Source organism: Phasianus colchicus, chromosome 2 (genome assembly GCF_987193195.1).
Source record: "Phasianus colchicus chromosome 2, bPhaCol1.hap1.1, whole genome shotgun sequence".
In the NCBI taxonomy this organism is placed as follows: Eukaryota; Metazoa; Chordata; class Aves; order Galliformes; family Phasianidae; genus Phasianus; species Phasianus colchicus.
Genome location: NC_143437.1, coordinates 52,379,696 through 52,613,505, shown reverse-complemented (window position 1 = coordinate 52,613,505; position 233,810 = coordinate 52,379,696). Strand labels below are relative to the sequence as shown.

Genomic DNA, 233,810 nt, shown 5'->3' with positions numbered 1-233,810 from the left:
TGTGAGCAGTGCAGGTACACTGCTGACCCCTCAACTGCTCTGTCATGGGGCAGGATTGACCAGAAAGCTGCACCATGGGCAAATGACACCTTGTTGAAATTAAAATGTCTCATCAGTAATTCTGGCAAGAACTGCAAAGGAAAAAAATTCTGAAACAGTTTGAATCACCTCATCCATCCATCACCACACTTGTCCTGGGAGTCCAGCTGCAATGTCACGTCTCTTTCCACGTGTACCAGTTCTTCTCTGGCACCAAGCTAAGGGAAGGTGGTGATTTGGGGCAGCTGGGGCAGGTCCAGTAGGGCAAGGATACACCCTGCTTCAGCCTCTCCTTCTTTATCAGGAAAAAAAAAAAAATTAGGGATGATTGCCTTGATAGCAGGAAGGAGTGGTAGGAGGAAGGCCCAGGATCAAACCTGCGCTTGTACAGAGAGAGGCAGAAAACTGGAATGATGGATGTTGTGACACCACCACTGCTCTAAAACATTTGTGGTGTTACTGTTGTACACATACAGAGACAGGGCACAGCAGCACTGCCAGCACAAACCCTCTTGGTGACATTACACAGGTATGGCTGTGCACATGGAAGGAGCCAGGATGAGTCCCCTGCCACTTCTCTGATCCATACAATGAATGCCACTTCCCAGGAGAGACGACAAGCCGGTATGCTTCTCCTTGCTTGGAATGACTCACTGCTTTTATCTAGTCATTTCTAGAAATATTCAAGAGTGAGTTGGGCATTATGCAGGTGCTGACAACACTACTCAGAACACAGAGCTACCACCAGGTTAAAATAGTCTAATGTTCTTCAAAAGTTGTTCAAGGAAGGACTGTGACCATGGGAAACCCAGCACTTGAAAAGCTTTGCAGGAGCACCAGAGGACAAGGACAGAAATACTGTGATTTTCCAAGCAGAAAGTACTCAAGGAGTACTGAAGGGAGTTTTGTGCATGTTTGCAACAATGCAGTGTGGGTCATATCCAGGTTGAGCTCTCCAAGTAAGGCAGCTTGGGGGCAATGCAGCTCCAACTGCTGAGCTGGACCTGTACCCATGGATGTGTTCTTCTGTAACAAAGAGATGGTGGTGACTGTGGAGCAAGAGCCAAAGCAAACACTCTTGCAAGCTGGCGGGATGTATTTTGAGCCAGAGCTAAAATAGGATTTAGGCATGCTAAGCCTTAAAATAGTGATCCAAACCAGCCCTCACTCCCCACTCTGGTTAGGTGTCAGCTCTTGCTTGAGATAAGGAACTTACATGAACTTTATCTGCATTGCACTGAAGAGGAGCTGAGGTCAAGTCTGCCAGATCCTAGTAGGTGTCCCTAAAGATTACCTTGTAGACGTACTCACTCCAGAATCAGATAAATGCACGGTGAAGTGGGTCTCTGTCATGGTGCTTCTGATGTGGCTGAGCAGGAGGAGAAAAGCTGAATGCACATTTCATTGCAGAAAAGATCAACCCAAAAAAGATTAGCACAGGCAGAAGTCTGTCCCTGTGAGTGTGACAGTCATATACTGTTGCTGGGTAACAGATGGATAACTTTAACTCATCCTGTTCTCTTACTCTTGCTTATTTTTAACTCTTCCCAAAGATGGGTCTTTCTCACTTAGCCTATTCTTTACCCAGAAAACTCTGGGTAAACTCTGGGAAAAATCTGTACTCCGGTTCAACAAGTAAGCAATCCTCTCACTATGTTTTATCCTACCATATGCTTTCTACATTCAAGGAAAGTGATCTTCTGATTGTGATCAGACTGGACACTCTCTGGAGAATAGCATAAGAATCAAATATAAATTGCCCCAGGATAAGCTTTTGTCCTAGTGAAGCACCAGAAGGCTTTCAGGACAGAGGGGACTCTCCATCACTGTAAGTGCCTAAGAACAGGTTGAACCCAGGCTTTCTGAACCCACTCATGTGATGTCATTGCAACAGTGACAGCAATATCAAGTAACACAGAGAGACAGTATCCTGCCTTCTGATCCTCTTTAATTCCAAGTAACTATATTTACTAATGCACTACAGCCCTGTCCTCAGCAGGGCGTTGCAAATGGGTGGGCTTTAAGGTACCTTCCAACCCAAGCCGTTCTGTGATTCCATGATACTATGATTTGAATCACAGATGGGATTTAAAGCATCCCCTGGATCTAGAGGAGTCAGTCACAGGTGCTGTTGCCACCACCAGCTCTCAGCCCTGGTCCCTCTTAAAAGTAGAGCGCAAACCTCTAGGTTAGACATACATACTGCTGGGTTGATTTTGACACAGATCAAAACTGTGCTGGAGATTCACAAACTTGTTTACCTCCTCGGCCTTTGTGCTAAACTCACACAGTTGTGTGAGATGCTGCTGTGAGCACAATGGCCTGCATCTCCCCTGAATCTGCCAGCGGAAGGTGACAGGCCTAAATCTCCCACTGAGAAGAAACCTGTACATTACTGAAGATGCTGCAAAAGACATTTCAGTGCTTTCTTTAGTAAGGCTGAAAAAAACAAGGTAATAAAGAAACTTTGGGAATAACGTTAAAGTGAAGAAGTTTGACTTGAAGTGTTGACATTTGTCAGGGACAGTTAGGATTTGCTCTACTAATGGATGGGAGTACATGAGATGACCATGTCAGCAGGTAGGAGTCAATAGGACAGGAAGGCTGTTTGTAACAATGCATATCAGTACAGCACTGGACAAAGAGTATTCCAGTGCACACACATCATCACCAGATCTGAAAATCAAGCTGTGTGTTTCCCTTCTTTTTTCAGACTGCATTAATGATTTGGTGCAAAAGCCAAATACTAGCTACCATTGTCCTAGCTGGAACTAACATAGTCTTCAAGGATGTTTGCAAGGATGTTTGCAAGCATGCAAATCAACCCAGTTCTACATTTAGTCATTTCATTAAATGTCTCATTTTTTATTTCATATTACAGGAAAAAAATAATCTATTTTTGGCAGAGAGCCCTTCCTCCTTCAATCTCAATCTCTGCCTAACAGAGTTTTTGTATGCAGAAACCTTGAACTGTCATGATGCATACAGATCTCAAGGCTGTGGATGCCTGATGATAGGAACTGTTGTGGCTTATTCCTGTAGAACAGAAATTTTGTTGTTTGTAGAACAGCCCAAAGGTTGTGATTGGCTTATACCTATTCTCATCCAGACTGTTTCTCCCCTGGCTGGCACAATGCCAACAGAAGCACTTTAATATTAAAGTGGTTGTGGAAAAGCAGTAGATACAATAGCAGAGGAACAAAAAAAAAAAAAAAAAAAAACCATTGTTTTATGAAGTGTTTTGGCTCATTTACCCAGTCTAAATAATTGCTGATGACTAAGTGCCTGAGTTCAGAAACTAAAGGTTCACTTTGTCTTGTACAACTTCATTTTTCTAGTCTGTGATGAATAAGGTCCTCTGAGCCAACACCCAAATGCAAGGTAGGCAACTCTTTCAAAAAAGTCTTTTATATCAGCTTAGACAGGACCAGTTTGCTTCAACACTTGTTATTAATTTATTAAGCCACACTGTTCGGAAGGAGGATGAGGAGCATCAGCCTTAGTCTGTCTGGATGCCTTGTGTGTATATATATATATTGCTGAATATACATACATATTTTTTTCTTTTCCTAGAAGGAATCTGAGCATAATGTTATACATAACATCCCTGTATCATTTCTGACATGGATATCCCTTCATTGGAGCAGTGGTTCCCCAGGCCTTGCACAAATAACTCCTATGAGTTATGTACTTTTCTGTCTTATCAGAATTGATTTAGTTGCACAGAAATAACTTTTAAATTCAGATAGCTGTGTGGCATATTCTCACTGATGAGGCAGTAGAATCTTAAAGCTGACGCTTTTGTAGACTTCTTGGCTGGTCTCTCACAACCACAAATCTTGGCACCTTTTCTCAAGCACTCAGCTTTCCCATTTTATAAATCATGGGGCTCCAACACCCCATCAAGCTATTGCCATTCAAAAAGTTATCCCAGTCCTCCTGGGTCACTGAGACTGATGAAGGTGAATTTTCTTCTTCCACTTCTTTCTATCTCTAACAGGTTTTCTTTATTCTTGCCACAAGTTCAGAGTTGAACTAGTTGAATCCCTGCACAACTGGCACTGAATTGTCAGAACAGAATCATGCTCCTGAGACCTGAATGCACTGATTTATTGAGTGTGATGTCTTACCGATGGCTTCTTGTTTTGCCTATGAAACAGGGTGTAACCAGCCACATAAAAATGACAAACTGTTGTTTGTCCTTACAATAATTTTGATCATGAGAATAAATTATGTCAGTGTGTTTGAATGAGGCAATTCTATTTATAGCCTTTATAACGGCATAATTCTATATGTAAGTGAAATAAATTTCTTTACAAGAAAAGTAACATCAACTTACAAGACCATTGGTTAATGCGTAAGTAGTGTCTAAAAGTATCTGCATTTTTAGTATAATTAATTGTGACCTTAAGAAAAAATTCAAATTAAATCCTCTATCACAGAGGATTTCCAATATTTTATCAATAAAAGGAATGCTGCTTACAAGCTTATAGAACTGGAGTTCCAGATGAAAACAGATTCAAAAGTCTGAGCAAGTAGGAGGGATTCCCAACTGGTCAGTCACCACCCGAGAGTGAATCAACAGAACATCTTGATCTTCCCTGTCAGAGAGGACAAGAAAATATTTGCAAGAACACTTACTGAAACATAAATTTACTGTCTCCACTTGTCCCAGTAAATCTATCAATTTTAAGAAACTGTCAGATAGTTTAAACCAAAATCAGATTTATTGTTAAGACTCAGGAATGAGTCAAAGCTAAAAATCAAGCCAAAGGATAGTCCTAAATCACGTCATCTGTCTCCTGCAGCCATGAAGCTGTGGGGTTAAAACCACTCCAAAGTTTGGACTGTGAAACTGTCCTTTGGATGGGTAAAGGGTCATTCTTGTGGCACCATGAACCAGTTGAATGAGCCCCTGGGCCACTCCAGGAAGTGTATAAGATTACAAGGGATACAGTGTGGTTTTAGAGAAATATGCATTTCCAGTTCAACACAGAGCTTTGAACCCAGTCTGATGCCCAAGGAAGCAACCTACTGGGATACATGTGTAAGCTGCTCTTCTCCAGATAGCAGGGAACAAAGGACAAGAATGGGTTGAGCACCCAGCCCAACTCATGGGCACCATCTGTGTTCGTACTGCAGACCAGGGAGAGCTCCTGCATTATGCATTCCCCTTGCTCTAGGTGATCCCACCATGAGAGATGGGAACTCTCAGCCTTGAGAAAAGAAGACTCCGAGGGAATCTGATCAAAGCCTATAAATACCTAAGGTGTGGGAGGCAAAGGGACAAGGACAGGCTCTTTTCAGCAGTGTGTGGCAGTAGCACAAGGGAAAACGTCTTTTCATCTTGCGGTCACTAAGCTGCTGAAATGAGACCTCCTTCTTGGCAGCAGCCTTGGGCAAAGCTCAGTTTCTGTGAGAACATTAAAGTCATCTTGTTTTCAAACTCCCAGTGATTAATCTGGTGGGTACTCCGGGTCGTAGAGAACATGAATGCTTAGAGGTAGGCACATGAAAAGAAAGATGATAGTGTTTTAAAAGCACCCAGCCGGCAGCATAAAGAGCCTCGTGCTCTTTATCCAAGACTTCTCCTGTAACCCTCAGCTGTACTTGGATTTTCACTCTCTGTGTTCCTTCACTTGAAATTTAGAGATGAATCCCGCTAACAGGACACTGTCCTTAGTAGGCGGCAATGCAGCAGGTGCAGCTGTGGGCATAGAGCTGTGTGGGAAGTCACAAATCAGTGCAATCCGCAGTGACACCAGCCTGTGATGTTGCCCTGGGGTCTCAGACAATCTGGAGGCACTCAGAGATTAAAACCAAGCTGAACTGGGACCAGAGTTCTGAGAAATTTGAGAAAATTCCATCTAGAAATCAAGAGGAATAAGTAGCAATAAGCACTTATAGAGTGAGTCATAATAACCCACATGGAAACCTTTGCCACCAAAGGCCATACTGCTGACTGTAACTCTAGATGGTGCATCACCTGTAGCCATAGTAGCACCAGAAATACTAAACCAAGGGTTTTACATCTCCTGGAGATGTTTCCTTGCTGCAAAAATTGCTGCTGTACGTGCTTGGTTTCACAGAATCACAGAATGCTGGAAGGGGCCATTTGGAATCTTGAACACTTAGAATGTTGAGTATCTCCAGAGAAGGAGTCTCTGCAACCTCCCTGGTCAGCCTTTTCCAATGCTCTGTCACCCTCACTGTGAAGAAGTATTTTCTCATGCACAGACAGAACTTCCTGTGTTTCAATTTGTCCCCACTGACCTTTGACCTGTTGCTGGATGCCATGAAAAATAGCCTGGCCCCAAGCTGCTGATATTCTCCCTTAAGATATTTGTACACATCAATAAGATCCCCTCCCAGTCTTTTCCGGGCTGAACAGTCTTGACTTTCTCAGCCTCTTCTCATAGGAGAGATGCTCTAGCCTACTAATTACATTTGTAGCCCCTCACTGGCATATTCTAGGAGCTCCATGCCTTTCTCATACTGAAGAGCCCAGAGATGCACAAAGAACTCAAGATGTGTCCTCAACAGTTCTGAGTAGAGGGGAGGATCACCTCCCTCAACATGCTGGCAACGTTCTTTCTAATCCTAAAAGTTTCTAATACCTAAGAGTTTTCCTGGTTAAAACAGAGCAAATCCCCTGATAGAAGAACACCTAATAGAGGATGTAATAACTCAAGGCATCAGTGTAATTTCTTTCTAAGTTCACTCACTGCAGAGGTCCAACAACTGAAGATAATTTAGGACACTGAGGACATACAGTGTTTGCCTGAATTAAAAATAGTTTCCCTGTTCTTTGAGTGGGCAAGTTGCATTAGTCAAACTAAGAGCTACCTCTATCTCCTATCACCCCTCCAATCAGCCTCCTGAATGAGCTTAACTCAATGAGCAGGGCTTCAGACAGCTCTGTGCATGCATTAACTTTGTGTCACCTAGTATCAACTGAGTGACTCAGTTACATTTTCCATAGCAGTCCTGCAACACTTCTGTGTGCATCCAGCTGCCCTGTAGGACTGGGTTCCAGGTGGGATCATCAGGCTGATGTGGCAGCACAGCCCACAAGGCACTCTTCTAATTTTTTGCTCCATAGATATCTTTGGCTCACAGAACATTCTTTAAGGCACTTCTTTTTGGTGTTGATAGGGAAAGTCAGTCCCCTGTCTGCTACCTGCTGTTAGGCTTATCGATATTGCAACCTTCTCAAGAAAAAGAAATAAAAGAAGAAGAAGAAAAAAAAAAAAAAAAAAAACATGAACAAAAACATGTGGAGGGAGTGAATAAGGAACAGCTGCAACAGAAATCCTTGATCAGTTCCATGTGCAAAGTCTCCCAGCACAGAAAAATTCACTGTGAAAAAATGGTCCTACACCTCCCTCAACACCAGTTTCAATGCTTTTTTTGGTATTCTTTAAGAATACTGGGCAGAGAAGAAGATTTAGATCTTTGTGATGCTTAATGTTCATGTGCTGCAATCTCTTCATCAAGAATTTCTTTACATTTACATGGTTCTTTTAGCATTCCAAGTAGACTGGGCAGCAAAGAAAGACAGGAATAATACATTAGCATCAAAATAAGCTTAATCTACTCCAAGAATATCAGATCCATTGTTGTGGTCACATAGATGTGCAGCACAAAACTGCCATGCTCTCTACTTCCTTTCTGAGCCCTTCATTCCCCTTAGCCACTGAGTTCACCCTCTCCCATGTTTGCGCTCTTTGAAAATATAAGAAAATAATTGCCTTTTCTAGAGTCCAGGAAAATGCCCCTAGAAAAAGGCATTCCCTATAGGCTGATTCAGCACCAAAACCAATAACTCACAGACATCAGTAGATCACTTCTAAAGGTGAGCCATAAAAGTAATTAAAGACTTGGTAGACTGTAAACGTTGCTCTTTGTTCTGTATCTGGCTGGTGGACAGAGATCCATCTCTACCATGATCAAGTAAGCATGCTGTAAAAATATTAAATTAATCAGAAAAAATCTTCCTGCAATGGATAAGAAGTTTGTAATTAACATGAATGCAGTCCTGGCTTCCACTCTTTTCTTTCTGATCAAAAGAGGTTTCAACTATTCAGTTGGAAGATTCTCACGAGGTGCATTTGCAAAAAACTTCTAGGCATCTTTGTACAGAATGCAATCCATCAATTTCTCCAGACAAGCAGGAATTATTTTAGTTACTGTACTCTGTACACCTGCTACCATGAAAGTTGACTAATTTTTCTGTTAAAGCTTTCTTACTTCAAATGTGTACTATCTCTTGGCACTTGCTTGAAAGATATAGAGAATGTATAGAAAACTACCATTATATCAATCCTCTATCAAATTCTCAGACTAGACAGAAAAAAAATAGGAATTATTTTCTTTAAATAGCACAAGATTGAATAATAATACCATTCATTTCTCTTATAATTGTGTTCTGCTTTTCTGAACAATTAGATGTACTTAGGATTTCAAGCACTTTTCTAGAAGCATGAGGGTTAAAAATGAATACTTTACTTTTGAAATGCAATTAAGACGGCAAGCAAACAACCCCAGCTTCAGCTGGCATAAATCAGCTCAGTCATACCACTGGAATTACAATCTATGCTGAATTTTTTCAGTTAATAATCACAGGTTCTTGCCATTTGTCTTCTTCTCATTCACTTTAATTTCTTCCTCTCTGCTAGGCTTGTCCTGATTTTAGATGTTTAATTCCTATTCCCTTTTTGCTTCTCTGGTCACTCAGGAGGAGAGGCTACTGGGAAAATTGTGCTGAGCACCATCCTTGGGCAGATGCAGTCCCTTCAGTGTCCACTTATATGGACCTGATGGTCTGTAAATTCATTTTCTCATCTTATTTATTCTGTGACTTGAATTTGCTAATAGCATTTTATAGCCTCAAATAATGCAACTGTTCAACATTATTTTGGTGCACATTTTCCAAAGCAGCAGAGCACTGTTAAGTGAAAGACCAATTTTATGTTAGCACTCATCTGTTTTAAACTGAGTGCTTCAATTTGTAATTTCCTATGCTATTCTACTGGTGTTTAATTTTGTTCAATATTTGTGTTGAAAATATCCAATTTCACGTATTCCAGCACAGACATGATTTCTACATAGATTTAAAAATTCCAATTACAATATAATTTTAAAGAGTCCAATAGCGTTTAAAGGGTTGGCTCACTGCAGCCCCTTTTTTTTTAATTCTCTTTTTCTTTTAGAAAAAACAAATTCCAGTTGTGAATTGTGACCTGTAAGGGAAAGGAAATAGATATCAAATCTTTGTTCTGGGCTCAATAAACTACAAGTGCAATCTACAGCTTATGAAGGGGAATTCTTTCCATAGATTTTTTTTCTGCTTTACCAGACAGAAACAATTTTCTGATTTATTAGTCTTTCCTTTCCAGAGGTTCTGTTTCAGCAATAGACTAGGCTCTGCTCATTGCCACACAAGGATCACAAAACACTTGCAATCCTTGAGCTCATGATTTATGCAAGATAATGCCTTTCAAACATGTGTAGCACTTTCCAGCATAGGACTGATGACAGCATCTAGAGGAAGAGCAAGCAGGAGCAGTGAAAGTTAAGTAACAGGAGAAAAAACAGCCCTCACTTGATGGCATCATCTGGCCAAGAGGGCAGAGCAGAGTGAACAGCATCTCTGCCACTATCATTCTTCAAAAGCAAAGAGTGTTCTAGGAAAAAGCAGAATATTCTCTGTCTCAGATCCCACTTTTGCATCCTACACTGTGCATAGGCTACATCAGAGGGAAAAGGACAGAAGAATAGAATAATAGAATAATAGAATAATAGAATAATAGAATCATAGAATCATAGAATCATAGAATCATAGAATCATAGAATCATAGAATCATAGAATCATAGAATCATAGAATCATAGAATCATAGAATGGCCTGGGCTGAAAAAGACCACAGTGATCATCTAGTTTCAAACCCCCTGCTATGAGCAGGGTCACCAATCACTAGACCTGCCCAGAGCCACATTCAGCCTGGCCTTGAATGCCTCCAGGGATGGGGCATCCACAACATCCTTGGGCAACCTGTTCCAGTGTGTCACCATCCTCTGTGTGAAAAACTTCCTCCTAATATCTAAACTAAACCTCCCCTGTCTCAGTTTAAGACCATTACTCCTTGTCCTATCACTATCCACACTCATAAACAGCCGTTCCCCCTCCTGCTTATACACTCCCTTCAAATATTGAAAAGCCACAATGAAGAGTCTTCCCTTATCCAAGCTAAACAAGCCCAGTTCCCTCAACATTGCCTCACAGGAGAGGTGCTCCAATCTACTGATCATCTTAGTGCCCTCCCCTGGACCCACTCCAAGAGCTCCACTTCCTTCCTGTACTGGGGGCCCCAGGCCTGGAGGCAGTACTCCAGATGGGGCCTCACAAGAGCCAAGTAGAGAGGGTCAATCACCTCCCTCTCCCTGCTGGCCACTCCTCTTTTAACGCAGCCCAGAACATGGCCTTCCAGGCCAAGCCAGGTGTCCCCAGGTGACCAGTCATTCCCATGGCCTCATTCCTTCAATCATCTGGGCCAGTGAACAAAGGCAGCTGTGCAAGAATGGTGTATGATAATCCAACAGTGTGAGACAGTAAGTCTCTGAACAAGGCACTGATAACACAGCTTTTCACTTTTCTCCTCCAGAGAGCCTTGATCCCTCTTAAAAGGGACCCCCTGAACCACCAGGGGAATATAAGAAATGCCAGTGCAATACAGTGTCTGTACAGGAACTCTTAGGAGTACTGGGAGAAATGACAAAATAAACTGTATATCTTCTTGCAATATTTACCTAAGTAGACTATTATCACCCATGCTACATTTAGCCAGGCTATTATTAAAATTCATTTCTTATCCAAAACAGTATATTTTTAGTTTGTCATTTTACGTCTCTCCTAAAACATTTGCTTATTTAGATATACTTAAATTCCTGAATCATATCACCTTTGCAACATCATCCTACTGTCCTTTGCTTTTTTGATTGCATGGTGAGGATAACACAATTTGTATATTCCCTCCTGCAAGTCTGTCTTCTGTCAGTATTAAAGCACTAATATTTCAAACATATTTAGATAAAATTGGTCATCACAGCAAGTGTAAGACTGCAGAAAACATTTAAAGCATGCTCATGAAATCCACCTCCCTTACCAAATTTTCAGTCAAAGTTTTTAACCACAACAAAATGCCATATAGGTTCAGTCTGAAAAGTTATTCAACTTAGTTTTTGGCTGCCCAATGGATGTTATCTGTAGATGCTTGGGGTGAAAGTAAGAAAAGAAGCTATCTCTTATCTGATTACTGGAAGATCATTTTGAGCCAATTCACCAGGTTTGTTATTCCCACTTACCCCTCCAGTTAAGTACTTTACACTACAGTTCATCTATCATCTTGTTCCCCTGTTACCCGCTACTGTGATATCACATTTCACCTTCTTACTGTCATCTTCACCACTGAGTATCCCAAATCACTTTCAGACTTCATCACCTATTCTCCTCACAAATCATGCGTGCAATCTGCAGTCATGCATCTCTCAGGGACCTATATGAATAACCTTGTTAGAAGTTTTTGTTCTTTATCTTCAACAGGTATTTAACACAAAGGGTCTTCTTTCTTAGCTGGTGAGTTTTTTGAGACTTTTAAAGTTTTTTTTAAGACTTCTAGTGAATGACTTGCCTGAAAGATTGTAGAAAGTTTGTATATACTATGTGGATCTGCAACATTGCTTGCAAAGAGCTCTAACAGAATTGTGAGACATGACTCTTGTTAGTTATGTATACATTTCTTATTCCTTCTTGTAATGCATTATCCATAATCTGTATATTCTACTCTTTATTAGTTTTATTTTACTGATTTTTAAGCATGAAAATTAGATCCACAGGTCTACATTTTCCAAGACCATTTTTTTCAGTAACGAATATTATCTATTTAATTTTTTTTCTTTGGTATTAATGATGGTTTAAACTATGTGTCATTATCACAGGTAATAGCTTAGCAATTTGATGTGTGGATCTCTAGAGTTTGCCTTCCTCCACCTGAAAACCTGAAATGTAAATACCTGTGAGAAGTTCTGTTATGGTTTACAACAGCTTGAGGAATGTTTTGATCTTTAATTTTCTGTTCTTAAAAACTCTTTCTCAAGATTTATGTGCAAGATAGTGTGTTCTCTTGCCAGCAAAAGGAAAGTGCATCGTGCCCTTTTCTTGATGGCATCACCTGGCCAGCTGCTAACCACTAGTGGTGCACAGGGGCAAATCAGTGCTGGACCCCTCACCACATCCAGCCAACCTTCTCCCAGTGGCTAGCACCTTGGGACAGGAATAATTTAATGGCCTACTCTATTCATCTGAATGCTTTCCTTCTGGAAACATTGCCAGTCATTTAACACTACACCAAAGAAATATGTATACAATCTATACATGATGCTGCTCCATCCACATTGCCTGAAACATCAATAAAGCCTATGTCTGTCAAGGACTGAAACTGTATCTGTCCTGTAGATATTCTACTGTACTTTCGTTTACTGAAGGAATCTTGTTCCATAACAGCATATCAGAAAAACAAATGTAATTTGTAGATAATTCGTGTACTTTCTATGGAGTAAGTAATTTGGGAAACAAGAGTTCCATAGTAATGACATTTGAAGAGCAGGTAAAAAAAAAAAAAAGTGCTCATTTTTAATGAGAAAGGGTAGTGGAGATTTCTGCTGGGCACAGTCCCACATTCTGATGCAAGATATTTCAACTTTTTGAAAGATAATCTGGATTCTCGCATTACATGATCAGGACTCCTAAAAACCAAGAGAAAGTCTAATAAGCTCATGTATGCAGATTTAAGCAAGGCTAGATGTGTCACTAGACAATACCATGAGAGAATCCTCCTGGAGTGATAGCTCTGAGAATTAGATGCACTAACCAAATCTTTCAGTCTCTGACTTCCATCTCTTAGCTAATCTTTTCCACAGTTTACTAAGAGTGCTAACGCACAACTTTCCCCTACCTACACACTCCTCTTTAGTAAATACATTATTGGCTATGTCAGGAAAAGAACAGACGTAAATTTAGGTTCATATCTCCCACAAAGGGATCTAGACAGTCTATAGCTTTACTATAGATACTAACTACACATATTTTCAGACAGCATAAGAGAGATCGTTCTGGACATTTCCCAGCTTTTTTTTAGTGTTTTCCTCAGGTTTCTTATTGTTTCCAAACCAAAATTATCTGGTTTTAATTCTAATTGTCCTGCAAAACCTGTCACTCAGGGAGAAGAAATAATTCATAGCTGCTATGTTCTTTAGTATCTTTGCCAATCAAAACACGCAGACTGCCATTTACTGGCAATGTGGTTATCATGATTCAAGCCATTTGGCTCCTTTGTTAGGTCCCTCTGGCTTATAAAGGAAAATTCACACCAGGAAAGAAGAAAACCATCGAGCCATTAAATATTTATTTGAATATTTAAATTTTTGGCTGCAGAGAAGGGTCTAGGGAGAGTCCCACATTTAACAAGAGGGCTTACTGAAACCATACTTACAGACATAGCTCTCACAATTTGCTGATAGATTTGCTGAACACCTCTCTTTAAAAGAGAGATATAACTCAGGGTTATGAGAGACACTTAAATATAAACAAATATCTTCTATTTTTGGTTTGTAAGGTGATGCTGGTGGAATAGGAAAATGGACTGCCAATCATATGACTTATAGTGATGTGATGAGGAAATTATTCACCTCTTATTCATTCAGACTCTGGGTAACAAGCTTGAAGTCAAATGCAATCATCCAGAACATGAATGGAAGTGAAGTGTGACCTGTCATGTCTCACACACTGAGAAATCTTACATTCATATGACTCATTCTTTTTGGATTGTTTTGCATTGGACTGAACCTGTTCATTTCCAAAGAAGCTGTGTTTGGAGCATAAGCTCAATGATCTGGCCAGAGTGCTGGCAGAATTACAGCAGGTGCTATGGACTCTACCTGTCCCAGGTAATATGCTCTCTCCCTGTCCCTCCTCCTTGGTGTAATTTCTATTAGCTAAGGCAGCAAACTTTATGTGCCCTCTTATGCCACTGTCTCCTGCCATGAAGCAAAGAGAACTTTAGAGGAGAAGAATTTTTTTTTCCATCTTTCAACTGAAAAATATTTTTACCATAAGTATTATTACAACATGTAGAAGAGAACTTAAGGAAAACTATAGAATCAAAACTCAGACAGGAAATACAGTAGAAGAGTAGTTTTTGATCCTTCTACAAGTTTTCATTTTGAATGAGGCCTTAAATACACAAGAGCAGGCAAAATGTATTACTTTTATGATTGTGTTTATTTACTAAACTAAATGGTTAAATCTCTCAGAAATAATATGTTCGTAAGATGAAATCGTGTAAACAAGTGTAGTGCTTGGAACAGGAAGCGGTTTGTTCAGAATTGGGAAGGTCTTCTCAGAAAGACTTTACTGGTTTGTCTAGATGAGAAATAAAAATATTGTGATGACATGAAACATTCTTTCTTTTACCCCTGTTTCCATGTAAATTCTAATGAAAGTTTGTTTCATACGTGACTGAATACTACAAAATATTCCGTACAAATTTGAACTGACATGAGTGATAAATAGAGGATAATTCCTGTGAGTTTTTCAAGTTTTAAATCTCTTTTCCTTACAAGTGTTTTCTTATTAATAATGAGGAAACGACTGATAAGAGAGTCATTCCCTGAAATAATCAACACCCATTGGTTACAATCCTCAGTTATTCTTAGAAAATCAAGATTGATTTTCCAAGAAAATAGACCAGATGTTGGTTGCTGGCACCAGTGAGTTCTTGGTCTCACAGCTGACAATGCCCACAGAAATTGTCAGTTTTTTTGCTAGACTGACTGATCAAATAATAAAAATGTACTGTATTCAAGGACTCATTACCACACACTTAGTCATATTCATAATGCCATGCTGGCACAGCTGTGTACCAACGCAAATACTGTCTTTCAAAAATTAAGTTAAAATAAAAATCCCTCACTCAACAGAATGAAAAGTTTTTTCAATTTTATTTTATTCTTGGCAAAAGTCTTGCCTTTAGTACGCCAACAAATAACTAAGTTTAAGTACGTTAAATAAGATTTCAAGCTTCTTAGTTTCTTCATCGTTAAGGGCATAGCAAATTGAAATTGGAAATACTCCCTACTGCCTTAAAACATCTCATCAATCACAGACTTGTATGTATGTGTGGACAATTTTTTCTTTTCCTTCCAAAGAGAAATGTTGGCTAAACAGATCATCTGCCTTGAGCCAATTATCTCCCCAAAGGAATCTGTTGCTTATTGGAGTGAAATGAAACTACCAGTTTCCAGCAAATATTTGTGAAAAGGGAATAGGAATAAAAACTTTTTGTAACTGCTTGATCAATTTAAACACTTGCATAAGTCCTTCTCTTTCTCCAAAACGGCAATACTTAAACCTTCAAGTCTCTCAATGGTAGTTCTTTCTTCTTACTGCCTAACTTTTCAGACTAGGGCTATAAATACTTTACATGTTCAACATATGTCATAAAATAGTCTCCATCCTTGAAGAGAACTTGCAAACACTTAGGGACCTAATTTGTAGAAAATGAGCAAGATACACAGGAAGCAGACATATTTGTTTCATTCTGGTTACCAATTGCACTTGAAAGAGCAATAAACTCAGTGGGGAACAGGAAAGAAGGCTTAGTGCAGGATGTAGCATCTGGCTCACTTGAAGGATCAAATCCTTCTCTGGGACTTAGGACTCTAAATGATATTCTGGACAAAGCTTGCTTTCTTCTATACTGTGTTTTCAGAGTTAATAAAAAATATGATCTAAAAAAAATAAGGACAAATCAGAAATGTAATTCTTCCATCTTTGTGCAGAAAAAATAATGCAGAGACAATTAAAAATATTTTCTGTTGTCTCTTGAGAAAAAAATAAGACATGGATACAGGCAATACTGAACACAGGTGAGAAGCATAGACTCCTTTGTGTCACATCACATTTGCGTAGTTTTTGTCAGTCACCAGGGCATATAGGTATTTGTCTCTTGGTGCTCCAAGGCTCCCCAAGCCTTGATCATACCAAGTTTCCCAGCACACACCTCATTCACAGGCCCACTAGGATCCACAAACCAGGTGACCCTGGTTATGAAGCACAGCATGGCTTCCACCAGGTATTTCTACAGTAAAAAGTGAAGGATCCTTCTCAGACTTTTACCCATTCTGCCAATTAAAGCACGTGGGAAATGGGATACCATATTTCAAAGTCTTATTTGCTAGAAGAATACGAGGACCATTTTACTTCAGCTGAATTCAAGTTCTATGAGACCCAACCTCCTCAGGACTATTCTGCCTCAGACTAGGAAATCTGGAGATTCTATATTTGATCCTGGACCTTTCCCATGCAACCCATCAAGATATTTCACCTCCCATTACATCTCTTCTTTTTCCTTTCTCAAATTGATATTAAAATTGTGGTTTTGTTTTCTTGGTCTCCTAGCTATTTCCTCTGGTTGCATACTCCATTCATAACCATGGCTTCTGCACTCCAAGGTGAACATAGAGGGAAGTGATTAGATGGAGGTGTTTGCTGCTGCTGTTGTTGTCAGCAGCTCTGCTGGGCTTTGTTCCATCACTTCCACTCTGGCTCTTGCTTTAGAAAGCCATCCCGATTAATCAACTGCAAGGTACTCAAACTGAGTGCCCCACAAACATTTTCTACTTAAATATTTCAGTGAGAACAACCAGCAGTGGCCAGTACTTCTGTTGTTTTTGGACAAATTTTTGAAAATACCTAAATCTCCAGCCACTGATAATCTCATTGAAAAGTTCCCCTCCACACTTTAGCATGTCTTGAAAAAACTCTCACCACTGCTACAGCCAAGTCTTTAGAAAATTTGTTGCCTTCCCATTTTCTATCAAGAAAGGGCCACCTCAGTCCTCCACAACATAAGGATTCACACTAATTTTTTTTTTTTTTTTTTGACCAAAGACTGATAATCTTGCTAAAGATAGAATTACAATAATAGACAATAATCATCTCAACCACAACTGTCCTACCTGCAGTTAGCTGTGTTCTAAAATTCTTGTATTTACAAAGATATATGCATTGTTACACAGACGGTACTGATTACTTCTCAGATGGTCTTACCATGAAGAGATTGACACAATGATCACAGATAGCTAAAGGAAATCTGCAGGCATTTGGTTGTAAACTCCATTCCAAAACTGCTCTGACTTTTGAAAACTCCATTGCTTAGTGCACTCACCACAGCCATTCTCCCTGTCAAGAAGCACATCCAGTCAGCTCCCTGTCCAACCAAGCCAACAAGGCAAAAGTGCAATTGAGTCAGTGTTCAAATAACCATTCCAACACATCATTTCATGATCTGATCATTAATTCTGCATGAATAAAGGTTTGATGAACTCTCTATTCAGCATATTACCCTGTCTGTGACAGCTGAGTTGAGATTTCCAACTTTCTGATGAGGAACAGGTGAGAAGTGGCCATCTATCTCACTCTACTTTAACTCAAGTTTGCTCTTTCAGCTGGAAATCCTGCTCATTGCATAGTTTGTCAGTAAGCACATTTGTCTGTACATTCCTTTCTTTAGTTAGTATATTTCCTAAGCTTCTAGGAAGTGCAGTGGTTTTGTTTGATACAGTTAAGAAATTTGAAAGTCCTTTTACAACTGCACATAGCATCATCAAGTAACCCTTTTGGGGCCAGAGTTGGAATACATTAATTCCTCCTAAATATATTTTTAAAAGTCTTTTACTCTAAGTTTGATAAAACACTGAAAGATTTTGCACAGAAAGGCTGTGGAGATTCAGTCACTGCAGACAGTCAAAATACAGCTGAGCACAGCCCTGAGCTCCCCGTTCCAGATGAGTCTGCTCTGAGCTGGGTGAAAAAATAGATTATTTGCAAAGCTTCCTTCCACCTCAGCCATTCTGGGACTCTGTTTTACATTAATCATTTCCTGTACACAGGATACAAGAAAATATGGTGATAGTCTTTCACAACCTATGTTGTTTCACTAAGAGCCCCAGTCAGGGCTTTGCCTTTTGGATGGCATTGGAGCAGGGGCCTTGGTTGCAATTTGGTAACAAAAACAGCTTCTCAAGGAGCTGGGAGGAAGGGCTGTGTGGCAACACTGTAACAAAAACTTTAAAAAATCAGATGTAATGATTTTGAAGTCTCCACTATTTCAGAATGCAAAGCATATGTTGAAGAAGTTTTAAATTAAAAAAACTTCTGCATATTCACCACTTCAAAGAAAAAAAAAAAAAAGTTGATTTTAATTTTCCAGACTAAAAATGTTTTTCCTGCTGCCATCAATGAAAAGTGCATTAGCAAAAACAAATTTCCCATGGATCTTTGATGGCATCTGAAAGTAAGAGAAATTGCTGTTTCTATTCGGATTCTGGTTTCCATGACGCAAGTTGTCTCTGTCAATGATGTTATACCACCATTTCCACAGCATGTATTTATCCAGCAATCACATATCCTGACTGAGTTGTAAAATCCAATGAGTTCCTTCTGTATCCTACACAAAAATGTCAGGATCACTTGCATTATGAGATTATAATTGCAATTCCTTGCACATAGTTTGCTTCTATATTTATAAAGGAAATGTAACTCCCCAACTCATCCCTCAAAATGTCCACTAAGATATTAGATAGTAATTTTATACACTTAATACGATACTTCTATTTTACCAGAACATCTTTGGTAACACTTGTGTTTCAGTGACCTGAAATCATTCACAGGACACTTTTAATACTAAGTAAGGATGATCACCATTACAATGAATATCATGAAATGAGTCTCACTTTCTGCCTTAGAATAGGACAATAATTTGGTAAACAATGTACCCCTGAAGTGAAACAGTTTTCAAAGATATATTCAACAAGACTAAATGCCTGGTGCTGCATTTGTGTCATAATAAGCCCATACAGTATCATAGGCTTGGAAAAGGGTGGCTGGCAAGTTGCTGAGTAAAAAAGGACCTGGGGATGCTGGCTAACATCCAGCTGAACATGAGCTAGCAGTGTGCCTGCTGGATGGCCAAGAAAGCCAATGGCATGCTGATCTGTGTCAGAAATAGTGTAGTCAGCAGGACTAGGGAAGGGACTGTTCCCTTGTATGAAGCACTGGTGAGACTGCTCCTCAAGTACTATGTTTGGTTTTGGGCCCCTCCCTACAAGGACATTGAGTTTTTGGAATGCATTAAGACAAGAAAGAACCAGGAAATTGAGGAAGGGACTGGAGAACAAGAGTTATAAGTGGCTGAGGGAACTGAGATTGTTCAGTCTGGACTGAAAGGAAGTTGTAGGAAGGTGGGGTAAATCTGATAAGTAATCACCTTTTTTCCCCATATCTGTAGTGTTGTGGGTTTTTTTTTCACTTGCCTACTATATTTAGTAGGTCTGGAAAATAATTTCTTTCTATTTATTTGCATTCCCATCTGTGAACTAGAATTGCTGATGTTGATGAATAGAATTTAGAACAAAGTTCATTCAATACTGCTAGCCTAATCCTGCAATCCCTAAATGACTAGAGTTTCTTTAAAAATCAATGAACATACAACTCTGTGACTTTCTTGTTAAGAAAATGTTTGATTTTAAGAATATTGGCTCTAAATTATTAGTAGTTGCATGTTCCACCACCATACATAAATCATCCAGTGACCTATGCATGGCAAACAATATTTTTTTTACTGTAATGTCCATACCCATTACATTCTACTGATCTGTTAATATTTATTCGATAATAAAAATAAAGTGGCATCGTTTTATAAATTATCCTTGCAACAGAATGTGGCTGATTCTATAAGTCTCATACTCACATAAAAATTTCAGCAATCTACACTGACTTAATCCTTAAACTAAAATCAAGGAAGATAAAGCAACTTTCTGGTTAATCATCTGAGCTTCCATTCAGTTCAGTACTCTCAGAGATACCACTTTGCAGCAGGTGCCATGATAAGTTTTGTATCCTTCAACAGTAATAAAAATTCATTTTGAAAATTTCTTGCTGACAGAAAAGGACTGATGTACAAAGTAAATATTTTCTATGTTATTATGCTGGCCCATTACATCAGAGGCAGATGTGGGTTTTGTAGCTGAGAACTTGTTATATCAAATAATGTTTCTGTGCTTTTTGCATCCGTTGTAGTTTCCGTGGAAATAAATAGAAGGCATTATTTTTGGAGTGACCTTCATACAAGAGAAGGAATTCAGCATTCAATATTTTTCCAAGTAAAACCTTTCAAGGACTGCTCTAGTGTTGGTTAAACCATATGATGTCCTTCCATTGACTGCAGATGAGTTTCCTTCAGTTTTTATGAGTGAAGGATCACCAAAATTAAGATATCTTTCAACAGACAAATAACAGACTGAGAAATTAGAAGTCAGCACTAATATGATTCAGCAGGGTTTTTCTAATAATTGAATGGGAAAATTTGAAAGAAGTATTTGTGTTTGTATCATACTTTCAGTTCTCATTACTTCCTTATCATTCTTTTCTCTTGAAGCTTTCCAGTTGCTTGAGAAACATTAAGCAAAGTTAATAGAATAAACAATATAGAAAGTTACTATCTGAATCTAAGCCAAATATCTAATTTACAAACTGATTGCAAAAAATGGGGAGACTGATAGAGATTTATCTAATTTTGTTCTAAGTTCCTGAACTAATGCCTTACACATTTTGGATGTCAATAGCTTTTTACCTTTTTTTTTTAATGTTTGGGTTATGCGGTGATGTAAGTAAAAAAAAGGATAATGCACACTCTGCTAAAAAAGACTACATATAGTTTTATAGTTTGAAGAGTGGGATCCAAAGTTGGCAAATAATAGTCTTTAAATTTCCTGCTTGGCAAGCTCACGTATAATGCAAATTGATTTTTATCTGTTTGGAACAATTTTAGTTATCATTAATTTTAACAGCTTTGGTACTATAGAGATTGCTTTAACAATACCAAAAGCCTCTTGTGTATTGTTTGTGCACAGAAAACTTATTTGGCCTTGCTTTTAAAGATCTGTCTTTAGTAAGACTAATAAAGACTATCTCTATTATGCAGGTGCACTACAACAGGAACTGATAGGAAGCAAAACTAAATTTCTAGGATTTGTTGTTCCAGGATGACCAATAATGTCACGTGCACCCAGACTTTACCAGGGATGTAGGTACCTGTGACCCCATAGACTTTTCTTCTAGCTAAAAAATGCATTTATTTTGGAAGCACAACGCTCTATTTTTAGCCAATTATTTTTTAAAAATATTGAACCACAAGAATAATTTCTGTGTTCTGCTAAAGATCTGGAGGTATGGCAGAACAGGTCTAAAGTCACAGAAAAACACTTTTAATCAATCCATTCACATTTACTTACAAAATAAAATAGTAGATCTTTACCTGTCCATGCACTTGATCTGGTACATCATCATCTGGGATATGATTCCCAACGATTTGTTAAAAATGATCTAAATAAGTAATGACGTGATTTTTGTTGCAGTGATTGCTATTGAAAAGATGTCAATATCTGATATCCTCTGTTGGAGGAGGAATTGATTTGAATTTTTATAACGAATGTTCTACTGCTTCCAAGATAATGAATCCTCATTTCTTACTTTTCTTTGCAGAAATCAATATACAAGAAAGGAGCTACACTGAAGTTTTTATATATTATAAACCAAGTTGGACAGATAGGAATGAGATGGGTGGGCTGTTCAGTGGACAAAGAACTGGCTGCAGGATAGAGTCCAGAGAGTGGTGGTCAATGACTCAATGTCTGGATGGAGATTGGTGATGAGTGGTGTCTCTCAGGGATCAGTGCTAGGGTCTTTAATATCTTCATTATGACACTGACAGTGGGATCAAGTGCAATATCAGCAAGCTTGCTGCTGACACCAAGATAGTGGGGTGCAGTCAATACACCAGATGAATGGGATGCCATCCAGAGAGACCTAGTCAAAATTGAGCAGTGGGCCCAGGTGAACATCAGGAGGTTCAAAAAATCCAAATGCAAGATTTTACACCTGGGTTGAAGCAACCCATGGTGGATGGGAAGCTGGACACGAGCCAGCAATGTGTTCTTGCAGCCCAGAAAGCCAGTTGTATCCCAAGCTGCATCAAGAAAAGTGTGGTCAGCAGGTCAAGGGATGTAATCCTACCCCTCTACTCTACAGTGGTAAGGCCTCACCTGGAGTACTGCATCCAAAAGTGGAGTCCTCAGTAGAGGAGAGACATTGACCTGTTGGAGCACACCCAGAGAAGGGCCACAAAACTGATTCATGGAATGGAATGCCCCTCTTATGAGGAACAGGCTGAGAGAGCTGGGCTGTTCAGCCTGGAGAAGAGAAGGCTCTGCGGTGACCTGATAGCTATCTCTCAGTATCTAAAAGGGAGCTACAGGAAAGAAGGGGACAGGCGCTTTAGCAGAGTTTGTAGTGATAAAACAAGGGGAAATGGCTTCAAGCTCAAAGAGGGTAGATTCAGGTTAGATATAAGGAAAAAATCTTTTACAGTGAAAGTGGTGAGGCACTGTAACAGGTTGCTGAGAGATACAACGAATGCACCATCCCTGAAGATTTTCAAGGTGAGGCTGGATCAGGCTCTGGGCAACCTGATGTCCCCGTTCATTGCATGGGAGTTGGACTAGATAGCCTTCAGAAGTCCCTTCCAACTCTAAGGATTCTATGATTCTATGATTAGTTAGTCAGCAATAGCAAAATCAAAGGATGCAGTTGCAGAAGCTGTATGGGACGTATAAAGATGAAGTAGTAATATGTAATAGTCAAGTGCCACTGCAATTTTTCCCAAAAACCTTTCTATTTGTGCTAGTTGATTCACTGTAAGAGAATATCAAAAAAAAGAGGCCCGAGGTTTCCCCCCAGAAAACACACCATTGTCTATAGAAATCTGGCTGCCAGGATGTTCCCCTTGACAGACCTGCTTAGATGTACTTTATCAAAGCATACCTTTGGTTATCAGAAATCACTTTGTAACTTTGGAGTGTAAATTCCTAGCTAAGAAATTCCCAGCTTGCTTTTTTCAGGCAAGGTTTGCTACTAATTGTGCGTGTTGAGGATAGCAGAAAGCGTTTCTTAGTGTCTAATGCAAAGCATATGATTCTGGAAAGATCCTTCTCAATTAACAACTGTCCATTTAAACTCTTCTCCCTTAGCAGTGGATTTGCAAATAACCTTGCTGGAAAGAGAGAAAGAGAGAAAGAGAGAGAGAAAGAGAGAAAGAGAGAGAGAGAGAGAGAGAGAGAGAGAGAGAGAGAGAGAGAGAAAGAGAGAAAGAGAGAAAGAGAGAAAGAAAGAAAGAGAGAAAGAAAGAAAGAAAGAGAGAGAGAAGAAGGAAGGAAGGAAGGAAGGAAGGAAGGAAGGAAGGAAGGAAGGAAGGAAGGAAGGAAGGAAGGAAGGAAGGAAGGAAGGAAGGAAGGAAGGAAGGAAGGAAGGAAGGAAGGAAGGAAGGAAGGAAGGAAGGAAGGAAGGAAGGAAGAAAAAGATGGGGAGAGTACAACAAAATTTTGTAACTCACAGTTGGATTGCTATGATGTTGTAAGTCTTCAGTGTCCTAAACTTGCATTTATTGGACCTGATTATTTCTACACTCACTGGAGTTACTGTAGATTTTTAAAAATATAAGTGCTGGGAGAAGCCATCTACTGATGCAGTGCTTCAGAAAGATAATTTTGTGTTTTAAGCTGTTTATTCCAGAAGGATAATATGTATGAAAAACAGTTTAGCAACCTACTCTCCTAGATCATTTTCATGAGGTTCTTGATGAATATCTCTCACTCAGCAAACAAAAACAAAAACAAAAAATAAAAGGAAATGTAAATTGCCCTGAGAAAACATAATGCAGTCCCAAAGATGCTGCTTAGAAAATAAATCTGCATCATAACATCTGTTAAGTCACAGGTGATTCTTCAGCCTTGGAAATGTGAAAGTGCTGTGCTGCATCAGAGAAAGGAAAATGGAAATGTATTGTCTATTGCCCTGTCTGTAATAAGCTAGACTGGCAGGCTACATTATAAAATAACATGACCAGAATTTATGCAATGGGTAGTTAAAGAAGATCTTGAACAATCACTTCTGTGAGTAATGAGTTTTGAGCTGGAACAAAACAAACTGTTCTCAAGCAATTTCTCTTGTTCACCTGCCACAATTTCCCATTCCCTTTCCATTACACCAGGCAAGACTGCCAGCAGACTCCTTGCACAAAAATAAATGTTATTGGTAGAATCCTGTTTATTAAATGCAATGAAAGTTATGACCTTAACTTCAAAGTAATCAAGATTTTCCACTGAAACTGATGTTTAGATTACTTTCAAAACTTGCAGTCCTAGGCTGATCTGAGGTGGTTAATACTTATTTTTGATGTCAAAGAACAATACACATATAACAAAACTCTTCAACTTTTACTGGTAGTGTGTTCTGCAGCATTGCTTGCGTAAGTATTTAACTTCTTTGCACGCTCATTTGACAAAATCCACTGGCAAACAGAACTGCAGAAAACTACAAATGATTGCAGAGTAGCATTTTAACCTTAATACACAACAGGTCACTGCTTGGAGGCTCTGATTTACACCATAGAACTGAATGGAACAAGAAGATGCCATGTATTCAGATGGCAGTTACTTGTACATGGTTGATTCCAGTTGACTGCATAGTCAAGTTCCCCATCAAGGCTGAGTACCTGTGAGGAAGAATATAATGCAGTATGTGGATACTGAGGAGCACCATATTTGAGAAGAATGATATGGGAGATAAAAATTGCTAATTTCCTTTTGGCCTCTTTTTTCTAATGAAGCTTACTCTCAGTTGCACTGTGTAGTCTGGAATATTCAAGCATATTCTTGACATAGTGCTGAATATGTAAAAAGACATCAAACAGTCTCTTGGAAATATGTCCAGATTTGGTCATAATTACAGTCCTCCAACTGCACTTAGTGGGAGGCACCTTGGAAGGGACTAAGCACGCTGTATTCCAAAGCTGCATGGAAGGGCCAGGATATCTCAGATTTTGTAGTAGGAGTGTGCTCCTTGGAAACTGCAAGAGGAGATTATTGTCATGCAAAGGCCTTATAAAGCTGTAACATTAACAGGAATCTGATAAATACATTTATGCATGTACATTTATGACTGGGTTCACACATGGAGAGAGGCAGGATGGATCAGTCTTTCTAAAACACTTATTCTCTTAAGCAAGCCTAGCAAAAGATCTATTGGAAAATATATAGTGCTGCACTCAGATTGTGTCTTCATGAGCTACACATACACTACAACAGGGGCTGAACCTGTCCACGGAAAACTAATATTTGAGTACATCTTTCATTCTAATGTAACTGTAACATGGCAGATATAAAAGGAGTTGAACTAAAGCTAAATGATCCATCTCAGGTCAACCATTCACTGTATTTTAAGATTTGTCATCTTGCTGTTTCTTTAATGAAATCTTCTCAAATGAAATAAATTTTTTGCTTAGATAACATTATGTAAATAATTCATAACAACATATCAGTCATCTGTATTTGTACTCAACATGTTGCCACAGGTGCCAGCTACAGGCAGCACTCATTGCCTTGTGTGCTACACTTTTATTTAAAGGTCAAGACAGAAGGAAGAGCGTTATAATGGTCTGGCTGACTGAAGTCAGATTTCATACTTTCCAGCTTCATTAGATAGCATTACATCACAGGATACAGTCAAGCAAAGCCTGAATCGATCTTACTTGACTGCATTTTAAATGAATGGAAAATGACTGCATGTTTTGCTAAGGAACAGAAATAATGGCATGTCAAAACTGTGATTTCTATGAAGATTTATGTTTTAATAGTACTTCTTTTCAGTTTAAGTGCTTCAGTTGTGGTCATGGAATCTGAAAAATGAAGACCCTTTTGCAAGATGACTTTTTATGCAAGTTTAAAAAAATACTGGTTTCTTGTAAGGATATTCTTGCAAAACATATCTTCAGAAATTTGACTTATTCAGGGGATGTGAAGCAGATACAGCACCTCGGCTGACTACTGTGACCGCCATAATAATATATGGGTTTTTGAGTGTGCTCTGTGCAATATGGAATACACTGTATACATTTATATTTTTATATTAATAGACACTCCTCCAAATCTTAGAATTATAAAAGCACAGACTGCTTTGAGTTGGAATAGACCTTTGAGACCATCAAGTTCCAACCTCCTGCCATAGGCAGGTACTACTTTCACTAGATGAAGTTGTTCAAAGCCCCACTCAGTGTGGCCTTGAAAGTCTCCAGCTTGTGTGGCAGCCACAATTTCTCTGGGCAACTTGTTCCAGTGCCTTACCAATACACGTACAAATACACATCTGGCTAGGAAAGGGGAGAATAATTTTTTCTTAAATAAAATCCAACATTTTTCTTTCAAGGAAGATATATCTTATTTTGAAATTGAGGATGCAGCAATCCTCAATCACAGTGTATGGCAGAGGTTCATTTGGGAAAAATCAGGTAATGAGAACCATTTCACTGCCAAAAAACATACACTCACTCATTTGGGGATTTTAGGCTTTATATTTGTTTTGCTGTTCTCTCTCTCTCTGAAAAGACGAAACGATGCCCTCTTGTCATGTTCTATGAGTAAGTTTTAAATTGCATAGGATCTGTTTATAAAAGGTTAATATTATCCCTTATACTTCTTCCCTGTCTCCTTTTGAGATTATTCCTTCTCCAAAACAGATTACTCAAGTAGCCAGACTAGTGCACACTTAGGAAAATGTTATATGATTAAAGCAGAATCTGAATCCACAAATCCAGCTATCAGTCACAAAGTTTGTGTCTAAAAATAAATGAAGGGATACCATTACAGAGCAATGCTTGCTCTGGAACTGGAAAAATTAGAGCATGCAGGGGGAGGTACTGCATCTCTCAGCCCTACCATTCTGAGCTTTTTCAGAAGAGAGCCAGAAGAAGAGAAAGAATGTAAATAGGTCAGTGGAAAAAGAAGTGAGAGTCCTGTAGAACTATTGGATTAAGCAAGGAGAGTTTTGAAGTTATTAATAAACAAAACAAAATGAAACAAAAAACAAAAAACAAAAAAAAAAAAAAAAAAAGAGGAGAAAGAGCTCTTAAACTTTGAACTGCAAAGGAAAGGATCATTTTTCTGAAATATGGAACACTACAAATGTTATGCTAGTGGGGATTGACATCAGAATGAAGGAGTAGGCTTTGCTTGTAATGGATAGTGATTTTGATTACTAAATAGACTATAAAGTTCAGTCTGAGTATAATAATTATATTTGCCCTCCTTTTCAGCACTCTTCTGGTAGCATCACCCGATAACATCAGTTACCAGAGCCTATTTCTGCGGCATTTAGCTGTGTGTTTGTCAATATGCATTTGCAGAAAAGAAGCCTTGAAAGGTTTAGGGGTTGGATCTAGTTCAAACAATTACCCAGAAGTCTGAAAGTTATTTTTCTGCATCTTTCTTTTCTTGTAGAAGGGAAAAAGCCCTTGGAAAATTCACAAACATAACCTTTCCCTGAGATTTTTTTGCCACCTATGTTTCTGCTCTTACATGGAAAACAGACAGGAAAAAAAGTCCATGTCAAATACTTAAGAAACATGCAAAAACTTGTTTCTTGAATGGAATAAAGTTCTTTACTTTTCTTTATAATTAATTCAAGTGAATGAGCCCAATTTTAGTGTTGAAGACACAAGAACATGTAGACAATCATCTGAAAAAAGTCTGGGCATTGGATATTTGAAAAACAAAACTAAAAGAAAAAAAAATTATAAAGAATATATAGAAATCAGGAAAAAAACAGTATTTTCTACAGGAGTTATCATTCAGTCATAAAACAGATCCCATAAAAGGGGCTCTAATACCAGGTCAAAAGCACTGTGGCAACTTTCAAAAAGAAATAAAGATGACCCTTTTTTGAACAAGCGTTAGCTTTCAAATAGAGCTATCCTTTCTGTGCAGTAGAAGCACAGGCATACAGACTCCTGTACTGGGACTGTAGGGGCATTGGGATGTTATATATATGTGGGATCATCCTAGTGCTCTGAACAAATGAGCTGAAAACCTTATAAGAGAAAGCAGGAAGAAAGGTTCCAAGACCTTTCATTTTTCCCACGGAGAATATTTTCTACCTTTCCTCATATTAAAGAAGACAAAATGCATACAGGAACTTTTTTGTCTCTTATTATATTTCCACAAATGCAACATTTTTTTACTTCAGCTTTCCAAACTGGAGTTTTCATCAAAAATGATTTGACTTGTAAGGTATCAATGCACATTACAAAAAAATTAGCTTTTTCACTGGCAAAGTTCCAGTCACAAAAACTGTTTTTATTTGGACCAAGATGTAGTAGCTAATCCATTTCAGTCCAGTTTCATAACAGGCAATGTGATGAGAAATTCCTATTGCTTTTTCAGAGATGTGTACTACTCTAGTTTAAAAATTATGTCCAAAAGGACAGATGAGATTATGAATTTGAGAAAATGATGTTAAAATATACTTTTAAAAGTTTTGGAAATAAATTTGCAGTAGTTGGCTTCAAGAATCTGTCAGAGGTAATGATGCACTGCACCAGCCCACAGAGCAAAGATCTACCTGTACTGAATTTTTTAATGCCCTGCTGACAAGAAGATGCCACCAGTAAAGTGAGATAAATAAGAATTACAAGGTCAACCCCATATTTATGGCAACAGACATTCCTCGATCTTGCTTTGTTGATCAGAATGCACAATATATGGAGCATCAGAATGTTTTTCAGTAAGTCCCTCTGCACACTGGAGACTTACCTCTGTGTCAAATCCTCTTTATCAGTGACTTAAAGTAGAGTCTAATGACTAGCAGAGTCACCTGTGGTTTATCCAGCTCTGGATGAGTACACAGAAGAGTTGAGGGCCAGATTAGATACTTACTGCCTCCTTAAGGGAACATCTAGTGCTGTAATATCTGAATCACCTACCTAAGGTTTACCACGGGAAGAGCTGTCTGAGCTTTGGAGAGGTCAGAGCACAGCGTAGTAGTTGACCTTGTAATTCATTGTTGACAGGGGAACAAAAGTGTGGAGATCCTAGTTATGGGGATGGGCTTTTTGTTTTTATGTTCCTCTACAGTAATGAACGTGGGTCTTGAAGACAGTTCTGCTAAACCTTTTCCTGATAGGCAAGTCCCTGGCCACCACATTTCCTCACCCATAAATAATTCTGTGTTTCCTGTCCCTACTCAGAATCTCCTGCCTACTCTCTGAGTATATCTCAAAACCCTGACTACCAGGCATCCCCTTTCTGTCCTCTATCTGGGTACCAGATGGGCCTTTAGACGTCATCATGCTGACATCCAGGTACCCTGCCGATCTCCCTTCTTCCTGTCCAGACACTCTATTACATATCTCCAGCCTTTCTTTTGTTATTCATTGTGTAATATCCTTTTTTTAACATTGAGAACTTGGAAGAAAAAATGCTCGGCTGCCTATCTATAAGAAATATTTCTCCTGAGCTGCTCTGAAACACCCCATGGGGTATTAAATGTGTAGACTTCTAGGGGGTTCCTGCAAAGCCATGAGAAATAAGGGATGTGGTGAAGAAAGAATCTGCATCTCCATCACCATTGCCCTGTATTCTACATATTCTTCCAAGATCACACATTCTTTCCCTGGTGAGGATACGCAACTTTCATCCCTGAACAAAAAGCTGCACTGTAGCTTAGCACAAGGAAGGAATTCTTATGGATTACTAAAATAGCTAGCATTACTTTTGTATTGTGATTTAGTTTTTTAATGATTTCAATTCTGGATCCATAGTGATCTCAAAACCAAGGAACAATCTTTTGCGAATTTTCATCTAAACATCACTATTTTGGAAGGCAATGTTTCCCTTGACAGTGACCAGAATTATTGCCAGCATAAACACAGATTTTTTTGATTGGATTGTCCATATGTGTGTTTCAGTGAAATGGATGCTGTAGTCTGGAGAGAAGTTTAAAATATCAGCTATTGTGCTTCTAGAAGTTACCTCATCTATCAAAAGCAACAATCTTAGGATTTTTTAACTTGTTTTATGTTTTTTTAACTTGAGCTTACAATGCCCTGATTGCAAGTTCTGGGCAATGAATAGCACAGAAATGTCTTGCTGATTTTAGAAAGAATTTTTAAAGTTATAATTTCTTCAGTTCTACATAGGAAACATTAAGGTCAAACAAATGTCCACTTCCAAAGTGGAGGGCTCAAGGTACTGATTGTCTCGCGTACCTCAAACTATTCTAACGACTCTTATACAGGAACAAGATTCACTGTAGTCAATGCAGCGAAGGCTATTCACACTATTCACATAATACGTAAGGACAGCAAAGTTCATATTGCAATGGTTGGTACCAGTTGGTTCAGTGAGTATTGGATCTTTCATGTCTGTGGAAAAACAAAACAAAACAAAACAAAACAAAACAAAACAAAAAACACTACAAGTTCAGAATCTCTGTGATGTAATAGACCAGACCATACTTTTTGGTATGATTACAAACAGTAACTTTGTTACTGAGAAAACTATAGTAAATATAGACCAAAAAGTTAAGGAAATGTGGTTGTAAGATAAAACAGACAACAGGAATGTTAAAAAGAGCACTAGGGAGAGGGTTCATTATTAGAATCAATTGTAAAATCATCAAGCAGCCCAGTCTGGAAGGGAATTCATGGTCCACTTGGACAGCAGGGCCCTTTCAGCAGGACTGCTCCCTGATCACACAGACCCTTCCCAGTACTGGGCTTTCTGGTTGTGTTGTCCCAGGTGCAGGAACTGCTTTTGTTAAATTTTGCACAGCTCTTGCTTTCCCATTCTTCCAGCCTGTCCAGTTCTCTCTGTAAGATAGCTTTCCCTTCTGATATGTCCACTTCACCACCCATTCTAGTGCCATCTGTAAATCTGGCAAAAATAATTTCAATCCAATCATCCAGACCATATATGAAGACGCTGAAAAGCATGGGACCAAGTACTGATACTTGGGGGGACCCCATATGTGACAAGCTGCCAGTCTGAGTAAAAACCATTAAGCACCACTTTCTGAGTGTGGCCTGTTACACAATCTCCTACTGATTTCGAAGACTACTCATCCAGTCTCTCTTGTTAGTTTGCCTAGGAGGAGGTTGCAGGAAACAGTGTAAAATGCCTGTTTGAAATCCATGCAAACAACATGCACTATTCTACCTGTGCGAACAGAAAGGTTTTCTTTCTTGTCAAAGGTGATCAAGTTAGTCAGGCATGATTTATCTTTGGAAAATCCATGTTGGCTTTTCTCAAGCATGAGCTCCATTTGGTTTGTAATAGTTTCTAAGAGGAAGCTCATTGAAACATTCTTCTTAAGCCATAACTTCTTTCACACACAGGGTAGAAACTGGTTTAACCATAGTTTGTAGAGTTTACTGATTCATAGCTTTAGGTCAAAAAATACATAGTTCACTAAAATATTTATTTTTAATTTGTATTAAATTAAATTTGCATTAAACAAAAATATGCATGCTTTATTTTAATTGGCATGTTTATTTGATTAATGGATTTTTCTGGGTCACATTAATTTATGGAGGCTCCCATGATGCTTGATGCTTCAGCACTTACGTTAACTGGCTTAACCTTTGCATGGTCTTTGAGCTTGTTAAGTATTCATTTTTTTTTAGCAAAGTCTTTCTTTGGAATTGTCAGAACTGATTTATGTATTCTGCCCTTTATATGTCTGCTTTTAAAATTTACCAGACAAATAGCAGCTATGAAGATTTGTGTGTCTGGTACTTCAGTAGTTCTTTGTATAAGATAAGAATGTAAGACTGGTTTCTTTCTACAGTATGCTATAAACAAGTCTGGATATAAATATATATATATATACATGTATGTGTGTATTTATATATGCAAATTTCAATTTCTGGCAATCCATAAGTCCAGAGCAAGACTTGCCAATGTGTACTTAATGTGTTATGAACTTCAGAGGTGATCAATAAACTAACTGAACTGCACCAAATTAATTTTCTGGAGTTTTCTTCAGACTAGAAATAATAGGGGACATTGTGGTGATCAACTGACCTCAGCATATCTAGGTTATAAAATGTATTCCTACCGCTGGACTGGACTAACTTTTTTAAAAAAAAAAGGAAAAACAATTTCCTACCTTGTTAAAACATCCAAAGATCTAACTATTTCCACTAACAGGATCCATGTTTTATTTCAGGACTAAATATGTCTGTCTTCAGACCCCTGCTGTGGATTTCAGCTGCATTTATGCAATCTGTCATCAAACTGGTATGCATATTCAACAAAGCACTGAAGGCATTTTGACATTTTGAAGGCATCTATGTGCTTCATCTAAGTAACTAGAACTGGTAAGACTGGATGAGGGTACAAAACTGTGGCAGGACCCTGTAGGTGACCACTGAGCAGGGATCTCGGACAGAGCTGCCAGAGAGGGGTGCAAAGTGACAGAGCACCCACTGGGAGCAGGACAGATGGGCATCCACTAATGCTCACAATAAAAGATTGAGGTTAGATATGTGGAAAGATATGAAGTTGTACATAACACTATCATCTTTTTCCTACATACTTTTTCAAACCATAACACTGCTTGAAAGACTCTGTATGACGATGACAGTTAATAGTAATACTAATTCCTGAAAGAAATTGCACTAATCTCCCAAATTCAGATCAGCTTTTCATGTCAAAATTGTTCCAGAATCGCTCAACATTTCATCTTATTAATTCTCCTTTTCCAGTTTCAATGCAAATAAATATGTTGTCATCTGTGGCTTCATCTCACTGATGAGATGGCCTCAAGAACAGAATAAACAGGTACAAACTTCACAGATCCAGAGTCTTGAACTTAGTCCACCATTTCTGCCTATAAATCAGATATTTTTCCAACCAGTCATGGTCTGTAAAGGTAAGTCATGTTATGGAGCATTAGGTATTCAGAACCACAATAACAATTGTCATTTAAGTTAAGAAGAAACAGAAGAAAAGGAAGTAGAACAAATATTTTTACTACCAAGAGTGCAGTGCTCTGGCACAAAAATTTGTGTGATAACCATACCAGCTGATGCTCTTTTGAGTTGATTTACCCTGAAGAAGGGTAAACTCATATTATTCCACAGCTAAATCAACTGTGATAAATTTTGTATCTGGGTACTCAGGGTTAGATGCCACGAGATACATATGGCTCAGGTCTCATTTGAATATCAATAATTTAATTGTAGTTTAATAAATTTACAGGAGAAAACAATTATTTTTCATTTACTGGAGCAGCTTTATCAACTGAGAGAAATCACTTCATCCTGTGAAACCATTTCACAGAGAATATGTTCAAAAAGGAGTAGAGCCTATTTCAAGGCACTCAGCAGTCAGCCAAACTGACATCTGTCTGACAGGTGACACATTCCTCCTTGCAAGTTTCCAAAATGTAACATAGTGCGTAGATAGTTATGTAATGTTCACAGCTCCTAAGGGGAAGACAAGGATATCACACAGAAGAAGAACTTGTACACATAAAACAAGCCAATATTCAGATTCTGTTAGTATAAACGAGTTGATGTCTGTTTCCTAGTCTATTGTGGGAAAGAAAAATTATGCACAAATTATGCACTCAGCCTCTTCCCTGTCATTTCTGGCCTCCCCCTTTTCAGAGAGTCAGCAAAAGAAGAGGCGGCACCATACACAGTGCCTTGGACTGATTATTTATTTATGACAATTGTTCATGTATTAAGCAACCAGAATACTTAAAGAGTAAAGGTTACCTCCTTCCACAAAATGCTTACAGTCTGAATTAAATGGATCTGAATTGCATTGATCATAAAAGGAAAGCTAAATAAATAAATAAATAGTAAGCTTACATAATTTCCCAGTAAAGCTCTGTTTCACAGAGCCATTTAAGCATCTGCTCCCAGTGAAATAAGTGCCTTCCACTATTTACAGGTACACATCAAAGCTTTAACACACATATCGAAATCCACACATACATATGTCCATCCAAGTAGCTCTGCTTTTTATGCTTTCTGCAATTGAAATAGAGTTGAGGAATTCTGAACAGCAGTTTGAATGAATCAAAGAAGGATGTTGGTTTATATAAGCTCAGCAATCCCCGCTTGCGATTGCAAGTTAAGAATGAATAGATGGAAAAATTATGACCCTGCAAACTTATTTCACTAGATGATAAAATGTTCTTTTTCAGCTCCAATTTGTTTCCCATTTGTGACTTTCTGACTCCAACATAGACACTGAGTGAGTCACTTCATTCCTACACTAATTTCCCCTTCTGCTTTCTTGTTTATTTAGTGTGCACTCCACCTCTCTTCTCAGGTTAATTTCTTTGCTGAATTGTCAGCTGCTAATTAAAAATCAAGACAGTATTTACAAACAAATAGTGAGCAGTAATTAAGAAAAATATTCTGTATTTAAAAAGATTAAGTACTCTGAAACACACTGAAATGAAATGTACCTGAAAAACTTCTCTTCCTTTTTTTCCCCCTGAATATAGAAGAAAACAGAAGGTGTTCAGTCAATAGTTTGGGCTACTGAAGTCACATTTGTGATGCAGTGTAAAACTGATCAATAATGCATAGCTCCTCAAGAAGAAAAGCAGCACTGGGTAAATCATAGTACTCTAATATCTTAAGTACAAAGTCAGCTGTTTTTTGGTATGCTCTCAAAGGCTTTCCTCAGGCAAATCAACTATTCAAACTGAATTTGTCTGCTTGGAACTAAGTTTGATTTTGCAAAAGTAAAATGCCTTCATGATTTACAGGCAGAGGGGTTCAGATGATTGCACCTGGCGACTTCATGGTCATTATTATAAACCTTCTGGACAGCTTCTACGTGGAGAAGACATAACATAGATCTAATATTCCACAGAAAATGATGTACTTAAGGCACAGTAGCACAAGATTGAGGTTGGAAAGTCTATGCAGGAGATGCTGTGCTCTTTTTTGCTCAATAAATTAGCAGGGTTTTTTCTTTGTTTCCAGATGTAATACAAAGTTCCCAAATAGCTGATAAATATTTTTAAGACAGAAAAGGCTAGCACAAGGAAAGGACTTCAAGATACATAGGAAAATCTCCTGCTTCCAGACCCTGGAAGATAGGAGTACCTAGGAGACATCTCTCCAAAATTGAGTTGTGGTTAGCCAGTTAGAAATGGACCAAAGCTTCCAGGGAAGGTCTGTTGGTTTCCTGCGCACACCAATTCATCATGTTTTTACTGCATTCACCACCTCTCTGCTGGTGTTCTGTTCAGACTACTCTCTGTTGCTTGGGTGGACACAGTAGTTCAAACAGTTTCTTCTTGCTGACAGCACCTAACTTGGTGCTAGAGCTAGAGAAGTATGAGGCAATTTCAAATACAACATCAAACTTACAGCCAACATAAAGTGGGGCACAACTTTGATCACTGATCAGGACAGTAGGCCAGCTGGTATGGCTGAGGCATATTCATAATAGTACTGTGACAAAAGAAATGCATTGAATTCTGGATTCTGCATTGATTCTTCAGATCAAAATGATTTCTAAGGCAGGAACAAAGACTAATTTCCAGTGATCAAATTAGGTGGATTAGTAAGAAAACTATAGAGAATAGAGCTGACCTAATTCATTCATCAAGAGTTGCAATTAATTTGATGCAGAAAGAGGCAGATCAGCAGAGCCAGACTTGGAAGAGTTAAACTTCAGGAACAGCCAGGAACTCAGAAGATTTACTGTAGGTGGAATTTCATTACATGAAGAAACTCATGGCTACAATAAGCTGCCAGAAGAAACAATAGAAGATACAACTTTACTTTAAAGTCCTAGGAAAATATTTAAAAGAAATAAATATTTGATAGAACATCTGCCATCTCAAAGGATATCTATCATCCTTTCATCCCTACGGTGTTCTCTATTCCAGCTGCAGAATATTCTTTCCCATTGTACTGCTTTTTTTTTTTTTCTTTAAAAAAACACCTTTTATAAACAGAGCCTAAGAGTGGCATCTGCTTCTCTTAGTTCACTTAAGCTACTTTTAGTTCCACTCTCAGTAGAACTGATATAGAGGCAGCTTTACTCTGCCTCTTGACTTTTCTCAGCTCTGGGATCAAGAAAATGGTTGTGTCAGCTCCCAGGTTATATCCCACCATGCTCAGCTCTACTCTACAATGTTGAGCTATGGAGTACAGTGTACCTCAACATGTGCTCCAGGCTGAAGAATATGCTCACACTTAGGCTCCCCTCTCCGCTTGGAGAACTGCAAGTTTACCTGCAATACAGAATGTGGCTAGTTGTATCACTGACAAGTAGAACATAAGGAATATCATAGGGCTGTGGAAGACGAGCCTCTAAATCTCTAATCTCAACTGCCTCAGCAAAAGAAAAAAGTGTTTAAAAAAATCTAGGTTTTGGAAATTTGGAAGTTGCGATTAATTTATGTGCAGAGAAGATTACACATGTATTAGTTTCACCATTTGAGGAACATACTTTTGCCATTACCTAAGTAATGAAGCTCCAAGGATAAGAAAAAGGAATTTGGAAGCCCTATTTTTTTTTTAGTTATCTTAATCCAATAGCAGCGGGGGTCGATACCTTCTAAGTCAACTTGTTATAATGAAGAGTTATTAAGAGTTTTCTTCTTCTTGTCAGCTTTCTGACAATTCTTGAATGTGGTAAAGGTGGGCTAAGAGATGATTAGTCACCACCTGCCTCTAACAAACAAGTTCTCTTGATTGACTGATGTGAAATGATTAACTGTGAAATCATTTGAAATGCTAGCAATCCTGAAGACTATCTGATGGCAATCAGATCCCATTTCTCTTCAGAGAAGTTGTCTTTAGCACTGTTTCACAATGCAGCTCCACAGCTACATGACCTAGTCCTTATTATCTCCAGATGCAACATGAAGAAATCCAGGGCAAGATGCACACTGAATGGTCCATGTGCAATACATAAAAACCACTGTGTATTTTGCTTTTGTGTCTGATAAAGCCTATTTGGACCATTCAAGAACACTGGACTCAGCCACTATTCACTGACCCCAAGCAGCTTCCCCACACAATGTTAAGGGCACGCATCCCACCTGCAGTGCCACAGTCACAGGTGGAACACTGCAGCTGTCATTCAGAGCTACACCTTCCTTCTTGAGTAGTGTAAGGAGCTTCACGTACTTCTGCAGCTGTGTGTATGCCAGGTGTGTTTCATGTATGAATAGTATGAATAGTAACAACAATAATAACATGCATCATTCTCCTCCTTATTGATTTCCTTTAATTCCTCTTCTTTTCTAATATCTTAATTTATCGAGTTCCCAGCCTTATTCTTTGAGTCCACTGTACTTCCTATCTTCTTTCTCCCTTCGTCTCTATTTAAGCTCTCCATCCCCCCTACTCCTCCCATGTGTCAACACTAACATATATTTTGCCCCCAAAACTTTATATTAAATTCATAGAATGTCTGAGCATGTACACATACATACATACAAAGGAAAGTATTAGAAAAGCATAGCAATAAGAAAACTTACTTGCAAAAAACTCAGTAAACATCCGTATGCTTCATACTCTTCTGGCAGAAAATGTTTCCCTAATTTGTTACAATATTTGTTAATAGTAATATGCAGTCCAAAAACCAACCCACACAAAACACTGCAGGCTGGACTGCTGGTACTTAAACTAATTATTAAGCCCATTGTGCCTTGGGCTGTATTCAAAAGTGAGTTTGGCAGCATCCCGTTATCTATTCATTTGAAATGTCTCATTCCTTTCCTTTGCTGGATTTGTCTTCTATCACATTTCATAAATACACTGGGCACCAAGGGAGCATTGGCAACATTCATTCAAAAGACCTTCTAGAAGAGAGAGCTGAGGATGTTAACTGATGCCCATGTAAGATGATGAAGATAAGGCTTAAAGAGCAAACATGGTGATTAACAAAGAAATAAACAGAATTATCAGTAAAGCTGAGAGTTTAGTTGCAGTAGTTGAGACATCAAATGCTCCATGCATGCTCCTGTGCAGTCATGGCATGACAGTTTCCATTCACATTTATATAAAGATTGAGCTAAACCTTGATTTTCACCATTTGCTGGTAGGTGGGATGTGCTCTCTTCTGAGTGGGGACCATGTTCTCTTCCACATCAACCTGATGCTTGTGGGCAGCTTGTTACATTTCCACTTACTTGCAGACTTTGTGGAGCTAAAAAAAAAAAAAAAAAAAAAAAAAAAAAAAAAAAAAAAAAAAGTTAGATTTAGTTTAGATATCAAGAAATTTATCTCTATGAGAGTGGTGAGGCACAGGAACAGGCTGCCCAGAGAAGCGCCTTCACTGGAAGTGTTCAAGGCCAAGTTGGATGGGGCTTTGAGCAACCTCATTTAGTGGAATGTGTCCCTAACCACGGGGGAGGGAGGACAACAACTAGGTGGTCTTAAAGGTCCCTTCCAACTTAAGCCATTTTAAGAATGAGCTAGCAGACTGCTGGATAAACACTCAGAGTGATGCTGTAGAGACCTGAACAGCAGGAGAGATATATTATTACTAGGTTGTGAAACAAAACACTGTAGCTGTAGAATTAGTTGATACATTTTCCTTCCAAGAGGAACAACCGTGGAAGTACAGGTATAAAGAATTCACAAGGTAAAAGCCACACAGGTTTCTGGAGAACGGGCAGATCAGAGCCAACATTGTTACTGTAACAGAGACTCGTAACCAGGTGAGTCACAGAGAATCGTAGGCCTCTCAAGAACAACATATATTTTAGCAAGGCAGATCTGCTCATTGAATGCACATCTCATCTGACTCTGAGGTATGTCCTTTGTTACTTTGACTTTTCTCCTCCACCATTTGGTTCTCCCATATAAGCAAGCATCTAACACGCATGCTGCTCCAATGCCAATTCCTTTTAAAGTACAAAATCCTGCATCTGCTGTTCTAAGTTTCCACATCTGCTCCAGGCTGGAAGAGTGTTTTCGGATCATGAAGGAGATTGAATCAGAAAGAACAACTTACGTCTTTTGGCAAAAACTACAGGTACGGTGTGGGTGGAAGAGGGTGGAAGGGGCAGAAAGCTTCATATAAATTTTTCCATTAAGTTGGGGAGAAGCCCATTCTTATGCCTACTCCAGTCCCTGGAACACTTCCCCATGAAATATAATAAAACACGACTGCTAAAACTTGGAAATAATTACCTCTTCATGTATTCAGCTCTACTGTGGAGTGAGGTTCTTGGCTGCTCTGCTATCCATGTTTAAATTCTAAAGGATGATTACTTATGAACAATCTATGTTGCATCCATTTAATGACATGTTGGGGCACTTACTGGTTTAAACACTTGGTTTCTAGTTTTGCCCCTACATAAGCAGACACAGCTGCCATTGAACTGCAGGAACATGGGAAAATCACATGGTCTTGAAACCCACTTCCCTATAATTCATCCTCTGTCAAACAGTACAGAACAGACAAACAATTGTTAAATCCACTCTGAAACTAATCTGCTCTTGTTTTCACAGGCAGAACAGTTTGAGTAGTTCTCTGAGGTTGAATTTTGTATTTTACAAAACAGAAAAAAAAAATAAAATTGTTCTTTTCAAAGAAAACTGATCAAAGAAAGGATCTCCTAGGACATCTTCCTTCCCTTGATTAAAACTTTTGATTTGCTGAAAGTTTCACACACACACTTGATAACACCCAAGGTCACAGTAACAGTCTGCAGAGGCATCTCTGAAAAGATGTGTTAAATCAAGCAGATGAGGTGCCTTCAGTGCTGGTGAAAGAGAACATTTTGTGCTTCTGCAAGCAAGAATAGCTTACAGAGTGAATGGGGACTCCAAAGAGGGGAAGGAAAGAGTAAATCAAGCAAATGTCAATTACAGTGAATCCACAAAAGCTGTGAATTTTATGAATACATGATGATTGCTGCAGAACTGACAACTATATTCATGTTACCAATGATGCTTTCAACTATCAAGCCTTCACCTCAGTGTCAACAGTCTTGATGTTAGTGAACTAACTACAATAGAAAGTAATCCGTTAACATGTATAAGTTGTCACACTGTCCTTCTCCACCAGTATTTCAAAGAAAAAATACAAAAAAAAAAAAAAAAAAAAAAAAAGGAAGATATGCCAAGTTTGTAGGAAATCTTGATAATGAACAAAATTTAGCAGTTTTTTTTATTCTACATCTTAATTAAATTAGATGAAGAGGAAGAATAAATGAAAAGAGTTTTGTTGAAGTGGAAGAAAGGAAAAATCCTCACTTAAAATCAATTATATTTTGCATGTCTGAAGTTATCTTCATTTTGATGTTTTTGACCTGAATTTTCACATCGCAACTCTTGATCTGAAACCAGTGCTACCTCAAGAAGAGTTAAATCTATTATTCTAATTGTTAATTAATTACTGTTGGTTTCAAATGCACTGAGAGCATTTCTATTGCTTTGCAATCAGAGTATTCAGAAGGATTTCATGTTTCCATCAGAAATTTCATTTTCTCCAAATGCTTTTAATGTCTTAAAAAGTATTGAAGGAACTGAAATAGTGGCCAGCAAATGAGTCTACGTGTCAGAGCTATTATCTGTGAGCATGAGCTAAAGCCACATATAGCAGCAGTTGGTTTTTTTTGCATCTGGCTTTCTAAAAGGACAGATTAGGATTAACACTAACCTAGTCCAAAAGTTTATTAAAATGTATACAACTGGCTCTGCACAGACTTATACACACACTCATCACAGTAAAAATCGCATGCTAACAATAGATGTGCTAGAATTCAAAGGTCTCATTATTCTTTAGCACCCCAATATGTAGTAGAAACTCTGGTCCTTGATGCCAAGTGTTTCCAGTCTCAACAGTTAGAAATGGCATGTCTATTTTACTACTAAGTGTGCTTTTCCCTTAAATACTTTTGAAAATTGCCAAAAAACTTCCCAAAGGTGAGAAATATGTAAATGAGTTTATTTTGATTCTTATCATAGAGAGTCTCTGTGAAGATAATGCAAAGTAGTGTTTTCCTTTACAGGGATGGTTTGCACAATTAAGTGGTCCAAATTATAAATACTTTAGGAATGGTACAACATATGTTTCCAAAAAAAAGTTACCTGTTATCTTTTTCTGTTTTGTTAACAGGTATGATCAGGATGGTGAAGATAAGATTTCTTGTACCTGTGTTAGGAGTAACCAGACCTAAGAGACAAGCTGGTGTGTCTGTGCTATGAAAAGCTATTTCTTTCATTAAAGAAAGATAAGGATAATAAAAATAACAATAACGTTTAAAAAAAAAAAAAAAAAAAAGCAACACCTTTGACAACAGGATAAAAAACAACGTATTCAGTTGAGGCCTTTTGGGTAGCATGGGCCCAGGTGCTGAGAAGACTTTAATTAAAAGTATCAGACTGGCCTGGAGCCACCAAGATGTAAGATGGTTTTTTCCCCTCTCTTATGCTGGCACAGTAAAAGGGGAATGTTCTGTTCAGTGTAATGCTGCTCTAAGCAAGTGACTCCAGAAAGGGCAAGTAATCTCCCCTTGAGGATTTGCTGGTTATTGCACAGTGAGATTGGGCTAGGAAGGGGTTAACCGCTCCTGTTCCATAGAGCCACTTGATTGTTACTGGGCCTGAAAGAACTAAATCATAAACCTAATTAAAAGAGAGCAAGAACGTACAGGCAGCTTAGAAGCAGAACACGGTAATAGGGTTGTTTCTTCCCAAGCAGCCCTGGATGCTCAAATAGTTTTAGGCAATGTGGTTCTTAAATTTGTATTTGATGAATTTTAATCTAATTTCTGCAATGTTCAGAGAAGAATTGCAGACCAGCCTTTCATGTCATTTGCACATTTGACCAAGGCATGGAGATGAAGGCCATACAAGCATAGAACGATGAGATAAAATTTTAGTCTTACTGTCCCAGGAACACCTACACCAAGGGAGTAAATGATGAGACCTTCAGTGAGCACCTTGGCCAAGAGATCAAGATTCAAGACCAAGAACAGGATTCTTCAGCTCACATCGGCCCCTTCTACAGCATGAATCAAAACCAGGAGAGGCCCACAGAGTTAGCTTCTGCAAGCAGAAACTCCAGCAGCTGAAGGATGAGTTCTATACCTTTGCCAAGTCTTCAGAAGTGGCTAAGGAACTGCAGGTGCCTGAGGAGCTGGGGTGATTCCTTTACCAGTACTAGAAGCTGAAAAGAAAAGTCAACTTCAATAAGCCTTTGATAACTCCAAAGAAGAATGAGGAAGACAATCTGGCCATATGAGAGCAGGATGTTCTGATCAGAAGACTGCAGATCTTCATGCCCCTTTTGCAGGATCTGGAGTGGATAAGTCACTGCACTGCTTGTTCAAGGTGTACTGAGCTTCATTAGCTGAGTTTCCTACATGCTCAGTTATTGCCATTGCATGCAGGCACTCTGTGCTGCATCCTAACTTCAAGTTGTACTGATAAAAGACAGTTAACACTAGATTTCTGTTTAAATTCAGAGCAAATTGGGTTATGTCATGTACTGACTTTTTACATGATCTTATCTGAATGATAAGGCAAGGGGAAATGGTTTTAAACTAAAAAAGAGGAGATTTAGGTTGGATACAGGGAGGAAATTCTTTATTCAGACGGTGGTGAGAAATTGACACAGGTTGCCCAGAGAAGCTATGGATAACCCATCAAGGCCAGGTGTAGGGCTCTGGGCAGCCTGATCTAGTGGGTGGCAGCCCTGTCTATGATAGGAGGATGGAATTGGATGAGCTTTAAGGTACATTCCAACCCAAGACCTTCTATGATTCTATGGAGAAAAAAAAATCATTTCAAAGTCACTCCCATTCAAGTTTGGCAAGTAGCGATAGATGAAGTGGCAAATTCTTGGTGGATTTTGAGAGAGTTTTATAAGCAGGACAATTAATTATTGCAAACACAGCCTATGCAACTGTAGCAAGAGTGACATTGCCAGCTAAAAAGCCAATTTGGTGGTCCAGAGAAGACACTACTGAAGAGGCAAGTGGCTAGATGGAGGGGAATGGGGAATGGAATTAGTGAAATCTGCTGTTTCTCATTTATTTCTGTACCTGTTTTGTGAATCAATGGGAAATCTGTTTCCAGTGTTGCCAGCTTGCCATTTGTCAACCTAAGCAAACAGGCCATTTAAAGAAACGTCATTGCTTTGCAGGAAGCCAGTGCTCATTCTGTTCCGCTAGCTGTCTCACATGCCAAGATTAACACCTGTGGTAGGAAAAGTAACATAACCACTAACACCGTGCCTTGGCACTCTCACCAGCCCAGAACAGGCTCTTGCTTGGTATAGCCAAGTACTTTCTCTTTCCCCGACCCTTCACCGCCAACTCCTTCTCCCCAAGAAGGAGAGATTTTGAAACATTCAGAGGTAGATGAAGACCACCAAGTTAATGCAAACTCTCATGGCTTCTCTGACTTCTTACACAAGCTAAGAAACTGGTGCCAAAAGAGTTATTTTCTGTAGGGAAAGAGGAGAGTATAAATTTAATCCTCACACTCCGTTCCATTGAAGCTGGCACGAGCCGCCACTGCTGAGTGACTGCTGTTTATGTGTCCCACTTCCAGCAGGTTTTATGAGCATATGTTATATCTACAGGAGATCTGTGTAGGGAGCGGAAACAGACACTATGGAGCGATCTGTCTTCACCAAATGGAGAAATGCTTAAAAAAAGCACTTTTTACACATGAAATCAGAACTGCCCCAGTGCTGAGGAATGAGATATACAAGCAAATTTGGGGACCATGGGGGCATCACTAGCAGTGAAACTGAAGCAGTTCTCCTGGGGTGGTAGAGGAGAGAATGGGGATAATCTAACCATGCCTCCTGTCAGGAGCCCAAGTGCCTGCACGGAAATCTCTTCTCCATCAGTTCACTAAGGACAAAAAGGTCCAGAAGGTGTGGAGGAGAACTTGAAACTGCAGGATCTGCTAGCATGGAGACCTGCTACAGGCTTGCTTGCTGTGGGAGCGTTCTGTCCTCAAAGCCCACACAAGCATCAGAGCTTGAACGATGGCTTTAAGTGACCTCCCTGCAGAGCTGCAGATGGGCCTGAGAGAAAAGTACTTTAACAATCTCTGCAGTAGAGAGCAGCCTGCAAAGGGCAAGGTATCTTGTCAAAGACACCAAGGTCAAAGCTTGAGAGCAAAAAAACCTTAGTCAGACCCTTAGAAGTCACAACTGTTTGGTTTGCTTTGTACACATTTTATTTACTTTGTAGCAGCTCCATGGAAAATGGGTAACTCACTCAGGGTTGCTCATTTTAAGATGCAAAAGATCCTACATGCCTTGCTAATCCCAGTTCATCAGTTCTTATATTTCTTTTTGTTTTTTGTTTTTTTTTTTCTTTTTCCTTTAATTTAGCTTAACTGAGACTCAGAGATCTTAGAGTAGAACATAGTATTCATGTTGAGTTCAAACAGTTGAAGACCAACCCTGATAAACTTTACTAGCAGAAAGACTAAGTCCTGCTACCTAACATCCAGCTAATTTTAGGAAAGAGCTTAGCTGCACTTACTACCACAATGGCTGACTTCCACATATTTTGAGCAAGCCCACAAAGCACATTTTCAGCCCTTTTTCTTCCCTTGCCCCTATCAGTGTAAATATTTTCAAGCCTTTCTCACACAAAGCTAGTGCAGGATTTTGAGGAGACTTAGTGAAATGATTCCTTGGGCAAAAACTCAAATGTGAATGCTCTACTTCAGAATGGATTTAAAATGTAGCCAGGGAACAGTGCTCAAACTCCCAAACCAGCACAGAAAAAAAGAGAGCAAGTCAAGGAGAAGCAGCAGTTTCTGTTTTCTGACCTTGCTTTCCACCTGGAGGGAAAAAACACCAAAACAATTCTTCATCAAGGCACAGAACTCCCACTCTCTACTCAGATAATTAATACAATAACATTTCTGATACATGTAGAGAAAGCTAGACAGAATTATTTTCTGTATCCTTCTAGCAATTGCTTTCAGTTATTTAGTATGGCTGCAGTATCTGAAAAACAAAGTCAAAAAGCAGCAATCACTTAAAGAAAATCTCCTGTTAAAATGGTTTGTCACAGAGTTCTCTTGCATGAACATTCACGTATCATTTAAAATAAACTCAGAGAAATTAAAATCTTGATCCAGGACTAGCTCCAAAGTCTTTTGAAATGCTATAGTCAGGGCCTTACAGTCTGGAATACTTTTCCATACTCTGCGTCTTTTCTTTCATCTTCGGAATAACTCCAACATTTCTGTCTACACCTCCAATTATCTGAAATAAAGTTCAACATGGAAAACTCATCTAGAGGGGAAGTATGCGTTTAAAATACCTAATTTGGGTCACTCAAACATCAAATTCACATTCTCTAATACAATCATATAGTTCACAGGGGATCAGATTTTTAAGCAACATTTAGGTATTTGCAGATCAAATGATCTTTTAGTAAACCTCTTTTGGCTTCTAAAAATAGATTCTGGTATCTAATTTTCAGTAAGCATGGAGATGATACTTTTGCCTAGTAGATGAAGACAGTGATCAATGGCTTGATTTTCTGAATGACTCTTCCCAATGAAAAATGTTTGAGCCAAAAAGACTGCAGTGAGAGAAAGCAGCCATCAGCCTCTGATACATCAGCATTAGTCTGCAGCTCAGAAGAGCTTAACTCTGAAAGATGATACATCTGTTAAACATTGTTCCATTTGTGAAATACCCTCTGAGATTTTATTCCACAAATCAGCTTCTAGGTACCCATCTTTAGGCTCTTTTAAACCCCTCTGAATACAGTATATCTTCAGTGATTATGCTCAGTTACTCTGGGAGTTGTAAGATGTCAATCAAAGAAAAATAACACATCCTGCATTTCTCATTACATAATTACTAATACAAAAGACAAAATACTTTGGAACTAAAAAATGTTTATGTGCATCTTCCCTTTTCACCTAAACCTAGCATGAAAAAATATGAGCTGACATTCTCTCATGCTTCAGGATAGGAATCACCTGTTGACAGATTTATAAAGAAAAGTTCCACTGAAAACAGTTATATGTAAATACCCTCTGTCAGGTTTCTTGTACTAGGATCCTAGAGCATTATTGAAATTGAAGGAGGTGGACATACTACTCGTCTTTTGCTACCACCAGCTGATGGCCCTCTGACCCTGTAATGATCTTCTCTGCACTGCCCTGTATGTTTTGTAGAAAAGTCACTTATAGTTACTCTTTGCATAAATACCTATATTGAAATCATATCCCATTCCAAGTATTTTTATGATGCTTAGTTAAAGCACGCAACTGGAAAAAACTTTCTTGATGAAAAATGTGGAGAACTCATTAGGTTATAACCATTCAAACTATTTGATTTTCCACACATAAACTAATACATTGCTCATTTCCGCAGAGCAGAACTTCAGTTGGAACCATTACATTTACCACAAACAGTTTGCAGAGGACAGGTGAAATTCTGGTCCTGCAACCTAAGCAAAAACTTACTCTGTGTCAGGGGGGCCAGAATGTCACTTAGTATTACAGCATCCACAGAGCCACCAGTCGGCTAGTCTTTCTTTCTAGTGGGGATTTTTATCCCAGTTTTCACAACTGTACCTTAAAGTTCGTGGCAGAAATTGATACCTAAAAGCAAGAGAGTGAACTAAAGGAAATTTATACTACAGTAAAGACTCTGTACTCCTTCCCAACATGACTATTCTCAAATTCATTTTAGAATGACTTAAATGCCACCTAGTTACACATCTGCAGGCCATGGAATAGGCCAAGAACCACATAGGTACAGTAAGACTACACAAGCACCATAAAGGGAGTTGCCTACTATCAGTCAACAGGAATAATAGAATCATCAGGGTTGGCAAAGACCTCCAAGATCATCCAGTCCAGCTGCCTACCACCAATATTTCTCCCCTAAATCATGTCTCTCTGTGCCACATCTAAATATTTATTGAACACCTCTAGGGATAATGACTCAACCACCTCCCTGGGCAGCTCTTCCAGCACCTAGCTGCTCTTTCAGAGGAGGTTTTCCAAATATTCAACCTGAAACACCAGACAGGCCTGCTGGTGGACTTTAAGATATCTGAACATGGCCCTCAGTAGCATTAAGCTAGAAGTTGCCTATTTTACTTTCACAGGGAATAAACAAGGAAGGCTGTAGCTAATACATGTCAGCTTGCTCATCTGAATTTTGTGACACAAGCAAGTTCTCAGTCTCTGAAAGCTGAATCTAGTGAAACCTCTGTTATCCACAAAGTCATTCCCATCGTCTAGCTGTGCTAGAGGACTCGAAAGCTTGCTTTTGTTTCCCCTTCATTACAGGGATTAGAGAAAAACCAAAATGAGCAGAATGTATGTCTACAGACAATATGTCTAAAAACTCAGCTTGGCAGTAACTCAGTTGCTTGCAGATATTTGCCAGATCTTGAGTATGATGAGGACTTTTATTAAGCCAGGGAAACTCACCATATTACGCTGGCCTCCAAAACAGTTGTCTAGGATATACATTAATGCAACAAAAGACTTAATAACAGTTTCATTTACTTCACTTAAAGAGTAATTCAAAGAAAGGAAAGTCCACGTCTGCTTTCTTCCTGTGCAGAAAAGCCATGAAGCAGGTAGGTCTGTCCCCAGCAGGGGCTTCTTTCCACCAGAATGGTCCCTACCTGAAAGGAAGGACATGTGGCTGGCTCTGGCACTCCTCTGCTGCACAAGATGCATACTCCTGCAGCCTGTGACTGATGGGTAGCCTCGGCAGGGCCCTGGGTGCTGCTGTTAGCTGGACAGGTTTTAAAACCTGTCTAGCCACACTAGAAGCAATCTTGCGTTCATTGGAACAGTTCAGTGTCATGGTCTGCTGAGATGCAGACTTGTCTAGTTAAAAATATACTGTCCATACTGTAAATATCATACTTAGTCTCCTAAGCTTCACGGCAACAAATAATGCCAGCCACCTACCATTAATCTTGTTCACTGACATGCAAAATCAAAGCATTTTTATTAATATGCAAAATTATGGGCTGATGTGTGAGCCTAGACATTGTGCTAGCATGGGAAAAATAAATTCATCTCTTGCTGTGGCAAGTCATGGGATTGTTGTGCAATTGCCCATGGCTTCTTTCTCACAGTGAAGGAATACTGAGGAATCTCAGAGGAAATAAGCCAAAGTTATTTCTCATGTGTCTCATTAGGATCTTTTTTTCGCATAAAGAGCAACCTCTCTAGTGCACCTGCATTCTGGAGACCACAAAAGCACAGATAGGTTGGTAAAGTGATTTTTAAACACGATTGTACAAAACTAGAAATTTCAGAAGTGAATCAAGCAAAGTATCTCAAAACTATGGAGAAAACCACTCCCTGAGTATTTTCTGTGTCTGAAAGGACAGTTTTCATTGGTTTTTTTTTCCTACAGAAAATAATGTCTTAAGCCTACCCAAAGCTGACTATTCTGACTATTTGTCATAAGTCTGTTGCCATGACCATAACTTCACTGTAGAGTTAGACCATTTGCCTTGATGTTAATGACTTCTGGGCTCGTCTTGCTTGTGGGAGAGCACTCTGTGAAATAACACCTGTACTGTGTACTGTACCTGTACACAGAGATTGGCTTTCTGCACAGAGAGATCAGATTAGCAGCTAGTTAATTAGGAGTTAATAAAGTGTAGCTAATTTTCCCTTATGAGCCCACTAAACTGAGCTAAAAATGTCACTCTGCTCAAACTAAGGGGCTTGCCTCTAGAAAAAATTTGCAATGATAGAAACACTCAAGTTTTAACAGCAAATTATCCTGTAGTGAAGACAACAAACTCTCTGAGAGTTATGATCTCTGAAGCTTTGAGAAAGAAATATAATTAATAAACAATCCAAGCTTATTAAATGATCTAATCTAGAGATGATACATTATACTTCTGTTGCTCAGAACCTGGAAGAGGGAAATATCTTTGCACTGCTGTTAGACCTCTTTAGATGAGCAAGCACTTCAAAAAAGGAAGGGCTCAGCAGCTGCTGTCAGCAAGGCAGGGCCCCCTCTGACACAGCCTCTCCATACTGAGCACCGCAGAGCTATGGTGACAGCCACCACCTCCTTACATGCTTCAGACACAAGAAGCCTGTAGATGAGAGTGACAGGATTATTCTTCTGGCCCTTTCCTGCCCTAGAAACCCTACACTTATACACGAGCACAATAGAGGCTTTTCCAAAAGCCTGTTTCAACCTTTAAGTCTCCTCATAGGCAGCAAAGCCAGTTTTTTAAATACTATTCTCTGCAAGTGAAGCTAGAAATATCTCTGTCTTATAAGACCAGAAGTGAAATGCCAGAAGACAGTAAGCACTGCACCTCTGAGATCTACTGACAATCAAAATTTCTCTTTACATTAAAACAGTAGATAAAGTCCCATGAGATTACTCATGTCTACACAGCAACACACAACATACAGAGCCCTGAAGTAATGACAACTGAGTCCAGAGCTGAAGTGGAAGAGGGTTCTGATGCCAGCCTGCCCCAATTCCTACTGACAGTACAGTGCTGCTCTTCCACAGCAGCTGCCAGACCTATGCCAATACCAGACCCACTGCTTTTGGATCAGGAGCAGGATGCATAGGGCGCAAAGGATGTAGGATCAAGCCCACTGTTTGGGCCACTTTTGGGTCACTACACTTGGAATGCTTCTTTTGAATTCCAGAATATATTTATCTCCTCTAGATGTAGTATCTTGCTGATCTGGTATTGATACTGCATCTGCTTGCAATTAAAGGACGTAGTGCAAAACCACAGGTTTTATAGAAACCTGTTTTATAGAGAATGCATTTATGCCCATAGGTGAGGCCTAAGTTGATTCTTGCACAGAACAATTAAAGCATAAAATAGGAATAAGGCCAACTATCTTGTTATGCCTACCTTTCTTTCACATATATTTCTATTATACTTTTTGCTTTATCTCTCACCTTATTGCTTTTCCAGAAATAAACCTAGGTGACCCTTAAGCTGGTTTGTGCTTCTTGCTGCAATTTCCTTTCCTGGTAACTGTTATTCCAAACATCAACTGGAATTTTTGAATTATAATATTCTCAACTTTCTGGAGCAATTTATAAATTTTAGGTGTGGTCACAGTACTGGAATTCTCACCTGAAAAGAGAAAGCTGGAACTGAAACGAAACTATCTATCTTTAAAGTATGTTCTTCAATTTGACCTGCTCCCCTTTTATTTTCCAATCTCGGAAATCTTCGCAATCACAAATGGGCTATAACGAGCCCACAGATTTTTTTGGTTTTGGAAACACATAATTTTTCAGGTCAAAATATACCAATTCGGCAGTGAGACAAGATACGTAGACACTACCCTCATATTTGTCATTGCAGACATTACTCTTGGGATGCTCTTCATGTTTCTGAGAGTAAAAATGTATGTGCCGCTAACACTTTCTCATGAAACTGTGCATTTTCAAATCAATGTAATTTAGAGGCAGCTTCCTCTAAGGGGAATAATGATAAGGATTTGCAGATGTCTTCATTTTCCATGCCTCCAGGTCTAAACTCCTAAGGTGAATTTGGCTCTTGGGTTCTCAGTAAAACTAATGAAAATAGTTTCAGTGATATTTTTTATTTCCAGAATTGCCATTCTGCCAGACATAGAATGTTTTGTTAATCAGAAAGGTTTCCTATAGCCTGTCATAGAAGAATGCAGAATAACCAAAGGTGTTATTTATAAGGTCTTCAGCTCACCATAAGCAGCTGGCTCTTTCTCATAGGCCTAGTTAATGCCAAGTTTGTCTTTTAATTACATTATTGTTGACTGTTTTCTCTCTCGATTCTTCTCTCTTTTTCTTTTTGCTAAAAGACATAGAAATTCCCATTTTCATTCCAGCACATGTGAAAACTGAAACCAAATTTTAAAACCTCAGAAATACTCATCAAAAGAAACTGCTGTTTTCTGGCCAGCGCTAATCAACAATCCTAAATACACATAAGCTTAGAACAATAATACAATACAATGAAGGAAAAAATCTTAAAGCAAGTGCAAACATTCTGCTGCTTGCAAACCAGTCCCAAATGTATTTTCAAATACATTCCTCTGTCATTGCTCGGGATGCTTCCTAATGAGTTGACAATAAGCCAGTGACAGTCCAGCACAACAAAAGTTGAGTGCTTCCTTTTTTGGACATTCAAATATTCTCTATTGTTTCATAACTGTTAGCAACACTGCCTCTGTGCCTTTGCCGTCCAGCAAGTCTGTCTCTCTCAGTGACTCATTTCAGGTTCTGGAACTGTGTGGGATCATGGAGAAGCACTAACAGCAAACATTTAGTGACATAGGAAGAGAAGAGGAAGAAAGATGCACAGATCAGTTGTATTTTCTCAAATTTGGCAAGTTTTCCACTCATATGGGAAACTTAAGATACCTGGGGTGATCACACTGTATTCCCTGGATACACAAAATGCTGAGATCCCAAAGAGAATAAATTAGTGAACACTATGTCATTTCATGTTGTTCCTATTAAAAAGATCATTTATTTCAACGGTATACATTACTTTTCTTTTCCATGCTATGTCTTGGTTTTCTTTGCTGTTTTCCATAGAGTGAAACTTCATGGTTATGGAATGCTCCAGCTGCTGAATAACATTACTCTTCCAGGGATCCATCAGCTAGCTACTGATTTGTAATGACTTCAGCTGTCTGGGATGAGCAAGATCACTCATTTTGAGATGGTTATGATCAATGCAGGCCATAACATATATATCATGTGTAAAATCCTCTCACTTAAAAGGCAAGAAGGAAATTTATAGAATGGCTTAGAATCATAGAATGGCTTAGGTTGGAAGATCATCTAATTCTGAACCCCAAGTCATCTTTGTCTCCATTATTTTGTTCTGCTGATTTCATTTTTCAGAGCTCCATGAAATAATTATCTTTTTTGTCCTCCTCAATTTCAGAGCCTTTGGCAAGGCAAGCAGGCCTGAATAACATACAGTGCCTTCATGAGTTTAGCTTGAAAGTTAGCCCCTCATCTTCTATTCCCACACTGGTTTCACACAGGTCCAACATTTCCGTATTAAAGAGACGTCTCTACCCTAAAACTTGAAAGAAGCTTCAAAATACTAGTGAGAGAATGTTTCAGATAGCATAGACCTGGTTCTCCCTCTTGATAGAGTGCCAACATTTTAATGAAGTCTTATGGCAAATGGAGTAACACAACCCTGACACTAACAATTTAAAATTGACACAAGTATTCTGTATATTTTATTAGCTCTTAAAACTAAAACAGTTAAAGTAGTTTTGAAGAGAGACAGAGAAGTGAAGAGGTCCGAATAAAACTGAGAGGAGACTGAGTTTGGTTTATACAAAACAATAATTTCCTCACACATTTCTTGACTATATGTCACCCTGAATTCCTGTAAAAAGCATTCTCTTATTTCTGCTCTTGAGAATCCACTGAAAGTATGCCAAAGGGGACGGAAGGGTGGGGGTTTAAATATTTTAAATCTATTAAATAAAATGGCACTTTTGAAATACTAAAAAACATATGGAAATGTGTTTCCTCCCATATGGGAATTCAGCTGTTCCCAGGAACAGCCTGGGTGTCAGGAGACCAGAACAACATATGAAGAATGTATTAAACAAATGATGGAAGGAGGATTGAATAGCTTGGGGAGTTGGAAAAATATTACATAACTTTTCATCTTAAGTCCACTCCAGACTGACAGTGCAAATGAAAATCATTAGACTCCAAAGACGGTTTGGTGGTCCATGTGGAATCACTTGGTGGTTTCTCTGGAGTTACTAATAGACAGCTTTCTACATCACAGAAACTTCCATACATCTATCACTCTTTTCAGCAATCTTAGTGGAAGCCAAGAATAAGGGTTTAAGAGAGAAAAACATTTAAGCATATGCTTAAGATTAAGCACCTGCTCAAATACTTTGCTGGATGAGAGCCTTAAAAACTGCACTGCTAATACATGTGGTAAAGACATGAAGACTAGAAGGGAAAGCTGGAGTGTACATGTGGTACCTGTTCTGGAAAAGGCTTTGTTTTCATTAAATACCTTTTGGCAACACCACACTGTATTTTAAAAAAAGAAGAATCAAAGCTATATATATATATATATACATACACGCACACAGCTGATATATAGCCAGTAATGGTCTACCAGGATATAGCAAGCTTATCAGTATCTTATGCTCTCACTCCTGGTGGATGCTCTTTCACCAGACGCTGATTGTGCTGAGTCCCCTCACATGCATTTTTATGTAGTTTCAATTAGCAGATCCCATCATACTTTCCAGTGTTAAAAACACTGAAGCAACTTTCAGGCAAGTCAGTAGAAGTATGCAGCAAAGTACAATACCAAAGATATCGTTTGTGTTCTATCAGTAGATACAATTGTATTACTACAGTGCAGATACATATACATTGCTTCCAAGTTTTAGCCAGTTGAAGAGTCACAGGTTTCTCTGCTAAGTGCTGCATTGCATGGGACAGATAAATCATCTTCTTCTCCCAGAACAGGGAATGGAGCTGCTTGGGGTGTCACCATGCAAGGCATTGCCTTAAGTGACAGAAGCAGAGAGTTCATCTGCCTAGTTTTAAGATACATCCCTTTTTTCATTTATTTGCCTTGTAACTGCAATGAAGGCTGAATGCATCAGTTAGAAAGATTAACCTTTCTATCTCACCCAAAGACTACATTTAATCACACCCCTGAAATACAGGAAATATTTGGGCCACAATTATTCTTCAATTGCACTGAAAACAGCATTTGAGTATTTGAAAAAGAAATATATTTGCTTCCACCTGACTACTGAGTTCATATATTACATTATGCAGCTAAATACATTAACAATAAGACAGCCTTTGATCACCTTTCCTCACCTTGTCTGCCAAAGCAATCTAAGAATCACAGGAGCTACTATATTTTGTCAGTCTGAAATGCATGGAAATATTAAAGCATGTATTGATTGGCTCTTCTAATATGTATTAGATGTTACAAATTACATTAATGGAAAAAATCTTATACAATTTTTAGATTTAAGAATGGTAAAAATTAAAAAGATAATGTGTTTATATTTCTTCTATGACATGTTTTTTATTTTTTTTTTTAAATGCCAGTGCTGTACAATTAGTCTGGACCACTTCCATTTTTGCTGAAATTTATGACCAAAAGTGTTAAATACATGGCAAGGAACTGATGAACTCCTACTTTAAAATACAACATGACAGAGCAGGAAAAAAACACCAAAACAAACAACACAACCAAAAATAAACAAACAAACAAGGAGTTGGTTCTAGTATTTATGTATCACAGCTCACCCTCCTGCCTTCACTTCTTGCTTTACCTAACAAAGTTACACTATTCCAGTTCTGCCAAATTCTCAAGTACGAAGGAAACTGAAAACATGGTGTCACAGCTTGTTCTGAAGAACAGATCTCAAGGGTCCTGCAGACAAGTCCCAGTCCAGCACAGGAGGCTAGAGTACATCTGGGTGGATATAAGCTTTTTCACTGCTTTCCCTTGTCAGCACAACCCTTCAGCCCAGTGCCCTTCAACTTTCCCTTCTGCATTCTGTCTCCTGATTCATCTCTGCCCAACCAGTGCCACTGCCCACTTGCCAGGCTTCTAGTCTTGGTTCTATTCCCAAACCAAGAGTGAAATCAACCCCAGAACTGGATTTTCTCTCTAGTCCCTGTCTAATCTCAGCCTCTCTACATTCTCCCTTCCTGGCTTTCCCTCCAGTTTCTTTCACATTCATAGGCCAGCACTTGGCATTGAAAACTTCTCACCAGCTGTTACTGTGAAAGGTTAAGAGCTACTGACAAGAAAGTTCTGTAGGTGATGCTCTTGATAACCCACAGCCATTCAAATTGGGCTGGTTATACCCTGACTACCCAACTATTTGACTGAAAAACGTTGCCCAAGTCCAGAGGAACTCCACCAACCCACCCACTGCTGCATAATTTCATGAGGCCAGTGCCCAAGTTCTTGTCAGCTTGCAGTTTATCAAGAAGAAACCTAGAATAGAAAATGTAGGAAGACTCTTATCACCTTACATAAGCACCGTGACAAGGCTCTATGACATTAATTACAAGGCCTGAAACAAACCAAATAGTGCTCAGGCACTGCAAGACCACACTGAAGGGGCAGGTATTAGTACCTGAAGGTGTCAAGCTGCAAGTTTTAGGAGACCATAATGAAAAACGTAAGAGCTTTAAAAAAAAAAAAAAAAAAAAAAACCAACGATTCTGAGCTGCTGAGCTTTCTCCTTAGCATAGCAACTGAACGGAGCAGTATGATGGAAAAGACATTACCACAAAGGCGTGATGACAGAAGGACCAGCATGATAGAAAGGTACTATAAAGAAAGGAAGAAGATTGCTCACCCATATCTGAAGATTCTAGGTTCACAGGGGAAAACTTCACCAAGGAGGGATCTCCATAAAGAGATCTGTCCCCAGCAGCAGTCAGCCTTTAAATGAGGTCTAAGAGAGGTGCAGCCAGGCTTCACATCCTTAGGGTCACACGGGTGAATTGCCTTCACCTGTGCTCCCAGGGCTGACCCCATCCTTTCCACAGGTGCTCAATCAGTGGTTCAGGCTGTGACTCAACAGTTTCTATACACTCTGGCATTTGGATTCAGAAAGCTTTTCCAATGAATTCCTGCGAGTACTGCAGTTCTACATCCTCGTTTCCCTAAAGAAAAGCACTGTATTTCATAGGTGTTACCATGACTATCTCATATGAAGATTAATTTGTAGTTTTTGTGCTGCTAGAAAGAGGTTGGGGCATCTGAGTCAATAGCAAAGGAATGGTAGTCTCTGAGATAGTGGAGATGGATAGGATGGAAGGCAATTAGTTCAGGCCACAGATACCTGCTTTTGCTACAAATACATTCCTCATCCCTTTCAAAACACCTCCTTCACAGAAACTCCCTTTTGTCTGTACTCACTTTGAAAGGGAGATAAGGTGCTACACTTCTTAGACCCACTGTTAACTGTGGCTCCTGCACTGACAGTAGTTGTCAGGCAGCTCAGAGCCACACAGCTTTTCCCAGGCATGCTCTCTGAGCTGCAGCAGCTTTGCAAGCTTAGGGAACACTCCTGTCAGCGAGGCCTTGCTGCAATTCACTCTGCAGCTTATTTCTTCCTCTAGGCTTTTCTAGCCAAACATTTTGAATGTACTTTTCAAAATGAAAGCCTCCCCTAGCCAAGTACTGTACCATTAAAGTGTAGCAGTGATACTAATAAAGATCTATTGCTGTGGCACAGGGTCTCATGGAGCATTTAGGGTCACACTAGACAAAACACAGCCACTTTTTCCTCCTGTAAGAAACCACAGATTCCACATCATTGAATCTTTTCTAAAGGACGGCTTTGTTTTTCTAAACGACTGTTTTGTTTTCCTAAACTTTATCAGAAGAATAAAACACACTGATTCAATGAAAAACTTCCAAATTGTTTGGATTGACTTCTCAGTTTGATGCTTTATATTAAAAAATGCTTAAGCTTGAACTGAAATATTATTTGCTTTGAATCCTTCTATATTCCGTTTGCTGAAAATACTGCAAAAATTGTTCAAGGACAACTCACTTATCCTTTATATTCCAGCAGTATCCTTTCTAAATTTCCAGAGAACACAAAACCAGATAGATAACACAAAACGTTCTGTCTGAAATATGCACATGGTTCACAAGACCACCCCTCATGTACAAAATGAAGCTATAACACTATTTAATTATTAAAGACTGATTCTCCTTGGAGATAACTTTAATTCTATCTATAACTTTAATATATCTATGACTGTTATGTCGTGAGGTGGAAATAAGGCAGCATGGATCATGCAGGTGCACAATGGGCCTGGTGGCAGAGCCAGGAATCTGCAGCACTGCCACATGTACTGTGAGCACCAGGTGCATACAATCTGTCAGTCTCCCCTCTCTCAGGGTTAATAGAGACCATGTCACCCTGCTTGTAGTGTGCACATTTTCATTAGGATTGTTCAGTGCAAGGAAATATGCACTCCAGCTCCTGCCTTTTCTGTTAATCTTTTCTGACCTGGACAAGCAGAGTTTCTTCCGGTGGACTGGAAAAAGCTAAGGAAGATAGAGAAAACAGTAAGGGAAAGATTTAAATCTACAGCCAGATGCTAAGAGCACTTGAGCTGACACAGTCAGATGTCTTCCCTCTGTTTCCCTGCTCCAGGTCATGCCTGAGGGGACAAAGAGACAGAGTCTCAAGTGAGCCAATTATGAGATATCTTCCAGCAATCCAGCATTTGTGCTGGGGATAATAATGCTGTGGAAGTGAGGAAGAAGGAACAGGGGCTAGTGAGAAACCTTGGCTTTTGCAATCCCAGAGGAAACCAAAGCTCTGTCAGTCCCTGACAGATCCAGCAGGGAAAAGATGTGTTCCCAAAGAGGAAGAAATATGGGCCCTTGGGCTGTTTCACCCCAGTCCTGCCTTCCTGCCCTTATGCAAAAGGGAAGAAGGACATACATAATTGCAGAATGTGCATGAAGGAGTTAAACACCAAACACAAGAGTGCCCCCTAGTTTCACGCAGGACACTGCAGGTTTATTACACAAGTTACATGTCATCATTTTTCTTTGAAAGTTGACAGGCTGTAGGCCAAGCACTCTTTAGAAAAAAAGAAAAAAAAAAAGAAAAAAAAACTCCGTCACACACAAATTCTCCTCAAAACTTCTTACTTTAAGCTAAGTGCCAAAAAAGTGCAAGTGCCAGCCAATGACTCATCTTCTAAAAGCCTGGCTTTTGGAAGGTGGTTTTTACTGCAGAAACTCAGGATTGCTTCTTACATACTAAACATTGTGGGATCAATAATTAGGCTAGAAAAAAAAAAAAGTTTAAATATTTAAACTACTTTTTTTTTTTTTTTTTAAACATCAGTCATCTTAAGGGGTTCTGCTAACTAGAAATGTGGGGAAGTTCCAAGAACAGGAAAAACTGGAAAGGCCAAGAGCTTGTCTGATGACTCAAAATAGCCAACATTCACTTTATATCACTTTAATACTAAAACATATTTTAAATCATTTTGATTTCTTTTTAATAATGGAACCAGACACATACATCACATCGCCTTGGAAAGAGTAGAAATACTATATCTTTTTTCTTTTTTTTTAATGTGAATGCAAATGGAAAACACATGATGACATTCCATCTCTTCCTCCCCTGTGCTATGTTTCACCCATTTCTCAACATACGTTGCACACATACGGCCTTCATTACTGCTGAAGTTACATGTCATCATTTCGCCATCACACAAGCCAAACTTCTGAAGTGCTCTCTTGCTTCTAGGGATTTCCTTGTTTACACACCACATAAAACCTTATTTACACCACGATGAAAGCATGTGGGAGCATGGAAGCCTGTACACAGGAGAGGTTAGGAAGGAGAAAGGGCAAGATCTGCCTTCAAACCTGATGCAAGGATGGATTGATCTGGCTGAAGTAATATTGCCCCAGCAGGAAAGTGGCTAGACACCTCAGTCAGAAATCCACTAGTGGCAATAAAATAAATGGCAGAGCAAAATTCAGGAAGCTGAGGGGAAGGGAGAGAAAAAAAAATAAAAAAAGCATTTAATACGGAAGACTCTAAACAAGAATTACTTCTTCCTATGTTTGATGCAGGCTTTTCAGCATAGTATTCAGCCTCTTTTTCCCTTTTACTAAAGCTAACAATTATGACTTGTGTGGTGTTACACTCAGAAGCTGCTTATAAACATAGTTCATATCTTATGCATGCAACAATCTGACAGCACGCAGGTGCCCTTGTCCATGGGTGTTCTGGGAGAAATATATATAGCTATCTGGTTATTCCAGAATTGGTGACATCCCAGCCTGACACTGCAATCTGTTAAGAAGCAGTTTAGAAAGAGTCTATTGACATAATATAGATTTTTCCTAACATAAAAAATGCTATCAGAATAATTTTGGATCTCATCTGCTCTTCTTTATCAAAGAGAAATTAGAATGAAAGGTTTCAAAGTAAGACTGAGTCCTTGGTTTAGCTGGTTATGGAGAGGAATATTTCTAACTATTCATCTGAAGCATTGTTTAGCAATTAAACTGCACACCACAACTCTGGGCCATTTTTATCCATTGCTGTGTTTTAGAGCAACTGCTATCTGGACCATAACTTTTCCAGCCAAATCAACTACAAAATAAGAATTTCTCCTATCCTGTAAGGAAAAAAAAGAAAGAAAAAAAAAAACTAAACCAAGCGCTATATCCTTTTAGCCACAGTCCAGTTTTAATTCTCAAAAATGAAGAATTTCACATCAAGCTACTGAGTAGGGGTTTGCCTGCAGGGCAGAAGTGGCTCATTTCGTGGCAGGCTTCAGGTATCCATTATTTTCTGCTTAATGACCCCAGCTTGCAGAGCCCATCTACGCAGGACTGCTGCTCTGCTTCCTACACTAGGTGGCATGGAAGGACCAGGTTTCTCCACCCCCACCACAGGCGATGACAGGCGATCCTGCTGCACTCTTACACGTGCTCTGCAGAAACGATTATTTTTTAAATTAATCACCTGACAATTTTATCGGGCTAGATGCTGAAACTCTTTTTCGAGGGGTTGTTCCCTTGTGACTTTTCCATTCCCTCTGAATACTGTGCTCTTCAATGTCTTTTGCACCTTTCCCTCTAAACTTTCCAGTATAATTTGCCTTTCTGCAGCCAGATATTATATATTCTAATACTGCACCTTACTCAGTTAAGTCTCAGTTTTCCCATTAGTCGTCCCCATTACTCTACTTTTATACATGCCAAGAAACAGCACTGACATCTTTGAACTTTTACAATTCACAGGGGAGGAACCTGGAAGCCTGCATCCGAAAATACTTTCAGCTCCTCTGAATCACAGCACTTTAGATGTCTGAAATAGTCAGACTCCTTGAAGAGGTCAATTTGCTTCTTACCTTGCTCAACTTCTAAGCTGCTTACTGCAAATTATTGACCCTATAAAGCAATCGGGCTAGATCCATCAGTGCTGTCACTGGGAAGGGCAGCATTGCTCAATGCTGAGATTGCAGTAACAGAATAAAATGAGCCCTGCTACAGCCCTGCTGCAACACCCCCTCCCTTTCTCCCCTCTCCTTCCCCCTTCTTACTCCTGTCACATGCCTTGAAAAGATGCACAATGAAAACCTTCTCAGTCAAGTCAGGATGTCCATCTGGCCCTAAATTGCTTGGATGCAGAATACTTAAAGCATGGTTATTACCTTATATTATTTCTTCACCACCTCATTTCTACCTGGTGCTTTCCAATACCACGTGAACATAAAGCTGTTCTCATTACTTCACTGTTCCCAACGTGCTACTTAACAGCTCTCCAGCAAACAAACCCTGCCCAAGCAGCCCCCACCCAGCCCATATATGCAGTCTGCCTTCCCCTGCCTGAGGGAACAGCGGGGGTTAGGTTACCTCTTGAAGTGCTTTCCACCCTTGTTTCTATGATTCCCTGAGGAACGGCTTATCTCTAAGGCTTGCAGTCATCTTGCAGGACTTCAGGTTTACACTGGTGAGAGTGTTCATGCCAGAAATGAGGGAGGTGTTTAGCATTAATGGCAGAGGCCTGACTTTTCAAAGGGGAAGATCTTATGATGTGAGTAAGATTGAGTCATTCTGGTTTTGTCAGATGAAGGCTCAATAGAAGAGTTATCCCAAGGTTGTTAGCTATATTTTTTAAACCCGATTCCTCAGTTACATCTGCTTAACTCTGATTTTCCTTACCTCTTGCACTCTGCTTTACTGAGCTGACACTTACTCCCTTCCTCTCTACCTTTTCCTTTGCCAGGGCACAAAGAGAATCAGAAGACCACCTGTACCAGGAGCAGAAAAAAACTATTAAAAAAAAAAAAAAACTTAGGAGTATGTTATTTCCTTGTTTTGATTCAAGGAGACATCTAATGAATATACTCCGTGGCCATTATGAATGCCTGTGTTTCATCACTTGTAAAATAATAAGCACCACTAGCACTTTTCAGTTTCCATGGTATCCACATAAGTATATTTTCTGGAAGAAGAGTTCCTATGAGAAGCTATAGATTATGGCACTGTCCCCACTTGGCACGGGCAAGCCCACCATGTTGCATGAAAGGCAGATGAAAGGCAGAAGGCAGTGTTACCTCACAGCTCCCTTCTGTCTGTGTTCTACCTTGTGGTTCAAAAAGGGGAGGAAAAAAGCCCAGGAGAAACTTCATGAAAAATAAATAACTTCATGAAACAAAATAAAAGCGAGGCACTGGGGTGGCCACGTGGGAATAGGCACTATCCTCAGTTCTATCACTGTGAGTCTAAATAAGAGCTAGAAATTACACATTGGTCACAAACACATGACAATGTGAAATACTATAAAGTTTTAATCTATGCTAGTGTGGTGAGACCATTCATAGCTGCTCAAGACTCACGAGCAGAGAATGTGGTCATTCCATTCTTGGGATCATAAAAATTTACTGCACGCCTTCACGTGTTCTCCCTATATAGCTCCGTTTTATTTCACTGGCAAAACACAGCCAGCTGGAGCTACAGCTCTGATTAACTGAATGCTCAAGATGCAGAATACATCATATTCACAGCAACATTCTGACTGTAAAAAAAGCTTGACTTTTTAATCAGTTCCAGAGATGCAGATAAATGTAATGTGTCAGAAATAGGGACCACCTACACATCAGATCACACTTACGAGAATAATGTATGCAGGCATACAAAATTGCCAAGGAACATGAAGCCACCCAGAAAGGGGTACTTCCCCAGGCTACTGACAGGCTTATGCCACATTTCACTGACTTCATAAGCCAGCCTGATGACATTTGGTTTCAACAGAGCCACCTGAAGGGACAGAGAAAACACACTGTTCTTGGATGGCCAGTAGCAGGGACATTATGATTTTCAAATATCTTGCCAAAAGACAAAGCCAGGAGCAAACAGCACTGCAGATCAGAACCTACTTACTTCAAAATCATAAACAAAAGCCAACAAATAGAAGCTACCTAGTAGAGATGCTGAAACAGCTCCATTAATTGCCAGTTATTAAGATTGCCAAAGCACTTTCAGATGGAGAAAGCTGAAAGGTTTTTTAATGCTTCTAAAAGAAGGAAAAGAGGGGGGAAAACAGAAGGAGGAAACGTGGTTCTATGACTCAGAGGTGCAACTGAGATAGAAAATTAAATGTTGCCACAAATGGGCTCACTGAAGCCCAAGGCAAATCTCTACATCTTGGAAATTTGCAGAGGATCTTAGAAAGATTCTGTGTTTTAAGATGAAGAACACCAAAAAGAAAAGAATATTAAAAAAAAAAAAAAAAAAAACAAAACAAAACTCACAACTCGAGAATGAAACAAAATGGAGTAATCAGATTTCTACTGCAGGCTTACCTCTCTTGTTCCATTTATGAGGAGGAGAAGAAAGGAGAAGTAAGGGTCTGCCCATCATCAACAAGCTGACATCAAGCAATTTCTTTGTCTTTCTCAATAATCTGAAACACTATTCTTGCCTGATTTCCCAGAGCTTATCTGAAGATCACTCAAACGATAGCCAGCTTTGCTCAGTTCAAATAGAATCCTGTAGTAAGAAACAGTAGGAATTAGAAAGATATAGCTACACTCCTAACTACCACTATATTTTATCCAGGTTCTCCATGTTGAATTTATACACCACAGTTACTTCAGTGACTGAAACCTTAAGCTAAAACTGCATCATGCATAAGCTCTGCACCTAGAACTGTGCACTCTCACTTCCCAGATGAGCTCTCCAGTTCCTTGGGGATCCTTCCTACTCTTGCTCTTAATGTTGATTAGGAACAGCTGCAAGAGGAGAGCTTGGAAGGACTCACTTGAGACACAGAGGCACTTAGGGGCTTTACGGGGAAGTACTGGATGTCCATTCAAAGCTGTTTTTCTTCTTCTAAAGGCAGGTTTTAACCTAGCTCTTCCATCTTGCAGATCCTACAAATGGCTGCCAGCTCACTCTAAACTCTGGTGGGTTACCTTAGACACTCCATTTGAAGCTAGTCTTCTTGGAATAAACTGCTTTTAATGTTTGCTAGAGCTGAAGTACGAAAATTACCCATGCAGCAGGGAAGTGGATGTTTGGTTCCTAGGCTGTGTGAACATAAAATGCTGTGCACAAAGTGGACATCTCATTGGAAGAGACCAAGGAGCAACACTCCAAACCATGAGCAGACACAGCCACCTTACAAGGGATTACTAAGAATGTTGTCCTGTGTAGCTCATGCACACATTTCTTCAGAGAGATGGAAACTGAACTAGTTCTCCAATCCTGATGCATGTTCCAGGCTACTGTGTAATGTATTTTCCAACATCAGCTTTTGTGAATCTAGCATTTATTTCCTTCATTTGCAAGTACCCAAATGAATGTCTTTTGAACACATTCAATGTTCTTAGAATTTGCTTTCGCAAGAAACATTTTTTGTTTTAATTTTTTATTTTATGTTTTTTGTATGCGTCTTAGAATGAGGGCGTGAGTGGGCAACAGAGCCAAAACAATCACTTAAATGCACAGCTCTTCTGGTGACAGATTGTTCCCTGTAGGAGACCACCAGTTGTTCTTCACTTCTCATGGGTGTTTCAGAAGTAGTTCTTCAGGAGCTACTAAAAAAAAAAAAAAGAAAACAAAAACAACCACCAGAAAGGAAGGTTGTTTGTCATATTCAGAAAAGAGTGTTCATGTAATGAGAAAAAAAGTATTGCATTTATTTAATTTCTGTGAATGGTACACAGATACTACGGGCAGTTGGAGCCTTATATATTTATATAACACATAATTACTTAATTCAATTATTCGAAGAAAATTACTTCACACCCCCACAAAATACTCTGTGTCTTGCTAAGGAGACATATCTGCCTGGTTTTACACTCAAGTAATGTCACCTCCAGCAGAAGCTCATTTATTATAATACCAGAATACTGCTATATAATGCCTATTGTAACACCCACCTCCCACACACACAGGGCAGTGTGCTGCTTATAACAAAGAAGGCATTCATAGCTGTTATCTTGAAAGGTAGGGGCGATAAATGTATTAAAGGAACCAAAGAAATGTTCACCTCACCAAAGAAAAGATAAGATAGCTTAGGGGTGTTTTCTTACTGGAAGCTGAGGTGCCTCCATAGTTGGTATCCTTAGACCCACTTCCCTCACATTGTCAAAACCTTTATTGTAGCTTTGAACTTCACCTGACTTTACATCTACCAGGAACCCCAAATCCAAACACTTTACTCTGAGTTCCCAGAATTAAATTTGGGTCTCAGCTCTTTGGCTAAGCCACCTGGCAGCTTTACCCAAAACTGTCACCACCAAGATATTGCCACCAGTTCAGGCTGTCTCTCAAGCAGGAGCAGGGCTCCCAAGAGCCCTTTGGTTTGGGTTAGACAGATACTGGTGACCAGATCACTGCTTCCCTGCAGATCAGTGCTGGCTGCAACTTATGTTGTTATTATCAGTACAGCAGCTCTCTGTGTATTAATATGCCTTTCGTGCAAAATTCGGTCTGGCACTTTCATGAAGAAAAAGGTGGTAATGAAAAAAAAATCTCAAGCTCTTAAACTCAATTCCATATCAGAAAAATTATTGAGAGAGAACTATAAATTCTTGGGACAGAATTAAAGGAAAAACTGATAAGAAACAAATAACCTCATTTTTACCAGGTCACCCTATCCTCCACTACTTTTGCTGAATGTTTAAGAAAAGATAACACATTTCTAGTGCAGCAGACTGACAAATGGCAATTTCAGTGAGAGGTCAGTCCTTCACATGGGCCGTGTGAAGTGCACCACAACCTGCTTGCCTAGTTGGTAGCTGAAGGTGCTCAGCAGGTCTAACTGCAAAGGGAACAGCTTTGCTTTCTGAGCTCAGATATTGTGTTATTCAGAACAACCCGCAGACTCTTGTGTGTTGAAACTCACAAAGCCCACTGGGACTGAACCAGTGCAGCATCTGCTTCCAAACAGGAACAGCCAGATTTAGGGGTTTTCACAGTAGCCACAGGACGGAGATTAGGAGTCGTGAGGTCCATGCAGGTCAGACCTTCAGTGAGTTTAACCCCTGAAGAACAGCAGACTCATGCTTTGTCTTCATGCTGCGTCCTGACAGTGCACACAGGAAGCAGGAAGACCTAATGCTGTATAAAGCAGCAGAAACATGCACATTGTGTAACAAATGTCTGTTGAAAGGAGATAAAGAGACAGCTTAATTTCTTTCCCTTTTTCACCCATGTCCTCATTCCCCTCCACCCTCACACCCGGCTGTCTGGGGGAGGTTTCACATTGCATTAGTGTTACCGCCCGTGCATCGGCCTTTGCTGTGCCACCGCCGCCGCCGCCGGCTGCCTGGCAGCTGGGACAGGGAGAGCCTGTGATGGGCAGGACGGGGACCCTCTGTGCTGACAGACCCTCTGCCTGAGGCAGATCTGTGGGCATGGAGCAGCCATACGGTGTCACCACTCTGCCCATCACCAGTTGCCACTTCCAGCTGCCTTTGGATGGGCATGTAGAGCAACTTTGGCAGCTCTCAAAGTCCATTGTTTTGATACTGATGACCCTTGGTGACACCTCTACCCTCAGCAGTGAAAATAAGATAGCTTTCTCTGTTTGTTTGGTTTTTTTTCTTTTTTTTTCCTTTTTCCTTTTTCTTTTTCTTTTTCTTTTTCTTTTTCTTTTTCTTTTTCTTTTTCTTTTTCTTTTTCTTTTTCTTTTTCTTTTTCTTTTTCTTTTTCTTTCTTTTTCCTTTTTTTTTTTTTTTTTTTTTTTCCCAGGGAATACCATCATACTGCACAATGTCTCTTGTAACTAACCTCATTAAAGGAACTTATCTAACTCATCTGTACTGAGGAAACTCTCACCTCCCCCAAAGGCAATGACTCAAGATACTAATCAGTGCAGTGAGGATGTCTGAGGGTTTTTTCATCCACCACTTTAGCCTGGGCTATGCTTTTCCTTCCTCCGCTACTGCAGCCACAAAGGCTGTTCTTGATTTGCCAAGGAAGACATCCAGCCACTACTTGTGCTGACTGCCTCAGGTACATATCAATTTAAATGAAGTGACAATTAACTGTGCCCTGGAGCACCCCCAGAAGAGGCTATATTCTGCTTTACCATACCTTTCCCTTTTTAGTGTTTTTGCTTTGTGTCCCTATTTTGCCCTTGCAGAGTTTGAGCAGAAGGAGGCACCATGTCTAAAGAAGACTCTTAAAGAAAATATGGCTGCTGTATTTGGCCCAGAAACATCCTCATAGCTGCTGACCATCTCTGTCTCTTAAGGAGATGAGAAAAGATCACCCTCAGGAGTCAGAAGTATGCCTTACTAGGGCCAAGCAATAAAACACAAGCTGAAGTCATTCTTCTCACATCTCTGAAAATAAAGCTGGTAAGTTCTGAACTTTCTGGTGTTACGGGCAATGAAGAAACTGTCAGCAGCCACACACAGGAGATGGGGATTTTCTAGAAAACAGAGGGCACCCCCATTTCCACTTACTTTCCCTGATGGTGCATGCCCTTCTCCCTCAGGCCCAAGTAGCAAATCCAGTCAGAACTTACTGCCAACAACACCAAGCCACCGCTGAAAGGTTATTATTAAAAGTCATTCATTGCATTAATTCATAACCCTAATTTAACGTCAGCAGACCTTTATCTTTTAGCCTGAGGGTTATGCTAGCTCCTGCAAGCCAAAGCCCAATCATAACATGTGTCTTGGATTGTAATTACAGGATGATTTCCAGTGATACCAACTACCTGTTTTGCCTCCATGCATTTTTGAAGGCTAAAGGTTCCTCCCTATTACAATGTCCTTGTGTCTAAAAAAAAAAAAAAAATCCTTTTAGTAAACAGATGTACTAATGAAAAGAAAATATGTTACAAATAAATGAAGTGGATCACCTACAACTATGCTTGACACAGGAGAAGAGGAAAAGGGGCCTTCCAGGCCCAGAGCAGAGTGTGATGTTGGCCAGCAAGGTGAGCACTTGAGCAACTGGCTGCTTTCTTCCCTTATGAGGGAAAGGGAGCAGTGCAATTTCAAGTCTCATTCCTCATTTTTTTTCACCCTGGGAAGCTGAAACCAGTTCAAATTCCTCCCACAGCTCTCCTCCACCACCACGGTGAATTAAACCTTCTTTCTTCAAAAACAGTGCCCAATTCTCCCTCAGCTCCTTCCTGCACCTTTCAGCTGATGAAGTAGCTAGCTCAGTGAGACACTTGAACAGGAACTTAGAGTAAAATACATAGTTATGACTGGATCAGGGCCATCCTGGTTTGGAAAAAACATGCTTTTGAAAGTGACTTTTCAGGGATTTAAGATGCTCTTCTGACTGAGTTCCTTCATAATTCCCTAGTACAGAGCTAGAAACTCCAGATCCTTTAAAATACTGTCATTAGGTCCTTTTATTTTTCTTCCAAAACCAAACCATGGTGAAGTTATATTTCAAGAAACAAGCAAAATAGCAGAGACATATTTACATTCCAATTTACACAGGAATTAATCATGGGTAATATAATAAAATCAAGACAGCAATGCTAAATTAATGCAGGGTTGGGGAAAAAAAACATATAAATACAATCACTGCTGAAATAATTTGATGTATGTTTTCTGGTCAGGATGAAACCTGAGCCAAATTTCAGGAAAGCAATCGTTTCCATTGTCAATAACATCTATTGCTATGATTATGCAAATATTTGATAAATACCCTACAGAAAGATTACAAGAAAGGCAATATTTTACTTATAAAAAGCCGTGCTGAACCTAAGACACTTATCTTAGTTGTAGTCTAAATATTTTCCATGTATTCTAAGAATTATTATTTTTTCAAGAACTCACTACACGCACTCTGGTATCCATAGTTTACATGATAAGTTTTTTAAAAAATCCAAGCTATAAGAAAAAAATAAAAAAAATGAAAGTAATAGTAGAGTCTAGAATGTGGAAAATCCCAAGAAAATTTTGTTAAGGAATTTGGTCGGATGTTAGAAACATATCTGACAAGATGCTTTCAGCCCATTTAAATGTTGTGGAATCCATCTCTCTCTTCAACAACGTAACTGTTGACAGGCTGCCAAAAGTCTGAATTGCAAATCCTCCAACCATGAATAAATCAAAGGAAATTCCAAGATATAAGTAAGGCAGCTTAAATGACTTATTTTGCTATAGTAACTGCAAATTCTCTATGAAGATATATTGGATCTGCCACAACAAGTCAAATGTATTTAAGCCACCCTCAGTGGGTATTATGACTCTGCTGGTAAGGACATGTTGTATATAATCCAACTATGTCTGTGGGGCCCTGATCTGGCTCCTTCCAAAGTCAATGAATTTTTCTGGATTCAGTAAATTTATTGGAGTGTAATGGCCAGTAGGCTGCAGTGTTGATCTGGAAACACCATGTGCTTTTATTTCAGAGAGTATTTATTTGGCTGGAGAAAATCTTTTCCACCTAGGGAAGGGACCTTGTGGAGTGCACTCAAGGGAGGACATTAATTCTTATTTGATCAGGCTCTATTGAGTCAACTTACCTCCCACCAATTCAGGCCCTGTTTTGGCCTGAACTGTTAGCAGTTTGGGCTGCATAGCTTGCTTCTAGTGGCTGAGCCAAGTCAAGTGTTTGTTGGGCGTCGACTAGTTACAAAAAGGGTGAAAATCCCTGCTTTATCTATCAGGGAAGAAATAATCAGAAGATCCCTGTAACCTGTGTGAAGAAAGGGATATGTGCGGTCCCAGAGGTGTGGTACTTGACCTTGCTGATCTTTTCCCCATCCCATGGGATGCCAGGGGGCTAGAGTCAGTTGATCCCTTGGTTCTCTAAAACTCACTGAATAACTTAGGGTTCAAAACCATCTCCATATGTGATCTGGTCAAGAACTTTATTACTCTTGGCTCCTTCTTGGACATACTTCCAATTATTTTGTAAGGTAGCAGTCTGCTTACAGCAAATATTGATTGCTTACTTCTGCCTCAAGCAAAGGCTTGCATACATCAAAAACTAAGCAAAACAAAACAGAAGTATGATCCACTGATGATTCTATAAGATATGGCTGCACAAGGGCTGCTCATACACGGTTCCTTTCCTTTAGCAGAAACATCACCTGTCCTGTGCCAATGCTCTTTATGCTGTCTGCATCTTATGCAGTTGTGTATGTGAAGGCAAATCACTGAGTAACTGCAACAAATTTAGTGTCACTGTTCGGTTGTTTTTTTTTAACCAAATGATGAAGAAGGAGGCTGAAGAATAGTGTGATATTAGCCTACTTCCTACTTTGAAGGAAACGTCTTAATCTCTTTGAATTTTGTAGTTTTCCTATAGGTTATCATTTATGAAATCTTCTCGCTCATTTTTTGGGAGTGTCATAGTTTTCTTTTATAACAGAAGTTAAATGTTGGTATGGATCAAAAGTACTGAACAAGCAGGTAATAATCTGTAACTTGTGAGAACTTTGGTAGCTGAAATCTAAAATTTATCTCTAAATCTGTACTTTAAAACCAGATTCAGCTGATGATTTCTTTTTCTTTTTCCCAGCCTTTGCTGGTACGTTATTGTAGTATATGATTTATCATGTCTTCTATCTGCTTCCACTTCTGCAGAGCCACTTTACTGCAGCAAGTTATTTGCCTACAAACTATCTGCTCAGACTGTTCACATAAAAATACTCTTTCCTGACATTTATGACATAATAGCAAAGAAATCCAAACAGTTCCAAGGTCAACTACTACCCTAACTTTCCAGGGATTATTGCTCAAACTTTAGCTGTCCTTTTTCCAAGTTTCTTTAATGTCCACAGATTTGAAAAGCTACACAACTCTACATCATATTCTGCACCTGAGACTTCTTTTGGAGGCTTCTTTTGGTTCCCTTATTGTCCTGCACTGCCCTGCATGACCTGTGTCATTGCATGTCATGTTTGAGACAGCACTCTAATTCCAAGCGTTACTGCATTTCAATTCCAAAATTCCCACTTTAGCGTGCCTTATGTCCCTTGCTTGCCCATTTTATTGGCAGACAATTCCCTAAAGTGGCTTAATAGCCTTCACTAAGATCTCACACTAAATACAGTGTTTTTTGAAAGTCTGCAAATATATCACAGCCTAATTTTACATCTTCCTTTCTTTCTTATTTATTCAACAGAAATTTGTACTTTCATGACTATGATGGACTGCTGTCCAACCAGTGGTTCCTTTCACTTTTGCTGAGCTACTACATGGATTCATCAATGCACTGCTCACAGCACAGAGCCTCTCTCACTGTTTTCTTATCCCCTCTTCTCTGAAAGGCAAAATCTAGCTCACTACCTAGTAGCTGTTCAGAATCTATTTATCCTGGAAACCCTTGCTAAAATAAAGGTGTGCTCTTTCTTTTATGCACATGAATGTGTTCCCTCACTCTCTCCAAGGGTTGCTAGTGCTATATGAGACTTAGTCCCTTGAGACAGAATTTCCTGTGATGACAAGAATCTCACCCCTCAGAGGAGGCCAAAACTACATATAATTGTTTGAAGTTAAGTGTATCTAGTGTGCACATCAGTCTCACCATGTCCGGAGCTGTTGCAAAACCTTGTCAGTCACACGAGAGATCGAGTCAGCTGCAGTACTGAATCATTACGTGTCTTCAGCCTTCAGGGGATAAGCAAGAGTCCAGATACTTTATCTGTCTCAGAGCTCACTGAGCAAATTCCTGAGGAGCAGATCCTCACTCTGGTGCTGTTTCCTTAGGGTTAAGATCAGCAGAAAAACTACTTGTTCCTGAGGTCCAGTGCTTCAGTTTTTCAGAGTTGCAGAGGATAAGCAAAACCTTGGGTATTAAGCCCTCGGGAACACAGTTAGTAGATGATAACATACATGTGAAAAATGAGAGGATGCATGCACATAAATTTTCTTGTGTTTTTTTTTTCTTCCAACTTCAATTGAATTTCAAGGACAAACATATTCATGGACCAGCTTTTATCCCTTGACCCTTGGTTCATCTGCCCTCTTGGGCATTCTTGGTAATTCACATGCATTCAAGAGTTCTGGGAGTTCCCTGTCTTAAGGATTTCCTCCTGCAGTCTGTTCCTCAGCTGAATAAACAGATTGAGGTTTAAAAAGATTCAAGAGGGTACATTCTCCAACCCCTGTCAGATCAGATCTGATCCACCCTATCTGATGACGACAGTACCCTTGCCAGGTGACAGCATTGCCAAACTCAGTTATGCACTCAACAACCAGTTTGACTTGAAGGGAGACAGCTTATTGCACAGAATGGGCGCATTGCAATTGTATCGCTAATTATCATTTCAAGGTCAGTGCCAGGTCCTCATAGGAACGTTAGTCCAATTCAGAAGGCAAACAGAAAGATCAACCTTCTGATAAAATGGAGTTTTCTGTATCATACAAATGTACACAATCTATAAGCCATAAGCTTTTCTTAGACAGTTTCCTCAAAATACCATGTCTGCAATAGACACCAGCTGCCTCCAGCATGACAAAATATTACAGTGTTTATTCACTTGTATGTCTCAACTAATATATCTCACTTGCCTCACTATAGTGCACTGGATATTAATGTGCCACAAATAAAGTGCAGAGAAGGATCCAGCAAAATAAATGTTCTGTACCATGAGGCAACCTATCCTCCCACAGTATCAAGAAGCATTTAATAAGGGTGCAGTGAATTCTTTCTGCTACACGTGCCACTGGTACTTTGGGATATTGTTCTAAATTAATACATCTTCCCACTCAGAAAAAAGAAAAAAATTTCTCGTTCCAACTCATTTTATTTGTGCCCCCTTCTTTGTTAGAGTCAACTAAAATATCATAAGGAAAGGTTTGGATGTTTGCTTCATTTTCAGCAGTTAACTTCTCTATCAGGAACTTTAAATATACCCAAAGATCCCCAAAAACAACTCACCACAAATTAGAGGTTGATATGAGATGTTTGTGTCCCACAGGGGCCAGTGCTACAACTGACAGTGTTTAATATCTTCATCAATGACATTCAGAGTGGGTTCAAGTGCACCATCAGCAAGTTTGCTGTTGATACCAACCTGTGGGGTGCAGTCAACACACCAGAGTGTGGTTGGGGTTAGATGCCATTCAGAAGAACTTAACAGGCTTGAGCATTGGGCCCAGGTGAACATTAGGAAGTTCAACAAATCCAAATGCTAAATTCTACACAGGCGTAAGGGCAGCCTTCACTATCAGTGCAAGCTGAAGGATGATAGAATTGAGCATAGCCTTGTCAAAAAAGACCAGTGAGTACTGGCAGATGGTAAGCTGGACATGAGCCAGCAGTGTGCTCTTGCAACCCAGAAAGCCAAACATATCCTGGGCTGCATCAAAAGAAGTTTCGCCAGCAGGTCGAGGGAGATGATCCTGCCACTCTACTCTATACTGGTGAGGCTTATCACCGTGTTCAGATGTGGAGTCCTAAGAATGGAAGAGACATAGACCTGTTGGAATGTGTCCAGAGAAGGGCCACAAAAATTATTCATGGAATGCAAAGCCTCTCTTATGAGAACAGACTGAGAGAGCTGGGGCTATTCAGCCTGGAGAAGAGAAGGCTCTGAGGTGATGTGATAGCAGCCTTTTAGTATCTAAAGGGGAGCTACAGGAAAGAAGGAGACAGATCCTTTAGCGGAATCGGTGGTGATAGAACAAAGGGAAATGGCTTCTAGCTTAAAGAGGGTAGATTTATGCTGGATATAAGGAAAAAGTCTATTAAGGTGAAGGTGATGATGCACTGGAACAGGCTGTCCAGAGTGGTGGTGGATGCCCTGCCCCTGGAGACTTTCAAGGCAAGACTAGATCAGGCCCTGAGAAACACAACATAGCTGTGGTGTTTGCAGGAGAGCTAGACTAGATGGTTTTCCAACTCTAAGATTCTACAATTCTATATCAAAATGTGTACCTGGCTCTGTTCTCAGCAGCATCCTTCTTCCTACATGTAGCTCTTTCCTAGAGTTTCTCTTCACAAGTTTGGATGCTCAAAATGGTGTCACAAATAGATCCACTATAATTTCATACTTCCTGTGAGGAAATGGTATCTGAATGAGGATATCATAAAAAGATAGCATAATAAGAAATATAACCTGGTATAAGAGGAGATCTTCCCAGCATTTCTGGTTTTGTTTTTGTTGGGTTTTTTTGTTTGTTTTTTTTTTAATTATAATAATCTGTCCCTAGACCACTGTCCCATTCCTGAATCTCAGGAAGCTGATCTTCGCCCATTGTTCAGAGCTTTCCTCTAGGCATTTGTAGCCTGAAGCTGATCTCCCCAGACCTCTCTGACAAGCCTCCAGATTTGCATGTTGATGTGAAAAAACACTCCAAAGCCTGACATTTTTCTTGCACCTTATTGCCAGCAAACTGTAAGTAGGCTGGTGCTGAAGGGCAACCATGAAAAATTGTACCACTGAAGCAACAGGAATGTGTTTCATGATTTTTCCTCCACTGACTTTAAGTAACCCAGCTTTCAGCTCCACAGCCTGAGAAAAAATGCTTTCTCATTCAAACAATAAAATCCAATTTGCACAGTCAGACTGCCAGAACTCCATAAGCCTGTGCAATTGTACCCTCCCTTTTCACCTGCGCCCATCAGCAAGTAGCTCACTTCTCAGTGTGGGTGCTGAATTTTTCAGTGCCTACTCTGTATAACGTAGAGGATATTTTTGTGGGATTATTTTTGTACCATTTCTCATCCTAATGCCTCAGACTGCTCTGCAATCATTCGAAAATTTAAGCTTTCTGTGACACTGTGAGTTTCCAACATTGGGAGTTATGATAGCATCTATCATCACAGTATTATATTTAGTGGGATGGAAACAAATAGATTTTAAGTGACTTTCTGACAAGGAAGGTCATGAGAATAAAACTCTATATAGTTAGCTGAAGCCACAGATAGCCTAAGGACAGATATATTTGGTCCACAAAAGTACAGATATGGTTTTGGTTGCCATTAGTAAGTTTTGTACCCACCTGAGAACCTCAGAAAGTCAAAGAAAAACTCAGCTCAAGGCAGCTCTTTTCACCAGCTGTTCATCAAAATCATGCACAGTTAAGAATCAAATCCTCTGCTGAGTTAAATTGAGATAGTTGTGTTGTAGGATTTCCACTAGCAGATAGGAGTCACTCTGGAGGTCTGCTGACTGTTCCTAAGCGATCCACTGGCTCACATCACCCCACAGGGCCAGAATGCATGCTCAGAAGGAAATTTGGCCTCCAGCATATGGTGAAGGGTTATCTAATCTCAGAGTGTGGAAACAGCCATCAGGTTTCTTGTGCTATTGAAATAAGATTACCCATTTCACTGACACAAGTGTTGTCCTTGGAAAGATTCACCATCTGAAAAAAATCTTGGACAAAAAGGCAGACAAAATCTCTGACTGAAAGAACTTACAAGTTAAGGCATGGATTGTACAATGATTTTGAATATGTTTCATCAATGAGGCCTCCGGGTGTGTAAATTTAAGGACATGCCTTCAGCTTTGTAGGACCACCCCCTCTGAAATTTCTCTCTGTGGGAGTTTGCTACAGAGACACAGTTTTTCCATCCTCCCAGCCTTTTCTTCTTATGGAGCATTCGAACACAAAAACTCCCACATCTCTTCCTGAGGTAGGAAGCATTTGTAGGGCATGCTGCAGAGCTCACTTTTTCCTTTACAATGTGCAAGGCAAGTAGGATTAATGCACAGAAAGTAAACCCTTTCCCCCAGGAGTTGGGAGCTCCTTTTCTGGCACTCCCAGTTCTGAGCAAGCACCAAGAATTAGTCACAAGCATGAACTCCTCAACCCCCAGCCCAACTGGGGTGCATTTAATGCCACATAGCATAGCCCTTATTAATGTTAATAAACACCCATTCAGTTAAGTAATCCCATTGATGTCATCAGCATGAGCAAGGATTGCAAAATCTAGCTGCCTTTAAGTAGCATTGTGTGCTATAGGGGTGGTTTTTTCACACAGGCTTAAACTTTATCCATGTCTAGTCATCCAACGGAGCTCCGGGTTCCCCACCAAGGCGATAGATTCTGATTCACTCCAGAGGCTGTGCAGTCTCCTGAGCTTTCTTCTGCATTCCCAGAGGATTTATATGCATGCAATGCAACAGCCAAAACAGCAACTCTCTCCTTAGCCTCAGTCTCCGCTATCACCTTCAAAATTACTGATAGCCATGTCTCTTATATCATTAGAATCCTAGATGCCAGCAGAAACCAGGTGCAAAAGAAGGAAATAACATTTCCAACTCAGATGTACAATCTGAATTCCTAAAATGTGAAGGATTGTGTGTATGGAGTAATGCAAGGCCTGGCAGATAGTGCTTGCCTGTACTTAAACTTTTCACTCTGATAAGGAGGAAGGAAACATACCTCCAAGTTATAAACTGAGCCTGTTCCGTTTCTTCAGCTAAGCCAGGCTGTTCTTATGAGTAGCTTCCCAGTGTAGCTGAGAAACAACAGAGAGAGACTGGAGTTGGTCTGACTATGTGGCTGGACAATTTGGGTAGGCTGTGGTCACAGACAAGGACTGCAAATGCATTTCCACTGTGAGGCAGGTGACACGCTAAGCTTTGTGGATCAGACAATGTGAGATGCTGTAGGATCTGATAACTCCTTAGTTGTAACTCCTTTTTCTAAATTAAAAAAAAAAAAACTGGCAAGAGGAGGGTAGTAGTTCACGCTGTGCTTCAAGTGCTGAGCTTCCCAGCTGGAGGATATGAGCAGGGCCCTGGGCAGCTCTTCTACATCCTGCTGAAAGAAGCCACTGCATAAAGCAGATGCCTCACAATATCTGCAAGAGGTTTGCCCATAACCTGGCATGGTTCTGCTTGCAAGGTTGTGCATTAGGGCTGAGCCACATGGTGTCCCAGACCATGCCAACACTCCACAGCACCAAAGAAATGGCTGCGGGTGCAAGGATTGAGGCAGGGAGGAGGCCTGCTGCTGGGCAATGCCTTCCTGGAAGATTTACTCCTCCTTTGTGCGCTGGTGTCTGCCACTGGACATGAGTGACTTATAGCTCAACCTATTGACTGCTGTGGCCTACCCTGTGCCTACACTGCTTGTACTGGTCAGTTTATGGCACTGTTCAAGTACCTGATCATTTTATTCTACAGCATTTGATAACATAAGATCACTTCCTTTGTGATGAGGTGTAGTTAGGCTTTGCCTAGCAGAGAACTGCAGAGCATCTGTCTTACCTCTGTACGAGGAGATTTTGTATGGGAAGGAAGAGGATCTTGCTGATTTAATCTGTGACAAAGTCCTTGACATCTTACCTGGTAAACAGAGAGCAAAGGGCTGGAAGAATTAGAGAGAGATAACAGGCACAGGGCTCTGACAGAAAAAAAATGGTGTTTGGGGTTCAAGAGCCAAACTAAAAAAGTTGTAGGCCTCTGTACTAAAAGCATACTCATGCTGTGGGAGCACAAGGCAGCAAGGTCAGTAGCCTACAGGCAAAGAGCAGGCAGCCTTACTAATGGTTCAGAAATGCCCCATCTGCCCACACCCTCTGCAACTCAATGTTCCCATCTTCCTCTGTTTACCCGTTGCCTCACTACAGGTAGTTGGAGCTCTTGGCAGAAGATTGTCCCTGATTACTCCTCTACCTGTGGCGGCTGGCATTTCTTTTGGCATCCAGTCCAGCCTGTGCATCCACAGCGAGCATGCATGCATGCCATGCTCACAGATACATGTAGGTGTGGTGGTGAGGCATCCACCACAGGAGCCTCTTCCTGTGCAAGGACGGGCTTCTGTCAGCCCACGTTTCCACGGGGCATGGAGAACCAAATGAAGGTTAGTCCTGTCTGCCAGGAGTGGCCCTGTGTGCCTTAAGGCCGCTTGGGGTTGGCACCTGGAAGTCTCACATAGGCCCACATTAAGACACACATTGAAACCAGGAGAGAAACTGGCATCTCTGGAAGTCCTGTTATAAGGAGTCACAGAGATAAAACAGCTTGTGGAAGGTATTAACCATTGATAAGAGAAAAGCGGGTGGACCCATGCTATTCTGAGGCCTCTGAAACACTCCCATGGTGGAAAAAAAAATGCTCAATAATATGCACATGTACATTTTTCATAAGGTGGAAATATCTGAAATAACACTATCGGCATCTGCCTGAGGACAGTTGCTACCTTCTTACAGCTATATTTTTTTTTGCATCTGGTTCCATTTATGACTCATACTTCCCAAACAAGCCATATGTTGCTGCAGAAGGCCTTTAACTTTGCTAGATTTGTATTGAGCTGTATTCCTGGCTGTCAGCCAAGTAAATGTAATAAAACCACTTTTTCCATCAAAAATAAAAAAGAAATCCCATTTGCAGTGAGATTTAATTAGCAGCCAGTAAGTCATTTTGGTGTTGAAAGCATGCACACTCATGTTTTGTTATAGCCTTATTTGCACCTTCAAACTCTATTGTAGCTGTTCAGGCATTACAATACAGAAAGGTCTCCTCTCCCCCTCTCACCCCCCCCCCCCCCCACCTCCGTCCCCTCATTCCTTTTGCTGCAGATTCTATTGCATTTGAAATACGGGGAATTTTTGGAAAATGTCACACCCTCTGTGTTCTTCTCTTTGGATGTGACATTTTACATCGCCTATTTAGAACATTGTGACATTGATGATTTTAACACCCCGAACACTGAGCTGACAACAGTAATTTCTGCTGAAATAGGCAGTCTATCAAGAAACTTGTGTATAAAATCAGGAGCTGGCATTCCATTAAAGCACACAGAATACAGATGACTAAATCATCGTCACTGCTGATGTTTCTGAAACTAACAGGCCAAAAGGGGGGAAAAAAGAATCTCTCCTTACCTTTTTAAAATAGTTTGGGAGTCACTTCTTCACAGCCCTTTTTAATTTAGTGAAAGTTTCAGGTAATGTGCATTGTGACAACACATTTTTGGCTCCTGCCTCCTATTCCTCCAGGGCATGGGTAGCAATTTGGCACTACTGGCATTATTTTGAATCCCTTAATTTTAAGAAAAACAGCTAACCAAATCATTGGAGGGTTTAGATTGTACCCTTTCCTGGAAAATCAGACTGCAAGAGCCAGGAAACTTTGTGAGCTGAAGGGCACAGCATTTCCAAGTTCTCCTCACAGGGCACCAACTGGCCAGCAGAGCTGGAGAAGCGCATCCTCTGCAAGCAGAGCCCGTGCCAGCCCTGGTTCTGCTGAGCTCTGCCCATGAGGCTGCCCCAAGCAGCGAGACCCACCCACAGCTTACCTGGCACAGGCCAAGCCAGCACACAGCTGTGCGGTAGCAGCTAGAGAGAGTCCAGCCAACACTTAGGCTGCTTAAAGCAGCATTAAACTCTCCCTTGGATTTCAGCATGGAAATCCAGCGGGTTAACGCGGGGCAGTGCTCTAGACAGTGGCTGATCCTTCTTTCTTGCAGCCTGGCGGTGATCCAGCACTGCAAAGAGCCAGCAAAGACATTTGGTGGGATCCCACAGAGCAGGGGTAACACAGTGGGAGTGTTGTTCTCCTCAGCTTTCCCTGCTGCCCATGCTAAGCAATGGAGCAGGCAGGCTCCTCCACCCCCCACCCGAGAAATCAGCTGGATCCGAATTCCTTCTGCTTGCGGTAGGACGATAGGAAATACAGATGGAAAAAACTATTAGGCTATTTAGCTCATCTTCTGCCAGAGAAAGACTGCTCCCTGCAGCACACCGTGCCTTTGACTTTCTTCTTCTTTCTATTTCTTTTTGTTAGAAGTCCCCTCTCTCCTGACTGTCCAAACAAAATTTCAAGATATGAGTCCAAAATATGTCTCTACACCAATCCCACATTGAACTACTAAACTGTAATAAAGAAATATGAAATTGAGAGGAAAAATTTTGTCAAAAAACTGGTCAAAGTCTCCACTTTATCATTTCCATTTTTCCTGGCAATAAAAGGGAGCGGGCTCTTCGAGCCATGAAAATGTGCTCATTACTACATTCATTTTCTCTCCCTTCCCTTCCCTTCCCTTCCCTTCCCTTCCCTTCCCTTCCCTTCCCTTCCCTTCCCTTCCCTTCCCTTCCCTTCCCTTCCCTTCCCTTCCCTTCCCTTCCCTTCCCTTCCCTTCCCTTCCCTTCCCTTCCCTTCCCTTCCCTTCCCTTCCCTTCCCTTCCCTTCCCTTCCCTTCCCTTCCCTTCCCTTCCCTTCCCTTCCCTTCCCTTCCCTTCCCTTCCCTTCCCTTCCCTTCATTTTCTTTCTCCCTTCTTCCCTCCATCTCTTCCACTCTTCCTTCCTTTCTCCCTCTCCCTTCCTCTCTCTCTCCTTCTTAATAGGGATATTGTGGTGGGAAGTAAGATTGTAAGAAGTAACAAATGGAGGTGAGGTGCCAGACGTCGTTAAGAAGTTTTTAAGGTCCAGCTTTTCCAATGTGCTCAGAATCCAGCAGTTTCGGTTGAAAACAAGTGCTCAGCACATTTGAAAAATCTGACCACTTCATCTGAGTGCCTCCATGGAGCAGCCGAGCTTTTCAGAAAGCCTGGCTGGTGAAATATTTGTTCTTTTGAAATACCTCATTGAAGATCACATGCATCTATTGAGGAATTAAGCACACAGGCCATCCCCTAGGATTTGCAGACCAGGACATGCCCTTGCTCAGAGGGCCGATGCCAATATGCTCATGGAATTCGGGACACCAGTACTCAGAGTATAGAGAGCCCAGTTCCTGCCCAACCCCCAGCCTCACTAGAGTGGGGCTGAGCCGGGTGAAGACCTTCACTGCTCCAGGAGCAGATGGGAAGGATAGAAGTTCAGCCGGCAAACCGCCAAGTGCTCTGACATCCCTGAAATGTTAGCAGCAAGATTTCTCATCACCTCATGGAAACAAGCCTTCAGAGACCAAATCTCCTGCTGTTAAAATGAATGTGGAAACTCCATTAGTTTCTATGGCATGGTGTCAGCCTCTTCTTATATATTCTGTTGGAAGAGAGAGAAAGGAAACGCTGTTCTCCAGCATGGGACCAAAATCTGCCCCCACCTTGCTGGGTGTCCGTGAGGCAGTGCACACCACCATACATATTCATAGTGCCTGCTTTGCTTAGCACTCCTCCTGTCAGTGAGGAGATGTCACTCATCAGGAAAGAATGCAAAAAGGCATTTTATGTGGTAATATTTTGTTTTTGATCAAGCCTGCTGCTGATCAAGCTCTCCTCCTCCTGTCAGCTTCAGAATGAATATTCATACAATGCAGAAAAACAAGGAAACCCACTAGAGCAGAAATTTTTACTGCTTTTCAGAAAACATTGTTTTTTGCTCTCACCAGCTGGCATCTCACTCTGCAAGCAGATGAGCTTGTGCAGGTTATTGGTGTGTTTGAATGGACCTTGCAGTTTTACATGTGCTGAGTCCTTTGGCTGCTCCAGAGGTGGCCTGATGCACCTCAAATGAGGAGATTGCCTCTCACTTTTATGTGACTGGAGAGAATTATACAGCAATACACAGCACAACAGGAGGCCATTCCTGTTTCCTTAAACTGCAGGGAAAATGACACCAAGGCATGATGTGTAGTGAGGTGCCATCAGTGCCTGAGTACATCCTTTATAAAGATACAGTGGCTCATGGTCACTGCAGGGGGCTGCTCCCAGCAAGGATCAATCCAGCCCAGCCTCCTTGGAGTGAATCCCAGGATCATCTTGTATAAAGGCATATTTATCTCTTGCTTAAACTCAGTCACATCTAGTGTATATCTATAAAATCTTGCACCCATGAACTGTATATACAGAACACTTCTATGCTCACAAATGAAAGAAACACTTAAAATAAGTTTTTCTCCCCAAACACAATCATCTGGGGGAAAAAAAAAAAAAAAAACAACAAAGCCACACAACAAATCAATTTCATATGTTTCATGTAGGCATCACAAAGGGGCAAAATCCAAGTGTTCCACAAGGAAAGCTGTTTCCCACGTTCCTGGTGTTGCCGGGTGTGCCTAATCCAGTTAAAAGCAGGTATACTGAAAATCATGCAAACACAAGTGACAGATGTGCAGCAAAGCCCCAAAGAATAATCACAGAACAAGACAAACTATCCAGCACTTTCATCTTAAATTGAGCTGCAGGCCTGTGTTCAGAGCTCATGTTTAGCATATGTGATCTGTATATGAGAAAAGGGCAGAGGAACATCATCACAGTAATGTACTCAATTAGTGTATAGACAGCTGATTTTTTCATGCAGGCAGCTTAACTCAAAAAAGAAAAAAAAGACACCGAAGTAGTAGCTAAACTGCAATATATGATGTGCTATGTAGGTTTTGCATTGAATATCCTGTATTTACTTTAAGGACATTCTTCTGAGAATATTGATTGGAATTTTCAGAGGTGGCTAAATGACTTCAAAGGATAAATCCCATTGACTTGTTCTACTGTGCAAGCTACTAAATCAATAAGACTTGTTCTCCCTGAACCATTTAGGACAAAAAGCAGTAACAGTGTCAAGTTCTGCAGCATCTAACTTTTAGGGACTTGGTTCTCATTCTAAAGCCCAGAGCTGTGAGTCTGACATCTGGCCTTCTTCTATTGGAGGGTCTGCCACCTTGGAAAAAAGATGGGTGCTAAGCAAGAAGCATGCTGGAAATAGCACTCTTCAAGCTTTTAGAAGGCTGCAGGCAAGGAAGTGTATGAGCTCAGACCCTGTCCTTCAAAGCCTCTGCCACATCACTCTACTTATTAGACTTTCAGCAGACTCCCTCTTTCCCATGCAGGCTGCCTCTTCATGTACACTTCTTGACGCAGGTTTACTCCGGGGGATCACGCGCTGCAATCTTGCTGAGCCAATGACTCTTGAATTTCTTGCTTCGCAATAACAGAATTTCAACAGGAAAGTAAAGGCTCTTCTACTCCTTGTGGGGTACTTATCGCAGTCTCTCAGGGGAATGGTGTGGTACAATTAGCAAGGGAGGGGCTTATAGGCAGATTTTTTATTTTTAGATAGACAGGGAGGGGGACCAATTAGGCTAATCTGAAGAGGTGGTGACTACTTGCCGTAAGTGTAATTTATCAGGGAGATGCATTTCGACACATGAGGTATTTTCAAAGACCCACTTCAGTAGGGCAGGTCCCTTGGAGGATCTAGGCAAAGGGTGTAGTTTCTGGGGCCCAGCTCAATCTTGGACTGAAGTAGATCTAAGAAGATCAGCTTGTGTCCAAACGCAGAAGTCAAGGAAACAGCCACCTGGTAAGTTTGGGTGTCACTGGAGTTAAACAGGAGCAGTCTCTAGCATTCTTGGAGTGAAATTTTTATACCTAAGTAATTTGAATCCACTTTGGGCTTGACTTGCTAAATCTTACTCAATGTGTCCTACCGTGGGGAACTCCACACAAAGGTATTTAACCTGTGTTAGAGTTAGAATGTGAAGTTTCATAAGAGGGTTGTGCAGGCAGTTACATGAGACGAACATGCTTTCCGTTTTGCTGATGCAGACGGATGCTAAAGTGACTCTGGTGACAGTATTCTGTGAAAAAGGATTAAAAAGCACTTGCCAGAGCATCTGTATCTCCTTTGTACTTTACTGAAGAGACATAAGGATCTTCATAGAAAATTATAACCTCCTTGAACAATGTAATAGGTAATTATATTCCCAAGTTAGAAATTCCATAGCATATTGCATATAAAATTCCTCATTAGGTTCTGCAGTTTTCTGGAGTATGCAGTTCAATCCCTTATCTTCTCATCCCTTAGAAAAGCACTAACTTTTACATCAGAGATCCCAAAACTACTCTTCTTGGTCCCATCTCTCTGTCACACATGGGCTAGCCATGGAAAACTAATGGCTGCTGAGTATGAGAAGAGGCTGTTGCATAAACCAACCAACAGGTCACCTACCTGCAGTGGTACCAGCTGTGCTTGGGAACTCAGCCTTCGGAAACTGAGAGCATGTCACAGCACTCATGATGTTCCATCAGACTTATGTACTCCCACCACAGCCAGTACTTTTGAGAAGCCTCTTTCCCAGGACCCTCAGAACAGCCACCAGTGCACATGGCCGCAGCGGGGAGCTACCACAGCATTGAGCCCAAGCCTACAAGGTGTGATAACTCTGCACTGCCGCACACAAATGCAGCCCCCACACCGTCATCTCCACTGGTGGCTCAGAGCAAGCAGAGCACTCACAAAATACCCTGCAGTCAGTCCTGGGTGCTGTACCCACTGTCACAGCTCTGGAAACTGCTCGTGCCTGTGAAAACATTTTTGGATGTATTTGCCTTTCTCCTCCACATCCTTTCTAGAGAAAGGAAAGTGGTCACAATCAATGCTTAGGAGTTGCACAAGAATGTTTTTTCAAAGCCCTATATAAACATTACTTCATTAAGAAAATAGAAGATTATAAATACCTGAAACCTCTTCAGGGTTGCTCCACTGTAACCCAAAAATATCACATGTAATTTCAGTGATATTTGTTCAATGATTATATTTTAAAAAATGCCCCAAGGCTGAAAAGTTGGACAGTAAATTGCAGCTGCAAATTAATTAAAATAATCAAACAAGCCAGCAGTAACTCCCACTGTAAAGGGGCTGCTTATAAAGGCATTGTTAATGGATCATTTGCCATCAGGGAGTTTGCTTGATTCCCTTTTAATAAAATATCTATGATTACCTGATTAGCTGATCACTGTGTGAAGCATTTTGTTCTTAATACAGCCATGAAGCCAAGGAGGAGAAGTTTTTTATCAGATAGGACGTGTTTATTTAAAAAGTGTAATTGGTTGCTTTATTTTTTTCTTTTTATAAAGGAAGCATGATCCAACAAGCCGCTGCTTCCAACATAAGCTGCTTTCCCTCTCAACAGCCTGATATGAGCCAGCTTTCTGGCATGCACTCATCTTGGCAGTGTTACCAAAATGATCTGAATAAAGGTAGGAACACACTGATGGAGATGGGAAAGCAACCTTTAATGGTTACAAATGGTCGCAGCCCGTTACAGTGTTCCGCTAGTCATATGCCATACTTCTAGAATCATGACAATGTACCAGCTGTGGTTCTGCCCCCACATGGTATTACTGGGGAAATAGATTGATAATATCTGATGCGGCCAGAACGTGATCCACACTTTTAGCTGCTACTCATACAGCTAAGGGTGCTCCTCATACGGGAAAGTAGCTCTTCTGAACAAAACTTTCCAGCAATGTGCTGGAAAACCAATAAACTTGGAAAATGGAAAGAACACATGAAAACTAGACACCTTGTGCATGTAATTGTATATTTATTTCTTTTTAAAGAACACTCCTTAAATGTATTGTAAGTCAATATACAAACTTGGTTTCACAGAATTATAATTCACTAAATAGCACAAAATATAATCCGGATTGTTGGTTTCTTTTGTGTGTGTATGTGAAAGTGTGTGTGAGTGAGTGTGTGCGCACAGGCACATGCTGCTGGTGGTAGTGGGAACCCACCACAAGCCCAGGCTCCTACTGACTTCCCTCTGGAACAAATCTCACCCAGATGGAGACCCTGCTCTGGAAGACTGTGACTTTCTTGCCCTTTAATCTGCTTCTTCAAGATGCCAGTGCCCTCTGCCTAGCTGGAAGTGCTCACCTGCTCTTCCATCTGCGGGACGGGGAGACTCCCCTCATGGGGAGTAACCAGCTGCTGGTGTTCAGGTGTGAGGAAATGTCTTCTGCTCCCCTCCGAGCTCACACGCTGGGGCACTTCTGCGTGACCCCTAACCTCCACGCTCAGCTTGAGCAGAGGCACGGCAGGCCCTCACAACCCAGGGACTGCTGTGGCTCGGTACGGCCCAGCTCCCAGCCCAGAACGGTGCCATAGGGACCTCACAACCCTGCTTCTGGGGAGGGAGCAGCAGGCCATGCCAGGTGCGACCACCCGCCTACCTGGGAGCCAGCAGTGCCCCACTTGCGGGTGGGCTGTGCAGCCGGCACTGATGATGCACTTGTACGTATCTACATGGGGTGGAATGTTTTCCCATAGCTTTTAAAAGGAGCATCTAGATCAACATGTTCACATAAGACCAAATACTTTTAATATATTTATAACTGTTTTATAAAGCTTTGAAAAAACTCACAATAGCACATTGTTTTACTTTAATGCTTTACGGTACTATCAGTTTAAAATCACAATCAGCACTTAAGTTATAGTCAATCCAGCAAACAAGAGACAAAAAAAATTACAAGAGTTAAGAACTGACTGATACATCCTTTATCTTTTTTTTTTTTTAACTAATGCATAAGTGCAGAATAAGATAAGATACTCTAGTTTAAATATCTTGTTTTACAATATACATTTTGTTCTAATTACGCAACAGTAAATCCCATGCTTCACATAGAAAAGCAATCCACAACATTAAGAAAAAAATTTACAATTTATGAAACAAAGTAAATAAATATTAGTATTACAGAATCAGAGCTGTACATAAAAGCTGTTCAGTTTTAATCAATATAAAAATATGTTTTAGTGCAACCTCACATATATTGATGCTGTTTTGCTTTACATCATTTAGATCCAAGTGTCCAAAAAAGGAAAGAAATTACATTTATTACAAAGCAGATACACAAATTCTAAAATATGTACAAATTACTGCTAAAAAAATGCTTATAAGAATATAAGCAAAGTAAAGAAAAGGCACAAACATCTGTACAATTTAAAAGTACCAGACCCAATAAGAATTTCAAATTTAGTTTTGGTCAGGCTCATGATGACTTGTTATTTTATCTAATTCTTTTGATATAACAAAAGTATATATAATAGCAAACTACTGTAACTTAGAACAGGCATGCTGTAAAGTTGAATACTTCTTCTATCGCTAGAAAAAAAAGTGGGGTAAATGTATGGGTGAAAGTCTCCATGCATCTCAGATCAATGTGGCTTGCTCTTCTCAGACGACAGATCTTTTCTTTCCTGTGTGCTTGACGGGGGCTCGCTCCTGCTGTGAAAGCCCAGCTGTCGAATGTCCACAAAGCTCTTGTTGTAAAAGGTGGGATGGGCTAGCGCAGTCTGTGATGTACCAAAACTGTCCTGTTCACCACCGTGCAAGTCAGGATGGGTGGCTGAGGCACAGGCCTGGCCCGGCTCAGATCCACTAAAGTGTTTAATGCTAAAATGTGCACTTTCTGAGGGTTTCTGGTGAGGCTCAGAGGGCCTCTGCGGCTGCTCCGCCCCATGCAGAGCAGCTTCTTCTGTGGCGATTCGAAGGGAGGCTATGGCTTTCGTACAAGTCTGTATGTTCTCCTCCTGCTCCCTCTCCGTCGCTATTATACTGTCCTCGGAAGTGCTCTGCGTCAGCAACAGCAACGGGGAGGAGGATGTGCTGGGGGGAGCGGTGGGGTGCAAGCTGTGCGGAGAGGTACGCTTCTCGTGGTGCCTGGGAACACCGCGTGACTCTTGAGTGAGGGTTTCTGTCGGTCCTCTTTGCTTCTCCTCAGAGCCCTCCCTCTGCAGGGCCAGAGTGGACGGAGGATGTAAACCTGAAAGGGCTGCAGGTACTGAGTGGACCATCTGGATGCCCCCGATTGGCATCATGGGGATGGGTGCTCGGATCTGCTGCTGGGAGTGTAGTGGAAGGTGGCTGAAGACATAATCGCTCGGACCTTCAGGGAACAGGCTAGGCCTGTGGTGCTCCATAGCTCCTTTTTCTCCATACAAGCCGAAGTAAGGCCCCTGAGACAACCCCTTCCTCTGCAACAAAGAAACAATGAAAGAAACATCAGCGCCACCACTAGCAAAATTCTTGTCAAGCTGCCAAACCACCTATCTGCTTTCCTCTGCAACGTGGCCTCCTGTTCACGCAGCACCTTTCATCCAGATGGATCCCAAAGCGTTTGGAGAACTCTACTAATTACTTATCCAAACAACATAGGAGGTTTTGCTTAGCTCAGCCCTACAGGGCTCTTGCCTCTGAGGTGAAATGCAGCAGCTAGTTAAGCGTTCAGCAACACAATGCGGCAATTTAGGTCAGGAAGTGAAGAGTATTATATTCAACTGAAACTGCAGAGAGCATTTGGGGTAGATAGAGTTTCATTCTCCAGGACACATTTGGCCAGGACATCCGTCTTACCCTCTGTTTTGGCAAATTGTGCAAATTGTACTGGTGTTGGCAGCCTGCACTGGGCACTGGGGCTTTGCTGCAGAGAAATGCACATTGGAATGCTCCCTGTCTGCCACCAGTATGGGAAAATCCTGAGTGCATGTATAAGCATTCTGTCTGCTGAAAGATCCTGCTCTGAAGCCCCAGAGAAGGCACTTCATCCCCCTACTTCCTACCCACCTCACTGATTAAAGAGGATGAGTATTTCCAGGGAAGTTCAAACACCTCTGTGCAAAGAAAACTCAAGTTCTTATAGTCATTAACACAATGGAGCATCGCTTTGGCCTATCTGAAGTGTAAACAATAAATAATAACAAAAGCACAGACATTAACTGTGAGTGAAAATGATGATTCTGTAGTTGGGACACTCACTCACTCTTAATGGGACTGAGAATAAGGAGGGATTTTGTAATGGGTAGTAAAAAACAATCACACTACTGAATTTTTCAGTGTCTTCCCATTAGTTTCTCTCTTGATAGAATGAATAGCCCCATCTTCACTCAGTATTAAACACATCTTGGGCTTTTGGATTTCTCCTTTTTCATTCTTAACTTTTAAATTTTATTTTCTGCTTGATGATTAAGTAGCATTTATCATCAAACAGCGAAACAACGATGACACAAGTGCAGGATGACATTTTCATAACTGTACGTGGGATGTGGCCACACGACCCAGGGACACCCATAGGAAATTAAATGAACAAAATTACCCATCTCCGCTCTGCAAACTGATCAAACACCTACTGGTTGCCCCAGAGCTGTGCCACCACCCCCAGTCCCAGTGCGGCAGCTGGGGAATGTGCTGCTACAGGCCAATGCACTGCAGTGGCAGCAATTCACTGCTAGGAAATCCTAGTTTTCAAGGCATTAAGCAACCTCTTGATCCCATCCTGCGGAATGGGTTTAGGGGGCAATTAAAGATTCAGTTTCTGTGCTACCCAGCGGCTGAATCTGACTGTGCTCAGATGCTTTGTCCTGTTTAATATAAATCAACGCTGAGACAGGAAGGGTGACCCATAATCATCAGACTCAAACTTAAATGATGTTATTATTCTGAGAATAATCTAATTCTGGGAATTTTCCTATTCAGAAAGTGAGACACTCAAGTCTCATAAAAGAGAAACTGTCATAAGAAAGCACAGTGACAGCACGTTGTACTGCTGAATGGGGAAAAATTTACAGAATAAACGAGTTGCCAAGCCACAAGACATAGTTCACCTACTCTGTCAGTCCTTCCTATCACTAACCTCACCATTGCACAGTTGCTTGCCCCCTTTTTTTTCCCATCTTTCCTCTGTCAACCCATTTCTCAGTCATGCTGTCCTCTTGGCTGTTTCCTAAACCATGACATTTATCATTAATGCATCTAATGTGAATCTGGGCCAAGGGAAATAGAGCAAAAGCAACCAAACAAAAAGGAGTGAAACTCGTAAAAGAACAAACCTAGTCACACTCAAATCTCTAATTGAGAAGGACACTGGCTTCGCATTGTACCCCGCCATGGTTTCAAAAGGAAGTAGGATGTCTGTCTGTCCTTGTCAGATAGAGGTGGCTAACATGATAGAAACTGCTACATGCCCCAACATCAGCGCTATCATCCACTATATGCCTCTCATGCTTAATTTTTACATAGACAGTGACAGTGTGTGCATGTCCACTGGATGCCTTCCAAGCTTGGCTGAGCACACACAGGATTATCTTTCTCTAACTCTAGCAGATGAGTTTTGAAGTGGTTGTACCTTTCATCCTATTATTATATCCTTTACAGATATCTAGCATTTTCATGCTTACACACATGCACATTCATGGGGAAGAGACTGAACATTAGAGGATTTCTCTCCTTTTAGCAAACATCCTGAAAACCCAAAGACTTTATTCTGCTTACAATATTAAATTCCAACACTGACTGCAGTGCAGACAGTCACTGTTTTTTTGTTATATACTCAGAATGGATTCCTACAATTTCAGTGAGATGAGTTCTTTCTTTGTCAGGCATAGGGGACCCATTTCATTTTCTATTAGATCTCATTTGTAGCAGTTAAGCGTATTTCCCTCCAACTCCAGGTGATACATAATTTTCCAAACAATAGTTTAGGACCTTTTCACTAAACTTTCTAGCCTGGTCATAAAACTAGACTTCCACAACACACCCCTGTGCAAAATCATAGCCAACTTCACACACATCCCAGAATGCCTTAATGGACAAGCCAGGGTTTACCCTGTATCTGGTACATTATCCAAAACAGGCTATAAGGAATTAAGAGGAAGATCACATTTCAAAGCCTGGCAGCCCCAGATCCCCTTAGACCACGGCTTGCAAAAAGATGGCGGGTGAAAAAACATCACTGTGATTACCATATCTTAAAGAACTCGTGACTTTTTAAAGTTAAAAAACAGAAAATAATGAACTCAATGGGGAAATTCAATTACAGAGCACATAATTTCCCTGTGCCTTCTAAAAGACAGATACTTAATACAGTGACTATAAATCTATGTGGACTTCAGTTTTAGGATCAAGTCAATTTGCAGTCCTACTGAGAATGTACTATTGCAGACAACATGCACATACGTGGACCTATTTACACTTCACCTTTAGGATTTTTATGCTAGCTTTCTGTACAGGAATATATTTCACTCAAAATGATAAAGTATTCAGAGTTCAAGAAGGGACCTAATATCCATATGTCTGGGATGATCAAAGGATCTTAGGTCCTAATGATTTTCAAGTGATGATGCCTAATTCCCTTCAGCCCTTCCAAATATATCAAGACAAGCTTCAGACATCAAAACGAAGGAAAGAAAAGAGCAATTTAAACACGTAAACTCATATCAATAAAGCACACTACAGTAACTTCTTATTTTCAGAAACTGCTTGTGAAAACTGGCAAGGGGGAGAAGTGCACTAACTTCTAGAAGCTAGAATAGTTGCTAGGGACAAGTATGTTCTACTAACAACAAGGTAAATTCAGCTTCATGACTTAAAGAAGAGATAAAAGTTCTGGTCTATATAAGGAAGTAATGGGGTATACTAAAAGTGAGGAAAAGCAGGAGCAGAATGCAACCATTGATGTTGAACCTGATGTTCATAGCATATGAATTGTCAGGTAGGAGGGCATGGTTATTCTGGACTAATCCTGAAGTCTCCTATTCATTTGAACGTCCACTCACAGTTTAAGTACACCTGATGCACTCCTTGAGCATATTCTCCAGTTTAATGTCATCTGAAAATAATTCAGCTCACTTATTACAAGAATGCTCCAAAATGTGAGTCAAAGCACAATAAATACGACAATAGAGACATTCACCTCCAAAGCACACTCCTGATCCAAACTAAAAAGGGTAACAGAGATGCATTTGAACTGAACAGAAACAACCATCCCATCTCTCCTCCTTCTCCTTTTTATTCTATGGTCTAGAATAAAATAACTAAAGAGAAGAATCAGAGCCTTTTTCGTAAGCGTCAGACTGCTCAGAAGAAAAAAAAAAAAACCTCTGGCATTGACAGAAGAGAAGATCCTGAGAGAGATCCTTAGAGAGTAATGGTGATTTGCCTTTCAAACTACAGACAACAATTTAACTTGCCAAAGCCAAAGATGCACTAGCTTTAGTCTACTTTGGAGGGAGTATTCTATTGCAAGACAGCATTTTGTTATTAACTGCCAGAGGAAAAAAAATAAAAATTCTGTATTATTATTTATTTTCCCATGCTTTTTTCCACTTCCTAAGGAAATAATTTCAACTGCTTTCTACATGGTACTTCCAATACCAGAGCACTTCTCTAGTGCTCTGCACCAAAGAGCATAAACATTCAAAGGGAAGAAACATGAAGGGGAACCAGATCACCTCTAGCCAAAGAGTCTAGAGCAAATATGTAAATTAATTGCAGTGGAGAAGAAAGAAAACTGGTTGTTATTTTTTGTTTGTTTTTCTTTTCTGGTAACTTCGGGCACCAGAAATACAAAAATACTCTAATTTCTGCAAGGATTGGGAATCAAATGCAGCTCTGAAACAGGAAGCAGCACTGTAAGTTGGCATCTGCATCGGTGATGCAGTTGCAAATTATGTCCTTATTTGCTGGAATTCACTTCTCTGAAGGTGAAAAAAAATCTTTATTCCTTTTTCTTTTCTAACAGTTTTCAGACTCAGGTGTTATCTGTCTTCCCACACACTGAGTGCATTAACATGCATTTCACTTCAACTCAACTTCTGTTTGGCTAAATTATATCTCCCAGAAAGACATACAGAGATGAAGAATCCATCTTTCCTTCCTTACAGTGTTTGTTAGATGGATGATCATCCTCATCCCTAATTTCCTCATTTAAATTTGACCAGGTTCTGCTTCCAGTGACACATATATTCAGGGTCCGGTGACTATACTGAGCTTTGGGTTTCTCTCTAAACATCAACATGCCATTGATTTACCACTGCTTTCTTGTAGGACAAATGTCTGATCCTACCTCAAAAATAAGGTAGGTGTAAAGAGCCCATCTGGTATGGTGAAGAACAATTTCCAAACGAAGGAGCTAAGGGTGCTAAAAGAGTCCTTACGATGTGCTAAACGCCTTGCTGGAAGGTGTGTATAACACACAAGGCAAATATTACAGCAAGAACTGTCACACTGCCAAAGAATGACTGTTCCATACCCTTTTGCCAGCATCCCCACACATCCAATATCTCTACTACAGGATGCCAGTGGAAATGTCTCATGGAGGACATTAGAACTTGGACTCTCTGTACAATGTCAGCTGTAGTGTCCCACATAATTCCTTGAATTTGAACCACAGCATTATGCCTCTTAAACTGATTGTTATTTATCTTTTCTTGTGTGCTTCCTTGCTTTGTCGGTGAGGCTGGTGGCTGGCTTTGCATTGTTTCTCATCTCTGTAGAGACTGTGTCTGTGAAACTGCAGCAGGGTTACAACATACCCTTCCCTTCCCTAAGGACAGCTTAGGAAGTCCTCCCCCTCTGCTGCTTTCCCCAGCAACACTGCAAACCATGGGATCACATCTAAGATGAGGGAGTGAGAACAAGTGAGAGGTCAGGAAGATGTGGCTGGGGGAAGCAGTTGGTGACAGGGAGATGGAGCAGGCTCTGGCCAAGGGCAGGAGAGGCTCTACAATAGGTTGTTTGGACTGGTGGTACTTTCACTTATGTGCAGGTTCGTTCAATACTGCAACTTTCCTAATTCTCCTGAGAAGCCAGGAAGACTTTTGGATCTGTCTGGCTAGCGTTTCTCAGCACTGTTTGTGTCTCCAGCCACCTCTGCTGAGCTGCAATAACAAACCCACCCAAGCCCACCTCCTCTGCTTGGTTTAGCAGAGAAATTTGCACTAGAGCCCTGGAGTACCGTGACTACAAAACAGCAAAGAAGACTAATGATGGAGAGGAGGGCAGGAGAGTCCTGTCTGATGTGGAGGCAGCCTGTCACAGCTCACCCAAGCTGGATCCACACACTGCCCAGACAGGCACACAGTGAGAGGGTAGCAGCAGCAACAAACATTATGAAGGAAGTGTATGACAAAAATAAAAAAAAGCACACACAGTAAGGCCATTCCCTAACTCTAAAGACCAAATTTATTTGTGGAGGGAGCTTTGCGAATGCTAGGGCCTGTCAAAAGCACCAAGTCAGCAGTTTCTGAGAGCTTATTTACTGAAACAGAACAGCACGAACAGCAGCTGTGCAAGTTTTCTATATTTTCTTTTACACCTAGACAGTGGTGTCCCTGTCAAAAGAGACAGTTGTGATGGTGCTTTCTGCTGGTATACAATTGTCTGCTCCTGTCACACAATAATATTATTTACACTCCAGCCACAGATCCTGTTTTAGATGGGCACCTTGCTTTTCCAAGGATTTCTATTTACTTTAGAGTTTTTATTGCATTAAGCAATACATCAGAGATGGGCAACATATTGAAGTATCGAGGTCTTGAGCCCTGATCTGGGCTTGATTCCATCTGACAGTCTGGGAGGTAAAAGGTTTTACAGTGCAGTAACAAACCACACACACCATGTAAGCTTCCTGGGCCATTTAAAGATAAAGACGGGGCAGTTAATGTAAGCCAGCCTAATTTCATTGAAGTTAATGGAGTTACTTTGATGTGTACCAAGTGAAGGTCTGACCCTTTGGCTGACTATACTGTGTCTAACTGAATCAGCACCCTGATTCAGTCCCTGTTTATTGCAAAAGTCTTGCAATTACTCCAGGACTTCCCACTCAAGTTCAAAGCAAAACGGCAAAGTTCTTCAAAATAGCATGCACAAATTAAGCAGGAACACCATTTTTGACAACAGGAATAAATATTCTTTCATACTTACTGAATGCCCCACTGGAATAGATTCAGACTGCAAATATTGACCCATGGACAGCGCTGGATTATGGTATAAGCCCCTCCTGGGAGATGTCGCTCTAACCGAGGCCATGTATCTCCTTTCTCGTCTAGGAGACAAATCTCTTCTAACAGACACATCTTTCCCTGGTGACATTGGTCTCCTTGGTGATAGGTGACGTCTTGGTGAAACGTCCCGTCTTGGTGATAACTCTCTCCTCAGCACAGCCTCCTTCCGTGGAGAAAGGTGCCTCATGGGTGAAATATCTCTCCGGGGTGACAAATGCCTTCTGGGTGACAAATCTCCTTTAGGCATTAAATACCTCTTTGGTGAGTTATCTCTATATGGTGAAGAATCATAGCCAGGGGACGACTGCTGACTGGAAGGTGAGAGGTCCCTTGGAGACGAATTGGGGTCTAAGGAAAGCATGCAGTCCTCATCCATGCAGCTAGGTATGTCTAACCTGTCTTTGTCGGGCTCTGAATCGGTGCTCTTACTCTGGAAAAACCTCTGATATTCTGTCATCTGTGAGTCTTCACAGGAGTCGCTTGATGTTACAAGCTGAGTAACCTGAATGCTAGGTAAAGTGACCAAGTAACTGATGAGAGAGGAGTGTCCCACAGAAAGGGAGCCCTCGGGGGAAGCCCCCTGCGATGCCCCAGCTGAGTTCACCGACAGGGAGGAGAACTGAGGGGGCTGAGGGCTAGTGCTTCTTGATCTAGTTTTTGGTGTTGAGTCTCCCTGAGTATCATCAAAGTCATCCTCATCTTCATCATCTTCATCATTGTCATCACCATCCTCACCATCTGACTCCTCTGCATCAGAAAACTGATGCTCTGCTGACAGCCCTGCCAGGTTGCTACTCTTCTCTGCCTCCTGCTGCATGTCTTCCATGTTTTCTGAAAAAGCCATAGCAAATCAAAATGGTAAGCACATGCCACACTTCTTCTGTCACATTCAACCCCACCCAGAACACCTAGTGCCATCGCTGGATGATCTTCATCTGTGATGGCTAAATAAAGCCATTCTCAACAGTCTCAAAATGTATTTTTTCATATATATAAACCTTAAAACTCTATATCCAAATTCAGCCCTCCAAAAATGAAGGTATATAAAAAAAATTCACCCTACCCCAACTTGTAACTTCACTGAATGTTACCATCTCTCATAAATAAATTGAAAATATCTGGTACTTTGTATGAGACAGATGACACATTTCTATTTCTAGCTCCTTCTGATGCATCATAAAAAACATATCTTAGACAAACAGATCAGATATATTTTTTCATACTTCCTGTTTGCTAGATGCTTCTTAATTAAAAAATGCCCAAAATACTCTTAATACATTTTCCCATGCCAGGCACTGTGCGAAAGTGCAATGAGTCATTTGCATACTCCAGAGGCCATTCCAACTAAATTAAATCATTCTGACATACCTGCTTCTTCAGTTTCAGCATCGTCTACAGATGTCATTGATACTCCAAGCTCCAGGCATTTTTTCATGTGTGCTTTAGACTTCATATGTTTTGTCAGATTTCCTATGGATCAGAGATGAATCTAATTAACTGACAGCACCAAAGATCACTTTCAAAGTGAGGTTTTGGTGTATAACTCAGTTATCCTGCGGATATCTTGTTTTCAGTTTAAAAACAAACAACAACAACAGTGAAACAGACAAGGCTGAACTCATCTGGCCCATTGCCCAGAGCCTGTTTTAATAAGAATGGGCTTTTATATAAGGAAAGGAAAGGAAAGGAAAGGAAAGGAAAGGAAAGGAAAGGAAAGGAAAGGAAAGGAAAGGAAAGGAAAGGAAAGGAAAGGAAAGGAAAGGAAAGGAAAGGAAAGGAAAGGAAAGGAAAGGAAAGGAAAGGAAAGGAAAGGAAAGGAAAGGAAAGGAAAGGAAAGGAAAGGAAAGGAAAGGAAAGGAAAGGAAAGGAAAGGAAAGGAAAGGAAAGGAAAGGAAAGGAAAGGAAAGGAAAGGAAAGGAAAGGAAAGGAAAGGAAAGGAAAGGAAAGGAAAGGAAAGGAAAGGAAAGGAAAGGAAAGGAAAGGAAAGGAAAGGAAAGGAAAGGAAAGGAAAGGAAAGGAAAGGAAAGGAAAGGAAAGGAAAGGAAAGGAAAGGAAAGGAAAGGAAAGGAAAGGAAAGGAAAGGAAAGGAAAGGAAAGGAAAGGAAAGGAAAGGAAAGGAAAGGAAAGGAAAGGAAAGGAAAGGAAAGGAAAGGAAAGGAAAGGAAAGGAAAGGAAAGGAAAGGAAAGGAAAGGAAAGGAAAGGAAAGGAAAGGAAAGGAAAGGAAAGGAAAGGAAAGGAAAGGAAAGGAAAGGAAAGGAAAGGAAAGGAAAGGAAAGGAAAGGAAAGGAAAGGAAAGGAAAGGAAAGGAAAGGAAAGGAAAGGAAAGGAAAGGAAAGGAAAGGAAAGGAAAGGAAAGGAAAGGAAAGGAAAGGAAAGGAAAGGAAAGGAAAGGAAAGGAAAGGAAAGGAAAGGAAAGGAAAGGAAAGGAAAGGAAAGGAAAGGAAAGGAAAGGAAAGGAAAGGAAAGGAAAGGAAAGGAAACTCACTTTTGGCAGTTATTTATCCCTGGGCTTAGTGTCTGTGATAACTATATATTGCCTGGACATTGACAGAACACCAATACACTGTTGTTCAGGGTTCAGTCAGAGTTTCACCGTGGCACTCACAAGCTAAGCACTCTCCCACTTACTTCACATGTGAGCTCCAAACATTTAGTGCCCTGAAGGCATTTGCTGAACCAGCAGTATCCCTCGAAAAGACACGTATGCCTGATTTTTCAGTGCAAGTTTACTGGCTGCAATCTCTGACCAGAGAGGAGCTGTACTGAAAGCACTGACCTGGGATGTGGTAAATCCAAGTTCAGCTCCCTGCTTTGGAGTATGTATCTGAACCAGACACAGCAGGGATTTGAAATCAGATCTCCCACTCCCATGAGGGAGCAATCTAACACTACACTATTGACTTTCTGGAGTGTCTGTCTTCGTCTGTTTTTTTCACAGATAAGACAACTGAGTTGAGACTGGCCCCAGGAGACATTCCATAGCAAAGAATCCTGGGCACAAAAAGCACAAGCCAGAGAAATGAGAATATCAGTCTAATCCATTAGCCACTTTAGTCACATCTGCAACAGACAACTGGGAAAGTGCCAACCCAGACACGGCACTTCTTAGTTCAAAGAAAAGCACTCTGTGAGTGTACGTATGCTGCTTTTGGGACCCTGACCGGTGTCTCCAGATGGCAGGAACAGTGCATCACTCTCTCAGATAGCAGAGGTGTATTTAGAAGCTCACAAGTTCCTTTTCTCTGATTTTCAGTCCTAGGTAGTTCATGTAACTCCCTTCTCAGTAAGTTTCTTACAGTGTCTGTGTACTGCATGAAAAATCTAACTCAGCCTTTGATGCTTCTATGTGGCTAAATGCTTTGAAGGTCTGTCCCCAACTGTCTTCAGCAAAATAGCAACAATACTTATGAGGCTGACAACTGTCCATGAGCAGCAACACACCAGTTAAACACTTCTTGCACTTTGAAGGCTTAGTTTCTTCCTACTCATCCCCCTCTTGTGCAACAGCACACCACCTCCTCCCTGTTTCTTCTCTGCCAGAAATGCCAGCCTCAGCAAGCAATTTCACATTTATTTCCATGCCCTCTCTTCTGCCTGGAATGCTCTCTCTGAACAGAGCTGCAAAACCACAATCCTCCCTTTAAGTCTGTCCTAAAGACCCATTTCTCCTGCAATGTCAAATGTAAATAGTGATTTGAGAACAGCTCCCCAGATAGACCACAGGGACTACCACAAGCAGCTCCTTCTCTTTGTCTCTACACTCCCATCAAAGTTCTCATCTTAAACTAGATTGATGGGTCTACTGCCATCTATTAGCTGTGCCCATCTTTGGTAGAGGAAGAAGTGTTGGAGTCATGGAAACTATTATAATCCTCATTCCTCAACACAGCCATGAAGTAGCACTGGGATCTCAGTAGAAATTTATTTCAGCTTCTTTTCTTCTTCAAGTAAATACAGTACAATAGGATCAGAACCGATTTCCCTTCATGGTCAGAGCAAAGCTAAAAAACTGAGAATGTAAGGCTCGTTTGGACTGTACTACAAAGAAATGCTACCACAGAAGAGAGTTTTTCCTCTTTTATGGAGACAGTTGCATGGTAAATCCAAATTCCGAAGAATATCATTATCCATGGCCATCTGGTGACAAATGAAAGCTTTTTTCTGTGCTGATAAATACATGTGAACACAGGATATCAGATCTCTATCAATAATTAATGCTGCAGTGGATGGAGTGGCCCACCTGGGAGACGTACATTAATTATAAACTTGAAACTGACCTCCTGCAAAGCATGTGAAGGCATGTTTTCCTCACTAGCTGATGCTCTGCTTCTACACTGTCATAGTAAGTGTACTCGTCTAGTAGCATTTGAGCATTGTTGCAGTTAAAATTTGTACCACGTAACAACTTTGGCAAAAAGTATTGTTTGTGAGGGTAGTTCTTAGCTACTATATTTTATCTCCAGAAAACCGGACTGGTCAAAGCCCACAGCTCTTAATGAAGCTATCCAAGGAGCCTCTAAGTCTCACAATATCCCTGGATAAATTCAAGAGAAAACAACAATCTCTGTCACGGAGTCCTGTATCCATAAACATAGTCATTTTGTTTCAAAGAAAATTCTTTCCTTGACTGCAGAGGGTGCTTGGTTCCCAGATGGCAAAATATCTCAAGATTTGTTTGTGAAGTGGCAAAAGTTCAGAAAAAAAGGGTCAAGTACCTTTAGTTTTGAAGGCAAAATTGCACAACTTGCAAACATAAGGCCGGACGTCAGTATGAGTGCGGATATGCTTTTTGAGCATGCTTGGCTTTTTGCAGCGAATTCCACATTCTTCACAAATATACTTTCCTCGGCCACGTCCTCTGACATAGACATAATCCTCATTTGATTTATACCTGTTGAAAGAGAATGAGTATTTAAATCATATAGACTCTAGATCACATGCAGGCACAAACATTACTTCTATGCACCCCACCCTGATTTTATATCTCACCACAAAACTGCCACTGAAGTTCATGTGAACTGCTGAATTTTCAAGCTGAAACTCACAAAGTATTTCCCTTTCACAGGGAAGGCACTAGTCTCATTGTGTTTGTGTATCTTAGTTATTTTTTTAACAATGTGAGAACGAAGAGCTGTGGTATGGATATTCTACAAACACCTTGTTAGGAAACAGATTAGCCACTGTTCCTGTAGACAAAGCACAGCCTTTTATATGAATCTGCAGATTGGGTTCATTTCATCTATCTGTAGTCTTGAACCATGTGGGCATCTACCACCACTGAAAACAGAGCCCTTTCGTGGTATAATTAATTTGACTCGTTTAAATATATTTATCTGATTTATCCCTTGGGATCAGATAAATCACATCCTGCAAATGCCCATTTTCTCCTATTAAGCATAAAGGGAATGCAGATGGCTAGCAAGAATGTATGTATTTACACTACTCATGTCTGAAGTTCCCAAAAATGGATCTCACCCTAAGGAACACTGTGTTGAGCTCATGCAGGTACATGCCACTCTAGAAACAAAATGGGAAACTTTCAACCTGCTTACTTAGCAGAACACTGTAAAAGGAATTTTTCTTAGCACAAGCATAAGCATTCAGTGCTATTTTTGTTGATTACACTATGAAATAAGAATTAAGATATGCAAATCTATACAAAGCTGCACATTTCATTTACTATTATGACAAACTCATAATACTGAAATCTAAAAGAGTTGAAGGGATCTGCCCCAGCTGTTTTGAGGCTTGAAGTTAGTGGGCATTCCCTAGAGGGAAAACTTCATCCTCAATACCCTGAAGTAAAATTCAGAAATTGCAAGAACCGAGAAATAATAATTTTCTATTCCTTTTTCCTCCACTGTCCTCTCCTAAACAGCACAAAGTACTTTCAGACACATCGTGGATGCGAAACCCACAAACCATCACTGGTACTGACAGTCAGCACTTTAGATAAATAAAGGATTGTGTGAAAGTTCTGCTAATGTGATGATAACTCTATAAGAAGCAAGTGGCAATTTGGAGTGTTACACTGAAACATTTTTCAAGTCTGCTTTTCTTAGGTGAACACTTCTGTGTGTTCAACAATATTCCTGGCAATATAGATACTGAAGCTATCTTAAAAATGCATAAAACACTGTCTTGTTCTCATGTCCATTGTACCATCTACTGAAAACATCAACTCCTCTTTCAAATATGGATGCTTAAATTAATTTTTTTCATCTCCTTTCTAATGAAGTTGGCTCTCTCCCTTTTCCATCACTGTCCATAGCGCCACATGCAAAAATGCACTGTTTAATAATCTTTCCAGCAGTTTTGGATGTAAAGCATTTCTGAGATTCTTCTTTTCTGTCCACCTCAATTCCCAGGCTCTCCTTTGTTTTCACATGCTAACAACTCCTAACCATCTCTCTATCCATTACTTCATCAGCCACCTTCAGGCCTTCTCCCAGACAGAACAAATGTCCAATACTGTTTGAAAGACTGCCATCTTATCTGCTTTTCATCATTCCTTGCAGTCTAATTTTGCTGGGATGGACTCTACTAAATCATCCCTGATTGATAATGCTAAGAAAATGCTGTGTTACATCTGCTTTTCTGTAGCTCCGTCTCTGCTGGTCTTCTGCCTGACCTCACTCCACCGGCTTCTGTCACCTCTCAGATCCCACTGGGCACAAAGTCAATTAGATAACAGCCATCTCTTTGTCATTCATATGCACAACTCTTGAGCACAATTGATCTTGACTCTCTAAGTATGTCCCACCAAAACAAAACTGTAACAAAAATGGCACACATAAATTGGACATGTAAATATGGCCTGATCTAAATGCTGAATCACAAAAAGTTTGAATCTATGGTAAATACCTTTCCTAGCACTCAGAAATATTAGATCTTACTATTAACTTGTGCTTCTCTCAAATCTTTCAGCAGTTTCCCCTTTCCCACTATATAACTTCCATGTGACTGGTCACTGGTCACTGGTGCTCTGAGTTTCATTTTAATGAGGTGCTAGAGTTAAAAGTATTCATAGGCCTTGGAGTCCTAAAATGTCTAACTGAAATGCCATTTTATTGGGGATTTTCAATGATCAGTGTCTACCACTGATAGATATAAAAGAGCAAACACAAGCAAAGTGCACACTATTGCTGTAAACTGGTAACATAATAAAGCAAGATGTCAGATGAGTGGGAACATTTGCTTTATCCCTCCTTTCTTTCAGCTTCACACTACAAGTAACTAACAATACTGTAGCAAGCACTGAACTTAAAATTGCTGACTTTCTTTCATATCCCACCGGGGTTCTGCAGTCATAGTTGATGGAAAGCAGATTCTGTGAATCAAATCATTTCATTTGAATCAAGCCACCTGCCAGAAGTGATAATATTGTTGGTAGGTTCCTACTTCAAAACCCCTTCTGCTGCACTGCTTACAAACAGCTCTTGACTGGCTTTAGTGTGGTAAGTGATGTGCTGTGACATCTGCTTTTCTGCTGAACTCTATCCATTCTGTTGCTTCAGCTTCTCACTGATTCCCAGCCCTACCTAACTCACTTTTAGTTTACTTGCCATACAAGCACTTCGCGGCCCTGGCACAGAGTAGCTGCATGACCACACCTTCCTGTATAACAGACAGATTTTCCCGGAAAGTGAAAACTGTGATAACTGCAGATCTTCCTCAGCTGTGAATTCTGAATTGCTTTCTCTGCATTTACAGTACAAAAATAATCAAGAATCCTAAGCAAATCCATTCCTCAGGACAAAAGAAAAATGAATGAAAACACCCTGCTGAAACAAGATATTGCCACTCATGCTTATCTGTCTAGGGGAGAGAAGATGAAACAAACACTACATAGTTCAGTGTACTGCTTGTGTGCTCAGGTGATGCGAATATGAGCTTGATGAAAGAAGAAGAAAACAGAGTAGAAGAGAACATCTCTACAAACAGCCAAGAGCAAGCAAGCAAAAAAACCCACTCATATTAAAAAGCTAGCTTTTGGAAGTCATAAACTAAAACCTAAAGAAGAGGACAAACTGACTAGTCAGGACAGAAAGTAATAAAAGTCAGGGTTAATACATGTAAAGAATATTAGATCAATTTAAAAGAACAAATTTACAAAAACAAAATAATGAAAAGAAGAAATCCCCTCCCACAAACAGTTCCAGTAAAATGAACACTAAAATGTTCATCTATAAGGATAGCACGGACTGATTAACACTGTATCACCTCATTCACTCTAAAAAGCTACATATGAAGGCCAAATGCTCCTACTGCAGAAGCATACTGCACCAATTACGTCCCCTCCCAATTCCAGAAATTAATTTGCACATCAAGGTTTCTTTCTTTTTGTTCAATTTCAAAAAAAGAGAGTAAACATAGCCAAGTATTACTAGGAGATATACCTAACTGACACGTGAAATACATGCTTTTACACAAATAGTTTCATAGACCTTATTGGTGTGCAGGGAAACTTAAGATGGTGTGAATAACACACTAAGTTTTCATAAAGAAGGTGTTAGACTGTAGAGAAGTTTTATAGAGTGCTCTGTTGCAGCTCGCACTGATCTGAATCCCCTACAAGTTGCTTTTCTTAACACACTTTAATCCTTCCGACCTCTCATCATTTAGCTTACATCAGCGCAAACTATCTTCAGCTGAGTGATTCAAATTCAGAAATGATACAGAGTGGGAAGCAGGCAAATCTTATACTTCAAAGTGGGCGTGAATTCAAGTAATAGTCTTTTAAATTTCTTAAAAACTTAGGGTCACCCCTTAACTTGGATCGCTCTGATGTAGCCAACATACTGACTTGGGTACTAGAAAAATGTACAGCCACAGAAAGCATCCAGGCTCTGCGTGTGGGCCAGCATACCAACTATAATGTTCAAAATAACATTTTCAGTCTTTCAAGTAAGATGTAGGTTATACCCTTTCATTGTTGCAGATCGGAAAGAAATATCAATGTTCATTTCATGCACATTGTCCAAGGGGAATCAAGCTAAATGATGGTAATGAAGGACAACTTTTAGAGTACAAAAATATGAGAAAAGGAATAGCATGTGCAAATGTATCATATCTCCCTCACTAACTAGTTATCCCAATAACACATTGCTATGAGACTATTTGGGTTTGATAAGACTAAAAAATAACTATTTTGTTCAGCCATTTGACTACTTACTACTAACCTTCAGCAAATAACTGCACTATGTCAGAATTTTTAAAAGAAATAAAACAATATCTTACATTTTAGAGTATACTCTTAGAGAGAGATAAACAACTGTTCGTTTCTTTTTTTTTTTTTTTAACAGGCTTCATAACCCTCAAAATATTGCTACTGATCTTTCAGTTCTCCTTTTTCCCTCACTCTATTAGTTGTTTCTATTATCAAAGGAGCAATAGATAGCCATAGTAAAATTAATCATTTTATCAACCTTAGATGATAGATCTATGGATTAGGCTTAGAAAACAGATTTCATTGCTATCTTGCATTTTATCATCAAATCCAACTTCAGTAAATAAATGTAATATTACAAGAATAGGAGTAAACTTTCCAAGCTAGCCTATTCATATAAGCAGAGGCACACAATGTCGAAAAATGGAAAGATGTCCTTATGGAAGCTATTAAATAATTGCATAGAAAATAACAAAATCTTAAATCTTCTTTAATTATGATCGAAAGAACAAAGATGACGATACAGAAAGAGCATTCTCAAAAGGATGTAAAAACTGTAACTGTCCTATAGCATAGTAGAACTAAGAGTAACTATACAGATATCCTGTACACTGACATATACATAAAACAAGAAGCCTGGGTGCTACAACACACGGCTGAAATACAGAAGACTGTTTACATCCCAGTTCATTCACATTCATTTTCAAATCTATTCAAAACAACAGGCTGAGCTTTTAAATGTCCAGTTGCATTTTCTTACCCTCCTTCAAAGATTTTAATTCGTATCGGCTCAGTTTGTTTGGATGTAATGTCTTTATCTCCATGAATGTCTCCTTTTACTCTTTCTTTTATAATATTCCCCACTACTTTCTTTTCAAGCTTGCTGCCAAACAAGAAGAATGGCTCGTGTTTCATCTGCAGAACAAAGTCAAGGAATGGTGTTACTGCTGGAACACACAATAAATGCACACTTTATTTCAAGTACTTTTAACATTCCAGGTCAAAGCCAAACTTTCACTGGTGCAACTCTAGACAATGAATTAATTTGTCCCATTCAACTTGGTGGAGAATAAGAGAGGGGGTAACCTGGATACATTTTTATGTGAGTCTGGAAAGAAAATGCAGCACCATATCTTTCCTCAGGAGGAAAAATAAAAAAATAAAAAAATAAAAATCATGGAAAATAGAGATGGAAAAGCCTTAGAAAGTGATTTATTGCCATTACAGAATTTTCCCTGGCACCATTATCTAATGCTTAGTCCATGAGGACGAATCAGTATGTAAAAAACATTAAAATGATCAGAAGAGCCTTGCTTAATTTTAAGTCTCTACTCATGGACCTGCATGGATGCTTATGTCCTTATGTTTGAATCTGGACACTGCAAAAAGGACAAAATAAAAGGAGATAACTTTTCGGGTTCTGAAACATGTGAAGAACAGGTTTGGAAGCCTCACTTTTTACAACTAATTCTCAAAATGGAGACAGAGGCAGCAGAAGTAGCAGTTTGCAAAGGGGTAAACTGAGGCTCAAAAGTTGTCATGGGAAGATATCAAAGTTTGATTTCCCAATGGGAATTTTTTTTTAAAGTAATTAAACTACATTTCATAGTTTACTAGGATTTTCTCAAATAAAGACATATTAATTTAATTTTATTGAAAGCTCCTATTTACCTGAGCAAGTTGCTTCCATGCACTTGATGATGTCAGTTTACCAGCTCCAGGTCTATGCATAGCAGCCAGGGTGTAGATTTCTGTGGTGTTTTTTTGCTTGGACCTTAAAAGTGCTAATGTGGTCTTTGTACTTAGCCCAGATGGATTTGGGTTACATGAACTTATACACCATGAAGCGTAAACAGAAGATTTGAGGGTTGGTTGCTGAATGTAATTGGGTTTTGTATAGTTTAAGAAACACCAGCTCACAGTAGTAGTAGTGCGCAGACTTGGGAACTGAAGGATCTGCTGAAAATCTGCTACATCTGTCAGAAGAATAGTTGAGCCTGTGACTTTCCCACTAGTACTGGATGTCATCTGGACTAGCATCCCAAGAGGCAATTTTGGATGTTTCAGTTGGTCTTCTGGCGGAATTTCTCCTGGTGGCAATGAAGACCTTTGTGGACTCATGCTCATATCTGAGGCTGTTTCATCAACATCCAGTTCTTCTGGAGATTCTCTTCCTTCAGAAGGGCCACTCGATTTCTGTCCTGGTGATGTGGAATCAAAACTAGAAAGTTTCTCCCTGATTAGTGGGAAAGCATCAGCTGTTGGCACGCTGACAGGTGGGAAATCTTGAGATGAAGAGGACGACAGTGGTGAAGAGGATGACACAGATGGCAGACTTTCTTTTGGCTCAGTAGCACAGCTCTGCCTTACTAGTTGAGGTTTCTGCATTCTTGGAAAATCTTTCTTTATATCTGAGTTAGTTAACTCAACTGCACTTAGCTCTTCAACTATCTGCCCATACATCTTTTCTTCTTTGACTCGTTTCTGCTGCTTGGTCTCCATGAAGAGCTCCAAGCTGCTGGCAGGTGAAAGCATTCGTTTGCTTCCACCCAAGGTAGAAGCCATGTCGGAACTGGAAGTTAAACAGAGAGGAATTGAGGACTCCAGTCCAAGTGATAGTGTCTGTGGCACTTTCCACAAAGGGTATTTTTCTAGCCCTCCATGTTGACCTAACATCTGAGCTATGTTAAATCCAATTCCATGCATTGTTGCACTAGTTACCAATGTTCTTTGAGAAACAGTCTCATCAACTTTACAAATTACAATTGCAGGACTGTTGCTCTGTCCAAGGATCTGGGAAATGCTTGTGTACATGACACTACCATAAGACGGCACATGGGTTTGAATCCTGACGGGAACAACTGTTCCTGGCAAAGCTTGTACAGATCCATCACCTGGGGAGTCAAAATCTGTCTGAAGATGCTGCTCAGAGGAGGTATCTGTTGGTTTAATGCTATGGTCTGACTGGTACTTCGCAAGAGTAATTTTTGAATACTGCCCAGATGTTCCTGAGTAATGCTGGTATGCCTGCTCTTTAGCATGCACATAATCAGCTGGTTTCTTTCCAATAAGCTCTGGAGCGTGTTCCAGGTGATAACTTGGAGGAATGTCTGTTTGGAAAGGTTGCTTGATGTAAGATTTCTGCAGCTGCTGTACAAAATGATGCTGGAAGTGTAGAGGTTCTGTGCATGACTGCCACAAGACTGGCTGCTGAGATGGTGGTAAATGAACCATGCAGACAGTTGGATAAGGAAACTGAAACAAGGTGCTATGAATAGAGGGAAATGGGACATTTTCCTGATGTGCAAATAGCTGCTGTTGCTCTGATGGATGTTTGTTAGAAATATAAGGTGCTTGTTGGATCAAAGGAGTCCTTAACATTTCTGGACTGTCTGCAAGAAGAGCCTGTTGTTGGGCGAGGTGGGATGAGCTATTAGCAAGCTGAGCACAAGCGCCAACAGCCTGTTTTCCAGAGTCATCTACCTGAATGGGCTGAAGTACAGAGGAAGGCGAGTGATGCCAGGAAAGCTGGGAAGAGCGAAGACCAGCCTGTGCATGTTCCATCTGCTCCTGCTTTATACTTTGTTCTGTGCTCTGATCAGTCTGGGAAATCTCTGGGAAACCGCTAAAGGAAGCCTGGCGAACCAAGAAACATTTCTTCCTTTCCCGTGATGGAGATAGAGCAGTAGTTGGTGTCCCAGCTGAAGAGGCATGAGACAGGTTCCCATAATCAAAGGATTTACTTCGAATCTCGGGGATTTCAGCAGCGTGAGGACAGGGCATCTGTTCAGATGAGCAACGTCTCATTTCCCTCTGATGGTGATGCCCAGGGACGGAAAGTGAGTAAGCACCAGCTGGAACTGTTAAAAACTCAGACTGTTTTCCAAACTCATCTTGTTTGGAAGGTGTGATGAACTTCACATTTTCTTCTCTTTCAAAGGACATTGAAAAACTTGAACTGTGGGACAAATTACTTTCCTGGCTAGGGCTGCGAGAAAGGCTTGTACCAGTGGACTCAAAACTGGAATCTCCAGAAGAGTGCTCCATGTCTGCCAGTCGTAAACGCTTCTTCTTGGGTGGGAGCTTTTCAGCTGGCAGTTGAGAAAGGGTTTCACTTCTCTGAGGCCACTGGAATTCTTCAGTTGGTCTCTCCTGCTCTTTGTTTTGCACTTCTTTATCTTTCTCAGGCTTATCCGGCTCCTCTGTGACACGAATTTCAGGTACCTGTATGTTGTGCTGGCGAACCAACCTGGGCTGCATATGATATGACTGAGGCTGCTGGGACGGAGACGGCTTATTGGTCTCAGTATTTTCTGCTTGTGGAGCTCGGTCTGGGCTCATTGGGGACTCACAAATCTCATTCTCACATGTTTCAGATGGTGAATAGATCTTATCCTGCTGGCATGCAATATGTTCTGTAGATTCAGACCTTTCAAATGAGTTTGGCCTGCTCAATGAATTTGTGTGCTGAATGACAGAAATGACATTTCCAGGGGGCTTTCTAGATAGTGATTCTGCAGTCTTTTCTTGCTCTGCAGTTAAGGCTGAGTCTTCCAGAGAAGCTGCTGGACTTCCAGACTGAAGGTAAGGCCTGCACATGTCAAAACGTTCTGCATGGCAATGGGCAGAACTGTCCAGACCTTGAAGGGAAAATCCACTCCTTGGCACATCCTGAATTTGGGATTTGGGATCAAAGTCCAAAGGCTGAATTCCTGCAGTGCTGCCAGTCGTACTGCTGCAAAGCATGGGACTGTCCTCTTCATCTCCAACGCTCTCCTCTTTCCTTCGCTTTCTGTTTTCAAAAGTTCCAAGCATGGATGGCATCGCCTGAGATTGTCCAAGTGGATCAATGAAGTACTCTCCCGCCTTGTTTACTCCACCTAAGGATGGAGAGTCTCTGTAGTTCTGCTTCTGAGCTTCAAATTCTTCCCATTTTCTGTAGTGCTTTCCACTGGCATCATAGTCATAGAAGGTCTTGTCTCCCACTTTCTTCTCTTTTGAGGATGGTCCTTTGTCACCTGCTATTTGTCTACTGGAAGAAATAATTATATTTTTCCCTGGTCTTCCATGGTAATCTGAATCTGAGTGCCCCTCCTGCACAGAGGGCAGTTCAAAGGCAGCCTGTCTTCTCAACATCCTTTGGTGGGATATTCCCACTGTGCCAGGGTAAAATACATCATCAGAGCCAGTCATCTTCTCATCAAATGAATGGCTTCCTCTCAGAGATGGGGGAATACTTAAGCTGTTTGCAGAAGAGGTTGGCATGGAGTTACTTCTAATAAGAGGAGAAGAATCTACTGGGGGTTCAAGAAGGACAGGCACCTCACCTTGCTGACTGGCTTGGTACAGGTTGGATTCACTTTTGATGGGGGATGTGGTGATCTGGGATTGTCTAGATTCTGCATTTCTGCCTGGATAAACTTGAGTAGATTTAATAGTGCTCAAATTACTGGAGTCAATGAGTTCTTCTTTACTTGGAGTCAGCTGAGAAATATGTTCCTCAAGCATCTTTATATCCAATCTGTTATTTAAGAGAGGTAATGGCTCTGCTTTGCCCTTTCTACCTATTAAACTGTGTTCCTGATTTGTTGTGGCTACTGTTAGTGCTGTTCTTTGATTAATCCTGTAAAACTTCCCGAAGATGATCTCTTCATAAGACTTTGCATTGGTATTTGGCGGGCTTATTTGTTGCTCAGCACTTTCTGAGCGGGAAAAGTAACCCGAGTCAGTGCTTCCTTTACTATGTGGGCTCAGGAGGTTTAACGACTGCTCAGAATCTTGCCCTTTTTTCTCTGACAGTCTTAGTGCAAGTCGCTGCTTAACTGTGTGAGAGTCATCAGCCTTAGTACTTAGGGATGGGTTTTGCAACATATCAGAGCCAATATAGGGTGAACTCTCACTGGGTAACTGAATTCCACTCTTAGGGATAATCAAAATGGGCACTTTCATTGGCCCCACCAAGGACTCTTCCATGGAGGAGTGAAAACTGCTCCTACTAGCCATGTCCAGGGGGAGCTGTGGGACGGGGCTCAGTTTTTCAGACCCCTCCATTAGGAGTGAGGTCTCCTCATCAGTGTCTGTGCTCTGCTCACCATCTGAATGTATTTCCGCTTCCACATCAATGTAACTGGCATCTAGATCCAACTTAGAGACTGCTGACTCTGTGAAAGGTACCAACCCTGCTTTAATTGCATGGGCATGTGACTTTCTGTGCTTGTAGAGGTTGCTCTTTGTCTTGAAGGAGAAACCACAAGGAACACAAGGGTATGGTCGTTCCCCGGTATGAGACCTAATATGCTTTTTAAGTACACTAGGTTTGGCACAAGCCCTGTTACAGTAGGGACAAATGTACTTGCCAGGTTTTTTGGGTTTGTGTTCCTTCTTGTGAGCATCTTCTGATTGTTCTAAAGATTTCTGTGAATATTGGCTGTAAGCGGGGTTTAAACTTGAAATCTTCTTCCTGGAGAAACCTCCACTATGGCTATGCATATGAAAAGGAAGTAAGTCCTCTGAGGCAACTGATTGCAAGTGGCTAGGAAACTGCCATGGAGGGCCTTCCAAGCTCTGATGTGGCTTTATGTTGTGCAAGAAACCTTGTGGCAATGAATGCTGTGGGAAAGAAAGTGAATGTTGACATGAGTAAGGAGTTGGACGATGCTGTGGATATTGCTTCTCCGTGACTTGCTGTGCAGCTTCATTTGATGATACCAGTTTCCCAGAACTAAAAAGTTGTGCTGATGCTGTGTTTCCAATTTGCTCGTGATCTATTTGTGGTTGCCTCTGTATTTCTTGATTGCCAAAAGTGCTCATCTTAATAACAGCTGAATGTTCTTGCCTCCATCTACTTTGTACTTTAGCAGTTTCTCCAGACCCTGAGGTAGCGTTTTGCCCTATAGCTGTATCCCCAGAGTCCATTTTGTTACACAAGGTCTTAAGTGCTAGTTCACTTGAAAGCTGTGCAGACTCATGGAGTGTGTCCAAAGCTGTGCTTTTTAAAGTTTTGTTGCTCCCATTTTTCCAGAGCTGTTGCAAGTTCACAGACTTTTCTTTCTCTTTGGAACTTTCTACACAGTAGTCTATAGGCATTAGATTTGTGTCTGTATACTAATGTGACTATTATACAGTCCTGTTCATGGCATAGACCTTCTTAAGCAGTTTATTACACATTTGCAAAGGCTTATTATAGCAATTGGACATTTTCCATTGTTATAAAACACTGAGATGCAGAATGACACAGAGAGATTTGTGTTCTATTAGAGCAAAATTCTCTTCATCTCTTCCATGGCGACACAGCTATCTGTAAGGAAAAAGGAAAAACAAAGAAAACCCCCGTACAAATTAGTATAGTCAGGCAAAATAACATCAGTGCAATTGGTTGCATTTTAATTGAGCCTTTCATTAAAAATATTAAGATACTTAAGTAAATGTAACTACATTTCACAAAAGCCCATTTTGTGAGGAGACGCAGTAAAGACTGGCTCCAAAGATTTCACACAAGTGTAATCACTAGTCAATAAAACCCATAAGAAGAGAAAACAGAAATCTACCCTTCTCAAACTGAACAGTTTTGTAGGGCTTTCTGAGGTCTTAAAAGAGATGTGCCTTTCAGGAAGTCTGCCATCCAGTTTCAAAGCCCTTTCAGCAGACCACCGCTGAAAACAGAGTCCTAACCCCATAGGTAGGAATTACCTTATCCAGTATTACTCACCTACAGTTCAGATATGCACTTAAAGTTGCCTGGCTTTCCTCCAAAGTCAGAGGAAGGCAAACAGTACTTCCAGAGGTGAAATCTTTCCATATCATGAGGGGTGCTTCAGACATATGGGATGTGTATGTGTACACATACATATATATATATATATGGCCACCCGCTCTGGATATGCCTGTTTATAACTCTTGCCTAAGCTGAAATTCTACCTGACTACCTTGGATAATATACCAATTTTTAAGACAGCTAAAGAGAGGTACTACTTCTTAGCTTAGATCATATAACTCATTTTACAAGGAACTGTTGATCATTTTTTAAACTGCTTTTAAGTCAAAAGCTTTAGTCAAAGTTCAGTCAAAAGCTACATCAACTAAGTATTCTGAACACAACAGTATTGATACCTTTCCACATCTTCATTTTCTGATATTATATTAAATTTTACTGAGAATATCTTGCTAGAGGTAAAACACATATTGGACAAACGAGCTGTGACTGTTTTTAAGTGACTTCAGTGTTTTAAGTTTCCACATTGAAACATTTCCGTCCAGCTATATATGTAGGCTTTATGCTTACATGCAATGTGATTCCAAAGTTCTATTACAAAGAAGAAAACTCCGTGGTATAAATTTCACAGACAAATACAGCATTTGAATTTTTGCAGAACAACATAAGCTCCCATATTATCCAAAGAGGATATTTTCTGGATGAAACAGTGCAAATATTAAGACAGTCAAGATTTTGAAATAGTGAGAAAAAAGGTTAAAAAAAACAACACAGTATTAGAGATACTGGAATATTTTTAATTCCTACAGTGGAAAAACTGAATTAAGCTTGAAGAAACATTAGAGAAGTGCAGGAAAACTCAGAGGGAATGAAAATATATGTCTTTTTCTGGTATAAAACAATTACCTGCATCTTGTAGGCAGCTAATAGGCATGACTATCTTCAGATTTCCTGTAGAAAAAAAAAATACAATCATAAGAAATTATTGATACTAAGTATGAATGCTGAAGAAAGTTTTCTATTATTTACAGTAAAGGCCTGAAATCTTCATTCATCCATCTCCTGGAGAAAATGTCATATTGCATCTCAGAGGTCCGAGCCAGTACCTTTTGCAGAAAGTGAGCATGAACCTTTTCAAGAGCCTTTTAAGGACAGCTTCTAAACTGGAGCAGTCTAACCTTCTTGAATCCGTAGAAAGAGAGATGCCCAATGTCACTCTTCATTCCTACACCCTTGCTAAGCCTGGATTATCTCTGAATCCTATTGACAAATCCCCTTTCGATAGCTCTTTCCAGCTAATACTTTCAGGCCTTCCAGCCTACCCATTAAATGTTTCAGGGACCAGGATGAAATCCCAGCCAAGTTGTCACCACGAAGGTATAAGAAAAGTAGTGAAACGCAAGTAAGATCTCAATTCAGTTAATACCGGTGAGAGATTGCTCAAGGCTGCCTCCTCAAAAGAGAAACCTACAAACCAAGTGCATATTGAAAAGACTTCTGTACCTGCTGCAATTTGCCACCTGTCTGACCATCATCTGACTGCAGGGTGATGCATTACAGAAAAGACCACCACAGGAGATACACCCAAAAAAAGGAGAAGTGATTGCTGTCTGGCTTGGCTGAAGGATCTGTTCCCCCTTGCAGTACAAGGAGGATTCTCCCATGCAGTTTTCATCAAATTCAATTTCAAAAATAGAATTTTCTTTTGTTTTGTTAAAAAAGGATGTTTGTTCAATTTGGATAACAAAAGCAATATTTATTAGTTTTCTTCAGAGGTTTTATTTAGGTCAAAATCTAGAGTACTTTCATTTATTTTAAGAAGAGATCTTTAGAAATATCTGAAGTATTAGTGGCAGGGGAGGGGATATGGGCTAGTATAATAACCTCTGGTAAGAAACCATGAGAAAAACAGCTAAAACACTTATTCCTTCTCCACTGAATAAAACCAACAGATGATAAAATATTAAATAAAATAAGAAACTCATCAAAAGTAAAAAGATACTTTAGCTCTCTGTAATCACAATAAGTGATTAATACTTTTACATAATAATATTTTCAAAGAACAAATGAATATTAGTAAAGCCCCATCCATGACTTGATGTATAGAGAATCTCTACTGTGCCACCCACTAGCAATCAAAAGGGACAAGGGGGAATGTTCCTATGCAAAAGAGCATAAAATTACTAGCTATCTTCAAATAAAAGTACTTTTTTCCTTATTAGGCAATTTTGCAAATGGTGAAGAAAAAATTTCTAGAAGATGGAAACATCCTTTCACTTCCATGTTCCCACTGCCAAGAACATATTCAGAGAATAAATCTGCCAATCACAGAAACAAGACAGCAAGAGTTTTATTTGAACAAAAAATTATGCTAGTACACTTCCATCAATTCCAGTTCAGTTCCAGAGTTCAAGTTATTTGGTGATCCTTACTATTTTCAGAACATTCTATATGATTTTTTCAACCTACACTATGAAACAGGTATACACTAATTACAGGGATTATTGATGGCTTAAGTTTGGCCAACGTCTTTCTCCTGGGGAAAATAAATCCTTTACCAGAATCAACAAAGTCATTTCTGGTTTGGTATGAACTGTTATCCACCCTGTGTCAAAGATGGTTTTAATATTATTTCTCTTTTTTTCCTAGGACTAAGTTTTACTGGAGAAATCTAACACACTGCAAAGCTAGTTTGCATTCTGTCTGTTTTTTCCAGTCAAGCTTTTATCTCATCTTCCTGCATCCACAGACTAACTTAAGCCAACAAGAGACTTCCAAATTTCAACTGATTAATGTATCTCCTTTGGAAAACACCGTAAATACACTTTTCAGTATTGCTCTTCATCAAAAATATATTCTTCAATAGACAGAAGCTCTCTATATTTCAGAAATTTCATATTTGAGAGTAGTGAACTAAGGATGAAAGTAGTGAACTAAGGATGATGAAAATGCACATTTTCTTTAATGCTTTTGGCGCCGTTTGGCTTCACTGCAGTGGCCGAGAGGAGCCCACCTACGGGGATCTGACAGCGTGCACGAGCTACGCCGAGCACATCGTTTGCCACCGGCTGCAAAGGCCTCCCTGGAACGTGCCCAAGCCAGGTTCCCATTGGAATGTGGCCCAGCGGCCAGATCTCCCACCACACTGACTGCACTATCTGCCTGCCTCGAACCAGGGCATTTCACTTCTCTGCAACTTTGAACACATGGACATTACTGGGAAACTGGGAACTGTATTTATGTCAGATGCACCTACTAAATCAAGACGTTTAAAACTTTCTAGAAAGGAGAATTACTCTGTCATTTCTGTTCCTAATGTGCCTCTGAGCTAAATACAAGAGACACAGATCTGGTTGGCTACAGAGCTCCAGCTCCAGAATTCTTCCTTTTTCTTTCTTCCTTCCTTTCTTTCTTTCTTTCTTTCTTTTTTTTTCCAGATCATTAAAATGGTTACACTAAACAGCTTTAAAATAAAATTTGGCAAAATACAACTTTTACTACTTCTCAATTTGTAGCTCATATTACAGCTCTTGCAAGTGAACAAATTGGAAGCTTATGTCTTCCCAGCTAAATCCTGAGTGCGCCATACAGAATAAATATTGACTCTAGAGTAAGGAGTAAGGGTCAGATCCAACCTTGCTTTAAATCTTTCCTGTCCATCTCTTCCAGCACAAAGCTGTCCTAAAACCACTGTAACTGGCCCCTGAGGAATTCATATTCTATAGGACACCAGTTAGTAGACAAGCTGCTGCAGTGGCTCCTATAAAATCCCTATGCTCACATAAAGACCTCTGCCAAGACCCTTATTAGCCAAGCTTAGTTTATGTCTGGGATGAGACCAGTCAGCCTTACAGAGGAAGCAGACCACCTCTGAGCTACTCCACACCTGCAAGTGAGAATGAAACTGACTTGGTCTTTTGGGAAGAAGAAGAGCATACCTTTGGCTTGCCATTCTACCCCATGTTTCCTTCTGCTCCACTAATGATATACCCACAGAGCTGTCTGGTAAGGACAATGCAGTGAAGAAAAAAGAAAAGAAGAAGAAAAAAAAACATTAAAAAGTAAAGTTTTGGGAACCCTACCAGAATACGGATTTGTAGTTTCTTTTACCTAGGTGAAGTTACAATGAGATCAATCTGCAAAAGAGCTTTCCACTAGCAGTAGGTGTGCATCACCGAACCAAAGGATTTAACCAGCAAGAAAACAGACAAACACGCATTTATCTTTCTGTACAAGGTTACAAATTCATTTGTGGGCTGAGTTTTCTTGTGCAGTGTAGCAAGATAACAAAAGGACTGCAGTCTTTTGGGTACATTTTGACATTTTGCACAAATGAAGTAAAGATAATCGAATGCTAGTTTTTTTATACTGTTTGACACCACACTTGACAATCTCATCAAGATGCAAAATCATTTTCTTCAGTCTTCATCCTGCACTTACTAAAAAGATAAGGAAAAAGAAACACTTCTTCTATTACCCAGCTTTGTAAAAAGGTTACCCAGAGAGATTCTCTTCATATTTTCAGATCCTTAGCCAGAGATCCCTTCTGACTGTGGTTTTGTAGCTGGCCTTCTACCTGTCAATTTAAACACCTCTAGGAATGACTGTAAATTCCTCTGTCAACCACTGGCACTTGGCAAAATCTTGTTTACTGGGGAATGTAAAGATGCCTGTGCTTTAGCTGCAGTTCAACAGCAATATGAGACTTCCATTTTCACACACAGTTCGATGGCAGCCCTTTTTGAAACAGGTTAGGTGTATTTATTTTCATCTACTAATTTCTATATTGAAATCACTACTACCTCTTCACACTTAAAGACACTATTCTGACTTGTTCATTTAATTCCACCTCAGATATTCTGCCTGCCCTCTGGATTTCAGCATTTTATTGAATATATTGCCATTTTCCAAAATTAGACAGAAAATCAGAGTTCTTAAAATACCCTGAAACATTTAGAATAACACACATTTTTAAATTTGGGCAGCTGAATGACTATTTACAATATTTGTTAATCATTTAAAAGTACTAGTAAAAATAAAAAAAAAATACTGCTCAGCAAGTACACTGTGAATTTATTACTAAATATTCAAAAAAAATTGCTTGAAAAGAAACTATAGTGCACAACCTGGTACTCATTTCTACGTTAGGGAAATACTCGTGCTAACATGAATTCCCTGAGAATTCAGGAGCTGAAGAGACTGACTCTGAAGGTGCAGTTACAAAAGCATCAAGTGCAGGACATTCTGGCTCTATGAAACTGCAAGTTAGTTTCAGGCTTATACTCTCAAGTTTCTATGAACACACAATCTGTGTCATTACTTGCTGGCTCCAGGGGACGGGATCTGTGCATGTAAATCTAGAAGCAGTATAAAATCTCATATCCTGATTTGTGTTTGCACTTTCTCTCATTTTAAGAAATATTCTATAATATTAAAAGTTGAGACATAGTATACAATAGCACTTTTTAGTTAATTCTAGTAGCATTGATTATTTCATTCATATGAAGGCTTTACCTTGCGCATCTGCACACTGCTATATATTCCTTCTGCGGCTACCTTACTGAAAATTCAGGCATCAAGCAAGAGACTTTCATTTGACTTCAGGGTGCTTTGGCCAGATATAAGATATGACTTGGAGTAACTAACAGGAGACAAATTATTTCAACAGCATGTCAAAATAAGAGCCAAATGCTGTTCTACATTATCCTCGTATTAATATGAAGCAATGAGCACCAAATCCAAGGACATAATGCCAGACTTATTCCTCATAAAAACAAACAGAATCAGATACTGCTTAGGTTTAAACTTTATCATCCTACATACTAAGTATCTGAGGTTATTTATGACAAACTGAAAATAAACGAATCCAACACCTCTAAGATGTCCACAGAGAAGCTCATAATACATACTGCAGTACATTTTCAATTACATATTAGTAAGAAAACAGATTTTCTGTAAGAGATGCTGGCTTTTGTCCTAAATGCTCAGAGCACAGCTGAACTCACTTATTGCTATGTTAAGTATCTCAAATGTAATTTCAAATTGCCACTCTCTATTGAAAAATAGCACTCCAAAAAAACTTAAATTCAAGTTGAGTGTATATTTTAAGAAGCCACAGAAGAACCCTACAGCAGAAATGCCTTAACACTGACCTTTTCACTGTAATGACACAGATTGCTCACTTAAGAACATCGCTATTTCCTGTTTCAGCATCATACATAATGTACACATTACTACCGGATGGAAAAAATGTATAAAAAAAGCTTTCACGTTGCCAAAGTCCAACTGAACACAGACTTATTTCCACAGGATGACTATAAAAAAAAAAGGGGGGAGTAGGTGGGGGGGCAGGGAGAGAAAAAAAAAATGCTATACAGGAGCCAAATTCATCTTAAACACTTCCTTTATAGTTACAAGTTCCCAAACTAATCACAGTTCATCTCCTCGAACAAATAACTGCTATCAAAGAATTGTCAAAATAGCCCACAGGACAAACAATCTTGTCAGTCAGTTAGGAGCTAATTGATCTTTCTGAGACCACTGCTTTTAATAGAATAGGCAAATATTCTGCTTCTGGTTCCCTAACCTTGCTGAGCACATGGCATTTTGTCAGAGGTGCTTCAACTTGTCATACAAAACTCACCTTGTCTGCTTGTGTTCCAGCACAGACATACTGAATCTATCTCAACACAGAAGCAAATAATTGTGATTATTCAGATGTGAAACTAAACAAAAGAAATATGTAAACTGCTAGTCTGTTCACACTGCTACTTAATTCCTTGGAGATAAAGTTAAGAAACAAAAATGGATGGGTAAAATACCTATAGTTTCCCACGTAGAACTTCAAATGTGATGGCAGAGAAATGGCAGATCTGACAGCCCACACTTCCAGCATTATTTAAAATTCAGAAGGCAACACAAAATAGCACTATCATTTTGCTTTTTTTCCCCATTTGTTTTTGAATCAGAACATACAGTGACATACCACAACAGCTCCCATGCAGAGAACTGTCAGAAAGAGATGCACACCACCAAAGTCCTCTTTGAACAACATTTTGATGACTGAAGTTAGTTTGATACAATGCATAATCTCATTGGTCCTAATCTGCACAAGAATGAATTTCACTTGGGGGTGAGATAAGTAGTAAATAAACAATATTTACTAATTAGCTACACAAAAATGATGTATAAGTATCTGAAGAGGTGCTGAGATACAAAAGATCTCGTAATTCTTGAGCTGCTCTCTTAAGAAGCAGAAAATCAGCTCTATCCCACTTTCTTCCAACCCACAGCAATTAAACAAATTGGGTACCATGCCAAACTGAAAAAGTGTGAAAATAGTTTCTGATTACTATTTGTAGGATTACAACTTTTTCATCATGTCTGCAGTGCAGAACAGAAAAATGCTTTTGCCCTGCTGTTGCTCTCAAACTGTTTCATAAACAAGTGGGCATTACAAAGTCCCAAATAGCTGAACACCTTAATGCTATGAAAAGCAAAGACTCAGACACAAACCAGTGATGCTATGTGGAGCTACCCAGATTGCAATGAAGCACGTGCACTTGCAAGAGCTGCTGAATATTAATGAGAATGAAGACCTTATTCTTAATTCAGTGCAAGAAAATGTGTTAATCAGAAAGGAGAAATAATACAGGACAGATTAACCAAATTAAGAATTTAACAGCACTTATGAAGATAAAGAGTATACAAAAGGCAAGATTCCAGTACGCACACGCTGTGTAGTCATTTCTAGATTTCTAGATTTAAAAATACCACACACAGTAAGAAGGTAAGTGTAGTGACACTGGAGAGTTCAGATAAAGTTGTCAGATACAAAAATTTTCCTAACTGAAATTACATGCAAATTTAGACATGCGTTCACTTTCACACAAGAATTGCAGACTTGAGCAGCAGCTGAGGAGAGCAGCCTAGTGCTGGTAAAAGCCTGCTAATGTGTCTCAAAGGTTTTCCCCAAGTTTCCCCAAGAAAAAAAAAAAAATCTTAATTTGTGTAAATATTGCATCATTTTTATGGACAAAGCAATTGATATTGTGCTGCCAAATAGAAATATAAATAAAAAATACTAGGCCTAGCATTTTCATTGTAGAAGGAAAATATCGCTGAATTTTCTGGGAAGTGAGTTTTTTTTTCAGTTAGAAGTTATGCAATACTAATTATGCAACTGCTGTAGAATTTGCAGACAGCTAAGCCTTCTTTCATACTGTGTCAGGAAAAGTCACTTGCACTTAACATGAAAATACCAGGGTCTTTCAAACACTTTCTTTAAATGGGCAAAGGCACCGGCTCTGGGGGACGCATTCACCCCTAGAAGAATTACATATGAAGACATTTATAGTACCTGATCTGGTGTTTGTTTTTCACTCACACTAAGCTTATTATACAAACTTATTTTAAAACCTGTTATTATTTACTGAGCCCTGTGGTCAACCACATGTCAAAACAAAAACAGATGCATACAAAGCATTGGTAGTGTGCTCCTACTGATTTTTTTTTCAATTATATGAACCCAAAGTAGAACGGGGGCCCTTCATGGCAGTTTTATTTCAATCAATTGTGAAGCCTTTCAAAATTCAGCTAAGATCAGATATTAAGCCCCAAGCTCTATACATCCCACACGTGTCACAGCAGTTACTACCCTGCAGCCCTAATGTTCAGTTTTGACTAGTGACTCAGTACAGGCATTTTACAGTAGTGAACCTAAGCACTTAACACTGCCTAAAGACTGTGATCACTGCAACAGTCATACAACTTACATTAACTAGGCTGCACATTTAAGGATGCTGCTTTGCTTAAAACCCTCAGGGTGCTCTTTTAAGTTACTCTGGCCATTTTTTACAGTACTTTCTTCTTTTTATTGTATGAAGCATTGGAAATCAGCACGCACAATATCCAATTGCATCAGAACACCTCTTAAAAAATTCAATAAAATATACATACACTTTATGCTGTGTTTTGTTGGATCATATGATATTTCATTCTGTGCAGTAAGGTTTCTTTCTACAAAACATGTATCAACTCTGTTTATTAATATGACATCCACTCTTGAGTAAACACTGCTGAGAAAATTTTCAACCAAAACTGCCTGAATCTACTTGTAATGCGTCTGTTATGGCACAGGTTGATACTTGAGGCACAGTCCAAGCTGACAGCTCTGTTAAGGTCTCAACACAATAAAAACCACAGCTTATCTGGGAAAGACACTGTTCGGGTTCATGACTTGATATCACTCGAGGTTAGACAAGAGAGCAGTACTATGGGGCATTTGTAGTCTAATCTGCTCCTCCAAGTTTCATATGTACTAACTTTTGAAACAACTCCAAGGAAGCCTGCAAGATACATGATGCTGTACTCACAAGTGTCACAACTGGGCACCAAATCTCTCCTGTCCAGGAGAAGTCTAAAAACAGCAAAAACCTTAAAATATGCCATCAGGCAAAAGAGAGCTCAGCAGAGCTTTTAGGAGGCCACAGTCACATGCTACTGGTGTATAGAAACGGAAAGCAACTGCTGCTCAGCTTCAGGAACCTCCAAACAACCCCTGCACCATGGTTGATCCATTCCACCAAATCTAGCTCTTTTCCAGTGTCAGAAATGGAAATGAGATCATCTAAAGATTTGACCCTGAAGTCTCTTGGGTTCATCTTATGTATCAAATGGAATTTGTAACTATGAACAAAAGGAAATATCACCAACATGAAGATAGAGTACATAGGGCTCTACGTTTACTAAGTTACACTAAGGTGGATTAAATAGTGCGTGCTCCTTTACATAGCTCTTAATCTGAAAGCTTCTGCTGCAAACCAAAAGCACATAAGTTATTTTCACTAAACTAAACTGCAATATTTTGGCACTCATGTCACCTCAGGCAATTAACCAACTTGCTTACCCAACTGAACTCTTTCCCCCTACTTCTTTCTTCCTACCCCACTTGCAGGACTTGAGGACACCCTGTTCACTTGGAGATGGTGAATCATTACAAGCCAGCAGGCCCACACAGTTCCTCAAAAGACACAAAAGGTGTAAAAATAGCTGGTACTAATGAAGCAAGTACAGCGTCAGCAGCCAGATGAGCGTGGGTGATCAGATAAGGGTCTGCTGTTGCAAAGGGCAAATTATTAAAAGAATGCTTCTCTCTCTCTTTTTATTAAGCTTTGTTCTTCCTTCGCTGAAATCAGCCCTCTGTGATGTATGATAAATGACACCTGACAAGATTGACTCCTTCTGTAATTGCAAGTTTCATACAGGCTCAGGAAGCGGTGCCTCACTAGAAACTGAAGGTAGAGTGGAGGTGTCACTAAAAAAAATAAATAAAGAGAGGCAAAAATAAAGCCTAAAAATAGCCAGGACTACCCACTGGGTATGACTGTGCGGGTATATTTAGCCAGTCTAACACCAACTTTACTTGTTAAAAACACAATCTTACCTTTATGCAAAACAGCTTCCTGTTTCTAAACATAACTTGAGAAACTTGAGAAGATGAGGGGGGGAATTCAGGTTTGGAAACTGTCCCCTTTTCACTGACATTAACAAAAGATCAAATGTGAAAAGACTGGGTAGAACATCTATTGCATCCCAACATCCAATAGCAAAGGGGCAAGAGCTTGTTCTTAAGGCATCCATACTCAGCAAACAGGACTAGGAAACAGAAGAAGCAAGCATATTTTCAACTACTTGCAAATCTTCAAAACAGCACTGATGCAGTGCTATGTTAGGCCTTGCCCCAAGTTCCACTGTCCCTTCCACAATGGCTGAGACACCTGTGGCCATACCAGCACATTTGTTAGCCCCCACTGAAAGATGGAACACCAGAAGGACCTAGAAATAAAAGCTGTATTTTACAATTGAAGGTGGGAGTTATTTTTTATTTTTGCTTCTAATCTGAGGCGTTTCAATGATCAGGTTTACAGCACAGCTTCTTCACCCCAGCACACAGAAAACTTCTCCAAGGACCAGAAGTGAGGCTCTGGGAACTGAAGGAAGGTGGAAATATGTCATGCCAGACCCACTGCCTAATTGCAGTGCCCTTGAGAGATGGCTGTGCTCCACTAGAGGCAGAAATGTAGGCCTTCATGCTAATGAGAAGCAGTTGGCAGAGTTTTACAGCTCTATTCTGCAAGTTTCTCCTACTCTGAGGGCAGTTTACATCCCTTTATCAGCACAAAGGAGCTATTAGAAAGGGTGTAAATATAAGTTACTGCCATCTAAGGCACTCCTACAGTGCTTAATAAAGTGACATGCGTATAAATGACCATCTGGCCAAGTGATACAGTTTATTATCTTACAAAAATTATCAAGAAGCACTTCCAAACATACAGCTAAATTTCTCATTCCCTAAGACATGCACTTACAGGAATTAATGACTGCACCTCTGCAGTGTTCGTATGGCACCTGTTTGCCATCAGGGCAACAGCTGGCATGTGCAGAGGAGTTGAGATGGGGGCTCAAAGACACTCTGTGCACCCAGAAGCAGCCCTAGCACACCTTGGGCACTTACAGCCCTTGCTCACAGTTCCATACCTGACTGTATGAGAATCCTTATAGCCTACACAGTTTTAATGGCTGTAGGACATTCCACAGCAAGGCAGTAACAGTACTCAACAACCTCCATTCTATGGTGACTTCATGCTTCAGCACAACATGAGCTTAGCTCAAAGGAAAGATAAGACAGGCCTCAAGGGCTCTCTTAAGAGTTTCTGCAACTGTTGAAAGCATATTACAGCAACATTACTATTGGAAGCAATGTATGTGCCAACCTTCTAGTGCTCCATCTGAGCTGTGTAAGGAAATGGTCTTTTCTACAATTATGGTTTTTCTATTTAATGTTGTGACTCCTTTGGCTTGAGCTTACATGAGGGTTTTGTTTCATTATTATGCACTCTTCCTGTATGGCTCCAAAGACCTCTCATCAATCACTATGGGGCCGAGATTAAACAAAAATGCGCAAGTTTATACCAGACCCGTCTCATTTACAACAGGAAAAACTGTAACACACTGCCAACTTCACACGCAAGAGTCAATGAAAATGATTATTCTGGCATTACAGTTTTTATTTTGTCCTTATTTTAAAATTTTAAAAAATGGTAATTGAAGTTAATAAGATAATATTTTTAACATTAAGTCCAGTGGGAAATGGAGAGCATAATCTTTTCTTGATATGCTGTGGTTAATACTCATTGATACTATGCTTTGTTCTGCATCACAGTTTTCCTATTTAATCCTATGCCTCAGCAGTAAATTTAATAGTCACTGATTTTTTACTAGAATAGATAAACACTGATATGCAAGATAAATCAGTTGATGCCATTATTCTTCAGACAATTTAATTTTCATCTGAAATTAAGAGCAATATTTTTTCTATTATAGGAAATATTAATGTAAAAATAATTATTAGTGGGTTTAAATACTGAAGACAATACTCTGACAGTACATTTATATTAAGTTAATAAGAGACAAGACCACATACTCAAGACTATGATGAAACTCCTAAATTATAATGCTAAAAGCAGAGTGATTGGAACCTAATCCTATTGCCCCCACCTAGATTTGGAGGGGAAAAAAAGTTTAAATAAGAGTAATGCATCACCTTTTTAGTACTTTACCAATTTGAAGAGGAGAAAAATGTACAAAGGAGAAAATGAACTGCCTAATTCAATCTGAAACCAAGGAACAAGCTAACTCAGAAATGACCTGGGGGAAATAAGGACCATGTTGTTCTCAGTTGGATCAGTCCCAGCACCCGGGGAATCTAGCCCTAGGTCAAGGAGGAGCAGGGCATGGAGTTGCAGCTTCAGATGGCAGTGAAGGCTAATGCAGATCTGGTGGGATGGTGGGGCCATGTCCTGCCATGTGCCACCTGTTTCCCAGGCCTCCTGGACCACCAGACCGCCTTCTTCCCTACTCTGCTGACCGAGTCAAGCTGAGGCTCTGCTGGATTATTACGGAGCCCACGCACTGGATGTTCAAAGGTAGGAAAACATTCTGCTTTCAGTGTAACGTGCAACAGTCATGACACAGGCGAGGTAGAGAGGAGAAGTAAAACAAGATACGGTGATATTTTTCTTTTTGTTAAGTTCCTGCCATGGATTTGCTCCATCAGCCAATGTTTGAACTGTAGGCTGGAAAGTTGTTTTCCTGAGTGTAAATAACTCCCTCACTTTGGCCTATGCAAGCAGATGGCACGGCAGCTCCCTGCACTGTGGGCTGCAGGGCTGGTGTCTCCATAGAGCAATGAAAGCACAGCTGATCTTGCACTGATGGCGGGCATAGGTCATGACAGCAAATGGAGGTGGTTGTTACAACATGCTCCAGCAAAGAAGAGCAGAGGAGGAGGTGACTGGAGCTATGGGGAGGTGGCACGAGAAGCTGCTAGGCGAGGAGAGGCCACGCTATCTCGCATCTCCCTGCATGCTGCCGCAGGTGTTCTTCCTGCCACAGCCGCCTCCGGCTGCCTCTGTGCAGCGTCACTTTCACCAGCTCCGCTTCCTTCCACTTACCCACCCAGAATGCACACCCAGATCTGTGCCACCTCCCTGATCAGGCCCAGCATCTCCCAGCTGCAAGTGATAGAGGCAGCCTACCAACAGTTAGGATTAAGGTTTCATGGGCAATTACAGCAGGTAAGCAGCTTGGCTCGTAACGCGTTTTATTCCTCGTGAAGACCTTAGGATGTGGGAGCACACTGACATCAGCCTGGCTGATGCTGAGCACTGACACACATCTCCACTGCCTGGTGAAAGGTCAGGTCTCTCCCCTTCTGGTTAGGTGCCCCCTATCATTAACTTTCCGACACTAGATCTGCTGATGACACACCTTCTCCTGGCCCGTGTGCCCCATTTTGATCTGTGGACACTGTTCTATCAAGTCTGCAAGTTTGGGCCCTTGTTCAGACCCGAGCCAGGGGCAGGAAGGCCAAGGAGATAGATCAGGTAGGATCCACAAATGAAAAGATGAGAAATAGGAGGTATCTGCCCTGCCTACAGTAATAATTACGCTGTATCATTAACAAAACTCAGGTTTCATCATTAACTTGACTTGGGTTTCAAGAGCTGATCTCACCCCAATCATCCTTCAAATTGCACTCAGCTCTCCTCCCTTTGCTTACATCAGAGCTGCATAAGAACCAAAAGGAAAGGCTGCTGGTAACTAGTACACCTAACAGAAAGTACGGGTAAAAATGAGCCATCGACACCACAATCAAACAAGTGTAAAAAATTGCACATTTTAAATTGCCTGAACCCAGAACAACTTCACCACTTCGGCCTGATCCTGCCAGGAAAATGTAACCTGTTAATTCAAAGTGGTTGAGAGGAAAAGGGTCAACTGTTGGCAGGTGCTGCATGCAGCACAGCTGACACAACCCTGCATAGTCTGGTAGTCTGAAACAAAAGGTGTCAGGAAAGTCACTCTCTTAGATCTTAGAACACGAGAAGAGCCACCTACATGTTTGCTGTAATGAAGAAGCCAGCTGTCTCTGTCATGGCCCAACTGCTGCAACAAAAGGTCCTTCTTTGATTTTGTTCTTCCACCAAGCTCATTAGAAGAGCTACTGAAATCTTCCAAAGCCTTTTCTCAACCTCAAAGTCTGAGATAAAGATGCTATTTTAATTGTGGATTAGCAAGATGTGCTTGAGTAAAACAACCCCAAACCCTAGGATGCAATTGCATAATAAACACTACTGTTACAGCAGAATCTAATTGCTCTGCTTGCACCAGCGAAGAGCTGCTGGTTCATTACACCAAGCTGCAGGAGTTGCTGTTCATATCCTCGTAAGTTGGAGTATTTGATTGCAGAACTGCTACCGATGGTAGATCCAGTACTCAGCCACTGATTTCTGATCAGCAAAACTTAAAAGCAAAGATGCTGTCAGTGTGTTATTTTTCTTCACAGCTTTCTTCAGGGTAACAATTTATTTTTCTCATTGATTTGTTCAAAGATGCCATACCTAATTTTAAGACAGGATTTGGATTTTAATATTCTATGTAAACCTGCTCAGCCAAGGAAGTAGTAAGGACAGGACCCATATGAACCAAGTGGCTTTGTCTGATAAAACATCTGGAAGATGCCAGTAGTTATGTTGCTATCCTGCAGCCTGATTGCAGGTGCAAAGGGCAGGTGAAGGCCTGAAAAAGGCCAGAAGAGGAAGGTCACAGCAAGGCCAAAAGCAGCCACAGCTCCTGCTGGCTGCTCAGATTAGGTTTGGACAAGAGGCTCCCAGGCAGATAACATGGGAAGCACCATTATGTCTCATCCCATGGGGAAAGAGTTTGCTGAATTACACTAAAAGGTCTGTGGCAGCTAAAAGAGCTTCCTTTGCCAGTTGCAGGTCCCCAAGTGCAGCTCTGTGCCTCTCCTTCTGTGCCTCCATGCTGCTGTGCTTGGGTCAGTTTTTTCACTCCCTTCTCTGCTCATCATATATACAGATAAACTGTTGTTTTATACTTAAAAAACATGTATTTCTGTTTCTTTTGCTTCCCAACCATCTTTAGACTGAACGCATTCTGAATGGAAAACATAAATGTCATTTCAAGCAGATACCTGCCTCAGTAAGCCTGCAAAAGCAGCTTATTCACTCAAACTCACATTCCATACATGAATACACTCACATATAGGCTCAGCTGTACTTCATAGAGAGATCTCTTTGCCTGAGTGTTTGCTAAAGAATGTTTGGCAAGCAGGGACACCACCTAGTTGGTTTATACTTTTTCAGATATGAAGTTATTTACATTTCCATATAAAAGGCATTTCTGGGGCTGCTCATAAAATGCAACACACACAAAAACCTAAAGGAAAATTTAAAGGTGCAAAGAAGAGTAACTTTAAAAAAAAAAAAAAAAAACAGAGCTTGAATCAGCTTGTGGGAAAGTTAACAGAAATATTCCATTAGTGAAATGGAAAAGTGGATCAAAGCAGTATAATGCAAACCCTCAAGATAGTGGAAAACTCCACGTGGGATGCTCTCAGGAAAACTGCTCTAATTCAGCTCTACCAACTGTGCAGAGGGTTCAGGGAGTTCAGCTCTTTGCACAGCCAGGACCATGCTCTGCCTTTCACCCAAGGTGCTCATCAGGACTGGAAACCAAAACCTATTTTTCTGACAGGTCATGAATTAAATAACTGCAGCTGGATCTCTTTCCTTCTGCTAGCAATCTCACATGGAAGTAATAAAATTACTGGCACTATAAACTAGTTCTAGATGGGTTTTTTTTTCAGTGTTGCAAGATATTTTTTCTTTGGTGGAAGTAAGTTCTGTAAGCAGGCAGCGCTCACCAGCATTAAAAGGAGATCACATCTGGAGCCAGAGGGCCCAGTTGTTACAACGACGCTTTTTACAGGTTCTTTACCTATGCTAACGCTCTGCTAGAGCAGTCCAGCTAATAGAGCAATAACAAACAACAAGGACAAACTTATAGGATAATTAATATAAACGGGACGACATTGTTCACTGATATTTTTAAGCCCCATTATGGTTGACTCACCCATGAGCAGGTCTGGATCTATAGCAAAGGAAATAGTAAGTGTGTGATTGAATAATAGGAAGTTTCAACTTCAAAAAGTGTCTGCACTACACTACCTGAAAATCAAGCTCATGCTTCTGAAATTCCCACCAATACCTTGTCTAATCCTCCCTGTTATTCTTTTTTTCTCTCTTCAGTCAGCTGAGCTGCTCTAAGATTATTTTCCTGTAACTTTCAGCACAACATGTATACAGAAAGCATGGTGGGTAAGCAGTTACGACATCTAACAGGAGATTTAGCCTTTGTTCCCCATAAGAAATGGATACAACACCTGCACGTGTGGACTCTGAATCCTAGCTTTAATTAGAAGTTGAAATCAGACAAACCTACCTCTGCTTATACACTAGATTTTCCTCAGTGTCCCTCTGTTTTCCAGAATAGTATTCTCCTTCCTGTTGGTGACCATCTATGTAGGATACAGGATCCAAATGCTTTTCCACTGAGACCTCAACATCTACATGTTGTCTACCTCTCTATTGACAGCTTCCAATAAAAGCTTCCTTTAATAGAGTTGTCCTGACTCACAGGTGTGGGGGGAGAGAAGCTGACCTTGCTGCAGCATCAAGAGGCTCTGACGCATTTTGAGAGGCTGTGGTTTCAGGTCTGAAAGAATTCTGCTTTGTTTTCAACTAAGTTTTAAAAGCTCAACTTCCAAAATATCACCCCATAGCTTCGTGGTGGTTTGCAACTTGATTTTATTTAGTGGTTTGATAGAGCAATGTTCAGGGCTTTGGCCATACACTTGGCAGATCAGCAGCGCTCACCAGCAGAGCATTTTCTCAGACACACAGCCACCCAGGCTCCTGGCTGGCTCCACCTCTTGTCCGCCCACTCCCAGTTTCAGACGTTTCACATTCCAAAACTGGAAGTGTCTATGCAACATAAGGTCACAGGATTACACAACGCACCCTGCTCCTTCTAAGTGCTACTGCATCCTCAAAAGTACACCAACCACAACAGCAAGAGAGCTGTTTACAATGAATTTCTATCTGAGTGGGAGTGTTTTCTCCGAGAATCTTGTAACAAAGACATGAAGTGTATGACTCTTCCCTATGTTTGGTAAAATTTTTACTGAGATGGCACTTATTTAATACTGCTACATCTGCATTCTTTCCTCTTTAAGCTGCCCTTTTAAAAACTGGGATTTAATTTTTACACTTCCCCTAAGTATTTGTATGTTGGATAATTTTAGCACATGCTAAACAGAACAATTTCTGTCTATCTTAAATTTAGAACTGAGGACATTTGTAGCTTTTGCAATGCAACCATGAAATACAACTGCCTGTTGCCAATGTGGGTTTTGCTAAATGCTTTTTTTTAAATTATTACTTAAATAATTGAATGGTCTGAATAACTTCTATGATCATTCTTTCACATAGTCTTTAAATTCTAACAGGTGAATGAAAACTCCAGTTTCAGTTACCACTGCAGAACATTTTACCTAATACAGTGGGCGAAAAGTAAGACAAGTTTTGGGTTTTTTTTCCCCCAATGAGGGGGTAGGTAGAAATGGTGTTGTCACATATTACCTGTCCTTGAAACCGTCTTCAGCTTTTCAGCTACAGTTAAGTCTTAGCTGTTAGTATGGAAAGTGTATTTGACTTTCTCTTGAATGCTAAAGAATTATACAGTTATCTGCCAAAGGCATTTTTTTACATATTCAAATAAGCGCCCAAACTATATGGAGCAACTTCTTTCAATTTCAGGCCTGTCTCCTTTGTCTCCAGCTGCCTGGAGCAGCTGAGCAGGGGGAAGCAGAAGGGCTCAGGGTCGCAGATGCTGACGAGCAACCTCAGGTGAGAACAGGGCTGTTGGTGGCTGACACTCAGAAATCTGATTCAGGCCACTTAGTTAAAACTACGATGGCAAAACAAGAGAGAGAGGGTAAGAGAAACAAAAAGAATCCTATGAAAGGAGCAGAATAAGGAGCTAGGGAGGTCTCTTGCACTTCTCATTTCATTAGCTGCACTGGCACCTTGCTTTGCTGGGGGAAGGGGTAGCATAGGACTTTTGTTCTGAGTCATTCATTTGGAAGATATAACGTGGTTAAGAGTCAACTGCCCTTCATCTCACAGAAGAGATACTTAAAACTGAGCTAATGGTTTAAAGTTACGTAGCTCCTCTTTGGTCCCTGTGCAAGCAAAAGGTTAGACTGTAATGTTTAACCACATCTCCCATGTATTTCTGAGAAGCACAGGGGAGATTGCCTGAAGGAACGTCAGACATCTGCCATGCTATTTCCTGTGTACATTAGGTGGAGAAACCTCTGCCAGCCTCCAGTCTCATGTAGACAGAGAGCTTCCTCCCATGCAGTAGCTGTCACACAGCATGCTTTCCTTCTGTGGGACATGCTGTCTTTGGGGACAGCAGGGACTAGTGTTCTGCGCATGCCACCTGCCACGATCAGTAAATCTGTAAGATTGTCACTGTGCAGTATAGTCAAAAGGTTTGGTGCTTTCAGTGGGATTGGCAGCATGTCCATATAAAAAGTAGGATGAAGAACCAATGAGAGACAGCAAGAAAAAGTTTAATAAGTCTGGAAACATGGTACAGTAAGGAGAATACAGCATCTATTACAAACCTTGATGAACTATTCAAAGGGTTACTTTAAAAAGTACAAGTAATATTTGTGATATATGCGTTCATTATTTTAACTTTCATCCATAAGAGGTCACTGTGTGATACAATGAACACCTTGGTGTCAGCAGCATTCCTGTCCCTTCCCACATGCTCAGCACCAGGTGTCCAGTCATCTCTAGTAACGTCCTAGCTATTATCCAGCTGCCTTCTGTAGGGACAGATAGAGCAATAAAGCAAGAATTGTGTAGGTGTCCTTCAAGCACTTTGATCGTGTGACCTTAGCCAATTTTACAGTTACTTGAATGTACTTACTTTTCATTCCCCATTAATCTCAAATGGATCCAAGAGTTTTACAACCACTGTAGACAATTTAAATAACTGGTTAAAAATATAGAAAAATTTGTGAGACTGATGTTGAGCAGCAAAAATACAAGCTCACAGGCAGGCAGTACAAGTCCCAGGGACTGCACACTCAATTTTTTAGCCTGTTTCATCAAGACATTGTTTTGTTAGTACTGAGTAGATGTTTTCACCAGCATGACTCCAATGTACAGTGGGACATGTAGGCCTGTCAAGGTTACCTGCCAATAGGAACTTTTAAAGCATTAAGTTTCTGTACTGCCATTTACCATGAGATGAGAAGGGGTAATAGACAGATGCAACTTAATGACAGCTGAAACCATGTTAGCACAATTTAGCTCATCTAATATCTTCTTTATGGATTAAGGTGACTTAAGGGGAAGTAGTTCATTCAGAGATTTCCATGAGAAAACAAAAGCAAAAAATCAGCAATACAGAAATTTTGCAGTGGATAACTTGTTCTTATGGAAATTCTTCTTTCAATTGACAACCTGCTTTTATGGGAAGTTCCTCCACAGCTGTAGGCACAGCTTTCATGCTGAGAAGTTTAAAAGCAGCTCTTATCTGCTGTGCCCCCATCAGATAAACTGATGGACTGGAACCCTCATCTTTCCCTTCCTCCCATGCAAACACCAAAGAGTACAAGCAATCTCACTGCAAGTTCAACAGCATATTGACTTGCAGCCACAGTACTCATCTAGTTACAGACAAGCTTGTGGAAGGATGCTTGAAGGCCTGATCTTTTAACGTCCCAAATCAAGATTAAATGCAGGCTCTTATGCATAAGCTGTCCTTAATGCTGTGATACTGGTAAAGCTGCCACCGACTTCAGCAAAATTTTCACTAACACAAGGGATTGCAGGAGTGGGAAAGCCTTAAACAAAGCTCCTTAGAGCTTGACTGCACCAAAGACAGGGAACCTGCACCTAATTTTTACATTATTATATGAATACACCTAAATCGTGGATGCAACTTCATCACTTTTGTTTTACAGCAGCCTAAACCAGTCGGTCGGGACTACACACTCCATAGATAGCATTACAAGGAGAAAGACAAATATTTTTAGTGAACTTGCTAAGGGTCTTCTAAATTTGCATCAAGAGCACTGAGTAAGAATCTTCTTTACAGAGGGATATTAGAAAAGGACAAACCAATCACTATAGTGTATTTTCTATCAATCATGAATCATCATATTGTGCAAACAGGCTGGAGATCATATTTACACCTAGGCTGGAATTATCTCAGCAAGTCAGAGGAAGACAAAATCTGTTAGAGCAGGCAGTCCAGATAGAGGTACTGAGTCCCTAAGTCATTCACCTAAACTTCTAAAGAGATTTACAGTAATTCCACACAAGCCCTGTACTTTCACACCAATGCATTTTTAACCCCAGATAAAACATAGATCCCTTTGGGAGGAGAAAAAAAGTGAATCCAAGTGGAAATCTTGGACTCATGGTCATAACTTACAACAATGTATCTTGCTTCATTCCTGACTACCTTCTGGCCTATGCAGGCTATCCAACAGAAGAGTGATCCAGCAACCCCAATACTGAGCTATGAGGAGGAGCTGGGACATCATGAGCTTGGGGCAGAAGCAGCTGCCTGCCTGCCACTGTAGGCTGTGAGGTGAGGGAATAGACACAGGCCACTGCTCAGCTGCTACAGTGACCTTCAGCTATGCTGATCTGTGTTGTGAATGTGCCCTCAGGCCACACTCGTGTTTCTACACTGCATGCTTTCTTGGCTATATGCAACACTACTGAGTTCACACGCTTGTACAGCCCCTTGTCTGTACTGCACGAGTCCCACAGGTTCCTCACTGCTCCAAATTGCAAAGTGGCCAGCCTGTTACATCAGGTTTACTGCTGCTCTGCACAGAAGGAGCACAGCAACAACACGTGCTCGCTAAGATGTGCTGCATGGCTGCAAAAATGATACACGCTGAAGTGAAATTACCGAGATTGGTTAAAAAAATCCCGCCCCTACACCAAAATGAGTTGCACCTTCAGGACTCTGTAGTAATAAAATACAGTCACAATGAAAATGTTACTGATACATCCTTTTTTACTGAAGTGGCATGAAGGACATTTATTTTCAGCCAGCTGTCTGAAGGAATACCCCACATGCTAGATAGATAGTGTCATGCTATGCAAGTTGTCTTGTCCACTATCTAGCAGAGAGAGCTCTATTGCACTGAAGCACGTGTGGTAAGAAAAATGGCCCAGGCTCTTCTTCATATTCTCAGCATACCTGTTGCTATCACACAGCTGCTCTCAAGTCTACAATTTCCTGTGCAGTACAAACTGCATACCACTTCCCCTACAGAAAAAAAAATAAAATAAAAAAAAAAGCATTGCTTGCTTTTAATTGATGATGGAAATACTGTCATATTTTCCACTAGCCAAGCTTGAAACCATTACTGAATGAACCTTCATTAATTTTTCCACAACATTTTGCAGAAATGTCAGGAAACAGCTGCACCAGAAATGATTAACTGTCCTTATCACTCGTGTTCATTGGCCAACTTGAAATTATATAGTTTTTCTTCTTCTAGTACTCAAAACTCAATGACTTTTTTTTGTTATTCTTCAGTTGAATATCACAACACACCACTTTTTCTTCAGAAGTATACAATTACACAGGTTTAGTAGTACACAGACATTTTATGATCAGTGGAAGAATTTATACAGTTTGGAGTTGCATAATTCTAGGAGAAGATTTCTTCCTATAGATCACTCAGCTGTGTCTTTCTTGGATCAAATTCAATTAAATTCACAAGTCAGATTGCATTTGCCAGTCAGACCAAATTCATTATACAGACAAACTTTTCTTGCTGTGTCTTCCTTCCTCTCCTGTTCTACTCTTTCCCTTTTTCCTCTTCTTCCCCCACACTTTATCTCTCACCTCTTCCTCGAGTTATACCACATGTCACAGCTTATCACACAATGCTCTGTATGTTTTCTGGCACATACAACTGGAATACTGTGCTTCATAATTCCGAACCTGCAGCCACTGAGCTGCTGAAGGCTTGGTACAAAATGGAGAGCAGCCATCTGGAGATAACTGCTAGCATAGATCTGAGATTCCCAGCTGGCTAAAACTTTGCAGCCTTGGAACTTAGCAAAGTATCTATGAGCAAAAGAATCCAACAGAGATTTGCACACTGAAGTGGAAAACATGTATCTTTTCAAAAACTTAAGTTCTTCAAATTTCTGATAAGAGCACAGCAACAGGATAACTTTTAAAGACCTACATAACACAAATGTTTCTTGTTTACATTTTGAAAAGCTTAATTTAGCATTATGACACTACATCCCATGTTAAATTAATTCTGCATATTTGTCATCAGCAAATTTCAAGCTACAGTTGTTCACCCTGTGTCTGTGTTGAAGCTATAGGCCTTCACAGAATCACAGAATGGCCAGGGTTGGAAGGGACCTCAAGGATCATGAAGCTCCAACCCTCCTGCCACCTGCAGGGCAACCAACCTCCCCATTTAATGCTAGACCAGGCTGCCCAGGGCCCCATCCAATCTGGCCTTGAACACTTCCAGGGACGGGGCATCCACAACCTCTCTGGGCATCTCAGGATATATTTAGACAGAGGGAAATGTACATGTGAAAAGGTATATACATGTACTAGAAGTTACATAAAAACAATCCCACCATGTGTGGTTCAGTGTTAATAACATTGTGATGTCCTATCTGCAACAAAAAGTAGGCTATTTAAAGAAAATGGATAGGCACATAAATGGAGGTTTATTTAGGTATTACAGAGGAAGAATCCTTCAATGCCTGTTCCATATGATTTGCATCTCTTGTTTTTTAAAATGGTCTTTCCACAGTAGTGTGCATGGCACAATATAACAGAATATGATTCACAAGCAGCTTTACTCAGAAAGAGCCAGATGCTGATGTCCTTAACCGTGCTAGGTAAACTCATGAATGTCTTCATTGTCTTCAGCAGGTTCACAGCTGTCAGAATCTGGCTCAGAATCTCTAACATGGGTCAGTATTACTATTAAATTGGTGCAATGCTGGCTACAAAACTGATCTGTTTTTAAATTGCTCCAGCAAGATATTTGCTTAGATAGCAGAAATGGCAGTACACTATATTGTATTCAAAATTTCTATGAATATATATGGATTCTATTTACAATAAATGCAACACTGCCAAAAGTACCAAGTTTTTTTTAAGGATTCAGTTTTACAATATGCAATGCTGAATTTCTCCTTCACAATATCCTTATCTGTCTCTGTTCTAGTTTAAAAGCACTAGCTTGCAGTGTCAGAGGATTTCAAGGACTGTGTCTTTCTAATGCACGGCGTGTTAATACACTACCCACTATTGAGCGCAGGGAGACTGCCAGTCATAGTGTCCACTTCTGCCTCTGCCAGATGTTTTCAAGTATTTTTCTTCTATTTCAGACTGTCTGAAAACTAGTAAATAAACATGTTGCCCCACTACTTTTATCAGGGAAGAAGAAACGTGTTTTTCTCTCTGACTAATAGTGGGAAAAGAAATGAGTGTTCTTCTTTCTCGCTGCGTTTGCACATCTTGAGCTCAAACCACCATCACTGAAGCACAGCCTCCTGTTCACACACTCGGCCACAAGCAGCAGGATCTAGGGGTAATGCTGTAACAAAAAGAGAGACCTTGAACTTGCTTCACCTTTTGCATAGTCATTTATATTTGGGCAAAGTGGATAACAGCTCCTTTAGCACTAGCGTAGTGGCATTTTATGCTCGCCAGGCATTCTCTTTACCCAGGTATAAATAGCAAAAGGTTTCAGACAGTAGGGAATCAGGACCAATATCCTCAAAGGATTCTTAGCCAAAATAGAGCGGCTAGTCCTGCACATCACAGCTTGTGCAATCACTCTCTGCTGCAAGAATCATGCCCTGCAGGGCACCCGGGACTGCTGGTTTGGCAGCATTGCGTGCTCCTGTCTTCAGGGGAAACGTGCCTTCCTATCACCCTGCATCTAGCAGTGGGATCAAACTGCAAGTTCACACTCATAAAGCAGGCAATATAGGCTTCAGTTTCTTAATGTGAGCCTTTCATTAGCTCACACAGCATATTTACTACTGTTTCAGTATTAAGTGCTGGCTTTAATGTCCTTAGCACGCACGGTAGTGATACGTATTATCATAGTTACAATCACATTTTTCTGACTTATGTTAATTGAGAGCATCTATTCTAAAGTTCAAATGAAAAACTAAAGACTATTACTAGGGGAATACTATTATAAGGGGAATTTTCAGCATACAAGAGAGCCACAGCAACAAGGGCCCAATGCATAGAAGTTACCATTAAGTTACACACTAAAGAAACCTGAAGAATTTATGCTCAAAGCACACTTTAGAGGATGGGCACCAAAGTTCTCAGTTTTCCACTTAAATCTTGCCTGGTGAGCTGGGACATGGCTAGTTTTTCATACTGCGGTATTCTAAAACTCCTGCTTATAAATTTAACACACTATTAATGCTTCCCAAGCTTGGAGCAGAGCACAGAAGTGAGAGCATCAGGACAGTTTTTTTCCCTGCTGAACTTTAACTGTAAATTCTACAGGCAAGGACAGTCAATTGCTTTTGCCAGCATGTTCCCTGATAACACTCTTCTCATTCAGCTCTGATCCTAGGCTACATGGGAAGATGTCTCAACTCTCAGAGACTGCAAAGGGGAAATAGAGCGATGCAGATTGACACAACTTTGATGTGGATCCAAAAGAAGAAATATCCCATATAGCACCACTGTGGACTGCAGAATATTTGGGATCAGTTCCAGGTTTGAGAAGAGGTTTAAGCCCATGTCAATTTAACCCCCTCCATTCCCTCCTTCAGTTCATACAGAATGAAATATAGGTCCAATCTCATTTACAGTTCTGAAAAAATTGAGAGTTTTATGTCAAAATACACTATACATTTTCTTTAAAAACCTTCTCCTGAGATAATCATATAGCCTGAGAACTTCTGATGTCTTCTGTACACATCTAGCTCTCAGGATTACAGATAAATAGTAAAAAACGTAGAACAGAGAGGGCCAATGAGAAGGATGAAATATTTTCCTAACTTTTCACTATTTTAAGTCAGCCATGTTAAAGTCAAAAGGCTAACGTAACTCTCTGAACACCAGGGATGTCCCAGTACACAGAAGATTAAAGAGGAGATTCTCAGTATTGTGACAAAGTAACTCTGTCTTTTACAGTACAGTCCCTGAGACAAAACTTATGTGAAACCTGTCCAACTTGTGACTACCAACTCAAACATGGAGCCGCAATGAGCAGCAGAACACAGGCCTTTTCCTGACAACATACACTGGCTCCTGTAGTCTGTAATGTCATAGATAACTGCTACCGAGAATCCACTAACTGTAAGCAAACTTGAGTATCATGATACTACACTGCCATCATTTTCACATGCATGAACCCATGTGTTCAAGACCCAGAGGAAAAAAGAAACCTTGAGCTTGAACAGCATCATCAGTGGTGCACTTGAAATGGTAAGATGATCAAAACAAATCACCAGATTATAATTCAAGACCATTTAAAAATTAAAACAATAATTTAAAAAAAGAAACCACAACAATACCTCTTTCAGGTATCAAAACCTCATCCACCATTTTTTCTTTTATTTTAGACAAGTACATTTTTCTGCCTATTTCTTTCAGAAGCGTGCTTCTTGGACTCTTGAAGCAAAAACTGCACAAAGAAAGGAAAGTGGCAAACCAAATATACGGTCAAAGCAAAGACAGCACTTCTGAATTAATAAAAACATAACCTCTCCAGAAAGAGAGATGCCTCTGCTTTCAGCAAGAGGTAAGAAAAGGACATGTAATCAGTTACTATTTAAGTGTGAGTGACTTCTGGTTGAAGCCCTCTGAGAACAAAAAAATATTCACTGAGGCCTGCTCCCCAAGTTCATTTGAACCCATCCTTTCCTTGTTTTCCTACCTGTCCGCTGCGGTCAAAGGTGCAAGTGAATAATGGTTCCAGTCAAGGCAATTTGGTTCACCACTCCAGCAAATATGGCTGTCCACACTCTCCTCCACCTATTTAGAAAACAAATATGAAGGATTTTTAAGGACTTTTGTCAAGTCATCTCGCTGCCATTGGCTACATTAATACAAACAGGAACTTCAGAGATTCAGACACAGTCCTTCTCGCTCCCTAGGTATTTCTCCCTCAGAGCAATGTGACACCAGAAATCAGTATCAGTTGGGGGATTCCACCTTGCAGTTATCTACAATGCATGTCAACTAAAAATACTCTGAAATGAAAACGAGACTTACAAGACCTAGACCAAAAGGTATATAGAATGATTTACTTTCAGACATACAAATACACCAACCAGAATAAGCATAGAAAGTATGGTAGTGCCTTGGTAGTCTATTTACCTTTGAGAGTTACAGTAACGTATGTGTTTTTAATAAGATATATTTTTAATTAAACACAAATATTTTCCTGTCTTTAAATCAGAGCAGTGCAAGTATCTCCCATGCCACTTCTTTGCTGCCTAGCACTGTGCTCTGAAAGTGGGATCACCTCATGAATTCTGAGACAACACACCATCAGGGATCTTCTAGGAACCACATATCAAACAGCTGTGAAGCACAGATAAATACAGTCCACATTTTGCTCGGGGTCCTTTCTTCTAAGCCTCCCTATGTCCTCGAAGACCTGTACATGAAATGCTACTGCAAGCTATGTGCCAGGGATGAGCAATGAGATGGGCACTCCAGGGTGGATATGCTCCTGGAAAGAGAAGTATCCTCAGGTTGATCCCGGAGAGTGACACGATGGCACATGGTCCCAGGGAAAGATCTTGTGTGTTTTTTCTCTTGCCCTTTGCCCTGCTATGCCCCATGGTGCATGGCCATGACACTGCTGGCAGACTACCCTCAGGGGCAGCCAGGTCACCACAGCAGGAGAGCTGCTTGTTCCTCGAGGGCTTACAAACATCATGGACAGAGGCCTCTGGCAGGAAAATGCCCAACTCAGCAAGCTAGACCCGTAGATTGATGGCCATGGCCTAATCGTATCCCTACAAAAGCAAGCAGCAAACCTCTCTAGGTTTCCATGAGCACAAGGCCTGCCCACTCTGCCCGTACACTGGCACAGACTGACCAACGTGCTATGGGCAAAGCTTCATAACTCCGTGCTTCCATCATCAGCAGAGTGCAGATGTGAGCTGAGGGAAACAGTGCCAAAATGTGAATGTTGAGGAAGGTCTGGAATGAGTTAGTAAAAAAAGGCATATGCTTATATTTTCTGCTGTAATGTTTGCTATCAGCAACAAAAACAAATATCAAATGATAATGTGTTACTAACTGCCAATGTCAACAGTGGTCTATATAGGCATCTGAGTATATAAAATAACATATGCTCTGGCTCCAGACCTAACACTTTATCACATCAATATACAGCTTTCTAGGAAATTAATCTGGATGCAGAGCCAGGAAACACTTTTCAATCTCTGGGCAGACAGGGCCCAATATGCTTTTAATCTATGGGTGAACGCAGGTTAAGGCTGGACTCAAGGGCAAAACCCTGTTTATAGCAGAGCCAGTATTTCACTCTATTTTTACAACTAGACTGAGAAAAGTTCCTGTCAAAAAAACAAAGCAAAGCTATAAAGAAGCCATGAGTTGTTATTAGCCCATTCTTCAGTAAAACCTAGGGGTGCTCCAAATTGCAGCTTGCTTCTCCTGGTAGTAAACAGATATCCTCCATCCCCAAGCATGCAGTCCCACACCTTACACTTTCAGAGAGAGGCCTAACTGGCTTTAATGACAAAGGTTACACTTGCACAAAGTTGTTTTTAATGAACATACATTAAAAATCTGTTTATGCAGTCCCCAACCCAAAGACAAGGGGGTCATTTATGGTAAATCTAAGCAGGACAAAGGGGTGTTCCATTAAAAGACAACAAAATCGCAAGGGAAATATGTCATCTACAAAATTAGCTTTTAACCGATGGGAGCCAGCATATTTCCCCATGTGGTAGACTTTGCTGTCTTCAGCAGTGTTCCTCAAAAGATAAATCAGGATCTGATCCAAGTGTGAAAGACTCCCACTGACTGCAGTGAAGGCTGGATCAGTTTCTGAGTATTTAAAAAGCTTACTTTTTACTTATAATTAGGTTAAATATTATTCAAAGCAAGATCTGTTTAAGGACAGCATGATTTTGTCTAATCAGTGCTATTGCAAATCCTTACTAACTTAACAACCCTAGAGCAATGCTTGAGCTTGCAAACAATATATAGTCTGAGGGAACAGCTAATCTACAATGCCTTTAACAACCCCAGACAATGCAAGTGTCATCAAACTGAATGTTACTGCCCAATTAAAGCTTCCAGAGGCTTTGTTGTGATACTAAACCCAGAATTTTTTATTTGTTTTTATCATCAAGTTAGTAAATACTTGTGCAATACTGGGTTATTTGGAAGCGAACAACTACCCACCAAAGAAAGGCAGCAATGCAACAACCATTGCACATCATTTGCTAGCATGTGGACATATCTGGTCAAGACTGTTTTAATCTACTGCTGTTGTTTGCCAGCCATGGAGACTAAGTTAAACAAGTGCATCAGAAGGGGAATGAGAGTATGAGAAACGCGGCATGACTAGGAAGACTTTTTCCAATTTGAGCTTTGTTGCTTATACTCTCATGGATGAGTCTTTTACATAGAACCTGAAAATGCAGAAGTGGAGGTACCCTGATGATGAGTCTTACCATTTCCTTTTGAAAAGAGTACTAGACTCTCCCTTGGCAGTTTCAGAAGTTATCTTATGATTGTATAGCTACATGTTTAGCAGTGAAATTCAAATGCAGCAGTAAGCATTGTTATCATCTGACTATAAAGGTAAATTCATTTCACTCATCAACAAGAACTCTGTTTTATATTACTTTTTATGTATCTGTTACACTGTTTCTATTAGATTAGTTGAAAGGGTACCAGAGAAAGATTCCTGTGTACTTTGCAAGATTAAAAAAAAAAAAAGTACCAGAAATCTCATGTGTATTTTAATGAGAAACTAAAGTTTAAGGAAAACTGGCAAACTGGCAAATATTTATTTTGCTGCTAATTAATCTAAGGCTTTGAAATAGCACAAAAAATGGGTAAAATTTTCTCAAGAGTACAAAGGGCAAATAAAGCTTTGCCTGTGTTACTCCTTAACTTGCTTACAGCAAATATCATTCCAGCAGACTGTATCTTATCATGGGAAGGGAATTCACCTAACAACTCAGTTTGACTGAGTCTATAAGAAAGCCAGACACCATTTAAATTGCAGCCAGGTTCCTAGATGATATAAGGTCATTCATATTAATGAAGATCCACACAAGTTGGGTAGAAAAATGTGTACACTTTTGTAGCTTGCCATTCCAGAGCTCTGTCTCATGTCTTGTAACTCACACCACTAAGGCAATAGAGAAATCTCACAGTTTTTTACATGGGTTAAATCCCCCTTTAGATATGTGAAACAGTCTTTGTGGACTTTCTATTGCTCTCTTTGCCCTCTTTCTCCTTTTCAAACACAAAGTCCAGAGATTACAGTCCTTAATGAGAGGAATAAGAAGTCTAAAATGTGCATGATTCTTCACTGTGAGGCATTAAGCTCCAGACAGACATCAATCTCCATCTCAGTACTTACTCTCTGAACAGGCAATATTTTAAAGTTACCATTCCCTAAACAAAGCACAATTTATTAAACAGACAATTTGAAAGATACAGCAGCTAAGACTGGAAGTAAAAACGTCTCCCTACTTGAGGAAGGTAAAAGCCATGTGACGCTTTAAATTAGCTTCATAGGATCAATGGCAGAACACAAACACCTAAGAATCCTGATCAAATACAACCATACTATATGCAATCAAATTCAGAAAAAGTGAAAGAAAATTGTTCCCATTACTATACTGGTGTTCTCACTTCACATATTCACACAAATCATCTGTGAGTACTCTACTTTTTCCCTCTTAATTCCAGGTCATTCTGGCAGCTCTGGCAACTACAAGCAGTTTGCTGAAATTTATGGATCAAATCTTGAACTACCTCCAAATTTAAAGTGATAATTTTTTTAAAATCATTTTTTTTTCTGGGCTGTAAATGTTTTCATCTTCATTATTGAACAGAAAGTTTATTTGTTTTCACTTTTTTTCTTTTTCTTTTTTTTCAACAGGGTAATGACAGTCTATTAAAATTTTGTTTTTTCATGGCTTTTCTTCATTTTTGGTTTTTTGGTTTCTGCAAGTTAGAACCACGCTGCAGATCCAGACGCAAAGAGCACCAAGAAATCTCTGCAACATTTTTCATTTGCTGAAATTTATATACCTGGGAATTTATACATGCGTATGTGTGCATGCATATGTATACAAATTATGTAAATAAAAATAGTCATGCATGCTAACACGTGTATTTGCTGTTTCTATTGTCTCTCAGCCTCTTCTGAAAATTAGCAATCAGAACAAAATTTACCTAAAAGTTACATTATCCCAAATGACTTTTGGAACATCACCTATGAACTTTGCTTATTTACACATATGCAATTCACTCTATTAAAATCAAGCACCTGATTTCTTTGGCAGTGTTAAAAGTAGTATTTGGAACTTCTCTAAATTACTTCCTTCATTCCCAGAACCCACGATGTACAGGATCATATTTTGCTGCTAGCACTGGAACTATGATTTGGGGTTACTTTTTTTTTTCCCAATCCAGTCAGGAGCTAAATTAGCAAGAGCACATCCCCCTAAGTATAGGTCCATAACCTCACTACACATAGCAGTTTAGACGCTGCCAGCTGAGATCAGTGCCCTCAACTAACCAGGCTTGATGCATTTAGACAATGGTCAGGCTGACAACTGACACTGTGTCCACATACACATGTTGCTCAACTCATTTGTCTGCTCTGCTGTTGCCAAAAGGACAGGGCTGCTTGGCCAGGCAGCTGGTACAAAGATGTGAGTACTTCTAGGGGTCCTCTGAGAGTGGGCAGAGAAGGCAAAAACATCAGGTCTCCATTGAGCCCAAGAAAGGGTTTCTGACAAAGCCTGTGCTCTAAGCAATCCAAATAGGCTTCAGCAATATCACCACAGGTATTTTCATCCAAAAGTACCTTGATGAAAAAGTGCCAGGGAAGAAAGCTCACTTGTACCTCAGAAGCTGGCAACTAAGCAGACATGCAGGACACCAGGGAAGTGTGATGCCTGGGAACAAGAGGAGTTTGTCAGCAGAGAAACAACATGAATTCTAAAGACTTGGGGTCTGCTCTCAGAGTTTTAGTTGCTGTTATTCAGAAAATCTAAGCATTACTCTCTACAAAAACAAATTGATGACCTCAGCAAGGCTGGTGGTAAATCAGAGCACAGACTTTATACCAGGCATACTGGTACATACAGATCAGTCTCTGATACTGCATTCCTACATGCAAAGACAGCTCATACAACAAAGGACGCACTACTCTCTTTTCATATCTGCACCCATGGTGAAGCACCATCACTGGCAGCTATACATTTATCCTAGGAATCAGAACTGGCCATCTATCCACCTCTGAGCAGAATCTTTGCTAGCAGTACTTCTAGATGCCGTATGACTCCTTTACAAGGAGGTGGGTTCTCTCTATCCCTTGTTCCTTCTACATCTAGAAAAGGAGTGTTTAAAATGTCCTCATTCCCAGTGCCTCTACACTGTTCCTCCAGGTCTAAAGGAGGAAGAAGGCTCCTCGGTCCTCTGCTGTGAGGCAAGATCCCTCTGCACTGATGTCACTGCACTCTCAGTGTGTGCCCGGTAAGACAGTAATTTGTCATGAGCGTGGGCCCTATCCATACATGGCAGGCTGGAGGAGGAATGACCTCAAACTCCGTTTCTGATCCAGAGGGCGTTGTCAGAGCACAGTGTTTGAGTTTGATGCATGAAGCGCAGAGATATTTTCAGCTCCTGAATCACACTTCTGGCTCCACAGCTAACTTGAACTTTTCCTTAATTTTGTTTGCAATTTTTCACCTTCTGCTATCACCATGGGCCTCTCAGAAAAAGAAAACAAGCTGGTTACAGAAAAAAAGAAGAAAAAAAAAAAGAAAAAAAACACCTTATTATGAAGATTTTTAAAAATCACTTTTATTTTAATCACTTCTATTTTATTCTCCTGTATGTGTGGAGCAGTGGAACGAAACAAATGACTAATAGTGGTGCATCACAAACATCTCTTGTTTTTTGTTCATTTTTTTTTTTTTTAAATATGCTATTAAATGCTGCCAGTGAATGTTTTCTAATGATTTTGGTGTCCAGTACAAGAACAAAGTGGTCTGAAAAGTGAGGCAGTGCAATAGCAGTTAGCCTGGTTGCAGCTATAGGAAAGCTTTGAGGGATCAAATTTGTATATTCCTGTAGCTAAAGCAAAAATATTTTGCTGTACTTTTGCCATGAAACAATATTGACTTGACCAGAATTCAAGAGCATAATTTGAAACTGGCTGTAATGAAAAACCAGAGCCTCACTTTACAATACCAAAAGAATAAGTTTTAATTGGCATATCCTGCCAATTACAACAGCATCACCTCTCCATTGCCATGGCCTGATTCCTGAATTCAATAGGAAAGCTCCAGGAAAATGAGCAGACAAATTATGCAACCTCAGTCACAGCCGAGCAAGTCATTTAGGCATACGCTTGATTCCATCTCTAAGCGGTAAAGCCAGCTCAGCAAAGCAAGGCATGTGCTCAAATCAAAGTGAATAGGTGGCATGCATCCTTCCAAATGTTTTGCTTTGTTTTTTTCCCCACAGAGTCAGGATGTAGCATTAAACTTCCCCTGATTTCCTTGGAGCTCAACATGCTGGAACAAGGTTGAATTCGCTCACACAAGTACCAGTCTTTTTAACTCATCCATAAACTGATTAAGCAAAACAAATACATAAATATAAAGACCAACCATGTGGGACACATCCTTGAGCAGAGATAAACGTGCATGCTACCCACTGATTACAGGGAAGCACAGAGGCAGAGGAGGTGATGCAGAAAAGATGAGGTAACAAGCTACTATAAGGAAATCCCATGCATCCACAACTGCTGTTTTCACATAGAAGTGGCAGTTTACTTATCAGCCAGAACAGGGAAAAGTTGCAGGCACTTACTTCCTCTACTTCCGTTTGTCTCACATCACAACGAGGAAAAAGTAAGAAAAATGACCACACAATATGATAAGGGATGTGGTCTCTCCCAGATGCAATAAAGTAATTGGGCAGTCTCTGGAGTCTTTTCCTTTAAATTTTCTTTAATCTCAGCAAGAAACATTAATCTAACAGAGACAGTTTCCAGGCAAGCATGGATTCCCAAGAGCATTCCTTGACTGCAGATAATTGGGGGGAAAAAAAAGCCTGTTGCAGGCAGGGGGGCTGTATCAGTTCATAAGGAAGGTGTATTTCGTCACAGGCTGTACTGCTCACCTGCCGCTGCCCTCCTGCCCAGATGGAAGGGCCTCAGGTACCTTCCTGTTTCATCCACTCTCAGAGGTCAGTGCCACAGGGTTGCCTGAAATCATGCTTAGCTGCCCAAGGCTTTTTTTTCCTATATACCTGGGCGGGAGTCTGGAGGAACCCAGACCCCAGACTCTACTGGAAGGGTCTGAAGGGGGTCGGAGACCTGATCCATTCTCTGTTTGAGGTTACAATCTATCCCTGCCCCAAGGGTACTGTGAGCCGCATACAGAACAACAGTTTGCAGGAATTAAACCACCACAGCAAAAGACACATTATGCAAACATCTCTCTTTTGAGATGACACAACATAGAGCATAAAGCATAAACAAAACCCAAACAAACAAAGCAGAAAAGCATTGTGGAATAATTTTTTTAAAAAAAATCATTTCATGAAGAGCTTCTCTGCTCCTCTTACACCTATTAGGACAGCGATAATGCTGAAATGGTCAGCCAGCCCTGAAAACTGGATAAACTGAGACATAGAGAAAACAACTGAAAGCAAGAAGAGAGACTGAAAAAATAAGTGAGACAACAGATGTGAAGCAGAAATGCAATGTCTAAACTGCAGATGTAATTCTGCCATGTTTAAGATCAGTTCATCCTGCTTTCCTATTTCGGGGAGGGCAGGAGTTTTCTCGTTAACAAAACTGCCGTGGATTCTCCCTGGATAGTTGGTGAGACAGAAAAATTATTTCCTTCCACACCTAGGAGCAAAACTATGCACCTAAGAAATGGAAAGCCTCTGACACCCCCTGGTTCCTCATTACACAGTTGTTCTAGTACAGCTGGGGAGCACAGAGGGTCACCTCATTAAAATCTATGTCCACAACTGCCAGAGCTGTGTTTTAGTTGCTGCTGGCCAGGGGTCAATGAAAGGTATTGTTCGGAGCTCTCCCTTGGCAGTACAACTCTTCCAGTCACTCTCCTTTACTAGCTTGACTGTTAGAATTACACAGGAAAAAGGTCGTTATTATTCTACCAATGTTTTATAGACTAATTTGGCAGTTTTTCTAGCATGGTTTTAGTAGTTTTGATAGCATGCTAGTATGGGAAAGAAGGATTTCCATGTTGGCTCAAGAAACAGCTCTGGCAAGACTACCTATTTTTAACATGGTTTATTCCTATTTCAGACACAGCACTTTCTCTCCCATCTGTTGACACAATTGTTTTCTTTCTTAAAAGACACAGTTGTCTGTCTCTTGGAAAGAAAAAACAATGATCTCCAATAGCTGCAGAAAGAAGCAGGAGACTAAAACCCCATCAAACAGTGCGCTGGTCAGAAGGTAATGCTGGCTGCTTCACGAGTGAAAAATAGAGCCTCTTAAAGATTCAGATGCTTCTTAAAAATTACATCAGGTTTTGGCTTCTCTGGTATTGTGTGACTGTGGACTTTTAAAATTCACATCTGATATGCTCACCAGCTAACTAAGATGGTTTATTGATCTGGGGAGCCTAACTGCAAGCCTGCCATCAGTGACACGCCAGTCTACTCAGCAGGAGCACAGCCACAAGATCACAGAGCCAGAGGCAAACCTTTTCATTCCTTTCTTTACTAACAAAAGGAAAATGTAATGACAGCACTGGGGGAGAGAAGGGAACGCCAAAAATTATTAATATGATAAAAATTCAACTCATATAGCAGGACAAAGCATTAAGCAATCATTTTGACACTGAGGTTGTCAGGCTGCTTTCTCAGATTTTTGATGATAGAGGATTTTTTCCTCATTGGATTGCTGAAGCTCCTAGTTATGATCTCCCAGGCAATCTGAAAACCTCATCTTCTCTCAAAGGCATTGCAGGCAGCCTGAGAGTTTGTAGCAAATAAAGCTGAAGCATGGCTGAGGTGGGACCTCTACAGATCACTACAGCAACCTCAGCTCTTGTAGGACAGCCTATTTGCTGGCATAGCTGCAATATGAAAACCTGATATATTAAAGGTCAAGACTCCAATACAGAGCAGACTCATATGTATTGTGTTTTAATTTCTTTTTACGCAGAGAGGTGTCTAGGGACCTGGAGAGGTGACAGAAAGATAAATCATGCACGACAAACTGGAACAGAAGACAACGCTGTATCCAGAATAGGATCTCTCTGCTGTTGCAGCTGTCCTAGCAAACTGTACTGACAGTGTGTCCCCAGCACAGGCTTCATTTGTACTAGCAAAACCGTATTATTTACTAGCATAGCTTTTTCCTACGTTCCTCTTCCCTTACCCAGCAGGTAAAAAGTATATCCATAAAAGTAGAGGTTTGCCATAAATGCATCTACAGTGAGAGCTTCTGTGTCAGTCAGGGATCATGTCAAGGGTCAAGCCTCTTTACACCTTTGGTCAAGACAGTTCTGTCAGCACAAGTCTGCATAACAGGCACGTTCCTTATCTGCCTGGAGTGAAAAGTCCTACACCTGCTGCAGTGTTCTGGGGAGGAAGGGAGAGCCAGGCTGAGCATGCTTTTCCCAGCCTGACAGGAAAAATTGCACAAACCAGTGCCTGGGATCATACTTAAAGAAAGAACCACATTCACCATGATAATGAAAAATACAGCTGACCTAAGATGTATTTTCAAGGAACTATCACGTGGATCTGCTTTCAGGAGCTGTCTGAAAAGATATTTTCCAGGAGTGCTATGTGCTATGTTCTACTGTTCACAATCACCCAAGTGATTTAAGATTTTGATGCTGTCATCTATAATCTTTGTAAGAGAATGGGCAGTGACTTTAACGTGCCCTTGAGGAAACAAAGATTCATGAGGGATCTGGCAGGGCATTCGTATATCACTTGCAGCCTGGTAAAAGGGCCCACTTGCCTTTAGTCTGACGATGTCTAGAGCTGTGTTCCCTGCCCACCCCAAATTATCTAATTTCTTTACAAGGAATGCAGTACATATTACTGGAAGGCTGGACCTACTCCAGGCTACTATGGTTTCCATGGACAGGAAGCTTTAAGGTTTAGGATTAAAACGGCAGGAGGCCAAAAACGGAGGACCTAGAAATAACCATGCTTTTGCTTATGGATTTCAACCAATTCTGCAGAGCATCATGTAGGAAAACACAAAATATAGAAGCTTGTAGCTATCTGATTTACTGCAGCATGTCTCATTTAAAGGAAAACTACTGGACCTATGCTTTTGTTTTGTTGTTGTTGTTGTTTGTTTTTTGTTTTTTTTTAAGGAAAACTGGGACCTATGACAGTAGACCTCTTCTTCCTCTAGCTGTAGAAGCTGAAGGTGGTCCTGTCCCCATTTGCTCCTGGCTGACTGAAGGCTCGTGCTTACTATTTCATTCAGTGTGAGCACTCCACTGACCTCCAACAGCCACTGAAGCCAACCTAGATGGCTATGCCTGCAGTAAGAAACAGATCACTTCCAAAACTCTTCCAACAAGTAGAATGGCTAGCTAGTTAGCAATGATCATCCGTGAGCAGAGTGTCATTTTCAACCTTTACAGCACCATGTGAAGGCAATACCTGTCCATTATCTGAGATCTGCAGAATAGACGAAGAGGTAAAGAAAAGGCATGATGGAAAACTTGGAATTGTGTATCATTACTGTGCAAACTGAAGAAGTAAACTTGACAGGAACCCTCCCAAACTTCAGAGTGCTGAATAATAATTATGTGGTACTTGACAGTAGACTCATTACTTTAAGGAAGATATACAAAGTCTATCCTGAATTTTCAAGACTCAATAGAGTTGTTGTGGTCAAGCTACCACTCTTTTATATTCTTTTGTAATGGCCAAGACAACAAAACTACTTTTTGCATCCCCCAAAATGTCACTAAAAACAATATATTTTAAATTAGAAAATTATTTACATTTGAAATACAAATGGCAATGCACATGAACAGAGCCTCCTCTGAGTTTATTCGTGTCTGCGTTCAAGAGTCAAGTGGCCAAATCACATTGACACCCATTGAAAATCTGGCTTTAAGCTGTCTTTGCTCTCTCTGATGTGTTCAGCAGAAGTTTAGCTGCAGTCAAAAGACTGAAGAATGCAAGGTGGCAATTTCACCAGGACTTGTCCCCTTAAAACCTCCAAGTTTCATTCTACACTAGGGCTTCTGCCCAAAAATTAATAGAAAACAGGAAAATGGTAAGAGGCCACACTGACTGTGGAAAGTCCAACTGAAGAAAAACTGCCCTAGGAGAGGATCCAAGAAAGAGCATGGGACCAAAAATATTTTCAGACAGCACTGTCAACATGTTAAACAGCAGAAGTGTTCCTGCCAGGAAAACATAATGCCACCACTAAGAAACATAAGAAATCAAGTTAAAGGCCTCTCATAAGGAAAAAAAAAAAAAAGGCAGAACAAACAATAGCAATCATTCAGAAACTCAGACAAATTAAAGACTAAGAACGAAGATGAGTTAAAGAAAAAAAGGACAGAGAAGACCCCTAATGAATTCTACATCTCCAAAGAGTTATTCAAATTCCCACTTCATTGTTTCCGGAGATGAATACCACAGATTCTGATCCAGGAAATGTGAAAACAGATATATTAAAATTCAGTCAATCCTTCCCAAACTGTTATGTGGCATTCCAGAAACTTTGTGACCACCAAAAACTGCTTGAATTATTAAAAATAAAAATAAAGAATTAAAGAAAACAAGCTATTATTCTTTCAAGACTGCTTAACAGGAGATGAGCAGAACTGACATACCTCAGGGAAAGGCCAGTGGCCAGCCAGCACAGCACACTTCACCTGCCCAGCTGCATGCCCTCAGGATAGGGTGAAGCACTCCTCACTGCTTCTCTAAATATCACTTACTAACTCTCCAGTTCCCCATTACTTCCAAATTGGCTTTAAAAGGGATAAGTAAACAGAATCATTCTCGTTGGAGCTTCTTCTCTTTTCATTCTGACAAATCAAAGAACTGCATCAGTTGAACTACAGAGCTGTGTTTCTGCACCTACATGCCAATGTTTTTTCTGTCACTTCATTACGACTAGTCCTGGCATGGACCAGTGAAGTCCCCAGTGGGTTTGCAGATCATTACAGCAACATGATTAGAAAGCTTGATCCAAATATCATAAAAGTCAATGAAGCTTGGATTGAGCCCAACAAGAAACATTTTTTCCTGCTGTGGGTGGTTAGATACACATTACACTTTTTCTAGTGATAAAAGTGAGTGTTCCTCTAAGTGCCAATTTTAATAACAGTACAGCCTGCTTTTGAACAATAAACTGTCATGACCCCCCTCCCCCCCCCCAAAATACATAACCTGAAATAGAAAAATCATGTTTTCTGTGCCGAGGATCAATCAAAAATCCCACTGACTACAGTAACAGTTGATTAAGACTACCACACTGTCCCATAAAGGAGTGCACATACAACACACATACAACATGCACATACATTAACTTACTGATCTGTATGTCACATAAACTCTCCCCTGGAAATTATGATTATGATGAATATTTTTAGGAGAAGAGATGTAGCTTGTACGGTCATGGGCACACAGAGTGTGTCCCACTTTCTGTATAATATTACTCTAAAATGTTATACATTTCCCACCTTTGAAATATAAAGAAATTTGTGGAAAAAAAAAGTTTTATGCTAAGTAATAAAATGTTTTTAAAATAGTCTAAACATTCATAAAATATTTTAATACAGATACAAGAGATGATGGTTGGACTGGGTGATCCTGTGGGTCTTTTCCAACCTTGGTGATTCTGGGATTCTATGCAATTATTCATAAGCATTACCACACTACTGAATTTATCTAATAATTATTTGGCATGTTACATCTGTTACAATGTGTAAAGTAATATTGATAATATTTCTAGTCTATATGCTGTTCTTAGCACAGAGGGCTTTTTTGTCAGTAATAATTAATATAGTAACTGGAAGAAAAATCTAATCTGACCAAAATCCAAGAGATGTACCTGAAGAGAACAAAAATAACGTAAAACATTTGGGCTGGAAGCAAACTCTAAATGGGTTATCCTCTATCATCTTTAATAGATGTGTATTTAGTCTAGCCAAACAGATTCCACACCCTCCCAAAGCAGTTTGCTCCACTGACCTAAATGTTACTTCATAACCCCTTTCCAATATTGAACAGTCACACAAAATGCTCTCTGCTGCTGTTTAATCACAGTATTGTTCTGTTTTTACTTTCAGTAACATGTGAGGACATGTTGCTCCATTCTTCCCAATTCGTTTGGATACATATGTGCAGCTATAGCTCTGAATTACAGTTTTTCCAGTCTCAACATACCTAGGTTTCATGTCTCAAACACTCTTTTATCTTGTGTTTGCACGTTTCCATTTCACTGAAGAGCCACGTGAATTCAGGTTACTTTTGATTCTCGATTATATGAGCTGAAGAGGATTTGATTTGAAATGTTTGCACCAAGTCTTAGTTTATGAAGCTTGAAGTTACGTGTCTCCCTACTATACTGTGGCATTTGCTCTTCCAAATTTAATATTATCCTCCCAAGGAACACCTTGAGAAAATCACCCATACAAAACCAATAGTAAACAAACCAAAATACTAAAAACAAACGACAGTAATGAGATACCTGGAGCTTAACACTGCTGTTCTTCAGGATGTGCTATATAATTCCAGGGAGCTCTCACCCAAACTTGAGCAGTTTTACCTCCTTACATAAAAGTACATCTCCTGTTAGAGATCTGGCACTGCTAGGAGTGAAGGCATGCTAGCACCAAGATGATCTGAGCATTTTTCACAGAATATATGAAGGCTGCTGAGTACACACCAAACTGCTTTCAAGCTGTTTCTGATATGCCTAGTTAGGGTGCAGTCATGGCAAAGGCACAACTTTAATGGAATATGGATTAATTGCTATAAGACCTCCATGCTCCCAATGTGGATGAGGGACAGGAACACAGAAAAAGCTGGTGACCTGCTCAACACTTACAGAATCTTTGGCTGAGATGCCTGGAATCACACAGTATATGTGCAAGGCTTTTGCCAAAATCACAGACGTGATAACTCTGCCAGTGCCTAACACCGACCATGGTCAGGCTACTGGGCTTGGAGCAATTTCTGAGCAATCCAAACATAAAGGTTTAGGTGTTCAGATTCTCCATCCAAAGCAAAAGACCTGACACACTTTGAATATCTGAGGACTAACGAGTATTTCCAAGGGTACAGATTAAAAATACTCAATTCATTTAGTGCATCACAATACATATGCATTTAAGCAGAACTTGGGACTTCAAATCAATTACTTGCCTGTAACATAAAAAAAAAAACATTTTACCAATGAAAATATATGCCTAAGGAAAGTTGTAAAAAAGATTCTCATACTCAAAGACTTTTTTCTCTATTTTGACAACAAAATTGCAGAGGGCATCCCAAAGACTCACCCCACAATTGCTTCAAATAGCTACAATGCAGTACTCATCCAACCTGTTTTTAGAATCAATAAGAGAAAGGTTTGGATTTTCTTGGTTTTTGCCATTTCAACAAACAGAGGACATTGCTGCCAGAACTGTCTTTGCCTGCTGCCAGTGCACAAAGCTGAAAACATGATTAACAAGAGCAAAGCATGAGCAACTCAGGTATTGAAGAAATAGCTGTAAGGTCTGATACAAACAGACAAGCATTAAGTCTCCAATATGCAGCTCAGAAGACTGGCTTATTGACCATAAAATGAATTATATAAACCTATTTCTATTATGTCACCTGAGACGTTGGTTAGGCCACAATTACTGTTATGCACATATGCGTATATATATCTTTTTTTCCAGACAACTGACAAGTTACATTTCTTATATAATGCTGCTGCATTGCTAACCTGAAGCATAATGACTGCTCATTATAAGGTAATTAGGAGTGCTGAGATCAAGAGCTGTCAATAATTTGATTTGCTCCATATAAGGTAAAAAGTTATCTTTGCTATAAAGGCAATCCCAATTGCATCCTTTGAAAAAGCAACAAAACCTATTGCTTTTATTGGATTAAGTCATATCCTCAGATCTCCCTCCAGCCAGGCACTAGAGCCCATGTCACTGCAGGTCTATGGGATCAGGGCGCAGCATTGCAAAACTGTTCTGCTGCCTGCACTCCTGCTTGGCATACAGCCCTCTTTCACAGCCTTCAGTGAAATAGCTTGGTACAGAAAACTGCAGTGCTCAAGGCCGCATAGATTTAATGTTTTCTGTATCGAAGAAGAACTTATACATAGCAAATTTAGTTCATCTTTCAGTCTTGATTTTCTTTTTCTTGCTATTTTTGCTGTCAATTTAGTGTAGCTTATTAAAGAAAATGAAAAGAAATGGCCTTTAGCAGGGATTTACATTCCAGTCAAACAATCTCAAATTCTTCCAAAAAGAAGAGCTACTGAACTGGGTTTCTAGCTTCCAAATAACTCAAGCACGAATTCTAGACATTGACAATACACTGTACTTACGCATTGCCAATGAATTGCCATTTAATACATTCCAACTTAAAGTGATACCTGTGCAATTAGGCTCCAAGTATGTGACACTACATTGACAGTGACAGTTGAAGCAGGTAAGTCTCTAACACCTTCCTGTCCACTTATATGGAAGATAGTCCTGTTTGCCAGGTCCACTAATGGAAAGCACAACTATTCCCCGTGCCCTGACATACAGGCTTGTGCTGGCCACCAGCTTGAGGTGAGAGAAAGGCTGCAATGAAAAAGCAAAGTCTTCATAATCACAGTGCCCTCCCTCCGCACTCCCGGCTGAGCATCTCTGTTGGGATCAGCACCCACTCTCACCAACCTGCAGCCTATTTCTGGGGGCTGCCTGAGGAGATGGAGTGTGCTCTGCTCCCATCCCGATATGCTGCAAAATAATGAGCAGGACAGTCCATTCCTGCACAATCTGCCCCAAATCAAGCTCTAGATGTATCTTCCAGTTCTGTTAGCGTATTTATAGAATCCCATGCAGGGACATTATTCTTTTAAAAATATTACAATAAAATGCTGCAAGTGATTGTTTTTAAAAAAATAAAATCCATCATAATGTCATTAAAAATTAACAAAAAGAAAGCATTAGTGTTGTCTTACTGACTGGAGGGTAGGTCTCACTGTTAAATTGGGAAGGGCAGCAATGGAAGGCATTTTTAGATTGGTGTTTCCATTCTTTTGCATGGTTCAAAAGTCCTGCATAATTAATACTGCAGTACTTAATAAATGCTTATGAACCTACTACCTCCCTGTTCTTTCTGTTTAATTAGGTGATTGACTTCAGGCATACTATAAATTATAATGACAATTTAATTACTTTTTTAATGTGCACACTTACAAGATTTATAAACAGGAACAGAGCAGTACAGTGTGCTAAATACAAGAAATACCGTGAGCTGGAGTGCAGCACAAAGTGCTCCAGCCTGAAGCCTTTCTAGAGCCCAAGCATCTGCAAGGCTGGGAGCTAATTTGCTAATTGTGTGTCTGGCTCAATTTTCCCTTTCTCTCCTGAACACCCTGGTACGCTCCTCTCAGCTTTTTCTTTTGGAACCTGGGGAAGTCTCTTGGTTTCACAGCAGGAACGTAAACCAATTCCAAAGAGAAGTCAGCCAAGAGCTTGGGTGTACCTTAAGCAAGTTGTCTGCAAAAATGAAAGACCCCTTCCCTTGTTATAAATAAATCATAAAACTCCGTTCTCATTTTATCACAATGCAGTCGCTGTCAAAACTTGTAGAGGGCTGAAACCTTCCACAATATTTCAGCTAGCACAGGCAAATTGACAAAGACTGCAGATTTCACAATGCCACAAGCAGACCCTTCCTGGTGAGGAGACAGCAATGTGTGTGTGAAAACATTTTGTACTGCCAGGTGGGGTTTAGGCTCGTCTCCCATGTAACAGTGATAGGATTAGAGGGAACGGCTACAAGTTGGGCCAGGGGAGGTTCATGTTGGATATTGGGAAAAATTTTTTCTCAGAAAGAGCAGTGAGTCATTGGCAAAGGCTGCCCAGGGAGCTGGTAGAGTTACCATCTCCGAAAGTTTTCAAAAAACATGGAGATGTGGCAGTGAAGGACCTGGTTAGTGGGCACGGTGGTGATGGTTGGTTGTTGGACTTCATGATCTTAGAGGTCTTTTCTAACCTTAGTTCTATGATTCTCAGCATGCTTACTGACAATGCTGGCACCTCTGTAACCAGAACTGCTTGAAGGGAGAGAAAAACAAGGAGATGGAGCCATTCACAGTGTGCGAATTCAGTGTTTTAAGCCTCACTTTAAAAAGTGCTGAACAGCGAAGAGGGAAGTGTAAGCGTAAGTACATAACCAAGGTGCAGTGTTACAATATTGACTCCGGTTTTTCTTTTTATTGTGGAAAAAACCATCCCTGAGGCCTGTCCCAGGCAGCTAGCCTGCACCCCTATGGCTGACTCCCCCAGCCAGCGGAGGTATACATGGAGCAGCACCTCAGAGCTGCAGCAGGGGATTGCAAGGGGCTGCTTTGTCTGCACTTTCCGCTTTCAGAGCAAACAATGGATCACCTCTGGAGCCAGCACTGCATCCAGCCTGCACACAGCTGGTGACTGATGGAGGGTCAGGAGGGCAGCAGACTTTGGGTGCACAGCCCTGGATTGCTTTATCAAGGATGGCAAGAGGCCATGTGCTACAATAACACAGCAAATACTTCCTTTTACTGCAGCACAAATTCCTTCCTCCCTGCAAGCTGAATTCAAAGCTTTTGATTCTCTTCTGGGAGCATGTGCAAGTCCTACACTGTCAAAACTGTGCACGTGAAGAGCTGCATTTTTATTCCTGAGACCATTTGGTTTCAAACATTCTCCCTTAAATGGAGTCAACCACATCTGGGCTGAAATCACCTGCAGCTGTAAATGTGTAACCCCAGGGGTTCACAGATCCAATAGGCAGTGAAAGAAGACAGCTCTCCCTCCTCAAAAATTGAAACTATACAATAAGAAAACCTGTAATACTGCATAACTGACCACAGCATTTCTCAGTGAAAGTGTTTCCAGAAAGAAAAGCATAGTTTTGTTAGAACTTAAAAGTTCTACCACAATATAAACGTTGTTCCTGGTTTAAATGAAGCATTATGAGAGTAAGTCTTCTGAAATACTGCGATACTAACATTTAACAGCAATTGTACCACCAGATTAATTGCAATTTAATGAGTTACAAGAACTGGAATATTGGTACAGCAGCACGATATCTTTCTGCAAAGTAAACTGAGGCAAGATTTAGAGTGTTCTGAAACAAGCTGTCTTACTATCTAAGGCCTTCCAGGGTTTTGTACCAGCTTAGAGCACAGGCGAAATATTTCAGAATGTGCTGCAGTTATAATTTTCTTCCAGCCAGATTTTGCTTTCTGTTTCACTTTAGCTGGTTCTCCCTCTGTTTATCCACCCAGATGTTTTAAAACCTCATTTAACTGCTCTAAGGGTGACAGTGTACCTTAATGCCCCAACAAGGACAGAAAGATGTAACATCAGACATTGTTTCTAGAGGGTTAGGATTAGGCACTTGAGTCCAAAGCTATCTCCAAACCAGAGGTCACGATTTCAGTTATCTTCCCTGCTGACCAGAGCTGCAACATTAGGAAAATAGCTAGCTGCTCCCCCACAGGCTGCAGAAGCGAAACCAATGACAACCAATAACAAAATAATTGATTGATGACTATAACATCTAGCATTAGATCATGACTTGCCAGCCTTGGAGACTGTGGGGAGCCAGCTCAAGTCTAGGGAGCGAAACCAGCAACTCGTGTTTTTCTGCAGTGCAAGGCAGGTAGCGACACTGTGACACTGCCTACGCTTCAGTGGTACAGGCAATGTGATCCTTCCACACATCACTGCTGGGGCTCCAGAGCAGAAGGAGCAGGTAGTTTCCCTCCCGTAGGTCTCAAGGTATGTTACAGTACAGCAATGGATTTGCATAATTTCAGTCAAATGATGTATTAAAAATTTCATCATCAATTTTGAACGTGAATGCTCTGGAACTGAGCAAAACAAACAGTGCTTATGTTTGCAAAATGGGAGGTCTGAGGGTAGAAGCATCTCAATTTTCTTACAGCCCTATTAAGCAGATAACAAGTAGGCCAAACATCTCCATTTCAATAAAGTGCACAGATTTAAAGATTTAAAATATAATATTATATAATATTAATTAACAATGATAATGCGCACTGAAGTTTCTGAAGTAGGGAAAGCTTTTGCATAGCTCACGTTACTCAGAAGCCAAATCTGCACACAGGCAACTTGTCCTCCGAGTATTTTCATTCCTTTTTCAGAGAAGACTGGGAAGCTAATATTAGCATCAAACTGTGTCATATTTTTAATACTTTTTCCATATGAACTGAGAGATACCTGAGGAGCCACCATGATGTCAAAGAAAAACACGTCCAACATAGATTTTCTGCTACTCCCACCTTCAGGCTGTGCTCCAACACTCTGCTCCCCTCTGCTCAGAGATGGGAGTCATATGGACCTAGAGCTAGCTAACTGTATGTACTTGTAAATAGACACCAAGCAGATAAATGCTAGCACGCATAAATTTGTTTTGTATCAATATATATTCTGGTACTTAGTGTCAGAGTGATTTATTCAAAAAGGTTTTCAAAGGCAAAGACTGGCTTAAAGAGAAAAAAAAAATAAATAAATCTTTAAGGAGATAAATTCCAGTCCTGACTTAACTCCTTGCCACCACAGACTTAGGATCCCAACTGAGTGCAACAGAAGGCAGGAGCCTCCTGACTAGGTTTCTCTCACAAAGCTGAAAGGAAAACTGCTGTGAATAACTGAGGAGCTCAAGAGAGTTTCTCCAGTCTGCTGCCTGAACAAAACCCTTGCGAGTGGAGCCACTTGAGACGGGCTGGGCAACAGCATGCAGAAACACAGAGGTTCTGCATCTGAGACGCTATGGCACGGGGCAAGTGGAGCAGATGGTTTTGCATGCAGCACAACATAAAGGCTACCGAAAGTACAGAAACACATCGCTTTTGCTGCTTGTGGATGCACCTACAAACACTCAGTTTCACTTCACACAGTTATTCAAATTGTCCACTCTTCGTGGGTCTGCAAATCTAAGTTGCAAGTCATACAGAAGGCATTTATTAAGAGCCTGCTGTTGCATCTGACCATGACAAAAGGATAAAATAATTAAAAAAAAAATACAACAACAAAAAAGAACAAAATACACTAAGCATTTCTGGACCCCAGGTTGTCTGACTTGGATCCAGTGGAGACGTTTGATTTCCACTGCTGCCTCCCAGAAATGTGACCTAAATGTGCTGCACACCAGGGAAGGGGACAGGGTTGCACAAATATCAGTGACAGTCACTTATGCCATTAATCAGAAATGGAAAATTGAAAGAACTGCTTTGATTGATAACAGAAGGCAAGAGCTCATCACTTCCTCCAACAGGAGGGCACACGAAGACCTTATTCCTCTGTACTGATCAGTCGGAACATGTTTTGAGACAGAAAATTCCCAGACTCTGTTCACAGCTCTTAAATAGCTCCGTGTCTGGACCTGGGCAAAAGGTTTCAATCTTCTGTGCTTTCACAAAATAGTAATAAGAATGCATACCCACCTCACAGAATAGAGGCTTCATCAATGTTTCTAGCTCACTCTCAGCTTCTTAAGTAAATAGTCCTGCAAAAGTACAGAGTATCATTATTTAGAATCATAGAATCACTCAGGTTGGAAAAGACCTTAAAGATCATCGAGTCCAACCACAACCTAACCATACGACCCTAACTCTAACAACCTTCCGCTAAATCATGTTAGATTTTATTTCCTTCAAAAATTTAAATTCTTTCTATTTCTCTCTTTTTTTTTCTTTTTTTTCTTTTTTTTTTTTTTTAAACCAGATAGAAACAATTGTGGATGCAAAATCAGCATGCCTGCCTGGAGGCCAGTCCCAGGCTCCTGCCTCATGCATACATGAACATATATATCACAGCATATTGCGCAGTACATACCGCTGGTCTATGAATAGGTCGCTAGGACACAAGCCAAGCAACGCACATCTAAATCTGAATGCTGAACAAACAAAAACGTGGGTATTTTTAAGTTCAAAACTCCTTCCTAAGAACCTCACGTGCTCCCAGCCCCACGGTCCTGGTGCAACATGTGAGAGGCAGCTTTCTGAGGTGCAGTAGTGTCTTCTGAATCACTGCCATTACCCGAGAAAACCCCAGGAAGTGGTTTGAATGAGAAGCTGGACCCGACTTGCGTAGGTATCAGCTGATGTCAGAGTACACACAGCACAAAGCCATAACAATAAGGACATTGTGAAACTAGGAATAACCTTCTCTTATCTCCTGGAGTTTGGGAAATCATTTCTAACCCGGTGACTACAGGGCTTAGGAACAAGTCAAATGGTTAATTATTCACCATATACTTTGTAATCAATCTGCATTTCAGGCCAGATCCTTGTATGCCCGTAATAACATGAAGATCTCCATGGACGGAAACAACAGCATGAGCTTTTGGACCTCCTTCTGCAAAGCAATTCGTTTTTCCATAAACAGTTACTATTAAGCAAGGACAAAGCAACAAACCAGACAGCCATCTGTGTAAACCAATTTAAAAGCAGGGTGATCTCATAAAATTTTTTGACCTAACACTCTTCGTTTAACTTCTGTCACCCCGTTCTACCCCAGCAAATTCTGTTTTTTAGCCAGCCCTTGGGCTTAGGCTGCGTTTCCACTTTAGGGAAAGCCACTCCTTGAAGGCAGGGTGACTTCAAACCTGTGAAAAGAGCATGTCAGTGAAAATACCTTGGCATATATGGAAGTAGGACAACCTAACCAGCAGCCCACACTCCAGAGGGTGTTACCACCATGGTCTGCACGACATTTGCCAGCTAAGCTTCGTAGAAGTATGAGGTCAGGTGAGAGCAAAGATTCTGGCCGCTGGCTATTATGCAATTCCTGCTGAAGTGTGCTCCTTCTTATGAGCCAAAGAGAAGCCAGCAACAGCACTCAGCACAACCATTTTAGAAGAGATGATGATCCTGGCAGCCTTAGAGCAATGTTCACAAAAACCCACACGAACCACAGCCATCCCCACACACTGAGCTGGCCACGGCGTCTATGGAGTGCTTTAGCTCTTTAGGCTTGACTCTAATAAAACATCAGGCAAAACCTACCAAATGAAACAAGTAAAATAGCTAGGGGATGGCTGCAAGCAATTAACATTCACGACCACATGAGTGGATATACGCAAACTCATTTACAAAGGCATAAAGAATACAAACATTTCAGTATAAAAGAAGGTAACTGGAAAAAAATAGGGATATTCTCTTACCATTTCCAAATACCCGAACAACACAACGGTCTATTAACTTGATTTAAGTGATAGAAGGAAGCATTCACTTCTCCGGCATACAAGGATGACTTTTCTAATCCATGCAGTGCAGACATGGTTAAGAATTACTTCCCACAGCACCAGGGCTTGTTATATTCACTCTTTCTCCTCAGTGTGCAGTTTCAAACACTTATTACTTCACTGTTCCCCTTCCGCAATCGGTGATATTTGTGTGCCTGATAGCTGTGTTTGCTTTAAAGTAATAGCTGTGAGGCGAGGTAAGCTGCCCTTCTGACCCACTGTGTAATTGTACAAGTGTTTGTGCAGCAGTAACCCGTCATAGCCATAAAGCAGCATTTCTCTAATTGGCGCCTGCTGAATGCACCAGCACCCTCTGCAAACGCTGTGGCTTTTTATTGGCAGCCTCTCCAACTGCCTCACTCTCCTTAACGTGGAATCTCCCTTCCATCGTTAGAGAAGAACAGTCATGACAATAATATTTATTTCATGTAGTGTGTCAGCAAATGCTGGTAAAGATTAGCTTTAAAAGATTGAGTAGTATCAACAGCTGCCTTGGGAATTCGTTAGAGAAAAGGGAACAGTTCTGACCTTTGAGTCCGTGTTTCAGCACCTTTCTGATATGCTTCAGAACAAAAGTTCAAGCTGTGCCTCACTCTGCTTCATCACACCTTGCTACATGTAAAGCAGAGGACAGGAATTCGGAAGAAGCCAGGATGAGGCTGATCTCCATACCTTCAGAGCTGCCATACCAACTGATGTTGGTACACGCAATGATTTCTCAGCTTCCTTCCTTCATTCTTTTCTTTTCTCGGTTATTGCTCTGAGCGCCTACCCAGCCATTTCCAGCAGCTCTGCTGTTTGTTGCCACATTACATAAAATCTCAAAAATGGCTTAGAAAACACTAAAATATCTGTACTGTCTTGGCAAGCAGCTAAACATGGGAGCAAACGCTACTTAAACAACTGAGTGCCTGCGTTTTCTTACCAACCCTGGAGATTTTGTGCCTTGTCCAGCAAGGCTGGAAGAAACACACAATACTTTGTCACATATCTTGGACTTTCCATTTCTACCATACAGGCATCTTGTTATCAATTTTTATAGGGGGGAAAAATGGGAAAGGAAATTCCTGGAAAAGATTACAATTGTCTAACAAGCTTTTGATATCTTTTAAACAGCTGAAGCATTAATTTTTTGGCGGCACTGTCAAAAGTCTATGAGGGCTTCCTGGCTGCAGTGGAAGAAACAGTACATCTAGTTCAACTACAAGCTGTACTTTTTAAAAAAAATCCATACGAAAACAGACTCATTATTCACTTTTCTGTTAAATGGTTTTGACCTGCTCTTTCAATACTATTTTTGTGAGACCATGCATTCTCAAGAATCACAGCTTAAAACTAATGCTTTAATAAACTCTTGTTTATATTATAGTCAGAGTAGAACAAAATAAAGCTATAAATGACATTTTTATATGAAGTCAAGAAAAAGATTCATGTGTCTGAATACTTTAGTTACAGTATGGTAGGCATGATTATTATTTCCTGTAAAGCCAAAGTGTAGCTTTAAAAAACTGGAAAAAGGCAAGTCTGGGAGTAGAGCATGGATATCACTGAGGCCTCTGAAGAGTAGATATTGAGCATACATAGCAATACAGTGTTAATGCAAATCTCCCATAGAGTATTACGGGAATGTTACCACAGAACAATGGCGAGAAATGACCATGAAAAATCTACTTGGACTCATCAAAATATCACCAGGTCGTATTTCTGCAAATGTCTCTCTTCTTGGTGAAAGGAGAAAAAAAAAAACAAGATGCTGGTTTGCAATGAGACAAGCAAGAGAATGACATTTTTTAAAAGTGACCATGGAATCACAGAAATTAGATCATAAAGGAAATGGCCAAAGTTTATTAGATCATCTCATACCCAAATAAGAAAAATCTATGTGGTGTATTCTACAGTGTTTCACCCGTGTCACTTTCTAACTCATCAGCTCTGCTGGTTTCCATCAGGAGAATGGGCCTTTATCAAATTGGCTTTTTCCTGATATTTGAGCTAATACTTCTCTCGTATTTTGTATAATACTTTCATTTGCACCTTTTTATTCCTTTAAACCTCTTTGAGACTGCTATACCTTTTTTGTTGGTCATGCCTTCGAAACTTTTACCACATCTAATCTAATGACAATCAAATTCAACAAGTTATCAAATGATAAGCTAACAGGAGCAACCAATCTTCTGATCTGTAGCCCTGCTCCCTCTATAATGAGCAGCAAATTTCTAGTGGAAAGAGAATGGAGCTCTTGGTAAAGAATCAAGAGTGTGGGAAAAAAAACTATTGTCATAATTGAGAGAAAAGCTACATTTCATCAGTACATGACCTGAGCTTTATGGGGAATGGAGATCTGCTAGGATCTTTACTCAACATGATGCTCTACAATTTGGTTACACTAAACAAAACCGGTTACTTCGACTTCTCCCTGAACACTGGTTAAAGGGGGCTTTATAAGCTTTGTGTCCCAGGTGCCATAACCCCATTTCTTTCTTATTCCCAAATTACAGATTTCTACCTTTCAGATTTCTGACTGGCTTTTGTATATGAAAATCAAAGTCCCTGGAGGAAGCGAGGGGTTTCATGCCATGGGCTGACATTTGACCTCCCAATGCAGGGACAGCAGATGGCAGGACCTCACAGACTGATTTCTGTCACCTCTGTCCCTGAACAAACACAGTCACAAATGAGCATACAAGAGAAAATCTCTTCAGAAAAGTACGTTCACTTCACTGACTAAAAGTATAAATATGTAAAGAAAAAGAAAGGCTTCACATGGAGTCCATCCACTATGGAACAAGACTGTAAAAACAAAGGGACTATCTGAAAAGGAATTTCATTTTTTTATTTAGTCAAAATTTGCAATTGGTAATTACGATTGGATAGCAACTGGCTTGAGAAGAAGAAAGGCCAGACAAGTTTCTGGAAAACTCCTCAATGCTAAAAGCCAGTCACTAAAAAGTCAAAGTCAAGATACAAAACTACAGAAATTAGGATTGCTGAGGAGTTTGCCCAAGTTAGTGCCTTGTACTGCACTCCTGTTATTAGTAATTTGCAGTACCAAGTAAATCCCTCATAACAACATTTTTGAAGTACCCCTGCACTGTCCTGACTTTATCAAGGCTCCAGAGGATGTCAGTGTGGGGTATTTCTTTCTCACCTTTTTTACCTCTTGCTTCCAAGTCTGCCACAATTCCCTGTGAAGGCTCAGATCAGGGTCTGCCTGGGGAAGATTTCAACCTGAACTGGAAGGGAACAGAATCCCTTTACTTGGAGTAACTCTGTCCCTAACCAGCCACCACCTCAGGATTCATGCGCAGCTTGCATCTGTGGAGCAGCGTCTGGCTCCAGCTGGGCTGAGTCACCAGCAGCAATGCAAGGTCCTGCATGAAAAATGCTCACTTTGTGAAACTTGAGAGAAATACTTCCACAAGCAAAATTCCTACAGGAATTACAGTGCTGTGTATATACAGGAAACAAAACAGAAGACAAAGAAAAGACATTGCTATGGTTTATAGGACTTGCTGTCGGGCTACCAACGTAAAGAAGGTGCCTTTCCCCTCTGTCAGTACAGACTTGCAGCATCTTCATTCTTTCTCCAAATAAATGTGTGCCTTCTTTCCAAACTAATTATATTCCAGGGCAACATTTAAAAGTCTGTCAAGTTCCTGACAGCCTGGTCTTGGATCTCAGGCAGTTTTAGGAAAGTCACTGGCTGCATGTAGGAAGAAGGACAGGTGGGCAGAAGTTTCAGCATTAGGGCCCTCACACACAGAGCATGCAGAAAGCACTGCAGCATTATCTGAGCCCATTAATTTTTATTTATATGTTTTATATTAATTTATATATATATTATATATATATAGTGATAAATCTGTACTATATATATATAATTTTTTTTTAATATATGAAAGGCTATTCATTAACCTTATCACTGCATCACTTTTTTTTTCTCTTGTCTCTTCATTACTCACTACAAACATTAACGATGGTGACTCCTTTCTTTCCCCTGCAATCAAATTAACATCTAAATGAGGCAATGGCTAATCCATGCTTCCTCCACAACACCTGAAAAAATCACGAAACAAAACCCAAAATAAACTGAAGAAACTATCTAAGCTCCTCCCCACACAAGTTGACTAAAATTGGAGTTGCTTTGTATCTAGGAACTGGTTCAGTTGTTTTAATGGGGCTTTATGGAAATAGAATGACCATCTTGCGAGATCAAGTATTTACAACTATAGTAAGATGATTTTCAACTAACGCAATCCAAAGACACTATGTTCCCTGAAGCAGTGAAATCACTGCTTTGCCTCATATTTCAGAATACTTTTACTGTGTTCACTCAGCTTGCTGTAGCAACTCTTCTCCAAGGGCAGTGTATTTGCTAAGACCCAAGCAGCGCTGCCTGCTCCATGCAGTCATTCTTCATGCAAAATCGTCCTGTCAGAAGGGAGGGTCATGAGCAAGGCCACCTTTGCATTAGTTTTGTGGCTCTTTCCACCCAGGCTACCTCCTTACTGCCAGAAGAATTTAGTTACTAAGAGTCCAAACAATACAAAATGACAAAAATACTTATCGGTTGTTGGTATGACCCTCACTATCTGACAGACATCTTAGCAGTTGGAAAGAGCATGCAGTCACAGCTGTACTAAGCAGGAAAGAAGTGAACTTTACTTCATCTTTTACTTTGACTGACGCATTCAGAAACATTCATGGTAAAGCCTCTGATATCACTGCACCTGGTCCAGTTTCCATTTTAGCCCCAAAAATATGGCAATACTTTGAAAGGTGGCCACCAAATGAGCAAAGGCTTTCCCAGTTATTGCTGTGCAAGTGGAGCTGCGTGCCTGCACTATGTCACCTAAGTCAACAGGGCGTGGGCATGAGCTCACCTAAGGGCCATTACCTCAGTCACCGTGTGTACCCAATGATGTCCCCAACACAGCATGCAGAGAGGAACTGCTGAGCACTGCCAAACATCAATGTAGACTTCACCCAGCAGCCCAGCACACAGGACCAGGAACTGGTGGGCAAACTGTGAATGCTCCTTTCTAGCAAGCTACTACCTGATCTGAACAATTTCAAATGACGGCATCATTTGTCTTTCTTGAAATTTGGTGATACCAAGATTTTGCACAAGCACTGTAAGTGGAAGCTACACAAAAATATTGTCTTTAATGCACTTTAACTATTTTAACTACTCTAATGCACAGTCCTCACAGAAATGGGAGAAATGCAGTCAGTATTAGCCAAAAGATGCCAATGTGTGGCTGTCTATGATTCCTAGAAAGCTATGGCAAAGAATATCTATAACAACATCAGCTGGTTACCAAGCTCTACATTTTCTAAGCACGGTACTTTAGGAAGGATCAATGAATTGCAATGCAAATGAGACAAGATTCATCATGCTTGTTGTGCTTAACCTTTTACAGATTTTGAATTATATAACCAGTTTGCTGTGAATCACAAAGTCTTACTGAAGTGACAGCAAAAAAATTAGAGGCAAATGTAATGATGGTTAAATGAAAACCTTTACATTCCTTTCTCTCCCAAGATTTTCCAGGTCTCTTCTTACAAGCCACTTCTATTCCTACAACTTCTGTTGAATGCAATTCTTAGCAAATGCTCACCAGCCAGGGGGAAGATAAGGAAATTCAATTCAGACCCAGTGCCTATGCTGAAGGAGCATCTGCCTGCAAGGAATGGTCAGGTATGCATAAGATGCATCCACAGAGCGAGCACATCCACAGTACAGAAGAACATACACTGATTTTATAGGCAGCTTTATAGAAGTGCTGTGTCAACAAATGCACAGCCCTTGATTAGTTGGCTCCTACAGGAAGCCTGGTTTCATTCATTAACTACAGTGGCTGGAGCAGTGCATGGGGAGGAGATGGCACACAGACAAGTGAAAACGCAGTTCCCCTTTTCCCTCTGAAAGTTTTAAAGACTCAACACCTTTCACAACAGACATGCACCTGGGTGAGAAACAATAGCAGACAGTGAGACACATGAGAGCAGCATGAGGCTCTGAAAGCACAGGCTATGCAGAGGGCCACCTGCCAACAGGAAGAAGCGGTGAGGAGGAATTTTGATCCAGTCACTATCCTCCCTCAGCCAAGCAATGCCACGTGATAAACAACACTAGGGGCTTTTGAATCGTCCATCACACTGAGAGCATCTCTATCTGTCAGTTTTATTCTCTGGTTGCCAGGATAAAGACTCTGAGCTAAAGTTCACAAAGAGCTGATCTTGTATTTCCCATCACATCTGTAATGAAAGCCCTAAGAAACTGAAGGAGAAAAAGAAGAAATTGCAAAGTGCCTCACTCTGGGACTGGCTCAAGCTGCTGAATTCATCACACGTAGCACTCAGAGATCTCACGCCTGTCTCACGGCCTCATTTCCCATGTCACATTTCAAAAGAAAAGCAGAGGGAAAGGAGAAACGGAGATAACTTCTGCCTGCATTCCTCCTCTTCACAACGTGAAGTATTTATCAGCAGGAAACAAACCACGACCACGTGCTCAGCAGGTCAGTGGGGCAGGTGCAACTTAACCTTAAACCCACATTTCCTGCCACACCTTGAGATTTAAGGCAAGACAGCCCCGTGATGAAGCCCCCCGACCTGTTTGCGTTCAGCACGCTGCCGCGCTGCAGCCCGGCTCCCAGACCTGCAGTTCAGCTTCACCGCGCTTCCCTCTGCGGGGCTGCGAGCTGCAGCAGCATCATCCTCAGCCCAGATTGGCGTCACCCCCCGGAGCAGCTCTGCCCCCAGCCTGGAGCAGCATCACCACCAAGCCCCGGAGTACCGCGGCAGCCCTGCTTCTCCCTCCCCGCCTCGGCCCCAAGCGGTGCCGGGGCAGTACCTGCATCACCCAGCACGGGCAGCCCGTACCTCCCGTCATTGAAGGGATTTAACAGCGCGGAGATTCCTGTTGTCCATTATTTGAGGTCACAGATAAATGCCCAAGTGTGGCCGCGACTCCCATCAATCATAAGTCACTTGCTGATAGAGTGCATGGTAGGAGACCTACTGATGTAAGCTAGTCACCAGAGAAAATACCCACTGATGACGCATATCCAGGCACAAAAATAGTTACAGGGCCCCCAAAGGGATTATTCAACAGCCTACATTTAGATATTCTTACAAGAGACCCGCAGTCAATTTGCTGCTATTAGATGGCTGGGGAACGCTGAAGTTTAAGTTTCCTCAGCAGACATAACCACAAATAGCTGGTTTAAATAAGCTCCTTCAATTACAAGCTGTTTTGTAAATTTTAACACGGAATTACAGGGATTAAGCCTAAACAGAACCACTGGCTATAAACCATTGTATAGCCTTCATTTTTACTACCTACCAATTTCTTCAGCATATTTACTGATTCCTTCAGTATATTAACCCACAATGACAACAACAATTTAAAATTAATTTACAAATGCTTGATTTAGGTCCCCTGTGCTACCCCAGAGTGGTGTGTGCCTTCTGTACGAGCACTCATACGTGTTAAGTGGGGAGGGATTTTTAGTGGCACTTCAACATTACCATCACCTTTGTAAAATACTTTTGGCTCGGTTTTTACCCCTCTTTGGCGCACACAAAAAAGTTCTGATTAATTAGTCTTTCTTGCATAAATCACAATCACGTGCAGGTGACATAATGACAACATGCAAAACCACGCACCTGCTGTGAGTTGGGGCTGGAAAGAAGATGCCCAGAGATTCCTTCTCACATAGACTATTCTACAGTTCTGCATAACTGGATTTTTTAGTATTAATCTCCAAATTAACCGACCAAGTTATAATCCCACAGCAATTCTGCCCCTTCATTAGTTTTAGGAGCCTCACAGCAACCAAACTCAGTTAGGATGTAACTGAGCTTACCCCAACCACTAATGGCACAACACTTACTGTACAATTCTGGCAATAGTAAAATCCGTATCCTTAGTTGGCTCACTTGAACATCTACGTTCCTTTGCAGAAATGCTTATGGTTCTTAGGAGTTTAAAAGTTAATGACTTTCTACTGCATATTTAAAGGCTAAATATAGGAAGGCATTCTATGACTCCAATGACTACTTCATTGACATACTTCTGGAAAGCATTACTTAGCCAAACAAACACTCCAGGATCTTTAGAGTTTACCCTGCAAAGCAGGGGAAAGAAGAAATGTCCCAGGCTACAAACTCTTCCCTCACTTTCTTCATCTGTGATAGCATTACTACGTAAAAACAACACTGGACATTATTTTTAGCCCAAGTGCTTTGCACAGCCCTCACTTTTCCCTCACACATACATATGTGCTCGTGGCCTGATTTAACAGCCCTGAGCAGACACATCTAGTGGTGTCCCGGGGTGCCCCAGCCCAGCACCGCCCACCTGTTCCAGCACACACCACAGGCACATTGCAACACGCACAGCCTCAGCACTTGCAGACCAGCAGCCTTCAAATGGCTGGGAAGCCCCAGTACCCTGTGCTGGGAAGCTCAGACTCCTGCTGACATGCAGAAGGGGTTAATTCCAGCAAGCACCCGTCTGGGGGATCCTGGTGCAGTGTCTCCCAGACCTGGTCAATACTCATTAAGGGGAAGCAATCCATACCTCCAAGGGACTGTCTGAATAAGGAACAGTCAAAAGCCTTTGTTTCTGTATAACAGGCATATTACTCCATTTGGAAGAGGATTTTTTTTTTTTTTGCATGGTTTATCTTTTTGGGGATTTTTTTTGTTTTGTTTTGTTTTTTAAAAGAGCTGTCAGTTCTGTAGGTTCTGATACAGTAGACCTAGTACAAGTTGGGCAAGTGCTTCTGAAGCCAACAGGCTTTGCAAAAGCCTTGTTTTCCTGAAACAAAAAGGAACCCAGCAAACCTTGTACAGAATAGGCATGAATGGGAGACATGATGGATGGACAATGATGGTGCACTCTCTGGGGTGAAAGGGCATACAGAAAAATAAGGGTCTGGCAGGAACAGTGCTGGATGTTCCCAGTAGTAACACTGTAGTGCTTTTCAATACAAGGAAATAAAAATGAAGAAAGGTACAGGATAGAAGGGGAATCACGGTGTTAACTATCATTACCCAGCTAAATAAGTATAAATGAATGAAAAGGTGCCCTGGTGCAGCAATGCTTCCTGATGGTTTTCTGAATTGAAGCATCTGAAGTCATAAGCAGGTGAATTCGCTCTTGCTGACCAAAAGAATTCCATTAGGAATATATGTTAATGGGGTGTAAGGACATTGTTTGCTAAAAATATGGAGACAATCAGCTTTCCAAGCAGACAGTGAAAGAGCACCCCATTGGCAAAACAGGTAATATTGATTATAATTGAAAAGTGAAATTAAAACATTATAGAAATAGAATCTGCTGAGGCTACATAATTATTTATTTTTTCCATATAAAGTATGAATCGGATATTTCCCCATGCTTGCAAACACCTCTGACAGAATCTAAGGTAAGTAATAATTGGTGGAGGGAAGTGAGTTTATTTTAGATATTTAACATAAAAATCTACATTTTTATTTTTTGGAAGTAAGTGTGCTTACAATTAAATGTCAAACTATTACTACCTATGTGACAGCCTACCCTGTTTCCAGTTGGTAGCACTACTAGTGGTAAAGAACAGTTCTTATGCCACAGTTTTAAAGCAAATCAAACCATCAGACTAAGGATGTTGCTTCTTAAACACCTGGAATCTGGATTCTGAAACAAGCACGTGATTGTAAAAGTTTCATCTGCAGCTGCAACTAAGTGATCTGAGGATATTTAATTTCTCTGTATTCATTCTGGGTCCATTCCATATCTAACTTGTTCACAGCTGAGTGACAGTATGTTGAGGATGGTGTACTTTCCTATTCCAAGATACTAACTAAAAATATGTTAATATTTTAAAATGAATTTTTAGAATACAGTAATGAAAAATAATACAGCTGTAGTAGTCTCATGAGTCTGCTCACATCATATGTATGCCACTAGGCTTTAAGGGGGACCAAATAAAGTCAGACATGAAATATGATGGGTTTATTCTAGTGCACAGTAACTAGAGCAATACCTAGGAGTTACTGTAAAGCCTTATTTCTTGGCAAAAAATAACAATGATTGCAAACAAGCTGTTCTGAAATCACACCCATTTCAGATTGAAGTTTCATTTTGAATTTGCACAAACAAGCTTTGATTGTTCACAGGTGCTGACAATAAAAACCTGATTCTGAGCGTATACCTACTGTAATTCTGTCTGGCAAGGGAAAGCACAGACTGACTGGGGATTACAGAAAGCAGGGAGCAGGGAAAAAGGCAGCAGAGGGAAGATGCTCTCTTTCACCACCCTCAACCCAGCATCCACCGACAAAAATGTCACACAGGATTCCAGCTCAAGCAGCCTCAGGCATACAAAGACCTGCTGAGAACACTTCCTATATTCAATACAGTCAAGTGTTACAATTAAAAGACGGGCACAAACCAGCTTAAAACTTCTCAAAATCCGACACCTGTTGCTCCAGCCTTGCCAATGCCACTGTCTGCCCCGAAGCAGAGAGAAGAGCTGCTCACTCGAGGCCAAGGCTGCTCCAGATGCTGCTGCGGACAGCTTCTGCTCAGCTGGAAAAGTGAAATTAAAATATTGCAGGAAGGGCAGGGGGAAGCAGGGAACATCCCAACACTCCGTGCACAGGATGCCACTTCACTGGGCTGAAGGAGAATGGGCCCTATTGGCAGTGAATGCAGTGCAGCACTGACTGAGCCCAGCCGCTAAGCTGTGCCTGGTACGTCAAAACTGCCCATTTCTCATGTTTTTCAAAACATTTCTTCATTCTGTCCTTCGCTACAGACCATGCAATTTAAAAGCATGAAAGGTTTCCTCTGCAAGACTTTTTTTTCTTATGACTCAGTAATTGGGAAAGAAGAAAAGGATCAAACCCAGAATGCATTCTTCCGAAAAATCAAATGTATTGATAAAAGCACAACCACAAGATCTCATTTGCTTTGCTTTCTTTTTCTAAACCAACACACGATCTAAAACCTTGTAGAGAATCTCCAAATATCTCGTGTCAAACAATAGTTTCTCTCTTAAGTTACGCTCAAATTCCTTTCTTCCTGAGACTCCCTTGAATCACCAGCACTCACTGTTACCTTTGAAACATGTGGAACTAAGGAGCAGCACTGTTGTGCCTATTTAGCCTAAGAAGAGGAAGATTTCTCTCTTTGGAGGAAGAGAGGACGATTTCTCTCTTTGGAGTGAAACTGTCTGGATTGCTTCTCTCACTGACCTATGCTTTTGTTAGGAAAAGTTCAAAAGTTCAGTCAGCAACAACCTGATTCCTTAACTTGCTGCACAAGCCTCTCAACTACTTCTCAAGAAATTAGAGAACTACAAAGCATGGCAGTACACAAAGCACATTCAATACTATTGGCCACTGTTAATAAGCTTAAACAAAAATGCCAACATACACTTATTAATTATTTTATTTATTTATAGTATGCATAAGAAGCCTATCTGTGAGCAGTGGGATTACCTCAAAGACACCTCCTGCTGTGGGGCTGCCCTTCTCACAGTGCTACTGTGGCCACTCCTTGTTAAATAAATAATTAGCCCCAGAAGACCTCGCTGCGTGCCAACCATGAGCACTGAGTTGGGTGACAATAAATCCCTGCTGATGGGGAGTCCATGCTCCACCCTGGAATGCCAGGAGGATGGTTAGTGGTAGGAAGAAGGTGGATAGTGATAGGACAAGGGGGAATGGCTTTAAACTGAGACAGGGGACATTCGGTTAGATATTAGGAGGAAGTTTTTCACTCAGAGGTTGGTGATGCACTGGAACAGGTTGCCCAAGGAGGTTGTGGATGCCCCATCCCTGGAGGCATTCAAGGTCAGGCTGGATGTGGCTCTGGGCAGCCTGGTCTGGTGGTTGGCGACCCTGCACATAACAGGGAGGTTGAAACTCAATGATCATTGCAGTCCTTTTCAGCCCAGGCCATTCTATGGTTCTGTGGTTCCCCTACAGCGACCGCTTTGCACATCCATTCACAGAATCACAGAATTAACTGATCTCTGCTACAGCACAGCAGTTTAAAACAAAACAAAACAAAAAATCACTCAATTTCAAGGTATTTTCAAGGACTATTTCATGTTCTGTAGATTACCCTCTCCCTGTATATGGCTCACTTTTTGCATCAGTTGTGCAGCTTCTTGTACAGAATCATCTACCCTCCTTTTTTAATTTAGGGACGAGTCCTATTCAATTCTCTCTTCTTGCTGACTTGAATATATTCTCCAAAGACAGAATTAGGACTGTGAACATCCCCCACTTTGATTTCCACCACAGATGCTTCAGCTTCACCAGCCAGATTCAGGTTACTTTCTTCTCTAGCAATTTACTCTTATCAGTACACACAAAACCAGTCTTTAATGTTTAACATTTACTGCACCATACTGAAGGCATCTTCATAACCACAGAAAAAAAGGAAATGAGGAGAATTCCCACATTGTGCTGAGATATTGACCCATTGTAAGATCCCACAACCAATGTTAGGGAGTGACTTCAGCACCTGACAGCATTATAAACATCAGCAAATTTCCATGGGCAATCACAAGTATCTCAATTACCTTAGCACTGTCTCAGCTAGCAAAAGGACTGCCTGACCTACCTCACAGTCAATGACTTCCCAAGTGCCAACCATCTTAAAAAACCTATGCAGAGAAAGCCGCCTCAGGCTTCAGCTGCTGTTCCTCAGGCTTCCAGAGAATGTGGATTTTCTTGCAAAGCTTGGCAGCCAGCATGTGACACTTCTGATGTAAAAACAGCGATATTTAAAGAAAAGGCCAACAACCTTTGTTGGGCTGTCTCACTGAGAAATAATAAAGAAAACACATTCCTCTCTGCGTACAATTTACCTTAAGGTGCAAGTGCTCCCCAGTATTCCACTGCTCTCAAAACTCTGTCTGACCGCCTTTTGCCCAGCTGACCCAGGAAAGCAGAAGAGAAATGATGGTGGTTGCAGGAAGGAAGGGGGGTTCAGCACATGTGCCGGCCACATTTTGTGCATGAGGCCATGGCATGCCCTGGAACCTGCCCTGCCACGGAGAGAAGAAAGAGGAGGGAAGCGCACACGGACAGAAAGAGTTTTAGCCTCCTAGTACAGTCAGCTACCTGAACTTCATCCCTCCTCTTGTTCCCCAGTTTCCAAAAATAATCTAAACAAAGGCAAGAACTGCAAAGGCCTTAAAAGAGCTGCAGTTCAAAAATAAAAAGAGATGGCAGGGGAATTGAATAAAAAGACAATTTTGGAAAAGAACAGTGACATCTTTCAGTTTGGTGGCACATCAGCATGGATGTAGGTCGGTACCAGGATGTCGGACCCAGGGCTGGTGCAGGAGGTAGAGCAGGAGTGCATTGGTGGGGTCAGAGCTCTGCAGCCCCCTTGAGGTCTGTGCTGGCGTGATGCTGCCTTAGCCCTACCCAATGGCTTCTGTCAATTTGTATGCCTGCTATCAGGAGACGCTTGACATTTTCCCATAAAAGTAAAAGTGCCTTAATGTGAAAAACATCTAATGACTAAGAAGAGAGTCAGCAGTGAACACTTGCACCCAAAGAACTCAGTTCCTCCCACATTATAGCAACCTCCCAGAAAACTGATTGCAAACAAATCAACAAACAACTAGTGTGCCTATAAAAAATAATTGTTTTGATGCTGGAAAAGACTCACAAAGCCTGCAACAGACACCGATAGTTAAATCTGATTCCTAACTGTTGGACTGATGGCCAAGGTGAGGGAAAAGAGTTCCTCTGTCACACAGCTGTGGTTGCCTGATCACAGGGCATCCCTGCAAAGGGTGGCTTTTGTCTAACAGCTGAGAAGTAAACTCAGCTGCTGACTGGTTAAGAGATTCTGTTTTTCAAGAACATCAACGGTCATACTTAAACCTTGAACTGGCTTTGATTTCAGCTGACTCACCATTGTGTGACAGCACCCAAAGTCCACATTCTACTTTCTGATCCTGTTTTTCAGCACCAATCAAAATAAGCAAGTATTAGCACGTAAGTTATAATAGCAAATACCATTAAGGTACCCAGGTAAGCTCAGATCTTCATTTGTTTCCCATAAATACATCCATCTTTACCACTAGTACTACTGCACACTGCAGAATATTTCAAGCACCACTGTCCATTGACTGCCATTTCCTCTCATGGCGGAACAGCCTATGATTAGGAAACAGAAAGCAGAAATGGCAGAAATTATTTGGAGTTCTGGGTAGGATTTAAATCTCATAATGTTTCATCTTTTTCTTCTCTTTCATGCTTATGTAATGATTTTCAAATGGCATAGCTAGTGGTGATGACTTGTTCCACAGCAATCTTCTTCAGCCTTCTACCACGATGGAAGCCACCACAAGCTGAGAAAACTTCCCCTGGCATATGATGGCAGTGAGCAGGCCAGCCCAAGCCTCCTTCAGAGAAGCTTCAAAGCAGCTGATGGGAGGCATTTTTGAGCAGAGTGGGAAGGAGGCAGCTTCACACAGCCTTAGCTGCTTTTCCCAGAGGAGCAAAGATTGAGAAGGAAAAACACCACAAGCCTCTCGTCTTCTTCAGCTTGCCACAAAAGAGAGATGTGTTTTTCAGTAGGATCTGGTGAGTCTGACACTGAACTTAGCTCAAGTGACATGAAAAGTTAATGGTTAGGAACAAAGTAGGTGGAGAGGAGGAGGAGGAGGAAAGAAGACATTTGTTATTTGAAGTAGACTTCATTCAAAAGCCACTTTTCACAGCCAGAACAAAAATTTCCATTCAGCTGTTTATTTCTGGTAGCCTAGATAGCTTGCACAAGTGAAAGAAGAGGGATATAGACAGCAACCTTATACATGCCTGCCTAACAGCAGCTCAATTAAATGAGAAGACAACCAGCCACATCTTTCTGGCCACCAGCCTTTGAAGGCAGGATAGGCAGTTTTTCTGCTTGGTGGCAGGTGCTCCACTACCCTGCTTTCCAAGGAGGGAAGTGGTAGCAGTCCAGGCCCTGCAGAGACAGAAAGAAGAAAACGTTGCAGATGGAGTGATATGCCTTCAGCTCCAGCCATGGGACCTGCAGCAGTTTCCCCACGCGGCCCTGCTGCTCCCTACCAGCCGAAAGCTTCCTCGTGAAGAATGGCACATCCCCTTTCTGCTACAAACTTAGCAACCACTACTTAAAAATTCGCTGGGTCAACACATCAAATCAATCCATACATTTTATATATTTTTTCTTTTTGCGTCAGTTTGAATCCTCCTCCTTTGCAACTCTGATATCCTCTCCCACTTCACATACGGTAATTTTCCTACTCCTTTTAGTCTGTGTTTCATCTGAAAATGACTTTTTTCTCAAGCACACAAAGTATTCCCTCCTTCCTACCCTGTGTTCTTCCCAGCCCCCCGTTGTTTTCCCCGGCCCTTTCGCCTTTGCTGTTTCCTCACTCATCTCTCTTCCTGCCCTTGATTTCTCTCCTCCTTTTTTTTCTTTCTTTGAAGTTTCTCAGTGCTTTCTCTCCATCCTTCCTGCCACACTGACTGAGGTGCTCCCCAAAGCATCCGGCCTGCCCAGAGGCTGTGCCGAGTTGGACACTGACACACAGATGCCCATAGCACTGTCTGCTAGAATGAACAGTGCTCTTCATTTGGGGTCCCATGTCATTTGAGAAGCATGCATTAATTGTACAGCCATGCATTCAATGAGCTACACCTGTTGTTTTTTTGTTTGTTTGTTTTGTTTTTTAAAGCAAGAACTACAAGAACAAGCAACACCAGCACGTGGCTGGGACTTCCAGCGCTGTGTACATGCAACACCTCCTTGCTCTGTGGTTCTGCTGCCCAAGGGTGGAAATCAGCGCTCTGTAGAGTGCCAGCGCAGTGCCACTTAATCATTTCATTCCTCCTTACATCCTCAGAAAGGATTTACTTCGGTTGTGCTGCAATCCTGAAGGCAAGCCTCCCCTTTCACTGAAAGTCTTGTTTTTTAATAAAAAAATTTCCTGTTGTGAGCAAATAAAAAAAAGAGATACAGATAGAGATAACAGAGAGATGAATTTATTCCTCCTGGCACAGCAACAGGAAACAGCCAACCAGCCTCCACTGCAGCGCTGTGTTCTTTCTGCAGTCACACAGAGAAATCTCAATGAAATCTACAGGCCAGACCCACCGATAATTCTGACTGCTTTGCCTGTTTCAGCAATGCAAAACAGCTGTAAAACCAGTTCAACTTGCCCATTTCTGTCAGCCTTCCCATGCCAGTTTAGCCCTGCTGCTCGCCTGGGTTCTTCCCTGGTCCCTCACCCTCTTGCTCTAAAGGGGGACTCAGGCTCTGTCCAGGTGTATTACTGGGGACAGGCTGCAAATCGAAGCAACTGGCAGAAACAAAATACTCTGTTTCTTTGTACTTGTATATTTCTTTGGATGCCAGGAAACAGAGTTCAGTCATGTTTCCTGCTCCTCAGACTGGAGAAACTGGATGTGGATGTAAGGAAAGGCAGAAAGAGGGCTGATAAAAAAGAACAAGGAAAATAATGATAAAAAATCCCAAATACTGCTTCACTCTGGTCTACATCTTGGGGGAAAAAAATAATTCCCCTTGCAACCAAGCCCTCCTCTCCAGGGATACACAACAGTACCAAAAATTAACAGTATTTTCCTTCAACTTTCAAGTGCTGCTGCACTTAACAGTCTCATGAAAAAAAATATCACCAATCAATAATCGCTTCATTTGCTTTTCGTCTGACAAAAAAAAAAAACAAACACACACATAGAAAGGACTGGAGACAACACAGGGAGTTGGATGATTTTCTATAAACAAAGCCTTCAATAAGTAAACGAGAGATATTCAGTGTGTTTTATTCTTACCATCTCAGTAACAGCCCCTAACTCTGAATGCATTAATACGTACACCTTAAGCACCATTGGGCTCCTCGTGTTGCCATGGAACTGAAATCTTTGCAGTTTAGATGGTGATGTATGCCAGGAAGCGTACTGTTCTTACACTTCCTATAACAGAAGCAAAAATCACTGCATAGCATTAACTCACTTAGCATTTAAGGCATTCAGTGTCTTTCTCATCTGCTCTTCTTCACACAGAGTTTGCTTTTTCTATCTCGCCACATGCAAATGAAACACATTTGAGATAGCTATTCTTGTCTTTATGAAGTCAATAGCTCACATGCTGAGCACATTGCAGAAGGTCCACAAGGCGATGGACTTTCCTCTTTTAATAAGAGGCTGTTTGCAGGCAAGCAGCAGCTGAGATGAGAGCTGGAGAAAGTGAAATACGTGTGGATAGAACACTGTGCTCTCTATCAAGGTAGCATTTTAGTAGATTTTTGTAACCTAGTTAACATATGTATTGCTACCCCTCTTGACACTCATTCTGAATGTTCTCTTGCCCCCTGTGACTGCTTGTCCAGACAACCAAATTATAGCACAAAGCTCCTGCAGCAGGCGCCAGCTCTTCCTACACCTTTGTTTCCTAATTTAGGTTGGTGGGCTTCCAGGGGTAAGCAAAGTGTTGGGTGCTTCTTTACAGTTAAAATAAGTCAGTACAACTCTGTGCTAAGGATTCAGCTTACAACGATTATCTTCAGCAGATCTGAGGGTTTTGCCAAAGCTTCTGAAAATGGCTGTATGCACATTACAAATACAACAATCTTCAAGTACGAAGCAAAAACAGGATAGGCAAATATCCAAGTTTCTTTTAAAAGGTAACCACAATAAATAAATAAACAGCAATTTGTGTATATAAACATTGGATCAGTACCTGTAGAAACAGCTGGAAGCCAGTCCATGAGCTGAAGCAAGCCCAAGGCTTTTACCTCCAAAGTTAAATATTTGCATAGCATTAAGCTTAAAATTAAAGCATTTGCAGAAGAAACTTGCTGACTCGCACATAGGGAAGAAAAAGAGGGAATTTAGCTTCCCTACACATAGGGACAGATTCTTTGGATGCCTTCCCCATCGCATTAATTCCTGGACAGCAAAAGGAAGGACAGACTACCAGCCCGGGAATTCCCCTTCACTTTCCGGAGGATTTGTGCACGCCTTGGACAGGAAGGCAGAAACCCAGGTAGCTGCTTTATGAAGAAGGCTTTTGTTTCTCATTCCTCATCCCTCGACCACCTGGTAAGGCTCCTTCCCAGCGAAGAAGGGCCCCATTCACCACACCTCCGCCCAGCAGTCCCCACATCCCGGTGCCATAAGCCACCTCTTTCTTGTCCACAGCTCCTGGGGCTGAGCTGGCCAGTCTGCAGCGAGTGCTTCCTCCCGCTTGCTACCCCCAGGGACGTGGGGCTGTGCCTAATCATAAGGAGGCTTTCTGAGGCAGGTTTAGCCCCCATGCCAGCACAAGGCACAAAAGCGCTGTTGTGTTGTCTGTAGTGCTCTCACCAACTGCAGGGAGAGGTTTCTCCAGCACCCTCGGGTCCCCTCCACTCCTCTCTACAGATGGAAAGAACATGCTGAGGAGTATTGCCAAAGCAGAGCTCCCTCCTTCCCTTTGTTGGCAATGAGTTTCTGCCCATCCTACTGCTGCCGCCTTCACCTCTGGTTTAAGCTGGGCTCTCACCACCGGTTTCCTTGTTACAGGAAAACGTATATTGTGCAATGATGAAAGGCCGGTGCGATGTCAAGAGCATTAAAAAGACTCTGGGGACTGATCAGGGTCAAAAGGGAAAGGATTTATGATGGTTAATAAAGTTAAATCTCTCAGAGTTCTGCTTATCCTTTCCAATTTCAGGTAACCGGATCATATAAGAAAAGTTATTAAAATGTTGGAAGTTATTACTGTCCCCTTTGAAAGAATTCCCTGATAGGGAAACCTGTGCTCTGCCCACAGGCACCTGGCCAGGAACGAGCCCAGCTCACCCACACAGCTGAGCTGACACCAAGGAGGAGAGAAACTGGGAGTTTTTTTCCCCACCAGCCCATGGAGAGCCACTAGCCAAGAGTGTGGCTCTTGCCCAGCACTCCCAGCTTGGCTCCTCACACAACTTCCACTGGATGATGCAAAGGAGTGCACTCCACATTACTGAGACTTGTTTTAGAACACTTTGTAACCTAATATGCCCCAAATCAACATGATTTTACAAGATGCTAATGATTTTCCTCACTAAGATAATGACACAGAGAGAGCAAAGGGAAGAGGAAGGGGAGATTATTTAAAATACTAGGAAGTGTGTATCAATATTTCAATTACATACACTTCACTGCATCATATGTTTTCATTTTCTTACCACTCAATCATCATAAATGTGCAACATATGTCCTTTCCATTTTCTCACTCTTTTACTACATCACATCCAATTTAATTTCCTGTGAAGGCCTGTAATCTTTTACAACGTACCTGTCTAGGAAGGTCTCTGCAATAAGCAGAGTCCAGTCCCTTGGAAGGCCTATCTTTTATGGGCTCTGCTCCTGAAGATTAGTTTCCTGTTGCAATGCTGTATGAGAACGAGCCAAAGATGAAAACCAAAACACAGAAAGGAAAAACAAACAAACAAAAACATTCTGATTCCTACATTCAACGAAGGAAATTTCATTTTGATTTGGGTAGAGGTAATTACCTCATATAATAAGTTCTCTCGAGGTGCTAGACATAGCACCCCTTGTTCTCAGCTCATCAGAAGCAGAGCAGGGAGGTGTCTCCTTCCACTCTGTCCTCAGCAAACACACAGATCTGCAAGCAGTCACCACTTTGGCAACCACACCTCCCCATCAGCCTTCCCCTCAGAGAGCCCTTCTCCCAGTGATATGCCACCTTTCACCTAAAAAAACGTGAAAATGTCAACCCAAACACATCCATTCTACTTTGGAAAAGGTACCTGTGGCAACAGGAAGCTAGCCTAGTTGACCTACCTGCTCCTCTCCAGACTTCTGCCCATACAGAATACAGAACTCTATTTCTTCAAACTAGTTTTACTTTACGAACACACCCACAAACACCAAAATGACTTATTTACAAATACATATATATATCCACTGGCAATTTTGAGTACTAAAAAATGAATCAACTCAGAAGAAACAAAAGCAATAGAAATCATTATTCCTGTGTTCATCTTGAAAAGGTTCTTAGATATGGCTGATACAGGAGACGTCAGACAAACATGAGGAAAAAAATCTGTAAACTATGGTGTTAGTTGTAGTCAGCATGCATGGGTGGCCATACACACACTAGCAGCCCTTTCAGTGTAAGCAGGATCAATGCTCTGTCACCTAATCTCCAGGATCTTCCCTTTGAGCGGAACCAGAGTGAGCCAGATCTGGTCACTTCTTCATTAATCAGAACATTCAGAAATTATCTCCAAATTGTGAATGGCTCTCCCAAAACACAGAAAATTGTTTAATGAAGCATCCTCTCCCCATTCCCCATAAGACTTCTGTATTACTTTCCATCTCTTACCTTACTGACATTAACATTAAATCAGCCACACATCCAACAAACATCTTCAAAATTATGTGTAAAAACGCAACAGACTGAATCCAGATAAATGCTTCTGAAGCAAACAGTCATCTCTCCTCATCCATTTAAAACCTTAAATCTGCATATGGACTTCTACTGAGCCTTCTCCTATGTTATTTCAACAATCTTTTTCTTGTAATTTTGTTCTCTGCTTATATATTTAACACTCTACCTCAAAAAAGTGGCTATAAGGAAAAAAAAACCATATTCACACAGGGAACATTACTTAAAAAGTCTCAGATGGCATATGCAATTCAACTCCCATCAGCACAAAGAAACATTTTCCTACCAGCTTCAGTGGGAGTTGGATTGGAACCATAACTCAGAAGATGCTCCATGTTAATATTTACGTGGCATGCTACAAACTACTCCAAAACATAAAGCAATCATGTAGCAATTCTTATAAAACTAGTTTACTTGTGGTTTTACAGTACCTGAATAGGAAGAGTAAGAAAGATAGACATGCCAGGTAGAAGTGACTTGAAATGTTTTGCCTTGTAGGCTAGAAATTAAGCAATCTCTTTTCAAAAGATGAGGGTCTTAGTCTTTACTTCCTTTTACAGGGTAAGGAAAAAAGATTCACCATATGGATTTAATTCCTATAGAAATCTTATTTAAAGACTGTATAATGTAAAGCTAAACAGCAAGGGAATAACTGCCATCATCTGGCTGAATTTGGTAAAATTGAGTTAATTTGCACTTCTTTAGGGAGTCAATGTGTGTGAAATTAATCTAATTTAGATTGACCAGAAACTGAAAATGGAATGAAGGAGAAAAGCAATTAAAGACATTTTCTAAACACAAAAATAGTGGTGCTTTAAATGCAGCAATACAGTTAAGGTACAGAACTTTCATGCCAATACCACCACCGCTTCCTGCTCAAGGAAGAGAATAGCAGGCTGCATATCTGCACATCATCGTTATACCACTATAACTCCATCCAAAAAGAACACTGGTAGAAGGTTTCTAACAACATCTGTAAATGAATGCATTCTCAAGATTGTATTTGCAGTTAAAACAGTTCAGCATTCTGCATACGGACCAGACCTAGCAGATAAACATCTGCTGGAATGGCTCACTGTAATTTATTATACATGTGGCTTAACATTTACTTCAATGGCTTTTAGCACCTTCGTGTTATTGTTACTGTGCTGCTCTAACTAGCAGTGGTTAATGTAAGATGCAGAAGTTCACATACCATATATTTATGAATAACTGGTTTCCAGAGATGTGGCAGTGATAACATTGTCATCGTACGATTCAGGGTAGCTTGCTCTGGGTCACATATCAGGAGAGGGTCCCACCTGAAAACATAACAAATCCAGATATTGTTCATCGTACTCAGAGGTTTACTTCAAGCTTTACTAACACGTGTGCGCTCTGACACAGAGTTAACAGCATCCATGCTCTTCCCAGGCTCACAGAAGTCATTCTTCTACTCACAATGGCAAGGAAAATATTCCTGCTGTTTCCAAACTGTTCTGGCCACTGCTCCAGGTCAGATTTCAGGCACACTATCAAGGCAATCAAGGCATTGACAACAAATTTTCATTGCCAGTGCATAAGGTTCAGCTGTTTGGTGGACAGATTTTCCACTTGTCAGGTCTTCAACAAGCAGGTAATACCTTTCACCAGTCCATTAGCAGCTTGGCTCAACCTTTTCTTTCTTTTTCTAACTTAAAATCTCCAGCTTAAAAGGTGCAGAACTATTTTCTTGACATCAAAGGATCTGAAAAAGAATTGCTTTCCTATTGGTAACTACGGTCATATTATTTATAATAATTTAATTATGCAAAAATCACTTGATAGGTGGGCCTGTTTTTCAATATTTTGATAAATGCAGATATGGAAAATGAGATTGTACTGGCAGCATTGTTTCCTATGAAAAGATATATGGCAGAAAACAAACCAACTTTCCAGTTTAAGAGCTAGAAAAGCTTTTTCCTACTAAAACTAATGGCAAAACCATAACTAATGGAAACAAATAGGCTCAAGAAACCTTAAAGTCTACAGCACTAAATAAATGAAAAAATTGCTTGGACCATATATCTCCTTAAGTGAGATTAAGCGAGAATTAAGAAACTCAATTTTAAATTTTATTGATAAGCCCTAAAGTGCACAAGGATATATGTAAAGTTATAAAACCAACTTTGATATATAAGGCAGATTAACTGGGTTCCCTTCATTTTGAAAGTGTGAATAAAATGACTTACAGGATACCCAAAAATACACCCAGGAACACTCATATAGACATAACCACAATGGTCTGAAGTCTCATCAGAGATAAAATTGGAGTTCTATCTTTTTAAACCAAGTGTCCCCAGCCAGAAACCAATGTTCCTCCTGCTCTGCAAGCTGCATCTCATTCTAGGGTAGGAGGTTTTCAGGAGGGAAGTCTGGTAAATAACAAAGAATTTTAAAGAAACGATGTTGTTAGATTTTACCCACAGTTTACATTTTTTAAATTACCCTAATGCTTCTCTGACTCTTCATACCTCCCAAAGTGGCTTGGCTCTTGCATTTATTACGCTTCATTGGCCAGCCACAACATCACACAGCACTCCAGCACCAAATACTTCTGCATTTTCTGCCAACTAAGCAAGTCAGTGTCTCCTACACTCTGCATTTGGTATTTAATAACAAACTTAAGGTCGGAAGAGCAAACTCCATGGTCAAAAACAACAACAACAAAAATATACTTGCAAAGGGTATACTTCCAATGGCACAATGGTAATACGTCATATCACATGTTTGCCTGCTCAGAAGCAGTGTAAATACAAGTTGGCAAACAGAAGCACCAACGAGTAGAGAAAGTATATTTAGGTTTACTCGTAGGTGCTCCACAAGGCCCCACTCCAGGCTTTCTATAGCTAAGGGCCTATGTGAATTCAGCTGGGGGCTGCTGAAAACAAGTGCAATCGCTGGCTGAAGGACAGCAGGTGAAGAATATCCATCCTGGCAAGGATGTATATGGGAAAGTGGTTTGAACAGCACTCACTGCCTGTGAGCTCTTCCAGTACAGACAAACACACCCAGCACAACTTATAGCACTTCTGTCCTAACCAATATGAGCTTCAGAACAATTCTGCCTGGGGAATTCTGCTAGAAAGCATCACCGGTCTGTTATTAGTATGAACTACTATGAATATTAGTGCTCAAATTCTAGTATATATCTGCATTCCCAGAAAGACATAAGTATAAAGGAATTAGAAAGCATTATCTGAATTTGGTGGACAGTTTTAAAAGTACACTTAAAACTTTTAAGGAGAAGATAACCACCAACTCTTCACATTCAAATCATTATAAAGGAGGTTCCTTAAAACAGGCAATTTTCAGTGTTAGAGTCCTTCTATTGACCCACTTAAATTTTGCTTCCCAATTCTATTTCACGTTCATTGCAGGCTTGAAAAAAAAAAAAAACTAAACAAAAAATCAAAAAACCTTCCCTCCCAAAGAAATTATCTGTAGCACCTTTACTATAAAAGGATGCTGCTAAAAAGGCTAGCTGTCTTCAACAGGAAAATACAGCATCACGCAACTCATTCTTTTGGAGATTTATTTGGAGTAATTTAATCAGTCTTTCCCTAATCATTGCACCTAATCACTTAACTTACATCACCTCATTTACCTTTTAAAAAACTACCAGAATTTTCCAGGTGAATAATTTATTTAAACGTTTTGTTGTTGTTGTTGTCTGTTAACTGTACTCTTGGAAAATGAATGTTTTGAAACAAAAGCCCTCAATCACCACATGAATAGAAAAGAATGATCACAGTGTAGCTACACCTTAAACACAAATAAATCATAACACAAGGAACCAGGTGAAATGCGTGTCTAATGAATTAGTTTAAAACTAAGGTTTTCCTGCTACAGATTGGTAGCATTCAAAAGCTATATTCTCCCTACTGTCTGACATCCTGCATGGAATAAGTTTGGGGTCCTCTGTTTAATTGTCTCTGGACCCTTTTGCTGAGATTCCTTCACAGATTCTTAATCCTCTTATTCAGCGAGGTCAAGGCCACGGAACCACATTTAACTCATATCACCTTTTTCTCACAGTTGAGATGGAGGGATCCTGGGGACCGCATAGGAGAATGCCAGAATTCTTCAAAATAAGAACCTGTTCTTCTAGAGCAGGAAGCACTAGGGAGCAGCTGTTAAGACGAGACCGAACTACTTGTGAATGTGACCACTTTCAAGATCTTTCACAAAAATTTTTTTGAGTAGAGACTTCCCATTGTCTTTCCTTTGATAAGACTAGAATACCAGAGTTCTGAAAATACACTTTGACAGAAATCGCAAGTCCTAGAAGAACCTGTTTAAAGCAAAGGCAGAGCCTTTCCAGGTGAATTAGAAGCCTCGAAGCCTTTGTGAAATCTGAAAATGTAAATTATATAAGATATATTTAAGTACATGACTCTGACGATGGAAATAACTGGTGAAGACAGCAATACACTGGAGAGCCAGCCCTTAAAATCTTGGTAAGGGATGGATTGGGAACTAAAGACACAAATCAATACAGTTTCTACATAAAGAGAGAATTGTAAGAAAATACACATCGTTCTTGTCCAAACTGTATATTTACTAGGCTAGACAGTAATCCCCAGTGCCATCAATTAAGACCTTCATTTTCGTGCACACTATGTTCATACTTTTAATGAAATGCAAACATTAGGCACAGTTAGAAAAAATTAATAGAAGCTGAAATGTATTTTTTGCTGTCAGCTCAGTCTCACATTAGCATGCAACTGCTTCTAAAAACTGAGTCTATTGGTCAGAAAACAATCCTAAAATTATACTTACATGTAATGAACTACAGATTGGTTACTCTTTCATCCCAAAGTATTATTTTCTTATAATAAAGCATGACACTGATGAAGAAAATATGTAACCTTCTGCACCATAAATGGTCACATTAACACGCACCGCATATTCACACCAATAAAGATGAAGATAACTTACAGACATGGGTGTTTAGAATATGCCTATAAAGCATTGCTGTGCTTTTGAACTTAGCAAGGTTTCAGCAATTCTTTCTTCACTCCTAATACTGTTGGCTAACTTGAAAAATGAATGAGAACTCATAAAATGGACAAAATACCTAAATCAACATCTAGATTAGCTAGGTTAGATTGGCTAGGTACGGGCATCAAATTGTTTACTGCAATCAGGTCTAAGTAAAAAAAAAAAATCCTATAGCTTCTAATTACAAAAGAAGTACATACCTATGAATAGCCTTTCAGAAAAATATATTTTAAAACGAAAATTTAAAAGTAACTAATAATCTGTTAACTCATTATCTTGCTTGAAGAAATAAGCCTTTCTTCTCCTTTCCTCACAAGAAATGGAAGGAATTGAGAAAGGAATTACAGTCCTAAGTCTTACTTTCGTGGCATCTGCCTGTATCAGAAGTGAAGCATTATGTCAGTAAAGGTGAGAAAACACCTATCTTAGTTCTCACATGACATCCAAAGCTACAATGCAGACACCACAGCATGTGTGTGAACTTTACTGGGCAACAGAAAACATGGATGAATCAGTTGCCTGTAAAATACACTAGACTGACACCCACACTCACTGAAGGTCTCTTCTCTGTGCAGAACAAGTGCAGTGAAGCAGCAATGCAAGCTGCTTCTTGAGCAGTGTTTCCAAACACTCCTTGGTTACATCCTGGAATGAAGAGGAACAGCAGTTTCTCAGTAACCAAGAGTTACACGGCTGAGAACAGCAATTCAGCTCTGCACTTGTGATGTTCTAACACTAATAAGCAATCAGTAAGGAGGGGAACAAGGAGAGCAGGAAAATGCAGCTACAAACACAAGATGCTCTGCACCAGAAATCTCCATTGAAGTGTACATGTACCCTCCACCAGACAGCATCGAGGGGTACAAAATGAGATCTGACATGCTGCCATGTGCAAAGTTGAGCAAAGGGAGAAGTAAGAAAAATACTGCATGAAAACCCACAGAAGCAGTACTTTTTCCGTGAACCTTCTTTAATAACTCGTGCAGAAGGCGTTTAGAATCAAAAAATATCCATCAGATTGTCTCTGGCATGATATATTTTATCAGCACTATCCAATTAAGCGCTTTGTTCTCTTCCTCATTATGACTTGCTTTGACCTTTCACTTTTTTTCCACTAATTTCTTTTTTAAATTCTGTGCCTCACTTTCATGAATGTTAGCGATCACAAGATACATTGAGAACGACAGGCAGTGACCATTCCTGGAGGCTGTCACGCTCGGGCTGCGATGCAGCGATCATCCGGAGGCTGGGACACCAGCACGGCACAAGAAGGTCACCCACATCCCCGTCCTTGCAGAGATCAGCGCTTCCAGAAAACGGCCTCATAAATCAAGATCTAACATCCAGAGCATTTCACAAGAATTCCTATATCTCTTCCAGCAACAGACATGAAACGTTCATGTCTGAGAACAAATGGCATTAAAAGGACATGTTAGACACGACAGCACGTGTTGGGGCTGTGAAAGTAGGAGGAAGCACCCAGCCCCCTTACAACACGAGAACCAGCGAAAGACACAAAGACAGACAGAGACAGTCTGAAGTGGCACAAAGAGATCTGATCACTAATCAGAGACAGAACTCCTCCGAGAGTCACAACCGTCTCTGCAGGATCTGAGAGACAGAATTAAATTGGCTTAGTACTATGTTCAAAAGTGAATTTAATTAGCTGACATTAAGCAGGATAAGTTTGTGGTACCATGTTGCTCTGACAAGCTGTCTCCAGAAGGGTAAGTGGAAGGTAAAGTCGTATTTTTCAAGATGAGGTCACAGATGTGCACCTACAGTGTAACAGAGCATCTGCTGAGGGCAGCTCAGAGCTTGCGATGGGCACATCACTCTGCACAGCAAAGGATGGTCTGTAATAAGAGGAGCACCAATTCTGTGCATTTATTCTTACAGATGTCCGTTGCACCTCTTTCTGATGTTGCCCCATCCATGAAGACAGCTCCTCCCAGCTAGACCTGTCCCTGATGTGCAGTGCAGCAGATGTCATTTCTTTCTGTCTGCACTCTTGGCTGGGGCTGTTTTTGCTGGCACCCTGCTGTGCTCCACCCAGCATCAGCAGGGAGCCAGGGAGAAGATGGTGCAGGCGGAAGCTGTGGCTGCAATCTAGAGGTAGAATGTGACAATTGGAGAGTCAGGATAAACCCAAATCAGGTGTTTCCCCGAGGAAGACTTGGAGGAAATGGAACAACACATTCCAAAGCAAAAGCTTCATGCATGTGAAATTTAGTAAGACTCCCCTTTGCGTGCCTCCTTCTGTGTGATGATGAACTTAGTTCTGTTGAAAAGTGTCTTGCTGTTAGTGCTAGAAATTCTGATGGAAATCCAGCTGATGTGCAAAGCAGGCACATGCTCACCCCAGGCTGTGACTGTGGACACTACTACTTGCATCACTCAGGTTCACGCCCCAGCCCTGGAATTAGCACCAAGCCAGACTTACCAGGCAAGACAGAGAGGCTTTGCCTATCCCATTAGCAGCAATCCCTAGGCTGTTGCTGCTCCATTACATGCCACAACTGCATAGTAATTTAAGCCAGGAGCGCCCTTCCTCACCAGATCCATATCTAGGTTGTGCGACTGCATAGCCACAAGCAGGTTTCAAGAGTAAGCTCTGCTTTCTGCACACCCTTTCTTGGCACCCCATGCATCAACCTACTTTACTGGCTTCTTATGCTGACATACCCTCCTGCATACCCAGCCAACTCCCCTGCCATATCTGGACCAATAAATCTATTGTGCCCAACTCCATCCCTGCCCCGGCGTGATCCACCAGCAGAGGCAAAGCAGAGAGCAGCAGTTGGCAGGCAGGGATGAAATTAGGCAGGGGATAGAGACCCAAGTTATACGAATCATTGAATCTCTCTGTTTATTTTCTCATATAGAAAACAATCATGTTGCTTTTCAGATATACTGTGCACCACAAACAAAAATATTACTTGTTACTTATATACATCACTTATTACTATATATATAGGAATTGCCTTCAACTAAACCCAGCTACAAATGGAGGACATATGATTTCATAGTATTAGTTCTTAATTATTTCACTTTCTGCAGGAAACTCAAGTCCACAGCTGAGTGCAAATAAAGACACGAGATCTTTATGATATGAAAAGCAAAACAATGGCCTGACATGACCTAACTAAAGCACAGGATACTACCTCCCCAGGGCAGAAATCTCCATACTCCAAAACTTCCTTCCAAGTACTCTGAATACATTATTAGACAAAGAAACATGAAATTCACTTTTGCAAGGCAACAACATTTTTAAAAATAGCAGCATCTAACACTATTCCATAAATCTTAAAATATATATATATATATATATCCACGTGCTTTAAGTCAGAAGGGGCCTTTAAACTTTCAGAATGAAACAAATTTAAGACTGAATCACAACACAGAGATGTATGTAATAAACTCTAAATATGTCAAAAGCTTCACTGGAGCGAGGTTTGCTGAAGGTCTAGCACAGGGCTTATGTCTCACACAGCATCACAAGGCTGACCTCTATGCAACATCTGGTGCTGGGAGTGCTATCTTACGTGGATGGAGGAACAGACTCAGCAATCAGCTGCCTTGAGTTTTAGACCTGACACTGGAAGGCATCTCACCACCTATCTTTGATTCCCATGATAATATTTCTTACTGCTCCTAATCTTGTCAGGTACTGACATTGTAAATAGGACGTGCCTTAAGATGCAAGTCAAGGAAGCCTACATCTTCACAGAAACCTTCAGATATTATCACGGAGAAAATAATAAATCATTTGTTTCTCACAGTTCCAACGTTTTACCATTTTTACAGAGCTTCCTATTCAGCAAGTATTCTCCAAGGAATACATTCTTCCTTCGTCCCAAGATACCTTTTTTAGCCTCATTTCCTCAGTTAAAAAGATCTGCAACCACCCTGTGTGTAATGGCATGCCTGTACCTGCCTCTTCCCTACTAATTCTTCTAAAGAGATTTAACAGATGTAGCAAGCTTAAAGCTACCACGTTGCCAGAAGTTCCTTCCAATCCCAATTTGTGCTTGAACAGACAAGAGAGGGCCCATTAGCGTCCTCAGGGGAAAAACAGGCACGTTAACTGATAAAACACCACAGAATCCCTAGAGAAAATAGGCACGTGGAGATGCAACACTGCAAAAAGCTGAAATCCACACCTAACCACCGCTAAAGAAAGGTGGGAAGGAAGCAGGTCTGGGCACTGCAACACACAGCTTGACAGCTCACCTACGGCTGTGGATCGCAGTGCTCTGGCTGGCTCTTCACCAGGCACATCTGCTGCTACATCAACAGCAGCTGCTTCATAACCACCCAGCCCCTACACCTCCCACTGGGTCCCCCAAGGTGGGGCATTGACAAATAAGATCCCCTGAATTTGTTACTGCAGCACAGCCACGACAAACTGCTGCTGCAGGCACCAGTTTATTTCCTACAAACATCCTATACCCGGCGCTTATCGTACCATTCACACATCACATATTTGTGTGTAAAACTGTATCAAGGTATTTATAGACACTGTTGAGATTTCAAAATATTAGCAGTGTAATGAAAAAAAAAAACAAACACGAAAATACTTTTAAAGTAATTTATTACTCTTTCCCACACTTGATAAATTGGTGCAATAAGTTTTCTTTATCTATTTTACACTATCAAAAACAAGATCGAAAAGCAGTCACTGCTTGTTTCTAGCATCCTGTTCCCAGTTTTGCACTTTTAGCAACTAAGAGTTTCATCTGTTAGTGGAGGAAAGATTTTGAGTGGCTAGAAGTAAGTGCAACTACAAGAAATGGCTTGTAGTTGAAAGACAGATGACAGCAGTATGGAGTGAGTAACCAGAATATTTTAGAAAAATTTTAGACTTCTTTCTATTGATATAATATGGACAACAGATGGGTTTTTAAATGCAACTCTTGGTACAACTTCGCATGTGAGAAGAAAAATAATTTGGAATTCGTGAGAACAGGAGCAGATTGTTCTGTGGATCCAGTTGGTGTCATTCCTCAGCCTTAAACTCTCCTGCAAAACACTGTAAGCAGAACAGCAGGAGTCCCAAAATTCCCCACCCTGGCTCCAGCTCATTAAGCTGTTTCTATTCACAATGCACGCCTATATTAAAGAGCATGTGCAGGACCCAGGGATTTCACTACAACTTAGGAATCTGCCTGGAATTAAAGTTGCACTTGAAGGTTTTGTGAAGCAAGCACGAGGTACACCCGGCAGATATTTGGCCCAAGGTGGGCTCCCCTTTTCACTGGGTCTGTATGTCACATTTTCCATCCATCACAGGATTCTCTGCATTTTGTAGTTAGCTCAAGGTGGTGTCAGGGAAGAACGATTGCAGTGGCACACAGAAGGCATCCCAGCAATAAGAACTGCTGGGCAGGAGATGGGATGAGCAGAAAGGACTGCCAGTGGGCAGCATATCTTCCTGAATATGCCAGAAAGGTCACTGGCAAAACAGAAAGAAGTGGGCAGTATCAAGAGCACAAGTTTAATTATCTAAATTACCTAAATTAGTGCAGCCCTACCTGCTGCCTTTACAGCCCCAATTCTGTGGCATCACCTGCTCACAGCAGCTGGGGACAGAGCTGCGAAAGGCTGCAAGGTCTGGGATAAAACAGGGATGAGTAATGTTTCCCAGACAGGTCTGTCAGTGAGGTGCGTGTGTTGCTGATGAAGGAACTTAGCAGAGGCTAACTTTGAAGCAGTCCTCACCACAGCCAGCTCTGATTCCCGAACTGGTATTCAAAGAGCTCTGCTACAACATCCCAACTAGATCAGAAGCCAAGGTAACTGCACTGTCTTTGGGCACAGGTCACAATGCTAAGGCTGGAGGGGACCTCTGGAGGTCACCTGCTCCCATTTCCCGCATCTCGATGGCTGCTCAGGATTGTACCATCATCTGCTATGAGCTGACATGGCTCTGGGGCTGCCTGTGATGTCTTGCTGACCCATACGTGCCTCAGGTGCTACACAGACTTCCAGGCAAGGCCTATGAGAGTTTTTAGGGCCTTCCTCCTGCAGGAAGCATTACTGTGCCCTACAGATCCACAAACATTTTCTAGGGTTCCCACTTGCTATCTTATACCAGACTTTGCTCAGTTCAGTTACTCTCTGAATTGCCTAGATACTTCAAAATGCATATTTCACAAAGATGAAAAAAGCTAGGGTAAAACCAGGGTATCCTTCATTGCCCATATTAATTCTTACCACAGCATAAATATCTTCTCCCTGCACTCATCAGCGCTGCTGTTTAACACTCAACACAATATCTTAAATTACAAACTTCCACCTTGAATTTTACCAGTTTGTTTGGGAGGAAAAAACAAATGCCCTGTTTAGAAGAAGAAGGGATATAACACTTGGACCCAGATCTATACAAGTTGCCCTTCTCAGCACTGTACTCTCTGACTCTCCTTTAGCCTGGCTATTTTCACTCCCAAGCAAAGGAGACAGAACTGGGCCCTGAAGCTGCATGTAGCCTGACTGCTGTATGGTCTTTAACAGCAGTGTACTCATAGTAAGTAGTGCAATTATTGATTGCTCAGAGAATGGCCACTTAAAGGCGCACCAAAAAAAAAAAAAAACAAAACACAAAAGGTTCAAATCTTGCAATTGGTGTTAGTACAGAGCACCTACTGGCTCTGTATAGATCAAAAGCAGAACACAGCATCTGCCTACATGACATCTCAGACAGGTGAGGAAGTGTTACTGACATAAAGAGAATGCTGTACAATGAGGGTATTTTTGTGCATAACTCATATTTATGAATTTAATTCACATGAAAATCAGTGTAAAGTAGTGTGAACCTTGCCCCAAACCCGTGAGCAGTGTAGCAGAACCAGGAACTGAATCTGTGAGCATCAAGCACCTCCCATCCAGCTAGTCACTAGACCATGTTTCCTTAGGTAGAGTATTACATACAGTAACTACATCACAGCAGCTGTATACGGCTGAGTTTTCTGATCAACACCTGCTGGACAGTAAAACAGGCCAAAATAAAATAAAACATATATTCTATACACAGGGCTGTCATTTCTAGTGTCAAAATAAAGCATTCAAGTTCCAAGTGCAAACACAAGAATTAAAAGTAGCTTTACAGGTGAAACGAAACACGCGTTGAAGCATGGGGTGTCATTCTAGTTTTCAGATTATCTTAAAAAAAAAAAAAAAAAAGTTTCATTTCAGATCTACACCTCGGTGGAAATGAAAAAATTCCCTTTCTCACTGCAGCAGCCAGGCATCTTACTGTAGCATGCTAGCAAAACTGACTAGCTACAGAATGAATTGAATCAGCACCACCAGGGCACAAAAGATTTTAATCTACAAGTGCTGTACTGTGGAAAGCAACTGCTCAAGCAAGCATGCTCCATGCAGATAAACCAAATCTTCATTCTGCACTTAGAAAAACAAATTCCATTCACAAAACAAAGCCCAGCTATAAACATCTCCAAGGTTTGGGAGGGTTCAAAGCCAGGGTCAGCTGAGGTGAAGAAAGAGAACATATGCATTTCTGAATGGTGAGACAAGCTCTCTGGAACACAAACCATGTTGTGCAGGGGCTTCCAAAGAAATTGCATACCACGGCAATAGCAGCACAGCATTGCACTCACCTCAGCAGGATGGCCCAACTCCGTGGCCACTCTCATTTGGAACTGCACAAAAGCTTTTGTTTCTCATTCCCCAAAGAGCAGAAGCATTATGAACTGTGATCTGACTGTGCCACAGCTGTTACATGTTCACACAGGACAAGTGGCAGGGTTGAGAACAATTATAGGAACAACACTAATGCTCTGCAGTGAAATCCACGCTAAAAACCATTGCTGCAATGAGGAGCTTGGTCCCTGTACCTCTGATGTTACATTATACAACTTTCAGTGTTACCTAGAGGATGATTTCCCCCTTTTCCCCTACACACACAGACACACAGAGAAGTTTTGGGGTTTCAGCAACGAAATCTGGAGAAAGCATGTCCATTGCTTGGCCCCTCATACCAGGGACCGCAGAGTACCACAATTAAGAGAAAGTAAACCTGCAATAATGACATTTTAGTACAACTCTCCCATCTTAATCTGTTCAGACCAAATCTTTGTTTTAAATTTATCAGCCTAGCTGTTCCTTTCTTTTTTTTTCTTGAACAACTGCTTCAGTTTGCTAGGAGAATTCTTCTTGCAGATGGCTTGGTAATGACATACAAACAGAGCATTAAATAGGAAAAATGCAACACACGATGTATTTTTCCCCTTTACATATTTAATCCTATTTTGCACCTAGCCACTTTCATGCTGAGCACCTCAAGTTCTGAGTAATTAGTGTAAATTAAATTTCACTTTTTTTTTTTTTTTTTTTTTAAGCTGACAGAAATAGTGAAGCTGAATTGGTAATTATTTCAAGTTTTGCTGCAGTATGAGAACAACTTGATAACCTGGGGATACTTCATGGGTTGAATGGACAAGATAACACTGGCTTTTAAGAGGCAAGGAAAATGAGACAATTGCACACAACAATTCCCAGGGCAAGAAATCTCTCTGCAGAGCATTCTGATCCAGACTATTAACCTCTGACGATCATTTCAAGGACCCCAGGATGTGAGAGCTGCTCCTCGACAAGCCAATCTCTGTGCACACACAGACACCCCACCACACTCGTACACAGCAGCGTTACTCATGAAATTTTCTTTCACACAGCAGCCACCTGTTTGCCCTACTTTACTCATTCAGGTTGCCCTGATCTCAATAGAAATTCCAGCAGAAACCAAGAGCAGCCCTTCCTGTGCTGCCCATACCTCACACCATGGCCATAGAGCAGCCCTCACTTCCCACCAAAGAGCAAGGGAAGGTCCCACAAAGGACACTTCAATCCTCCTAATTAATCACATCATAAAATGGTGACCTTGCTACTATTGACAGCGTGAAAAAAAAAAAAAAGCCAATAATTTAATTTGATGCCTCTACATAATATTCTGCAAATCTGTGATTTCCTTAATGCAGGTGAAAGGACATTACTACTAACAAAAAAATATTATGGAATAAAAAGTACTGGAGTCAAAACAACCAGAAATCATTTGATAAACTCTATATTATGTTAACAATCATGCAAATTCAGGAAAGGGTCCTTCTCCACCTACCAGATGTTGGTGTTCTTCTGTGCCACTACTTCTACACTTTGCTCTATTGTTCTCCTAGTAATGCACAGCTATACAAAACTATGTCGATTCAATAAGATAAATTAAAATTATTCTAAGACTGAAACTTCTCTTCAGTTTTCCTAAGAAGCAAGTTCTGTCTGAGGGTTGCTGCACTGCATTTGTTTAGAAAATAAAAACATAATGAGAGCAGCACAATCCCCTTCCTTATAATGCTTTTTTAACATCTTTGTCCGTGGCCTGAGTGGCCTTCTGTGTGAAAAAATCTATGTTGAGAAAATCTACGTTGAGAAAATCCAGGTTTGTTCATCCCTTGTTCTCCAAGTTCAGAGCACTAACAATGGCACTAGTTATGGGAGCAACTTGCAGACATAACTGCTTCTTCTTGTAACATCTCTGCTGCTGTCTGCACTGACACAATCAACCACTGCGTCCATAAGCACGTAAGGTAGCAGAGAAATGAAAACCGTAAGTTTCAGCACTTATTTTTGCTTATTTGTTACTAATATTAGTAAAATCTCAAAATATAGCAGTCAGCAGTCCTTCTCTACGCCTTACAGAATTTTATCCATGTATGAAGAGATACATTTGCTCAAAGTGAGAAGGACGATTTGAAAAGAAATTAATGAACATTAAATCATTCCTTTTCCAAACAGCCACCTTTCCCATTCCCTTCCTAAAGGGCTATTACTGTCAGTGCTTTATTTCCCAATATTGTTATTTGATTTTTGTATCCACATCACCAAAGGAAAAGGTTATCCCACACTTAACATCTCAGTACAGCTTTTAAGATCAAAACTGAATAACAGCAGAGAAAATTGTCAAGGAAAAATTACGAAAGAGAGATTTGACTTAAAATCAATTGCTTTGATTCTAATGCATTCATAGAACCACTTGCTTCCCCTTTTCCATAAACTGGTTGTAAAATCTCTTGAGACAGAGGACTACTGTAGTGTATACATGCCTAATGACCCTATAGGGACATATTTAAAAGAAGAAAGGAGATTTATATAACAATTTATAGGGGCTATCACAGCTCATCAAGTTATTTTCTTTTACATACGAAGTCAGTCTAATCTATGAGACTTTTCGCATTTATTATTTTACACTGCTTTTCCAGGGGAAAAACAACAGGAGAGGGGGCAGAATTTGGCAGGCACGGATACAAAATCCTACAAGGACTGCACATGGTCGAAAAAAAATTCACCCTTCTGTCTGTTAAACATTCCCATCTCAAGACTTTGTTTCAAGATGCATTCTCATAATGAATAGCTGGAACTTGTTTGTAAGGCTGAGAGTAACAACACACAGTATTTAATTTCCAAACCCAGTCATATCCTATCCTGCAGAAGGCTGAATGCTGTTGTTTCTTAGCACGTCTTGCTTTTCCCTGCTTGCAAGCATCTTGCCATGCATGATTCATGTTACATAACTCCAGCTTGTTAAAAACAACCGTTATTTTGCTAGGTAGTGCAATAGATTAATGAGGTAAATTCAGAACTTGCTTATTACAGAGTGCAGACTAAAGCTGCTCTCTAATAATATGCCCCTGCAACATTAACCAAATAAATAAGCAACTGCACCAGAACTGGTTACATTCAAAGTTAATTTAATCTTGCAAATGCAGGACGCTGTATTTTAGACTAATCAGCATCTCATCTCACACCACAATATGCAAACTCACTGGTCCATATGTACTTCGTTTTTACAAGTGACCCCCCCAGCACCCCATTCATTAGAGGATAACAGCAGAATATTGAACCAATTAATTCTCTTGTACGAACTCTGCAGTGCTTTAATTTTTTGGGCTGCCTTTGATGTGACAAAATGCTCTGCCCTTAGCCAGCTGCAAAAGGCTCGTGTTTCTCAACAACCCTTCTTACTCATATCCCTGTTTTGGTTACAAGCATAAAGCCACAGCTAAAGAGGGTTAAGCGGGCTTCCTGCCGATGCTCTGCAAGAAGCGAGCCTCCCTGCTCCACCAGGGCACAGCAGCATCTTCAGCCGCTCACACTCAGCATTACTCAGCAATACTGGGGCCACATTCCAGGATCCCTGCACGCCCATCTGGGAATGTGTCCTCCATATCACACAAGGGATGTGCCTCCCCACGGCAACTCATCGCCTGACCATCCTGCTCCTTCCAGCCGAGGCGCAGCCAGTGACAAGCTCTGTGCAGCGAGCCATTGCAACACGACTGGATTCTCTTCTCCGGGAGAAAATCACTACATAAGCTGCCCCACACCTGGCAGCAGCGCAAAGGTGACAGCAAGCAGCTGGCAGCCCCAGCACAGGGCGGGCACAGCACACAGCTGTGCGACCTGGAAGTGGGTCTGAGCCCGCTGCACCACAGGGGAAGGGAGGGAGAAAAGGCAGCGCTGCTCAGTGCAGGAAGACGGGGAGGCCATGAGTGTTTCCTGTTGTGCAGCTGAAACAAGCAAAGACGTCATTACACTCACACTCCCTCAGGGTGTCAGCAGATTGAGGGCCAAAGTTCAGACGTTTCCAACGTGCGGCGAGGAGGGAGATTTTGGAGAAACCAGCAGCGGCTTCTCTGCGCTTGCACAGCAAAACAGATGAGCAGCGTGTTACCAGGCTCAGCTGCAAAGCATCCTATGTGACTAGAAACAATATTTGCTCAGGAGCCATGCTGCTCTGGTTTTTCTTGTTCAGCTTGTGTAAGGAATATTACTGCAGTGTGGCGATGCACTCGGCTCTCACTGCAGCCCATAGTTCTGCTAGCATCAGGAAATGAAGCCTTACACATTTCTGGATCCCACAGAGTAAAACATGTTTTCTGTATGCATTTAGGGAAAAACCAGAGTGCAAAACTACAGGATCCTCTTGTTGGAGATGGCTGACAACCCAGCAAAGTGAATGCAGATGCTTTTACTTAATTTCCCTCCTGCCTTTCTGAAGCAAATAAGAGTACAATGTATGGAAGTCTGTGAAGGCACAGGAGCTGTGCCATAGCATTTGGTAACTCCTCCTCTGGCCCTAACTAAATCATTAGCACCCTTATCAGGCAGGTAGAGGGAGAGGCCAGCTTTCAGCCCTACCTACTGCTACCGCCCTCTTAAACAAAACACTGCAAAGCTTTTCTGATGGAAAGCATCAATACGGATTCACACAAGAACACTGGGAGGAATCCATGTCCACTGTTGGACAGCCATTCAGAGCAGTCATCGGAAGCAGTGTGTGTGCAGCTGGTCCTCATTTCAGGCAGGGCGACGGATGCACCCACAGCACACTCTTACCATTGGCACAGGCTCTAGAACCATTTGCCTTAGTGTATCAACAACACATCAAAATATAGCGATAAAATCATTCACTCACAGTGAAAATGTCCCAACAGCACCTGCTGGGCACTTGGACATCAGAGCTTCCCCCTGCATGCTGGGACAGACTGGGCAGCAGTGCTCCAGTTGACACAAGATGATTTTCAAATGGTGGCACATAATTCAATGTACCTTAATGGAAAACATCATAAAGAGTTTGGAAAACACCCATCCCGATCTTCATCTCATACTACCATCCCTAGCTGAACAGGTTTTTTGCTGTTTGTGCAGTAACCACCCTGTGGCCATACCACCAACTGAAGCCAGTCTTTCAGCCTCAGAAAAACTCAGTTGTAACTAGGGAACCACCAGCCTGTATCTCAAAGTTATACTAAATCACATCTGTTGCTGGACACATCCAACACCACTGGATTACTAGCTGCTCATTCTACTAAAATAACATTTTTACAATCAAACTTTTTAATTAAACATTTTGGAAATGCTTTTAAAAAATATGTCCTTCTACAAGGATACGAGCTGGTTTATTTTCTATCCTCTGCTTCAGAGTCAAGTTGTTCAGAAACAGCTTATCTTGAAGATTCATTGCCCAGACAGCATGAAGAAACTTCTACTGCTGCTTGTTCTGACGTTAACTAGAGACTTAAACTTGAAGTTTGTCAATGTGACATTATTATACACATGTGAACACCTATATATGCCATATATTGTCTGTTAAAGAACAGAATACAGAAAGCAACAGCAGCGTTTTTATACACTCATCCACGTGCCAAAAGCTAGTCTTCAGGTAATCACATCTTCCTGCTCCATTAGTTGAGGTAAGGTATATGCCATCTTTGCCATAGTTGGACATGAGAAAGTTCCATCTCATCTGAACAATACACTTGGTACCAAATTATGACCAAAATATTTTTAGAAGAGCTGTATCTATTGTGGTTTTTTATTTAAGCTTCAAAACTTAAAGCAAATGGACACAAGCAAACTGAACTGGTGTCACTGTTGGTGCCCTTTTACAGTGATGAAAATGTGTGCTTTTTTACTCCACAACAGAAATCAGTTGTGGTAAATACAAATACATATGGAAAACAACTCTTAAAGTTGGCTACCTACAAAATATTTAACATCTTTACAGACTCACACAAATTCAATTATACTCTTACCCTTTACAACCCATCTGTGTAATACTTAGAACAAAACCACTACAGTGTATCACTAGGGAATTTAAACTACTTACAAAGGTTTTAATAATTCTTTTGCTTCCACTTGAAGCAATGTCTGAGAGGTGCAAATGGAAAAGCCATTATCTGGAGATTTTTTTGTTGAACTGTCTCATTATTAAGGGAATTCCCTCAAGCAGTCCTATAAACGGATCATTCAAATAACTTGTGCTGCCTTTATGAGGAAAACAAGGCAAATGAAGATGACATGATCCAAACTGCCCAACATCAGCAGGGAATCATTTACCTTAAAACACATGTGATAGAGAACACAGAAGCGTGGGGCTTTTTATCACCATGTTGGAAACCAGCCTAGATGCAGCATCACGAGTGACTGCCCCTGTGAAAGGATACGATCCAACCATGAGTAAAGCCAGGGCTATCAGAAAGTACTTAAATGTCCCCTGGTCTCTCCTCCCATGTACCTCAGAACATTTCCACATAGAAAGCCACATGTTCACAAGCTACGGGAAAAAAAACAAAAACGATGCATTGCAAAGAAAAAAAATACTGCTGTGAAATAAGGCTTGGGTTTAGGGTGAAAATATAAACCTTGTCTTTCAAATGGGATGATCCCATTCACTTAAGATATGCATTACTGTTCACAGGCAGATGGTGTGTATGTGTTTCACGTGTACACACATGCACACATGTATATATACACACGTACACACAAATGGATAAATGAAAGTGATTTGGCTCAATGGAACCAAGCCCCTGTGAGTGTAGCTATCTTTACATATAAGGATCAAATTAAGGAGACTCACTAGACAGAACAAACTACATTTTGGAAGCTAAGCAGGGAAAAGACAAGTGATCACTTGGAGGCTTTCTCAAGTATTTATATTTTATTTCAAATGTCTAATCACAACAAAACAGATCTGAAACCCATGCTTGAGAACCTGCAGTTTTCAACAATAGGTAGCCTAATTTCAAGAAACCAAAAGCAATTGCAAAAATATTTATTGAAATTGCTTTCATGGAAACAATGAGAAAACACTATAAAAATGTTAAAAATATTAAATCAACTTGACTGCTGCTGTATCTCATGAATTCAACAAGATCCTAGGCAACAATAATATTTAGAATAAATATTTTCCTTATGGGAATAGCATTTTCCCTCAAATTGACCAGATGATATCAATTAAAAAGCACAACACAAAGATTAGATACAGAAAACCCATCTACTGACTTAAAAATAAAACCGTACTCCAGTGAGTACAATGCTTGTTTAAGACATTTATTTTTCTTTTCAAAGATCTTCTTTCATGGGTTCTTTTCCCTTAAAATTTTTGAACTAATTTCACTTTCGACAAAAATGTGTCCATCAACACTTGAGAACTGCGCTGCAAAATACTGCACAAATACAACATTAATATTAAAGATTAAAGATAAATCCAACACTGATTTCAAAATTAAGACTACTTCAAAACAAAAAAAAAGGGGGAGACAAGGAAATAAATAAATAACAGTCATACAAAAATACAGTAACTTTCTACGTAAGACACCATCTGTTCCAAAAACAGACAAACAAGAAAAAAAAAAAAGCATGCTGCAGCAAGCCACAGGAGCTACAGCTATGAAAAGCCCTTGTAGAGGAGCCAAAAGCTGTACTGAGCAGTTTTAGGGGCTGTGGAAAGAAAGCCATACTAGCCATTGCAAGAAGAAGGCAGCCCACGAGGCGCTGTGTGGGACCTTACCAGCCCTCCCACTATGTTCTGGGAGGGCAGCTCACCCCATGGGAGCCTAGGGCTGGAGCCTGGTGATGCACCAGCAAGGCAGACACTGAAAACAACTGTCAGTTACCTGAGGTTATGGAGTCTTGCTACATCTGTTTCACAGGGAGGTATGATTCCTCTCCAGAGCTACAGACATTGAATACTGAATTTACCTAACTCCTCCACAGACTGTCCCTCTGCTGATGCTTCCTCCTGCTCTTTTACTATGAAGTTTACAGAACACAGGACCGGACATCCTTATATGCCTACTACTCTGAAGGTTCATTAAAAATAGGAGCTGCTACTACACACCAGATGCTTGTTCACCGTTGTGTGCCTTACAGCAAATCACACATAAGTTTTCCAGCCACTTGGACAAAGAGGAAATCAGGAGAGACCCAGATCAAAGAAATAGTAAGGGGTGTGCTCTTGTGGTTAGGGAGGCCAATTAAAGTATGCATCCCTTTCTTTCCAGCTGGCAAAGTCTTAGGTACTTGGGATTAGACAGTAAGCTTACTTCTATATATTCTATTATTCATCAGGCATCTTAAAAAGATACCCTACCTTTCTAGCATTGGTTGCAACAGCACACCAACTACAGGCTTCAGGGCACGGTTTGAGTTCCTCAGACCATGCTTTCAGTCTCCATCACCTCCACATAACAAACAATGGAATTACAGAACCCTGGGCAATTAGGAGACCATACCTGGATTAGAGGGAATTCATGAGCCAACATATTATCATAGCTCTAATTAATAAAATAGTAAACTCTGCAATTACAGTGGGTTGTACACATACCTCAGGGTATGCAGTAAGGCACAAATTTAGAAATGGAATGCTTCCAACAACCAACAACAACTTAAACAGGCAAGGATCCTTATCAAACAATTAGGTTACTCAAGAACTACTCCAATAAGTGGCCCCTTTTGCCCAAGGTTATACGTTTTAAAATCATGTCATAAGCTTTGGTTGATACAGGCTTTTTCCTATTTATTTTTTATTTTCATTTTAATACATAAAAAAAGAAAGTTCACCTCCCCTCTCTTTAATCAACCCAACAAGTACAAGGCTCTTTTTAAAGTTGCATTTAAAAGTGTGAAACTGCAAAGAAAAACCCAAAGATCAATGTTAAGCAAATGCAGCTCAGCATTACTTCACTACTGAGTTTCACACAGAAAACAAAATACATAGGACAGATCAGTTTTACCACAATCCTATTATAAACACTGTTTTCTTATGTCTTTTTTTTTTTTTTTTTTTTTAATGCTGAACAATACAAGCAGAAAAAAAGAAAAAAAAATAAGAAGAAAAGACAAACAAAAAAGCCTCAGCAATAACACTATTTCAAACAAGGAGGTATGAAACCACATTTAAAAAAAAAAAAAACGTCAGTATGCACAAACTGAGATGAAATACAGATTTCTCAAATCCTCCTCAGAAGCAGTTCCAGAACCAAGTGATAAGGTTTCACTGATCAAGCAAGCATACAAGTAGGTAAGATACAGTACAGAACTGCATTTCTTTGGCCAAGAAAAACACAGGTATAACCCCCCCACTCAAGTTACGTAATTAAACTGGGAAGCATAGCTGTTTTCTAGTAAATAAGACTGTAAATAGCCACAAAATCTATTTATTACACTCTTGGTTTGCCAGACAGCCCACTTGACAGAGAAAGTGTCTGTCCAAAATTGGTTTAATTTATTCCCTTGCTCGCTAGTTAAGTGGGCTGAACTATTGAGCAGGATCAAATGATACTGCAACTGAAATAAATCAAAACAGTGCATCTGCAAAGTGCAGATGTAAAGAAAATCATTTGCAAGCATTAAGCAAGATAAGAAGGTGTTCCTCATTGTATTCTGAGGGCAATTCTTTTGAGGAGGAATCAGTGCAAATCAGAAGATGCTACCAGCAAAGCCATGATGGTAATCTTTAATCAATCTTAGTTACTCATCAAAACAGGCATGTATGGTTTACAATTTGACAGGGACTTTAAAGCTGAAATACTAATATTTTTTAGGTTGAGGACTTAAAGTTAGAGGGAAACTTGATCTGACTAAAATTACTTCTCGAGGACAATTATAATCCACTGCCAGTCATACTCAAACCTCCCCTTAACATATTATTAAACTTCCCCTCTAGGCTTTCATTCACTGTACATCCAGAAATGTCTACTTAGTACCCTCCTCACTTTCTTCTTTAATTACTAAGGCAGCGTGTGAGAGAGAAAGTAAATTATAAGGTATCACTCCATTTGCAGAAAATATGCTGCACTGAAGTTTCGAAGAGGTGTGTGTAAAGGAACTCCACTGTCCCACGTGTCTTTCTCTTGCCTGCCAGGTAGAAGGTGATCTGGAGAGCAAGGGAAGGAAAATCAGGGCATGCCTACAGAAAGCTACTTCACCATTACTGTGAAAGAACAAGCAAGAACCAAGATGCACCACTGTAAAGCGTCACGTAGGGGACACAGACCAAAACTAAAGCAGACGTTCCTATCCTTACACACTTGCCTTCTACAAGTGAATGCGTCCGGACTAGCTTTCCATTGTGGAAGACCAGGGAAACTGAAATATACAAAAACCAGAAGCAAAACAAAAATTAACATGATGCTGCAATGTTGACTTTGTTCCAAAAGAGAGATTTTGGAGGACCCAGTAGATGCTCATTTCCTTCCCTATTACTCTCTCACCTCTCTGCTGAGCTTGTTCATAAGAGCACTACAGACAGTGATGAATATTTGCCTACAAAGAGACCATTAACCACTTTAATGGAATCAGGGTGGCAACCCTGCCTATGGCAGGGAGATTGGAACTAGATAATCTTTAAGGTCCCTTCCAACCTAAGCCATTCTATCTGACAATGGTTTTCAACTATTAATGAGCTAAGCTAAAAGCAAAGCAGAGAATATTAATGTTCTCTGTCATCCCTTTGTCTCCTGACATTTTGCGGACAAAGTCCCGGCAATAACAAATTAAACCATAGAAAGGTACTATGGAAACTTTCATACTAGTATGTACCAGTACTAATCTTACTTCTTTTAAAAAATGTAGCTGCCTCAAGCATGTACTATTAGTTACAGCATCATATGCAGTGGTTTTATTAATGCACAATGATTTTCTACCAATAATTAACACTGCTCACTATGATAAATTACATCGAAGATGAGTAAAGATTTGTATATATTTTTAATTAGTAATTAAGTAGATCAGAGCTTAAAAATAATGATGTGAACAATACATATGTAATATGTATCAAATTTGACAGATAACTTAATAGTGCCCGCTCCATCCTACCTTCATTGCCACTATACCAAACTACTGGGGAGGTAGAGACATTATATTTGGAATTGCTCTAGCTCTCAAAGAAACACCGTCCTGTGAAGTTTTATTTCACCGACATCATGTTAACATCACAAAGCACCATTTCAATAACATCATTTCCAACTCAAGTGTATTATAAATAACTCCTACCCTTACACTTAACCACAACTGCCCATCACAATTAAATACATGCAGCTTACCCATTATTTGAGCTTTAAGGAAACAAAAATTCTAGCCAAACAGAGCAGTCAAAATATTCTCTAACTTCCAAAGGAATCTTGCTGCTACTCTAAGATCATGCACAGAATAATAGAATGGAGTACAAGTCCTGTTTGACACAATTTTACTAAGAATTTTGAAAGCAATTGTATTGACATAACTTTGCAGAGATGTCAAAACAAAGCTGCTTTACTCAGAGCCTAGTATCGTGACCTTCCCTGGTAATCAAAACAGACTATCATATCACACAGCAGCAAGAAGTCTGACATTACGGTCTGAAAGTTCATAGTTGAATCTTTACCACTGTAGAAACTTTTATTGACTAAAAGAACATTGGGATTTAATTCTAGGAGTCTACGAACATCTGGTCAAATATGAGTAACTCTCTCACTAGAGAACTATTTCCAGCTTCAAAAACCATCTTCCTAAACATAGCTGATGTAAAACGGGAAAAAGTCAAAGTTTGTCTCTCTCTGTTGTTACAGAAGACTGAACTGGACTTTCTCTTCTATAATGTTAACAGTAGAGTTTTAGAAACTCAAATCTCATGATGAATCTCTGTTCACAGTTGTCACAGAGGATGCAGTTAGGCACCGTCAGCATGCACGGATGTGAGCTACAGACGGGCTTACGCTAATCTCTAGAGTGCTTCTTTACCATTGCTGATGCGTGTACGGAATCACTCTCAAACACCACCTAAACTGGCAATAGAGCACGCAGTGATACATTTTCCAGGTAAGTGAACTATTTCAGCTGTTTCTGGAAGGCAAGGGACATGAATCTCCACATACTTTGAGGACCCTTCTGAACAGACCGCACTCAAATGCCATGCACACAATGACGAACACTGTTAATAGATGCCAGCAGCTCAGTCTCTGTTGAATACTGACTTTGGTCTAAACTAAATAGTTTTTGCTATAAACTAAATACTTCTTGCTCTAAACTAAATAGTGTCATGTCTTGTTGTCAAGGATGGGTAGCTCCAGTAATTATTCCATACTATTATTTCTTGACATACTACACGTGTTTTGTTTTAGTACAAACCACAAATTGAAAATATGTCAATACAGAGAAGGGGCCATTTCTCGAATTTAACAGAAAAGAACAATACACACTGTCAAGCAAGACTAATTCTAATAACCCTGATCTGTCCTGTTAGCTTTTAAAAAAAAAAAAACAAAAAAAAACCATAAAGCTGCTTTCTGCCTAAGCACAGACACTGCTTTATGGAAAAACTGTTCATTAAATAATCTTATTTCAACAAAATTAAACATTCTGCTCTATTACATTCTCCGAGATGATATCATGTTCTACTACACGTAATTGGATATTTCTTTCAGCCTTTTAAATTGCTTATTAGAAAACATCCCGTATTACTGCTTCTTCATAAGCCACTCAAGAAGGAATGCGCACCCAGGCTCCAGCAGCAGCCCACCACCAAACGCAGCACTGGGAATTTCCAGGCACGCCACCAGAGTCCAGAGAGGATGAGGTTAGCCCGGTCAGCCCAGGAGCAACACCAACCCTCCGCAGCCAAAAATAGTTCCAACATTCACCATAAATTGCAGAAAATAATCTGTTATTGTCCTTGTTTATTTTTTCTGCTTTGGTGTTTTGTGAGGGTTTTCTTACAAAGAGGATCAAAATATTTTACTGCATTGTTTACCTTCAAATGCCATCTGACTTTCTAATTTCAGTTCCCCTTGGCTCCTCTAGTTTTTACCTTTCTACTGAACTGAGCTACACATGCAAATAATCTATCTGCTCTCCTTCATACAGAATTTACTATAAACCACTATTTAAAAATTAAGCTTTCTGTAGCAATCAAACACGGAGTTTCTCTTTTACAACACAAGAGCCATGAAAACATAACTTTTAATAATTACCATACATCCTTTTTTTACCTCTTCATAGCTTCCATAAATGAGAGATTTCAGCCAGAGTTGCAGGAGTTTATTACAGCTTAGTGAAGCTGCAACAAAGTGAACTTATATTCTTAATACATGGGGTTTTTTTTTTCCTGCAGGCAGAAATTTCTTTCATATTGGAGTGGCAATTTTCAGACTTGATAGGTGTATTAGAAGAGAACCGTCAAACACAAGTAAAAATGAAATAAAAACCAAAACCCACAATAAAATTATTTTGTGTTACACAAATTGAGGCGCAACAAATCAAACCCATGTGTGCATCAAGTGGCCATAAACACCTTACCAACTACTTCTGTACAATATTTACAGCTTTTACACCAGTTTTAGAAGAAGTTTTACAGTTTTCCTGTTGAGATCTGAACTACTCTGATAGGGGCAGAATGTGAATAAATACTCAGAAAAAAAGGATAAAAGTCACCACACAAACTCACCATACCAGCACAACCAAACGCCGGGGGAACTTCTATCAGATAATTACAACCATATTGTTGCAACGTAGAACTTTAAGACTACCATCGCATTTTCTGGAGCACAAGCCCTGAGATTCCTATCCAAAGAAAGAGGGGAAAAAAAAACAAAAAACACCAAGCAGCATGTATAGGTTTTGGCTTACTCAGACAAACACCTTTGCTGGCAATCACAGCAATCAGTGACAAAGGCAAAGGCAGCATTCAATTTCAAGAAAGCAGTAAAAGAGGCATGCCTAGAGCAGGAGGAGGAAATACGGAAACACAGGCAATGCTGTGAACATAAACACAGTTGTGGTCCATATTCAACTGTTATTACTCTGGTTTACTGTTTTACAGGTGTACAAATGTGTCCAAAAGGCAAATGAAAATAAGCACCCAGAATGCACAAAACTTCCTCACGACATGAGGTAACTCCTATTCAGACTGTATTAATGATGGTGAGAAATTAATCACAAGAAAATAAGAAACAAGCAGAGAGACTTTTAATTTGACAGGCAACATTACACATGACACTTGTATGTCCTCTGATTATCTCACATCAGGGATTTGGAAACAGCACATCAGACTGTTCCTGCAGCCAAAGCCCTCTCATCTCTCTTCCACGTCCATAGCTTAGCGAGAAAGATTCTGAGGAAGAATCTTACTAGGGACATCCCACTGCTAATGAGTGGTTAGTTAATGTCAATTGTTTCACTTATAAGCAAAGCTCATTATTCTAAAACCAGAAGTATGTGGTGCCTCTTGTTTGCCACTTGAGCAAAGAGCCCAAAGAGTGGATGTTCCCAGAGGCTCACAGAGCCTTTACACTGACTGACGACTTCTCAAAGTCCAAGGAGAGGCTCACCAGTTGGTTACGATGGAAACACTTCCAACCTTCCACCTACAAAGGATTTCTGCCTTCAGGATGTCAGACAAGTGCTAATTTCACGTAAGAAAAATGCAGTCCCGATGAATTGCTTTTTAATATTTCCTGCTGAAATAGAACTGCTGTTGCAAAGTCTTCCTACAAAGAGAAACAAAACCGTACACAGCTGCTATTTCCTAATAAAACGGCTCAGACAGCTTGAAACTGACATTCTTATGTGATAATTCTGTGCTACTTTAATTAAAAGCAGCATCCAAAGTACTGATTGAAGTGTACTAGTGCAAAACACTGTTCTCCATTTTCTATCTAGCTTGCATCTCCCCTCACTATTTCTTTGCTTCTTCAGGAACTGCCAGACAGTTCCTCCTACTGACAAAAGGGGAGTTACATTACAGTAGAAAACCAAGTAATTTCAAAAATAGCTGTTTTAATCCATAGCACACTGCTTCAGAGACGCTGCTTATGAAATCTGTTAAGAAAAAACAAGCTGTCTCTTTAAAAAAAAAAAAAATTTAAAGCAGTTCCCCATAACTTATCGGACTTTTCAAATAGCAAAGGTACGTAGCCTGCACATACAGCATATTTGTTGGGCTCCCAAGGGGATCAGCAATTAATGCTCCCTGAAGACTGGAACCCATCACACCACCTGCTGGGATGACCGATGGTTTATAAGCAGGTGCTCTTGTGTTCAAACATCTCTTGTGCATTGACCGAGGCAAGGCAAGTAAAGCACTATCCCCTCGTCACAACACAAGGAACCAGCCCTTGCTGGACCCAGCTTAAAGTAGAAGCAAAGACAGCTGGAGAAAGCCAGAGCTCCACTCCGATGGCAGTACCTGGAATTGTGACACACGGAACCAAGTGGGAATGATCTGGAGGTGCTGAACCCACCTGCAGAGCTGGATGCAGCATTATCAGTGTAGCCAACCACAGCATGCTACAAAACCACACTGTGCTGAAATGCAAAGATAGCTTGCTAGTATTTCATTACACCTGACAAGCCACATAACCGACCTTCCCACCTACAGCAACATGCAAACAGCAAGCATTGCCCTCCTGGATGGGACACGTTGCAGTATTAGCTAAGTAAACCCCCTGCACACAACACACGGCTCCCTATTCTCCTTACCTGCCAGTAACGGTAATTCCCCTGCTGATAGCTTGAAAGCCATAAGAAGAAGGCCATGCAAAATGGTACTCATTACTTTCATTTTTGTGTAAACCTAGTTCAGAAAAACAGCAACCTGAATAAACACTGACATCTCAGGCTTAAAAAGCTGCCAGCTCTATCACAAAGTTTGTCCCCATAGCCGATGGCCAGCTGTATCACAAACAGTTAAAAGCCCAAAGAATGGCCTCGTGGGGTGCCACCGCACAAACCAAACACGATGCGCTGCCAAGGGCTCAGGCAGACACATGTACCATTATTCAGCAAGGACCACATGAATGCATATGGCTCTCTGTTTTGTCTTCATAGTAACAAGAAGGTTTGTAAACAGATCTCACATATGAGGCAATCAGTCACTTGAGAATCTAAAAATCTGCCTGCAAAGGGCCGATCTGTACTGCCATCGCTTTTGGGTGCGCGATTAAAGGTCTCCTGCACGGGTGCCTCGGGGCAGGAGCCGCTCCTTCTGCTCCCAGCACAGCAGCGATGCTGACACCACTGCAGCGGGATGCAGACCCGGAGCAGTGCTGTATGCTGCAAACCTTCAACACTGGATTGCTCCATCCACAAAAGCGACGGCAGCACACTGGCTTGAGCACACTGGCTTGTCCCACGCTGCCCTGTTGCTGCCCTTTGCACGGCTGACAACCACGGCAGCCTTAAATGCACTTAGCGGAGACGGCAGTGACTTTGAAAGGCTCACGTGGGAAAAAGCCTCCCAACCTCATCTAGACAGCAAACGCTTTTTGGGAGATGAGACAAAGCAAAAAAGGAAATCTCACATAATCCATACCTAAAGATTCAGAAGCATCTGCTGACTGGAAGGGTAAGGCAAGATTCAACTGTTAACGCATACAATCTCCCGGTTACCGTGCGCCCACGCCAGCACGTCCACAGGCTGCAAACTCGGCGCTCCTATCGCTAGAGACAGACGCGCTGCCGGAGCCCGGCCGCTATCGCCTTCGCGGCCAAGGCACGGCGGGCTCCGCGCCGGCACCCCCAACCCGGGGCGGCCTGGGGCCAGCAGCTCCCTCGGTTCCCGCAGCCCGACAGCCGGCGCCCCGCCACAGCGGTCCGCAGCGCGGGTGCGGGAGAAGCGAACAAATTAAGGAGCAAATAGAGCGGTACCCTCAGCTGAGAGGGCACACGGGGTGCTCCGTGCCCGGTAACGTAAAGCAAGGTCAGGGTTACGGCAAAGTTTGCCCCACTTCAATAGGAGAGAAGGAAAATTACCCGGCTACACGTTTTCACTGATGCTTCTGCTATCAGTTTGATTTTGAAAACTGCCTAAGAATTACCGCAAGAATGATAATTGTAAAAAGCCCTTTAATATTTGAACAGAAGTTTAATTTCTGCCGTTTCCATATTAAGGAAAAAAAAAAAAAAAACAAACCACACATATCAAAACAACGTTTGCTCATCACCGCCGACTAACGCGAAAAACAGAATTCCCTTTCTGGGAAACGGAACGCGGAGCGCCGTTATCGCGGGGCGACAAGGCGGACTCCCCCCGCACGGCCCGGCCCGGGGTTCCCCGGCCTCCGCCGCCCCGCCCCGCCGGGGCCCGCCGCCGCCTCCCGGGAGCGCGGCGCGAGGTGGCCGCGCCGGGCGCGGACGTGCCGCTTACATAACCGCCGCCGGCCGCTCCGGTTACATAAGGGCTCGCGCCCCCGGCAGCCCCCGCGCCGCCGGCCGCCTCCCGCCGCCGCTCCCCGGAGGGAGCCCCGCGGGCGGGCCCCGGCCGAGCCCCTCGTTAACCCCCTTCCTGTGGCGTTCACACGTCATGGAACATTCCCGGAACGGGCCAACGTCCCACCCACTTCGGGGAACGGCCGCCGAGGCGCAGCGCGCGCACACGCGGCCCGGCGTCCCCGCACCCCCCGCCCGGACCCCCCTGCGGCCGCCGCCGCCGTCGCCGCGCCGGGTGGCCCCGGGAGCCCCCGCGAGGAGAGCGCGCCCCCCCCCCCCGCCGCCCGCCGGTGACCATGCCCCTTCCCCGCCGCGGGAGGGCATTACGCAAGGCGCTGCCCTCATCTGCATACGGTCGCCGGGTATTCCCCGCGCCGCTCGCGGCGTGACGCCCGCGCCCCCCGGCCGCCCCGCCGCACCGAGGCGGCACCCCGCCGGCCCCGGCCCCGCCGCCGAGCCCCGGCCCCGCGCCGCCCCCGCTGTCAGCCGGGCTGGGGGCGGCTGCGGCAGCGCTGCCGCTCACCTGGCGAGTGGCCGCGGAGAGCCCTCCCGGTGCCCTTTCGCTGCCGCCGCTCCCGCCGGGCGCTCTCGTCGCTCCGCGCCGGAGTGAGGTGGCCGGCGGCGTTGCTTTATATAAAGACAGACAGCGGTATTCCAGCAGCCAAAGGGGCGTCTGTTTCACGTATTTATCTTAAGGTAGATCATCGCTCTCCCTCCGCTCGGCAGAGACCGGCATCGGCGAGGCGGCGGGCGGGCGGAAGGGAGAGAGAGAGAGGGAGGGAGGGAGCCGCGCTCCGCAGCCGCTCGGCCGGGCTATTCCTGGCAGCGCTTCCCAGCGCACAAGTTGCAGGGCGGCGAGCGCGGGGAGCGCGCCGCGCGTGACGTCACCGGGTCCCCCCGCGCGCCGGCGGGGAGCGAGCGGGGCGCGAGCGGCAGCGCCCGGCCGCGGGGTGATGGGCGCCGCCCGCGCGCGTGTGCGTGTGTGTGTGCGCGAGGCGGCGGGAGGCGGCGCGGGGAGAGGGAGAGGTGCGCCGGGAGGGCGTGGGGGGGGCGAGGGGCCGGGCCTGGGCCGCTCCCCGCCGGAGGAGAGCGCCGCTCCCCCGCCCCCTCCCCGCGGAGGGAACTCCCAGGAGAGCCGGTCCCGGCTTGCCATGCACGGGGACCGCGCGTCCTCCGGCCTGAGAATTTCCTCGGAGGACGTGGGAGTCTCCTTCCCCCGCTCTCCTCCCTCCCTGCGCGCCGCCCCCCGGGCTCTCGCCTGCTCGGGATCGCGTTATCTGTCGGGAAGCGGAACGCAGCGCCGGGGCCGACGTCGCCCCGGCGGCCGACCCTCGCTCGCCCCCGTTGCCGCGGCCCGAGAGCCCCGGGCCCTTCCTAACTGCCGCCACCCATCGGCTGCCCTCGCGGTACCGGGGGCCGCCGCCTCAGCCCGGCTGACGGCCGCCGCCGGGGCTCGCGCCCCCACCGCCGCCCCCCCCAACACGCCGCCGCCGCTTCTCACGGGGCCGCCCGCAGCCAATGAACGCCCGCAACGTCGGGCGGCCGCCGCGGGGCGGGGCGAGCCGGGGCCGCGCTCCCGCCGCAGTCTCCCCCTCCGCCGGCGCCGGGAGCGGAGCGGCCGCAGGGGAATCCCCACCGGCGGGGCGGGGCCGCAGTGCCGAGCCGAGGGCGGCGGGGCTCCTCGCGGCACGGACGCGAGCAAATGTCCCTACGCGGTTCCCAGCCTCTGCGGACTGCGGGCCCTCCAGCGGGGGGTCCCGGGGCACCGCCGCGCCGCGCTGCCGCGGGGCGAGGTCCTCCTTTACAACGGCTGGTGGCTGTTAGGAGCGGGGCTCGCACCTGCGGGCACCTCGGTGGTGAGGGGACGAACCCGAAGCCTGTCAGCACGCGCACCCGCCTGTGTTCCCTTGGTTTCTCGTGTGACGCTGCTATTGCTGACACCGAGCGCTGCCCGACAGAGCTACTCTGTCTGACCTTGGGCTCGCAGTCTATTCGATGCGGTGTCGGGTGAAATCGGGGGCAGGCAGCGGTGCCGGGGGCTGCTCTGAATGGAGGCTTTCCCGCCCTACTGGACGGCTGCGAGCCCTTGAGTCTCTTATTTCACCCCGTTCCACACGCCAGCGCCGTTTGGTTCTCCCGTGCCGCTCTCGCAAGACGTGACCAGCTCACACACAGCACGCTCAGCGTCCAGAGTCACGTTAAAGAAAGCGTTTATCAGCCACTATCCTGAAAGCAAAGTAGAAAATGCTCTCTCAGTGACAGCTTTTCAAAATAAGGGCCTTTTTCCCATTACGTTAGTTAACCTCAGCACGATTCCCTACGTGCCCCCTGCTACGTTCTCTTCCTCAGCACGGCAGCATCCAAGCCGGATCCTCCTCCGTCCCCACGGCTCCACCACGACCGCTGCGGGCGCTGCTCCCGGGGCAGAGGCCAAAGCTGCAGACAGCGCTGGCCGCGACCCGCAGCAGGTGGGACAGCCTTCCTCAGCCCCTGCCAGCAGCTCCGCGGAGAGGCAGCAGCTGTCCGAATCACTTTCTCGCGCCTGGATGTGGCAACAACGTAACTTAATAAGGATGCCTTTGTATCATCCCATCTATGTTTCCTCCTAGTTTGTTGGTTGCTCTTTTTTTTTTTTTTTTTTTTTTTTTTTTCCCTTTACGTTTACATCCAACAAACCTACCGCTCTACACTGAGAACTAAGGGAGTTTTCAGGTGCGAGATTTACAGCTGTTATTTAAGGACAGATTTTGTAGATTTATCAGAAAAAAGTCATCCTCGCTGCTGGGAAAGCGACTTGGCCGCCACAGCCACTGCTGGTAGCAAATGCAATAAAGAACCACAGTATTCAGCAGCGATGTTCACAGTTTATTAAACACTATAAATTATTCTGAAAACTTGGTCTGATCTCAGAACATACAGAATCCATCAGCTCTGTAAATGGTGCTGCTCCCTAAGCAGATAATAGAAAACATTACATAACTTTTCTATAAGTTTCAGCTTTCCTAGTTGAGTTGAAATGTCAAATCACTATTCCCAAAATAGCCAACAATTTGAAAGGAATTCATCCTGTCTTTCTTTGGGAAAAAAATCACTTGGTCCCTAAGCCCGGACCTACAAAGCGTTTACCATCTCTTCACTGAGTTATTACCGATGCAGCCCCTCCAGAGGACTCTTCCCACACCTAGGGAGGTTGGTGCCATCCATCAGGAAGCCGTCAGGAGGGGCTGACCGGAGGAGCGCTCCCTGTCCCCTCCACAGGGGCTGCAGCACTGCACCCTGGGGCTGGGGGAGGTGGGAGACAGAGCCCATAGAGCTGCACAGCCTCCTGCTTTGCTCTGGATACTGAATGCATCAGAAAGTCAGCCTGCACAGCAGCATTTCTCCCACTAACTGCAGGGACTTTTATTTTCAAAGGTATTTACCTTCTGCTGACCCCTCTGGGACAGATAACCAGCAGCCATGAGTTTCACATATCAGTCATTCAATACCATAAAGCACATTTCCAGCCACAGCGCTCCACCTTCCCACTTGAGCACATTGCTTTCATGTTGCTCAATTGCCCTCCCACCCTCTGAGAAAAGGCGCTGCTGGGTCACCCTCCCAGCACCTCCATGGGTGTTGCATGACGCAGGGCTGCCACATCTTGTTTATCTGCCCTCCTGTGCAAACAGGAGCAATCTTTCCTCACAGGGAGTGTGCCTGGGACTCCTCCACAGAGCACAAAGGAGTTCCCGTGAAGCATTTATCTGCAACAGCACCAAACTGTGGGAGGGAGCCCAGGGCTGGGGTGCTTGGCTCGAGTCAGTCACTGTGCAGATACCTCTGGCCAAGGGCCAGAAGGAAGGAGAGTATTATTTGCCTGGTAGTGAACAAATGGATCTATTTCCTGAAGGAAAAATATATTTTTTTCTGCTATATTGAACATCTCCCCTCAAAACAGTGGTTTTCTGCACCAAAAGCATTTCCAGATGCAGAATGAGCATGCTGTGTGTGATCATCAGCAGCTTGATAATAACATGTCATCACCTGACCCTGCAACAGGGAAAGAATGAAAAAGACCGAATTGTCTGAAATTACGTCCCTTTGTGGGAATATTTTTTAAAGCTCATGAATTCTGGGAAAGGATTCTTAAATAAAACATGATGATTTTTAACCACTTCCATTTTTCACAGCTACTTAGCAAGCTGAGTAAGAAAACATACAGTGTTGACCAGAAACTCAGCCAAGTGACTGCATGCACTTCTAACGTGAGATAAACAAACCCTGTAAGTGCTACAGCCAGACTCCCCTTGATCATTCTCGTTAATATCGCAACCCAATTAAGGTTCTGAGAGACCCTCACTTTTAGACATTTGTGGAAAATATTTTGCCTTGCTAACAAGCAGTGATCTCAGCACTTTATACTGCTTTTTATTTCTCCTTGGAGGAAAAGTAATAGCTCCCACCTACTTTGTGTACTGCACTCAGTGGTGTGTTCACCCCACCCTTCCTGCTGCCCCACTTTTTCTAGGAACGGCTGAAGTAAGAGCCTGCCAAAGGCACAGCATGATTTAGCAACTTTTGAGTTATATATAGCTGAATAATTAAGTGCCTTTATTTTCTAAAAGCTTACCTCTTTGTATTCCCATTAGGCCCGATAGCCTTTCACTTAGCATGCTCCTCAAATAGGTGACTTTCATGTTGCATCATCTCTCAACCCAAAGAAAGCATGGGTGCTCTCGTGTATGGAGAATTTCTATATGGGCTGGGGAGGAACAGAGAGGCACTCTGCTCTGTGTCCCAGGACACTCCCCATAGGCCCCAGCACCCCACAGTACCTTTGTTCACAGCTGATCCAGAGCCAAGTGTGCCACCTGCTGAAGGACTTGGCCACCTCCTGTTGGCTTGGGCTTCCTGCGGTTTCTTTCCCTTTCCTCAACTTAGCAGGCCTTCACATAAGGATTTTAATAAGGAATTACACAGAATCACAGAACTGTAGGGGTTGGAAGGGATCTCTAGAGATCATCCAACCTAGAAGTGCAACCAGGAGTCCAACCTCTCCTGCTAAAGCAGGTTTCCTACAGTAGGTTGCGTGGGAAAGCATCCAGGTGGGTCTTGAATATCTCCAGAGAGGGAAACTCCACAACTAATCATGATGAATTAGTTTAATCAGCAGTTGGAAGGCTATGAAGATGTACATGAGGAAACATACTCCAGACTAGTTCCATTTAATTGTTGTGTAAGCAAGGCAATTTGAGATCAGAATAAATCCTCAGTCTGAAAACACATATAAGCATTACTCCAACATTGCCACTTTTGCCAAAAGTGGGATAAATATCAAGAATCAAACTTATACCTTTAAAATAGCTTAGACTTTGGGGCTAATCTGTACAACAAGTAGACATGTTGTTGTACTGACACCACGGCCCTTACTGTGTAGTATTAGTGGGGCTTTAACAAATGAGCAAACAGCTTCCTCCAGTCAGATAGCAGCTCTCTTTGGTAGCACTCCCTCCAATCAATTGTTTGGTTGAACAAGCTCAAAAACAATTTTACAGAGTCGTTGCCGTGACTTGTTTGACACACCTAGATGGTGTCCTCTAGTTAACTGGCTCTTGTCATTAAGTTCTCCATGTAGTGTAATGCATTGCTTTCAGAGCATAACTGAAATGTCAAAAAAGTTGAAACATTGGTCAGTGTTGTTTCGTCCGTGTTGTAGTGGCAGATCATAAATTAATATTTTAACAAGACAGTGATTTTTATTAAAACCTGTGGGACTAGAAACTGAAAAAGTAGTTATGAGAGCCTTTCATTTTCCAGTCTGATTTAAATTCTTCTCATGTATATACAGTACATGATCAAAATATCTAAAACTCTGATTCACTGAAATTAACAGTTAATGCATGTCTTTGAAGCTTATCACGCATTTGTATCGGGCTCGTTCATTCCTAAGAAATCTCATTCTCAAAAATTCGCATGAAAAAAATTCATTAAAACTTCAGTTGAAAAGTAAAAAATGAAATACAATGTTTTAAAACTAAAATCTTATTGTATGCACAATTTGAGACGCAACAGCTTGAAGTGTTTCTATCAGTTCTATCGCATGTAGTCTTAACTACCCCTTCATATGGCATATTAAAATCTCTGTGATACCTGAAAGCATGCTTCTCAAGGTTTCACACAGGTGCGAGATACAAGGGAAGTAAAGCTCATTGTCAGCAACCACAGACCGAGGAGATATCATAGAATTGAGTTGGAAGGGATCCCTCTAGAGGTCAATAATCCAGCTCCCCTGTGATGAACAGAGACACCTACAGGTAGATTAGGTTGCTTAGAGCCCCTCCAGCCTGACCTTGAATGTCTCCAGGGAAGGGGCACCACCACCTCTCCAGGCAACCTGTTCCAGTACCTCAGAAAATCTAACTCTAAATATGCCATCACAGTCAGAATATCCATACTAGCTATCAGTGACCAAAAATGGTCTAGGAGTCACTGTGGGCAGTACTGCAAGAATGTCAGTGCAGTGTTCAGCAGTGGCCAAGAGGACAGATCAGTTATTAGGAGATAGAAAGGAGAAGGATATAAAAGCTGCAGCATTGCATGAAGCCATGATGGCACATATTTTTTTTTTTACAAAGAAAGGCTGTGGTGGAATTAGAGCAGAGTGAGAAGGAAAACCTAGAGTGGCTTCCCAACAGGACTGAGCAAACCAAACCATCCCCAGACTGGAAGGAAGGTGCAGATGGGGAGCAAGAAAAGCACTGTGCCTACCTTGAGCTCCCAAGGCGTGCCTCTAATGGAGCTTTTCAGGATCACAAAACAGTGGCCATCCTTTGGTGGCATCTAATCAATTATTATTAGTCATGAGGAGAGCATGAGCCGGAACTAAACATGCACTGACACTCTCAGCCTGACAACCAGCAGGGTGCCCTGCCCTGCTCCAAAAGAAGGACCAGATAGCAGATTTGGAAGTGGCAAACAAATTACATTTTCTACTTTAAAAACCCAAATGTATTAAAAGACTTCTAGCAAGATCTTGATTTGTCACGATGTAGCCAAATAGCAAATAGCAAAAAGATCAGTTTAAGCTCTATTTTCTGAATGCTACAAGTTTATAAATGTGAAACATCAAGGTGGGAAACTTTGTATGAAGTTTGTATTTTTTGAACTTGTAATATTTTTTTTCAGACACTGTCACTCCAATTAGCTGGTCAACATATGTTTCGCATTTTAGAATCCACATAGCACTCATCTGTAATAAAGAGATATGAAAAGGATATGAGTCATTAGTCATATTCAGGAAACATGTTTCTGAAAAATTAATACAGGACCAGTTGCCAGTAAGTAGCAATCTGCTACTTATACAAATAAAGTATGTTATAGAGCTACGTATTTTAATGATAGTCTTTAAATGTTAAAATTGCTGTAAACTGTAATGGAAACAACATTTCTCTAATGAAATACTTAATCTTACTTAAGACCCACTAAAGACGGCATAACGATTCCCACATCAATGGGAGCTGGATAAAATTGCATAGCTGGTATTGCATAATAAAGCATGAAGCAAAGCTGTGATGTAAAGGTATTCTTATTGCTAAGTGCAGGAACAAAGCGAATGATTTTGGTGATGCTCTCTTGGGCTTGAGGTTAAACAAATGCTTAAGTGTTATGGACTTTACAATCCTCTGCCCTCCATCCTTTCTCATAGACAGTGACATTTCATACGCACCTCTGGGAGAAGTGCAATTGAGCCCAAAGCAGTACACTTAATAAAAGGTTTCCTTTCTCCAACTACTAATATGAGTGTACATGGTTTTCTTAGTTTTTGAGAATCACTGGATTTTTCATGTTAGTAGGCACTACTAAATTAAAAAATTTGTATTCATTTACTGTTGCTGAGTAACAATTTTAACTGCGGTCTCAGGATAATTATGAAAAAAGACCGGAGATGGAAAAATAAAAAAAAAATAAAAAAAAGGAGTCATATTGTCTTTTTGGTCATTAAGGACATTGACTGACTGCTTAAAAAACATTTTTACCCTGAAGCTAAAAATTGTCATTGGCAATGTAATAAAAATATTCTGCTATGGAACAGCTGGGGATAGGCAACTGTTAGAGACCAACACACAGAAATGGAAATTGACTCCTGGGCCTACAGCATCACCATCAGCATTCCTGGCTCACAGTCTGTTTTAGTAATCAAGAGATTACTGAATGAGCAAATTAAAAGTTCCATGACATCTTCATTTGAACTGTAATTATATTTCAATACTCCATAAACGTTTGAAGCTGCAGAGGAGTTAACAGCAGCTGTAAGCAATGGGCAGGGAAAACTCATTCACACCCATACAATAACTTACAAACCACCTTTTTGTCTTATATTCTCTGCCCTAGGCATCTATAAAGGTCTGTTAAACAGCGTAGGTGAAATGCTTTTCTTTCAAAACACCAAAACTACACCTTTGCAAAAAAAGGATGTAAAAAAAATCCAAATATGTCTAAAGGCATTGCATGTTCCTGAATTGTAAATTAACACAGATGTTGGGGGAAAAAAAAAAAAAAAAAAAAAAAAAAAATCTAGCTGGCAGCTCTAGTGAAATAGTGGGAGGCATCATGGAGAAAAAAAAATCACTGATTTCCTCAGATCAGATGCAGCTTCAGACAAATGAAAGAAAGTAAGAGCAGAATACTTTTAACAGGGGAAACAACGGGCTATTTTGACAGTACATCAGCCTGATAGATTTGCCAGCCTTTGTCAGTGCTTGTCCTCCATCATCATCCCAGTAGGACTTCGAAGAATATCCAGGCATTACCCCTTTCACTGAATATAACAAGTTATTATTTGCACCATTCAGCTGAAGAGGAACATTTGTGGACAGCACAATACCTAAGTCCTAAGAAAACAGAAGGCTTCAACTGTGGCTTCGGGGAACTGTTGTCAGAACAATCAAGAACAAAACCTTCTGATTCCTGAAACTGTTCAGTAAACAAACTGGGAGATATGACCTAAACTCAAAGGCTTCTCTCACAGGATGCAAGTCTTCATAGAATCAGAGAATTGTTAAGGTTGGAAAAGACCTCTAAGATCATTGAGTCTAACCATCTACCCATCCCTGCCATGCCCACTAACCATGTCTCTCAATGCCACATCCACACAGTTCTTGAATACCTCCAGGGACACTGACTCTACCACCTTCCTGGGCAGCCTGTGCCACTGCCTCACAACCCTCCCTATGTGAACAAGTTTTTCCTAATATCCAATTTGAACTTCCCTTGGCACAACTTAAGACCATTACCTCTCATCCTATTACTGCTATGTGGGAGAAGAGGCCAACACCAACCTTGCTTCAACCTCCTTCCAAGTAGACTTGGAAACCCTTTGCTTCCTCACCTTCTCCTCAGGGCCACAGCAGCAGAGCAGCAGCCAGAAGAAGTGCACAAGTAGTTGTTCCTTCATCACACAGGTCTCAATCCCAAGCAGGCTGATATGGATTCTGATCCATCTGATTCCACGCCTGCAAATACGCTGACTGCCAAGCAGCCACTTGCTGTGGGCTGAGAGCTGATGCTGTGCTGCAGCCTCGTTCTGCACAGTCAGGTGGAGGCTGCCTCAGAGGACAGGATGGGCAGACAGAGTTAGAGGATGGCTGAAATATTCTGAGGGAAATGAAGGATGTAGTGACAGGGGTTGAAGAAACAGGATTATGCTGGATGGAAAGAGAAGAAACACTGAGAAGGAAATCATTTCAATTCAGGTAGCACTTAATAACATGCTTTAAGTTAAAGCATGTGATTCATTAAGTTCATATCGATACTCTGTGCACCTCCAGTCAGGCATATATTTGAGCATCTTGCTGAGCCAAGGCTCTGCAGCAAAGTTCCACAAGCTGCTCAGTGATGTCAGTTCATGGTGCTTCTGAGTGTTGACACTCCTCCTTTGGCTGCTCCTCTGTGCTGTCCCAACACCTTCTCTGTGGGTGCTGGTACTGGGCAGGCCATGCTGACAGTGGGGCCAGCTGCTCTTAGCACTGGCAGCTTGACTGTGCAAGCAGGAGAGACTGGGGCAAAACCTTTTTTCCAGCATTATAAACATGGCAGCAACACATCCAGCAGTGGATGCAGCAGCAGACGTGGACAGGACCTTTAGGCACTTGTCAGCCTCTACTTTGTGTGTCCTCATCTACCCTTTTCCTTTAGCAACTTGAAACAGAGATTTCAAGTTTATCTTGACTGAGGACTGCTAAATTTCTCAGCCTCCACAACATTTTTCAGAAGCATTTAAGTAAGCAGCATATCTCTACACAGACATGGTGTAAGAAACAGATCCAGTTACGTGACTGGAAATAAATAAAAAATAATAATTTGCATTTTCAGAACAAACATTTCTGATTTTTTTTCCCAAAGAAGTGTGTGACAGATGGTTTGAGTGAGGCATTCAGACACTACCAATTTCCTAGTGTTCTGTCAGCTATTTACAGTTTCTGTTGCACACATTAAACACTGAGAGCATTTTTTCCCCTAAACTTCAATCTGGCTCTTTAATGCATAATAAAATTACCTCTCGGATGTCCCATATTCACACCATTGTAATGACACTTTGAATTATTAGTCTCCATCATTTGATGTACAGTGCACATATAGACATAGTTCATTACTCAGGGAGAGACAATAAAATGGCACTAACCATTTAAAACCTATTAATCTGGATAGCACCGTTAGCATAAGCAATACTTTATTATTACTAAATTAAACTCATTATAAGTATCCTGAGTATCCAATCAGGTTAGTAATAGACTGATTATCTAGCTATCTACATGAATGGCTTGATGGAATGCATTGGGTATTGCTATACATTAATTTGACTGTTACTGTGCCGTTATTTATAACTCTGATAAATTATCTTTCATAACCTGGCTGCAAAACAGCTAAACAATTTATGAAATAATATTTAGAATGTTTTTATAGGTTACATGATTGATGTTTTCTTCCTTTTCTCTTTAGGAGCTAAAAGATATTTTCCATCAATTCGGTCAGATAATCCTTGGTCATTATGAAACTTAACTATGTATTTTTTTGCCTTCAGATTTTATCAGACTTAGGTTAAAGAAAACAGCAAGGAAGGCCAAACATAAAATATTTGAAGCAGCAGAAGCTGGGCTGCAAAGGGCATCTCACTGATCCCATCAGGTCAGAGCACTGCTAGGGCTGGCTGGACCTTGAGCTGTGACTCAAAAGAGACCAGGTAGTTAGAACAGACAGAGTGAAGTTGGAGATATACCAGGAAAAATGTTAAGAATAAAGGTAGCTGTTATTAACTATGTAACTGAAACATCTATTTTTATCTTTCTAAGGACACAGATATGAATGTTGTACCAGTTAACTGATTCAACTATTTGAAAAGCCTGTTATTTCTCATCAGTGGTACATGTGCCAAGTAGTGCATATATGTGCATGCAGTGCATGCTAAAGTGTAGGATTCAGCTAAAAGTCAACTCCAGGAAGACAACCCCTGAAGATCTTGCCAGTGGAAGCTGTCTCTTTATTGTGGCTACTGTTGCTGTAGTGTGACTGCTTCAAAAAAGATTAATTTTTTATTCTCCCAGGCCTTATGTAAGAGCAGAGAAACAGTCCTTTTCTACAGATGGGAAACTGAAGTTAAAAGATTATGACTTCACTTTTGTGCTGGCAGGCAAGAAAATGAGGAGGAGCAGACCTCCCTGCTTCTTTCTGTGACCTTTCATGTGAAGCGGCTGCAATTTCTTTCCTTTTGGTTCATTTCCACCACACAGGTTTTGATGGGTTTTGTATACAGAACAGCAAGTGGGGTCAAGGACTTGATTCTATTTATCAAGAGTCAGACGTCAAAAGCAAGCAGTCTCTCACTGTCAGCAACTGCCTCCCATAAATGGAGGCAGCATATATGTACAGATATACAAACAACTCTTTCCTAGTGCTCTTCCTGAGGCAGTACAGCTGGGCTTTCACAGTAGCAGAGATGGCATATGCTGCTTGTTTACCAGAGAGGGGAAATTCCTATGGCTGTCCTGGGCTTTCCTCAAGGCATTGGAGAAGAATGTGGCAGAATCAGTGCCAAATATACTTGGTCCACAGTCCTAGCCTGATACCTTACCCACAGAGAAGATCACAGGCAAGGAGCCAGATCACACACCCAGAGCCCCAGGAGATCCAGAGCCCACCAGGTAAACTAAGTAGGAGCAGCAGGCTGGCATGGGAAGGGACGGACTGTGCCTTTGTCATTTGCCAAGTGCTCTTAATTTTCTGGTATCAACCGCTTGGTACTCAGTGCAGGTTTCTTAAGGCTGCTGCAATTTATCTTTGAATTAAGAGTATATGTGATTGAGTCCTTTCTGGTGAACTGACAGGGCAATAACTTTCACACAAGAATCAGATCAGTTGACAGTAAAGACGCACAGGATGTGTTGTGTGAAGCACATGAGTGGTTCTTGCTGTTGTTCCGCTGAAATAACTTTGCTTTCCTGAATGCAATATGAAAATGTACTGAGAAAAGTAGGCTGAACGTAGCTCAGTGAAATGAGACTGGCATTCTGGCATTAAGACGTGCCCAGTACTTTACGTCGGCCTCTCACTGCTTTTTCCAAGGTTCAGCATTAATAATAATTCTTCCGAAAGTCAGATTGCTTTATGCAATTTTCCTGTGTAGAATGACTCAGTTGCTCAGTTCAAGAAAGAAAGGATCTAATGAAGCCAGAAGCAAAGTATACTGAACTTAAATCTCAGGGCATCTCTCAGTCTCACTTTTCTTTCTTTATACATGGCTAAATGTATCTATTTTGAGGATAAAAGATGTAGCTTTTACCCACAAAAAGAATAGATTAAATAAAAGCAACCCCTTTTTCTGACAGTCCTTTGATGAAAGGGTTATTATTGGTTAAACTGAACATACCAGCATTCCAATCTTTCCTGTGGTGGTTTTATTACAGCCAAACCCACTTGTGCCTTCATAGAGACTGTCTGTCTACCAGCCATGCACACGGCACATGGAGCTCTATGCACTGCTATGCCTAGATCCAGTCATAGCTACTGCCAGGAGCCTGTTCCATGGAGACCTCCTATCAGTCATGGCAATGATGGGGCAGGGACCTTCTGGCCTCTCCAAACAGGTGAAGATTTTGCTGCCAGCACTAGAAAATGCCCCAGTCATGTATGTTGTCCAATTAGTCCAGCCTTTGTCTTCATGTAAAGGGAAGTTCTTTCTCTGGAGAAGGAGGCTGATGTTACCAAAGAAGAAGACAGTGCTGAGAATCAGTTTTGCAGCTATCTCTGATGACTCTTCTCAACCAAGGAAAAACATTATCGTTAATGGGAAAACACATCCTTACCTGCAGGTGGCCAATGTTACTAAATTGACCTGTGTCTTCAACAAAAACAGTCTTTGGTTTTGGAATAGAAGGGGAAAAAAAAAAAAAAAAAAAAAAAAGAAATATCAGCAAGAAATGGCACCTCTTTTGCACTAGGAAGGTTTCTGATTTCTTACTGAGCTTTTTGTTTAAACCCTGCCTGCCAGTCTTTAGCCATAAACACTTGGAATTTTCTGGTACTGCTGAGGAATAACATTCTTCTGGCAAGTAATAATGATTTAATTTACAGCAAAAAAAAAAAAAAAAAAAAAACACCCCATTTTTTTGGTTTAGTTCCAGTGGTATCACTTAGAAATCTTCCTCATTAACTTCAGTTTTAATTTCTAATATTCTTATATTAAATGTTCTGCAAAATGCAAGTGCTGGCAAAAAGAAAAAAGAATCAGTTCTCTGACTAAAAGCCTTACAAAAAATGTAATTTTCCATTGTAGCCATAGCAAAGGCGAATGGTCACAGGAAGAAGATGTAACTCTTCTTCTGGAGTGAATACCCTATAGTGGCAATTTTCTCTGTGAGGAATTGAATGTAGAAGAACTGCTTCCGAGTAAGTGGAACTCAAAAGTTATATCACACTGGATCTCTATTTTTCTTTTATATATTTACAATAACCTGATTGGTTCACAGCCTTAGCTCCTGGTAAAACTGAACTACGCCTGTAAGCGCTGGAGACCTCTTGAAATCTCTGCCCATTCTGCAATGCTCTTGGCTCTGGTGTACTAGAACACAAACATCTACTCTGTTCTCTCTAAAGCTATTTTTCAAAGACTATTTTCTCTGCTAACCACCTTTCACATGCTCAGGAATCTTGCATGTGCCCATTCATGGAGAAAATCAGTTGTATGTGCCAAGGAATAAAGAATTCAGGAAAATGCATGTTAATAGTCTTGAATTTATTTGTCAATATTTGTTCAAATGCTTGAATACTTTTGACTGAAAGTTGCTCTTGGGAAGCAGTGAGGATTGCAAAAATAACGTTTTTCCCTGCTCTTTTCTCCCCCTTTTTAAACTAGTAACTTAAAGATTAAAACTTTTACCCAAGATATGAGCAACACCAGTTCTTTACCCAAGAGAGTAACCCAAACACAAGGCTACAAAGTCATGGTTATACACAAATGAGGCACAGAGTCAATTCAGACTAGCCCTCCACCTGTCTGCATATCAGCCTTAATAGCTAAACTATGGGACAGCAGAATTTTCTACAACTGATATTTTTTTGCTTTGCATAAAACAAGCAGCTAAGTCAGCAGCCAAGGTCACAAGAAACCTTCAGTTTTGTTTCAGAAATGAAACCTGAATGCTAACCACCATAATAAGAGTGTTTTATTATTTATACTAAATATGCTGTCACCAAAAATAATTAAAAGCAGACTTCCCCTCTAGCATATCCTCTAGCACATTGGACAGAATCTTTTCTGCTAGTGGGAAGAACTGAACTTTTTCATATTCCTGGTGATTGCTTCAATCACCGGATTGTTTGGGGAAAAGTTCATCTTCCAGCTGGTTATGTCCTTCCTTACTTATGCTTTATTTTACCCATCTTTCCTACATTTTAATGAAAGGTCTTGTCCTAATCTGTCACTGTGCCTCATTTAATACATTCTCATAAGTCAAAGGCATCCAATTCACATAGAGTAACAACAGTCACATACTATCCCATTGGCAATGTTGATGCACACTGCTGTGTCATACAGAAAATCATTGTTCACACATAAACTTTAGCGAGGCTGAAACTGTATTTTCTCCGTTTCCTACATACATCCTCCTTCTTTCAGCCTTCTATTTTCTTACTTGTGGGATGCACCCTTGAATTCTGCAGCATCTCAAGTTTGCTGATCAATCTTTGTGTCTGTGAAACCACAGACTTTTTTCCTTATTTTCATGGTTTTGACTCAAAACAGTTACAAAGATGTGTCAATGAGGTGCACTAGATGTTCTATCGGATAGCCTCAAATGATCCACAAGAATACAAGAACATTCTTATTTCAGATCAATGGACTACTTAGCCCAATATTATCTCTACAAATATGTCAGAAGGAGATACAATTTTGGGTGAGACAACAGATTCCAAAAGCTTAATATCTGCTCTGTGAAGTATTACTCTTAAAATACATTTTAAACTAAGGTTCTGCTAGTTTTATTGAATGTCTCTATTTTAGTGTTGTATTGTCTTTATGATTTAGATCATACATCCCTCAACCTTCTTCTTTCCTAAGTGAAAATTCCTAGATTTTTCGGTCTCTCGTGAGTCAGCTGTTCTCCCTAACTGAATTCCAATAACTGGTCCTGCCTTTAGTACTGACCATCACACCTATTCATCTGCATAACCCTTTAGCCAGCCTTCAGTCCATAAAAGAATATCTCCATGGGAGATTATGTTTTTGTAATAACCACTGGTGAGGAACCAAAGAACTTTTAAAAATTCTAATCTTTTATTTCTCAAAAATTCTTTTTTCTTGTGCTTACTGACTCCCCTCATAGAACTTCAGTAGGTTCTTCAAATGGCCTTTGCTTTTACAGAAGCAATGCTGACTTCTTCCCAACAGATGATGTTTATCTGTGTGATCAGGTACCTTACTCCAAAAGATGCACTCTACTATCTCATCAGGAATAGAGTCAGCCACTGGTCTGCAGTTTCCCAGACCTCTTTAAGAGTGCTTTTGGCAGGAAGAAGTTACACTGGCAATCAGGCACAGAAGCCCTTTTTATAATTTGTGAGGCACCTTGGCCAGCAATTCTTTCATTTCACATTCGAGTTCCTTCAAAATCTTGATTGAATGCCAGTCTGTCCTGGTGACTTACTGATAGCTCATCTTTCTGTTTGTTTTAATTCATTTTGAAACCTTGTTCCTATATCTGAAGGAGAGGGGAACAGAGATTTCAATTAAATTGCCTTTGTCCTAGCCACTTGGCTGAAGCAGTAGAGATATGTTGAAATAGAAATATGTGAAAAGAAAAAAGGTTGACTGATTCTATCCAGCCATCCACAATAATCTGTATCGCGTTAAACCATGGGATGAGCAGTAACAGCAATCATGAAGGTAATAGTGAGACACCCTATGATTTGCACATCTGTCATATCAGTGCCAACCTATTTACGAGGTAATAAAAACAAGCTAAATTAAGAATGATCAGGGAACCCCATTCGCATTATTGAAGCATCATGCAGTAAGTGCAAAAGACAGGTGGCATAAGTGCTAAAACAAGGATAGAGAGTATGTGCTGCAGGGAATCAATCTACTGCATTAATGGCTAATGGCACACTCAGTGTTTATTCATTATTTATCACATAAATGAGTATGTACTGTCTAGACTGCAGAGGTGCTTTCATAACAGAGTGACACTGATTACTGAAAATTAAAAAATGAGAGCTGATCTTAATGAATTAATTGAAAATCAGCAACTAGTAACAAGCTGTACATGGTATATCTATGCAGCCTAATAACAGTGTGCTGTTATGGTTTTTTCTTGTTGTGTTGATATTTAATGAAGATTGTTTTATCCACTGCTATGATTTCAGAGTTTAGAGAATACTGCAAAACCTGGAAAAAAGGTAGAGGACTTATGATGCAATTACTTCTGCTACCATCACATAATTTCATTTGCATGCACGCTTTTATTCTCAGCTACTTTTTGTTCTGCTTTTATGTTCTGCTCATTTATTTATTTCCCTTCTGACTTGCTGGAACATTAGCAAATACTAAGAATATCTGCTCACACTGAGAGAAGAATGACGTTACTGAAAACATACTGTGTACCTGTTGTGGCATAGGGACTACACACTATGCATTGGCTTTAATATTTTAATGACACCAGAACACTGGCCTTGAATAGATAAGTTACACAAGCAATGGCTTAATCACCTGTCATTATCACTGGAAGCTAAGTCATTAAATTAAGAAGAGTTGAATTTTCACCTCTGAAGGTGTTACATTGGATGTAATATTTTTGTTATTGGATTGTTACTTTTGGATGGTTAGTTGAATCAGAAAAATGTTTATAGGCTAATCATAATAAAAGTACAGGCTTATTTAGGCATGCTAATTTATTCATGAAGAAGACAAGAACTATACCGGATAAGTGGAAAAGATATAATACTTAAGCATTCCCATTATAGTAAGTATCCTAAAAAGATGACTTCTACATAAAGATGATTCAGTTCACAGAGATTTAAGTAGCCATTTAAAATTTATGCTAATAATAAATGTCAGTTGTTTGCATTCCCCTGAAACACACCCTATCATTGTCACAAGCAAGTAACTCCCAGGAGAAGACTCGTCCCTATACCACAGTTAATAATGTTTTAACTAGCTGTGTTGGCCCAGGAAGAAGGAAGGGTGTGTACTTCATCCCTCCGAATCCAAAATAACTTGTTCAGTTCTACAACAGGCAGCGTGCTGTTCTTGCATAATGAATCCTTTAACAGTACAATAGACACACTTGGATGTTTTCAGTGACTAGGTGAAAAATATGAAAGTCCTCCAGCTTCCATCAGGAATCCCTGAAATTTTAAAAATCCCTCTCTCAAATTGTTGCTGTAAATGTTCACCATCATTCACTCTGATAGAAGGATATCTTTTCAATTAAGATAAATTAAGATTAAATAAGGAGTAAAAAGTCAATCCAAAGTAAAAACACTCTCAAACTTTAGACCACATAGGTCCAGAAAATTTAAAGAGAAAGGACAGTTTTGTGACTAATCTAAACCACCCAAAATTTAATTGAGTCTTTCAAGGATTTAGATTTGGTTCTGAATCTCAGTGTAGCACTTGGAGTGCTCATATATGATAAAGATGTTAGGTCAGTGGCTACACAAATGTATGCAAGGCTAGAAGATGCTGGAAAACAGACTTTTTTTTGCACAATGTCCAGAACCAGAACTTCTGGACATTCACATAAGCATTTGGGAGAGGGTGGAGAAGAGGGGCAGAGAAGAAGAAATCTTGTGTATTTTTAATTACTGACTAGTCAGATGTATTATATAATATACTCCAAAAAGGCATCTAAAGGCTTCCAAAGGTATTCTATTTATCTCTGAGATTACTTCCAGAAGTGACATCCCAGTTCATCCTCTTCTTGTTTTATTTGATGACACTTTATCCGCTAGTAATCATCATGCTAAGCCTTGTCATAATGCTCCTTCACATCTACTTAAACTGCTTGCTCTTCAAGATGAATCTGTGAAGTATATACAAGTGTATTCCTCCTGTAAACAGAAAGTGATGGCAAGGGAACTTGCAGCTCATCCACATAGTGAATTTAAGATTTCGGTCAGGAGCTGTGGCAGCCAAATTTTTCTCAAGGATATTAAGTATCAGTTTTTCCTCACGAACTCCCATTATACACCTCTCATTCCATTGTGTTCTCTGCAGTGTTTTAAGTGCATTGTGCAAGAGCCATCCAGAAAAGCAAGGATTTACAGTTATTTCACTCACTTGTAGAGAAATTCTCATGATGCAGCTGTCGCAAAATATTTTCATTTTTGTTCCAGGAAAAGGGTAGCAAGAATCATAATGCAGGAAAAGGTGGCTGTGAGAGACTTCAAAGTCATTTCTATGTGTTCATTTATTCAGCGGTGTTTGCGGTGATTTATCTAAGAGATCAACTATGCAATACCATACAGCTGGTACAGCTGGTTTCTTTTTCTTCTGAAGGTTGGTCTAGATCTCTTGTTTCTCTCTTAATTTCTGCTTTACAGCATATTTTCATTTTATCTTCTGCAGTTAATCTCAATTAAATGGCCACCAGAACAGAAAAATACACAAATCTGAACAAAGAGTGGAGAAAGTAATTTCCCTAAGCCCAATTTGTAACTCAGTTTTGGTACCATACCAATATGTGTGTTTGTCTTCTTTTTCATTTACATTTTCAGGGAGTTGTTTTGGTGGGGTTTTTCTTTGCTTGTTTTCACAAGTGTATTTTAAAAAATGCTTTTACATACAGCCATGGACTGAACTAAAGAAGAGAGAAGGTGGAGGAAAAAAAGGCACCCCAGAGATGTGAAGACACCTTGCCTGAAGATTTCTACTTGTTCAGGATATGAATCAGATTCAAACAAACACTGATGATATGGAGAGGAGAAAAAAACAAAACATCATTATCCAGAAAAACCATCCCATGGATCCACATATAACAGTAAGTCATTGCAGTATGGGAGAGTTCTCCTGCCAAAAGTTAATCTGCTCGCACAATCTCTGCTTTACTTACACATTCAGAGCTCCTGATCTGTCCATTAAAACATCTTCTTCATAAAAGTTGTCACTTCAAAAAATTCTAACTTAACAGAGAAGACAATTGCAGCAAATTCTATTTGCTCATTTCTCCCTTATAGCAAGAAAGTTCATGGTCGTACAGGATAAAACAAAGTTTATCTTCCTGAGAAGATGAATGAGTTCCCAGCTCCTCTCAAACTCTGTTCCACATCACCTGGCTATCTCTGCTCCTTCTCTATTTCCCACTGTTATGTACTGATAATTATACATTGTAGAACACTCAGTACAAAATATGTTCAATTAGTAACTTCACTGTCAATCCTAAATCTAAACTTAAGACTAAATTAGCAATAATATTTCAGTCATCACAAAAACAAGTAGCTCCACAAGTATTATTAACACACTGTTCTTTGGACCTCACACAGATGTAGTGTTCTCAATTTTATTCTTTTTTTAATCCATCCTTCAATTTTTATCACTTATATCTGTGCAAAGTAAATTTCCCTATTTTAAGGAAATGAATATGGAACGAAGAAATAAAAACTTGCCTAAATCTTATTACTGGTATTAACAATAGGCTCAGTTACAGCAGATAACTGTGTTTACCAAGGATTTCAAGTTGAATCCTTCTCTAATAAGTGGGGTCATCACCTTAGTGATAGCTGATCCAAGTGAGGAACTATAGATTAAATACACACAGAAAATTTAAGAACATTTTAAAAATACTCTTCTCTCTTAGAAAAAAGTAAACATTTTATTTTCCAAAAACTGACTGTTGATTTTTAACTTGCAATGCAACCAATCATTTCACTTATATCCACTGCAATAACGCTTAATTTTTGCATTTTTCCTTCTGTGGGTGTCACACTCCCACACACTCAAGTAAGCTTACCTTGACACAGTTTGAACACTGCCTCAAATATTAGAAACTGCAGTATCAGGTGCACTGCCAAGAACACACTGTGATGAGGCAGCACTTACCAATTTCCTGTTAGTTCAAGCATGCAGTACTACGTATTATTCTTTGGAGGCAACTGCTTGTGGCATAATTCCTTGTAAACAACTTATTTCCATCTAAAGCAATTGCTTATGAAAAGGCAAAGGAGACTCAAAGGTCTAAAAACATCTCTGAGAGATCATTCACTCCTTTTTTTCTTTGATATTCACAAATTACAATGCTGTTCAGAAATTCAAACATTGTCCCTTTAAAAAAGAAAGTAAAAAATAGAAGAATAAAAGAAAAAGAAAAGAAAACAAACAAAAGGTCACAGTGCAAGGATTCTCACCTGCTAGCCTGTACAGAAAAGATTACAACCTGGACTCCCACATGTTGGACTCCCATATTCTGTCAAAGTGACAAATAGCAAAAAAATCACGTTATGCATTTCATGCTAGTAACTGGATAGAAAACCCATCTTTTCAGTTGTTTTTCCACTCAGTTCTGCGGTGTATTTTGCAGGCATTTGCTTTCTGCCCCCCATAGCACATGGTGTTTCTTAACATCTCCCATCCCAGATACACCAGTGCTTCTGACTCTCTTCTTTCTCAACCTGTTTCCCACCTCTGCTCAGAGACAGGTACGATCCATCTCAAACTCTCACTTTCAAACTAACATATCATATGTGACTTTCAAAAATTCAGTTGAGGCATTTTTGCTATTTACATACAAACAAATATTTAAATATCAGGACATGATACAGAGACTGGCACTGAACATCACATTTTACATGTTTATAGCCTACTTTACTATGATTTAGGTATTTAATAAAAATCCTGAAATGTTAAGTATTTACAAAATACTATTAAGTTGCATCCATACAGCAATATAAGGAGTACATTAATAAATTATTCATTTTTACTTTGATGAAAAAAAAAATAAAGTGCAGATCTCACAGGAGAATAAAATTCACTGCAAACCCACTTCAGCCACAGTCACAAAAGATTTTGCCAACTGTCTCTCAGCAGACAGGGAGTATAAACTCTGCAGTAGCACATAAAGACTAATGGCAGCCTGTAATCTAATTAGCTGTTATTATAATACTGTCCAGAGATTCATCAGATACTCTTTTGAAAAGGACACGAGCACAAAGAACCCACCCACAGAGGAGTTCAGTTTCCTTTCAAAGGCTTGGAAGTGCTTAAGAAAGAAGAGACTGACCAGGAAGAACCTTGGCTGAGCCTGGCATGTTCGTTAGCCTGCCCCAAGATCTTTGTGACTGAAGTAAAAAACACGGGGAACAAAAGTGTTTATACATTCCATTTCATTTAGACTTTCACCTTGGATTACAAGGGGCTGAGTGAAGTTTTTCTTTGTGTGAGATTAGGATTTTCTGCAAGTTTTGCTGAGGTTTCTCAGGAGAGTAGAATTGAAAAGCATTCAAAACAGGGCTCCAAAAAGCCTGAGTAATTTTTCTCCTTTGTAAAGACAGGATGATTAAAAGCATGGCAAATCAGGAATGGTGGTTATCACGTTGAGTGCAGTGAGCGTTCACATCTGTGGAGTGCTATTAGTGACACGGGGGTGACCCAAGGAGTAAGCTCCTGTACATAGTAGGGTGAGGTGCAATTAGAGAAGTAGAGCAGAGACTGCCTAAGGCTTCAACCAGCCTCAAACTCTTTGTGTCAGAGGCAGATCTCACAGGTGTGTGGATGACTGTGATCTGCCATGCTGTTGAGCTCTGCAGCCACTTGCCTCTGGCAGCTTACAAAACACAAGCTCAGAGAGGCTTGCATGCTGAGAGTGCCTCTACAGTAGCACTGCAGTTCAGCTCAAGAGTATTTTGGCAGTAAATCTCATGAACATCTAGACTTACACTGTGCTACTGGTCTATAACTTGACATCCATCAGAAAGCAAGCAGGATTCCCTCTGAAAAAAAGCAAACCAGAAGATGTGCTTCAGAGGTTCCCTTAAGGTTTTCCATCTATCAGTGAATATCTAGTCCACAGATCCAGACGAAAGCTTGCCTACAGCGAAGCCTCCTGCAATACATGCAGCACAAGCACCAGGTCCTAAGCAGCAGCAGTGGTGCTGCTCCACTTGTACTGCAGCACACTGCATTAGCAGTGGTCTCCTACTGTATTCCTCCCAATACCACTTAAAATTTCTTAGAATCTTAGCATATTCCCAGTTGTAATCCACATAAGGATTAGCCTGTACGTCTCAAATACATGCCAAACACCACAGAGAGTCTAGTTGCCTTATGTGCTTTCTAGTGGCTTGAAACTGAGTAACCTAATAACCTAGTGGGAAATTCATGGATTCTTTGACCACATCCAAAAATGCAATTCCTCTGCAGAAGCAAGGACCTTAAACTGTCCTAATTCCATCTAGGGTAGCTGCTAGCATGTGTTCTCCTACGCAACCCTTCATTTTGCAGAACTCGAGCATAGAGATACTAGAAGAGGCACACAAGATTAAGATTTTACTCATTATGCAATTAATAAAAGTAGGGAACACACTGCACAGTCATTGATTCTTTCTGTCTTCCAGCAGCATAACTATGACAAAGCACCTTATTTTTCTAATATCTATTTCAGAGATGGCATTTATGGAAGTCGTTTGTCTGTCCAAGCTCAGGCATCACTGCAGGTGTTCTTTCTCTGTACAACTCCTCTTCTGCATGATGGAACAATTCAGTGCCTCTCCTGCAATCAAGCACTAAAAACCTCTCCTTTTGGGGGTTTATTAGCTCAAGCACAACCCCCCAGGTTGCTGCTATCATGAAGGATGCCTTGGAGATCAAACCTCAGCTGACAGAATCACAGAACCATTATGGCTGGAAGGACTTCTAAGACCATCCAGCCCAACCATCAGCCCATCCCTCCATGCCCACTGACCACACCCCTCAGCGCCACATCCACACGGATCTTGAGCACCTCCAGGGATGGTGACTGCACCGCCTCCCTGGGCAGCCCGTGCCACTGCCTCACTGCTCTTCCCGAGAAGAAATTTCTCCTAATACCCCATCTGAAGCCACCATTCAATTGTTCACGCACAGACTGGCGTGTTGATCCCTCACACCGCAGCTCTGCTCACCTCCCCACGTGTCACCTTTCACTTGATCTAACTCCCACGAAGTTATTTTTCCGAAGCCCTGTTCTACTGTTTTATTTTCTCCTGGACTAAAGATAGGCGTTTGGTC

At 40.9% G+C, this 233,810-nt stretch overlaps 1 protein-coding gene across 6 annotated transcripts; it reads right to left on the bottom strand.

Annotated features, from left to right (window-relative positions):
• Positions 1–84,164: 84,164 nt before the first annotated feature.
• HIVEP2 (HIVEP zinc finger 2) lies at positions 84,165–211,551 on the bottom strand. 6 transcript variants are annotated; one of them, XM_090135688.1, is made up of 13 exons: positions 210,603–211,551; positions 181,215–181,320; positions 178,901–178,997; positions 166,453–176,553; positions 157,763–157,824; positions 136,745–136,842; positions 111,223–111,267; positions 104,277–109,902; positions 103,366–103,520; positions 98,152–98,327; positions 94,804–94,905; positions 93,356–94,266; positions 84,165–86,631 (listed from the first exon to the last, which is right to left on the bottom strand). In XM_090135688.1, exons 8-13 carry the CDS (start codon positions 109,689–109,691, stop codon positions 85,813–85,815), a joined length of 7,578 nt encoding a protein of 2,525 aa, XP_089991814.1. In that variant the 5' UTR covers positions 109,692–109,902; positions 111,223–111,267; positions 136,745–136,842; positions 157,763–157,824; positions 166,453–176,553; positions 178,901–178,997; positions 181,215–181,320; positions 210,603–211,551; the 3' UTR covers positions 84,165–85,812. The 6 variants fall into 6 exon arrangements, with proteins under 6 accessions (XP_089991814.1, XP_031467134.2, XP_031467144.2 ...); XM_031611274.2 differs by lacking the exons at positions 166,453–176,553; positions 178,901–178,997; XM_031611284.2 differs by lacking the exons at positions 157,763–157,824; positions 166,453–176,553; positions 178,901–178,997.
• Positions 211,552–233,810: the final 22,259 nt, after the last annotated feature.

Coding starts and splice junctions, on each gene's coding strand:
- HIVEP2 (XM_090135688.1), bottom strand. CDS start 109,691: ATGCCTATAGACTACTGTGTAGAAAGTTCCAAAGAGAAAGAAAAGTCT. Junction 94,906..98,151: donor TTTTGCCTTCAAAACTAAAG/GTACTTGACCCT, acceptor TCTGATCCATAG/GAAATCTGACAAAACATATG. Junction 94,267..94,803: donor TGCTGAAACTGAAGAAGCAG/GTATGTCAGAAT, acceptor TGGCTTTTTCAG/AAAACATGGAAGACATGCAG.